General features: G+C 50.7%; 4 protein-coding genes, 1 long non-coding RNA gene and 1 other non-coding gene across 12 annotated transcripts in view; 3 read left to right on the top strand and 3 right to left on the bottom strand.

Moving 5' to 3' along the window:
* LOC139009931 (sphingolipid delta(4)-desaturase/C4-monooxygenase DES2) overlaps positions 1 to 539 on the top strand; it is a 16,548-nt gene extending 16,009 nt beyond the window's left edge. Inside the window, exon 3 of the mRNA XM_070414051.1 lies at positions 90 to 539. Within this exon, the coding sequence (XP_070270152.1) occupies positions 90 to 236 (147 nt within the window). The 3' untranslated portion in view covers positions 237 to 539. The remainder of the gene's footprint in view (positions 1 to 89) is intronic.
* Positions 540 to 1,823: 1,284 nt separating this feature from the next.
* On the bottom strand, positions 1,824 to 114,402 carry LOC139009902 (ena/VASP-like protein). 4 transcript variants are annotated; one of them, XM_070414034.1, is made up of 14 exons: positions 113,963 to 114,402; positions 44,692 to 44,860; positions 36,620 to 36,797; positions 18,260 to 18,323; positions 14,839 to 14,894; positions 13,930 to 14,159; positions 13,140 to 13,261; positions 10,323 to 10,383; positions 8,736 to 8,799; positions 7,442 to 7,508; positions 7,285 to 7,347; positions 4,064 to 4,130; positions 3,629 to 3,686; positions 1,824 to 2,293 (listed from the first exon to the last, which is right to left on the bottom strand). In XM_070414034.1, the coding sequence occupies exons 1-14, from the start codon at positions 113,965 to 113,967 to the stop codon at positions 2,256 to 2,258; spliced, it is 1,242 nt and encodes a 413-aa protein (XP_070270135.1). In that variant the 5' UTR covers positions 113,968 to 114,402; the 3' UTR covers positions 1,824 to 2,255. The 4 variants fall into 4 exon arrangements, with proteins under 4 accessions (XP_070270135.1, XP_070270123.1, XP_070270127.1 ...); XM_070414022.1 differs by lacking the exon at positions 113,963 to 114,402 and adding an exon at positions 86,509 to 86,635; XM_070414026.1 differs by lacking the exon at positions 113,963 to 114,402 and adding an exon at positions 57,534 to 57,683.
* Positions 2,304 to 13,000, top strand: LOC139009937 (uncharacterized). Of its 2 annotated transcripts, XR_011471458.1 has the most exons (4): positions 2,304 to 2,426; positions 2,976 to 3,055; positions 12,177 to 12,471; positions 12,586 to 13,000. It is a non-coding gene; the product is annotated as an uncharacterized lncRNA (long non-coding RNA). The 2 variants fall into 2 exon arrangements; XR_011471457.1 differs by having other exon boundaries at positions 12,177 to 13,000.
* A 12,640-nt stretch (positions 114,403 to 127,042) lies between the features above and the next one.
* Positions 127,043 to 269,855, bottom strand: LOC139009879 (echinoderm microtubule-associated protein-like 1). Of its 3 annotated transcripts, none has more exons than XM_070414005.1 (23): positions 269,751 to 269,855; positions 183,075 to 183,257; positions 174,312 to 174,447; positions 164,129 to 164,263; positions 156,474 to 156,502; positions 155,582 to 155,638; positions 152,975 to 153,104; positions 149,679 to 149,828; positions 148,365 to 148,434; positions 146,177 to 146,287; positions 145,296 to 145,391; positions 143,652 to 143,786; positions 142,821 to 142,920; positions 141,669 to 141,823; positions 140,248 to 140,373; positions 139,613 to 139,744; positions 136,738 to 136,805; positions 135,473 to 135,561; positions 131,104 to 131,201; positions 130,921 to 131,008; positions 129,535 to 129,630; positions 127,966 to 128,096; positions 127,043 to 127,419 (listed from the first exon to the last, which is right to left on the bottom strand). In XM_070414005.1, exons 1-23 carry the CDS (start codon positions 269,776 to 269,778, stop codon positions 127,294 to 127,296), a joined length of 2,469 nt encoding a protein of 822 aa, XP_070270106.1. In that variant the 5' UTR covers positions 269,779 to 269,855; the 3' UTR covers positions 127,043 to 127,293. The 3 variants fall into 3 exon arrangements, with proteins under 3 accessions (XP_070270106.1, XP_070270098.1, XP_070270113.1); XM_070413997.1 differs by lacking the exon at positions 269,751 to 269,855 and adding an exon at positions 226,146 to 226,213; XM_070414012.1 differs by lacking the exons at positions 155,582 to 155,638; positions 269,751 to 269,855 and adding an exon at positions 226,146 to 226,213.
* LOC139001460 (small nucleolar RNA SNORD67) lies at positions 132,554 to 132,662 on the top strand. Its single transcript, XR_011470027.1, has one exon. It is a non-coding gene; the product is annotated as a small nucleolar RNA SNORD67 (small nucleolar RNA).
* An 8,253-nt stretch (positions 269,856 to 278,108) lies between the features above and the next one.
* LOC139001749 (cholesterol 24-hydroxylase) overlaps positions 278,109 to 286,789 on the bottom strand; it is a 24,903-nt gene continuing 16,222 nt past the window's right edge. Inside the window, exons 10-15 of the mRNA XM_070403273.1 lie at positions 285,917 to 285,989; positions 282,903 to 282,987; positions 282,126 to 282,236; positions 279,795 to 279,883; positions 279,043 to 279,109; positions 278,109 to 278,876 (exon numbers count right to left, since the gene is read on the bottom strand). Of these exons, the coding sequence (XP_070259374.1) occupies positions 278,706 to 278,876; positions 279,043 to 279,109; positions 279,795 to 279,883; positions 282,126 to 282,236; positions 282,903 to 282,987; positions 285,917 to 285,989 (596 nt within the window). The 3' untranslated portion in view covers positions 278,109 to 278,705. The remainder of the gene's footprint in view (positions 278,877 to 279,042; positions 279,110 to 279,794; positions 279,884 to 282,125; positions 282,237 to 282,902; positions 282,988 to 285,916; positions 285,990 to 286,789) is intronic.

Raw genomic sequence — 286,789 nt, 5'->3', positions numbered from 1 at the left:
GTGTCTGTGTGTGTACATGCTCATGTGCACATGTGTGGCAGAGGCCTGTCTGTGCCAAGGCCTGGCCTCTGACCCCCGCCTCCCCGCAGGTGCGGAAGATCGCGCCCGAGTACTACGACCACCTGCCGCAGCACCACTCGTGGGTGAAGGTGCTCTGGGACTTTGTGTTCGAGGACTCCCTGGGGCCCTACGCCAGGGTGAAGCGGGTGTGCAAGCTGGCAGGGGACGGCCTGTGAGCTGGGCCGCTGGCGCCGGCCCGTCGCTGCGGAGCTGGTGGTCACGGCCCTCAGCCTGGTGCTCAGAACTCCGTGGCTGCCTTTGGTCCTGGACCCCTGAGCTGCTGCTTGTCCCCAGGTTCCGGTACTGCGCCGGGACAGCGGACACAGGCTCTGCACGTGGACTCGCTGCTGCCTCCGGCCAGGCCGCCCTTTCTGGGCCTCCCGGGGCGCCCTGCCCCTGCGCTCTGTGCACAGCCTCCATGGGGCTGACTTGTCTGGTGGGCCCCTGCCCTCAATTAAATATCAGCGTTTCTTTCCACATCCACGACGTGCTTTTGAGGGGTCTCGGCCCCAGCTTGGGCCTGGCTGCCTGGAGGCGGTCCCCACCTGCTCCTGCTCCTGCTCCCATGCGTGGGTGCTTAGCAGCATTTCCTGAGGGCCCTGCCTTTGTGGGGGGCAGCCTTTGGGGGTGTAGGCAGCAGAAGGCTCCGCATTTTTGCCAAGCCCATGTGTCCCGAAGCCCTCCCTCCTGTTCACCCTGCTGGGTGCTGCCAACATGGCCTCCCCTCGGTCCATGTCTGCTCCAGCCCCCACCCCCGCCCCCCACCCCCCAATCCAGCCTCGAGCCTGCACCCTCGTGGGAAGCCTTCGGAGGCTTGAGGGTTCAGGCTTCACACCGTGGGGTCTGTCCCCCCAACCAGCTGAGATGTGGGACTTGAGATTCTCACAGACCAGGGGCCACAGGTGGCTTGGCAGACAGGTGACTAGTCAGAGGGAGGCGGGTGGGTGTCCCGTGTCTCTGTGAGGGGGACATGGCTCTGCCTGACTTTGGTGAGGCCGATGGCACGGCTGACCTCGGGAGTCATCCTTCCTGTCCGCCCTGGGCCCCCCTCTCCCAGCCCCGAGACTGCAGGCCTCCTGGACCGGGAGGTGGGAGGGAGCAGGAGAGCAGCTGATGCGGGCAGCCTCTCAGAGACCGGAGCCTCAGGCCCACCTCCTGGCGGGCAGATCAATCCCCTTCCCTTCAGAGCTGAGGACACTCAGTGGGATGAATATGTCCAGAGTCTGATCAGGAAAATCGGTCCATCATCAGCCAGACTGGGGCCTGCCCCACCCCCCATCCTCCCGTGGCCCTCATGCGGCTGGGCACACTGCTGTGTCTGGTGGCCGCGGCACGGTCACTGGATTTCCAGGCCTGCTCACGGGCTAGGCTGAGTCAGACCCTCCCTGGCTGGTCTGAGAAGGGCTGGCAGGTGCCTCAGGGGCATCCCTGTGGGGGCTCAGCAGATGCCAAGCCAACCAAGCGCTGGAGGGAGGAGAGGTTTATCCTCCCGGCCCTGCTGGTCAGAACGCACGCGACTCCCTCTGATGTTCCAGGCCAGGCTGCCTCTCAAGGCCACGTCCCACTCCCCTGTGGGTGTGGCTCCGTGGCCACCCCAGGCCCCCAGGAAGTGCCTGAACTGCCTGCTCACCCTCCCGTCCATCCCAGCTGCCCCACAAGGCCCCCATCTTGTCCTGGTCACCACTGCCGGGAGACCTTCCCCCACAAGGGGTGCCCAGCCAGGAGTGACCAAGAGGAGGCGAGAGAGTGAGCGGAAGCCGGGGTGTGGACAGTAAGCGTTTATTACCACGTGGACACAGACACCGAGGGGCGTGGACAGACTTCACACCGTGACGCTGGGAGGAGCTGCTGGCACAGTGCGCCAGGCCCAGGTGCGAGGGGCACCCAGGAGGAACTCGGAACCACCTAATGAAGCGTGTGGTTTGGGGGTATCTTTTCTATAAACCAAAAGAAATGTACACTTAAATAGACAAATATAAAATACAAAAAAAGGCGAGTAGACCTGGTGTTCTGTGTCAGGTAGAATCTAAAAAAATCCAGGAATTGAACTTTTCCCTCATTTTAATATTTTCTCACAGGTTAAGACTTAAGTGAAACACATCCTAGCTTCAGTGCGTGCTCGGTGGCTGGAGGCCTGGCTGTGCTCCTCTGTCCCCGCCGTCCGTCAGGGGGCCGTGGCTCGGGCCCTGCACGCTCTACGAGGTGCTGATTCCGCTCAGCTCCTGCCTGATGGCTGAGGACAGGAGGAGAGGAGAGGGCAGCTCAGCTGTGGTGGGAACCAGCCCACCTCCTCCTCCGCAGGGCCTGCCCACCTCCGGTGAGGTCGCTCCAGCGCCTCTGGTCTCCTGAGACCCAGGCTCGCAAAGGTCAGAGGCCCTGGTGAGGTCTGGGGGGCTCCCCTGCACCCCTAGCTGGCAGTCTTGGTAGAGGCCCGCTGGGGTGGGGGCAGTGGCTGCAGGCAGCCTTGGAGCCGGGAGGGGCAGGCAGGCACCAGGAGCCCCAGGCAGGTCTGGGCAGGTGGGCACCTGTCCTGAGCTCTTCCCCCAGGAGGGCAGAGATTCTGCTTCCTCCTGTCCCCACCCCGAGGATTTCCCCCAAATCTGGGCCTTTCCCTGGACCGGGCCTGGAGCCAAGGCCACCAGAGAAAGTCCGATGAGAGCTGGGCCTTGTCAGATGAAAGGCTGCTTCCGGCCGCAGAGCCCGGACTCCTGGGGCCGCTCACAGCCGAGGCAGCTCCACCTGTGCCCGCAGCCCACTGCCCCACTGCCCGCTCCCTCCCACACAGGCTGCTTCCAGCCCAGGTAGCCCCTCCTGGGGGTCGCCCAGCTATGAAGCCGAGTTAATAGTTGGCCCGTCTCCGTCCTGGCTCCAGCTCCTTCTCGCTGTCTCTATTCATTAACTCCTTATCTGTCCAGCTCAGGCCTGCGGAGACCTGACAAACAGGAACCCAGTGTTCTCCGCTGGGACCAGGACAGGGTGTGGCTCGGTCACCCAGGTAGGCTCTCACGCTCACCTCCTCTCTCTCCAGAGTTCCGGCAGCCCTCTGCCACCCCGCTGTGACTTCGTCCCCCGCTGGTGGGGAGCGGGTGGGGCCTGAGGCGCCTCCCTGCTGTCCCGGGGCCGAGCCAGCCCCACCGAGGGCCCTGTCCTCCCCTCTGGCTCCAGATCTGAGCCGCTGTATCAAAGGCTCGGTGGGGGCCCGGGCGGGTGTGACTCACTGTGGCCAGGCCCTGCCCTCTGGAACCTGGCTCTTTGGGGGAGCGCCACCACCTGCTCCCTCAGCCCAGGCCACGCAGCTGGGAGCCGGGTCAGGGCCACAAAATGGCTCTGCTTCCTGGGAGGGGTGTATACTTAGCCAGTCCCTTCGCCATCTGAGCCTCAGTTTGCTTGGCTAGAGAATGGGGAGGGCCTGTGGGCTGTTAGGGGGAGAAGGAAACCTCCGAAGCACAAAGCCAAAGGCCTCCGGGTCCCTGGATGCCTCCCGGCCGGGCCGCCCTGGCTCTGCCGCTGTGCGGCTCTGGTGGCGGCGGCTCTGCCCTCCCTCAGGACCAGGGTGAGCCCGACTCACCATCGATGATCTCCTCCTTCACTTTGTGGAGCTCTCGGACCACCTCCTCCAGGATCTCCTGTGGGAGCAGAGCCTCAGAGACAGGGACGGGAAGGCGGCCTTGCGGGGGTGAGGTGTTGGATGGGGTGGGGGTGTCCTGGGCCTCCCTCCGGAGCCACAGCCCCTGCCTCACCCTCACACACACCCCGGAGCTGGGGGGAGGATGGTGTGCCCGGGGGATGGGACACCCTGGCCGGCCCTGCCTGGCCTCCAGCACCTCAGGCCCTTCTGGAGTGGCCGGACGGCAGGGGATGTTTATTTCTGCGATGGGGGGCAGGGGTGGGCCTGGGGCAAATGCTACGACCCCCTCCACTGCTGGCTCCCTGACTGAGGGCCCCACTGGGGTGGTCCCAGCCCCGGGCTCCTTCACAGCCTCTCAGCAAAGGACACACTCACCTGCTTCATCCGGTCCAAATCGAAGGCATCCAGGGCCACGTCGTTCACACTCCCGGCCGGCTTCATCCTGGGGAGAGGACGGTGGGTGCAGTGAGGCAGGTGGCGGGGCCTGGCAGGCACGCACCACACCGGGGACCGAGCCTGAGCAGGGACCTGGGCGCACCAGGGCCTCCTGCTTGGGGCGGGCCCTGCGGGATGAGACTGCCCCTTCCCGTGGCCCTTCAAACCCTCTTTGCTTGTATCTGTGGCCGCTCCTTAGCCACGCGAGGAGGTTTCTACCGCCGCCTCCAGACCTCGGGATGCTGTGACCATGTTTCCCAGCCAAGAGTCAGGGTTCAGGGTCCAACTGAGGAGCTGCTCCCTGAGCTGAGAGCTCTCGCAGGCGGCAATGCCCATGCGGCCTCCCTGGGAAAGAAAACACTGACAAGCTAGTCCTCGGCGCGCGCTCTATGTTCCTGGCAAACGGGAAACCAGCAATGGCGGCATTGAGGACAATGCGAATCACAAAACCTGAGCAGCAAACACCCGCGTAAAGGCCTGACTGCAGGCAACGCCCTTGGACATGGCTTTGCTCTTTGGAGGCCAAGGTTTCCGTTTCCTGGGCTGCGTCTTTGAGAAGTTTCTGAACTAAAGCTGATTCGAACTGTAATGTCTCTTCCACATGAATCTTTCCTGGAAAATCTTAGCAAAACACCCGATTTCTCTCCCCACATGGACAGAGAGGCGGGCGGGGCCTGCGTGTTCTGGGCAAGGACGTGGCTGAACCACTGCAGGGTCCGTGGACGTGACGGCTGGTGGACACACTGTGACCGTGATCGGACGGATGAGAGCGTGTGGTGAAATCGAGGTCCACTGTTATACATGGCCATGGAGAGGAGGCGTGAAAGCTACGGTGCTGTCGCAGCCTCACTGGGAAACAGCACGGAGGCTCCTCAGACAACGAGAAACAGCCAGCAACCCCACGTCTGGGTTTTATGTGAAGGAGATGCAACCGCTGGAGGAGGGAATCTTGACGAGGTACCTGCACCCCCGTGTTCGCTGCAGCATTAGCCACAGCAGTCAGGACACAGAAGCCGCCAAGTGTCCGTGGACAGACGGGTGGGTAAGAAGACGTAGAACATACACATGTGGGATTATTCAGCTGTGAGACAGAGGAAGCCACGATGTGTGGCAACATGGATGGACTAGAGGGCATGAGGCTGCTGGAATAAGCCAGGCAGAGAAAGACAGACACGGTATAATCTCACTTGTATATGGAATCTAAGAAAAAAAACCAGACTTATCGAAACAAAGAATATGTTGGTGGTTGTCAGGGGCTGGGGGGACGGGTGAGGGTGGTCCAGGGCACGCACTTCCGGTTAGCCAATGGATGCGCTCTGGGGATGGTGACTGGGTGGCAACATTGCATTGTGTGCTTGAAAGTAGCTAAGGAAGCAGATCCTGAGATTCTCACCACACACACCGGTAACTGGGCGAGGCTAACTGACCTCCCTGTAATCACTGCACAACGTACGCGCATGTCAGATACCACGCTGTACGCCTTGCACCTGCACAATGGGAGACGTCAATTGTAACTCAACACAGCTGGGAAAATCCCGCTGCCTGCCGTGCAAAACTTCGGTGGCCCAGGGCACAGAACTGAATTAAAACGAACGAATAAATTAAATGCTCCCCACCCCTCCCAGATGAACTCAAGAGAGAGGCCAAACGTGGTCCCAAATGAGTTTGTAAGTAACTGTGGGTACAGCCTGGAGACCCCCAGGGCCATCACACCCATCCTGGAGGTTCAAGTCCCTGTTGCAACGGAAACCTTCCGGGTCACCTGGGCCAACTGCCTCACCTCTGTGCCCCCGTTCTCTCCATACGAGGTATGTACACCCAGCAGCCCCAGATGGTGGCACTGTCACACCCCGTGAGCGCAGGGACGCCCCTGCCGGAGGGACGGACCGCGCTAGAGAAAGGATCTGTCTCAGGGCTGGAGAGTCCCCTTCTGAGGGGGCACGGGCAGCCCGCCCTTCCTCCAGCAGCAGGAAGTGACCACTGTGCCCCGGACACCCTGCCCCTCCATGCACCTCCCTTCACAGCCGAGCGAGCTTCCCCAACAGCTGACAGCCCAGCGCCTGTGTCAAGGGTGCGTACCTGGGCCTGCACAGAGTCCAATCACGAGACACCTTCCTACCCACTGCCCTTCCTCTTTCCTTCCCACTTTGTAGCCACAGGGCCTCAGCAGTTCCATGCCTCTGATGGGAAGGCGGTCCCCCCAATCTCAGAGCCACCCAGATGCCACTCTGAGGGAGGCCTGCCCAGCCCATTCGCTACAGCGCCTGTCCCCAGTGCTGTCTCCCATGTGACCCTCCGAGCTTCCCGAGCACCTGTCAGAACCCACAGCTGTCCAACCACAGGCCTTCCCAGCAGAGATGAGGTCCCTGCAGGCAGGATGAGCAGGACCCCGCCCAGACCTGGCAGACACTGGCCCTGGACAAGCCCTGGCTGTCCCTGAGTCCTCTCCCTGCTCACCGAGTGTGTTATCGACCCTCCGGCCAGGGCCAGGCCAGCGTGCCCTGCTCATCCCCCGTTTCGCTCTGCAAGACCAGCCTCAGATGCCACCTGCTCTGCCATACGAGGGGCTTCCCTCAATCTTGGTGGTCAATGGAGACATTTCTTACCCGGGTTCTGGAGCCTGCGGTTCAGGTCAACTTGGCCTCTGGTTACTATGAGGCTGCTAGTCTCTGACTTTTGGGGCTTCCTCAGTTTCAAATATCCTATCCTGTTACCATACCAGCTCTTGGTTTGGGAAACATGGTCAGCATCCGCCAGGGAACCTGGCTGTGCGTGCTGTACTCGGAGGAAGGCGAGGAGGCGGGGCGCCGGGCCAGGCCCCGCATGGCTGAGCTGTGGGGCGCCGCTGTGGCTAGTGAGCACTTCCTGTGTCCAGCTCCTGTCCACACAGCTGTCCACACGGCCGCCCGTGAGGCAGAGGCCGACAGACTCTTCACGGAGTGGGGGTGGGGTGTGCCCAACGACACAGCCCGGAGCTGGGACTCCCTTCAGCTCCGCTCACGCCCCTTCGGGCAGGTTGCCCTCCCGCCCGTCTCTCCCTCCCCGAGACGGAGGAGGAGCGGTCCCCAGCCAGAGCACCGTTAGACGACAGGACAGACACAGGGTCTGGTGTTAGTCACGGGCAGGGGACAACGGAGGCCCCAGAGAGGGCCGTTCGGTACCTAGAGTGAGGCTGCGACTGAAGGGGGCTCTTAGCTTCGGGGCTCTTGGCCACGGACGGGGTTCTAGGGCAGGGGAATGAAACAGACACGTGAATGGGCACTGTGGCGGCCTCGGCCCCACCGACGGCGCAGCTCGGGCCTCCTCGGGGCCGCTCACCTGGACAGCAACGAGGACACGGGCTTCTCCACGGAGTTGCTCCGCTCCCAGGGCTTCCGGCCGGCCTCTGTCAAGTCACATCAGGACGAGGAGCCTTAGGGTTGAGAGGACCCAGGCCCCCGCCCAACATCCCTGACAGGAGGGTCCCCGCTCCCCCCGTGCCCTTCAGGAAGCTCTGCTTTGGGGGAGCTGATGCCTGGCTTGTCCTCAGTCCCCCTTGGGCCCAGGCAGCTCTTGCAGGCTGTGGATGACCCTGCTGTCACCCGTGTCTCCCCGACTCAGGACCTGGCTGGCCTTGACGTGTGGTCTGGTTTCGGGCCTCACCATGAAAGCCCACCTTCCTTAAAGTGCGAACCAAGCGCCAGGGAGCTCTCAGCTACGCCCTCTGCTGTCGGAGTGGCGCCAGCAGGGGGGAGCGGGCAGAGAAAGCCACGCCAGGGGCTCGGCCAGCCTGAGGCCCACGTTTGCTTTTGGGGGCCAGGCCCCTGGGGCCCCACGAGCACCTGCTGTCCTCTGACTCGTTGGTGCTCCCCACAGGACAGCTGGCCCTTCCCTATCCTGGGCGTGAGGGCTGGTTAAATTATTAAATTATATTTCCCTTTTGTCAAGAGATCTGTCAAAATGAATTGAATTCACTGACTTTGTGGATGAGCAGAGAGGCAGAAGGGAAAATGCCCAGGCAGCAGAGAGGCCGACCGCAGGTCAAGGCAGGTCTCCTGAAAGCCACCCCGGGGACCTGCTGGCACAGGAGCTGGGACACATCCACGCTGCAGGCGTGTGGCCCTGAGCAAACCATGTAACTACACTGAGCTTCGACCTCCTACACTGGGCCAACACCAGCCCCGTGGCCTGGCGGGAGGTATTTACACACTCATTCACCGAGAGCCCACGCGGCATCCCACGGAGCAGTCCCGCCAGGGAGGCAGATGCGCTAACAGAGCGCCAGGCCACGAGGCGGGGCAGGTTGGAGCCCCTGCCCTGGACAGGCTGGCAGGCAGCGCTCCTCTCGTGTGAGGAAGACAGGGCTGGGTGGGTGGGCTCTGTGGCCTGGCAGCTCCGATGCCCACAGGCAGCCATCCCCTGGACGCTAGCACTCTTTGCTCTGGCCACCGAGGGAGCCTGGGGCTCACCAGAGTGGTGGCTTTGGGGGAGGTGGCAGGGAGGCCCCTAGCGCAGCCCCTCTGGCTGTCTCTGCTCATTCGTAAAGTGAGGCGGAGGGACTGGATCATGTTCCTGTGGGAGTGCCTCCTGCTCTGAGACCCTGGCCCGCGCAGGCGGGCAGGGCACCTCTTACCTGAGGAGTTGGGTGGCTGGCTGGCTGCTCGGGTACCCGGAGATGGAGAGGTGCTGGGCTCTTCCTAAAATGGGAGAAAAGCTTGGCCGTCAGTCTGCTTACGAAGGCTGTTGGGCTGTGACCAGGGCCATCTAGAAAACGCTAGGTTTTTTCTTAGGGAACATATGTTACTTTTATAATCGGCAAAATAATGAGTATTATTAACAAATGAGCCCTAACTGGTTTGGCTCAGTGGATAGAGCGTCGGTCTGCGGACTCAAGGGTCCCAGGTTCTATTCTGGTCAGGGGCATGTACCTTGGTTGCGGGCACATCCCCAGTAGGGGGTGTGCAGGAGGCAGCTGATCGATGTTTCTCTCTCATCGATGTTTCTAGCTATCCCTCTCCCTTCCTCTCTGTAAAAAATCAATAAAATATATTTAAAAAACCAAAAAACCCAAATGAAACCCCAAGTCCGGGTGGGAGGTGGTCTGGCCCATGGAACCAGGGAAGGAGAGGGCTGCAGGGAGACACAGGCTCCTGCCTAGTGGGGCAGACTCTACGGCTGCACCAACCTGATGCAGCCACCAAGGGCCCGACCCTCCGCACAACAGCGGCCTGAGCTCCTGGGTGTGCCCGCCACTCCCGGCCCACGAGCAGCTTCTGCCTTGCTGTCCACTGTGAGGGGAGTAGCCAGGTGGGACCCACCTAAGGGACCGCTGCTCTTTGGGCGGCTCCGCCTCTGATGGCTGATGTGAGGACCAGATGTCTGGGTGACCTAGAGGGTGCTGTGGCCACCCACAGCCCACTTCCCAGGGACCAGGCTGGGGGAGGCTGTGGGATGCTTCACTTGTCCTTCACCAGAGAGGTGGTTCTGAGAATCTATCCTAAGGTATCTCTGTCCCCATCAGCCCACAAGTTCATGAACACTGCTGCCAAAATGTGTTCTAAACGCTAGGTCTGTCCCTCACCCCTCTGTGGAAAGTCTCTGGAGTCACCTGGCGGGAGGTGGAGGCAGCGTGATAGGTGGGTGGGCAGAGCCGCCTCCCGGGCCCTCGGCCTATAGTGCTTTTGCCGACGCTGCTCCCTGCGCTGCGTTCTCTGCTCTGGTCTCGGCCTTGAGGCTCAGGGCAAACGGTGCTTCTCGTGGGTGCCCCAGGAGGGCTTTTGGGGCTCCTCCTTCAGCTCCCAGGGCCCCTGGTGCTCCTTTTCTCTCTACCCTCAGTATTTCCTGTGTCCCCTCCCTCGAGGGCAGAGGCCACATCCTGTCCATCTCTGGAGCCCCAGCACGTGCATGGCCTGGCCCACGGCAGAGCTTCTCTGCCAGTCGCACAGCTGGTGCGGCTGCCTAGCCGGCGTGCCACAGGGCTGTGGGTGGGACTGGTCGTTAGAGCCTAACTGGCTGGTGCCGTGCCGTGGGGATGACAGTGAGTGCTCCGCAGGCCCTCCTGTCGTCCTCCTCCTGTCCCCCTGCCCATCGCTCCTGCAGATCACCTGGGGACGTACCTATCATGTGCACCAAGTGCACCGCATGCCCCAAGGCCTGGCGTGGGGCCAGAGAGCCTTCCCGGGTATTCACGCAGGTGGGGGTGCGAGGGGCGCTTGCTCACCGTTTGGCTTTCGTCTTCCTTTTTATCAGCCGGCTTGTCTGTCTGGGAGGCTGCTTTTCTCCTAACACAGAGCAAGAAGCAGCAAGTCAGCTCTGGGAGGTTCCGCACCCACCCAGACGCCTCTGTGTGGACACACTTGGTCCTCAGAGGATGCCGTGGTGGGATCGGACCCATTCTGAAGCCCCTTCTGGTCTGTGGCGAAGTGTCCAGATCTTCTGTGCTGGTCCCATGACCCTGGACACGAAACTGGCCTGGCCACATGGGACGGGAGAGGAGCCCGTCTAGGCCACGGGAACATTTCGTCTGCGGGCCACTGCCTGGTGAGCAGACCCCCTTGCAGGAGGAAGGAGGGACCCTTTTTGTTCTACCCAGCATGGACCACCACTGAGAACGGACATGCTCAGGAAAGGAAAGACTCTGAATAGCCGAGCCGATGCCTCTAGACAACTCATGTATTTCCCACGAACTTCAAAATCTCACCTAAGTGGCTGCCAATATGTGAGATGGGAAAAGGCAGCTTTGAAATAACGCCCGACTTCCAAATCTACACACGTAGACCTTCGATATTCCCCAAGACCTGCTGTTGGGACCTTCAGCTCTATGAAGCCGCCAGTGCACACAACTCTTAGATCTGGGGGGTGAGCAACCCATCAAGAAGGAAGCTGATGCCTGGCCAGTGTGGCGGTCATGGTTCAATTCCTGGTTGGGGCACATGGCCGGGTTGCGGGCTTGATCCCCAGCAGGGGGCATGCAGGAAGCAGCTGAACAATAATTCTCTCTCATCATTGATGTTTCTCTCTCTCTCCCGCTCACTTCCTCTCTGAAATCAATAAAAAAAAATATTTTAAAATGAGAAAAAAGGAAGCCAGCCCCGCAAGTGGTGAGGGGCTGCAGGTTGGCCGTCACCAGTGGGGTGACGGAGCCCACACATTTGGCCCCTCAAGCCACACAGGGCTCCTTCTTCAGATGTCTCGTCTCAGGGAGCAGGTCCACCCACCTATCGCTCCTCAGACACCATCTTCCTCCCCACACAGCCAGGCAGGTCGCTTCTCCCCCTGCTTTATTTCGAATCTGTGTTTCCCTGTCTCACTTTGGACAACTGGTGCAAGCCACCATCATCGCTTCCTGGACGCCGGTGGTGTGCTCCCTGGCCCACCTGCTGTCACTCTGCTCCCACCCTAAGCAGGCCAGGCCACCCCAGCCCGGTGGCGCTGCATGGAGGGCGCAGAGGGAGGAGGCAGTCGGCCATTACCTGCATGAAGAAGTGGGCTCCGCCACATCCACCTCTTGGTGGACGTCAAAGAGCAACTCAAGTAATCCTGCCGAGTTGTGCAAATGTGTTTGTTCTCGGTAGAGCCCACCAGCATCTGGCGTCCCACCCGCTCTTGGCAATGAGCCTTTTCCGGTTCTCAGGAACTTCCTCTCCCTTTGGTCTAGGGGCCATCTAGGCCAAGCTGTCATTGTTAACGTGTTGGTTTTGGACTCGGGGGAAGAGTGAATGTTTTCTTTTTGAAAAACACCTTGTTTTTCCAGGAGGCCCCGTTCACCTCTCTGAGATAGAATCCAACGCACCTGCGAGGAGGCTGTGTTCTCCACTCCCAGGGCTCAGGGTGCGGCTCAGCCTTCCCAGGCACTGACCCCTCCACCCTCTGCTCTTGTTTTGCCTGGATTGCTGTTCTCTCCCACCTCAGCCCCAGAAGTGTTCTTGTCCTTCAAGGCCCAGCACGTGTGGAACCTCCTCTGAGAAGCCCTCCCGGCTCTCTCCCCCAGGGAGCTGTTCCCACCATGGTGCAGCCGCGGTCACCCTGCACCCGGTCACTGTCTGTCCCCTCTTGGTTTCCTCTATATGCTCAGGCTCCGCTGCAGGCTCAGGAGGCCTTGGGCAGGAAGTACTGGCTCTGCCCCAGCTGAGAAGCGACAGACCAGCTACCTGCACGCTGGGGCCTCTGCTCCCACCTCACCCTCACAGAGCAGAGCAGATTTAAGGAGGTGAAACAGGACATGAAGACCCCGGGCACACAGAGAGCTCGCACTCAGCTGACTTGGAGGGCAGAGGGAAGAGCCCGGAGGGTAACAGCAGGCAGGAGAGGTCCCGGCTGGAGCAAGGTCCCGGCCCTGGCTTTTCTTGGACCACAGAGGCATCCGACAGGTGAGCCATGACACTGGGACCTGTCAGGGCATTCCTGCCACCACGCCACATTAACGAGTAAAATCAAGTTTTGCAACCCTTCCGAGGAACTGTGTGATCTCTCCACCTGCTCAGGTTTCATCTGGGGAACAACTAAGAGCCGGTGACAGGCTAGTGGCCTTGGGCAAGCTGGAGCCACACCTGCGGGTGTGGGCAGAGACGTGGCTGGCAGGCCGCAGGGCCCAACAGGACACGGATGGAACTGTTCCTCCACCTCAGGGTGATGTCCTTCGGGCTCTGGCCACCTCACAGTCCCCTTTCCTGTGTCCTCCATCACGGCCCTCACGTGGGGCAGCCACACCGCCCAGTCCTGGCCCACACCTTGTTTGTGTTGGGATCCTAAGTGCAGGGAATACTCCTCATTTCCCTCTGAAACTATCGCCCAGTTTCTCCCTTCTCAGGATGGCTGTACTTGAAAGATGCTTCAATACTTGTTACACTGAAGTTCACGGACCCCTTTCGGCCTGACGCCTCAGACTGACGCCAGGAGAAGAGGAAACTTAAGGGCTGTCCGCCTGGCTGAGCCCAGGTGACAAGGCGTCCTGGGCTCAGGCAAGGGCTCCCCTTCGGTGCTGGGGCCGCTGAGGTGCGCAAATACCCCGAACGCCCTAAAACCCCTAAACCCCTACCTCTTGGCCAGCAGCTTGTTCATCTCTTCCATGAGGCCTCCTCCTCCGCCCCCACTGCTCGCCCGATTGGCGTCAGACTTGGAGGTCCCGCTGGGACTGGAGCCTCCGGACGCATCTTCGGGCTGCGGGGAAGGACCAGTGTTTAGTCTGCTGTCGTGGTGGACGTCACTCGAGGGGATCATGGGGATGTGTGTGAGTGTGGACGTGTGATTCCCATGATGCAGCGCAGAAGAGGCCCGAGGGGTCGAGTCCCATCCCCCCGACCCACAGGTGACAAACAGAGAGGGACCAGGCCTGGCCGGTCACAGTCGATGCTCTCCTGGCGCCCAGCATGACCCGAGGGGAGGAGACAATCCTTGGGATGGAAGCCGGCCTCCCATCAGAGGTGTCCGAGCCCCGGCCTCGGTCCAGGAGCTCTGCCTTCCAGCAGTGGGCGGAAGGAAGGGCTCAGGAAGTAAGGCTGGGCCTGAGGGGGCTGGTTTCCATGAGAAGCACTGATGGAGGGATGGACCCGGGGCCCAAGTCCTAACTGCGCCGGATGAGGGAACCACTTCCTGCCCTGCCGTGAAGGTCACCGTGAGGATCACAGCAGGTTACAAAGCTGCAAGCGGCTCCTGGTCTACCCAGTGCCGTCCTGTCCGGTTCTCACTGAAAACAGCCGGCAGAAGTGGTGTCCAGATTGGGGAGGGCGGGGCTTTGCTCGGGGTGTCAGGGACAGGGGAAGGCTCTGTCCATTCGGCAGTTAGAAACTGGCCCCCAGCCCATCCGGCCTGTGCTCAGGGACGCTTACCCGCTGGACCCTCCTCAGCTTGGCCCCCGCCAGGGCAGCAGCCAGGCCTGACACGGAGCTCTCGTCGTGGCTGGCGCCCTGGGCTCCTCCGGCTGGCAGTGGGGGTGGGGGAGGGGGAGTGGCCCCTGTGGGTGGCGGTGGGACAGGGGGTGGGGGCGGGGGTGGAGGCCCACTACACGAGAGGGGGGCGCTGACTGCAGATGAGGGGTGCCCCGGTGGGAGGGTGGGTCCTGAAACACAACAGAGGGGCTCAGTTAGTCCCTAGCCCTCACTGTGCTTCCTGGGAGGGAGGAGGGACAGGTCAGCCTGCAGCTCTGAGGGAGCAGGGACAGCTCAGGCTGCCTCTTCCATCCCCTTGGGGTGAGCTTGGCCCTGCTCCGGTCACTCCCTATGCCAGTCCCCTGGCTGGACCCACAGTGTCTAATACCCCTTGAGCTCAGCTACCTTTGTCCTGCTCTAATGGTGGGTCTCCAGGGGGAGGAAGGTCTTTGGTGGCTCAGACTGTACCCTTTTCTCCTGTGTCCCTTCTCTGTGTCTTGCACCACCCTAGGCACCAGCAGACGCTGGTCCCTGAGATGCGACTGTGAGTGACCCTTGGCCTTTGGGGACTGTGGCAGGTAACTGTGGGTCACAGGGCTGACTGGGCCGTATCTCAGGGAGCAATGCTGAGTGCTGGTCAGTCCCCTGTCCCTATCTCCCCTCAACATCCAGCACCAGAGGCTGATGGGAGGAGCCACCAAGCTGAGCTAACCGCCCACTCTCTCCTGTTCTCTGGGTCCCCCACTGTCATCGAAGGTGACTGGCACACTGAGACCTATGTAGCTCTTCACAGAGGCCCGATGCGCACGGCACCACCTCGGTGGGGAGCTGCTACTGAGCAGTATGGGGAGCAGGCCTGCAGGCTCTCACCTGTGGCTGAGGTTCTTCTCTCTAGAGACTCCTGGCGCTGCTGCTCCATCACTTGTCTGAAAAGCAAAAGAACCAGGGGGTCCACGGAGCACAGGCTGCAAAGCTGGGTTTTGCTGGCTCTTTCTGAAGACCCACTGTGCGCCCTGGGCTGGGGGAGAGGGGCTCACAGTGAGCTTCCCTCATCCCCTCCCTGGCTCTGATGGCCACTGGGCTTGCCTCCCCCACTTAACAGAGGTGGGGCACGTGACTGGTCCATGATCTCCAAACAGGTGGGTGTCGGCAGCCTCCTGAGTCTCAGGCACCCCTAAACAGGGAGCCCCCCACGAAGGCTCGGGCGCCATGTGGACGAGTGACCACACTTTCCTCTAGGCTGGATGGGCCCCCTGGCTTCTGTGCCTGTCCCCACAGCACCTGGCTAAGACCCGGAACAATTCCCAGGCGCTGGGGGTTGTCAGAAGCGGACACTCCGCGGGCACGTGCTCATTCTTTTCAGCACAGATGTAGCCGCAGGCCTGGCCTCCACGGCAGGGCCATGTGGTGCAGGCCGTGCAGGCTGTGAGCCTCGTGGGGAACCCACACCGAGCTCCTGACGGCAGAGCACTTCGGGCACTCTCACAGGCCGGTCAAGTGAGGACACTGACCCACAAACACGTCCGCAGAATCTGGGACGGTGGCGCTGGAGCAGGAGGGGGCTCAGGAATCATGTGGACCAGGGACGGCAGCAGCCTCACTGGTGTGTGCCCACCCTAAATGCCTGCTGTGCAGCAGGGGGCAGGCGCTTTGATGCCCACCTGTCTCAGGGGAGGCTGAACTGGAGGCCAGCAGTGTGTCTGCATGGCAGGGGGGCTGTGGGCCGTGAGTCTGTGCCCTGTGCACGGCGAGCTGGCCTTTCTCTGGTGCTTGGCACCGGGTCCCACACTCAGTAAGTACAGCTGCTCACATCTTAGAGGAAGGTCACAGTTTACTGCAAAGACCATTCAGAGGGAGGGAGCTTTCTGGTTCCCATTCTGGGGTTCCTGGCTTTGTGGGCCTCCGATTCTTCTCTATAAAATAAGCATACTATCACCTGTCCTAGGGAGTTCTTTTAAGAGTTGTACCTAAAAAATAACAGAAAAGACCCTTTGGCATTAAAGATGTCTGAACAACTCCCAGCAGCAGCTCCATTAGCCTCTCCTTCTAAACTGCCGAGACATCACCCCACACTCCACCCTGCCCAGCAGAATTCATACTTAGAAGCCCTCAGTAAAATGAGGTGTTTGGAAGTATTTACAAATCGGGTTGTGCTTATCACAGCTCATGGTGCAGGCTCCGTCAGCCACCTCTCCCTGTGTGTGAAGTGGCAGGCACCAGCAGGGCCCCTGCTCTGTAGTTTGCCTCCTGCAGTTCACAGACAGACTTCCAGGGGCGCTCTGGCCTGCGGACAGTTGACTGCTGGCAACACTGACTGCCTGCAGCCAGGGGCCTTGGACTTGGGTGGTGGGTTAAGACAATGCAGCGTGGTGATGTTCCACCAGTTCTGAGAGCCAAGGGAGGGTCTGTTTAGGCCCACATGCCCCAGTGCATTCTCTCGCAGTCTGGTAGGGCTCACTCCTGACCTCTGGGACCTGGCGGGCGGCTGAGCTGGGCTGGACCAGGTACTTGGTTCTGCCTCTAACTCCTGCCTCCTTTGGGCAAGCCCCCCCAGTGCCCTGAGGGCAGTGGGGGGTTCAATGGGGCAGAGCCCTTGTGAACAGTTGCTGTTTTCCTGAGAGGCCAGAAGACAGGCCTGAGGAGTCAGTCAATATGGGAGTTCGTGCAAAGGAGTCTGTCCAGGGAGCGTTCCCTCCCCCACTCATTGCTTGACCTGAGCAGAGTGAGGACTAAACTAACACTGTCATCCTCACAGCACAAAGGACCTGGAGGGTATTGTGCTCAGTGAATACTCAAATACCATGATTTCACTTATATGCGGAATCTAACAAAAACATACACGAACAAACAAATTAAAACAGACTTACAGACACCGAGGACTGATGATGATGCCAGAGGGGAGCGGGCTGGGGACTGTGTGACAAAGGTGAAGGGACCGAGAAGTGCAGCTCGGTAGTTAAGAACAGTCACGGGAATGTAGAGCACAGCACAGGGAGCATAGGCAGTCACACTGTAGTAACTGTATGCTGCCAGGTGGGTTCTGGGAATACGGAGGGGACCACTTTGTAAATTACATGATTGCCTAACCACTATGCGGTACATGAAACTAATACAAAATACTGATGTAAACTTTAACTTAAAAATAAAATAAAAATAGACACAAAAAAAGAATGAAAACAAAAATAAAAACAAAAATAAAAAAATCCCTGTCATATTCAAATGGGAAACTAAGGCCTGGGAACTGCCGAGGGTCCTAAGTACACGTCAGAGCAGTGCGCTCAGAGATCCTTCTCTCCCGGGGGAGGAAGAGGCTGGAGAGAACACCCTGAGGGAGCCTCAGGCCAGGCGAGGCTGGGACGTCCCTCCCACCCCAGCCTGGGGCCCGACTGGCATCTAGCCACAGCCCTTGGGGTTCTGGCCTTTCCCAGGAGCTGGGGAGCATGGTGGGGACCAGGCCTACCTCCTGGCGCAGCTCCCACAAGTGGGATGCAAAGCCTCACAGAGAGGCAGAGCCCCGCAGGGCATGGCCGCCCAGGTTCAAGCCCTGGCCCTGCCTTTCCTGGCAACGTGACCTGGGAGGCCACGCCCTCCTTGGCCACCAGGACCTCTGCTGTAACGTCAGGACAACAGCACTGCCCTTCCTCCCAGTTCGCACACTGTAGGAGCAGCTCAGAGCGGGTGGGGTGCCATCCTAGGGCCCGTGCCCCCCAGGAGCTGCCTCCTCCACAGGCTGGCCGCACAAGGACATCGCTGCGGCCCTGGCCCTGGCTCACACAGCGCTCTCATGGCCTCCGCCACTTTAACCTTCCCGGGAGCTGAGTGGGCAGGGGGCTGAGGTCCTCCAGAGAGGCTGTGGCCTGCCCAAGGCCTCCTGGGTAGGGCCAGGTTTCAAGAGGCCTTCACACAGAGTGAGGGGAGACGGCACAGGACGGTGCCAAGGCCAGGGCCTCAGTCAGACAGACCCGGGCAGCCTTGGCCACGTGACCCAATCCCTTCCCATCATGCCGACTACCTCCTCATACACCTGGAAGGCGTGTTAGCTAAGAGCACAGCCCACAGGGCACTGCCTGGTTCAAGAGGGCTGCGACGGGAGGCCTGGGGCTCTCTGTGAAACCACGGCGCTCACCCCCCTGGCAAAGCAACAATGGCCTGGCTCCCTCCTCCTCTGTGCTCAGGCCTGCTCCCTGTCCTGGCGGGCGGCTCTCGGAGTCCTGGCCCTAGCTGCGGCGTGTCCTGCGCTGGCTGAACGGTGCCCTGGCCACTTGGCTGAGCCCTGCTGTGGGGGTGTTACCTTCTCTGGATGTCCATCTCATCAGGAGAGGGGCCATTCTGCACCTGCCGCTGGGTGGACGGGCCTGTGGGGCAGAGAAGCACAGAGTACGGTGGTTAGTGGAGAAGAAAGGCCCCGGCAAACACACCTGGACCTGTCTTTGTCCTCCTGGTCGGTCCCATGAGGCGTCCTTGACCTTTCGACAGGGGTTCTGACACCTGTGTAATAGCCGGCCCTATCTCAGCCTCTCAGTCACCTCTCACCCTTCCTGTGGCTCTTCCGTCAGAGCCAATAAGTGGGATGGCGTTTTCACATGGTGCAGATCACCCCTTCTGGCTACCGACGCCTCTCTAACCACATTTGCCGTTTCTACTTCCTCACTTGCCACTGTCCCCCGAAGCCACTGTAACTAAAATCGCCAGTGCACTTACTTGGCGTCATCAAACCCCGAAGACCCATTTCTTCCGACTTTTGAGCAAAGGAACAGCCCTAGAGCAGGTAAGTGTCAGAGCCAGGGTTAGCCCTGGGCTGCCTGCACCTCTGGGTCTGCAGCTGTGGGGGAGGAGTGGCCGGTGGAGGCAGAGCTGTCACTGTGGAGCCTCCCAGGCCATACCCTTGCCCTGGACCCTGAAGGCAGGGCCTGGAGCAGGGGGAGGCCTGCCCATGACCCATGTCCATATGAGGCTGATGCTGTCACATTTATAAGAAAAGCCAGGCTTCTGCCCCGACCCAAGAAAGAGCTGATTGTTCCTTCCCCTTGCCAGCTCAGGTGTCATGGGAAGTGTGGAGTCTCAGCGAGGGGGCGGGGCTCGAGCGGGTCTCTCTCTTGCTGACTAGGTGGGGCAGGGGCTTGTCTCCTCCCCAGGAGGAGGTGACAGCATCAGCCTGCGACAAAACCCACCCGGTGCAGAAGGCCTCTGGAGGGGCTTCAGGCAGAGGAGGGGTGAGCGGGCTGTGCCCTGGATCAAGGCCCTGTGGGGTAGGGTACCAGGATCTCAGAGGTGAAACGGACCCTCTGATTGCGGGCAGCCTCCTGCCCAGCACAGGAACCTGTGTGCCTCCTGGGCAGGTACTCGGGTGCACCCCACTGCCTCCCAGGTGAGCAAGGGCTTTCTTACTCTGAGGTGCCAAACCCACCCACCCTCAAAGGCCCTATTTCCTCCACCATGTGGCGCAACATGGTCTGAATGCTTCCTCTGCTTGACAGACCTTTCCAGACCCTCCATTAGCCTCCATATCTGACAGTTTCAGACTTTGCTGTCTGGGGCCCGGCATCTATCTGCTTCTGGCATGGTTTCCCGGAGCCATGCTTTGTGGCTTGCCCGCCCTGCGATGGTGGGTGGGGCCAAGCTGGGTGGGAGGAGGAGAGGCCACCCAGCACTCGAGGAAAACTCCGTGGTGGACCTGCCAGGCCTGCTCGGGGGCAGCAGGGGAGAGGCCTGCGGATTTTTTTAGAGGTGACTAACGATGTCTGGCGTGGTGGCCTGGCTGTAGTAGGAAATGTGTTATTTTCTTTCCCTATCTCTAAATACTTTTTTCCCCTTTATTTAACACATAATTATGTGCTCTAAAACATTTATTTTCCTGACTATAAATGACATGTAATATATGTTCAGTCTAACAGACATTAGAAAATTTGAAAAGTTTAACAAAGAAAAGAAACATTCTCAATTAAGAAGATCCGGAGGGACAAGCTTTTCCCTCGCCCAGCGGGCCAGGCTCAGGTCCCGGGAGCCTCCCTGGTCATCAGGAACATGAGAGCACCAATGACAGCGGCAGCAGCTCTCCTCAACGCCCTGATTCTAACTCCCAGCCCTACCCGACAGCGCCGCTTGTACCAGGCAAGGAAACAGCCCAGAAAGGGGGAGTGACTCGCTCAGGGCCTCACAGACGGCAGGCGGTGAAGCCAGACTCAAACTACGTGCCAAACACACTTTCTTTCTTAAACTCAACCACACTGCGGGGTCGGATGGAGACCGGCTTGAGGAGGAAGAACACAGGAGAAGGGGCGGCTGGCCCGCTGACAAAGAGCAGGACCACAGGGTCGTAGCCTCAGGGGTGCACAGCCTCTGCCTGGTGTCCACGCAGCAGACAGGGGTCCCCCAGCTCTGACCCACCCACATCCTGGCCGAGGTAGGAGGGAGGGCGTCCTAGCCCTGGTCTCTGCTGCTGAGCCCACGGCCTGAATCTGGAGGCTGAGGCCCTGTCCCAGAGACCCTGTCTAGCGCCTGAAGCCCACCATACCCTGGCCAGGCCCCGCCCTAGGACCGAGATCTCACACCTGGGCAATACTAGCTGTTTGAAGGTCTCTGCGTCTGCTGCACTGGTCTGGTCACAGGAAGTGTTGGCCACCCTTTGTCAGGACCCCAGATGGCAGCCAGCTGTCCACACAGTGGTCTGTGCTGATCCTGTGCTTGGGTCCCTCATCGGCCTGTAGAGCTCGGCTCCTCCCAGGCCCCCGCCAGCCTGTCGTCCAGAGGTGGGGGATCTAACAGGGGCTCTCGCTGTCCCCAGGGGCTCTGGCCCCTGTACTTGAGACATGCTTTAAAATTAGACAGCTGGCATCTTAGCACAGAGGGAAGAGACAACACTGGGTTGCATAAGGCCTTCCATGAATTCTGTTCAAACTAAGAAATGTTAGTCTGCTTTGAGCTCTGAGTGTCCAGAACATTGGTACAGTCCCTCCCTGTGGAAGGGTCTGCCCAGTGGCCCACGGTACCTGCAGCAGACGGCCTCCTGGCTGATTCCCCCCACTGGCCTGGCTGCCCCCTGGCAGAGGCAGGGTGGAGGGACTGGGAGAAGGATTGCTCCCCCAGAACTGTCTGGGATCCCTTGGGAAACTGCTGGTACAGACATATGTAAGTGCTTCCCCAATGAGAAAATCTCAGGGTGGGGCACTGGGTGACTGGTGGCCACTTCCCTGTCCCGGTGTTGAGTCACCTGCATGATTCCCTGGTGGAGCATCGGAAGCCAGGGAGGAGGCCACAGGCTCTCCTGTGTCACGGAGTCACCTCTAGTCACGTCCCACCTCCAGGATCCAGGCGAGGGAGCGGGTGGGACCCAGCTCCAGCTCCTCCCACATCTCGTCAGTTACCGAGTTCCATAGCTGCTGTGTCTGAGACCCCGACAGAGTCCATCGCCATGTGGCTGCCTCAGCATCTGCCTCCTGTGATGCCTCGATCTACCTCAGGAGCCTTCTCCACCTTCCCTCCTCCTGTCTGCTCTCCACACTGACAGTGCAGACTACGCTCTGGAAACATAAGCCTGACCTTTACGGGGTTCAGTCCGAGCTCCATCGAACAAGATTCCAGCCCACACTGCAGCCACTTCTCCTGGGCCCGCCTCCGCACAGACCTGCCTCTCTCCTAAGCCCACCAAATGCCCGCTCCCAGCTGGACCCCCCACCCCGGAGGGACACAGAGTGAGTGGTGGTGGCTCTGAGAGGTGAGGGGGCTGGCCCAGTGCCATGGGGCTCATGATGCTGGCCTTGGTGTCATGAGCTTGCTGAATCTGGGAGCTGACTGAAGTCGGGGGAAACAACACTGGGGGAGTGGGTCGCTGGGCCAGACTCCAGCCATGAGCCCACCTGGGCCGGGGCTGACCCCGAGCCACAGATGGGGACCCAGGCGAGAGTCAGCCTGGCTGACCGGAGGCACTGACGTGGGCCAGACTGAAGGAGGCAGTGGGGCCAGGAGGTCTGAAGTCACCTCTGTGTTGGTCAGTGGTGTGTCCCTACCTGGATCGCCCTGAGGCCTGGGGAGGCAGCCCTCAGTTTCTCACCTGTGAGCAGGTGGTAATGAGCTCAGGCAGCCTCCCTAAAGGCTTCCATCCCTATCTCTGCCATGATCTGACACAGGATCCCACCGAGAGGGATGATCATGCCCAGGACAGCTGCCCTTGTCTAACGGAGAGGGGCGGGGAGAGCAGAGCAGGCTGGGCTCCAGGAGAACGCTGCAGAGCTGGGGCAGGCAGGAGGCAGGTGGGCCCAGGTCACGCTCGCCGTGCAGGGACTCTGCCAGCGCTGGGCCCTCGTCCCAGGACACAGCCTGTACACCTCCACAGAGCCTGCCTTTTACGCTCCAGGGATAGGACTGTTCTGTTCTCCAGGTTCCCAGCACCCAACTGCGTTCTTGGCCTCTGGTCAATGCTCAGTAAATATTTGTTGACAATAAATGACTGGGCCCTGGGCGAATGGTCTGCGCATCTCCAGCCAACTGTGGAGACGAGGGCAGGTGACATTTGTACAGCTTTTCTCACCGCTGGAAACTGGTTGGGCTGGGACTGTGCCCCATAAGCCTCGAGAGCAGGTGAGACACTGCAGGCCACTGGTGGAGACACTTGGAACATACATACAGTGGGAAGGGAAAGGGAAGAGAGAACTCAAGTTTATTGGGCAGTTTACAGAGAGCCCTCATGGAATCCTCACACTCATCTCCATTTTCTCCACGAGAAGCTGGAAAGCTGGTAACATAAGTCACCAGTGAAACCAGCTCCAGCCCCAGAACAGAGGCTCTGAAGCCAATGCCCTCCACTGCTGCGTGTGACCCCAGGGCACTGAAGCACATGCTGGACTTCCCTCCAGAGGAAGGAAGGGTGGGCAGAGAGGTGGGGAGAAGCAAGGGTCCTTCAGAGGGTCAGGAAGGGCTGAGCACATGAACCATGTGGGAGAGAGGGAGGGGAGGGGTGGGGTGGGGCGGGCAGGAGCCACAGCCTCTCAGCACCTGCTGGCCTCTGGAAGTGAGGCTGTGGGTCTGCCTGATGCTGCCTCCCGCCTGTCCTTGCCCTGGTGCTCCGTCCCTGGAGCGCGTGGGTGAGGTGTGTGCAAATGAGTGCCTGTCCCAGGCTCTCGGGCTGCCCTGGTCTGGCCTCTGTGTAGAGGGCTGAAGGTGTGATGGGACTTGATCACAGAGGGGAGGGCGGTTCTAGCCGCCAGTGGCTTCCTCCCAGTGCGCTGAGACCCACCTTGCTAGCACTGCCCCCAGCGGTCCCTGCAGGACCCGACAGATGGTCAGTCTTTCCAGGGTTGGTGGCTTGACGGCCGCTGGACAGTGAGAACAGTGCTTGTGCCCCTCCAGACCGCTGCTGCCCCTCACTCCCGTTCCCAGTCCCTCCCCATTCCTGGCTGGCCTCTTCCAGACTGTTCCAGTTTGTACAGACCCCCGCAGAGGGAACTTGGAGCCAGGAGACCCCCGTTTTTGCTGGAGTTCTGCCACAAGTAATTATGGGGAGCCCCTCTCTGGGCCTCAGTTTCCTATAAAATGAGAAGGGTGGAACCAAGGCCATTGGGTTCCAAATCTCTGCAGTGTGAAGGGACAAGGAAGAAAATGTACCAGAATGGTAACAGTGGCTATCTCTGGACTGCGGGATTACTTCCCTCTTTTCAACTTCCACATCAGGCAAATGAAGGATGCCCTACCTTATACTAAAGACAAATGGCAGAGTCCCCACAGAGGGAAGAGCCTTCTGGGACCCCAGCCCCGTGAGACTGGCGGGCGCAGGGCACAGCCTGCAGTGGGCCACTGCTGACACCTCCTCCTGAGAAAGGCCATCCTCCTGCCTACCCATTAACATTTATGAGGCTCGGGGACACCGGCCCCCCGCTCCTCTGGGACAGAGGGACGGCCAGGTTTCGAGTTAGCCTCCATAGGAAAGGCATCCCCTGGGCCTCCGGAAGGGATGGAACCTGAGCTCCCAGGAGCTCCCGAGACAAAGGATCCAGCACCTGCTCCGTGAGGCTCGATGGGATTTCTGGCCAGCACACGACAGCCACCTGGTCGGGGCTGGGCAGAGGCCCAAGCCCCGTGGCTCCCCTCCCCCCCTCTGCCATCTCTCTGGCTGGCTCCTCTCGTTTATCAAGAAGGCCCCTCCATTTTGGACTGACTTACAGCCACACTTGGACATGGGGGAGGCAGCCTTCCCAGGCCAATTCCCTAGCACGTCTTCCTCTCTCGTTTCCAGGTTCCTGCTGCCAAGCGAGCAGTGACCATGCGGGAATGGAGCCTGTGATCTGGGCCTACAAATCAGAGCCACCCTGCCAAGGCCACACAGGAACTGGTGGCAGAGCTGGGACCAGTGCCCAGGACGAATGTCACCCAGTCCAGGGCTGTGTCTACTCTAGCATGCAGTGCCCAGGAGCACCCCCCTGCCCCCAGCTTAGCAGCAGACACACTCCGACTGCCTCCCTTGTTGAACACCAGGTTCGTGGCTTGTTTACGTTCCCCGGGGTGTTTAGTGTCCTCTCTGCCCGGTCCTCACTACTGAGTTCCTGAGTGCAGGCTGCAGTGGGCTGGAGTGGGAAGCAGCCTGGTTAGCTCAGACCAGCAGTCATCTGATGCATCACCCACTGCAAACCCACGGGAGGTCTGCACCCTGCCCCCCGGGCCACCAGTGTCCGTGCAACCCCAGGGTGACCAATGGCTGCATGACCTGTGGGCCTGGGAGGTCAGCATGTGCAGAGGCAGAGACTCAATCCAGAGGGACTAAAGCCCAAGGCCACAGTCAGGAGCGCCTACCTGGTGGCTAGAGGAAAGTCCTTTCCCTGGGACAAGGGCGGCAGGAGGCCGCTGTGCCACCCCGGGGCCAGCAAGCAGCACTCCCTCCCCGAACCTCTCCTTGTACAGAGGATCCTGAGGGAGGAACACATCCTAAACGCTGGGGGAGCAGCAGGAACCCAGGTCTCCCAGCTTCTAGGCTGGGACACGGCCACCAGCCTGTATGGCTCCCCTCAGGCTCTATCAGGCCAGTGAGTTTCCTAGTGAAACTGTTTCTTCCTTTCCCAATAAGCTCAGTTCAGGACACACAACAAGCCTTTAAAAGAATCTCAAACGGAACGAAGTGCAATAAAAACTGGCCACCCCCTGACTGTGTGACAAAGCTCCTGCGCATCATTTTTTTGATTAATCTGCTCAACTATCCAGGGCAGGGCCCATTAGACCTATTTATAGATGGGGAAACTGAGGCTCGGACAGGGCGACTGACTCGCCCAAGGCCACTTGCGCCTCAAGTGACTGGAGCTGCTGGGACAAGAGCCCTCATGGCCCGAGGCCCCGTCCGCACGCTGCTGTTTCCGCCCGCCCCTCCTGCAAGGCCTGCGTGTAAACAGCTTCCAAGCCCCTCTACCGGTCAGTGGCAGGTACTTGGCCCCGAGGTCCAGAGTGCATGACCCTCCCCCCACTCCCACCCCAACCCCCAACAGCTGGGGCGGAAGGAGGGGCCCTGGGGAGCAGGAAGGAGGGAGGCGCCCGTCACCTACAGTTCACTCTGCAAAGCACGGTGCAGTCGCAGTGGCAGAAGCAGAAGCAGTGGAAGGTCCACTCCCTGCTGACCATTACGGGCAGGCCCCTGGGCGCAGTCCGGGAGGCGCGCTCCTCGCATCCTGGCCACTTACCTCTCCTTCCTCAGCTGCCTGGCTCCTGCAGTGGGAAACCGATCCTCGGGCGCCCGTCAGATGGGCTTCACGCTTCAATCTTTAATGCGGCTTCCCATCTAACCTATCAGAACCCTCCTGTCTACCCGATTCCAGGGAGCCCTGGGGACCCGGGGGAGGGTCTGCCAGAGGAAACCTCCTGCCACGGCTCTCCTCTGGTCCCCTGTGGGCGATGGGATGAGACAGGTGGGCGTGGAGCCAAAGGGAACAGGTGACCGGCCAAAGGAAGAACCCCGGGCACTGTTCAGCTGGGCTACCCCTTCCACCTTGGGCCATCCAGGCGTCCCTTCGGGCTGTTCCTTGGCCTACCTTTCCTCACCATCGTACCCGCTGCTATCCTAACCTGCTCCAGAGAGCCCTGTTTGTTTTTTTTACCAGCACGACCAGCTCCAAGGCCCGCAGGAAATGGATCCCTCAACCTGCCAGGAAGCTCATCTGCACTTCCCCAACTGGCAAACCCACAGGACCCACAGGAGTAACTCGGGTCCAGGCTGGGCTTCTGTCCCCCTGGAGCACTCCTGGGTCCTCTCCCAGCCCCCTGCTCTGTCCTAAGGATTGCACTCACTGCCCACACGGAGCTGCAGTTCACCCCCCTGAACCGTGAGCTCCTCGACAGGGAAGCTCAGGGCCTGGCACAAAGTGCGCAGAGAATGTCTGTGGGACATGCCCAAACTCGGCATCACCTCCAGGTCTCCCTGTCCGACACCACGTCAGCACCTCACAAAAGCCATGGCTGCTTCCCAGTCCACTGTGGTTTCTCCTGCTCTCCGCCCTCTACTTGTCCCCAGAAGACAGAGACAGCAGGAAGTGCTGTTTCTTCCACAGACTGTCTTTCAGGTCACCTTCTCTGCCCTGCCTAGATCCCAGACACATGCTCTCCTACTGGGGGTCTTCCGACAGCCCTCACCTGGTCTCTCTGCCACAGGCTCGTACCTTTGAGCCCCTGCTTTCACATGAAACAGAAAGCTTAGCTCCTCCATGCTGTTCCCCAGCCAGGAAACCAGTGGTTCCCGCTGGTTCCCCTGGGAAATCCTGCTTTGGGACCTGAGGCCTCCTACACTCTGAGTTGCCTGGCCCAGCCCCCACTGCCTCCTTCAGCCCTGTGTCCCCACTAGCGACCTGCTGGGGCCAGGCACCATCTCCCTTAGTCTTTCCTCGTGGATACTGATTGTGCCCCCTTCACCTCCCTGGTCTAAAATGCAACTGTGCAAAACACGAATGAGTCTGTAAGGCACAACGCTGGACTTTAAAGGAATTTGGGGAGCCCCACCCCCTGCCTAGAAAGGTCATCTGATGGCTGGCATCTCCTCTCCCAACTCATGGTTCACACGGGCCCTGCCTATCCAAATCCTTCCCCAGACAATTAGCATATCGATTCTAGTGGGCTCTACACCTTGAGCAGAGTCACTTTCCCTCCCTGGGTCTTAATCCACGCCCCTCCCCGCCCCTGGGCTGTGCTGGAGAGGAAGCATCAGATGCTGGCAGCAGCAGCGCCCACCGCCTACTGACTGCTCACCAGGCTCCAGGCACTGATCTGAGAACGTGGACTGAAGCCATTTAGAGCTAAATGGAGCCTTGGCTCTGTCAGTTACTCTCTGACCTTGGGCAGGTTACTGAACCTAACTCTGTTTCATGTCTGAAAATTAACCAAAGCACCACTTGTCTTGGTGTGTGGATCAATGGCACGCTGATCAGCCTAGAGTGGATACAGTGCAACTCGACAATCCCTGTCTCTTTCCCTGCTCAGCAGTTCTGAGTGGTTAGCATTTCATGGTAAATGCTGTCTATAAGTTCTCATAACACATCGCACGAAGGGGCCAGGAGTGGCTATCGTTACCCCACTGGGCCACGGATGCCCAGAGAGAGGAAAAGCTTGCCTGCATCAAATTAGTGAGTGACAGCCGGAACCAGGCCAGGGCCTGCAGCCTCAACCCCATGCGGTCCCAATAGCTCCCTGTCTCTGTGGAGCCACCTCTACCACGGGTTCTGTTGTGAAAACTCCCAAAGGAGAGGCCTCAGTGCGGTGCCCAGTGGTCAGACATCCAACTTGAGACCCGCCTGCCAGCAACGGGCCACTTGGCCTCCAGGAGCGGCACAGGGACATGTCAGGAGGAAGGCGCTGGAGAAACTGAAAGTGAAGCTGTAACCAGACCTGGGACGGGGGCTCAGCAGATCCCTGTGTTAATTCTCCATCACTGCCCACCAGAGAAGCTGTGCTGGACGGGGTCACAGACTCTCCTGCCCTCCCAGGTGGGCAGTGCCCACCCAGCAGGGCTAAGACCCTGGCGGAGCTGGATGCCCAGGAGGAGAGTAACGACATTTCAACATCAGTGTGTGCAAAAGGGGTCAGGAGGGACAAGTGCCACTGAAACTGGGCACTGGCTCGGTGTGAGCCCAACTCTGCCGGGTCCGACGTGCCGAGCCAGTTTCTCCATCTCTAAGATGAGGGTCTTGGCTGATATGGCCCCAGGGCCCTTTCTCATACCATGAGCCTATGAGTTTGTTAATGAAATGTATTTGTTTCTTCAACAAGTACTTATTCCCAATTTTTACTCTAATGGAGGGAAGGTATTTCCAGAACAGATCTCCAAGAACATGCTGGTAATGATGCTGGCCACACCTGCTCTGCTAGAGGCCCGTGCACTCCCTGACTCTACTCCTGAACTGGAATGGCCCTTCCAACTCAGGGGTGGGCACCCCAACAGCTTGGTGTGCTCTGGGGGTATGTGGAGAAACAGGGAGAATGCTGACCACCCTTCTACGCTTAATGGTCAATAGTTCAAAACAGGGAAATATTCATAGAGTAGAAATAAAATCTGCATGAGTTTTTACAACACAAGACTTTCAAGGGCTCAGGAGACGGGGTGTCACTTTAGGCCACACACACACCAGACAGAAGAAAGGCAGGCTGACCGGGAATCAAACCAGCAACCTTTCATGCTGGTTCAACCACCTGAGCCATATTCACCAGGGCAAGACCTGCTCCTTTTCTTAAGGAGCATGGGAGTTAGCCCTGGGGGTGTCAGCACTTTGTCCCACACCCGTCACGACTCGCCATGCAGAGGGGTGAGAGCCTAGGAAAGTGTCTCGGACTGGGTGCTCCAGCAGCAGCCTGATTTCTTATGGTGCTGACAGCTTAGAAACCATGTTCCCATCTACTTTATCATCCCAGCGTCACAGCTTTGTAGGTGGCTGTTAGGTTCATTTTAAAGCTGAGGAAACTAAGGCTCGGGTGGTGAAATGGCTTGCTCAAGGCGTCAGAGCTACTGTGTGTCATGGCCTGGAGCATGGGACTGGCACCCTGTCATCTGCCCCCTGAGTCTGTGTCATTTTGTCAGTCACCGGTGTTGCCCATAGCTGCTCACTGTGCCCAACCCAAGGCTCATTAAGCAGGCCTGGCGAGACAGCATTTCGTGGGAACCATTTGCTATCTCACCACCTGACTGGGCGTGGTGCCCAGGCTGACCTATGGAAAACTAAATGCCCCAAAGACTTCTTCCGTTAGTGCCAGGGAGAGATCCCGGGGCTGCTGGAAGGAGGTACTTCTCCAGGGGCGAGGGAAGCGCACACACCCCAGCATCTTTAAAGGAAGACAATGGCGGCAGCAGGGTGTTCAGAAGGTAGGAGTCCCCAGGAGGGACACAAAGTCCCACCAATGTGCAGAGGGAGACCCCAAGGGTCAGGCAGAGCTTCTTCTGGGACCCCCAAACCACCGAGATCTGCTTGTTCCACCAGAATCCTCCTTACCATCTGGTCCTCCCCACCTACCCTCAACCCTGCAGGCTCAGGCCAAGCCCTGCTTTCCTCACCCCACGTCCCAAAGCACAGGCTGCGGCATCACCCCAGGAACTGGTATGGTTAACTTTTCAAATATTAAAGAAAAAGAGTAGCCCTAACTGGTTTGGCTCCGTGGATAGAGCGTCAGCCTGCGGACTCAAGGGTCCCAGGTTCGATTCTGGTCAAGGGCATGTACCTTGGTTGCAGGCACATCCCCAGTAGGGAGTGTGCAGGAGGCAGCTGATTGATGTTTCTAATTCTCTATCCCTCTCCCTTCCTCTCTGTAAAAAATCAATAAAATATATTAAAAAAAAAAAAGGAGTAACTTCAAGTAGCTACAGTCATTTACAGCTGACAAAGAACTTTCATAAGCATCAACTCCTGCCACCCTCACAACAACCCTGTGAGGTAGGTATGACTAACAGATTGCACAGATGGAGAAATTGAGTTTCTGGAAGAAGTGACTTGTCCAAGGGCACACCCTGCACAAGCTTTACTTGAACCGAGGTCTGAGTTCATGTCTGATGTACGCACACCTCGGGGCCACAGCAACTGCAGGTCCGTGGACACTGGGCTGCTGCTGGCTGGGCAGGTGCGCTCCGTCGTCAGGGGTGGTGCGAGTTGGGCCAAGGTGACGGGTGCGATTTCTGTGTGAGACAATTCTATGTGCCATGTCCCTCAATCACAGATAGCACCCCTCACCTTGCGCCCAGGTTCAGGCTTGAGTGCTGCTGCTTCAGGAATGTCGCCTTGGTCTTCAGAGGATGGTGTGATGGCAGGAAGCGCCAGGCTTGCGAACACACAAAACGGACGCGGGAGCAAATGGCGAGCCCCCCCCTCACCACACATCTAGGATGCGACAGCCCTTCTTCAGGGCGCCTGCCTATGAGGGCTCACAGTCTAGGAAGCAAACCACGAGTCCAACCCAGTGGGACACAGTGTGCAGAGTGAGGGCAGGTGGGCAGCAGTGGGCAGGAAGCCCAGAGCGGAGAGCATGACCCCGTCAGGCGTGGCTCAGCACAAAGCTGGGGGACGGGGGGCGGAGAACTGCAGTGAGCAGAGCCCGGCTGCGGAGGGCCTGGTGGGAGTGACCTTGCTCTTTAGAGAGGTCACACTGGAAGTGCCAGCAGGGAGGACAGATTGAAGAGGGGAGAGAGGTTGCCAGTCAGTGTTCAGAGGGGAGGCGTGTGAGTGTGGGGCTGAGGTGTGCTGTCCTGTGGATGTGGCAAGAGCTCCCAGGCTCGACAGAGCATGTTCCGAGGACCCGAGACCTGACTGGGTTCAATGCTGGAAGAAGAGGACACGCCAAGTGGTGCTGTCATGATGGAGCACAGGTGAAGCCCCATGGGGTGTGGGGAGCGGGTCCTGTCACGTGACTGCAAAGGCTTCACCGAGGAGCAGGTTTTGAGAGCAGGGGTGGGGCCTGGAGGTGTGGGGGGAGGTGAGAGGGACAGTGGTAGGGGGCATCCTGCTAAGTGCCCTGTGCCCTGTGAGACCTGGCCAGGAGCGGAGCAAGGGCCTGCCTGACCCACAGTGCATCTGAGCAGAGGTTGTGCCAGCCCCAGCCCGCCTGGCACTCAGGAGCGGCCAGCAGAGGGCAGTCAGGAGCGGAGGTCGGGGAGGGGTAGCTCCTGGGGCTTCTAGGCGCCCTCGCTGGCCTCCTTCCTGTGTCTGAGGGGAGTAAGACAGCCAGGCTGTCTTCATCTTTAGGAGAAAAAAGTTCATAAAACGTTTATGAGAAGCAGAATTCAGCCCGACTCTGACCCTCTGAGGGGAACAGGGTGAGGAAGTGGCTGCCTGGCCAGGAGTCCTGCCTGGCCTCCCCTCGCTCGCACTGACCTGGACGGGGGTTAGCACAGGGACCCAGGAAAAGGTGGGAAACACTTACCACCCAGTCTCAGGACAGTCACCTCTTGAAATACAGCAGCGATGTTATCACAAGCAAACCAACAAGGGACGGCTGTACTGGTAAGTCCCGAGGCTGATGAAAACAAGTGCTTCCCTGTGTGTTTAACCCACCCACGTGCATGTCCACTAAGCCACCAGGTGTCCTCCTTTTTCTTTTTCTCTGGGCCCAGAGCCCCGTCGGTAAAACAGAGCGGAACTGCTCCAGCTGCGTCAGGGTGAGGACCCTCAGAACTCACTCACATGAAATTCACTGCATTCAACCCCAAGCTGGAAACGAAGGTGCCGCTGACTATTCTGCTTCTGCTCCAGTCCTGCCCGCCCCCCAACACCTGCCTCAGCACCCGGAGGCCCAGCTCAGGCCTCTGAAGGAAACCCACATGGCGCCCTGAGCCTGCACACCACAGGCCTGAACTCCTAATTGCCAGGCCCAGGCCGCCCTGGTCAGCGCATTTTCAGAGCTCCCGCCATCAACCTGCGCTTTGCGTACACATGACCACGCTGGAGATAAACATCACCACGTCGTTTTACAGACGGGAAACTGAGGCTCGGACAGAGTCCTGCGCAAGGTCAGACAGCCTATCTGCAACAGCCGGGTGGCTCCCGGCTTCGACCCTGTGAATGAATGAACTCCATGCTCAGAAGTCCAGGTGCTGGGCCCAGCACCCCTCCCCCTCAGCCCTGGGTACCACGGGCCCACTGGACGGGTCCCTGGGCCCAGGCCCCGCTGGTCTGAGCGGACAGCCTACTATATGCCGTGGGGGGCTCTCGGGCTTTTTCTCCCCTCTCCCTGATACGCTCAGGCTGTCACAACATGAAACGTGGCCAGCTCCCCTTGTCACTCCCGCCACCTCCTGGGAGTATCTGTGACTGTGATGATTAGGGGTTGTTGGACCTTCTGACCTGCGAAGAAGAGTTTCTTTCTTTTTTTTTTTTTTTTTTTTTTTTTTTTTACAGAGAGGAAGGGAGAGGGATAGAGAGTTAGAAACATCAATGAGAGAGAAGCATCGATCAGCTGCCTCCTGCACATCCCCGACTGGGGACATGCCCGCAACCAAGGTACATGCCCTTGACCGGAATCGAACCTGGGACCCTTCAGTCCGCAGGCCGACGCTCTATCCACTGAGCCAAACCGGTTAGGGCAAAGGAAGAGTTTCTTGGGGTAATCTTAGTGGGAGCTGAGACAGAAACCCTGTTTTGGTCTGGGGTCGCCCCCCTCTGTCCTGAGCTGACAGTAAGACAGGGGAGGCCGTGGGAGCGTGAGGTGAAAGATATCCTGGCTCCTGAGGTGAGAACTCGTGGAAGCTTAGCTGCAAGGGCAGGTGGCTCCACCCACGGGGAGGGTCTGCCTGGGTTTCACTAGTGAGAACTCACGCCTCCTGAATTCTGGCTTTCTGTCCTCAGCTCTCCTCCTACAGCAGTGGTTCTCAACCTTGGCTGCACATTAGAATCACCTGGGAATCTTTTTAAAATTCTGATTTCTGGGCCTCGTCCTCCGGAAATTCTGTTTCTTTGTTATGGGGTGAGGCCACAACATTAGTAACAAAGAAACAGAATTTCTGGAGGACGAGGCCCAGAAATCAGGATTTTAAAAAGATTCCCAGGTGATGCTAATTGTGCAGCCAAGGTTGAGAACCGCTGACCTACAGCCTCACAGCAGCCCAGGTCCAGGGAAAATTCTTTCTTAGGAAGCAGTGGACGTGTCAAACCTGAGCCTCCTGGGTGGGAGGGAGAAACCTGAGGTGCAGGCCCTGGCTCTGCCCAACTTACTGCCCTTCAATGGGCCTTCGTTTCCTGACACCCGAGGCTCCTTCCCCGGCCCCCACCCCTCAGCCCCACCTGGGCCTCAACTATCGTCTCCCCTCCCCCTTCTCCCCCCCAGCAGGAGCTTTGAGGATGAAGATTTTTTTAGAAATTCTCTCCCAGCGGGTGGCTGGATCCCATCAGCTTGGCCCTGTTCTCCTGGACAGTGGAGCCGGTCTATAACCAGGCGAGAAGTTTTCGGATAACGAAAGCAGTGTCCCAGACGACTACTGGACCTGGGAACAAAGGACCGGATCTGGGAAAAAGCGCGGGCAGGGTGGGGCAGCCGACGGAAACAGCTGGACAGGACAGCGATGAGGTGCCCACACAGGTATTGTGTCAGGTAATCCTCCAACCCTCAGTGCCCGACCCTATCTGCTTTACACAGGAAGGGACTTCTCAGAGTCACACTGCTTGTGAGTGGAAGAGCAGAATTTGCCCCGAGTGTGGAGTGGAGCAGAGCACCCAGAGGCACGATGCTCTTGCCCCTCCCCCACACCTGGCCCCACGCATCTCCCCCATCTGGCTGTTCCCGTTACAGCCTTTACAACAAACCAGTGACCTAGTGAGTAAAAGGTCTTCCTGAGCTCTGTGAAATGCTCTAGTATATAAACTGAACCCCCCGGTGGGGGTGGGGGCGAGTGGGAACCTCCGATTTACAGCATGGTGGTCAGAAGCATAGGTGACTGACAGCCTGGGTCCCTGCTGGCATCTGAAGTAGGCGGGTGGGGGCGGGGCAGCCTGAGAGACTGAGCCCTTCACCTTGGGGAACCCACTCTCTGGTATCAGAAGGGAGGCACAGAGGGCAGAGGGGACACCGGAGGCAGGAGGCGTCCTCAGCACCATGACACCCAGGCTCCGAGGTGCGTGCTTCCGCCTCACCATGTTGCTTCTTTGGATGTGGATGGGAAGGAACGGTGTCCTCATCCCAGCCCCTCATGCCAGGCACTGTATGCCAAGTGCTCTATAAACATTGCAAGTTTAATCTTCACAACCCCCTGAGGAAGTAGGTTAATTATCCCTGGCCACAGGTGGCAGGGCAGAGGCTGAATATAAGCTCTCGCTGCCCCCAAACAAATGCTTTCTTCACTACTACACACTGCCCCCCACTGGGAGGGAAGGGCCAGTGAGCGGGCAGCCAGGCATCCCTGGCAGCTGGTAGGGGAGAGGCTGCCTGTGCTGAACTGCCAAGAGCTGGAAGGCTGGATCAGTGTGGCACAGCCTCACCACGGAGTCCCATCCCGCAGAGACAGGAACCGACCACGGAGACAGCGTGGAGGGGAAGAAACTGCGTGGAGTGCATGCACGATGAAGTTCAAAAGCCGGCAAAACTGCTGTTGTTAAAGATTCCTGGCGCCACGTGTGAAACCTCAGCTGCCCATCTCAGACCTGTGCCAGCACTGCACAGGCTGTGCCTCAGGTGAAGGACCCGCACAGCTCTCAGTGGGCGCGGGGCCCCCTCCACTGCCGCTCACCGCATGCAGAAGCAGACCTGCCACAGCCAACGGACCCAGACGGGCACCCGCTACTCAGGATGCAAGTGTGAGACCAGGCCACTCACACTGTGACCCCCGCCCCGCAAGAAAGACACCCCTCACCCCGGCAGAGGAGGTCTGGGTTCTGAATCTGAGCTCCTGCCTGACACCAGTAAGTTATTCCTCATAAGAGGTCACAGGTTTCTTATGTGAAAACGGTAACAGGTGGATTAACTGATTTCCTTGTGATTCTAGGGTGAACTTAATAAAGTAACTAGATTTTTATTTAATGTAAGCAGCTGCTTTGAAAGAGTTCGTTGTCTGACTCAACTGAAACCTTTTTCTTGTGTTTTGACCCTCAAGGTGTCCAGATGTACAGTCAAAAAAGAGCTGAACTCACATCCCGGGGCAGGTGAGGCAGTTCAGGTCAGAACCTTAAACTCAGCTCCTTTTACCACGAGGCCCAAGGCTCTTGGGTGGCAGCGTTTAACGAGCACTTGTTCATTTGGCGCCTACAAGGTCTCAGGCCCTGCTCTGATCACTCCACACGTCATGGGTGAGCAGCTGTCCCACCACACACCCCAAGTTCGCAGCAGAAAATCCACACACTGGAGCCACTTCAAGGCAGGAAAGCCTCCGCAAGTACCTCTCTGTGTACGACTTATGGGAAGCATACTCAAAACATGTCCTTTATTTACAAAACAAAACAAAACCAAACCAAACAAAAACCACACAATAAACTGCCCCAGGGCTTAAACTGGGTCGCACAGCTGCAGAGTATCAGGACAATAAATGTCTGCTCGCTCTAAGTACCACAACTCCCCGCTTCCCACTCCAATTCTGGCAGCAGCAACAGCAGTGACAGAAGTAATACCCACAATACTAACACGGGGGTCGATATGTGTCAGGCAGTCTGCTAAACGTTTTACATTCTAGTCAGTGAAATGTAAAAATAACCCCGTAGCACTCCCACTTTACAGATAAGGAAGCGAAGCACAGAAGAATGAAGTCATTGTCCCGGGGCCCCTCAGCAGAACCAGCGCTCATGCCCAGCCGTGGGTCCCAGGCTTCAGCAACGTAAGGTCTCTAGCCAAGTGCAGGACCATGCCTGTGGCCACTGAGTCACCCACACCCGGGAAGCCTCCATCCTCACTCGAAGCTAACGCTGCACATTTCCAATACAAGCTGCATTTATTTTTTGCTCGTTGCTTTAACTGCCTGCTTAGGAACTTTTGCTAGCAACGCCCTCCCACCCACCGTCTGCAGAAGTACCAAGTGCACCCAAGTCTTCCAGGTTGTGGGGCCTTTCGCTGTGAGCCCCCCACCTTCTGGTTTCCTTTCCAGCCCCTTCCCCACCTGCACCCCAGGCCTCGGGAATGCTGCAGGGTCTTCCCAGCACACGCTGCGCTCTCATGGTCAGGTGCCCTGTGTGTACTGCTCCCTCTGCCCCAGGCCCGCCCCACCTCTGTCTTGTGACCTCCTCATCCTTCAAATGCCTTCACCTGTCGAAGCCTCCCTGGCAATCCAGATGGGCAGTTACTTGTTTCCCTTCCTGTGCTCACACCAGAACAGCGTAATTGGCAGCTTATGATTCCTCTATTCGCTTCTTATATATTCTGCCTACCAGGTTCTTACACTTGGTCGATGTTGAGTAAAAGTTTGTTAGGCATAAGTCATCGAATTAAAGAATAACTGGCTGCTCGCTCCCTCCCACCTCTGCTGAGTTTGGATCTGGAACCTGGAATCAGGTGACCACCGTGACAGGCCTGGACATAGACTCTAGGAACACATCAGCGCAGATCTGTACCTCACCAACGGTGAGAGATGTCAACACCATTCACCTCCCTTTAAACCTACAGTCAGGCAGTTCCTGTGAGCCACGTAACACCAGCTCAGCACAGGCGGGAAGGAGGGCGCCCGAGAGCCAGAGCTGTGGGTGCCTCGGGGAACAGGAGAGAAACTCAGCGCAGCCCAGCTGGGCAGAGCGCGGCTTACCTCCTTCCTGGGAATTCATGATGTTAAGGGCGAACAGCATGGCGTTGGAGAACGTGGTCGCCTCCTCCTTACTGGCGAAGTTCAAGCCATAGACCTGGCGGGCGTCTCGCCACTGGTGGAAGGTTGGTGTCGCCTGATTGTACTTCAGCCCTTTCACGATTGAATAATTGATCACAACCTGGAGGAAAAAGAGCGACAAATACATGTAAATAAATAAAAGGTAAGTGAGCTGGAGGGAGCGGCTATGGGGCAAGGATAGTGTGTCCCCAGGGGCTACCAGAGGACAGGAAGGTTGGAGGGGGTCATAAGAAGGGGAAAGCATGCCCAGGCAGCTTTCCCACAGGATCCCTGGTCATGTCCGTTAACTGTAATGCTGTGCAGTCACAGCCTCCAGAGGAGAGCCCTGAGCTGGGAGTCAGGTTCCTTGGGTCCTCCCAGCTGTGTCGCCCAAAGTGGTCACTGCACCTCTCTGGGGCTCAGTTTCTCCAATTATAAAAGGGGGATGATAATCCTGGCTGTACTGCCCTAATGGATTACTGCAGAGGTCCCATTGTGATGCACAGCTTATTTAGACTTATAGACACGGGGATCTGAAGGGCAAGAGTCTTTTCAAATTCCTACTCATGCCTTCCAGGGCCCTCTGCATAAAGTCTAGTACTTGGACTGCATTAATAAATGGGTACCGTAGTTAAAAGGATCACTTGGAAAGTTAAAATGTGCCAACCAATGTAGAGCATTATTAATATCTTTATTATTAATCAAGAAATATCAACTGACTGCCAGCTCAATGCCAGGCCCACCAGGAAAAGCTACAGAGAAGAGCAGCTAGAACCAGACATTCAGGTGCTCACAAGCAGGCAGGGGATTCCACACCAGGCCCGCCTGACCTCTAACCTTTCTCCTTCAGACACGTAACAAATTATTTAGCTTGAGGGGCTCACGAAGGGGTGGGAGGCCTGGAGCCATTATTCTGCATCCCTGATCCCTCTGCTTAGGTGACTGAGTTTCTGACCATTATCACCATGAGTTACTTTCACCTGTTCTTGAACTATATAGACGTGGATTCTTATGGTATATACCAGGGGTGGGCAAACTTTTTGACTCGAGGGCCACAATGGGTTCTTAAACTGGACCGGAGGGCCGGAACAAAAGCATGGATGAGTGTTTGTGTGAACTAATATAAATTCAAAGTAAACATCATTACATAAAAGGGTACGGTCTTTTTTTTTTTTTTTTTTTTTTTTTTTTAGTTTTATTCATTTCAAACGGGCCGGATCCGGCCCGCGGGCCGTAGTTTGCCCACGGCTGGTATATACTCTTGTTTCTTTCACTCAACATAATGTCTATGAGATTCATCCATGTTATTACATTTACAAGTATTTAATTCTTATTTATTGCTACATAATATTTCACCTTATCTTTTAGAAAGAGGAAGAGAAACATCAATTAGTAACATTTCAACTGTTTAAAAAAAATCCTCACACAAGGATGTTTTTCATTGATGCTAGAGAGAGAGGAAGGGGGGGAGAGAGAGAGAGAGAGAGAGAAAGAGAGAAACATTGATGTGGGAGAGCAACATCAATAGGTTGCCTCACATACACACCCCAATGGTGGTAGAATCCACAACCTGGATATATTTCCTGACTGGGAATCAATCATGTGACCCTTTGGTGCTCAGGAGCTCTAACCACTGAGCACAGCAGCCAGGGCATATTTCATCTTTTGATATACCATAAATAACTAATCCATTGTCCTGTTCATAGACATTTGTGCAGTTTCTAGCTGTTGGTTATTAATAAAACTATGAGTATTTTCAGACATATCTTTTAGTGGATGCAGGTGTGTACTGAGTTGATGCCGTATGTCTAACTATTTTTCCGAAGGCTCTATCAATTTATGCTTTCCAAAAACTCTTCTCACATCAGCATCATGGCAGAGTGAGAAGAACCCTTTGTATCTCCCCTTAAATTTCCATGTCAGATATCTATAATCCAACAAAGATTCCTCTGCTCAGCACAAAAACATGCCTGAGAGATCCACACAGCAGTACAGCTGAGGGTGGACGTACTGGAACCTGCAAGGGATGCGTGACAGAAGGAAGGGCAGGGACAGTGTCTGCAGGTGTAGTTCAGCAGCTGCCAAGGCCCCAGCTAACACAGTAGCAGTGGAGGAGTCAGGGGGTGGCCCCCACACTATGGCCCAGAGGAAGGTAAGCAGGGCAGAAGCAGGGTTGGTGCCCATGAAGCCAGCTTCCTCTCCATCTTCTCCCCCCACTGCTGGGGAACACAGTAGCAGCAGCAGTGGTTATGGAGATGCCTCTAACAGCACAGTGGTGCCTGGGGCTACAAGGCCACTAGTACAGGAGTCAGTGCTGCTGCTCCAGAACCTGGCTCCCCCATACCTGCCACAGTGGTGGTGCCCTGAGACTGAGGCAACCTGGACGCAGTGGGGACACCCACCACCCCGGTCACCCAGGAGTCAATTTCCACAACACTAACACCCCCTGTGGCAACCCAGGAGGTGCAAGTAGTGCTGGTAAGAGAAAACAAAACTTGCTCTACAGCACCATCTACTGGGAAACAAAAGGAAGATCTCTAATGATCAATTTGCTGAATTAAGATCAAATGGTATCTGAACAAGAAGAGTCTGTCCCAAGTGTACAGAAAATGACAAGTCTCCAGAAACCAACCTCAAAGTCATGGAAGACTGAGATGTAAGTGACAGAGAATTCAAGACGCAGTAATGAAGAAACTCAACGAGATACAAGAAAACTCAGAAAGGCAGTTCAATGAACTCAGGAATGAAATTAATGAAAGGAGTACTTTACCAAAGAGATTGAAACTATATTAAAAAAAACCCAAACAGAAATTCTGAAACTGAAGAACTCAATAAATGAGATGAAGACCGCATTAGGGAGCACTGGAAATAGAGCAGGCGAGATGAAAGAGAGAATTCATGAGCACGAAGACAGAAATCTGGAAATGATTCAGGTGGAATAAGAGAGAAAACTAAGAGTTAAAGAAGTGAAAGAACTCTATAAGAATGATCTGACTTCATTAGAAAAATGGGTACCCCAGAAGGACAGAACAGAGAGCCTATTCAAAGAAATAATTGATGAGAACTTCCCAAACCTACGTAAGGAATTGGGTATTTGAGTATGAGATACTAATAGCTAATTATCTCAACACAAAAACTCCTTCTCTAAGACACATTATAAATTGTCAAAAGTTAATGGTAAAGAAAGAATTCTCAAGGCAGCCAGGGAAAAAATGACAGCACCTACAAAGGAAACCCCATTGGATTATTATCAGATTTCTCAGCAGAAATCCTGTAGGCCAGAAGAGAGTGGAGTGATATATTATAAACTAGAGGCCCGGTGCACGAATTCATGCACGGGTTGGGTCTGGCCTGCCCTCCCCAATCGGCCCAATTGAGCTGGGACGGCCAGGGGAAGGGGCCTCGGGTGGTTGGCCGACTGGCCCTGCCCCCTAGTTAAACTTCCAGTTGAGGGGACAATTTGCATATTAGCCTTTTATTATATAGGATACTGAAAGAGAGAAACCACCAACCAAGAGTACTATATCCAGTAGAGTTATTCTTTAGGTGTGAAGAAGAAATAAAGGCTTTCCCATATCAACAAAAGCTGAGGGAATTTACCACAAGATCTTCATTACAAGATATATTGAAAGATGGTCTTCTACCTGAAGCAAAAACACAAATGTATACAAAACTTTGAGTAAGGTGACAGACAGAATCACGATATAAAGGTTAAAGGGAAAGTAAGCATTAAAAATAACAATAGTTAGTACAATATGGTGATAATTCTTGTATCATTATCCCCATGGAGTTATTGAGAGACTGAAATAATAGACATGAAAAGTGCTCTATAAGATATACTAGTAAGGAGATTAAACATGTAAGATATCCCTATTTGGTAAAATACCAGGAATCTGTACCCCTTAAAATGTCCGACCTTGTACTCCACATTGACTGGGAGACAGATCTGTGAAAATTAGTCTTTACTCTTGAGGTCCATAAAATCACTGTGAACCAGGTTTCCTGCCACTCTCACAATGCCTCGGCTTATTAAGAACCTCTTTTATGTTCCTACTAGAGGCCCGGTGCATGAATTTGTGCACCAGTGGGGTCCCTCGGCCTGGCCTGCAACATCCCTCGAGCGGTCCTGGATTGCGAGAGGGTGCAGGCCAGCCTGAGGGACCCCACTGGTGCACGATCGGGGCTGGGGAGGAACTTGGGAGGTTGGCCAGCCAGGGAGGGACCGCGGGAGGGCTCCAGGGCGTGTCCAGCCCATCTCGCTCAGTCCCGATGGGCCGGACTCCAGCAGCAAGCTAACCTACTGGTCAGGGCGTCTGCCCCTGGTGGTTAGTGCATATCATAGTGACTGGTCGACTATCTGCCCCCTGGTGGTCAGTGCATGTCATAGTGACTGGTTGACTGTCTGCCCCCTGGTGGTCAGTGCACATCATAGCAAGCGGTTGAGCGGCCTTAGCATATCATTAGCATATTGCACTTTGATTGGTTGTATGGCCGACCGGTTGACCGGACACTTAGCATATTAGGCTTTTATTATATAGGACTACAGGCCCAATGCATGAAATTTGTGCAAGGGGCTTGGCCCCTGCTTCCGCGGAGGCTGTCTCTGCCTCAGCCACCGCCCACCTCAGCAGCCAGGGGCCTCTGCCTCGGCCCCGCTGCTGTGGCTTTGTCCAGAAGGATGTCTGGTCTAATTAGCATATTACGCTTTTATTATTATAGATTGCATGTTTATGAACATGCAATTCCAAGCACAGGGCTGTGCTGGTAACTTCTCTGCCAGACTCTAGGTCTCCAGGTTAGAGTCACCACAGCCTCTCTGCATGCACCCAGGAGTCACTGAGGGCTGCTGCCAGAGTCTCCTGCACGGGAAGTCCTCCTCCCAAAAGAGCCCCGCCATGTGGTTTCCTCTGCAGGAGGCAGCGAGGTGTGGAGCCTCCTGAGAACAAGGTGCACATTAGTTTCCGGGAATCCTGTTCTCCAGGCCCGTGCCCCCTCCAGCACACCTTCCATCTACCCAGAGTACCCTGAAGGCAACCAAGAGGCATGAAGGGAGTGGAAAACTGGTCATAATGAAAGCAATCCCTTAGGGACACCCACTATGATTCGGAAACTGCACTGGGTAATGGGCCTTATGTCAAAGGCGAGTACCAGAGTGGTATGTCCATGTCATCCCCCACCCATGGGTATGTTATGAAAATGGGTAAGATGTTTTGGCTGCCACCATAATGGGGACTCAGGATGCTATATATCCTTCAATGTACGGTGCGGTGTACCTCTAATAGGCAGAGCTAGAACTGATGACCTGGAAGAACAGGGAAGCAGCTTCCAGGAGGTTTTGAGAGAAACCTTCCTATCAGTAAGCTTGTCAACAAGGGAAAGGGATGCCTCTGAAGGTACCGAGTTCCAGGTTAGAGAGACTACCTTTAGGCAGGAGTCCTGAAGTGGGGATGTCCCTTTTAGCCACAAGATTCTGAAACTTAACAGGGTTATTTTGGCCAAAGCAGAAACACAGTCAACTGGCAGCCACTAAAAATAGTCTTAAGTTTCTGTTCTCTCTTTTCTTTTCTTTTTTTAAAAATCCTCACCCAATAATATTTTTCCCATTGATTTTTAGAGAGAGAGATAAGAAGGAGTGGGGGCCGAACCGGTTTGGCTCAGTGGATAGAGCGTCGGCCTGCGGACTCACGGGTCCCGGGTTCGATTCCGGTCAAGGGCGTGTGCCTTGGTTGCGGGCACATCCCCACTGGGGGGCGTGCAGGAGGCAGCTGATCGATGTTTCTCTCTCATCGATGTTTCTGGCTCTCTGTCCCTCTCCCCTCCTCTCTGTACAAAATCAATAAAATATATTTAAAAAAAAAAAAAAGGAGTGGGGGCAGGAGGGGGATAGAGAGGGAGGGAGAGAGAAAATGAGAGGGAGAGAATGAGAGAGACTGGTTGTTTCCCACACGTGCCCGGACCGGGCTGGGGACTGAACCTGCAACCCAGGTCTGTGCCCTTGACCAGGAATCAAACCTGTGACCTTTCCGTGTGTAGGCTGACACTCTAACCACTAAGGCACACCAGCCAGAGCTGTCCTCTCTTTTCTAATTGCTAACGTGCTGATTCTTGCAGATAGCAGCTAACCTGCTGCTCAACTTAGCCAAGGCCTGACCAACAGAGGATGCCAGAGATGCTATTTAGGTCGAGTTTTTCACAAATGCTGAAACCACAGGTCTGTTGATTTCACTGCTAAATGTGTCCCTGTCAATCTCTAAGCGAGGGGTGAGCACTGAAACACTAACCAGAGTCCCTGTGGTTAAGCCACACAAGCCCTTTCTCCACGTCTCTATTCTGGTCCCTGTCACATTAGCCAGTGGTCGGCAAATCGCGGCTCGGCAAACCGCAGCTCGCGAGCCACATGCGGCTCTTTGGCCCCTTCAGTGTGGCTCTTCCACAAAATACCGGCTCTTCCACAAAATACTGACTTCTGCGCATGGGCCACGAAGTTTCAATCGCACTGTACGTGCGCGCTCGCACGTGGTATTTTGTGGAAGAGCCACACTGAAGGGGCCAAAGAGCCGCATGTGGCTCGTGAGCTGCGGTTTGCTGACCACGGCATTAGACTGATCCGTCTTAGTTATGTGTGCACAACTGTTCCTGACATAGGTGGACTTACCCTCTATTTGTGGAGGTACTTACCAGGTTCACTCACAAACTACCTTATCTGATTTGTCCAGGATGTACTATTAGGAAGAGAAATGCTCCCAGATTCTTCAAATCAACTTGCTGTTCCTTCCAAAGTAAGACTTAGGGCAAGCATGTCGAACTCGTGGCCTGTGGGCCGCATGTGGCCCACAACGAATATTTTTGCGGCCCAGCCAATATAATGGTATGTAAGAAACGTTTTAATAAAAATTTCATAACTTAATTTTTACAATATCCTGTTATACATAATTATTAATAACGAACTATAATGTTCACTAATGACAGATTACTATAATCATGTTGCATTCATTTCCCTTATGCGCAGGCGCACCATTTCTCTCCACTAATACTAGCAGCGAATATTTTAGCAGCTGACTGCCACGTCATTAGCCTTGTACTGACTTGTTTGGTGTGCGCAACAGGAAATATTTCGCTTTCAGAGAACAAGAAAAATAGGTTTATTTGCATTATGCTTATTAACTTGTGCAGTTATTCAGTGCCTGGTAAGTTATGTTCAAAAAATATTAATTTTTATTAAAACGTTCTATTATGTTATGTTAACGATTACTCATTTATTTCAGCCCTTTGTATTCAGCATGTCTCTACTGAAATAAACCTACGTTTCTATGGAAATTGAAGCTTTTTTTTTTTTGCGGCCCACATAAGCTTACACCTTATTTATTTGGCCTGTGTTAGCCTTTGAGTTTGACATGTTGACTTAGGGCCATTGTCGGCAAACTGCAGCTCGCGAGCCACATGCAGCTCTTTGACCCCTTGAGTGTGGCTCTTCCACAAAATACCATGTGCGGGCGCACGTACAGTGCGATTGAAACTTCGTGGCCCATGCGCAGAAGTCGGTTTTCGGCCTGGGCGAGTCTATTTTGAAGAAGTACTGTTGATATTTGGCTCTGTTGACTAATGAGTTTGCTGACCACTGACTTAGGGGGTTGATGAACAAAAAAATTTTTATTGTCATATTACTCATGGATATGTAGGCATAGAATAAAACTAATATATTTGTACAATATATTTTTCAAAGCTGTTTCACATCTATTATTCTAATGTTACATTAACACACAGAATTATGCGGGATGTGGGTTACTGTCTCTATGAGACAGATGTGAAAAATGGTGTTCAGAAAATATAGTTTGCTCAAGATCTCATAGGAGAATGTGGGGTCAGAATCTGAACCCAGATCTTCTGACTCCAAACCTGACCTTGTTTTTTGGACCTCTTTCACTATACCGTGTGTACGTGCGTGTTTATGCGTGCACGTGTGGGTGCGCATGCGCGGCACAGGCTGGGGTGCCACCGGGGGCTCCGGCACTCACCTGCTGATCCTGCAGCTTCACTCCGACGACTCTGAAGGTGCTGCTGGCAGTGTTGTGGTAGATGTTGATCCGGCTGAAACCCTGCTGGCCGGGTTTGATGGGTACCCATTTCTTACTGGTGTCATCGTAGACCATCACGGAAGCCCGGGCTTGGCAGATACTCTGTTCACTGCAGAGCAAGAGAAAACTTAAATGTCAGGGGCAGCCACGAGGGATGGAAGCTGGCTTTGCCCTTTTCTGAGCCAGAGGCCACCTGCTATTGCCGCAGAGAAACCTCCTAACTGCCAGAGCTCCCCGCAGTCTGTGGGAGGGCTGCTCCGGGAGGTGGACAGTCATTCTCCAGAGACCCCGGGGCTGCAGAGGAGTGTGCTGTGCCAACACTCTCAATAGCGCGGAAAAGACGCACAGCTTTCCTTTTAGGGGAAAAGGCGCTTGAATGTGGAAGGAATGACAGTTGGCCAACTGTCTCCAGTCCTCCAGGCACTGTGTAAAATAAGGCAATGCTGGGCTTCACAGCCTGTGAAGTAGCCACAATCACCCCACTTTGTAGATGAAACAATAGAGGCTTAGAGACTTGGGAAAACTGATACCAATTCACACAGGAGTTCAGTGATTACATTTGGGATTTCCCATCAGTTCTGTCCGACTGTGGAGCACACGACAAAGACCATCTTCTTTACAACAGCCAACGAAACGCTCTGTTTGTGATACTGTGACAGGGCACCATCACACAAGCTCCATAGACAACAGAACACGAGGCGACCTTCTCCGAACAGAGCGAGAGCAATCCAAATAAACACCTGGCTGCACCTGCTTTGCTGTACACATTTAGTAATAAGCGACGTCATCTGTTCAGAATACGACAGGAAACCAGGGAAGAAGCAAAAGAAACCCCTGGGAGAGGAAACAGCCGTCGCTGAAACCAGGCACTCCTGCCACGAACGCCAAGGAAGGCCGCTGCCTTTGCACAGCGGCCTCCTCATCCTGAGCAGCTACTTTCTCGGTCTTCAGCGCATCAGAACCCCAGGTTAGAAAGGTAAGGTCCGGTTTTAAAGGTAGGCGCACCGACAACAGTGAGGCGTGGCCGCTATCAGAGAGGGAGGCCATATGAACACAATTGCGTTAGAATTAGAAACAGAAGTTAAAGCCCAACAATTTGAGCCCAAATAATTTATTTTTAATTTTTAAAAATATATCTTTATTGATTTCAGAGAGGAAGGGAGAGGGAAAGAGAGATAGAAACATCAATGATGAGAGAGAATCATTGATTGGCTGCCTCCTGTACATCCCCTACTGGGGATTAAGCCCAAAACCTAGGCATGTGCCCTTGACCAGAACTGAACCTGGGACCCTTCAGTCCACAGGCTGACGCTCTATCCACTGAGCCAAACCTGCTAGGGCGAGCCCAAATAATTTAGTAGAAGCAAAAGTGTGCGCACTAATGGACGGTCATCAAAATGAGTCCAAGCTGTTGGGAAAAGTGACATTATGGTCACCTTACCATATTTCTTGGAGGGAAATAAAATACTTGAAAAAGGTCCCACTCCCAGCCCCAGTGGTTACTGAATGACGAATCAGTGGCTTTTAGGAGATCGGCCCTGGGTGACTTGGAAACCCCCACCTGGCCAACGTAGTGGGTGCCTAAGTGTCCCTGAGGGCTGAGCTTCCTCAGGACCTGCTCAGCTCCCTGCTGACGTGGATGGCGGAGGATCAGTGTACAGATCATCATCATCATCATCATCATCATCATCACAGTGGCTCAGTGGACAGTGCAGACAAGCCTTCCCACATGTCCCCTCACTTCCTTTCCCATGAGTCCCTTGCACATTTCACAGGTCCAGCCAGCGGCATCACGTGCCAGTGCTAGGTGTTGAACCCCCTGGGAAAGCCTATGCTGGGCCTCAAACTTGCTGTCGACCCCCCAGCTCTGTTCTGCGGTTTCGAGGTCCAGGGTACATTGATGTCAGCTGTCCACACCTCACGCTGGGAGTTCTGTCCGGGAACAGAAGTGAGTCGCAAGGGCCTTTTTGTGCAATTGTGCCGCATCTTTCCCCCATAGTTCACCATTCATTTAACAAACATTTAAGGGGAAGTGGGTGATGAGCAAAATAGGCATGGTCTTCCCAGAAGAGAGCCATGTGATACCCTCAGGGAGAGAGAAACCAGCGCTGTGCTCTGCCTTCTGGCGCCTGAAACCTCACTCGATTGTATTTTTCTATTGATTTTTAAAGAGAATGGAAGGGAGGGGGAGAGACAGAAAGAGAAACATTGATGTGAGAGAGACACATCAATTGGTTGATTGTTGCCTTCAGTATGCACTCCGACTAGGGCAGGGATTAAGCCTGCAACCAAGGTATGTGCCCCTGATTGGAACAGAACCCATGACCCCTTCAGTCCGAGGGATGATGCTCTATCCACCGAGCCAAACCAGCTAGAGCCCACGTGTCTTTTAAAAAAGAGAATATGCTTAGGCAGAGGTGCCCTCCCCCTGGCTAGCCCTTTGGGTCTTATCTTCATGAAGTCTGGTAGAAATTACACTGTACACAGAAACAGACAGACCTTGGATTAAATCAGTTTCCTTCCAATATAAACTGACCAGAATCAAGTTACGGGCTAAGCTGTGTCACTGCCGAGCTCAGCCGCCCTGGACTGCCTCAGGGGCTGGGAGATCCGGAGGTGCAGGCTGGTGTCAGTGAACAAAACTGAGCCTGAGGGATGTGGGCTGCAACCCCCGCTCCACCGCTTGCTGGCACGTGACCACAGAGGCCCTGCGGTGCTGTAGAGCTGAGTGTGACAGCCACTGTCCTCACAGGGCAGGTGCCGGGTGGCAGGGCAGCGCTCTCCAGAGCCCCTGGGTGGCGGCCATGGGAGTGCCTTTCAGAGCTCCAGGAGAGCCTGTGACGGAGCAGAGGTGACCAGTGGTCCCAGCGGCCACCTGTCTGGATGCCACCATGTCGCACAGAGGCCATGTTTCTCCAGGCTGCTCCGTCAGTGCCCGACACAGGCCTCCTCGATGGGGAAACCCTGCTGGGCCTCCTCAGCAGCCTGTGCGCTGTGGTCTGAGAGGCTCCTACTCAGTCCGTCCTTCCTGCTCTCTCGCCGGCACAGATGTCGGACCTGTACCCTGGCCTGAAGCCCCCTGCCTGCTCCTGCTCCCTCCATTCTGCATTGATGTCCCCAGGGCCTTGGCCGCTGCTTCTTGGAAGATCCAAAGCGACATACCTGCTATAGTGTAGGTTCCCCGAGGGCAGGGGCAGACCCGCCTCATTCTCTGCTGTGCCCCTGGAACCTGGCACAGACCAGGTGCCTCATAAATGCTTAGGGTAGACTCTCAGGGATGAACAGAATCTCAGGGCTGAGAGCAGGAGCCTCTTAGACCACAGAGAGTGGACGTCCCGATCCACTCTCATGTCCAAAATGACATGCCTTCTAAGTGGCCCTAAGTGGACGCCGAGCCGGTGAATGAAAACTGCCAGCGCGGGAAACCTGCCCCCCAAAGCAGCCCACCCTGCTGAGGAGTGGTCTCGGCTGGGAGGCATCCCGGCTCTTCTGGGTCAGTCCACGCCCTGCCCTCCAGAGTCACAAAGGTGGACAGCGCATGACAGCCCAGTAGACAACTGAAGGGACACCTTGGTTCTTCCATCCATTATTCCCAGGACATGGCCCCCTTGCCACCTGTCACTCTCCTCTAGTGAGTCCTGACTTGTCACATTTTCTCTGAGTGTCTGGGCCCTACGATTGGATACGACCATGGCATCTTAGTCTGACAAACACAGATGCCAGTGAGTCAAAAACATGTAGTGACGCAGAGCCGAGTGTAACAGCCACTGTCCTCAGAGCTCACGGCCACTCAGGAAAGCGGACAGATGATTACACCTTCCAGGGCCTGGAGGGTGGGGAGCTGGGGAGCCTCACTGCAGATGGAGAGCTTTCAGCCCAGCGAATCAGGAAGGGGATGGGGGGTGGTGGGGAGAGCAGAGGCAGGGAGGCAGGGCCAGGGGTGCTTGGACGGAGATATAAAGAAAGTACCCACTGCTGTGCTTGCCCCTAGTAGGTGCTCAAACACCAATAGTGATTTTTCTTATTGTAATTATTACCATGGGTTCCTTTTCCTGCTGCTGTTTAACACTAGGTTCAAACTGAACTTGTGGTTAACCAAAAACCCTGCTGTGGCCCCGCCTCCATGTGAACAGTGTTTGTCTACCTGCTTATTTTATTCCCACTGACAAAACCTAAGTGCCAGGAAAGACCCACTCACTTATTCTGCTTCAGGGTTGTCTTGCTTACCATCCGTTTGGGGTTTTGTTTTAATAAAATCCTCACTGTACCCAAAGGCTTCAGAAACTCCATCTGTCTACATCACGTATCATTTGAGGAAAGTACCTTTGACAGACAAGTATTTACATCATGTATCATTGAGGAAAGTACCTTTGACAGACAAGTATTTTCTTTTTTAAGTATATTATTTTTGAATGACTGCACTGTTGTTGTTTTTTTAACACAAACACACAAATATCCTTTATTAAGTTTAGAAAGTCTGCCCCTACGTCCTCTCCATGGGCCCCATACACTTTGTGCCTGTGTAGATGCGGCCTCAGCGCTCCCCATCCTGTCTGGCTCTGAGGAACCATGTGGGGATGGAGAAAAGCTACAGCCGATACCTACAGGGCTACTTTTATGTGATCAAACAACCAGCTGAGAAAGTGGGAATAATTAGTGAAAATGCAGTTGGGTTTGAGCTACCAGATGGATGCACCCCCTTCTCCCCTCCCATCCCCCCGGGGCCTAACAGCTGCTCCGAGCAGTGTCACTCGCTCAGTCTAACCCTTGGGAAAGCGCAGGTTCCTGCCCCACCACCCCACTCGCCTACTGACCAGGAATGAGTTTCTGAATTTGTCCCAGGTCGGCAGCCGCCAGCCCAGCCACACTCTGCCTGTGTACAGGCACCTGGACTCCCTCCCCACCCTGCGAATACCCGTCAGGGCTTTTCCAGGTATTCCCTACGAAAACCCGAAGAACGGGGTAAGTTCACAAGCTGGGCAGAAGGGTGTAAAGCCAAAAAGGCGACAGAAAGGAACAGGCTGGACACAAGAGGCTTGCAGGTGGAGAGCATACGCCCAGGGTTGAGTTGGAAGAAGTCCAGCACCTAGGCCTGTGCTCGCGTCTGCCTCTCAGCACGGAACTCACCAGTCTGTCCTGTTTCTCAGGGTCTGCCCCACTGGACTGTGAGCTCCCTGAAGGCGGGGCTCGCTTTTCCTTTGTCAACCCAGCCCTGTATGTTGTAGACACAAGTGCTCGCTGAAGAAATGACTGTGAAGAAGAGCGTTCATGATGGTGTGCCCACAGGCACGTGCCTGCAAACCCTACTCCACTTATTCTCAGAGAGCAGCTGCCAAACAAGAGCGCCTGCTATAGACGAGCATCAGGTTCTCTGTCTCACCACGGCCTGGGATCAGTCAGGAAATGCAACTCTGAGGGTGGGCCTACTGTGCAGGGCGGGGCGGCTGCTGCCTCTGACAGTGCGTCTCACTGGCCAGTTCTGGGGAACGCAGAAACGCGGGCGCCGGCCTCCACTCCTCCGGAGGCTCAGCTGAGGAGCCACATTCTTTGCAGCCTGGATCTCTTACTGGAGAGGCAGGCTCACAGCCTCCCTGTCTCTCCCCAGCGCTGGCAGTGGCCCTGCTCGGCCTGATGCCCTGACTTGGTGGCTCCCTTCAGAGGGAACAACCCATCTCTCTGTCCATCATGTCTCCCCAGCAGACTGGGAACCCGGTTCGCTTAGGATGGAGGGACTTCCTGGGAGGTAGGACATTCAGCGTAAACCCAGGATAGTCCCAGCAAACCAGGGTGCGTGTCACCCTGCTGGGAACTCGTGCTCTCTCACCCCAATAACGATCACAGGGTTGAGCACCTAATGAATCGATGGGAGCTGGCTGCTGCGAACTGGCACCTACTCTAAACCCAGCTCTCCCTTTACCTCCCGTTGGCTGCCCACTTGCTTCCTCTCTAGGTGTCTACTGGCACCTGGCCTCTGTCCCTAATATACTCATGGCCCCTAACAGATCCTACTTGATGGCCCCTTTGCTCTAACTCATGCTGTTCCCTCTGCCTGGGTGCTTTTCCAGCCTAGGCTGCCAGTAATTGCTACGTATCCTAACGTCACCTCATTTAGAAAGGCCTCCTGAAGATACAGGGCAAGGGCCACTTCCCCTCGACTGGCTCCCCTGCAGGGCGATCAGGGCTCAGGCCACAGTTCCCTTCCCCATTTATATCTGGATTTCTAAAACAGGGCAGATTCTTTGCTGGTTCCAGGAACCTCGTCCTTGCTCTCCTGTGATGCTACCCACACCCTGCCTGGTGCAGATCAGGGAGGGAAGGGCAGTCTGTCCACACAGCCCAACTGGCAGCCCGGTGGTAAGGCCTGGTCTGACAGCAAAAGCATCCTCTGGACATCTGGGCCAATTACAATGACTTCCTGGTGTTCCTCAAGCAGTTAAAGAAGATGCTTCTTCTGCCTCATATGCGTTCTCCTTCCTACATCCACAGGTTTGCATCTCAGTGTTGCTCAAAGCCCAGGTCGTGTCTCTGCCTTCAGAGAACACCTGTTCATTCATTCCCACTCACTGGTCACTACCAAGAGGAAGGCCTTCGGCTGGGCCCTGGGAAGGGCGTGGCGTGTCTCTGCCCTTAAGGAGACCCCATCTAGCAGGAAAACCAGGCAGTTACAAACTGGCACAGGACAGTGCTATTGTGTTTTTCTATGAGGGTGCCCAGTACCCAGCTGGCGCTGTCTGTGCCAAGGCCCCGGAAGCCTCTGGTTGCTCTCCAGCTTTCACGGGGGCCAGTTAGAGCTCATCTTCTTCCCGAGACCAAGAGCCTCCTGAGGGCAGCCAGGTCTGACCACCAGGTCCCCCTCCACACCCTCTCGGGGTGGCACGGTAGGTACTCATTAACAAATACGGGCTCAGTAGCTGCCAAGGGAATAAGCGAGTGAGGGAGCAGTGGGAGGCCAGAGGGAAGTGGCTATAAATAAATGTTCCCAAAGCCAAGCAGAAGCAGAGCCAGTTTGTGAAATCCTGACTTGTTTACTTTCAATATACAAGCCAGGAAAGTGAACTTGAAAAGCAGGCTGAGAATCAGAGCAGCCACACCAAGAACGCAGGCTCTGGTTACCTGTCCGGGGCTGCAGGACAGGGCGCGCTTGCCCTCACCTCCCAGGACCACGGCTGGGAACAGCACCTGCCAGTTCAGTGGCCCCTGCAGGTCAAAGCCTGTGATTTCATGTGATGCTCAAAACAATGATTAGGAGGGAGTGATCACCTTTACCCACTTTACACTAAGTGACTGATCCAGAGTCCCCCAAGGCAGGGAGACACCCCTGGCCGGGACCCCACCTTCCTCCTCCTTTCTCTGGAGGTCTCTCCTTCAGGCTTCTCAGGTCTCGCTCCCTCAGTGGGTCCGTGGACAAGCTGATGCTCTAACCACTGAGCCACACCAACCAGGGCTAAATGCTTGCTTTGAGTTTGCCTAGTTTTGCCAGGTATTGTATTTCTCAGCCTTCAAAGATTCCTTGGGGGTGGGAGGGACCACAACTCACCTTCGATCTGGCCACCCCCATTTTTCCTATCTCTTTTCCTGCATTCATTTACAAAATAAACCAAGACAACACCCCATTTAACACCCCATTTACTGAGTACTGACCATGTACCAAATATATTCCAAGGCCCAGTACTCAGACAAAACTCAACCTACCTTCTCTTGAATAAAAGATGTGGTCTCTGTTAATGGGGGGAGCAACAGTGTACAGGTATGTGTCAAGTGCTGTGGGTACAAGGAAGGGCATGCTTCATCCTGCCAGGAGGGAGTGGACCATTTCAGGCAGAGCGAACAACGGCAGCAAAGCTCGGAGAGGAGAGCGCAGCATCCTCAGCCATCAATCACCTGGGCCCCGTAGCTGCTCCAGGCTCATCAGGGGGAATGAGAAGACCTACACCAGGGGTGTCATCACCAGGTCCCGTCAGTGACTGAGAAACAGGCTGGAAAGCACAGCCTCATCAGAGCTGAATATCTGCGAGTACTTTTTTTGGATGGAGGAAACAGGCCTGGAGAGGGAAGTTTCTCAATGTCCTGCGGCTAATATGTGGAGGGGCCGGGACTAGGTTATAGGGCTTCCTGCTTCACTTAGTAAAGCATGTTTACTACACGTGACATCACCTTTTATATGTCATTTTCCCCCAGAACCATTTGAAAGTAAGTTGCAGATATACTGCAGTCTTAAGGGGTTCAGCCTACATCCTTTAAAATAATGACATTCTAATATGTAGCTTAAATACCATTATTGTACCTAAGAAAATTAATAATTTACCCAATTGTGCCTAAAATGTTTTAATCTTTAGCAATCCAGTATCCACTTCACGTGTTACATTGGGGTTGTCTATTTACCCTCTTTTTATTTTTTATTTTATTTTTAAAAAAAAATATTTTATTGATTCTTCACAGAGAGGAAGGGAGAGGGACAGAGAGTCAGAAACATCGATGAGAGAGAAACATCGACCAGCTGCCTCCTGCACACCCCCCAACCGGGGATGTGCCCGCAACCAAGGTACACGCCCCTGACCGGAATCGAACCTGGGACCCTTGAGTCCGCAGGCTGACGCCCTATCCACTGAGCCAAACCTGCCAGGGCTACCCTCTTTTTAAAGCTGGAAAGTTAGGCCATTTTTTTGTTTGTCATCGATACTAATTTCTGTGTGTGAAGAGTTTAGGCCAATTATCTTGTAGGCTGTCCCCATTCTGGGTTGTTTCCCCTGATTAAATTCAGAGCAAGAATGGGACACAGGTGACAGTGGGGACCTATTGTGTCATATCCCACCAGGCAGCCCCTAAAGCCAGTTGCCTTCTCTCTGAGAGGCAAGGTGGGTGCAGAGGGTGATCGCCAGGTCTCTGCAACAGAAAGGTACATTTCCTCTGGGCAACGGGTGAGTCACCCGCAGGGTGACTGTTTTTCCTTAATGGGGACAAGCTTGAGACAGATTTAATGTGTTCTAATGTTCGTTCTGAAATAGTTCACACCTGTGAGAAGGTTCCCCTGATGCCACCACCCAGACTAGGACATGTGCTGCCTCCTAGGCGGTGTGTTCAGGGGGAGCCCCTGCGTCCCCTCCCAGTCCTAGCCCCCTCCATGTCTCCATCGTGCTTTTTGTAGTACAGTCATCACTGAACATTCCCAGTGGCTCTCAAAACTTTTTGTCTCAGGACCGCTTTACACAGATGAATATTACCGAGTTTGTCAAAAAGCTTCTGTTTTTGTCAGTTATGTCTGTCCATATGTACCATATTTGAAATGAAAACTGAGAACTTTTAAAACACAAGCACACATTGCGTTACTTGTCACAGTGATAATGTCAACACATGTCATGTGGCCTCTGGAAAATTCCACTGTTCACTCATGACATAAGAGTGAAAAAGGCAAATAATGTCTCAATATGGTTATAAATACAGTTTTGAGTCATAGACCACTAAAAAGTAGGCCTCCTGACCACATTTTGAAAACAGTGAATTGGATTTGCATATATTAATATGCAGAAATTTGAATGGTGATGTTCAAGCCCCGTTTTTATGAGCATGAGAATTGAAGAAAGGCTCTTGGTAAATAAAGAATAAATTTAGTGTTAAACCCGGACATCTTTTCTTCCATTCAGATTGGGTGGGACGATCAGACTGTGAGTCATGTTACTCAAGATGTTCTTCACCTTTTCTCCACTATAGCTCTGTCCCAGATGCTCAGACAGCTGGTCTCGCCTCTCTGGGAAAACATCTACCAACTGTTGGGAGAGTCTGAACCTGTCTCACACCCACACCTTCTTTCAAGGCTCCCAACACAGCCCTTCCCTTGGGGAGGCATCTGACAGGCCATGTGGACATTAGGGCTACTATTACTTGTACACATTCCAATATATCCCCAGAGTCTGTGACTCTGACCACTTGTGGAAGTGGAATGAGTTTCAACACAGCCTTGGGACAGCTGTGAAGAGCTGGCTGGGCTGAGGACTGGGGCAGTATGCTCATCTCCGAGGGTGAATTAACAGCCCAGCTAACATCCCTGCCCATCAGCATGGCGACTCGGCTCAGTTCAATGAACACCTGTGTGAGGGCACTGTATTACCTAGGCACAGCGATGGTCAGAAATGAGTAACCCTGCCTCCTGCCCAGAAGAGTCTAGGCAGGGAGGGCAGATGGTGAATGAAGGTATGATGGGCAGAGAAACGCACGGGAGCTACAGGACAGAGAAGGCCTCTCTGTCTCATGGCATCCACCATGTGAGATCAGAAACTACAAAGGGTAACAGAGACCAGGAGGCCTCGACTCTAACCCCTACTCTGCAATTTCGGGCCAGTTCCTTCGAGAGGCTATAGCAAAGTCTAGCTTCTGAAAATACAAGGGACCTAGCTTCACGTTTCAGCTCTGCCAGTGATACCAGTGGGACCTGGGATGAGTAACCTCACTTTGCTGACCCTGGTTTTCTTGTCTATAAATGGGAATGACAGCAGAGCACCCGGAGGATGAGGATTACATACAGTGTATGCAACATAATTACGTTAGAGGACTCTAGCATGATGCTTGGCACGTAACCCAAACGGGGAGGGCTGTTGTTATTTTCTCTTTTATGGGTTCAATTTCCGAAGAGAAGCCACTGGACGAGACCAGTTCCCAACCACCTGGCGCCCAGGACACCTGAGGAACACGAACATTCTCATGAGATCACTCGGGTCCATTATGCTAATGCTGCTCACGGAGAGCACACAGCATTCTCTGGAACAGAAGACAGAGTAGCTCCAAGAAGCTCCCAAATGATCTGGCTGCACATCCAGGGGAAGAGTAATGGGACCCCATGGCCTCCGAGACCCCGGGCCTCAATATCCCGATCTGTGTACCTCTCAGCTGGAGCAGCCGGGTACTATCACACTTCAAATTCATCACCAGGAGCAATGCAACTTTCCCCCTCTCAAAGAAATATTGAGGAATACTTAAAAAAGATGAAAGAGAGTTAATTTGGCTGAGGTGGAGGGTAAGGCCCTGAAGCACCTCTAACCTAGATGATCTAGTGCAGACAGACCGTCTCCGGTCTCCTAGGTCCTTTCAAGATGGAAACCTCTCGGATTTCTACAATTTACTAGTAAAAAGACCTTTAAAAACATCGCATGGCTTCCTCCCCACTTACTTCTGAGACCATTCCCTGCAGTCAGCAGCTGACATTTAAAAAAAAAAATCTTTTTTAATTGATTTCAGAGAGGAAGGGAGAGAGAGATAGAAACATCAATGATCAGAGAGAATCATTGATCGGCTGCTTCCTGCACGCTCCCTTACTGGGGATTGAGCCCGCAACCCAGGTACATGCCCTTGACTGGAATCGAACCTGGGACCCTTCAGTCCGCAGGCCGGCGCTCTATCCACTGAGCCAAACCAGCTAGGGCCAGCAGCTGACATTTATAACTGAAAGAGACTTGGTTCCTCCGGACTCGGGAAGTAAGCATGCCCCTGAAGTGGGAAGTTTTCTGTTCTCCACAGCTGCACCCATGAATTCTTTAACACTCAAGGTAAATTACTAAAATGATAGAAAAGTGGCTGGAAAGGAACAGGCGTAAAGCCAACCATGAAAACCCAGCATGTGTGCCCGGTCCTGTTAGATCCTGGGCTCTGGCCCCCGGAGCATCATCAGGCAAGTTCTACTCACTGTGATGTCAGTTTTAGCAACTCACACAGCTTGCTTCCACAGAGAGCCTGGGAGTCCTGGAAAACTCCAGTCCTTCCTCAAGACCCACATGACTGTGAGCAAGTGCCCAGGCCGGGCTGCCTCACCCACAAAGCCAGTGATAGCACCTTCCTCATCTGCCCAACAGGGTGAAACCAACCAAATAAGAAAATTGGGCCCTGACCGGTAGGTCAACTGGTTAGAGCATCATCCTACTATGCCAAGGTTGCGGATTCGATTCCCAGTCAGGGCACATTACAAGAATCAACCAGTGAATGCATAAATAAGTGGAACAAGTAGATGTTTCTTTCTTTCTTTTTTTCTAAAATAAAAGTTGGTAAAACTGCACTTTGGACGCCGTGAAGTGCTTTCTAAGCAGGGATTAGAACTCTATGCTAAGACCCAAAGCCGTAATGAGTTAATCAAATAAACGCCCCAAGTCCCAGGAGGCAAAGCTGTCTTATCACCCACCATCTTTCTTGGAGTTAGCTGTAGGGCAGAGGAGTCCTGTCAGATGTAACGTCACCTTCAGAAAGCCCTCGCCCGGTTAACCACGCAGAGGTTGACCTGCTGTGGCCCACATTCGTGCCAAATAGCAACAGTCCTGGTGCTGACAGCCCAGGGAGTCCAAGTCTCAGGCTGAGGTCAGGACTCTGTCTTTACAGTTCATGAAGTTTCCATTGTGAAAGGAACCTCAGTTCTTCCCTCTTTGCTCCGCATTCAGAAAAAACAACCTGAATGTTTCCAGGCCATTCTGGAGAGACGAGCCAGGACCATCCATAGCACCTGAGCCAAACCACAAGCCCCTTAGACAGATCAGACCCCCTCTACACAGAGAAGCCATTAAAGGCCACAGGCATCCAGAGACACAGGCCGTGCAATGGACAGACCAGCAGAGGGAAAGTGCACGGCTGTCAGTATCTTGCTGTGTGACCCTGGGTAAGTTCTATGCCCTCTGCTCTGTTCCTGGATCTCCCCACTGTACAACAGGGGGCCTGGGATGATTTCTATGGCCCCTTCAGCTCTGTACCATTATGATTTAGGTTTTCTCTTGACATCCCTCTGTCCCCTTTTTGGTCCCAGTACTCACACCATGGCCATGGCTGGAAGGCTTTAGCACAGGGAACCTGAAGAGGTGAGTCCTGTACTCCTACCAGGTTACGTTGATCACAGGACCACAGACCCTCGGGAGGCAGCAACTTGATTTTCAGTCTCTACTTAAAACCAAACAGGAAAAGGAAGCTGAACCAGAGACAAAGGGGAAACAAACCCCAGTTGGAAACTGAAAGCTAGGTAGAAAATGGAGAAACAAGAGGCTCCCAGGCAGAGCCCCACCAGCGTGGGTGGCCGAGAGCCACTGTGGGGCCTGAACCACCACCCACAGTTGCAACCTCAGGTCTCCAAATGCTTCCTGCAGAGGCAGGGGCCGGGGTGGGGGTGGGACCGGGCTGTGGTGCTGCCTCCACTGCTAACCCTCCAGCCCTATCTCAGAGCCCCCTGACAGGGCCAGGCTTGGGCTCTCCCATCTGTTATAGGTGGCGGCTCAGTGCGCATGCTCCCTACAGGCCTTTATGAAAAGCTCCAAGACCTCAGAAGCATCCTCACTCATCTTCCAGAGAAGAAGACTACATGATGATGTTGTAATAGCTTACTTAATAGTTTACTCTGGTAACCATTAAAAAAAATATATATATGTATATAAATTGTTTTATTGCTTAAAGCATTACAAAGAGTATTATATATGTCTCCTTTTTTTTTCTCCCCTTGACCTTCCCCTAGCCTCCCATACTCCCCAGTGTCTTGAGTCCATTGGTTATGCTTATATGCATGCATACAAGTCCTTCGGTTGATCTATTACCCACCCCCACCTACCCTCCCCGGCCTTCCCGCTGTAGTTTGATAGTCTGTTCGATGTTGCTCTGCCTCTGTATCTATTTTTGTTCATCAGTTTATAATGGTCTTAATTATCCCTAAATGAGTGAGATCATGTGGTATTTTTCTTTCATTGACTGGCTTATTTCACTTAGCATAATGCTATTTTATTGATTTCAGAGAGGAAGGAAAAGGGAGAGAGAGAAATATCAATGAGAGAGAATCATGGATTGGCTGCCTCCTGCACACCACACACTGGGGATTGAGCCCACAACCCGGGCATGTGTCCTTGACCGGGTATTTAACTGTGACCTCCTGGTTCATAGGTTGATGCTCAACCACTGAGCCACACCAGCCGGGCTCTGGTAATCATTTTGCACTTCTTTTGGGGAGCTGCTTCTCTCTAATGGTGGTATTTCAGTCAGTGACTTAGGGCCTGAAAGGCACATGCTTGGGGATTATGGAAACCTGGTGTCACTTGTTCTGTAAGTAACCTGGGCTTCAGTTTCCTCAAGTGTGAAAGGGGGCTGCACAGGGTCCTCATGAAGATGGTAAGATCCATTCATTCCCAATCTTCCATTCAAAATTTCCTAAGAACCCAGAGTTACACATTGTGCTAGAAACTAGACAAAACACGGAAAAGAACACAACACTTGTCCTAAAACAGCTCCCACAGTTTAGCAAGGAAGAGACTGACATGTTAGCAAATAGATGTAATAAAATGTTGTTATTGATAGAGTAAAAGCCAGCTGTACAGAGTACAGTACAAAAGAAAGATCAGCTCTAACCGGGGAGCTGAAAGCACTTTGAACGTTGACGGTGTATCCTGCAAGGCTTTTAGCACTGCACAAGGTGCAAACCACAAATTTTGACGTGCTATGGCTTTTGTTTTCTTTTAGTTCAAAATATTTTCTATTTTTCCTTGTGATTTCCTCTTTTATCCATACATCATTTTAGATTTTGTTTAATTCCTAACTATTTGGTGTTTTCCTACATCTGTTACTATTATTTCTTTTTAAAAGAAAGCTTGATTTATTTATTTTTATTTAAGAAAGAAAGGGAGAGGGAGAGAGAAACATCAATGATGAGAGAGAATCATTGATTGGCTGCCTCCTGCACACCCCACACTGGGGATGGAGCCTGCAAGCCGAGTATATGTCCTGACTGGGAATTGAACTGTGACCTCCTGGTTCATAGGCCGATGTTCAACCATTGAGCAACACCGGCTGGGCTGTTAAGTTATTTATTTTTAATTTAATTCTACTATGGTCAAACAACATACTTAGTATGATTTCTTCTTTTGTTTTTCCTGGTATGATTTCAGGCCTTTAACATTTATGGAGACTTGCTTTAAGGCCTGGCATCTGGTCTACCTTGGTGAATGTACTATGTGCACAAGGAAAGAATATGCATTCTGAAATTAGGGGCAGCGTTCTAGAAACGTCAATTAGGTCCAGCAAGGCCATTCAGAGCTTCTACGTCCTTACTGGTTTGTTGTTGATTTGTTTGTTTTGGTCTAATTGCTCTATTAACCGCTGAGAGAAAGGTTTAAGAAGACCTCCAACCGTGATTGTGGATTAGTCTATTTTTCTTTAATTCTGCCCATTTCTATTTCAGGCATTTTGAAGCTCTTGTTAGGTACACATACTTTTATGACTCATATCTTCCTGATGTGTTGACCCTTTTCTCAGTATGAAATGTCCTTCTTTATCACTGGCAGCACTCATTGTCTTTAAGTTGATTTTATCTGATATTAATGTAGCCATTTGAGGTTTTTAATGCTATCTGCTGGTTATACCTTTTTCCATCCTGTTGCTGCTGTAACACATTACCACAGGCTTATAGCTGGTAACAACACAAATTGATTATCTTCGTTTTGTAAGATAATAGTAGGTGAGAAGTCTGACACAGATCTCAGGTGTTACAAGCACTGTTTCCTTCTGGTCAGGGCACATATTCTAGAGAATCATTTCCGTGCCCTTTCCAGCTTCCAGAAGCCAAATGACCCCCCGGCTCAGGGCCCCTTCCTACATCTTCTCAGCTAGAGTGCAGGATCACTATGACTTCTCTTCCATCCCAACATCTATTTCAGACCATGGCCAGAAAAAGGTTCTCCACTCTTGTCTCTTTTTATGGTCATATTTTAATTTCTTTTTGATTTTATTTCCCCCCCCTATCTTTATTGAGGTATAATTGTAAAAAAAACCCCACCCTGTATATTTAAAGTATATGACTTGATGTTTTGATATATGTATACATTGTGAAATAATCACCACAATCAAGCTAATTAACATATCAATCCATATCAATCATCTCATAGCGTTATCTTCTTTTCTGGTATTCGCCCTGACCAGGAATTAAACCTGTAACCCTTTTGGTGGATGGGACGACACCCAATGAGCCCACACTGGTCAGGGCTAGATACTCCACTTTTAAGGACTCATGTGATTAGACTGGGCCCAATGGATAACCCAGAATGACTGCCCCATCTCAAAGATCATAACTTTAATCACATCTGCAAAGTCCCTTTTGCATGTAAGGTAACATATTCAGAGGTTCTGGAGATTACGGTGGGGTGATAGCATTGCTCTGCCTACTACACATCTTTTTATCCTCAACCTGCCTAATTCTTTGTATTTAAAGAGTGTTTCTTGTAGACAGAATATGATTTTCATCCAGTCTGATAATCTCTATCTTTTAATTGGAGTATTTAATCTATTTAACTTATTGGTATGGTTGGCTATTGGTATGACATTTTGCTATTTGTCTCATCTGTTTTTAGTTTCTTTCTTCCTCCTTTCTTACATTCTTTTAAGTAAACTAAATACCTTTTAGAATTCAATTTTAGTTTTACTATTGTCTTTTTAGCTATACGTTTTTATATTTTAGAGGTCTTTCAAGGTATTACAACATGCATTCTTAACTTTGAATACTTAGAATTAATAGTGTACTATTTCATGTAAAATATAAAAACTTTACAACTGTGTAAATCCACTCCTATCCTTTATGGTATAGTAGTCATATGTATTACATATTCACAATACAATGTCATATATTTTTGTTTTAAATGATCACATGTACATATATATAAATATATATTTAATTATAAAACATTCTTTTATATTTACCCATATATTTATCCTTTCTGGTACTCTTCATCTTTTCTAAACATCTGAGTTTCCTAGTATAATTTATCTTCTGCCTGAGGAACTTCAGCATTTCTTATACATCAGGAATGCTGGCAATTCTCTTAGCATTTTTTTTTTAATCTGAAAAAATATATTTATTTTACCTACATTATTGAAGGTACTTTTTTCTGAATAGAGAATTCTGAGAATTGTTTTTTCTTTTAGCACTTAAAAAAAATGTTGTTCTACTGTCTTCTGGCATCCATGATTTCTGATGAAAAGTCGGCCATCGCTCATATTGTCATCCTCTGTATATAATGTATCATTTCCTTTGGTAACTTTTAATATTTTCTCTTTTTCTTTGGTTTCCAGAGTATGACTCTGATGAGCTTAGTGTGGTGTTCTTTATATTTACCCTGCTAGGGGTTTGCTGAGGTTCTTGGATATGTCAGTTAAGGCTTTTCACCAAATTTAGGAAATTTTTGGTAATTATTTCTCCAAGAATTATTCTTCTGCCCTCTGGGACTACAATTACACATATATAGATCTTTTGGTATTACCCACAAGTCATCAAGGTGGTGTTATTTTTTTTTAATATTATTTCCCTGGTTTTCAGATTTCATGATTTCTATTGCTCAGTGTCCAAGTCCACAAACCCTTTCTAATACAGTCTCTGAGCCAAGTTTAATCTCATCCAGTGAATTTTAAAGTTTCATTTCTAATACTAGAATTTCCATTTGGTAAATTTTTTTATAATTTCCATTTCTCTGTTGAGATTCTCCATCTATTTACTCATTATATTCACCTTTTCCTTTAAGTCTTTGAACATATTTATAATAGCAACTTTGAAGGACTTGCCTGCTAATTCCAAGTTCAAAGTTACCTCAGGGTCTACTGATTGTTTTTGTGTGTTTTTTTTCAATTAAATACAGGCAACATCTTCTCTTTAATGTTCATTAACTTATGATTGTATGCTAGACATTGTTATTATACATTGCAGAGAGCCTGGGTTGTATTGTTTTCCTTTAAAGGCATTGAGTTTGTCCTGGCAGGCAGGTAAATTATTGGCAGGTCCTTTAGATACTGTGAAGCTTGGATGAATTATTTTTTAAGTTCTATTTCTATTTTTTTTAAAAAAATATATTTTATTGATTTTTTACAGAGAGGAAGGGAGAGGGTTAGAGAGTTAGAAACATCGGTGAGAGAGAAACATTCATCAGCTGCCTCCTGCACACCCCCCACTGGGGATGAGCCTGCAACCAAGGCACATGCCCTTGACCGGAATCGAACCTGGGACCTTTCAGTCCGCAGGCCAACGCTCTATCCACTGAGCCAAACCGGTTCCGGCCTATTTCTATTTTAAACTTAGCTCTAGGGTGTGACCCTTACTCGAGGACACAGTCCTTACTGCTAAGGTGTGGCTGTTCGGGGGTGCCTGAGGTGCTCAGTAAGGTCTCTTCATTCAGGTTGACTGGGATCTCCAACATCTCCTAGCAATGCATGACCTTTAGCATCATCACTCATTTGTTAGCCCTACAGTGTGCAATCTGTGCCAAGCCTCATGGATAGTCTCATTCTATACACATATAGCTGGCCCTCAGCCAACAACCCAAAGTGAATACCTACACAGACTTTGCTATCCTTGCCCTTACCATGAAGCCGCCTCTTCTCTATTTCCTTGCCCTGCCCTGCAATGTCCAGCTACTTCAGTAGCCTGGAGTTCCAATGTCTGCCCCCTGAGCTTATTAAGATTAGCATTGGTTTGAGCCCCACCATTCTGTGCCAAGACCAGAAGAGACTCCAGCAGAAAGCCAGAGCTACTGTGGGGCTTATCACATGTGTTTCTTTACTCAAGGATCAGAATCCTGTGCTGCCTGCTCAGTGCCTGAAACACCAAGAATTTAGTATTTTTTGTGAGTTTCAGTATCTTTCGTATAGTAAGGTGTTCAGTATATTTTGTTCAGTTTCATAGTTGTTTGTCAAGAGAACAAGTCCATCATCAGTAGTCTCATGGCCAGAAGCAGAAGTAGATTTACGATTCTTAAAGTACCAAAAGGTATTCTTTTTCATTTTGTGAGGAGTTCCTGAGGATGTTAACCTGGGTGTAAACACCTTCACTGTGAGAATGTGCCTTTCACTTTCATCCCTCATTTCCTGTCCTCCACACATGCTACTACTGCCTTTTCTTGGTTTCAGAAGTAGGTAACAGGTAAGAGTAAACTTTTGGGGGGCATTCTTTTAACTCAACAACCCAGCTTTCATAAGGCACTTGAGTAGAATTATGAGAAAGAGCAAGAAATGTGGAAAGATTTCTGGCCAGGGTGTTATGAGATATGGAGTCTAGCCCATGCTTTATTACTGACATGCTTTATAATGTCCCTGGGCATTCACTCCCCACTTTCCACCCTGGATTCTTCCTCTGTTCAGTGCAAGGGCTGGTTATGTTAATAACTATGGATTGCAGGTACAGCACCAATCCCTAAATCAGTTGGGTCAGGGCAATAGAAAATGTTGGAAAAATAGGATGGGAGCTATTGGCAAAGAGCAATTTAGCGAGAAAGTTAAGAAATGTCCTGTTTTGTGTTACTATAAATTGAGCTCAGCACCTCCTATACTGTTTAGGATATAGTAAGTATGAGGTACATGTTGATTGCATGAATGGATATATGAATCAATGAATAAATGAAAAGGAAGTTCATGTTCTTGTCTTGAAGCCTGAGCACTTGGACTTAGCTGCTGCATTCTGCAGCTAAGGTTGTTGAAGAAAATCGTCCCACCATCCTGACTCAAATCTCACACAGGAAATTAAATGCTAAGGCATCTGGCTCTGGATCTTGAATAAAGTAAATATTCAATAAATGACAACTATATTGACTTGAATTGAAAGAGGCGTTTTCCATGTGTCTAGAGTCCAATGGCAAAGCAGAAAGGTAGGAACCAGGTCAGGGAGCTATACTAAAAGACACTCTACTTAGTAGAGTTACTTATCTTAGTTTCTTTTTCTGTAAAAAGATACTCCTCTCTCCCTTGGTAGGATGTTTGAGCATAAAAGGGTTTATCACTAAGAAAAATAAAAAAATTGTGCTTATATAATACTGGTTTTTCATGAGAATTTTCATGACAAGGTCCTTGTGTCTTAGGAGTGCAACAAAAGGGAATGGAGAAATGGCTACACAGAATTAGTTACCATCACTGACACATTATGAAAACCTATTAACAAAAAGCTGCATGACAATTGTAATCCAATTTGGGTTTGCCCTTCAAGACCCAATACATATATCACCTCTTCACTGAAGTGTTTATTAAACCCCAAAGATAGATAAAATTATTCCTACTGCTGTGATACTTCTGTTACAACATTATCAATTTAGTTGTCACAGATCACTGACCTTTAGCGAGGGGCTATCATGTTTTAGTCGTTTCAGAACCATTCATGCCCGCCACAATTCTTGCTACATAGTGGGTTTCCTTTTGGGGTGACAAAAATGTCCTAAAATTCATTGTGATGATGGTGGCAAACTGAATATACTAAAACCCACTGACCTGTATACTTTATTTGTTTTGATTTTATTTAATTATTTATTTTATCTATACACTTTAAGTGGGTGAACTTTATATCTCAATAAAGCCATGGTTTTAAAATGCCCCGAATGCAGACCGAAATAGAACGCTTTAAAATGGGTTATGAATTAACAATAGGCCTTTGAGATTGTTGAAGAAAATCGTCACACCATCCTGGCTCACATCAGAAACTAGTAGAAAGGACCTCATGGAGGATGACAACTGTCAAGTCATTTCAGTTCTAGAATGTGAAGAGAAGGAACGAAGCAGGGCACTCTGGCAGAATGCAGCAGCTAAGTCCAAGTGCTCAGGCTTCAAGACAAGAACATGAACCTGACCTGAGAACTAGTTGTTTCTCAAGCTATATGTTGGGTACTTTAATGTTTCCAAACCTTTTGCCCCCTTTCAATGATTTCCAATGGTTTTAGTGAGCATCTGAAGAAATAGGACACATTGGCTACTTTTGGTTAACTACAAATTAAATAAAACCAAAGGAACATAATGAGAAACCATTTTTTCATCATTCAAATTATAGGAGCTTTTTGTTTGTTTCTCAGAACTTTTGGTTTGGTCTGGTTTGATTGGATTTTATTTCTATGAATGGAACACCTGGATGAATCTGCGTAACCACTACCACAATCAGAAGCTAAAGTTCATTACCCCCACAACCCCCTCTAACTGTCCCTCAGAGGTCACACCCTCCCCCGCCACTCACTTCCAGCAACCCCTGACCTGTTCTCGTTTTCTACTATAGAATATCATACTAATGAGATTATATGGGATGTAAACTTAAAAAAAGTTTTTACTGATTTTTAGAGAGGAAGAAGGGAGAGGGAGAGAAACACTGATGAGAGAGAAACATTGATAGGTTGCCTCCTTCATGGTCCTTACTGGGGATCAAGCCCGAAACCCAGGCACTTGCCTTGATCAGGAATCGAACCAATGACCTCCTGGTTCAGGGATTGACACGTAACCAATGGGCTGTACCAGCTAGGCTCTCCTTATAATTTTAATCTGCATTTCTCTAATGAGTAATGGTGCTGTGTATCTTTGCATGTTTTCATGTGCGATCTGTATATAGTCACTTTGGTGAAGTGTCTATTCAAGTCTTTTGCCCATTTTAAAAAAATTGGGCTGTTTTCTTACTGTTAAGTTTTGAGAGTTCTTTATACATTCTCAAGACAAGTCCTTTGTAATTTGCAAATATTTTCCTGAAGTTTGTCTCTCGTCTTTTCATTCTCCTAATAGTGTCTTTCACAGGATAACAGTTTCAATTTTGATCAAGTCAAAATTATTTTAATTTGATGAAGTCCAATTTGTCATTATTTTTCCCCCCTTTTTATAAGGAATGGAGCTTTTGCTGTCACATTTGCAAACCCGTTGCCTAGCCCTAGGTTGTGAAGATTGTCCCAAATTTTCTTCCAGAAGTTTTGTATTTTACATTTAGATTTAGAATCAATTTTGAGGTAACTTTTGTATAATGTATGGGGATTAGGTCAAAGTTCATTTGGGGGCCTATTTTGCATATTGTTCCAATTCCATCTGTGGAAAAGACAATGCTGAGTTCACTGAATTGCCTTTGCACCTTTGTCAAACACCAAGTGACATATCTGTCTGGACCTACTTCTGGACTTTTGACCCAAGTGTCCAACATCTCTATAAGTCATCTTGAAAAATCACGAGGCCAGCTTGTTGGTGTCATATACATGTCTCATCATCAGAACTCAGAACCTGAATCAGGAACAGTGATTGGGTACCTGATTCATTTATTTTGTGATTCAGATGGTAGAGTATGTAATCCATTCTCTCTCCAGCCTGGACCACACATAGAATACTGAGATCAGTGTTTGATATTCCAATACAAGAAGTACTGGCAACCTGGAAGCATTCTGAGAGGGTGACTAAGATGCTGAGGCAAAAGGAATTAAAACCCATGAGGACTGACCGAGAAACCGGGGTTGTCCAGCCTGGGAGATGAAAGGAAGATGTGAATACTATTTCTGAGCCTGTGGAACGGAGCTTGCTGGAAAGAAAGAATCCTTCTGTATGTGATCTCCTGGGAGCTGGTTAGGTCCAGTGCTAGGTGCTGGGAGTCCATGGTGGGCACTGCATGCTTCTTGCTTTCAGAGAAGAAGCCATAGGAACGACGATCTTGCTGTGATAGAAGCCACCCAGCCGACTGCAGGTGTAACACACATCTGTGTTAGTAGAGGGTTGGATCCAATGTTTGCGTTGACTCTGATTTTGGATGGTTGCCAAAGATGGCCCACAACCCTGACTATTTTGTACAAATGACCTGTTTCTGTCTGTGGGTTTAATGGCTTCATGAAGAGCCCGAGGTCATGTGAAGGAAAGGTATCTGCCCAAGGTCTCAAAATAGTGGTTGCAAAACTGAATTTGGAAACCAGCCTCCTGAAGCTTGGTCCAGGCCTCGGCTTTATTCTCTGTGTTTGCCAAGGGACAAATAACCCAATAGCTCCTTCAGTATACACTGTCTCCTGGGTCTCCAATTTTGCAGGCTCACCCTCGCAGAGGCCTTTAAAGACAAGGGCAGCCTCTTATTAGAAATGTTAACACTTTTTTTTCCTCAATGACAAGATGGGGAAAAAAATCATATCAAATCAGAACAGTCTCTTCTGCTCTGAGCTGTTTTGGGGTGACCTACTGCTCTAATTAGGCTGGAAGTAAACCTGGGTTTCGTGAGGTTCGGAATATCGCTGGAGGAAAAACTGTCAGGGCTGGTTAAGTTCATCAGTGCCCCGCTGGCCTCAGCATTCCAGGGATTCATCGATTCATTCCATAATTCATTCCACTGGTGAACCACAGACACAGACATGCAGGGACAGCGAACACCATGGCTGAGCTAGTCTGACTAATGTACCCAGGGCAGCGCAGAGCAGAAAAACAGTCACACTTCATTAATTGCTGGCCCTTCACCCCACACCTCAACCCCCCAAGCTCCTCGGATGATGGGGTGAGAGTGCTAGAGAAGGAAATCAGGACTGAGGTTCACAGCCCCCCCTCTTCCTTTCTAATGTGTGTTCACCTACAAAGGGCAGACACAACACCAGTCCTTTCTTGCTGACAGAGTTCTGGTGATGAGCAAAGGAGACGGCGGGTGGAAAAGTGCTTGGCAAAGTGAAAAACACTGCACCTACGTGAGGGTTTATTCATCTAACAAGCATGTGCTGGGCCCCCGATAGAAAACATGCACTGTGCTAGACACCGCAGAGCCTGCACCTAGAGACAGCCCGGTACGGCTGAGGGTGGGAAGGCGTAGGTGCCGGCGCTGCCTGTCCTGATAGCGACAGAACCACAGAATCACCTTAAAAAGGGCCCTTTCTATTTAAAATTCTCTTTTCCTGAAGCCAATAATACTGTCTTCAGTACGGCCAGTGAAAACTGTTATTAGGAAGGCAGCTAGTGTGGCTTAGTTCCTTAGTCTATGTCAGTGGTTGGCAAACTGTGGCTCGCGAGCCACATGCGGCTCTTTGGCCCCTTGAGTGTGGCTCTTCCACAAAATACCGACTTCTGCGCATGGGCCACGAAGTTTCAATGGCACTGTACGTGTGTGTGCCCGCACGTGGTATTTTGTGGAAGAGCCACACTCAAGGGGCCAAAGAGCCGCATGTGGCTTGAGAGCCGCAGTTTGCCGACCACTGGTCTAGGTGGACAGGAAATATAATTACTTTGTTAATGAGTTAATTTTTCACAAAAAATCCCAAACTAAATCCTTAAAAAATCTTTGTCCAAGTTTCCTGACTGATGTTTCAAGCAAATTTGCTGCCAAGCTTGGCAGGAATCGCACACAGATGTGTGCTGAGTGGCACGTGCTAGACGGACATGGCACTGAGCTGGGAGTCAGGAGACAAATGCCATCTGCTCTCGGCTCCCAGGCGATCAACTTCCCTTTCAGGCCTTAGTGTCCTCATCTATGCAGTGAGAGACTCGGTTAGCAGGCCACCCAGCACGCCCAGCCCCTCATCTGGGTCTCGCTTTCCCCATTTCTACTCTGCTTATGAAGATTGAATTTAAAATGACCGGGAAAGACTGCTGAAAAGCAGAACTCCCACTTGTCAGAGAAGCCTGTCAGGGGGGTGTGGAGCTCAGCACGTGCCATTATTGATCTATTTATTTTTTGTTAATCCTCACCCAGGGTATATTTTCCCCACTGCTTTTTATTTTATTTATTTATTTAGAGAGGAAGCGAGAGGGAGAGAGAGATGGAAACACAGATGAGAGAGAAACATCGATCAGCTGCCTCCTGCACATCCCCTACTGGAGATCAAACCCACAACCCTGGCACCCAGACCAGGAATCGAACCTGCGACCTCTTGGTGCACTGAGCCACTCCAGCTGGGCTTCCATTGTTTTTTATTTTTTTAAATTTTCAAAAATATATTTTATTGATTTTTTACAGAGAGGAAGGGAGAGGGATAGAGAGTTAGAAACATGGATCAGCTGCCTCCTGCACACCCCCACCGGGGATGTGCCCGCAACCAAGGTACATGCCCTTGACTGGAATCGAACCTGGGACCCTTGAGTCTGCAGGCCAACGCTCTATCCACTGAGCCAAACTGGTTAGGGCTCCATTGCTTTTAGAGAGAGTAGGAGGGAGGTGGGAAGTGTGTGTGGGGGAAACATCGATGTGAGAGAGATACATCGATTGGTTGTCTCCTGCACACACCAGGACCAGAGTCCGGGAGCGAACCTGCAACCCAGGTAACACGCCCTTGCCTGGGAACTGAACCTGAGACACCTTGGTGCGTAGGCTGATGTTCTATCCACTGAGAAACACTGGCCAGGGTGCATGTGGCCTTATTAATAACACGAAGGACCACTGGGACTGGTGCCAGCTTCCTCATGCCTGGGGATTTCTAGCAGTGGTTCTAAGGAACTGCGGCTCACTTGAGTGTGCAGGAAAGGTCTACAGAAAAACTGCACTGAAAGTAATGACTATGAAGGATCAGCATTTGCAAGAGTTCCTTTTCCCATTGCAAAGCCCAATCTCTCCCTCCAGAGGCAACTGCTGGTACTAGTTTCAAGTATATTCTTTCCCTGCTATCCTTCACACATTCAGGCAGGTTTGTGAGGCTCCCGGCCCCTTTCCTTCCCCATAAATGGGCGCACATCAGCCCCTCCTGTTCTATACCTGAGGTGCACAGGTGGGCTTCCACACAACCCCTGACTGCCTGCAGTGTTGTGGTTTAAAGCATGTTGCACTTCCAGGGGACTGTGTTAATAACTTCATTAATATTTCAAAGGTGCTCTTGATCTCCAAAAAGTGACTGTCCCTCCACAAAAAGCACATGAACTGCCTGAGCCCAGGGCTCGCTACCGAAGCCCTGTCACAGCATGTTCCCTTGTTGGGGGTCACTGAGCCCACGGCTGAAGGGGCTGAAGAAGGCGCATCTCCACTGGTCAGCACCAGAGGAGCTAGGAGCAGTGCACAGTGCGACATCAATGCAAATCGATGAATATTGCACACATCTGGAAATTCTAGAGAAGTGAAGTCAGTGTAAAAGCCAGGTTTCAAAGACCTAATACAAGAAAGTCATTGGTAGCTCATTCATCATTTTCCCATTGATTACATGTAGACATTATAATATTCTGGATATAGTGGTTTAAATACATTATTAAAATTACTTTTACCTGTTCTTTTTACTTTTCTTAACAGGGCTGTTAAATATTTAAATTCCCCACGTGGCTTGCACTGGTGGTTATGGTAGTGCTGCTCTGGGGAATGCGGCACCACTACTCACTCTCCTCTGTTCTCCATCAATGATGACAGATTGAGCCCCACCTTAGAAATGTTCTCTTCTTGCCGAAGCCGGTTTGGCTCAGTGGATAGAGCGTCGGCCTGCGGACTGAAGGGTCCCGGGTTCGATTCCGGTCAAGGGCATGTACCTGGGTTGCGGGCACATCCCCAGTGGGAGATGTGCAGGAGGCAGCTGGTCGATGTTTCTCTCTCATCGATGTTTCTAACTCTCTATCTTTCTCCCTTCCTCTCTGTAAAAAATCAATAAAATATATTAAAAAAAAAAAAAAAGAAAAAGAAATGTTCTCTTCTTACTCACAGATACAGAGAATTGTTGGGGGTTCCCAGAGCAGAGGGAAAACGAGAAGGGGGCGAAATGAGTAAAGGGATCAAGAGGCACAAACTTCCAATTGTAAAATAAGTCATGGGGATGTAGTGCACAGAATGGGAATACAGCCAATGAGACTGCACTGACTCTGTACTAGTTGTACACATGAAACTAATGTAACATTACATGCCAATTCCACGTCAATAAAAAAAGGAAACGTCCTACTCTTTGCAAATCTAAAGCAAAGATTTCAGAGGATTTTCTAAGTCAGGTGTTATTACTGGCACACAAATAAAAAATCAGCTCACCAGAAATACCTGGGAAAACGCATCAAGACAGACACATTTGTTTATAGTTGTCTAATTCCATGGTGAAATCCATTTGGCAACACCCAGTTAAAATGTCACCTCCAGGATATACGCCTAATAACAATCTCTTTTTAAAGACATTTAATGAGCACCTACAGTGTACTGGGTTCTTCACATTTATTACCATAATTTCCATTTTATACGAGGGAACTGAAGTTTGCAGAGTGGCTCAGGCCACCCAACTAGTAAGTGGCAGCCACCTGGAACCCCGGTCTTTGTACACAGCACACTCTGCCCATCTATCCCTCTGCCTTTTAAAATGTTTACACCATACAAAGAACTTTCAGATATATTGTATCAGTTAATTATTCAGACTATTCTTTGGCTATAAGAGGGGGCATATGCCTGGTGTGAAGGACTGGCCCTGCATCTCACAGCTCAGCAGTGTATAACCTTACACCCAGGAGTTCTGAAACACAGGTTGACATCTTCAGAAGTATCCTCTCTACTCAACCCACACTACTTCCTCCTTTAATACTGATGGTTTTCCTGGGCTCGGAGTTCAAGGGAGCAATGGGAGGGGGACATTTATTAACAACTAGAGGCCTGGTGCACAAAATTCGTGCATGGGGAGGAGGGTCCCTCAGCCCAGCCTGCACCCTCTCCAATCCCTAACCGGCAGTCGGACACCCCCCTCTCAATCTGGGACTGCTGGCTCCCAACTGCTCACCTGCCTGCCTGCCTGATCGCCCCTAACCGTCTCTGCCTTGGACCCCGCCACCGTGTCTTTCTCTGGAAGGATGTCTGGTCTAATTAGTATATTACCCTTATTTTAGTATAGATAAGCATACAAATTCAAAGACAAGTGCCACTATTTCTAAACACATGTGACTGCACATTATATATTCATATATTATTATTATTATTTTAAATTTCTTTATTGGTTAAGGTATTACAAATGTGTCCTCATCCCCCTACATTCATATATTATTAACGAAGTAATAGCACCATAAATTTAAGGTGTGTTATTTTATGGACCAAACAAATTAAACACACAGGTAGAGGTAGTGAAGGTAATGAAAACTTAAACAGAGAAGCATCGTGGAGAAACCTGTCCGCTTGGTCTCTAATGGCCCAGGGAAGGTGTGTGCTAGAATGTAAATTCTCTGGTCGGGAGGGGAAACGGAAAAGCAAAGGGCAGGAAGATCACATAAAGGTGAATTCCTCGGGAGGGAACTGCATTCGCTGTGTAGGAGTAAGGCGAGTTTTCTGAGGAGCAGGTGAGCAGCCACACACTACCCACTCTCTGCCTTGGTGCTTAAAGTCAAAACCTGGGGACCAGTGAGAAAGAGACATCATCCACCCACAGAGGAGGCGGAGGGGCCTGTTGCAGGTCAGAGAGGAGGCCGGGCCAGCCCGGAGGGAGAGGTGCACCAACCCCATGGCCTATGAGGAACAGGGGTAAGGAGGAGTTCAAAAAGGAAAAATACAATGATTTTCAAAGTGCACAAAAGCAGGGAGGGGAGAAAGCAGAGCAACAAAAGGAGCTTGTAAGAATGTGTGGAAGGGAGCATCATGCCAGCAACACAACTGCCATGCACTGAGCCACTTGCCGAGTCGTCTCGGGGCCAGCAGCCAGCACGCAGAGGGGCCGGGACCAGTGGGAGCAAGTGATGCCGCCGCCTGGACACCAAGCCAGGGAGGACTGAGTGGGTTCAGATGCTGACCAAGTCAGGGCAGGAAACCATTCACCACCCCCTTGGTCTGGGGGATGGACTGCAGATGTCGTGTAGTTAGAACTTTCCTGCATGTTCATTCAATACCGGTAAATCCAATTCTTTATCCACACTGTTCGCCCTAGTCATTCATTTTACTTAAAGTTCCACTTTAAGAAGGATTTTTAATATTAAGAAAGGACCGAACTTCATCCTAACCAATAATGGGAGAGTAGGAAAGCTGAGATTACAGGGTAGTTCCAGGAGGGGTCGTCTCCCTCCCATCCTTCCCCTTCAGGTCTCCTGCGGCTCGTTACCTGCAGTTAGGCCTCCTGGGGAAACTGGAGGAGACGGCCCCTGAGCTTGAGGAATTCTGCTTTTGGGAGAGGCACCATATATTCAAGAGAACCCAAAGGAAGTCATAAAGGTAGTCAATAACCCAAACCTTGCCGCTGAATTTCTAGTCTGTCAGTAAACAAAGCCATATCCTCTTGACAGCATCACATACACACACAATCCCAGGCCACACAGGGTCCTAGGTTGTATCTGAGACCGTCTCAGGTGGCTTCCTACCCGAGTGTTTAAGGATCTTGGTGAAGTTCTGTCATTGTTCTCTTTGAACTTTTTATTATAAGCAGTTATTCATTTTTCAATGACTAAAACCAGCTTATTGAAAAACAAACAAACAAACAAAAACTCTTAAGGGTGCAAAGGAACAAGTGCAATGAAAATGGGGCCTGGCCTGCTCTCCATGTTAAGACAGTCACTGATTGTGCCTAAGGCCCTGGCCATCCCGATGCTTGGGCATTCAACACAAGGGAGGAGGTGGTGGCCCACCACGCCTGCCTGTCTGGGTCCATGGCTCCTGCCCGGAAGGGCAGGGTGGGGTATTCACAGCCCACCGGAGCTAAAGTCTGTCCAGAGAACAGCGTGATGAGAGCAGTTGGTCTCAAACCTGCCATATTTGCTTTGCCTGTGCTTAACAATTCTCTCCACTTGCCACAACTCCTTTAGATTTTAATTTCTTTTCTTCTCTTAATTTTATGGGGCATGGCCAATGTGGTGCTTCATTAAACCACAGTGCTTCCGCTCTCTCGGCGGGGAGCCAGGACCCTCGGGCCACCTTCAGTTCCCCCACCCGCTGGCCCCCACGCAGCACTGATTTCTGTGCCAGCTTCCAGCCTCCCGCCTCACAGGGCCAGGAAACAGGAGCACCAGAACAGGAATCAGGCTCCTTGAGCTCTAGACTGGGTCCTGGGGACCATGACCACGTTCTGACCCTTTCTAGGTTTGTTTCCTCATCTGTAAGGGAGTATATTTCTAACTTGCTGAGTGTGGTGTTAATTAAATAGCATATTGTAACTGGAGCTCTCGGCACTTAATAGCTGAATTAGACGGAAGCTATCCGGCTGGATCCCTAAGGTCTAGTGCTGAATGAATGAGAGCGAAGAGAGGGTGTTCAGTAAACATTACTTCCCTTTCCCGTTGGAAATGCCTCAAGAGACCCTGACACGTCAGCTGCAGGAAAGTGAAAAGTAAATGCTGTGTCCAAAGAAGTGCCTCCTAGAGCTCGGAACCAGAGGCTACCAAACAGCTGTTTCAGCTCTGACACAGCCTTTCTGCTTCTTTAAAACATATTTTTATTTTTTTAAAAAAATACATATTTTATTGATTTCAGAGAGGAAGGGGGAGACAAAGAGATTGAAACATCAATGATGAGAGAGAATCATTGATCAGCTGCCTCCTTGCAGGCTTCCTACTGGGGGTTGAGCCTGCAATCTGGGGATGTGCCCTAACTGGGAATAGAACCGTGACCACCTGGTTCATAGGTAGATGCTCAACCACTGAGCCACACCAGCTGGGCCTGCCTTTTCTTCAAAAAGCACACGGCATGCCCTCTATAGAGTGTCCCACAGATAAGGTCTCGAGTACCCTCCCCACCCTCTTCTCTCTTTTAAATGTGCCTGCATTCGTCAGCCCGGGCTGCCATAACAAAATACCAGTCCGGGCGGCTTAGCAACAGAAATGTACTTTCTCTCAGTTCTGGAGGATGGAAGGCCAGGGTCAAGGCGTCAGTAGGCGTGGTTTCTCCTGCGGCCTCTCACCTTGGCTCAGAGGGCCACCTTTTTGCTGTGTCCTCACATGGGCTTTTCTCTGGTGTCTTCCTCTTCTTATAAGGACACTGGCTCTACTGCTCAGGGCCCCACCCTCCTCACCTCATTTAATCTTCATTATCTCTTAAGCCTTATCTCCAAATGTGGTGGTCACATTGGCGGTTAGGGCTTCCATCTATGAATGTGGGGGACACAACTCAGTCCAAACCAGGGTCCCAGGCCACAGTGCTCTGTTAAACACCCAGATGAAACACAACACTGCAATGTGGTCTGACGATTCTGATGATGACGAGTGTGCTCACCTCCAGAGGAGGAAAAAATGGTACAAGTGTTAGTCTGCTTTTTCTTTATCCTGCGCAGTTTTGTATTATTTGGAATTCTTTAGGTTGTAAGTGACAGATTCTGATGGGGAAAAAAGTGGAATCTGTTATTTCATATAGTGCAAAAACAACCACCCTCATGGAGATGCCTGGCTTAAGCAGGGCCGAATGCCATAAGCCCCGGCTCAGTGATGCCATGAGAAGTCGGTTCTTTGGCCATCACTGAACTCTACCCCATCACCCGGCTTTGGTACCAGAAGGCTACCACCAATGACTTGAGGCTTTCATCATCCCACACAGCTCTTGGTCCCAGAAAAAGCAGCATCTTTCCTCACAGATCTAGCCCAAGACTCTTCCCTTAAACCAAGCATGTCAAACTTGTGCCAGCGGGCTGAGAGTTTGACATGGTTGCCTTAAACCAATCACCACAGCCAAGGGATTGAGTCACGTGTCACCCCCAAAGAGGGGGTGTGGGGATGGGCCAGGTCAGATCACTGTGGCATGGACTACTGATTCCCCTCTTCTTAACCCTCCTCTCTAAACTGGATGCTGGGCAAACAGTATCTTTCTAGGAATAACAATGCTAGTAGAGGAAAGAGAAAGGCATGCTAAAAAATTACCCGCCTCTCTCTTTTTAAAAAGTACTTGATCTTTGCACAGTGTTTTACTTATCAGAACGATCTCCAACTCATTCTCTGCCCAGGTGCTAACAAAAGACTGATCCAAGAATGTCCTTGCACATCTCAGCTCTTTCCATCAGTGAGAACTGCACAGGTGTGTGAAATCACAGCAGTTTCTCCTCTTGGCAGTCCTGAGAAAGAGTCCGATTTATCATGGACACATCAAGAGTAATTATATCAAGTCAGCCTGTGTAGCTCAGTGGTTTAGCATTGACCTATGAACCAGGAGGTCACGGTTCAATTTCCGGTCAGGGGACATGCTGGCTTGAGGGCTCGATCCCCAGTAGGGGGTGTGCAGGAGCCAACTGATCAATGATTCTCTCTCATCATTGATGTTTCTATCTTTCTCTCCCTCTCTGAAATCAATAAAAAAATATTTTTTAAAAGTTCACTGCCAATTGTATCTTAATAAAACTGAATGAAAAATATTTTCAGTTGCAACAGACCAATTACAGAACCCAGAGACCACTCATTCATCCAACAACCATTAACTGCCCTTCAGACAGCTGGAAGGTGCTGTGCTAGGTACTGGGACAAACATGAACAACTCAAAAAAAATTTTTCAGGGGGGAAGAGAGAGGGGAAAATGGAAGGGGACATAGAGGGGATAAATGGTGATGGGAAAAATAAAAAACAACTTTCAGTTGTACTGCTTACAAAGCATTTTTGCATATATAATCACATTTTTCCTCACAGTGAACCAATCCTATATAATAAAAGGCTAATATGCAAATTGTCCCCTTGACCGGAGTTTGACTGGGAGTTCAACCAGGGGGCAGGGCCAGCCCTCCAACTATCCTCGGCCCCTCCCTCTGAATGGCCCCTTCCCCGAAGGGTCCCCCTCACCCAGATTGGGGGCAGGGCCGAGCGGACCCCACCAGTGCAGGAATTCATGCACCAGGCCTATAGTTTTACATATTAGGCAAGTGAAACCCAAAAAGAATAAACAATTTGCATGAAATTACACAGCCAATAAGTGCAGGAGTCTGAACTTACCCTCCAATGAGATTTCGCATCTTACACTCTTATCTTCTTCCTTTATGTATTTTGCCTAAAGATTCTCTTCTTCCCCATTTCTAATTCCCACACTCAGATTACCCTTCAACTACAGCCGTATTTTCCTGAGTGTAACTAAAAATTAAGAGTTAAGCAATAAAAGTTCCTTCATCAAACAGATGTGGGAAGTTCAGGGGCAAAATTCCTACCCTCCACCCTCTACTCCCTCGAGATTTCTCATGCTCCCACACTGACCTTGCCCAGAGGAGTGGGGTGCACAGTGTTTGTCAAACAGCTGTCTACAGGCCCTTCTGCTTCCCATGCAGCCTCCTGCGTGACTAAGAGCCGTCCAAAGCACAGGCACCAGAATCGGGTGGAATTGGGTTCAAATGCCGGCTCTGTGTGATGCTGGAGAGGTTAAGCCAGTGCACACCTTGCTTTTTTAAAAAAACTGTGGAACAGATATGACAGTAACAGCAGCGATCTCCTAGGAATCTTATGAGAACAACAAAATCAGGGTCAGAGGCAGCTATGGAGTACCAAAGGCAAGCATGGACTTTTCAGTTAGAAGACAGATCCAATTCCCACTCTCCCAATGAAGCAAACCGTGTCACTTGGAGAGTGAGCTATTCCCGGAATCTTCTCAGGCACATGCCTGTCAGGTGAACAGTACTGAGCCTACAGGACTGGTATGGAAATTGGGGAAGATAACAGGTCCTGGAACATGTGCCTACACTTGCAATGTGTCTTGTTTGTATCTGAATCTAGAAGAACCAGAAAGTTTACATTTTAATACGCAAGGACTTGTTAAACTTCCTATTTGGTGCTAGCTCAAACCCTTTTGTAAATCCCCACAGCTCTGAAATCTACCATGTGGCCCTTTAGTCCTTGCTGCTGACCTGCTGCCTGGACCAGTTCTGCCCATGCAAACTACTCAGCAGACTCATTTTCCCTCAAAATCCCAGTCATGCCTCATGTGCTGAAATGAACAGACACCCAAGAGGCAGCGACTGCCTTGTTTCCTGCCATTTCCCCTCCTAAGGCCTATAACAATAGCATGTGGCAGGAGTTTTAAAAAAAGCCCATAAAAATGAATAAATAAGAAGTGCCGAGAAGTCACGATGCATCCGGCTCTGTTCAAGTGTGACAGGTGGAATGACAAGGTATCAAACCTTCTTTCTGCCTTCAAGTAACCCTCAATCAAGTCAGGGAAATACGACAGGAAAATTAAGTCCTAGAGTATTTTCTATATGTCCGTGTTGTATGGAAGTTCAGAAAAAAAAAAAGACATTCATGTGGGCTGGAGTGGAAAAAGGTTTCCTGAAGGAAGTGTGCACAGCGCTGGGTTCTGAAGGATGTCATGGGGAGAAAACATAGGGTTGGAGCCAGGGAAACCACAGGGTGTGCGTAGATCCCAGACTAAATCAATGTGGAGCAGAGGGAAGGCTCCTGTGACCGAGGTCCCAGAGAGCGTGCAGTCAGGCCAGGGAGGGCTTCGCTGGCAAGGGACAGGGCTTTATCCTGTCACCTGGTAAGGGACTGGGAGACGGCCCTCTCTTTGCCATCCTTCTCTGAAACAAGCTGTGTTTAAGTTCTCACCCAGGGCAGAATGAGCTGATTCGCACTTCATTCACCCCAGAGATCTGGTTATCAGGAGGGTCCCTACCAACACCAGAACAACGATTCTGTCAACTATAGCACGTGTGTCCACCTCCCTCCACCCTGGGAGCTCTACTTCCCTCAGTCTTCAACAAGGCGGAGAGTAACGAAGGTGGAGTCTTCACTCTCCGGCTCTGGAAGTGCTCCAGTTCATCTGATGGGAGAGCATCCTCCCGGGAAAAGGATTCCATAGGATCCCCAAGTTGAAGCTCTTCAGTGGCTTCCCCTGAAGACCAACGGAACCACCAGGAATTACCCATCATTTATTTCTGCAACAGCTGCTTCTGGTTGGAAGGGTGCTCACTACCGAGCTCTCGATTGTAATTCACTTTGTCCCCCTTCCCCCAGTGAACAGACCTCACACATCAAACTGTCAATGCAGTCCACACAGTTCAACAGACATGTGTATCTTGTGCCAGGCTCTGGAAATAAAGAGCTGTGAGGCCAAGCATGCACTGCTATGCCGGCCCTGGGGAAATGTCAACACTTGGTGGTGGGCTCTGGCTGTGTCATCGTAATTAGACGGAAAGCACTAGAGTCTAAGTTTGTCAACTGCAAGGAATTTAATTAATCTCTCAGGCCAGCGAATCTGCGTGTCAACCAAGCCCAGATTCAAGCTCTCAGCTGATTAGTCACATCACAGTTGGTTCATTGTGTCATAAAATTTCAACAAGCAGGACTGTCATCCAAGGACTGCATTCTGGCGTTCTGTGTCTGAGCACCCAGGAAGACGGGAGTCCAGGGCGCCCCACCTGAGTGTCAGGCCTCTCTTCTGGCTCCTGAGCAATTTCTAATCAGGATTAGATTAGAACAGCATTTCATTAGTCTAATTAAATGCTTTGCTGCTTGAGGGAAATTAAAGGAATTAATTTATTATCTACTAAGTGCCAGGCACCTTGCTAGATGCTTTAGCAAGTAATCTCATTTAATCAATGCAGCAACTCTGGGAGGTAGGTAATATCCCCATTTTACAGAGAGGCAAACTGAAGCACAAAGAGCTTAACCAAGCTGCTCAGGTAACAAGGCCAGTGGAAAACCAAAGGTGCCAGCGCTGCAGAGCACTGAGCAGATGTCCCCGACCACATGGTCCCTGAAGGTGAAGTGCTTACCTCTGCAAGGCAGTGAACTTCAGGGCAGAGAAAGTTACCAGTCATAAAGAAAAGGCAATCAGACATGGGTAACCCTGAGGAGAAGGAGGGAAGTTGCTCCTCCTTGGGCTTTGTCAGCCCATTCCCCTGACTCAGCCCCTGCACTGCTCCCAAAAGCCCTTCCCTTTATTTTCGTCCACCCAAATCCTACGCTTCCCCAAGACTCAGATCTTCCTGAAAGTCCCCGTACCCCTCAATATGCAGAACCACAGCAGGTCACCTGTACCGCTAATGGGATCTACCCCACCTCACCTGCCTGCCTGTGCCTTGGCTGCCCCACACCATGTTTTGGTGTTGGTTGAGGACAGCAAATTCCTGAAGGCGGGGTGAAGGATCACACATATTTGTACCTTTTACTATGGCTTATAGTTAGTAGACGTCCATGAAGTGTTTTTTGAATGAATGTTCTGCTATCGGCATAAAGGCCCTCCCCACCTCTAATAAGACATGGACAAAATTTCCAGAACCTACACAGCGGGTGAAACCTTTGCAACTATCCTAAGTAGAGACAAGCAGCGTGTGGAGCCAGGCTGGTATCCTGTTCTGGACTCATTACTTGCCGAGTCCAGTTAAAGTCCCCTCCCCTCTTCTCTCTCTCTCTCTCTTCCTTTCTTTTTCTTCCTTAAATTTCTTGGGGGTGCCATTGGTCAACATGAACATAGAGGTGTCAAGTGTGGGTTTCTATGTTACAAGGTCTGTATATTGCACCATGTGTCCACCACCCAAAGTCAAAGCTTCTCCCTTCACCATCTATTAGGATCTTCTCCCTTCACCATCTATTAGGATCTTCTCCCCCAACCTCTCCCCTCTGGCCAGCCATCACACTGCTGTTTGTGTCCATGAGTTTCAGTTTTATATCCCACATATGAGTGAAGTCACATGGTTCTTCACTTTTTCTGACTTCTTTCACTTAGCATAATGTTCTCAAGGTCCATCCATGTTGTTGCAAATGGTGCTATTTCATCCTTTCTCATGGCTGAATCCATTGCGTAGATGGACCACATCTTCTTTATCCAGTCCTTTCTCGTAGGACACTGTGGTTGTTCGCATGTCTTGGCCTTAGTTTTCTTTTGACTCATTGTTTTTAACATGAGATGACTACTGTGCTATGCAAAAAGCGTGAGGAATGGGAATGAGACTGAACTGGTTAAATATTAACGGATAAAGCTTCCACTAATTCCAAACTATAAGTACAAGCATTATAGCAAAACTTTATAATTTATACACTTCTGTCTTACATACTATCCTCAAAGTAGCCTTTTCCCGTAAGTGCAGAAACTGCGGTCTAGAGAAATCAAGTGGCTCACCACGGTCACAGCTTGTAAGTTTACATTGTATGAAGTGTATCCAAATCTTTGGACCCCGATTCCTAGCACTGCCTCTCTTTGAGTAAAACTCAGCAATAACTGTAACACATTTAATAATGCAGAATAGACTGGTATTTTTAAATATATCCACTTTGCCATCCCAAGAGCTAAATTATTTGTTTCCCAAAATAACATTTTGCTTGTGGCTTGTCAGACAAACAGGCGGAACTGCCAAGTCCATGAGATGTGTCTGTCCCCCCCCCCCCCCCCGCCCCCCCCCACTTGCTTTGTTTTTCTCCTTCAGCTCTCCACCCACTGCCTACTTCCTCCAACCAGGTGCTCCTGGGATGGGTCTGGGTAAAAGTATACAGTTGGGGGTTTCTGTGTCCCTGAGCCTCCGTTTTCATTTATAAGATGCGATGTGATTAAGGTTACCAGGGGAAAAGCACCTAGCAGTATATGGCGCCTAGGAGATACTCAATAATCAAGTTGGGTACCTTCCCCATCCTGCCCAGCCCAGCCCAGCTTCCATCTCCCGTTGACCTGAGATGTATTTCCACACCACAGTGGAATGTCACTGGACCGAAACACCTGTTTCTTCAAGGATTGCAGGACCCTGGGGAACGAAAGTGAGGACTCTCCCTGCTTTTGAACTTCAGGGGTTCCCTGAAACCACTTATTTTAACTGGTTTCAATATTCCAGTGGGAGGGCAAGAAAAGGTACATCTTTTCCCAAAACCACATATCAATTTGCATGAATGAAGATAAAGCTAGTTGGAGTTTGAACCTCAATCGGTCAGAACATTTAAAAATTAAAACAATGAAAACAGACTCAAAGTCGTAACTTCCCATTTTCACGTGACTGACTCATCCCACCTGCGGATTTGAGATCTGGAGTTGGTATACCACATTCCCCAGGAAGCAAGTAGGAATAAGTATCAGGAACTTTGAGAAACAGTGGTTTCTGATTTTGGTTCCACTCTCACTTGAGGGATTATGGAGCCAAAATCACATTGAAAACTCTCCGTTCTGGAGATGGGAAGAACATTAGGTCATGGCTCTGGGTCTCACGGTGGGGAGTAACAGGTAAATGTTTACTTAGACCAGTGGTCGGCAAACTGCGGCCCGAGAGCCACATGCGGCTCTTTGGCCCCTTGAGTGTGGCTGTTCCATAAAACACCACGTGCGGGTGCGCATGTACAGTGCGATTTGTGGCCCATGCGAAGGAGTCAGTATTTTGTGGAAGAGCCACACTCAAGGGGCCAAAGAGCCGCATGTGGCTCACGAGCCGCAGTTTGCTGACCACTGACTTAGACTATTCATTCAGTACACTTCTCGTCTAAGAAATTTCTTTAAAAAGGCAAAACCACAAGAAAAGTGTGTCTAACAACAGCCAGCTAGGATAGCTTGCCTGGTGTGAGAACGATGCGGACTGCAGTCAATGGGAGGCCAGAGCCCCTGATCGCTGGAAAATGCTGGCCGGACCTCTCATGCTCTCGGGGTTCTCCAGCTCTCCAGGTTTGGGCACCAGGCCCCAGCGAACCATTATAACCAGCAGCAGGTTGTAGAGTGAGGTCACTGCAGAGTCCTCAGGTGACGCGGCCAGAGCTCTCTGGTGCTCCAGCAACTGGGATGTGCTGAGGACATGTCACATCTTTCTCCGGAGGTCAGTGGTCAGCCTTCAACATTCTTTTCTAAGTGAGCACACCAGCCGGCACCATGAGGCCTGCACGGAGCTCACCGGAGAGCTCGCTTGCTTTTCCTTTTTTGGTAAATCCTTGTGAGACAGTCAACTGCTTATTAAGGCCTTACTGTGTGTCAAGCAGTTTTAGGCATGCAGGACCCAGAACGCATGGATTCACATTGCCCTGGCTGGTTTGGCTCCATGGTTGGAGCGTCGGCCCATGCACCAAGGGTCCCGGGTTAGATTCCAGTCAAGGACATGTACCTTGGTTGCAGGCTTGATCCCCAGCCCTGGTGGGGGTGCATGTGGGAGGCAACCAGTCGATGTGTCTCTCTCACATAGATGTTTCTCTCTCTCTCTGTCTCTCCCCTTCCCTTCTACTCTCTCTAAAAACAACAACAAAAAACCTATGAATCACAAAAGTTCTCAAGAACTCCTAGTCCAATAGGGAGTCAGAATGTACACGTGTCCATGTCAAAATCTGACCTCCTTTTAACAATGAGTGTGGGCCTGTGCCCTCGAGTTGGGGTGTACGGAGGCCTGTAAATGTGTGTGGATAAGAGGACGGAGTCACTCCCGGCACCCTTTCCTCCCTTATGTTCATGTAGAAAGAGTGCTGTAATTTATCAAGCAAGTTTATGTTCTCATTTAATGCTGACAGACAGCATTAGAGATTTGCTTGTGGAGACCTGCTATCCCCATTTTCCAGTTGAGAAAATGGAAACAAAGAAAGGTCCAAAGACAGTACATGGCAGAACCAGGCTTATAGTCAAGACGACAATCCTAAGATCCTCACGTCAGTGTGCTCTCCACCGCTCTGAGGCCTCCCAGGAGGAGGGCTGTGACCCATGCGGCCCGTTTAATCTCCTACGAGCGTACGGCTCGGGTCCACCTGCCTGTGTGCTGCTCTGGCTCCTGGTTTCTTTCCTACCTCCACCTCCACCTCCACCTCCACCTCCACTCTGCCTTTGCCTCACACTTCCCATCTCAAAGACAATCTGCCTGCTTTTCCCAAGCCAATGGTTCTCTGGTTCCCAGACCTGCAGCATAGGAATCACCTGGGAACTTGTTAGACATGCAGGTTTTAAACCCCAACCTAGATCTACTTACTAGATCCGAACCTCTGGGAGGGGGCCCAGCAATGAGTTTTCAGAGCCCTCCAGGTGATTCTTCTGCCTCTTACAGCTTGAGAACCACCTTGGCCTCAGTTAAAAAAGCTAACCAGCGGTTCTTAACCTGTGGGTCGCGACCCTTCTGGCGGTCGAACGACCCTTTCACAGGGGTCGCCTAAGACCATCCTGCATATCAGATATTTACATTACGATTCATAACAGTAGCAACATTACAGTTATGAAGTGGCAACGAAAATTTTGTGGTTGGGTCACAACATGAGGAAATGTATTTAGAGGGCCAGAAGGTTGAGAACCACTGAGCTAAGCTCCTCTGTAGTTCCTGTGCTGCCCCACTGTGATCACCTGGCTCCACACATGCGGACCTGGTGACTAAAGAAGACAGCCACTTGTCCAGTACTGTGCAGCAGTCACAAAATGCAATCACACCCAGCAAAGTGCTCAGGGCTAGCTCAGGCAGGAGATTGAAGCAGGGGTAAGAGATGAGTTCTTTTCTGGCTTACTTTCCATAGAGGGCCCCACTTTCTCGGGTCAGCAGTGTGGTGGCCTTTCACTCTAACCCTTTTCTACCTCTTCAGACCCAGCTCTTGGGCTAGGAGCCCACCACAACGGGAATGGCTTTTTGATACACATCCCTCTTCAGGAAATGTAGGGAAGGGCTCCAAGATCTGTTCAGTAGCTAAGGCTTACTCCACAGAATAAATGCTAACAATAAAATATGAACCTTACAATCTTACCACTTTCTATAATTCACAGAACTCTTCCGAAACTCTCACAAGGATCAGAGAAGCTAATTTTGAAACTGGGATTAGAACCCAGGACTCCTGTTTCATTCTTTTTTTTTTTTTTTAAGTGTTTTTATTGATTTATTTAAGAGAAAGAGAATAACATCAATGTGAAGAGAAACATCTATCTGCTACCTCCTGCATGCACCTTGATCCAGGATCGAACCTGCAACCTGGACATGTGCCCTGACCGGGAATCAAACTGGTGACCCTTCGGTGCACGGGACAACACTCAACCGAGTCTCACCGGCCAGGGCTCCTTTTCCATTTTTAAAGGACAGATCTACTGTAACCTGTCCAGCATTAAATAAATTCTTGTTAGCTGTTAGTGGAGCTATTAGAAAACAATAAGCCTGGTCCCTGTGTAAGGGCAAAGACCCCATGTCACCAGAGCATGTTGCCACATGGAAGGAATATCCCTTTCACAAGCCCGACCCATCCGGAATAATGCAGGGGCACACTCTTAAACAAAGGATAACTTCCTGGATCCAAAGCCCCACGCTTACAGGAAGGGCGGGGGGCCTGTGTGCACAGCTGATGATTCTCTCAGCTACTCCCTTGATTTTGACTAAAAGGTTTCTAGTTTCCTCTTGCAAATAATGAAAAGTGGTTATTCCATTATCATTTTAATGTCTGTTGCAGCAACATTTGGAGGGAACAAAAAGGGCCTATAAGAAATAGAACTGAGGTTCCCACACAATCTTTGCCCATAACATGGCATTTATGCTCAATTCTAAGATACACAGAAATCCCATGTGAGAAACGAGAAGCTGTCCGAGGTCAGAAGCAGACACATATATGCTCTCCTCCATATGTTCCACAGACATGGAAACATGCACATAAATGACTGGTGGCCCTCCCATTCCACCTCCTTTATTTTAATTTCTTAGAAACTATCTCTATTGGAACATCCCTTCCCACATTCACCCCCAGACACAGATTCCCAGAGAAGAGATGGAGGAAAGAGAGGGAGTAAGATTCACAAAAGACTACAATTTGCAGCATCAATAATTACAGCAGCTGAAAAGCTTACAAAAGCAAAGAAGGCTCCGGTTAACAGAGCACTTCCCAGAAAACCGCCCAGCCATGAGATTGCTATCGACGATGAGGAAAATCAGAGCCAAAATCAAATCTCAACTAAGCAGACACACTTGCAGAATTTCACCTTCACTGCTACGATTAGCATTTTTTTAAGAGAGCAGTCGACTCCATGAGTTTGACAAAGGAAGAAAAACAAAAGCTATCAACAGACTCATTCTGGATAAACAGTTGCTATTCTGTATTCTTAACTCTACACCTGCAACAGCAGCTCAAATGAGGCACAAGGTGGGGCCCTCGGCAAATTCACACACCAGCAAACAATTACCCACGCTGCATCCGTGCATGCAGCAAACACCCTGACTAGCACCACTGTGCACCTCCGACCCCCATGCCTGGAGAGACCCCACCGAATGCAGAGAAGAGCCCTTTTTGTGTGTGAGAACCAGCCAGAACCTAAGCTGTCATTACACAGCAAAAACCTAGCGAGAACAAAAACCCAGCGGCAGGCAGATGTACGAAACCAGAACATACCTGAATTCTTCAAATGCGAACATGACCTAGACAGAGACAATTTCCTTAGATTGTCTGGTAGCCTTTTTGGTTCGGAGGACAACCATTTAGTCAGTCAGATGGTGCAAAGTCCAGAAAAAAGAGGCGGGGTTTCCACACACCCCAATATTCCGAAGTAAAAGGCTTTCTGCAGACAGGAGCCTGCAGCCTCCAGCTCCGCCAGCTGCTGACAAGCGGCAGCTAACAGGGGAGGCAGCGAGAAAACCATGTGATCATTACAGCAAGTCTGATTAATGCAGTGTGTGCTCAGGCTCCAGGCTGGGAGCTGGATTAGTCCAGAGAAAAAAGTGGAACCCGGGGTCCTGGGTAAACCACAGATCACATCCCACCTCCAGACCAGGATTTCGCTGAGTGATAAAAGCTTAACGGGATGAGAATACAACCTGTGCCACTGTGACCTGCCTGATTACCTCATCTTCCTGTGCCTGCTGCTGCTGAAATGACCAGGTGTGACCAGTGTGGTCAGTAAAGAGAGTGGACAGTGATACCTGCCTCCATTTCACTGACAATTCTGCAGAATCCCATATTATGCCTGTCCACTACCAAACACTACTTTATCACAGATGCATAAACTGCTGGGGAATCAGAAAGCCACGCTGTATGCCCACCACTGTCTCATGAACCATATGACCTTGCAGTCGATTGTGATGGTGATCTCATTTCTTTGATTATTCATTTATTGAAGCTCTTACCAATTCCTTGAAGTACAAAAATTACTGTAATAATTTCAGAAGTTAAAAACAGTGAAAAAGGAAACGAGATGTCAGCCAAAAAAAGAGCAATGTTTTCCAGTTTGTAAAGCCCAAGTTGGTAAAATCTGGCAAATGAGCTGAGGCTGTATTCTAAAACCTGGCGTTAAGAAGAACCTTCAGCATTGGGGCTGCAAACCTTTATAAAACAAGGGGGACAGATCGCCAATGAAATCCTGTGAGTCGCTCTTGACTTTTTTTCTCTCCCTCACACCACAAAGATAATCAGTCACTAATTTAAATTCTACCTCACGAAAGTTCCCTTTGCCCACTCCCTGCCTACCGCCTGAGCCCCCACCTTTGGCATCTCTCACCTGGTCTGCTGCATTATAACTGGCCTTTCTCTCTCTGTCCCTTCTCGCAGATTCTGCCAGGGCAGTGTTTCTAACTCTGATTCTCATGCCCCCTATTTGAACCCTGCATCAGTCCCTCAGTGCCCATAGTGTTACGGAAAACCCCTCAGCCAAGCATACAGAACCTTATTTCTCCAACTCCTTTTTCCCATTAAAACTCTTAATAATCCCCAAATCCAGCCTCACATTCCTAGTTCCCCAAATATGCCAGGACCTCCTTTCTTCAGCCCAGGGGCCAACTGCCTAAATTATTCCTTGCTCCCTCCGTGACTTGCACCCTTCCACGCGGCCCACACTGTTCCCTCGGCTGTCCGTTCCCAGGAGCTGAGTGAGAGGAGTTACTTAGTAACTGTTTGCTGAATGACCCTCCTTTTGCCCCAGCTTTCCACCAGGGAGAAAGGGACCCCGTTCTCACATTAGGTGGCCTGGGATGAACACACCCCTCTCCTTATGTTATCCCTATCTGAAGAGAAGTGAGAGCCCAGAACTTGCCTCAAAGAAACGAAGTAATAACAGCCAACTGAGGCAGACGGATTAGTAAGAAATTTGGTGGAATCCTGCGGTCCCTCAAACCATGTAGCAATCAGCAACTAAGCTGACCCAGAATGCCTTTCACGATATTCCTGACTAGTCTCCGCCCGAGACCCTCTACTTGGCAGAATCATGATATAACAGGAAACACAGGAGAGTCAGAGTCATGCAATAACCCGTTGGAAGTCCCAGGGCTGCCACTTAGAGCCTGTGACCACAGGCAGCTGCTCTAATCCCGCCTTCTCCCCACAGTGATCATGGAAAGTGTGCTTCTGCGCCCAGTCTACTGTCCACCTGGGAAGCCTTGGGCACAGTCTCACCTGTGTAAGCCTCAGTGTGCGGGGTGCTGTACAGACAAAACTCGGGCACATGGAACCACCACTGATGGTAGCTAATATCACATACCCTTCAAAACCCCATCCAGTCCTGTCCCTGACCAAAACCAGCCTACGATGACCTCTAAAACTCCTGAATTCCTAGGTACTCAATATTCCTATATAATAAAAGGCTAATATGCAAATAGACCAAACGGCAGATGAACCACAACAACCGAACAACTGGTCGCTATGACGTGCACTGACCACCCGGGGGGTGTGTGCGGAACATGGTGGGCGTTGGCCGAGGCAGGATGGTGGATCAGGTGAGCAGGGGTGCCAGACCAAGGCAGGGCGCCAGTTGCTGTCATTGGGGCGAGCCTCTGGTGGTTACTTAAAATTCTTTGCTCCCGCATGCTGTGGTCCTACTGGGCACAGTCCTGCCCAGTGCTCTGACCTGCTCCAGTGCTGGAGCTGCCGCTCACACCCACTGCCGATGCCTGGTGCTGGTCCTGATCACTCAGCACCATCAGTGGGTGTGAGCAGCGGCTGCCAGCCCTGATCGCCCCTGAGGGCTTCTCCACCTCCCCTGCTCCTGAGGGGTGATCAGGGCAGCAGCCCCCGCTCGCACCCGCTGATGGCACCGGCCCCGCTCGCACCTGCTGCTGGCGCGGGCCCCAATCACTCTGCACCGTCTGTGGGTACAAGCGGGGCCAGTGCTGTCAGCACGTGGGAGAGGCAGCGACGGGAGTGGGGCTGCTGGCAGATAGGGGGCCAGGGCCGCGGTGGGAGGGGCTGGGCTGGGGCACGTAGATGGGCCGGGACTCGCCCCTGTGCCTACTGCAGCCTCGTGGACCATTTTCTTTCAAGGTGCACGAATTCATGCACAGGACCCCTAGTGTATACACACACACACACACACACACACACACGTATATAGATAAATATACATATTTAATCTCACATGTCATCTTGTGCTGAGGAGTAGCTTCTGTCCATTCCAGGTCTCAGGCTTCTAACCAGGTGAGTTCCTGGGGAGAGGGGCTGAGGGGACTGGCAGGAGGAAACCTAAAGAGTTTAGTCCCTCATAACCTCCATCAGAAACACTTTAAGTAAAAACTGCATGCTTGCTATGCAGAAAAATAAATTATAATTTTGGGTCACCATCCCCAAATTCTTCTATTTTGTAATTATGGGGGCTCCACTACCAGTGACCTTCATTTTTAGTCCTTTTTAAGCCTTCCCCCAGGTACAGCACACTCCTGGTAATAGTAGATCTCTGGTCAAAATATGTTTTTATTGATTTCAGAGAGAGGAAGGGAGAAGGGGAGAGAGATAGAAACATCAATGATGAGAGAGAATCATTGATCGGCTGCCTCCTGCACGCTCCCTACTGGGGATCGAGCCTGCAACCCAGGCATGTGCCTTCACTGGGAATCGAACCGTGACCTCCTTCCTGGCTCATGGGTTGATGCTCAATCACTGAGCCATACAAGCTGGGCTGGTCAAGATCTCTTTTTATTTCACTCAGTGCGTTTTTTAAAAATATATTTTACTGATTTTTTACAGAGAGGAAGGGAGAGGGATAGAGAGTTAGAAACATCGATGAGAGAGAAACATCGATCAGCTGCCTCCTGCATACCTCCCACTGGGGATGTGCTGGCAACCAAGGCACATGCCCTTAACCGGGATCGAACCTGGGACCCTTCAGTCCGCAGGCCGACGCTCTATCCACTGAGGCATACCGGTCAGGGCCACTCAGTGCGTTTTCATTCCAATTGAATTAACCTTTCCAAAAATTAAAAACAAACAAAAAATGCTTCTTGAATTGATAAGAAATGTGAGTCCTACACTGTGAACTAATTCTTTCCCTCAGATTACATAATTCAACTGAGCTTCTACAGTGACATTTAACTTTAAAATAATAGTTTTAAATAAGCTACTAACTGAAAGCTAACCCCCAAAAGCATTCTACTGTAAAGCAAATCCAACTGCAATACATCTTTCAATCTACCACTTCTCAAAAGCAGGAGTCTACTACTAATTATTTCTGCATTCCTGTCCATGTCTCTCTATCTCCCCAAATAAGTGCTCTCTAAATAGCTGCCTAGGTCACTGCATTCACTCAACAAGTGATGGAAGGGCTACCATATCAGATACTATTCTAGGTGCACTGAAAACCCTGAGCTTCTCAGTGCATCCGGTCTAAGGAAGGAACTCAGAGACTAAAGGGTGAGAAAAGGATAATAAAATAGGGCAACGTGCCAGAGAGTGACTGGGGCTATGAAGAGGTGATGGGAAAGGCCCCTCAGGTAGTGTATCTAAGCTGAGATGTGGATCAACAGGGGACAGTTATGCAAACATCAGGGAAAGATCACTGCAGGCAGAGGAGACAGCTGGTACAAAGGCCCAAGGTGGGAGGGCACCAGCCTGGCATCCCTCCCTCTCCTACGGTGCCGTGGTTGGCCTAGAGCAGCCAACAAGAGTAGAGGGAGATACGACAGAGCTAAGCAGGGCTTTATCAGCCAGGAAAGCCCTGGAGAATCTGAGAGGGCAGTAACATGACCTGATTTTCTCTGTTGGAAGGAAAATGAAGCGCGAGACCAGTCAGAAGCCGCTGCAGCAGTTATAGGAAGCGACGGGGTCTGGACTCGGTGGCACCAGGAGACAAGTAAGAAGCTGATGGGTTTCAGGTAGGTAGGGTTTAGAGATGGTCTTCCTCACAACTCAGTTGTTTCATGTGGTTCTTAGATTACTAGCAAAGCAGAACAAAGGTTAAAATATTTAAACAGAAACGCTATGGCCACCACCAGGACCAGAAGCCAAAGAAGTGTAAGGACCTTTCTCATCTTTCTCATTCTATCCCAGGGTCCAGCACCAAATCACTCAATAAGTACCTGCTGAATTAATGAATCAGCAGTTTGTTGATTGAGAGAGAAGATGTCATAAAGAGATGAAACTGGATTAGGTCAGCAGTCCTCTTTCTGGTGCAAGCATCCAATAAAAGGGCAGATCATCCTTCTGAACAGACGCATGCAGCTGCTCCAATGTCACTCAGATACACAGAAACTGGCCAAGAAAATCTTACCAGGAATAGAGGAAGAATCAAGAAGATAAAAGCACGTAAAGCAAATTCCCATATTCAATCAAGAAAGATTTCCTGGGCACCAGCTTAGAGTCTGCACCACTCTATCCCTGAGAGGGGAGGGAGGCCCAAGGAGACTCAGGCCCACTTCAGGTCGGGAACAGACCACACACTCCAAACACTGAAACAAGAGTCCAGATGGTGCATCGGCAGGCACTGTGTCTGAACTCAGTATTCGCGTTGTGGTCCCACTTCGACTCACTGTTCTTATCAAGACCCCCTTGAGTCCTGGTTCCGCCATGAGGTGTCCATGAGCGTGGAGGATAAAAGCAGGGCAGTCTCAGCGCCACTCCTCACCAGCCGAATGTCCTTTGGCAACTGACTTTACCTGCCAGAGTCTAGAGCAGCGGTTCTCAACCTGTGGGTCGCGACCCCTTTGGGGGTCGAACGACCCTTTCACAGGGGTCGCCTAAGACCAGCGGAAAACACATATATAATTACATATTGTTTTTGTGATTAATTGCTATGCTTTAATTATGTTCAATTTGTAACAATGAAATTGGGGGTCACCACAACATGAGGAACTGTATTAAAGGGTCAAAGCACTAGGAAGGTTGAGAACCACTGGTCTAGAGTCTCAGCTTTTTCACCTAAAAATGTAGATAATCATTCCTGCCCTGCTCCCTCACAAAGAAATTGTTAGGGCCAAATACAATAGCAGGTGTGTCAACGTTCTGTAAATTACAGGTGCTTTATTTAGAAATAATTGTACTATCATGAACAACAAAGGAAATTATCCTTTCCTACTTGGTGGCTCTGAGATCTTGATAATGCAGGAATTTTAAGTATTCACTGGGCCATATAGTTAGATGACCCATAAATGCAACTTACTATCCAAGTGACCAAGAGGGAATTTAGATAAAAACCTATAATTGTGGGTATTCAGGGCTAAGATGACCTTAAAGGCAAATTACTCAAACCCTACTCAGCCTAGCACCCTAAGATGCTTATTCCTCAATATGTACTCATCCTTTTAAAGTGTAATTTTAAAAAAGCTAAAAACATAACTCCCACACAAACAGACAGTATGAATGTGTCAAGGATTGATGTAACTCATTGGTGAGGGAACCAGCAGGACGCAAGGCTGGTGCAAAGATCACATGCATATATGCATGACCAATGGACGCAGACAATAGAGTGGTGAAGGCCTGGGAGGGGCGGGTATTGAGTGGGGTATTGAGTGGAAGGGGTCAACGGAGAAAACAACAACAAACAAACAAAGAGGACATGTGTAATACTTTCAACAATAAAGATACATTTTAAAAAACAAACAAAAACAAAGGTAATACGGAAACACACATAGTCAGTGGACAAAAAGAAAGCTGTGATAATCTTTAAAGTTAGATACAAAACTGGTTAATATACCACAGAGCAATTAAACCAAAACTTCTGAGGTTATCTTTTCTACTAAACAGAAATCAATTTTAGATCGCCACTGGACAAAAAAAAATCATTCGTAACTTGCCAATTTTCTACAAGTTAAGATTTAACTTTAGAAAAATAAGTCTCCAAGAATATCCTTTCAGCGGTTCTCAACCTTCCTAATGCCACGACCCTTTAATACAGTTCCTCATGCTGTGGTGACCCCCAACCATAAAATTATTTTCGTTGCTACTTCATAACTGTAATTTTGCTACTGTTATGAATCGTAAAATATCTGATATGCAGGATGTATTTTCATTGTTCGCGACCCACAGGTTGAGAACCGCTGCCTTAGATGACTTGCTGAACAATGCTCCGGAAGGATACTGAAAGGCACACAATAATCTTTTTGCCTTTTCTCCAAGTTTTAGATACTTTTCCTAAAATACCTTTTAACTTTCTGATCCATCCCAGTGAACTGCATGATAAGAAGTTCTTTCCTATCTGGTCCATTTTTGCTCCTGCCTTATTTACATCCTCTTAATTTCTGAAAATCCTTCAAATGAAGTCGATTCCAAGTTATTGCTTAGTCTTCCTGAAATTTGGGGGGCCCTATTTTCCAGAACTTCATCTTCAACATTTCTCTGAATTCTAATTATCACATGCACGGGTCTCTTAAAGAGGAGAAAGGAACGTGTGGGTCTCTTAAGGAGGAGAAAGGGAATGTCTGATTCATAGAAGCTGATTCAGAGTCCCCTCCGCCAGACGCTGGCTATTCTGAGGCAGTTACCACAATTAACTTTAATTTCCTAACTTCACAATTCCACCCCATCACCCCTTCTTTCCAATATAACCCTGCTTGAAAGTCACAGATCAAACCCACAACAGAGTCACATATAAACTCAACCTACACTACCAGGTGCAATAATATCAAAGAGGAAATCTAGTGAATCAGAGAATGTCTTGTTCAAAGTCTGCATTTCCCACAGAGACTGGGAATTGGAATGAACAGATGCACAAATCAAGTGATCTAAAGAACTGAAAGATGACTCGATTCGAGGGCTCTGGCATGCCACGTGTCTTTCAAGAAGCTAAGTGAGGAAGGGAATTTCTGGGGACTAGTCCCATGGGAGCCTTCAGAAATGGAGCCTGTCTTAGTCCATATGGGCTGTGGCACAACAAAATACTACAGACCGGGGGCTTATACACAAAGTTATTTCTCACAGTCCGGAGGCTGAAAGTCTGAGACCAGGTGAGGGCCTTTCCAGGTGGAAGACTTCTCACTGTGTCCTAACTTCCTGGAAAGGCCTGGGAGCGTGGCCTGGCCTCTTTGATAAGGGCACTAATCCCATTCAGGGGGGGTCCACCCTCATAACCTAATCACCTAAAGGCCCTCACTTCCTAACACCATCACATAGGGAGTTAGGATTCCAAAACACCCAATTTGAGGGGGAGTGGAGCACAGCATTCAGGCCATAGTAGAGACCAAGTGAATGAACACTGGGAAGTCCTAGCACCTACTGGCAAGGCAGGAATGAAGGTGTTTTGTTTTGAAGGTAGGGAAGTAAAGGAGAGGAATAAATGTGTATTTCTAAAATCAAACCACACAGGTCAAAAGGCACCTCTGCTGCCCTCAAAGGGAACAGTTGTCCCTATTTGAACCTAAGGCAGGGAGTCTGGGTTCCAATCCCGACCACGCAACCTGTTCCCAGCCTGCAACCGCACTGCAACCACGCTAAAAAGGAAAACCTTCACACAACACATCTGCTGACTGGAGAAGGACTTAGAGGGGAGCCAGAGACGATGCTAAAGCAATGGCATGAATATGTGGCTATGAGAGTTGTAATTTGAGAAGTCCTGCTTTATGTAAATGTATTTTGTTCCCTCAAAAAGCTAGTTTTTCTTTCTCACATTTTATTTCTGAAAATCAGGCTTTTTCTATTTCTGACTTCCTACTAAAATATACAAGGGTGGTGTTTTTTCTCATCCAAAATAGCACTTCGCCTTAGTTTCTGGAAGAGTTCCCATTTGCATGAGTCTTGCAGTGTGTTTATATTCTTTCTTACAAAAAGCTCCGGCCCCAGCAGATAACTCTGGGTGTGTTTGTGTGTGTGCGTGTGTATGTGCGCATGCGTGCGTGGGCACACATGCTCATTTTCACTAGAAGCATTGATCTGAAATACCTCGTTCACCATTACTGGAAATGGCAGGTCTCTCTGAGTGGTTTTTTAAGACCTCTAATCACATCATGGCACTCTAGAAAATGCTACTATCTATTTGCCACACTAGGGAATTGGATAAAGTTGCTTACAATGGGAGTGACTGGCCTTGGGGTTGGGGCTCTGCCTCACCGGTGGTCGAGGGACCCAGATGCCAGCCCACCTTCCCTGGTGGTGGAGGCGCACAGCTTGAGAGGATGCACTAACCCTCCACTCGAGGGGACAGGCACCAAGAGCGTGACACTGACAACGCTCCGCTCTCCTCTGCCCTCCCAGCAGCAGGTATGGGGCAGGGTTTCTGCACCTCCCACTATCGACACTGGGGCCAGGTAAGTGTTTCCTGTGCAGGGCTGTCCTGTACAGAGCAGGGTGGTTAGCAATATCCTTGGCCTCAACCCAATAGCACTCTCTCACCCCCAGCTACAACAGCTAAAAATGTCTCTAGTGCAGAATGTCCAGAGGCAGGGTGCAGAATGCTCCCTCCCCGCCTTGTTGAGAATCACAGATGTCCTTAGAGCAGCCAGTGGTCCTCAAACCAGACCGAGCAACACAGGCCCCTGGAGACCCTGTCCAAGCACAGAGTGCTGGGCTCCATTTCCCCCACGTCTCCTACTCAGTCTGGGGAGGGGCTGAGAATTCTCATCTTTGATAAGAAATCTCTCAGGTGATGCTGAGGCTGCTCATGCATCCTCTATTGCACTGTCTATTTTGAGGTAACTTCTGTATACGGTGTGAAGTTAGTCCTTCAACTTCATTCTTGAGAGCCACTGGCGTGAAGGAAAAGCATCACCTTAGAATCAGGAGACTCCGCCCTGTTCCATCTCTGACAGTAGTTGTGTGACCCTAGACAGGTGCTATGTTTTTCTCCTTTGATCAAAATGAGATTGGGCTGACATTTTTCTTAGGTCGCTGCTGCATTAGTGCGCTCTATGCAACCTTTAGAAGCCCCTGTCCTGCTGTAACACGGTGGGTCCTGAAGTTCCGTTCAATCAGTGCCCGCCTGCTTTTGCTCTCTCTCCTCTCTTCCCTTTGTTCAGCAGTTTCTGTGGGACCCAAGGAAGGTAGTATCGTAGGAGAGCTGAATGGTTTCATAATGATATTTAGAAAATAACCAAGTGCTCATTTCTCTCATGTTATCAAGTGTACATCTTTTAAAAAGTACTCTAGTTCCAAATTTAACCAGCTACCTACCAGGTCCCAGCTCAGCAGCAGCCATCCATGAGAGGTCTTATACCTGTTCATGAACCCAATTTATTTTTTTTCTTTTATCATTTGTTTTGGTGTCATTTCTAGGAATCGGGTGCTTAAACCTAGGCCATGAAGATTCACTCTTATATTTCCTCTGTAAGAGATTTAAAGCTTTAGCGGCTCATATTTAAGTTCACTGTCTATTTTGAGGTAACTTCTGTATACAGTGTGAAGTAGTGCTTCAACTTCATTCTTTGGTAGGTGGATATTCAGTTGTCTCAACATTTGTTGGAAGGCTATTTTCCCCATTGGAAAATGACGTCCTTGTGAAAAGCCAGTTGCCTAAAAATTCAGCAGGTAGTGAGTCGTTTTAGACTTGCTGCAATTGAGCTATATGTGTAGGAAACCATGGCTTCTACATGGAGCCCAGGAATCAGCAGAGTGAGCTCAGCAAATGCTCGGGGAATGACTATGCACCTGTGTGTTCACAGTGGTGCTGCCTCGTCACCCATAGACTTGGCACTCTGAAGCATGCCACTCTGGTTTCTCTTTCTAGTGATGCTCTTCTGTTGGGGACTGTTTCTTTCCCTGGTCCACTCTGTTGCTTACAGTTCTTTTTTGCATAGTGACACAAATCCAGGAGAGCATTTTCCTTCTTGCCAGAAAGGAAGTGTTTATAAACAGTGCCCTAAAGCTGCTCAGTTAGACATCTCAGCTGGTCCAAGAAAGCTATGTCAGTGGACACATCTGATTTTGATCTGTCCACAGGCACACAGGCTCCAAGGTGTGGTGTGTTGCTATTTTCTGTAAAGGGTTTCATTTGTTTGCCAGGCCCGGCGTCTTTCTGTGTGTAAGCCAAAGTTAGAGAATTTAAATGTTTTTATTGCTAATGGGCTTCGGTGGGTCAGAGCTGAGTGAAAGGAAAGTCCTTAAAAGGGCCACTAATTAGAGCTATACCATGAGTAACTGCAGAACAGAGGACATTTAAGTTAGGCGAGGCAAGCCTTTCCGAAGACCACGGTCTTTAAGGAACTGAAAAGCCAACTGGAAGAAAGAATAAGCTAAGTCAAAGAAGTGCAGCAGGGAAGACCCAGAGCAGAAGATAACATCTCCTGGCCTCATCCGCCGCAAACACAAATCAATCTAAGTAAAAATAAATAAATAAAACGGTGTTGCTCAGACCTCTTTTCTGGCACTTTTATCTCAATGCTCTGTGTGCCCCTTCTGGGCTTTATACTCCTTAAGGCCCAACTCTCACTCGTGTCTGTAGTTCTATCGCTAGCCCCACTGTCTTGCATATGCTAGGCACTCAATATACATCTTGCAAGTAAACATTTAAGCAAATATAATACATGAAAACATACATAAATAATCCTTCCTATATAATAATAAAAGGGTAATATGCAAATCAACCAAATGGCGGAACGACTGGTCACTATGACGCGCACTGACCACCAAGGGGAAGACGCTCAACGCAGGAGCTGCCCCCCGGTGGTCAGTGCGCTCCCACAGTGGGAGCGCTGCTCAGCCAGAAGCCCAAAAGCCAGGCAAGTGCAGTGGTGGTGGCGGGAGCCTCTCCCATCTCCGCTGCAGTGCTAAGGATGTCCGACTAACGGCTTAGGCCCGCTCCCTGCAGGGAAGGGCTCCCGGACTGCGAGAGGGCGCAGGCCAGGCTAAAGGATTCACCCCCCCCACCGAGTGCACGAATTTCATGCATCGGGCCTCTAGTGTATTTTATAACACAGAAGTTTACACTTTAAAAAAATTCATGTTTACTGTAGTAAATTTAAGTTTTTAAAGTTTTTAAAGTATTCATTTACTGAAATTATGCTAACATTAACTATTTCACACTACCTTTGTTGTGTAAAATAATATCCACATGTGTTGACATTGCCTAAATCAGTGGTTCTCAACCTTCCTAATGCCGCAACCCTTTAATACAGTTCCTCACGTTGTGGTGACCCCCAACCATAAAATTATTTTCGTTGCTACTTCATAACTGTAATTTTGCTACTGTTATCAATCATAATGTAAATATCTGATATGCAGGATGTATTTAGGCGACCCCTGTGAAAGGGTCGTTCAACCGCCAAAGGGGTCGCAATCCACAGGTTGAGAACCGCTGGCCTAAACCAATCACAATGTACACTTCTCTCAAAAACAAAAGCAAAATAAGGTCAAAGGGGGCTCTTCCTACTCAAAGATCTAAAAGCCTACGATCATCGCTCCAATTTATCTCCTGTCCCAACCTCTAAACTACCCACCAGGGGACTAAGCAAAATGTTTACAGCCATGCAAACACACCGAGCACCTGTGGCAGACACGCCTGGTCACACATGTCCACCACACACTATAAACACTCTTGTCTGAAGGCTAGTCAGCCTCTCAGCTGGGATGGCCATGGTGAACAAGAAAAGGTTCCACACAATTGATTTCCTTAAGCATACTGCTTTCAGTTCTTTTAAAATCCAAGTCTGATCATTTCCTGTTGTCTGTTTTCTCCTGGTTTTTGTTAAATCTCATCTTCTCAGAGATCGGATCGTTTCTGAGTGCCGCTCTCGGTATCTGAAAACTCTACAGACAACTTGCGGCTCCTCCAGAGAGGATTTTCTTTTGCTCTAACGGGCAGGTAGGTCAAGGGTAAACACAACCCCAGGGCACCTTAATGTAATCAGAGACCCGATGATTCAAAGCAGTGCTCCAGTTCTGGAGAGGGCCCTCCGACTTCTGGTTCACCCTTGTCCCTACACAGAGCCCTCAGGACAAACCTGGGGTGTTTACTAGGGCTCCTCCTCCTGGCAGGTTCTGAACACCAAGTTGTTATTTTTCCTCCTCACCCAAGGACATGTTTTATATTTTTATTATTTTTAGAGAGAGAAACATTGACGTGCGAGACAAACATCGATCCATTGCCTCCTGTATGTGCCCCAACTGGGGATCGAACCCACAATCTGGGTATGTCTCCTGACTGGGAATGGAATCTGCAACCTTTTGGTGGATGGGACGATGCTCCAACCAATGGAGCTACACTGGCCAGGGCCTAAACACCAAATTTTATCCCCCCAGTCCCATGAATCTGCCTAAAGCTCTAATCATCTTCTCAGCTGACAAGCTTCATGGGAAGAAATGGTGCCAAGTGCCAGGGTCACTTGTCCATCCTCTCCCATTGAAATAAAGCATTAATCAAAAAGTAATGTCATCAGGTATTCTCATCTACAATCTAACATGCTTTACTGCTGGAAATGGGGATGCGGGACTCCATTCAAAAAACGCGAGAGCTGGAACCCCCAGCTCACACAGCAGGTGCACAGCAATGTCTGCTTCCTGTGCCTCCCCATCAGTGTCAGCCTCGTCCGATGATCTTACCACCTTCTAAAGCTCGTGCCCAAGTTTCTGCTGGACTGGGTAGGAGCTGGGGTCAAGGCCACAAAAATGGACAACCCATGAGTCAAGAGAGCAAATGCTCTTGCCTTCTTCTGCCCATAACTGAAGAGGAAACATGATGGAGGAGAGTGAAAAAAGACCAGTCCGAGATGAGGAACCTGACCGTCATGTCCCTGTGACCCCACTGTCTGTGCACCTGAGGCAAGCGACCTCTGGAGTCTGTTTTCTCATCTGAGCAGTGAGGGACTCGTACATCATTCAACAAACATTTACCGAGCACTTCCTATATCCCAGGTACAAAGCTAGGTGTTGAAACCACAGAGCTGAGTAAACTAGCCCTGCTCCTGACCTCAGGACTAGGTCAGCAGTCCTCAGCTCTGACTGTACATTTAATAGCCTAGAGACATTGAAAAGACAAGGCACCTCACTCCAGATTAATGGAATCTCTGAGGTAGGGCCCTGGCACTGGGGGGAGGGAGGGCAGGGAAGAGGGCTTTTCAAATGTTTCTGATGCCCAGTGAGGGTTAAAAACCACTGGACTTAGAGAATTTCTAAGTTTCTGAATCTAACTTTCTATGACTTTACCAATGGGTACTTTTTTACAGGTCAAAAACCTCCAAAAAAAATCCTGTGGTTTCATTATTAATTTGGGGGAAGGGTGGCTAAGGGTAGGCAGTACCTTGCCGTGCCAACAATCCTATGCTGAAAGGTCAAACAGCCCGTGAGTCACCTCTAGTCTCAAGCATGCCTCCTGGGATTCAAATTCAAAAGCCACAGGCATCAAGTCATAAAAGAGATCCCCCACCCCCACCCCCAAAGGGGCCACAGATGCCTGCATCTTGCCCTTCTGGGTTTGTTCCTCTGGGTTAAAGTACTACTTACCAAACTTGGGTCATTCACAATTTTTGTCATGTCTGTTTACCACAAATGCTATTACTTAACCTTTTTCTTTAAAATCAACTCACTAGAACAATAAGAGTATTAGCCCTGCTGAATATTAAAACTTAGTACAGAGCCTCTTTAATTAAAAGTGAGATGTTGGCACATGAATAAACACAGACCAATGAAACACAATAGAAAATCCAGAAATAGGTCAAATTAATTAAATCTGATAAAAGATAGCATCTCAAAACACTGGGAGAAAATGGGATTTAATTGATTGACTGTGAAGGTCTAATTGGCTTTATGAATGGGGAAGCATCTCATCTAGCAACTAGAAGGGCGCTCCCAGAAAATGGAATTTTATTATTATTATTATACTCACCTGAGGATATATTTTTATTAATTTTAGAGAGAGAGGGAGGGAAGGAGAGAAAAAGAGAGAGAGAGAGAATGATTGGTTGCCTCCCATACTCAACCCAACCGGGATCGAGCCTGCAACCTAGGTATGTGCCCTGGTTGGAAGCGAATCCGCAACCTTCGGTGTATGGGATGATGCTCCAACCAGCTGATCCAACCAGCTGATCCACCCAGCCAGGGTGAAAATGGAATTTTTAAAAAATTGATTACAGAGATGAAAAGAGAGGGAGAGAGAGAGAGAAACATCAATGCTGCAAGAGAATCATTGATCAGCTGCCTCCTGCACACCCCCCACTGGGGATATGGCCGCAACCAAGGTACATGCCCTTGACTGGAATCGAACCTGGGACCCTTTAGTCCCTAGGCCGACGCTCTATCCACTGAGCCAAGCCGGTCAGGGCCGAAAATGAAATTTTTAATAAGTGGTATTGGGATAACTGAAAAATTAGATAGAAAGGATAAAGTTGGGTCTAGCCCTCAAGCCATATATTTTATCCCACAAGGATCAGGAAAACAAACAAACACCCCACTATGTAAGCAAGTACCAGAAAAAACACAAGTGAATTCAACCTAGAAGCGTAGAAAACTTTCCAGCAAGAAGCAGTGAGTAATGGTCAATGGGTTCATGCTGCCTGTCACTACTTGAGCCAGTTAAGCAGAGACAGGGTTGAATCCTATATGAGCGTTTATGCCAATCCTGCAGGCAGTATGGGAGCAGCAGGTCACCCACAAACATCTGCTCTGCCTCTCCCCATAAGCCAGCTGCTTATATTGGGTAGAAGAACAAAGATTACGTGGGGAAGTAGGCTAAAGGTTATGCCAAATGGGCAGTTAACAGATAATGCAGGCTGGAGATTTGCAAAGGTCTGTGGGTATGCAAAGGCAGGAGGTGGGGGGGTCTTCAAAGGGCTGGCAGCTTTGGTTTTTCCAACAAGGTTGAGTTAATCTTTCCATGAAATGGGCCGAGTTTCCAGTGAGCTCCCAGGTCCCAGGTGCAACTCCCAGCCAGGTTAGAATGTGCTTTCTTTAATCAGAACAAAACAATTACGGTTAACAGAGCATGATTGATATTTCTTACAATTATAGCTGGACCCCAATATCCTATTTCTGCCCCTATCAAAGAGACTGGAAAAAGAAATCTACTTACTTTCTCTTTAGTAATAATATCCACAAAATCACATGCATCAAGAACCCCTTCTGCATCATTTGGGCGCCACCTCTGCAGAACCAGTTTGCCCAGGCTCTGACCTGCTGCCCAGGGGATGCCATGCGAGCCCTCTCAGAACCCACGTGGGAACTCCTGTAGTGAGGACAATCCTTTGTCACATGAGACGGCATGAGAGATGCTTCTCCCTTTCTCCCCGAACATCAGTCCTCACCCATAATGGACACCTGTACCAGCTCTTCCTCCTCCACTTCACGCCCCTCTCCCCATTCCTGCTCCCAGAGGTCACACGCCTTCTAAAACTGCTCTCCCAGGAGCCTTTGTCTTGGGTACGGCTTTCTGGAGAATCCAGTTAAAATTAGTGGAGTTAACACACTAATGTTTCTAATACACAGAAAAATAAAGACTTTGCTATTAAAATTTAGAAAGCATTCCTCAGGAGATTAGCATGCTTCCCTACTCCCCGAGAGTGGGCTGTGAGTAGAGACTTTCCTGGGAAGAGGACAATAGGAAAGGGGGGATAAATGAATGACTTTATATAGTGATGACACCTCAACAGTCGTAAGTCCTGCGGTAGTAGCTCCCTCTCTATATGTGATGTATGGGACTTCATCACTGTGTCTTCCTCCCTAAAACGTATCACCCCAGTCTAATCATGAGAAAGGCACAAGAGAAATTCTAATGAGGGGCTCCCCACAATATGCCTACCCAGCACCAAACTCAAGGAAAGTCTGGAAAAGGACCACAGCCAAGAGGAGCCTAAGGAGGTATAACAACTCCTGTCATGTGCTGTCCTAGATGGGACCCTGGGACAGAAAAAGGAAATGAGGAAACTTGAGTGAAGGATGGACTTTGATTAATAATAATGTATCAATATTAGTTCACTAAGTATAAAAAATGTTCCTATGTAAGATGTTCACAGGGGAAACTGTATATTTGGGACAGAGTTTGGAAACTCTCTGTAGTATCTGCTCAATTTTTCTGTAAATCTAAAATTGGTCTAAAATATAAAGTCTATTAATAAAAAGAGAACAAAAGCTTTTAAAAAGCTTCCTCCACCTCTGGCAATGGGGCCTGGGATCTGCATTTTGGGAGGACATACACACAGTGATTCTTATGCACAGTGAAGTCTGAGAAACACCTGGGATACTGAGAGTTTTATTACATTATGTCCTTATAAAGAAATAACGGAAAACACCCTCCAAATCATGCCTCATGGCAGCGGTATGGAAACACAGACAAAAGCCCAGTCCCCCCAGCAGTGCATTAATCCATTAAGCAGGTAATGAAACAGCTTTCATCTTGGATGCCAGCTTCAACTGCTTGGGGTGGCTGCCCGGAATGTTGCACCTGGAAGGACCTATGCCAAGCGGAAAGAATGGCATGATTTACAGTCCATTTTATGGTGCCAGTGTCAATATTTACTAAGCATCTAGCAAGTGCCAGGCACAGTGCTAAGCTCTAGGGATCCAACAGAGATCGATACGGCCTAATCCTTTATGAAATACAGGAGAGAAAGTGTAATTACAAATACAGCTACAGAAGAAATGTGAGATGCCATAGCGACAAATAACAGGGAAGGGCCCTCAGGCAGCCTAGGGGCCACGCACTGCCTCCCTGAGGAGGTGGCATTTAAACAGATTTGAAGGCTAAGAAGTTAGCAAGGTGAGAGGAAAAGGAGGTGGACTTTGGTCAACGCATGAGTTAGTTCATTAGATCTTTTCTTACTTAAGGATTCCCGGAGAGAGAACAAAGAGAAGATCAGAGCAGTAGACACAGTTCCTCAAAGAGGCCAGAGTGGAGGGCAGACCCAAGAGAAGGCTTAAGGGTGCAGGGAGCCTTGAAGGAAGGGACTTAGGGCAAATATATCACAAGGGGGAGAGGATGGAGGTGTGTAAGAGGCTTCCAACTCCAAGCTCACATAAGCTCTTGTAAGGTAAGCTGTCCAGTGTCTCCAAAGATACGGGAAAAGGTGTCTCTGGAGCTTTACAAAGCCACGTCTGTTTTACTCTAGAACGAGAAACACACACATTGGCACACATTTCCCCCTTTCCCATTGCTTCCATGAATTTCATAGCTAAGTGCACTCAATTACATTAACTTTCTTTTTTTAAAAAAAAAATATTTTTCATTGATTTCGGAGAGGAAGGAAGAGGGAGGGAGAGAGAAACATCAATGATGAGAATCAATGATCGCTGCCTCCTGAACACCCCACACTGGGGATTGATCCTGCCACGCAGGCACGTGCCCTGACTGGGAATAGATAGAGTCATGACCTCCTGGTTCATAGGTCAAAGTTCAACCACTGACCCACACCGGGTGGACACAGTAACAATTTCTTAATCTAAGTACTCTGGTACAATGATCTCTACCCCAAAGTAGCATGCCTCCAGTTTTGTCTTTATTTCAATAGCTCTATTTTGTGTCTCTTAGAGAGAATGTCCCCAAATCTTTTTTAGAAGTTGAAGCATCAATAGCAGCTGTGGTTTTTAAACCAAATACTAATGATCACATATGATCAGTAAGTCACACAGTGATTTGACAAAAGGGCAGAATATTTGAAATCAGAATCGTGCCAGGTTTTCCTTCCTCACAGACACAACAGACTGGGGTGGGGAGGTATATCACTAACCTCTACGGAGCACTATAAGCCAAGAACCTTCGAGGTGTCCTCATTTGACCCTCACAAAACCCTGTGAAGGTGGGGCAGCTCTTCAAAGAGCTCTAAAGACACGTGCTCTGAGTATCTTTAGAGACAATGGACAGCCCACCTAAGGCTTGGATTTAGGAGCCTCTCACATACCTTCGGACTTATGTTTGAGAAGGTTAAGAAATCTGCTCCATTCAGCCAGCCTTAAGGAGTGGCTCTGGGGCAGAACCCAGGTCTGTCTGACTCTAAAACCCAGCCTGTTTAGAATACAGGGGGCAAAATGTGACCTAAATCAGTTATAACAAACACAAACTTCATTCACAGCTACATTATCTCCAAAGCAAGGAGTAGATGATGTCTTTCACATGGCCTTAAAGATAAAGACAGTGCATCTTCAAACACAGCAGCTAGAGAATTCAGGAACAGGGCTCCCTCCACTGGCAAGCACAGGGAGCCACGCCATTTCCTTCTTTTGAATCCTTTCCTAGTCCTTCCTTTGCTTTTTTTTTTTGGGGGGGGGGGGGGGGAGGGAGGGGAAGGGGACCTCTAAGTTAAGACCAGGATTAAACTTCCTTTCATTAACTTTATCTCTTTCTTTCTATCTTCTTTGTTTAAATTTAACATTCTTATAATATGTATCAGTAACTTTAAAAATGTTTATAGCCTTTGGCATCAGTAATAATACCATTTTGCTAATTAACCTTAAGAAGATAATCAGAGAAGCATGCCGAGATGTATGTACACAGACATTTACCATCAAGGTATTTTCTCTTTTTTTTTTCAAATATATTTTATTGATTTTTTACAGAGAGGAGGGGAGAGGGATAGAGAGTTAGAAACATCAATGAGAGAGAAACATCAATCAGCTGCCTCTTGCACGCCCCCTACTGGGGATGTGCCCGCAACCAAGGTACATGCCCTTGACCGGAATCGAACCTGGGACCCTTGAGTCCTCAGGCAGATGCTCTATGTATTTTTAATGATGGATTGCTCAAAACAAGCTAACTATCCTAAAACTGGGGTACTGGTAAATAAATTATGGTATATCATGTGATAAACTATTATTAACTATTTAAAATGTTTTCAAAGAATATTTATGACAAGGAAATGCATACGTTAAATGTAAAATTTCCAATACAAATGCTTAGTACAATATTAAGTTTGTAAAAATGTTACACTTAATGAAAAAATTAAAGAAACTAAATCACATGTTTTACGGGATTATCCCTAACCAGCAGGATCAATACTGATTTTAAAAAAGTGGTGACTTATGCCCTAATCGGTTTGGCTCAGTGGATAGAGCATTGGCCATGCACTTGACCAGGGTCAATTCCTTCTTTATACCTTTCTATGTTTTTTAATTCTCTACATTCAACATATATTTCATTTAAATCAGAAAAAAATTATTTTTTTAAAAGTAAGAGAAAATTGCCCCCAGAATTATTTCTATGGGGATCTCCTGCTTTTGGGCTAGGAAAGAGAAAACGGTGCCCTTGATGAGGGACCAGAGCCCTTCCCGAGCCAACCCTGAGTGCTGGAAGTGCTCCTCGATAAGTTGCCAGGGCGTTATTATTGCACATCTGCTGCTCACCCGATAACCTGGAGTCATCAAGCGTACAGTCCACCGCAAGGTTGAAACCTGGGTAGTATACATGTTCCCTTTAAAGGGAAGCAATCTTTATGTGAAACAATGCTGACATAATTTATTTTCATGTAGTTTATTTATGTACAATTATAAACTAGGTCTAAATTTTTGGTTTACATAACTAGACACAAACAACCAAACCAGTAAGATTCAAAATGACATTACTTTAAAACAGTGGTTCTCAACCTTCCTAATGCCGCGACCCTTTCATACAGTTCCTCATGTTGTGGTGACCCCCAACCATAAAATTATTTTCGTTGCTACTTCATAACTGTAATTTTGCTACTGTTATGAATCGTCATGTAAATATCTGATATGCAGGATGTATTTTCATTGTTACAAATTGAACATAATTAAAGCATAGTGATTAATCACAAAAACAATATGTAATTATATACGTGTTTTCTGATGGTCTTAGGCGACCCCTGTGAAAGGGTCGTTCGACCCGCAAAGGGGTCGCGACCCACAGGTTGAGAACTGCTGCTTTAAAATGAAAGGATGAAGTAGCTCAAATTAAAAATCATCACCCACAAGGTAAATACAGTAATGGCAGTGGCCTAAAAACAGGTAGACAGAACAGAAGAGAGCCTAGAAAGATGCACACACACAAGTCCCATAGCCCCTAGAGCTGGCCTTCCTGACGTGACTTCTAAAGACATCTGGAGGGATGCTCCCCCCTCCCTCATTCTGTAGCACTAAGTTCAGAAATGTACTTGGACCAGCTGTTAGCGCAGGCTGCTGGTGTTCCACAAGGGCTGTGTTTGTGCCTGTGTGTCTTATACTGTACCTTGCAATCACATTGCACTCTGTAGTTACTCCAAGATTGATGAAGTGCCGTTGGCCCAGATGACCTCCAATATGCTAGTCTGGCCATGACTTACATCTACAAGGCTGGCTTTGATGGGGGCAGGTAAGCTTTCTGAGGATTGGAGGTGATCACTCAGATGTTACCAGCTGCGACTATGCACCCCTGAAGAGGATTTTGGGATCCAGGTGTTTGTACAGCCATTCAACTTAGAAAACATGGCTGCCAGGTATCTACTGATATAATCAAGTATCTGATCAGCAATTTTGAAGAAAAATGTAATTTTAACTTTTATCTCATTCCAATTATAAGAATAACTTTAAAAAAAATTCTTACATATAAAACAGAAAAACAACTTAATATGTAACCCATCTTCTAGAAGAATTCCGTCCTAAACATAGGAAATGATGGGGGGTGGGGGGGTATCACAGAGAAAATTATTCAATGACATAAAACTCTCAAACTTCTTTATATCAAATCTTTAAAAGATAAAGGGAGATAGTGGGAATGTTCACAGAAGAGACTGTTATCAACAAATGACTAAAGTATATAAACAGAAATATATTCATATACTGTGTATCTGGGGTTTCTTGATGTTGTTTTGGTAGAAAAGGGATGCAGAAAGGGATTCAGTAAATGTCAGTGAATCTTTTAGGGATGGGGGATATTTGGGGGAGAGAGAGGTCTGGTTCCTTCCACCTCCTTACCCATATAATCTAGTACCATGGAACAATAAGCCCTCAAAAATGATTTATGAAGGAAGATATGAAAATACATTAAGGTCTGTTACAAAAAGAATTCAGGCAGTAGACTAGAAAATAATGAAAACTTCAGACACAGCTTCTTCTTTTTTTTTAAATCTTCACCTGCTAGAATTCTTTTAGGTAAGAGTGGAAGGGAGGGAGGGGGAGAGAGAGAATGATCGATGTGAGAGAGACTTATTGGTTGGTTGCCTCCTGCAGATGCCTCAACCCGGGAGGGAATGAACCTGCAACCCAGGTACCTGCCCTTGACTGGGAATTGAACCTGAGACCCTACGGCGCGTGGACCGATACTCTAACCACTTAGTTCACCGATCAGGGCAGACATAGCCTTTTTTATCTGAGTAACTGATTTAACAGGACTTTTTTGCTAAAACGTGGACCAGTGCCACAAGTGTTCAGCTTATTGGTTAGAATGCATCTGCAGCCAAGGCCTTTCTGAGACACTCCTTCGAATGGAGAGTTTGGAGACTACATTCTAGACCTTTATCATTGGGTCACTTCTAGGTAACCGAGGTTACCTAGGTAAAATGATGTGTTATTTTCATTTTAAAAATTCAGGATTGGACAAAAAGGAAAGTGCTTTTCATGGATAAGACAAATTGCTTATACGCATCCAAATCAAATGAGCTGACAACAGACGTGACGAACAGACATAATGAATAGACTCCCTTGATTTTGGGTCCATTTGAAAGAGCCAAGTATTTGAGGTCCATGTAAATATACTTATATAGATGTTTAACTATAAATAGTCTGCAACAGAAAATCATGTTAAACTGTCACCAGCATTTAAAAAATGTGTAAAAAACCAATGACTTAAAGAAAAAAGAACTGGCTGACTCATTTTGGAAAAAAAATTTAAGAACTTTCATTTCTATGTCCATGTCTTTTTTTAAAAAAAAAAATCTGATCCAGCCCAGCAGGCGTGGCTCAGTGGTTGAGCACTGACCTATGAACCAGGAGGTCACGGTTTGATTCCTGGTCAGGGCACCTGCCCAGGTTCCCCGCTTGATCTCTAGTGTGGGGCGTGCAGGAGGCAGCCAATCAATAATTTTCTCTCATCATTGATGTTTCTTTCTTTCTCTCCCTTCCTCTCTGAAATCAATAAAAATGTATTTTTTTAAAAAAATCTGATCCAAGCCCTAGCTGGTTTGGCTCAGCGGATAGAGCGTCGGCCTTCGGACTCAAGGATCCCAGGTTCGATTCCGGTCAAGGGCATGTACCTTGGTTGCGGGCACATCCCCAGTGGGGAGTGTGCAGGAGGCAGCTGATGGATGTTTCTCTCTCATCGATGTTTCTAACTCTCTATCCCTCTCCCTTTCTCTCTGTAAAAAATCATTAAAATATATTAAAAAAAAAATCTGATCCAAAAGAATGGGACCTAAGAATGCTATTCCACTATTGTTGATAAAAAAATTAAATGTTCTAGTCAAGGGGACCAGATAAATGGTAATTTTTATCAAATAAATAATAAAGGAAATCAAGACAGGAGAAAGATAGATCTATGGAAACAAGAGAGGAAAGCACCCACTTCTAAAATCCTTTGCTTCACAGTAATAATCTGAATTAAATTACCATATTTTCAATTAATTAGATATTAAGAGGAACTAAAATGTATTCTTAAAATTATTTTGATTCCAGATCTTTTCACTGACAGAGACAACCTAATATAGTTCCAACAGAACAAAAAGAAAAAAGTAATATTATTCTCTGCAGCTTCTGAAGCCCAGCAACTTAAATCCCCTCCAGAATTGAATAAAGACTCAAACTGCCCCTGAAAATGCAAACATCAGGACTTCTTATTTCCAGTAACCATGGACTAAGTAAACCTGAACAGAGAACTAGAAAAGCGGGGAAAAATAGAAAAAATATCTGCTTGGAGGCTTCAGGGAGGAAGGCATGTCAGAGACTCCGGGAGGTGAACACAGTTTTGGGGGCTACTTTTCCTGGCGGGGGGTGGAGGGAGGGTGAATGCTAAAGGCTGGGTGTTGGGTTGGGGGTGAAGGTGCTGGGAAGAATTGGACACTAGGAGGCTGGACAGAATGGTCTGGCTCTCACAAGGACTGCAGCTCCGCTTAAAAACATCTCAGTCCCTGTGACTGCATTGAAGTGACTCCAGATCTTAAGTGCCCCACTTGCCCGACAAAAGCAAATGTGAGTTATCACTAAAAGAGAAAAACATCATCTTCGGCCTCTAAATATTTCCACAAACAATTTTGCAAATATGATGTCCAGCACACAATTATAAAACAAAACAAGGCACATAAGACAAGACAATAAGAATGAAAACCAACAGAAGCAGACACTGGAAACGACTCACACATACTACCATAATCAAACTTTAATTATACATTCTGTAGTCAAGGAGATAAAAGACAAGATTGAGTGTTTTGGCAGATAACTGTAAACTATAAAATGAATAACAAGTAGAAATTAAAGAATAAAAAATATGTACCTGAAATTAAAAACTCAATTGATAGGTTTAATAGCAGATTATTCATAGTGGATGAGGAAGAGGTAAGTGGGATTATCAGAATGAAGGACAGAAAGACAGACAGAAAACATAGAAGAAAGGTTAAGAGACACAGAAGATACAGTGAAATGTTCTAACATGTATAATTGTAGTCCCAGAAGGAAACTCGAGAGAGAATTGGGCAGAAACAATATTTGAAGTCCTAATGGCTGATGACTTCACAAAATAATGAAAGACATGAAGCCACAGATTCAAGAAGCCCTAAAAACCTTAATTATATATTTTTAAAAATTGTTGAAAACCAAACACAAAGAAAACACTTAAAAAACAGCCTGATTAAAACAGACAATTGATTTCTCAACAGAAACAATCCAAGTCAGAGATAATATATTTAAAGTGCTAAAAGGAAACTGACAAATCAGGAATTCTGTAACTACTAAAAAACCATTCAAAAACGGAGAAAAATGTTCTCAAATTAGACTGTGGTGATGGTTGCATAATTTTTTGAAAATACCAAAAACCACTGAACTGTACACTTTTTTTAAAAAAAATTTTAATATCCCAAATGGGAATCAAACCAGTGACCCTTTACTGCATGGGATGACGCCCAACCAACTGAGACTCAGGGACCAGGGCACTAAAAAGCACTGAACTGTACACTTTAAATGGGTAAATTTCATAGTATGTCAGTTAGACTCTGATAAAGCTGTTTTTGTTTTAACTGAAGGCTAAATAATGACATTTGGCAATAAGCACTATAAGAATCTGTCACCAGCAGACCTGCACTAAAGAAATCCTAAGGGTATTGTTCCAGCAGAAAGAAAATGACCCCAAATGGAAGATGACAAATGTGCAAGGCAGAGCTATGGGTAAAAGATGACCCTTTTGATAAACACTGCTCTGAAAGGGTTCACTGGAGAACACAAGGCTTGAGCCTTACAAAACCTAACCAATGTCAAGGGGAAAGCTCGTTCTGTTAGCCTAAGCCAGTGGTTCTCAACCTTCCTAATGCCGAGACCCTTTAATACAGTTCCTCATGTTGTGGTGACCCCCAACCATAAAATTATTTTCGTTGCTACTTTATAACCGTAATTTTGCTACTGTTATGAATCATAATGTAAATATCTGATATGCAGTATGTATTTTCATTGTTACAAATTGAACATAATTAAAGCACAGTGATTAATCACAAAAACAATATGTAATTATATATGTGTTTTCCGATGGTCTTAGGCGACCCCTGTGAAAGGGTCGTTCGACCCCCAAAGGGGTCGAGAACCACAGGTTGAGAACCGCTGGCCTAAGCCTTGCACAACATGCTCCCCTTGAATGGTTATTTTACAGGAATTCCTGAAGACCATCACTCCTGCACAGCCCCCCGAGAAAGGACGTCTGGTGCCTGCAGAAGGACAAAAGACAAGGCCATAAAACTAGGATGGGAGGTGGACGGGGGGAGTCCTGATACCTGGGTCAAGCGGAAGCCCAGTCTGCAGCTCTCCCGAGCGCATAAAAAGCCTGCTCCCTCCCCAATTCACCGCTGGCTCTTTCTCAAGTCAGACCACCTGCACCCAGGTGCCTCGAATAAACATTATTTTGATTACACTAAACCTTGAGTCGTTCTGTGTGACCCCAGCCCAACCCCGAACCTTTCATGCTCAATAAGTGGTGCTGATAAGAAATAAAATTTAAACCCCTTTTCACAAGTTACACAAAAATCAATTCCAAGTGGACTGTAGATCTTAATTTGAAAGACAAACCAGTAAGATTTCTAGATGTTATAGAAAACTATCTTTTTTTAAAAAACACATTTTTATTGATTTCAGAGAGAGAAAGGGAGAGGGAGAGAGACAGAAACATCAATGATGAGAGAGAATCACTGAAAGGCTTAGGGGGATCAAGCCTGCAATCCAGGCATGTGCTCTGATGGGGAATCAAACCCTGACCTCCTGATTCATGGGTCCATACTCAACAACTGAGTCTCACTGGCAGGGCAGGAAGCTATCTTCTTGATCTACAAACAGAACTCTTACAAATTAGGAACAAAAAGACACATAAACCCCAAAAGAAAACTGGGCAAGACATTTGAACAGGCACTTCATAGGACAGGATACCAAATAAACATGAAAGATATCCAACCTTATTAGTCAGCAAGAAACTGCAATTTAAAACCACTCACCAGGATGGCTAAAATTTAAGGCTGACAATACCAAGTGTAAACAAGGATGTGGAGCACAAGAACTCTCACACACTTGCTGGGAGGAGTGTAAATTTGTAAAAACACTTTAACAACTTGGAACAGTATTAACTACTGAAGTTAAAGATAATGCATACCTTGTGAGCTAGAAATTCCACTGCTAGGTATACACCCAAGAGAAACGAATGCAGGAGACACATAAGAGTAGTCATAGGAGCATTAACAGCCAAAAGTTAGCTCGTGGTGCATTAATACAATGCAATACTATCTATAATAATAAAAGCGTAATATGCTAATTAGACCGGATAGCCAAACGACCTTCCAGATGCCATGGCTGCGAGGGCTGAGCCCCTTGCACGAATTTCGCGCATCGGGCTTCTAGTAGAGCAATAAAAATGAACTACAACAGAATAAATGCATTTCAACAACATCTTGAGTGAGAGAGCCAGACACAAAAGAATACAGGTTGTATTACTTCATTTAAATAAAGTTCACAGAATAGGCTAAGTGAAACTACAGGCACTCTAGTTTTTATGGCGCATGTGTTCAGAAGGTAAAATTACACACACACACACACAAAAGCAAGGGAGTGATTATCTCCCACACGTCGGGCTGGGCTGCCTCTGGAGCGGGACTTCCGGGCTGCTGGCAATGAATTAGTTCCTGACCTGATGACCAGCAGGGCTGCTGGCAATGAATTAGTTCCTGACCTGATGACCAGCAGACCCCCGGCTGGGCGAGACCCACAATTTAGGTCTTGCACTTTATGGGCGTTCGGAAGGGAAGGGAAAGGGGACGAGGCGGGGGAGAGGAAGAAAGCAGCCCTTCACAAGTAAGCCGAAGGCGGCTCTGAGAGCCGGCAGCGGGCGGCGTGGCCCAGGGGTCGCCAGCCCGAGAGACGGAGGCCAGAGGGGCTTCGGGCCGGTCTCCTGGGGGCTGCGAGGCGCCCATCCGGGCTTCGGCCACCATGTGGCACCGCGCGGCCGGCGCGCGGCCACACCTGCCTGGGGCGTCGACACCCCGCAAGGCCGGCGCGCTCGCTCCCTCCAGCACGCCCCCACCTCGACACCCCCGGCTTCCCCCACCGTTCTCGACGCCCCCACGACTCCCCCGAAGCCAGCCCCGCGCCCCGCGCTGCCCGCCGTGTCCCCTCCCGCCGAGGCGTCCGCGAGGCTCACCTCATTGTCGCTGCCGGGGCGGGCGCGCGGGGCCGGGCGCGCGGCGCGGGGCGCGGGGCGCGGGGCGTTAGCGGGGGAGCCGGCCCCGGGCGCGGCGGCTCCGCGTCTCGCTGGGCTGCGGGGGGCAGCGGGGGTTCATCTTCTCGAGGCGGGTGTCCGGGCCGCTAGCTGCGGGGATGGGCTGCGGCCGCGGCGCCTGACAGCTGGGCCCCGGACCCTGCCATCTTGGCGGGCGCGTGCCCGGGCCGGCGAGTGCGCGCGCCGCCGGAGAAGGTGGAAGGAGGGGAGGGGGCGGTGGCCCCCAGACCCGCGGACGGAGAGGCGGGAAGGCGAATTCAGCCCCAGGGCCGAGACGGAGGGTGCGCCCCTCCGCCCGCTGAGGGGGTGCGCGCGCGTGCGACCCTCCGCCCGCGGCCGCTGAGGGGAGAGCGCGCGCGGCGGTCCAAGCCCGACACAAAAGGCGCGGGGCCCCACCGCCCGCGCCTCCGGGAGACGGGAGCGGGGAGCTGCGAGGGGCGGGGCCTTGAGGGGCGGGGTCGTGATGGGTGGGGCGGAGCCGTGAGAGGCGGGGCGGAGCCGTGAGAGGCGGGGTCGTGATAGGTGGGGCAGAGCTGTGAGGGGCGGGGTCATGATAAGTGGGGCGGGGCTGTGAGAGGCGGGGTCGTGATAGGTGGAGCAGAGCCGTGAGAGGCGGGGTCGTGATAGGTGAGGCGGAGCCATGAGAGGCGGGGTCGTGACGGATGGGGCGGGGCTGTGAGAGGCGGAGTCCTGTGAAGAGGCGCGGGGACTTGGGAGACCGGGTCGTGAGAGGTGGGGCGGAGCTGTGAGAAGGGGATACGGGAGGGGCGGGACTTAGGGTAAAGGATGAGCGATGAGGGGCGGGGCCTAGGGGCGGATACAGGAGATGTGGGGTCGTGGGTGGGGCGGAGCCATGGTGGGGCGGGGCCTAAAGGAAGTGGGCCGTTGGGCCCGCACGTGGAGCGCTGCGCCCCTCCCCGCGCTGGGCGCTCCTGCACAGATAGAAGCCGGTGAGTGCGCCAGCGTCGGTGCGCGGTGGCTGGAGAGTTCCCGCCACCTCCGGCGCTGCCTTGCGCCCCGAGGGGCGTCGAGGTCACCGACTCCTGACGCCTCTCTTTCTAAATAAAGAGCCACGGCTGGGACTGGGAGTCGCAGCTTTGGGGAAATACCAGCACCGGAAGGATTTCCCGCGGCCCAACAAGAGCCCCACCTAACGCCCCAAATCTGTGAAAAATCACATCCAAGTAGGTCAGACCGGTTTTCTCTGGTTGTTAAATCCCCATCCTTCTTAAAGGTGAGCGCTTCTTGCAGCTGGCTGGAAACCGGAACCCGCAGGGTCTCACTTCCCCTATCCAGGTGGACACCTTCCCCTCTGTCACCGCACCATGGACATCACGTCTACCTTTCAATAAGAAGCTGTCTGGCGTGTGGCAGGGCCTGGCTTACCGCAGGTGGGCCCAGATGGAGAAGAGGCTGTGAGTGCTGTGGTTTTGCCCACGATAAGGAAGCGGTGGGGCCACTTCTCCCGCCAAGGTTTCTCTGACTCAGCATCCTAGCGCCCACCCATTGGTTGTCTGCGGTGGCACATCATTCCCGGGTGTTGCAGGTTGGTGTCTACATGTTTATCCCCCTCCCTCACCATCTACCTGTCAGAGTTCCTTAGTGACACGCTGTCGCATCTCCACTTTCCTTCTCCTGCTGGTTTGAACCTGAATCTTTAAACTCAAAAGGGCACCTTGGTTCCCTAGTCTTGGCAGCAGCCCCAGAGGGCATCAGCCCCTCCTAATCGGATTTGTCCCTCTCTCCCAAGGGTCAAGATTGGTCCTTCTTGGCCAATCAGAAGAGAGTTGTTAAGCCCTAAAAATTACTAAGATGGACAAGCCCAGGTCACTTGGTGTCATGTCGGTGTGCCCTGCAGAGGCAGGGTTACCCCTGGTCAGTGCATCTCGAAGTTCTCCGAGAAGATTCCCTGGGATATTGGCCTGTGTATTCCCAGCTTGGTTTGTGGAAGCACGTGGCCCACACTGACCTTCCGGTCAGGCACTTTCCCTGCTGACCTGGAGTCTGACAGGTTGTTACTATCCGGTAACTGGACGAAGGTTTGCTGGGAAATATCGATGGTAGAGTTGCTATAGAACACTAGCACCAAAGGCGAGGGGTACGTACCCACCCCCTCCAAACCCTTTCCTGCTACCTACCAATCCCCTGGAACAATAAAGACATCCACATTCCTTTTTTTTTTGGTTAATCCTCACTCGATATTTTCCCCATTGATTTTTAGAGATAGTGGAAGGGAGTAAGAGGGAGAGAGAAAAACATCTATGTGAGAGAGAGAGACACACATCAATTGGTTGCTTCCCGCACACGTCCCAACCAGGGTCAGGGGTTAAACCTGCAACCCAGGTACCTGTCCTTGACTGGGAATCGACCCGGGACCCTTTGGTGTGCGAGCCAACGCTCTAACCACTGAGCACACCAGCCAGGGCAAGACATTCGCGTTCCTTTTAGGGGGATCCGAGCATGTTGATGCTAGAAGGGACCTGCAGATGCTGCCGGTGAAGGGTGAGGGCACAGCACACTGAGAGAGGGAAAGGGACTGGTCCAGCATCTCTCAGTGCGTTCATGAAAGTAGCTGTGTTGGGCTCCCGGAGAGGTCGTTTTTTGCATCTGATGTATGTTCCTCAGGGCATCATGAGCAGCAGGAAGGGTCAGGGAGGACAGGGGGCCACTTGTGCCCTAAGCTGAGCCCCGATTCCCCATGAATGGATGTTGGTCTTTGTCTAACCCGCTGAAGGAGGGGAGAGCGCGCAGACCCAGCTGCAGAGCTCTCTGAACCTCCGTTCTCATTCGAGAGAGGGGACACCTGATTCTGTCTTGCGGGCCCTGCTGAGAATCAGCACAAAGCAAGCTCCCTAAGAGCAGCCTGTCCGCCCTTCTCCAGCACCTCACTCACGTCCCCACCCCCTTTCCCTTAACGGTGCATCCTTAGAAACAGGTCTTTTTAGCGTGTTTCCATTTACTGAATAAAGGCGTTCTTCCTTAAAAGCACATGAATTCATGTGTTCCATTCTTCTGATAAAAAGAAAATGAACATTTTGGGGGAATATTTGGCCCCTAAATGATTCGTTTGTGGAGGTCACCAGTTTTTGGATTTGAAAAATAGCTCACAGAAGTCAGTGACTTTGACACAACAGTTGTTTTCTGGAAATACAACACAATTTGTATTCACTCATTCATTCATTCATTCATTCAGTGTTTATTGAGCACCTACACATTTTTGCCTCCTCTCCCACCCAGGCAGGCCACTGCCTTAGTCTACATGGCAAATCACCTTCAGACCCCGCCCACGTGATCTTGCTCCTGGAGCCCTGAGCATGCACCATTCCCCACGTGGCTTTGGGGCTTTGGGCTCAGCCCATTTTCCCTGCCACAACGGTCTTAGTGGCTGGCTCCGCCCCCAGCCTGGGAACTTCATGAGGGCAGCAAGCATGTTCTATTCCTCTTTGCCCCCCTGCGAAGAAGAGCCGAAGACACCCTGCGGAAGCACCGTCCTCATCGAGGAGGTGCCTGCGGGGGTCGGACCAGCCAGTGTGCACAGGCATCACCTGTGGAAGCGGGAGTTCCTGCCTGTATCCTGGTTCCATCTGGCAGGAAATAGAAACAGCTTCCAGCCCATTTTGCCTTCCTCACGCTTGAGGAGTCACAGCTGGCGCTGCTCATTTCACTCCGTGTCAGGGGCTCTTTGGCTCAGAATACAACTCTCCTTAAGGTTATGGTTCACCCACTTTGAAGACTCAGGAGGGGGTGCTCTTGAGAAAGGAGCCTGCTGGTGTCACACTAGGGGGAGCGACCCCAGTTTCCTGGTGGGGTAACTCAAAGACCTGGGCCAATCAAGGGGAAGCTTGGCCAGATGTGGAGGGGACCTTGGGCACTCGCCCAGCAGATGACAACTTCTCAGTGCCATTGTTGGCAATAGGAGGAGGCCTGAGTCCCAGGCTGGAGCAGGCCTGCCTTTCTGGAGGGGTCTGGAGCCACGTCCTGCCGTCCCAGACTGCATGAGTGTTCCCACTTCATTAAGTAAGAAAACGAAGCCAAGTACATGCCTCAGGTCAGCCTCCCGGGGAACCCAAAGGAGAGGGAGCTGCTGACTGCGGGAGCCTATGCCATTTCCCAGGAGCCCAGGACTCTGGGAAGGGATGCACCCCCACCCCAACCTCAGAAAGCCCCCCCCCTCTCTAGTATCCCAGCCTCAGTCATCAGGTCCCAGCATGGCGTGTGTGTGTGTGTGTGTGTGTGTGTGTGTATGTGTATGGGGGCGGGGGGAGGAGCAGTGGGGAAGGAGGGAGGGGGGAGGGGTGTCAGCCCTGGGGAAGAACTTCCTGGTCACTTCTCCCTCTTGGCTGTCTCACACTGGCCTCGGCCTTGGAGACCCTGGCAGCCAGGCCTTTGTGGGGGCCGATGGAACTCACTCCCACGTGGGGCTGGAAGGGCTGTTTTAAAAACAGTACGTGTTTTTAAAATGTAAGCTTTAATTAGGGGCCGTGAGAAACAGAAAACTCACTGATCTAAACTCGGTTGGCACACTTTCTGCAAAGGGCCAGGGAGTACATGTCTCTGGCTTTTTGCAGGCCCTTCAGTTTCTTTTATAACTATTCCACTGGGCCTTACAGTTTGAAGGTTGCCATAGGCCACATGGAAATGAATGGACATGACTGTTCTACAATAAATGTTGTTTATAAAAATAAGAGGCAGGCTGGATTGGGCCTGCAGGCCATTGTTTTGATCCGGGACCTAGAAGTTCAAATGAAAAAAAAATTCCCTCACAAAGCAGAGTAAAATAGGAGGAAATGGAAATGATCATTTTGACAAAATGAGACACCTAAGTGATAGATTTAAGGGGCCCAACTTCTCAATAATAGCAGTTCCAAAAGGGGTGAAGGAGCAGAAGCCATAATTGAGGACAAAATAGAGTTTTTAAGATAAAAGAACTCACCAGAAGATTGGGTGTTTTCCCCTAAGGGCAGGAACAAGACAGGTTACCTATCTCATCACTGCTTCTCCATGTTGTACTGGAGGCTCGTCAGGGCCATTAGGCAAGAAGACAGCACGAATGGAAAGCAAGTAAAACTCTTATTTGCAGAAGACATGACTTTGTCTATAGACAATCCTAAGAAATCCAGTAAAAAACTATTTAAATAAACAAGTTCAGTAAGGTTGCAGGATTCACAATTAATGTACAAAAATTAATTGCATTTCTAATCACTTGCTTTGAACCTCCGAAAATAAAATTAAAACAATTTTATTTACAGTAACTTCAAAAAAGAATAAGATACTTAGGTATAAATTTAACAAGAGAAGTGTAAGACTTATACACTGAAAATGACAAAATGTCATTGAAAGAAATTAGAAACCTAAATAAATGGAGAGACATCCTTTCATGAATTGAAGGGTTTAATATGGTTAAAATAAAGAGAGTTCCCAAGTTGATCTACAGATTCCACACAATCCCTGTCAAAATCCTAGCTGCCTGTTTTATCTTTTTGCAAAAATTAGCAAGCTGGCCCTAAAATTCATTTGGAAATGCAAAGGACCTAGATCAGCCAAACAATCTTGAGAAAGAAAAACAAAATTGGAGGAGTCATATTTCTCGATTTCCAAATTTATTGAAAAAAAATGATAGTAATCAAGACAGTGTGATTGATGGAATGGAACTGGGAGTCCAGAAATAAGGCCTTACATTTATGGTTAATTGAGGTGTAACAAGGGTGCCAAGCTAATTCAGTGGAGGAAAGAATAGTTTTCAACAAATGGTGCTGGGATAACTAGATAACCACATATAAAAAAAAAATGATGCTGGATCCCTCTTTACATCATATACAAACATTACCCCCAAGTGGATCATAGCCCCAAACGTAACAGCTAAAACTATAAAACCCTGACAAGAAAACATACGGGTGCGGCAAAAGTAGTTTTACAGTTATTTGTATAGAAAATGATACAATAATCCTATATAATAAAAAGCTAATAAGCAAATTGACCAAATGGTTGAACGACCCGTTGCTATGATGTGCACTGACCACCAGGGGGCAGATGCTCAATGCAAGAGCTGCCCCCTGGTGGTCAGTGTGCTCCCACCGGCGAGTGCAGCTGTGGATGTCTCCTGGACATCCCCCGAGGGCTCCTGGACTGTGAGAGGGCACAGGCAGGGCTGAGGGACCCCCTGAGTGCACGAATTTTGTGCACCAAGCCTCTAGTTAATAAATAATAATAAACTTTGGGTTTTGTGGACTCATAGATGTCATCCTACTTTGGCCCACCCTGCATGTGGAAATCTTCATAACTTTGAGGTGGCAAAGGCTTCCCAGATATGACACCAAAAGCCAAAGCAACTAAAGAAATAACAGATAAATTGGACTTCATCAATGTAAACCACATTTGCTGGAAATAATACCATTAAAGCGAAAAGACAAACCACAGAACGGGGGAAAATATTTGCAAATTATATACCTGAAAAGGGAATCCAGAGTATATAATGAACTCTTACAACTCAATAATACAAATACAAGTAAACCAGCTCAGAAGTGGACAAAGGACCTGAATAGCTACTTCTTCAGAGAAGATACGCCACTGACCCACAAGCACATAACAAGATGCTCAGCATCATTGGCTACCAGGGCAGTGCAAACCAAAACTACAGTGAGACGCTGCTTGACGCCCACGAGGTTGGCTGTGAATGTAATTCTACCTGAATTTCCCTTTGCCATGTCACCTACATATAATTATGAGGATATCACGGCAGTTTTATCTCAATACATTTGAGGAGCCATGTGAAATGGATAATTTTTAAAAAACACAAATAGGTAGAAATGCTGGTAATAGAAATTGCAGTGAACCTTAAAACCAATGATTTTCAACATTTCTCACCTCATCGCACACCTAAACCAATTACTAAAATTCTGTGGCACACCAAAAAGTATATTTTTTTGCCGATCTGACAAAAAAATAAGTATAATTTTTTGATTCATTCAAACTGGACAGCGATTGTTGTACTGGCTGTTGTCATTCTTTATTTGACAATCTTAGGGGAAAGAGGTTTATTGTATGTTTAAAACATTCTTGCGGTACACCAGTGTGCCTGTCGTGGCACACCGGGTGGAAATCGCTGCCTAAAACCAGATTGATAGCTGGGACCCCTGGATGGTGAGCTTTGGGAAGCCAGTCAGCTCCGGGACCAACTTGGAGAAATGTTATGCACCACCAAGCAGGCTCTCGGCAAAGACCGCAGGTAAACAAGGCCAGGAGCCCAGCAGGTGGCCCTGCTCTGCCACCACTCAGTGAGTGGCCCTTGCTGGGCTTCTACATGGTAGACTTTGGTGTCACTGGGGCAGCCGGAGGTGGCCGGGGAGTGTCGTGGGTGGGAGAGAGAAACGAACATAGGATGAGAGTATTCGTGGTTACCTCCACCCCCACTCTTCAGCCAGAGCAGCAGCATTCTCGCTCATATCACCGAGTGGATCCTGTGCGATTTTATCTGAAGAAAGCTTTTGCTGCTAAAACAAAGTTTGAAAGTCAGATACCCACGCCCCAGGCCCCAAGCTGCTTTCCCCTCTCATCTTTTGATAACATTCACCTGCCACAGTTCTTCGGTTCTGCCTTGATGACTTCCTGGTCTGTTAGAATTTTGAAGACGTTAATAATGTGTGAGTTTTTCTCCTTTTACAAAACCACTGCTTAATTTGGAACATAATTTAAACTTGCTTTTCCCCAATGACCTAGAACTAGGCTAGTGCGCAGGGCTGACGGGCTGGGGAGGCGGGTAGTTTCTGCAGGGCGCCCCACTCTCCTCTGAGAGTGATGAGCTTTACAGCCGCGAGGTAAAAATAGCTTCGAGCCGCTTCCGGCAGGAAGATACTTACAAAGGGAAAAAAGGATTCATTTGCTAAAAAAGGAAAAAGGCTCCCAAATTGCTACCATAATTTTGGAATTTATTTTTGCAAAATGTATCAGGGGGCAGAAAGATAATCTTGCGCTCAATTCAGCCCGTCCACTTGCCCTGAGGAAGTAAACCTAACTTTAAAAAAGGCCCGCTGGCTAGCTGTATCCTCCTAAGAGGGCCACAGCTCCTGCGGGGTGGCACCACGCAGACCCCCTTTCTGGGTTCTGTCAACTGCCCCCCCCAAACTCCTTTAGTGGGGGAGTAGCCCCACAGCATTGCAATATCCCTTGTCCTTCATCCTTAAATTCTGCCCACACCTTTGTAAACACCTGTAGACCGTTATTAAGCCCTCCTCAGACTACCCTGGTTAAATGTGCTATCTGGTTCCTACCAGGACCCTGACAGATACTGGTAAAATGTATGCATGACCCCTAAGTGCATTTACTCATTTAATCATAACAATGACCCGGCAGAGGTAAGTCACGTTGCTTTAGAGATGAAATAAATGAGCTATACAGTTGCCCTAGATCAGTGGTTCTCAACCTTCCTAATGCTGTGACCTTTTAATACAGTTCCTCATGTTGTGGTGACCCCCAATTTCATTGTTACAAATTGAACGTAATTAAAGCATAGTGATTAATCACAAAAACAATATGTAATTATATATGCGTTTTCCAATGGTCTTAGGCGACCCCTGTGGAAGGGTCATTCGACCCCCAAAGGGGTCGCGACCCACAGGTTGAGAACCGCTGCCCTAGATGGTTGGGCAGTGGGTTGGTCAGCAGACAGAAGGATTGCAGCTTTGATCCCTGGCCCCAATTGGGGTGCTGGGTGTGTGCGGGAGACAACCAATCGATGTGTCTCTCTCACACTGATGTTTCTCTCTCTCTCCCTACCTTCTCCTGCCCTTCCATTCTGTCTGAAAAAAAAGCCCACTGGACAAAGCTGTTCTTGGCAGTGCTGTGGGCAAAAGTGAAACAGTGAAGCAGGAAAAAATACTCAGGGTTGAGGGCAGAGGTTTAGGAATCTCATTCATTCATTCATTCATTCTCGTCCACTCAACACCTACTGGTCACCTGTCCACACCTGGTCCTGTGCAAAGTGCGGGAGGCAGAGCATTCATGCCTCAGGGAGCTGAAGGGTATGAGGGCTACACAAGGCTTACAATTCAATGTGATCAAGGAAGCACAATGAGCAGGGATACAAAAGAGGGACCAGAACTCAAGGTTAGGTACTCAAGGAAGGCTTCCTGGAGGAAGCGACTTCTCAGCTGGGCTATGCATGTTGTGGCGGCTGGCAAGGAAATACGGAAGGAAGCGTGTTAGGACAGAGCGTGTGGAAAGACTGCGTGGTAGCAGAGAGCAGACTTAGTGTCAGGACAGACAGCTTGGCAGCGGGAACAGAGCCGGTGTTGCAGGGACACAGCCCATCAAACAGGCCCTGTGCGCCACGTGAAGGAGTGCTCCCTGAGAGCCACTGCAGGCTTTAACCACGAGAGGGACATATTTCGAAAGCTCGCTCACTGCCAGCGAGGCCCGTGCAGCCAGGCCAGCTGTGATGGCGGCCGGCCAGGGCGGAGGCAGCACAGATGGGGGGGTTGGGGGGGCGGAGAGCCTACATAGATGCAGGTGACAGTGAGTGTTGGGGAGGCAGAATGGTGCTGTGGTTAGTGAGAACTCAGGACCCGACTCCATAGGTTCCCATCCAACTTCCTTGTTGTGTGGCCCCTCGAAGTTCAGGGTCACAGTCAGAAGCCATCTCACGGGCTTGCTGGGAGGATGGAGGAGTCCCCATGTGTCAGGCACAGAGAGAGGGCGAGACGGATGCCCGCGGTGCTGGTCTGGGCACTCGGGAGGACGGAGTGCAGATGTGCGGGAAGAGGTGGGCGCAGTGGTTTGGGGCATGAGTCTGAGGCACTCGGGGGACAGCAGGGGTGAAACTAAGGAAGCCGAGTCAAATACAGGGATTTGGGCCTTAGAGAGGCCTGCAGAGCACAGAGGGCTAAGCGACAGACAGGGAGGGTCTTCTTAATGGGAAAGAGTTGAGCTGCCTAAACGCTGGTGGGAAGAGCCTGGGGAGAGCACGCCGAGGACAAATGCCCCCAGTGGGCGTGGCCTTTATGATTTTTCTTGCCATTATCATCACCGTGAAAGGCCTGGACAAGGAGCCATGATATTAATCACAGCCGCCTGTTTTGCCGCTAACAGGAATCATTTATAACGAGGTTATAATGACATGGAAAAATTGCTTATAAAGTGATAAGAAAAAAGCGATATAAAGCATTGTATATGCAATATGTCAACTACGGAAACACACCTAAAATGTATGTGTGGAGAACTATGCAGGGAGAGATGCCTGGAAGAAGTGGTGCTATTTCTGGGTGGTAGGGGTCGAGCAGGCTTCCCTCTGAATCTGCCAGAATGGGTGTATGTTGGCTTTTTCATTAAAAAGTCAAGTAAACTTTATTTTATAAAAGGAAACCAACTAGGGTGGCTAGGGGCTGCCCCTGCCAAGATCACCAGGACAAATCCTTGCTCTCTGAGGGCTTGAGTTTCTACATCTACAGAAAGAAGGGGCTAAAGAAAAGGTTCCCCAACGTGTGTTTCTGGAGACTCTGCCTTCAGAGAGGTCCCAGAGAGGAAAGGCTGTGTAGTCAGGCTTTGGGAACTCTGTGAGCTCACAAATTCTGAGAAGATCCATCCCCCCGCCTCCCCGCAAAAAAAAAAAAAAAAAAAAAAAGCCCTGCTCAAACCTGTTTAACTATCAAACACAAGGTTTATTAACACCCTGTAGAATGGTGTTCCAAGGAACACACTTTGGGAAACACTTCCCCAAGTTCCCCTGCAGCTCCACCATTCTACAAGGTGTTCAGATAAACATCCTTTTGTGAGGTTGGCAGAGCAACTGGGGGACCGGGGGGAAGGTGAGACTGTGGTAGCTGCTTGGCTGCCCTCCTGGACCCCACATCCCCCCCACCAATGGCTGTGCTGAGCACCTGTGTCCTCCCAGCCTCTGCTCCCAGCTGATCCTCCGTTCAGGTGTTGCCTCGGCCTGGGAAGGAGACACGGAGGAGGGAATGTGCCAGAACAGGGACAATCCTCTCCTTTTCCATCGCTGCAAACTGCATATCTGAAAATGCTTTCCTATCACCTGATGCCACGACCCCCAATGACTGATGTGAGGATGGGGCAACCTGGGGTGCCCCCAGCCGGAGCTCTGGGATGCTGCCTGGCTCCTGCCCCAGTGGCCAGGGCCATTGCTTGTTATGCTAATGAGGGAGGGAGTGAATAATGAGTACCCACAAGGCTAATCCTGGTCTGTTTAAAGAATTTCATTTAAATGCAGGCAAGTAGGAAGACAGCAATAATGGTTTACAATACCCCTTTTCTATTATTGAGCTTAAAAAATGGTGGAAGTATACAGAAATAAAAATAGATTTTTATAAGTAAACTAGAGGCCCGGTGCACAGATTCCTGCACTCGTGGGGTCCTCAGCCTGGCTTGTGGGGATTGGGCTAAAACTGTCTCTCCAACATCCCCCGAGGGGTCCCAGATTGCGAGAGGGTGCAGGCCAGGCTGAGGGACCCCACTGGTGCACAGATTCATACACTGGGCCTCTGACATTCCCCAATGGGTCTGGGGTGCAGGTGAAGCAGATTCGGGGCTGACAGTGCCCCAGCAGCAACCTAACCCACGGCCGATTCTGCGAGGAATCGGGCTCCCTCCTTTACCAGTTGGAGCGTCTGCCCCCTGGTGGTCATTGCATATCATAGCTACTGGTCAAATGGTTGGACAGTTCCTTAGGCTTTTATATATATAGATAATGGTTCCCGTTTCCTTCCCTGATATGGTTATTCCCTCAATTACTCATTTGAAAATGATTATTTTGTGAATCTGATGAATGTTTATATACCATATGCAAATTATAGCCTCCAGGTGAGTAAAATATCTATATATGAAACAGAATATAGTGTGAATCATAGCTAATTTTAAATATTTTAATTTATATACTTTCATGATTATAGGTCAATAAGAAATCCACTTTTCAGATTTTATTTCATTACAGAATATATTTGATAAGGATACATACAAACAGATTCACCTTTAACACATGTTCACTGGCGCCCTGTCCGCAGCAGCCGGGAGCTGTCTGTCATCACAACGCTTCGCAGTGTCGTGACCAATCGGCTGGCAGGACAGCCAGGGCTGAGTCCAGACAGCTCAACATTTACTTGCCTAGAACAAGTAAAAACCTTAATATTTGTTTTTAAAGTCTGCTTATTACTCTTCTATTTTAAAATCTGAGATACATTCCTCAATGTAAACAATACATTTCAGTCTACCTCACAATCGAAATGGATAAGGCCTTCTTGACAAATGGACGCCGCCTACGTTTTACTCATCAGAACGCAATCTCATGTCATCGCCAAGCGAGCCGGCCAGGCACAGAAGACAGGAAAGAAGCTGCCTTGCGTACCTGGCGGAGCCTCCCAGACTCCCTGCTGCAGGTTTGTGGTATCTTTCTGACTTGGTCTACTTGGTCTTAAAATACAAATATACAATGTCCATAAGCATAAAATAGTAAAGCCTAGCCTTACGTATTTATTTTGAATCCCTAAAATCCTATACAAGTACAATACCATATCATGCCAATTAATATACAGAGGAAGGTGGCCAAATGTCTCCACTCATGGGGCAGGTGGACGGGGACCACAGGGGGCGCCATTCACGAGGGTGTCAGGGCTGACTGCACTGGGCTCGGCGGGCAGTCTAGCTGCAACTCTGAAATGCCTGTATCCCCGGCTGAACTGTTAATCAACCCCCTTCCCACCCGCCTCCCAGAGGGAGAACTGAATGGAACCGTAGACAATGGAACCAAAGAAAGTCATAGCTGCATTTCCTGACTCAGCTGTGCAGTCGGTTCTTCCCTCTACTCAATCCGCGTGTCCCTTTAGGACCAATTAAGCAACAGTGATCGTGATTCAGTACCTCATTCTCATAAATCCCGGCCTCGCAGGCTCCATGGTGAGCGAGTCAAGCCTACGTACAGTATCTGAAGGCATTCTGTGACCGTTTCGAAGAGTTCATAGAAAAGGTAGGAAGGATATACCAGTTAACCTGTTGATGTCGCCGGGCTGTAAACCTTGGCTTTTTTTTTTTTTTTTTTTACATTACATGTGTTTTATATATTGTACAACAGAGAAACCTGAACTGCTGATCCGACGTGGCGCTCACTGATCCACTACGCTAAGGTAACCGGTACAGGGAGTGGTTTTCCTGAGGTTTGTGAGAACTTTTCAAACAAAACAGAAATCACAGTGACCGAGTAACCGAGTCTGTGCCTTGGGGCCTGTGCTGCTCCCGGGTCCCCGCCGGCACTAAATGACCCGCCACTGCATGATGCTGGTGTCTTTGCCGCCCGTGGAGATGAGGTGGCTGTCATCACAGAGGAAGTCAACGTTGGTGACATGACTGCTGTGCCCACTGTACACGTGGCTGGGGGCCTGGGAAGAAGACAGGAGGGAGCTCAACGCAAGGTGCACGATCTGGAGCCGACGGTGTGGGAATTCTGCGCGCGTTCCCGCATTCCTCCATCTCCCCTCACTGGGCTGTGTTCCTTTGCGCCGTGGGCGGGACCCAGACACAACCACTGGGGGACAGACAGGGGCAAGGGACTGTCCTGGGTGGACACATTCAACCCCAGAGATGCCAGCGGTGGAGGGTGAGGCGTGTCCTTCTGAAGGAGGGTCAGGGAAGGGGGAAGGGCCAGGAGGGGCGAGCTGGGCAGAAGTGCTGGCTCAGCACAGCAGGGCTGCAGCAGAGGGGCTGTGGTGGAGGGGAGAGGAGTGGGACCCCCCATGAAGCCACAGAGGTAGCAGAGCCAGGTCTAAGGGCTTCCTGGAGGGCAGCGGGAGCCCCTGAAGTGCTCAAGGGCAGCGGTGACAGGGCCAGGTCTGCACCTGTGATGGGTGGCATGCACTCATGGGCCTTTCTATGTAAATGCCAAGCGCATCCCACGAGGGGTGAGGTTTGTGAAGACCGGTCCTTACCCTGAACTGCGAACAAGGGTAAGAGAAGAGGTGCACTTTGCCGAAGTCATCGCCCGTCGACAGGACTTTCTTCTCGTGGGCCCGACAGACGGCATTGATGTCGGTCCCGTCCGAGCCTTCGGGCCACACTCCTAAAACGAAGACCACAGACAGCATGGGAAATACCAGAAACACTGGCCACTGCGTGGGGACTGCTTTAAACTCTCACCAGAGTAAAATCGCTCACGTCCCGGGCTTAGACCAGAGCCAAGAGAGCGCTCTGTCTGGTTCCGGCCTCTCCCTGTTCCCGTGAGCGGCTCACTCCAGGCCTCTCAGGAACCCCTTTAAGGCTCAGCCCTGCTCTATGGCAGGGCAGGAGCAACAACAGGCTTGCTGGGCTCCTACCTTTTGGGGGCCCCTTTTTTTTGGGGAGGGGGCTTCCTGACAAGACAGCACAAAGTGCGCCAGAAACCCTGCTTCTGGACACAGCGCCTTTCTTTTGTCCCCAAGTGTTTGATGGGAAGCTGACCAGTCCTCACGCAGGCAGTTTCCTAACTGTTCTTTTTTCCAGGCAACTCTTTAAATATTTTTTTAAATACTTTTTTAATTGATTTTTTACAGAGAGGAAGGGAGAGGGATAGAGAGTTAGAAACACCGATGAGAGAGAAACCGATCAGCTGACTCCTGCACACCCCCTGTTGGGGATGTGCCCACACATGAGGTACATGCCCTTGACCGGAATTGAACCTGGGACCTTTCAGTCCGCAGGCCGACGCTCTATCCACTGAGCCAAACTGGTTAGGGCCAGGGAACTCTTTATATGTGAAAGTTTCTCCCAAGAACTTTTTAACCCTGAGTCTGAGTGTGTCTTTCAGCAGTTCCTGGGGTCAGCTCTTCGTGGCTGCTGCTTGCTGACACCGGGCAGGTGTCGTGTCTGCCTGCCGTGGGCCGGGGGAGGCAGCAGCTCTGGCTCTGGCGGGCTGGAAGCCTGGTCTGGGTGGTGTCTCCTGACCATTGCTCCAGGAAACCCCTTTGGTCCCAGTCACTTCGGCTCTGAGAGAGCTGTGTGTGCATCAGTTTCTCAGCTGGAAGTTCCGCAGTAAACCCGGGGATCCTTGCTTTTAATACCAGAAAATGGTAAAATGCCAGCTCTAAGGAGATTTGTGAAATTCTCACCAAATGACTGACCTATAGTCTTGCAAAAAGAGGTTATAAATACTGTATTGTGGCAATTTAATTTAGATCATTTAGGAATATATTCCTAATCTGAACTTATAAGTGAAAATTCGAGTTTAAGGACCAAGAAGGTAGAGTAATAACTAACAAAGGACGAGTGAATTGACTGAGTGCCGTCTGCTCATCTACCCAGGAACTCGGGCACAACCTTCACACACAGGGAAAGGGTGGACACCATGTCCTGGCTCCTCTCGCCCGGCCCTCCCGGAGCTGCAGGGACTGGGTCCTGCGGGCTCACAGAGCGGCTCAGCGTGCTGACGAAACTGGCGACTCCGAGCCTTCCTGACGGTTAGGGGAGTATTCTGAAAGTGGACACACTTACATCTGAGCCGCGTGAAAGCTGCGGAAACTTACCAAAGACGTGGAATCCCAAAGTGCAGGTGTATGTAGCCCACTCGATGTCTCTTGTAGTTTCCACACTGACGACTTGCTTGCATGCGGAGGGAACCCCTGGCAAAAGCAAACGCAGGTGTGGTGACACCTGAGCAAAAGCCTCCTTTCCTTCTGGGGTGTGGCAGGGCCCTCAGGAAAGGGACCGGATCCACCTCCCAGCCCAGGAGAATCGCACTCCTGGCCGGCACTGAGCCCAGCCCGGGGCCTGCGAGGGGCCCACCTCTTCCTCGCTGGCTTCCCACCTCCCTCCCTGGATCTGTTTCCCCGAGTCTGGCTTCTCCTCTCTTTGACCATCCTCTGGCTCCTAGGCCTCCACCTGCTCCTGTGCCCCCTGGAGCCCTGAACACAACTTGAGCTCCCTATCTCTCCCCCTCCCCACATACAAATGTGCGCGCGCGCGCACACACACACACACACACCAATCCTTTTAACCCCAAGCTTATGAAAACCAGTCGACCAAGTACCTATGGCCTCCCAGGTGACTGGTTTGTTCCCCAAATGAGCTCTTACTAGTGAAGTGTGAGACTGTGTCTGAGAAGAGTAGACCCAGGGCCTGTCCCTGAAAACCTTTCCCCGTTTCTGCCCTGCACAAGGCAGGACCTTGGAGAGGGCGGAGGGCTGCCCCTGGCTGCCTGCCCTGCTGGAGGGGGCACTGTCCTGGCCCAGGTATCTTCTCCTTCCCTCCACCTCCAGCTGCCCTGCCTGTCCGGGCTCTTCAACAACTGGGTGATCACCCCCCTTCCCCTCCCCCCGCTGGCCTTGACGCCTATGGCCTCGTGTCTGGGCCCCGATTTCCTTGTCTACAAAAGGGGATGAGCCTGAAAGTGCTGCGGCTCATGGAGGAGATGGAGGTCAGAGCAGCACACTTTTTAGTGCCCCCTTGTGTTTAGCCAGAGCTGGGCATGCGGCAGGTGCTTGGCAAGTGTTCGCAGAAGCAGAGCACGGCATGCACCATGTGCTCAGTAAGTGCCAGCCATTATGACCCTCACCACTCCCAGGTCCTGCCTGGGCACAGACACTGGCCAGAGGGGTTGGGAGAGGAGGAGGGGTCCCAGGGGGCTGCTGTCACCCAGGTGGGAGAGCCTTCATGGTCTGCCTCTGCCACAGCTGCCCCCTCCGGCTTCTCTCTGCAGAGCCTGGCCTTCTCCTTCCCGGGGCCCTTATCTTCTCGAGAGGACTGTGGTCGGCCCGGTCTCAGGCGTCTCAGTATTGGGAAGGACTTGCGAGGGGCCCAGCCCACCTTCTGTTTCACAGAGGACAGAGCCGAGGCCCGAGGTGTAGGGGAAGCGGGTTTGGCAGGAGGCCAGCATTGATCTCAGAGGAAACGTAACCCTGGGTGCTACTCACAGTAAAGGATTTCGTAGTCTCCAGAATTTGACACGAGGAACTGTGAGTTTACAGACCAGTCTAGGTGAGTAATGAAGCTGGAATGACCCTGCGAGAAACACAGCCTATGAGGTTCCCTTGTCTGATGAGCTCCTGACCAACAGTAATGACCCCCGACACGGGCATGAGAAATCGCGGGCTTACCGAGCATTTGCCAACTCGCGTGTACTTCCGCCCATTGTCACTGACTCCGTAGATATAGATACAGTTGTCATGGGAGCCTATTGCTAAGAAATTCCCGTCTACAAAGATATGGCAGATTATAATTCAATTATTAAAAATAAACACTTGATCAATTATAAGGGGTAATGCTAGGTGCCATCACAGATTTAGAAAACAGCCAGATTAATGAGTTATTTCAAAAAGAAAATGTGCACTTGAATGACTCCTCTCCCACTTCTAGAACTACCTTTTGGAAATCGCACCTGGCCAGTTCCTCTCCTTATAACACCCTTTTCCGGCTCAGAAGCGGAGGGGGAGGGACTGAGGCTCAGTTTATAAGTGGGGCCACAAGGCCCTCCAGGATGTAACCACTCACTGCTCACTGAGCTGCAGGTTCTCTTAGGCCTCTAAACACATCATCCCCCTGAGGCAGACCCAGCCAGGAAGGCCCTTCCCGCCTCATCTCTGTGCACACTGCCCCCCTCTGCCTGATTATTGAAAAGATAAGCAAAGTTGACAAATCTGTAACTAGGTTGACCAAGAAAAAAAGGAGAGAAAAAAGTTACCAGATTCAAGAATGAAAGAAGAGACTTCACTACCAACTTCAGAAAAATGAAAAAGGATTAAAAACCAATGTTATGAACAACTTTATGCCAATAAATTAGACAACTTAGATGTAATGGAAAAATCACCAAAACTGACTTAAGAAAAAACAAAACATTTGAATAGATTTATAAGAAGCTGAGAAATTGAATTAGAAATTAAAAACCTTCCTACAAAGAAAAGCCCTGATAGCTCACTGAATTCACATGAATTCTATCAAATATTTAATAAAGAAATAACATCAAACCTTTATAAACTCTTTCAGAAAATGAACAAAGAAGAAACATTTTCCAAGTTTCCCTATAGGCCAATAGCAGTCTCATAACGAAGCCAGACAAAACCATCACCAGATAACTTCAGACCAATATCCTTCATAAACATGGATGTAAAAATCCTTAACAGAAGATTAAACAGAATCCAGCAAAATATAAAAAGGATTAGATACCATGACCACGTGAGATTTATCCCAGGAATGCAAAGATGGCTTAACATCTGAAATTAATGTAATGCACCATATTAATAAAATGACAAAAACTACATGATCATCTTGATAGATACAGAAAAATCATTTGGTAAATTCTAACACCCATTCATAATAAAAACCAACCAGATTGGGAATGGAAGGGAACTTCCTCATGATATTTAACAATAAATGACTGTTTCACCCTAAGACTGGGAGCAAGGCTAGGACCCATTTTACCATTTCTGTTCATCATCACATTGGAGGTTCTAGCAAATGCAATAAGGAAAACAATAAAGGCACCCAGATTAAAAAAGATGAGTAAAACTGTCGTTGTTTGCAGATGACATGCTCCTGTATGAAGAAAATCCCGAGAGTGATGAGTTGCACACTGGTGGAGCCAAGTATCAGGTGATACAGGCACTACTCAGTACCACCCTGGTGACAAAATCAAGTGCACAGGAAAAAAAAAATCCCAAGAATTTTACACACAAAGAAACCTACTAAAACTAATAAGAGCTTAGAAAGGTCACAGATATAAGATCCATGTGCAAAAAAAATTTATTTCTCTGTACTAGCAAACTACATTTTGAAAACAAAAGAAAAAACAACTTCATTCACAATGGCATAAAAAGCAACTTGGGAACAAATTTGACAACAGAAGTATAAGACTTGTGCACTGAGAACTGTAAAACATTGCTGATAAAAATTGAAGATCTAAATAAATGGAGAGACATTCTAAGTTCGAGGATTATAAGACTCAATCTTGTAAAGATAGCAATTCTCCCCATATTGATCTATAACAGCGGTTCTCAACCTGTGGGTCGTGACCCCTTTGGCGGTCGAACGACCCTTTCACAGGAGTCGCCTAAGACCATCCTGCATAGCAGATATTTACATTATGACTCATAACAGTAGCAACATTACAGTTATGAAGTAGCAACGAAAATAATTTTATGGTTGGGTCACAACATGAGGAGCTGTATTTAAAGGGCCAGAAGGTTGAGAACCACTGATCTATAAGTTCAACATATTACAATCCCGGTAGATTTTAAAATTAGAACTTGACAAGTTGATTCTAAAATTTACATAGACATGATAAGGACCTAAAATAAGTAAAACAATTTTGAAAAAGAACAGAATTGGAATAATTACACTATTCAATTTTAAAAATTACTGCAAAAGTACAATAATCAAAATTGTGTGGTATTGGTATATGGATAGATATATAAATGAATGAATAGAACTGAGAATCTTGAAATTAACCTTTATATTTATTGCTAATGGATTTTCTGTTGTTGTTGTTAATCCTCACCTGAGGATATTTTCCATTGTTTTTTAGAGAGAGTGGAAGGGAGGGAGAGAGACACAGAGAGAGAAACATCGATGTGAGAGAGACACATCAATTAGGTGCCTCCCACATGGGATCGAGCCAGCAACCCGAATATGTGCCCTTGACCAGAATTGAACCCAGGACTCTTCAGTCTGCGGGCTGACACTCTATCCACTGAGCCAAATCGGCTAGGGCATGTTAATGGACTTTTGACAAAAGTGTCAAGATAATCCAATAGGGATAGAATTGTATTTTCCACAAATGGTGCTGGGACAACTGAATATCTTCATGCAGAATAAATAAACTTAGACTTACCTCTCACCATACACAAGCATTAACTCAAAAATGGATCATAGACCTACATATAATGGCTAAAACAATAACCTTTCTAAAAGTAAGCATAGGAGAAAATCTTTGTGACTTTTGACTATGACACCATAAGCAAGATCCATAAAAGAATAAAATGGATAAACTGGACTTCATCAAAATTAAAGCATCTGCTTTTTTAGACCCCATTAAGAAAATGAAAAGACAAGCCATACACTGAGAGAAAACATTTGCAAATCATATAGCTGATAAAGAACTCACAGAATATAGAAAGAGTTCTTACAACTCAGTAGTAAGATAAGCAACCCAATTAAAAATGGGCAAAATATTTGGGTAGAGAGTTCATCAAAGAAGATACAGAAATGACTGGTAGATACATGAAGAGATGCTTAACCTCTCCGACAGTCTTTATGGAAATGTAACTTAAAACCACCTGAGAAACCACTACACCTCTATGACGAGGGCTCTACTGAAAAAGACAGACTATGGCAGGTGTTGGTGAGGATGTGGAGAAACTAGACCCCTGACACAGCGTTGGTGGGACTGTAAAGTGGGGCAGCCACTTTGGGAAGCATTTTCATCAGATGTTAAACATAAATTCACCCTATGATCCACCAATTCCACTCCTAGGAATTCACCTGAGATAAATGAAAACAATTGTCTACAAAAAGTACATATCATAACTGTTCATAGCAGCGTTACTCCTAATAACCAAAACACAGAAACAATCCTAGTGTCTGTTAACTGATAAATGGATAAAGAAAATGTGGTATATCCACAAAATAGAATACCATCCAGTAATTAAAAAGGGACATATAGGGGGGATAAATGGTGATGGAAGGAGACTTGACTTGGAGTGGTGAACACACACTACAATATATAGCTGATGTATTATAGGATTGTACACCTGAAACCCATAATTTTATTAACCAATGCCACCCCCAAAATTCAATTAAAAAAAGAATAAAGTACGGATACATACACAGTAACATAAATTAATCTCAAAAACATTATTCTAAAAACAAGAAGCCGATGTAACAGGCTACATGTTGTCTGATTCCACTGATATGAAATGTCCAGAACAGGCCATTCGCAGATCAGCACAGCGCATTAGATCAGCCAGAACTGGGGGTGGAGGCGGAGATTAATTGCTAACAGGCAGGAAGGGGACTTTTTGGGGGTGCTGAGAAGGTTCAAAAATTGGACTGTGGTGATGGTTGCACAACTCTACTAATTCACTAAGAATCAATTGAGTTATACGTTTATAATGGGTAAATTGTCATATGTAAATTATACTTCAATAAAGCTGCTAAAAAAGAGTCCTCACTTTTCTGAGACACAGCGATACTAACGGAAGAAAGGATAAGATGTCTGTGAACTGCTTCAAAATGACATGGGGGCAGTGGGGCTCTAATAAAGCACATGAACGAGACTGGCTGAGAGTCCGTAGTGCTGCAGCAGTGACGGATACACGGGGGCTCATGCTCTTCTGTCCAGTTTTGTTTGTTTAAAAATTTCCATAATAAAGAGTTAGACAACAACACAAGCATAGTGACCATTCTGGGGAGGCGTGTGAAACTTCCTGTAAAGACATCTGCACAGAACCTCCCGGGGCGGCGCGCGCTCACCTGGCGAGTACCGCATGACGGACAGCTGCTCGTTCCCATCCGTGTGCACGGTGACCAAGTCTTTTGTTTCTGTGTCAAACACAAACCACCTGTTGCCAGCAGGAGAAAAGTACAATATGTGGTTTAGTGGGAAGTGAAGCAAGACTATTACAATAACAGTCAGACTATTAGAAACTTTAACCTAAGGGCTTAATACGTCCTCTGTATTACTTAGCAAGAACACCACTCCCAGCTTCCATGTACAGAAAAGGTCCTACTTGCGAGCACACCCTACCATGGAGCACACCCTGCCACCAGGAATGATTGGTTACCGAGGCTATGACGGCTTCCTTAGGTCTGAGTTTTGTCACTTCCATGTAAAAGGAGGGGCAGCTCTGGGCAGAGAAGTGGGACCAACACCTAACTCGGGGCTGTGGCCACAGGAAGTGGCAAAGGGACCCCCTGCATGGCCCCACCGCAGGGTGAAGCAGAACAGGTGCCAGAGGTGGGGCTGGGACACCCTCAGGGGTGGTGATGTGCCCAACTGCGTGGAGTGTCTGACCTCTGGGAATGCTGGTGTGTAACCAGCCGGTGAAAGAAACGATGGAGGGAACGGAAGAGCGAGCAGAGGGCTGGTGTCTGAGGTTAACCCCTCTGGGCTGTTCCCTCAGCTGTCAGGGCCCAGAACCACCGTGCAGACCCAGGGCTAAGTCAGTGCAGGCTGTAACAGATGCAGAAATGGTTCGAATCCCTAATGAGAACACGGCGCTCGGCAAATGTCCAACAGCGGATGACCCACTCTCCAAGTGGAGAGACGGGAGCTCCAGCACCGATCTGCTGCCTGGCCTTCGCAGGCACATGGTCAGTAAGTGTGAGCTGAGTCTAAATCTGAGGCTCGGGATCGGGGCGGTTTCTAAAATTCTGAAAGGGCAGCAAGAAAAAGCATTTTAAATTCTCAGTGCTGTGAAATGCTTCCTGGCCCGATTCCAAATTGAGGTTCCTCCCACCACGGGCAGCAGAGGGCTCGAGGAGCAACTCATCCTGTGAAACTGGATACAAGGGTGTGTGTGTGCGTGCGTGCGTGTGTACATGTGCACGTGTGTGCATGTGCCTGTGTGTGCTCCTCCAGGAGGGGGCCACAGCTTCCCCCCGCTTTCCCCAGGGCCAAAACGTGAAGGACCCTGTCTTCATTTCCCTTTGGGGTTCTGGCCTCACTTGGTAAGTCACCAGAGGCTGGGGAAACACACTCCCTGAACCGTGAGCACAGCGCGCTGCTGTGGACTTACCTCCCGGTCAGTGTTCCAACTGCAACCACAGACCCTGAAGGATGAAAACCAGAAGACTGAGCTGGATCCTAAAATATTTTAAAGGAAGTGTAAATTGATGGCCAGACAGCACGGTAGCATAAAAACACAGCACAGCCCTAGTCCCTCAGGGCCGTGTGGCCCCGTTTTAAATCTCTTTCTCCAGGGAGGAAACGGGGACTTTCCCTTTCTGTCTCACACCCTTTCACAGCTACAGTAGTCAGGTGGCAGGCAGGAAGTGTGCGCCCGTCCTCTAAGTCCTGGGAGCCGGCACAGGTGACCCCAGGCCGAGGGGTGAGCGCCATCTGTTGGGACGCATGCCCACTGCACCTGTGCCGTTAGGTGGACTCTGGTTGAGTGTGGGGCAGCCTGGAGCCCTGGAAGGATCAGAGATGAGCAAGGCCCGTTCCCATTTGGGTCTGGGGGTACACACACGTGTTCAATGCTAACTGATACAAGATGGAACGTGGTGGATGACAAGCTGTGGGGTCCCAGGAGCCGGGAGTCAGAGGAGTTAGACAGGGAGGCTGGGCGGAGGCTGGGTGGAGGCAGACGGCCTGACTCCACCTTCTGCCACAGGAAGACCCATCGGTGGTGAATGTGGAAGTAGACACACCAGTATTTTGGGGGATCAAGGGGACAGTAACGTGATAAAAAAGGTGGAAGCAATGTAGTTTGGGGCCCAGCTGAGAAACGGCAGTGGGTTTACAATGCCGAGTTCACGGGGTGGGGGACGGGGAAGCGTGCGGTGACACTGGGAATGGGGCTGCGTTGCTATGCTAAGGACTGTGGTCACTAGGAAATAGCACAGTGAGTGGTCTTTTTCTTCCAGGAGAAAGAGTGCAGGATGGAATCTGTGACAGACAGAGGGTCACCTGGCAGGGTGTTTAGGACACACTGAAGTGAGAAGAGGTTAATCCCGGGAAGACAAGGAAAGAGCAGCAAGGGAAACGGAATTAGGAGAAGGAGAAACTTCTGGATAAACTAAGAAGATGCGACCAGAAGCTCTTCCGGTATTGATTCTGTTATTGCGACGCTTTTTCCAAAGTGGGAGCTATAGTGAAGCTCAGGCCGCCACGGTCACACAGACAGAGGTCACGGCCACTTGACGCTCCAGCATATCATTCGTGAGATGAAGGCACTGAGGTTCAGGGAGGTCTTGTCCAGGTCACATGGCCAGAGGAGAAAGGCGGCAGGACTTAACTCTGGATGTTTCTGGCGTCCGGGTCAGTCCCCACCCTTATGCAGGCGGAGGGAGCTTACAGCCTGGTGCAGGAGCGGGCGTGTGCCCGGGTTGCTTCAGCAGGGCTCTGTGCTGGCAGAGACCTCAGGGACCGCCGCCCTCCCGCACCGCCACTGTCCCTGCTGTGCCGGTAGTTGCTGTCAGGTCGGCACAAACCCCTCATGTATTTTTCTTTTTTTTTTTTTTTAAATATAGTTTATTGATTTTTTACAGAGAGGAAGGGAGAGAGATAGAGAGTTAGAAACATCGATGACAGAGAAACATCGATCAGCTGCCTCCTGCACATCTCCTACTGGGGATGTGCCCGCAACCCAGGTACATGCCTTTGACCGGAATCGAACCTGGGACCTTTCCGTCCGCAGGCCGACGCTCTATCCACTGAGCCAAACCGGTTTCGGTGCCTCATGTATTTTTCATACATGAAGCCCCTCCGTGGGGACAGGTACAAGGCACGACCTCCTGTAGCCATGCCCTGCCACCTCGGGCCACCCCTCAGGCTCTGGCATCCCATGATCTGCTCTCCCAGCGACCTGACCTTCTCTGAAAGCAAAAAGCAGGCGGCTGAGACTCAGATCCGGCGTGCTGGGGCATGCTGGCAACTGTGCGGGCTGCAGGGCGTGTGGGTCACAGAGGAGCCCCCTAACACGGGGCCCTGCAGGATGTGCTCCTGGCCCACAGCAGTGGGAGCAGTGGAAGACCCTGGGTTTGGGAATCGGGCTGAGCTGGGTGAACACTGACTGTCACCAATTCAATGACCTTGGCAAGCGATGTGACGCCTCTAAGCCTCAGTGTCCGAATCAACAAGAGCAGGGTACAAAGACTTCAACTGGCAGGGCTGCACCAGGTTCGTTAATGCACCCATGGTGCTCGGTATGCAAACAGCGCTCAATACGTGCAGTCATGGCTGCCTTACGCGTAGGAGGACGGTTCAGCGCTGTGCTATGTGAACTGAGGCCTTTCATAAAAATCACAGAGATGCGGACTTTAAAACGAAAGCTTTGCCGTTATCATTGCGTTGTAGAGAGAAACTGTACGCTTTTAGAACAGTTTATAATTCTCATTCCAAAGGTACATTGTGAACAGAATGCAGGCTCAAACAAGGGCTTCTCAGCTCTAAGCCAGTGGACGGGCGCAGTCAGGAAACCCAACCACCGACTCAGAGGGACTGACTTGCTGTCAAAAAGTTCAGCAGTGCCTGGCTGGTGCAGCTCAGTGGTTGAACGTCAACCTATAAACCAGGAGGTCACGGTTAGATTCCTGGTCAGGGCACATGCCTGGGTTGCAGGCTCCATCCCCAGTGTGGGGCATGCAGGAAGCAGCTAATCAATGATTCTCTCTCATCACTGATGTTTCTCTCTTTCTCTCCTTCTCCCTTCCTCCCTGAAATCAATAAAAATATATTAAAAAAAGAAAAATGTTTGACAGCAACCTTCACAATTACACAGGTGAGACCACTCAGGAACGCTTAAAGCAACACAATTCAAATCGAAGGAGATAAATTAAGTGACATTTGCATCGGGACAATTTAACATCTATCAATTTCATGCAAATAAATAAATGAACATGTTCCAGATGAATTTCTACAAGGAAAATGGATGTAACGTGCACACCTACCTCTATTATCCTGTCCCAGACGGGCCGGTGACCGACGGCGTCCCAGAGAGTGGCATGTCTGTCGTGCCCACAGGTCAGGAACTGGGGCTTTGAGGCGTGGATGGCCAGTCCCCAGAGCTCGTCAGTGTGACCCTAAAGAGCCAAGGCAAATGCACGCTCTCTGAAACACTACAACCAGCACTCGGGAGCTTTCCTTTTCATTCTTTTTTAAAATATATTTTTATTGATTTCAGAGAGGAAGGAAGAGGGAGAGACAGAAACATCAGTTGATGAAAGAGAATTATCGATTCTCTTGCACTCCCCACACTTGTGATCGAACCCACAACCCGGGCATGTCCCCTGACTGGGAATTGAACCGTGACCTTCTGGTTCATAGGTTGACTCTCAACCACTGAGCCACGCCGCTGGGCCCGGGAGCTTTCAAGGATTACAAACTAGGCTTGCTGCATGGTTTACAGTTAATCTCATCAGAGTGTCTTCCTCCCCCACCTCAGTCAGGACAGCCAGTGGGAACTCCTGCAGCGCAGACAGGCTGTGCTCATATAAAACACAGCAGTAGCCCCCTCTGTATGGTGCTTTATCAGCTTCTAACATTCTGTAACAGGGATGTGTGGGGTGGGCCTGCTGGGACGCACCTGAGTGATGGCCGAGAAGTCCCCTGACAGCGTGCCCTGCAGGACAAAGTTCCTGGTGGTGCCTATCAAGATCACGTCGCCTTTCCCCTCGGCCACCGTCCGTATCGGACCAAACTGTTCTGGAATCTGCATTGAAAAGAGAAGATGGAAGGCGACATTAAAAATACTTGCTTATATACCATGACGACAGCTCCTGTCACAGTCACACACACACACACACACACACACACACACACACACAGAGCTATACACGGAGAGACAGGGAAAGGTCCACAATCAAATGGCTGAGTGAATGATCAAAATCCCAAATCTTACTTTTAAACTCTGAACATTTTATATTCCTTAAAAAACCCAGCAAGAGTAAAACTGTTAAAAAAATAAAGAGTAAAGCATTTTTTGCCTGGCTGATGTAGCTCAGTGGTTGAGTGTCAACCTATGAACCCAGGAGGTCACAGTTTGATTCCTGGCCAGGGCACATGCTGGGTTCTGGGCTCCATCCCCAGTAGAAGGCATACAGGGATGTGTGTCTCTCTCACATTGATGTTTCTTTCTATCTCTCTCCTCTCTCTCTCTCTCTCTCTCTCTCCCCCCTTCTATCCCCTTCTATTCTCTCTAGAAAAACAACAACACACAACTCCGTGAAAGGGAAAGTGATTTCCAAGTTCAGATGAAAGCCTTCCTTTGTTAAGAGCAATAATCAGAAAGCCAAGTTCTTCTACAGCCAAAGCACGGTGCGGTGCTCTCTGATGGAACTCGGGCTACAGGGTGTAACGAGTGTGAGAACCTGCTTTCTAGGTAGGAAATGCGCTCAGCGTGCCCACTCTCCGGTGGGGAGAAAGACCATCGACTGTCAGACTGATGCGCTATCCGTCTGCTCATAATTTCCTGGGGCCTGGGGGCGAGTATGGAGGGAATATTGGATTTCTCGCCTCTGGCTCCTGCCATCTGCAGGCTGTTAACCAGGTAAAAGGAAGTGAAAGAGATAGCCAAGGACTCAGAGCTCACGAGAGAACATGCTGGCACTCAGCCAGGTGCAAAGTAGATACTCAATAAACATGAGCTCAAAGCAATAATGTCTCCAAAGCAACACCCTGGAGATTACAGTGAATGAAAGGAGAGAGATTTTAATGGTAAGTAAGAACGTAGACAATATTCCCTTGGAAAAGTGAGCTTGGTTCTATTATAAAAATATTCTATATGTGAAATATGTTACCACCTCAGATTTTATACATCGAATTCCATGTTAATAGTTGTACTTACACTGCCTCCAGGATTTTAATAAAATACTACACTACTTAATAAAATTTTATCTAAACAACTTTCAAAACTGTAGGCTAAAGATTTCAAACCAACAAGGAAACTGGTTAGGACAACAGTTGAAGGTTCAAAACGGATGTCAATAGTACTGCTTGCTGTCTTACCTCAGTTTTATGAAGTTTCTGATAGTTTCCATTCCAAGAAATGAGCTTCCGGTCCTTCCCGCCTCCCGACACCAGGGTGCCGTCCCTTAACATACAAAGTGCAAAAATACCACCCTCGTGGGCCCCTTGAATGGCATAGCTTATTCGATTCGTACCTAGACACACCAAGAAAACCATCCTTAGTCCCTTGCGAAGAGGCTCACCTCTGCCCGTCGCTTCCACTCTTGTTTTAAAGTTGACATTGTCGGTTAGAACATCACTGACGTGTAAATCTAGCTATAAAGGGTCTGATCTGCAGACGTGCACAGAGCACCAGGCAGGCACGGGCAGGATTACTGTACAGTTAAGGAAACTTGCTGATGGGAAGGCAGTATGACGAGAACCCAGGGACCCGAGCTCAGAACGGGGACTCGAGTCTGGGGACCTGTGTCTCTGGCCAAGCGACTTACCTGCCCTACCTCAGTTTCCCCTCTGCTTTTCCCACTGGCCTGTTCTAAGGGGGAAGAAAACACTGTAGCAAGCACCCGGCACCCAGAGGAGCGGGGACTCCACAGAAGTCACCCCATTGGCTGGAAATAACATTGATGGGTCTCTCCCACCTTCACCACAGCCCAAACTCTAAGGTCCTGCGCCCGGGATGGTGCACTTTTCCTTATTTCCTGGCACACGGTGAGCGTGCATGGACGCTCACCATGGACGTTCTCTGAGTGACGGCTTCTCCGTACCACGCTGTTTGCACACTGGCACGGGGACTCGGGTCTGACTCATCTGTATGCCCCGGCGTCTAGCACGCTGCCTCTCGCATACTGGTGATCGATAACGTCTGCCAAATGCTACGTGAACCAGACACTTATTAAATATTCCATAGCTAAGCAAACAGTCATGGATGCCTTCATCCTTACAATATGCTACTAGATCTCCTAATAAAGCTATTATTCCATCATAACATCTGGGCTTAACGAGTCTTTTAGGATGACGGAGGGTCACGGACCCTTCCCTCCCTTTTCCTCTGCTCCTGTGCATGTATGTACCTGCATACCGTGGGGTTTCACAGTCAGCCTGTGGACTCACTGAGAGACAATCTTACAGAAGTCGCCTTTGACTTCTCAGAACACCGCCAAAGCGTCAGCTCTGGGAGCAACCAGGCGTTACCTTTTCCCCAGACCAGGATGTTGCCACTCGAGTCTCCGGTAATGGTGTCGCCGTTTTCAGAAAAAGTCACACAGAGGACAAACTTTGGCTTCTCTTGCTTCTGCAAATGTTGTAAATACATAAATACAGTCAGACAAGGCAGCCTTTCGTCTGTATTAACACTCTCTAGACTCACGATAATCCCAGCTGGATGGAGCCCCACACCGATGCTTTTCATGTTCATCTACCGTTACGTCACTTAGGCTGTGAGATGACCTGCTCTAAAGAAATTCCTGGGGTGTATAACGTTGCAGACAGTTCGAGCGGAGGAAGGTGTTGGAGGGGGTTTAGGGGTGGGTGGTGTTGTCATGACTACAGTCCGTGGGGTGGGGTCCGGGCCCCAGAATAAAGATACTCTAACTCCATCTCCGGGTGTAGCAGCATCGTCCCCACAGAGAAGTGCTGTTCCCCGGGCTCTCACAAGGCCCCACGTGGCCAGACTAAAAGGCAGAGTGTCACCACCCTTGGCAGAGGTGGGCTCCCCAGATGACCCCTAAGTGCCTTCTCGGCTGCTCTTGGCCATCATGCCGCTCCGGGCATCCTTTCCCTGTGCGCCCCGTGTCGGCCCACCTTCCCCCTCGGCATCACCACTGTCATCCCCCTGACACAGGGGCTCCCCAATCCTGTTAGGGATCCGGATCTGGGAATAGTCTTTGTCACGACACCCCCACTTGCACCCCCGCACTGGCCACTGAAAAAAATGCTGAGACCGGATGCCTGACAGCTCCCTGGTCATAAGCAAAGCTGGTCACCACTCAGTGAAAACAAACTACCAATGTAATTGAACTTCACCTCGAACAATCCTTGCTTCTTAATGAGGCAGTTTCCTTCTAGCGTCCAAAAGTAGAGGTGTGATTTTCCGCAGGTGACGATGATGTTGGTGTCCGTGGGGTGGAAGTCCACGGCAAACACAGCTTCATTAGAGCACTGAGCGAGACAGGACACTCACATGTCTCAGATCTCGCAAGACCCCACAAATAAACCACGCCCTCAACCTAAGCCCCAGCCTCTCCATTTTCCCCATTGAATTTATCGTCTATAAACACCAAGCCTGTGGCCTTGACCTCTCCTGTCTCTCTCCCCCACTGGCCTGTGGCCTGAGGGCAGGGCAGGGGCCCTCTCTCCGTGAGGACCCATCACAGGAGTGGGCGCAGAGCAGGCCCGGCAGCGGGCGTTCGCTGAAGGAGGGGCAGGGGCAGGAGGGGACTTAGCAGAAAGCATCTGCCCTCCTCACCCAGGCATGGATCCCAGCCCTGCCCAACAGCAGAATCAGCTGGGGTGCGTCTCGTGCAGGTGCCAGGCCTTGCCCCCATCTAGTGACGGGACCTTGAGGAGGGCCCAGGAGTCTGCCTGTTATACAGCTCCACTGCTCCTGGACATTCGGCACCACTCGCCCTGGGAGTCCCTCCTGCTCTAATTCCTGGGACTGGGCCGGTGGGATGCAGGAATGCAGCTCTTTGGGTTACCCTTCACCCCGTTATCTCGTTCCTATGCACCCTGGCCAGAGGAACGAGACCCTGCCTGCTCCTGCCGCTTGATAATCAGTTACACCTTCTCACACCTGGATAACAACTTGCCTCTGGTTACTGCCCACCTAGCAACGTAGTAGGAATGTCAGCACTTGACCAGATACTAGAGGCATGAACACAGGTGCCAGGAAGTGGGAGATGAGTATACAGGGTCTGCACCCAGACTCGCAAGTAAGGTGCCCAATGCTACCCCTCATGTCAGGTGAGATGACTCAATGCTAATCTTAATGTGAGGGAAGCAAGGTTACCTAAGGTTCATGGATGCTGGGATGAGAAATAAGAAGTTGATTCTATAAAGTAGACTGAACCATGACTTAACGGGGAAACATAAGAAAGGGTTGGGGAAGTTCACTGCTGTTTTGTGCGGAACGGATCAAAGCTGGGAGAGAGAAACCCTAAGGGCACTAGCACGATGATCCCATGGGAGCCTGGGACCCGGCGTGGCCCCTCCTTCCCCAGTGCTGAGCTCTGGGCCCTGGGCTGGCGGTCAGACCTCCTCCCCCCACCCCTCCCGGCCCCTCCCTGCCTGGGACTCAGTGTCACTGCACCTCCAGTGCCTGCTCGCTCGACATTTGGGTACACAGGGGACACTTGGCATTTGTGGAATCAAAGCGAGGAAAAGTGAACAAATGAATTTAAAGGGCCGTGGCTGTACAATGAGGTCGGCAAACCCTGGTAGACATTGTGAAGAGAGGAAGCAACCTGCCAGGCTTGTGCATGGCATCCTGGGAGGGGAGGGGTAGGGTGGGGCAGGCCACAGGGATGCTGGGGCAGGTGTCCCCCGAGGCTGCCGTGGGATGGGGACCCGCAGCCCTCTGAGAAGTAGGGAAGTGGCCAGCGGCCCGTGGCCCGAGAAGGCTCCACATGGAGAAGGACAGCGTGGCCAGCGCCAGGCTGGGAGAGAGACCTTGACGTCCGCCAGCCGCTCCTCCCGCTGCCAGTCCCACACCGACAGCACGTGGTCGTTGGAATCGTCCACAGCACACAGGTTGCTCCCTCCATTCTGAAAAAGAGAAGTATTCCCGGGAAGACTACATTTGAGGACAAACAGGTCGAGCGTGATTAAAAATGAACGGTAATTTTACTTTTAACATGGAGTCTGCCGCATGTCGGCTAAAGAATATTTGCCGATTGCCTTTCAGACCTGCTGACTTGGGTGGACAGATAAGGAGAGCCGGTGAAGGAGGGCTGATGAAGGGACAGCAGCAGGAGAGGGGCTTCGGGGGGCTCCCCCCAGCAGGTCCACTAAAAACAGCCTCCTCAGGGCTGCCGAGCCCTCCCCCGGCACAGCACAGACCTGGTGCTAATGGGGTTACTGAAAGGCTGTGCCAGGAGGGAGAGCACTGGGGTGGAGCGTGTGCTGCTTGGAGGTGGACACAGGCATGCGCCTTGGACATAAGTCTCTGAACTGGATGAAGACGTGGTTGACAGCGAGAGTCTGGGGGAGACCCTGGCGCCATCCAGCTCTGTGACAGTGGACCAGCCTGTGAGGACAGCAGGGGCATGCTGGGGTCCCCTAGGGAGGGGCAGGTGACATTCAAGGCCAGAGCAGGCCAACGGCCTGCAGAACCGGAGGACAGCTGCAGCAGGCCCTCCCCTCTGTTCGCCCCACGGATGGAAGGCTGACTGGAGGAGGGTGGCCTCTGAAGGTGGGGATGGGGAAGCGGGCAGGTTTCGGAGTCATATCTGCACACACACCCAGGAACCACCCATAACTCTCTCCCTCTTTGGCTGCGAGCTGACCCCTCCCTGTGGACAGAGTGCGCCACCAGCAGGGCTCAGACTTACAGATTTAGAGAACGCGATGCAGGTGACCGCTCGGTCAAAAAACCCGGCCCCAATGACGTGCAGGGTGTTCAGTGTCACAGAGTCCCAGATGCGCACGTGTGGGGGCAATTGCTGTTGAGGAAAAACGCAAAGTCACCAATTGTGAGAGTTCCGCAAATATACCTTTACCTTGAAGCTACAAGATGACTTCAATTTTGTCAAGACAAAAGGTCTTTTCCTGCCTTTGATAATTCTTTTAACATAAATGACAAATTCCCAATGTCTTCAGGAAGTCCTGGCCTCTGTACCATTTAACCATTTAACCTCAGGGGAGGTCTGCCAAGTTTTAAATGTTGAATAGCCAATGCTTTAATCACACAGGAACTGATATTCTAATGTATACACCTGGACGAAACTGAATTTTAAAATTAAAAAATGACAAGGAGAATGGAATCTCATACAAGGATTAGTCTTACAAAGTTCATATTGTTATTAAGGTAGGTGTGTGTGTGTGTGTGTGTGTGTGTGTAAATTCATCAAGACAGTTACCACCAAATCATTTTAAGGGCTCTGTGGACCCCATAAGAGCAAAACAGGCCATTAATTATGCACAAATAAAATTTAGAATTGCTATGATTCAGTTCAATACCCTCTCAATTGTGTTTCACGGGGATTTATACTAATTTTTTTCTTCCTCAACAGAGAAAAGCAGCCCAGAACTATCAGCAGATTTGTCAAGGAAAGGCCCAGCAGTGCACAGCAGTGCACCTCGAGGACAGTGGGGTCAGGTGAGTTAGGTTCTAGGGTAGACTGGTCTCTAAGCAGCTGGGCGGCTGCAGACAGTCACGTGACCACTCTGGACTTCTCCGCTTGTAACTTGTAATGGGAGGCTCAGATAGCCATCACATCTTCTCTGGCTGCAAAGTTCTGATTTCAATGCCAGAAACAGAAATACACGTTCAATTCACCAGAGGGAGGAACAAATGGCTTACTACTAATTTCAAAGAACTTCTAAGGTCATTTAACATTTAACAAAAACAGGTGACTCTGTTCCACGCATGTGTATTTACATGATAGTGGTCTGATTTATTGTTCGTTACTTCAAGTGTAGAATTTTAATGGAAAATAGAAAACAGTTAATATTTAAGAGTTGATGTTATTGAAATATTTTCCAAAAAATGGTAACACTTGGGTTTGCTGGAAGGCAATGTTTTTTAAAATTTAAATTTAAATTTACATTTTTATTTTTTTATTGCTTAAAGCATTACAAAGGGTATTACATATGTGTCCTTTTTTTTCCCCGCCCTTGACAATACCCCAGCTTCCCCTACCCCCTAGAAGGCAATGTTGATAAAAATGGAAATATTTCATGTGATGAGTATCAGATCATCTATTGCTCCATAATAAGCTATCCTTAGGCAGGTATCAAAAAAGCTACAAGGAGCCCTAGCTGTCTGCTCAGTGGTAGGAGCATTGGCCTGAGGACTGAAGGGTCTCGGGTTCAATTCCAGTCAAGGGCATATACCTCAGTTGTAGGCTCAATCCCGGGCCCTGGTCAGGGCTCATGCAGGAGGCAACCAATCGATGTTTCTCTCTATCTCTCCCTCTCTAAAAAACAATTATCAATGGAAAAATATCGAGTGACGATTAACAACAATCACAACAACAAATAAAAGCTATAAGGAGTTTTGAATTAGACGTGACAATGACCACAGCCTGCAGTAAATGAGGAAGGGGCAGCCAGTTCTGAATTTTTCTCTGTTGAATTCTACTAGTTCCCCCTCCGATTACAGAACTTGTGTGAAAGCCCAGCGGTCTCTGTGGATCTCACACAGATGCAAACTCTAGGGCTAAGGTCCTGATTACAGGGATCAAGAGAATGTATCTGAAGTCACCGGAGAGGCAAAATGCCCACTTCAAATCATGTCATTATGATTTTAACTTTACGCATTAAATGTGTACTTGGTATTTTAATGTTTATCCTGTATGTGAATATCTTAAGAATTAGTGAATTCGTAGGCAAGAATGATGTTATTTAAAAATTGGCTGAAATTAAGGTGAATTTAAAGGGTTTTTAGGATTACTGTAAAATTTTTAATTTGCAATTAAAAGTTCTAATGAGAGATTAAGAAGTGTTCAGGTGCTTTATATCTAAGCAGGCTTAGCAAAATGTTATGTTATACAAAGAGGAAGAGATAACGTAACTCACTTTCCCATCCTTGGAAGTGCCCGCGACTTGTCCTGTTGCTATTGTAATCTTATCCGGATGAACTGCTAGGCTATAAAAAAGATACTTATAAAATTCTTACTCTTTAAAGGTAAGCTTTATTTTTTCCTTGATCAAATATAATCTAGCTGACAATCTATATATATAAAAGGCTAATATGCTAAGTGTCTGTCCAACCGGTAGCTATGACATGCACTGACCACCAGGGGGCAGACACTCCACGAGGAATCAGATTCCCTCTTCTCTGGTTTCGGGGTGTGTCACCTGAGAACTGCCACTGCCAAGTCACTGCAGCTCTCGCACTCCGGGACCCCTCGGGGGATGTCGGAGAGCCAGTTTCGGCCCAATCTCTGCAGGCCAGGCTGAGGGACCCCACCTGCTGGAGGGACCCTGCTCACTTTGCAGACGCCCTTTGAGACACGGCACCACCCCAGGTGCGGCTGGCAGGGAGGGACCACGGGAGGTTGGCTCCAGAATGTGTCTAGCCGGTCTTGCCCAGTCCATCCCTGCCAGCCACTTTCTAATTAATTTCCTTTCAATGTGCATGAATCCGTGCACCAGGTCACTAGTTTAAATATAAAAATATAGAATGCCCAATTTCTTACAGACTCAAAGTAAATCATCTGAGCACTCCAATGACTTTAGACAATTAGTGCCTATTTCATTTCATCTTGATTCCTTCATCTCTAGAGAATTTCCAACTCAAGGAAAAAGCATTTTTTTTTTTTTTGTTGCTGGAAAATATCATTTCAATCTCAGAACTGCTTAATTAGTCAGCAAGCTTTCTTAAAAAAGCCATGCTGAGTATATCAAATAGCAAAGACACCACTGTTTTCAAAAGGACTTTCATAACAGACTAGGGACCTAGGGCAAATAGAAAAGCATAAATCCATCACTTCATCCATCCATCTTTCCAAATACATCCATCTTTCCCCACCGAAGGCTGTGAACAAATTATGGGAATAGCAGAGTCAGCCCAAAACACGAGGCAAAACATTTTACTTTTTATTAAAAAATAAAGACCCAAATTAGAAGCCGTTAGCATGAGATGTGTTAAGAAGGCCTTCTAATCAGGGGTCTATTAGAGCTACTGGTTCAGGTAAGGTGGTTGGTTAAGATTATGGGTTATAAAAACAGAAAACTCCAAAGGTGTCTTAGAGGCCAGGGAGCTAGTGGGCAGCACAGAACACGAAATGCTTTTCTCAGGTCCCTTCTGTTTAGTGATGCCCCGATTGGAGCCCTTCCTGCTAACAGTGCTACACAGGAGCAGCCTGCCTCAGGGCTTGGGGGACTCACCACTTCACGTCGTCATTGTGGCCGGCGTAATGCCTCTGGAGCTGCTCCTCCACGTTGTACAGCACGACCACGGACGCGATGAAGTACACCGTCTCGCCCGTCGGGAGCAGGTACAGGTTGTTCCGACAGTCCCGGCCCCTGTACCCGTAGCTTCGTGTATGTCAAGAGAAAACTTGTTTTCTCCTGAAGAGCTGACAAACATCAGCTTTATCTAACAGGCAAACAATTCTACACGACTATTACCATCAATTACACAAAATGTTACCTAGGGGGCCTAAATAGGAAGGCAATGAAGTTGGAAATGGCCATTGATTTAATGTGAACACTTATTTTTAACAATATGAAGATTTGGTTTTATTTTAAGAGTGTGTGTGTGTGTGTGTGTGTGTGTATTTTTAATTGATTTCAGAATGGAAGGGAGAGGGAAAGAGAGATAGAAGCATCAATGATGAGAAAGAATCATTGATCAGCTGCCTCCTGCACGCTGCACACTGGGGATCGAGCCCACAACCCAGACATGTGCCCTGACCAGGAATCAAACCGTGACTTCCTGGTTCATAGGTCAACGCTCAACCACCTGCCACACCGGCTGGGAGAAAGTAAATATTATATTTTGAAAGCTGAATTGTTTAAGCTTGATCAAAAGTGGTAACTTATTACTTTATTTACGAAAGGTAACTAGATCATTCGTGACGTCACCGGCAGACGAACTCTTTCTGACTCAGCCTGTTAATCCTGGTTCTGGGGAGCGACAGCCGGGGCACATTTTTATGTTGAGCTGTTGAAGTTTTACGTGGATGCCTGTCTTCTTTGCACCTCGTCTCCCTTTAAATTTGGCCAAGCTGGTGTTCTGAACGGCTGACAACTGTGACATCCTGCCTCCAGAACTAAAGTCACCTGAAGCTGTAGTCACTCATTTCACAGGAATGCTAGAATACTTGGCGCCACATTTTGCCCCTCGTTCCCTCCTGCTGCCTTCCTGCTGCCTTCCTTGTGTAGCGTTTATCTCCAGTTATCACACTTGCTCAGATCTGCTGAACCGTCACCGGGGCCGGGGCCCACGGGGTGTTCACTTTCCCTCTGCTCTTTAGAGGCGAGGCCTGACGCTGGGAACCAGAACCAGAAGGAGCCACAGGCCCAGCAGAGCCTGCAATCATCCACGTCTCCATGTCACTATCGTCTTGGGACACAAACCTTCAATGGGGACCTGAAATGGCCTTACTCTGTGGGTTAACGAGAAAGCAGGCCTGGTTCTAGACCTAGAGCAGGGGTGGGCAAACTTTTTGACTCGAGGGCCACAATGGGTTCTTAAACTGGACCGGAGGGCCGGAACAAAAGCATGGATGGAGTGTTTGTGTGAACTAATATAAATTCAAAGTAAACATCATTACATAAAAGGGTACAGTCTTTTTTTTTTTTTTAGTTTTATTCATTTCAAACGGGCCGGATCCGGCCCTCGGGCCATAGTTTGCCCACAGCTGATCTAGAGTCATGGTTGGGAAATTAACTGAATCCTATTATAGTTCGTGTCTTTGGTAGCTTGTATGGAAAACAAAATACATCTCAAAATGTTAAGTGAGGCTATCAATCCCACTCCAAGAAAAAACTTTGAGCTTTGATAATTCCTATGTTTTATTTTTTAAAAAGTTAAGATGCTGATAATGGACTTTAACATGCTACGGTTATTAAGTCAATTATGGGTTTGTTTCTTATTGTAATCTTGGAGCTCAATCTTTATAAAAGTACTTGTAAAAGGTGCAAACCACACTCTCTCACACACACACACAAATAAAAAGTAAAACATTTAGGTCCTTCCTCCAACCACTCCCTGCTGCTTAGGCTAATTACCACTGAGATTTTGGCATGAATACTTCCAAACCTTGAAAACTATTTTGCGAGCAAAACATGTGAACTTGGATGTGAAAAAGTAACCTGGCAAAAAACCCCACTACTTATTGGGAGCAAATTCCACTGTTTTATATTTTCTACAATATAGACAGGGAGTAGGCTGGCAAATGCGATTTTTCCAATAATGCTTTCCAGATCTGATTTAGCCAGTTTAACAATGACTGACTTAAAGAACTCCAACTCCATGAGCCAAAATAGATTGAAAAATAGGGGCAGGGAAATGCTAATGACATCTGAATCTGAAAAATAAAAAATATATTTTGGAGGGAGAAATTTAGGTACAGATGCTAATTCTAAAAACATTCTAAAGAACCTGATTCCATAACTTCAAATACAGTAGCAATTCTCGTAAGTCAAAGTGCAACAGCTTCTGTTTAAACCTACTTCGTATAACCTGTGTTTAGGGCTTTGCATTAAACTGGAAATCAATCCATATCTGTTTGAGGGGGAGGAAGGGTTTTTGCTTTGTCTTAAAATCTGCGTGGATTGGAAGGTGGCCTCTGCAGGCTTCCTCTAAAGCACAATAAAGTAAAATAAAATAAAATAAAAATAAAATAAAGTAAAATAAAATGTTAACATTTAATCCAGCCCTTCCCCAGGCTCTCAGCGTCTCCCCTGGGGAAGCTCCTTCACTTTCCAAATCTCACCCCACGAAGGCTGGGCAGCAGCTTAATGCCAAGGACGGTAGTCATATGGTTGACTGGCATTTCCGTGGCCTAGATTTGGGGGTAGGGGAGAGGATTTTTATAGTTTTTAGGTGGTATCATAGCTATGCCACGTGGGGGTTCCGTGCAGGACGTGGGTTCTCGCTGACAGAAGCCCCTCAGCGAGGCCGTGTTAACCTGCAGTCCGGCTCGGCGGCGGCCGAGTCCCTGCTGGGCTGGAGGGGGTATGTGTCCTTCCTTCCGCGCTCCCATGTTCATTAGAACCCTAACCTTTACCCACTGAGATGATTTCTGTTAAATTTGCTTTTCTAGGAGTTTTTAACTAACTTTATTCTGTCAGAAAAATTGAAATACAGGCCAGAAACTAGCGATGCATTTTCCCACAACTGTCCAAAAGAATCATTCAGCCATATAACATTTTAATATTCTCTCTTCAGGAAGACGATGTATATGTATTTGAGTGAGGACCATAAATATTAACCTCAGGAATGACAAGTTGGTGCCCTTCATCATCGCTAGCTCTGATGGAACGACTTTTCTAGTCTACGGTGTGCTGACTTATGGCCGATCCTGTTAAATTAATTTTAAATAAGAGAAGTTTTTTGGTGTTTGTTAAAGAAGCTTAAGAGAAATTAAGTTTTAAAGAGTTTCTACAGTTGAGCATCAAGCCCAAAGCATGATCAGCGATGGCTCGTGCGAGCCCTGCACGAGGGACGAGGATACACCCACTCCAGCTTGAGCCTCTTGGTTGGAAGGTCCACTTTGGCTTCCAAGTTGTAGGACTCCACCTGGTCCCTGGGCATGTACATGGTGACCGGGCGGCCACGGAGGAACATCTTCACGTAGCCCTCTTCTGCAAGGAGAACAGATGCGGTGAGACAGCTCGGCGCCAGGGCACCTGCGAGCCAGGTCCCTTCCTAGCCTCTCAGTGCAAAGGGAAATCGCTGCCCTTTCCTGTCGCTTCTAACGAATGTCTAATGTCACCTTGTCCTCTTTGACCTTCTGCTCACTAAGTACATGAAGTATATAAGAAGCTGTAAAAAGCAGGCAAGAACTGGATTCCATTATTTTTTCATGAGAGATTTCATCATCAGGAAGGAAGAAAATGGTACTCCTCCCATATTATAACTAACACGAGAAACCCACTGAAACTTTCTCAGCTCCATGTATATATAATTTCCACATCGAAAGTCATAAGATATCCTCCAATGTTTAAATTGGCTGGTTACATGGCGATGTAAAAATGTGTCTCTACGTGTCTTTTACGTGGGACAACGCTGTCCCGTGTAAAGAACCTCAAAGCAGAAGTACATGCTAGGATGCATGCAAAAAGGGAAATGCTCAACGAAAAGCTAGAAATGGAAAACAAACGAGCAAAAGGCCCACCAGAGAGGGAAACTGGGAAATAAAACTTTCTGGCGCAAACACTTTCATAATAAAATAACTTTTGATGTTTTCATAAATTGTGGGGACAAAAGTAAAACCCAGGGATATATCGACATGGCATCGCCTGGACTTTGGGAAGGAAATAACTTGGGGTTTTCCGGTAGCGTTTTCAGGTCATGGTTAGACCAAAGGAGGTTCTGGTGGGTGCTCCTGAAGAATGCGGTTCCCCGTCAGCGCTCGCTGCGCTCGGATGCGTCACTGCGGATCAAAGGACCAGCTGAGAGGCACTTAAATCGGGCAGCTGGGAATAGGGAGATCTGTGGTAACCCACAGAAACCATCCTCAGGAGGAGGTGGAGAGCAAACAGGAAATCATTCCAGCACCGCCAGGTGCCACGGTCACACGTTAGTTTTGTCAGTCTTAGCCCCAAGGGTGTCAAACCACGCTGCATGCAATGCTGCCCAGCGGCCCGAGGCCAGCTCCGCTGTTGCCGTGTGCGTGCCCCAGGCCTGATGCATGCATGTGACACACTCTTCACTCCACACGTGCAGGGGGCTCTGAGGTCAGAGCAGCACGCGTTCATCCTGCACAGGGAGCCACCGCCGGGCTGTGGATCCCGCTGGAATGCTTCACTGGGTTCCATCCTCCCAATGCACTGGGACCAGCCCACCTGAGACTCGGCACTGCAGGCTCTCCTATCGGTCCCCTAGGCCTGTGGTCGGCAAACTGCGGCTCGCGAGCCACATGCGGCTCTTTGACCGCTTGAGTGTGGCTCTTACTAAGCCTTAGGATTACCCTAATTAAGTTAATAACAATGTACCTACCTATGTAGTTTAAGTTTAAAAATTTTGGCTCTCAAAAGAAATTTCAATCGTTGTACTGTTGATATTTGGCTCTGTTGACTAATGAGTTTGCCGACCATTGCCCTAGGCCATCTCACATTCTGTGGCCGAACCCATGAAGGCCCAACCTGGGCTTCACGGAGTCTCTACCCCAAATCCTCAACTTGTCTCTGACGTGCTGGATGCAAAGGTCTAACTGCTCGGCCACAACCACCCATGTGGGTTCTCCTCTCTGGCCAGCTGCGTTCCCGGGCCACCCCACACATCTGTCCTGCTCTGGACCCTTAACAGGCTCTTCTCCTGGCCTCAAACCTCTTCCCATCCTTAACCCCTCACCCAGATCTGAGCTTACGCGTGGCTCCCACTGGAGAGCCTAAAGCACCCAGCAGACTGACAGCCGTGAAGAGCGGGGCCGGCATGACAGAGCTTCACGTTAACTCGGAATGAGTCCACCCACTCTCCTTGTGAGAGAGGAATCAGACTGCAGGTCAGGGGTCGAGAGAACACAGCGCCGCTTCTGCAGCACACGCAGAGCCCCGTGGCTGGGTTTAATCAGTGTCTGAATGTGAGCAAGTATATCTACTTGCGTATACTGTAGTAGGTGCTGCTGACGAAGGCCTTACGACTGAGGTTCACTTCCTGCACCAATCTCAACTGCTGTCTCTGTCCTACGAAAACACTGGCCTTGGCCTGGTTTTGTCCTGGGAACGCAGATGGCCTACATCTAAAGGCCCGAGCAGCAAGGGGAAGCAACGTTTCTCAGGCGTGTTAGGTGACAGCACACAGCCAGCACACCAGAGGCGGGGGCAGGCCAGCAGGGGTGCAGGGCCATCGCACACAGTGGGCGCCGGGCCTTGTCCTATAGCTCTCTTAAGGCTTAGACAGATTTTTGGGGAAAGTTCCTGTAATCAGCCCATAATCAACCAAGACCCGAATGACAGCTACTTAGTAAAATGCTCAGGGGCTCAACTTCCAGCCAAGTGTGTGCGTCGCAGAAACCCTCTCACACGGGGAGAGGGTTGGCTGACGTATGAACAGCGTTTCTGGAGCCTGGGCCACAGCTTCGCTCAGAGAGCTATGAGGGTGCAGACAGGCGGCCTACCTTGGCAGTGCGTCACCCGGCGCTTCCCTTGCGATTTCGGAGACAGAGACAGAAGGGCTAGATAAAGAGACGCGGAGAACTGCAGGGGGCTGCCTGCCTGGGCGAGCGCTCGCTGGCTCTCGGTGGGAAAGGCTACCCTCCCCCGCCCCCGGCAGAAAATCCCGGACACATTTCAGGGGTTCCGACAGGGAAGCCTAGCTCTGCAGGCCTGCGGTCATGGCACCGTCAGTGAGCGATGTCATGCTCCCTGAAAACGCAATAAATACGACAGCACTTGCTGACACACCAGAACTCTGACTTCTACGCTTCAATTCCAAATTGGAAAACACTGGGAAGACGAAACTTAAATGAGTGGATTTACCCAGTTACTCACGTGTCCATTTCTCTGCATTTTAAATGCACGTTTAAATAAGGTTAATACCCTATAGATAGCGTGTACCTTATGATGAAATGTGTTTTAAAAAGCTCTATGGAAAGGTCCAAACGAACTATTGGTTTGCAGGTTAGGAAACCACGGGCAGGACAGGAAGAAAAGCTCCTGCAGACAAGTTACAACTCGGTGCATGAGAGACGCTCCTTGTCAGGGAAAGGCAAACACTGATGCCAGGAACCCCCTGAGCGGGAAGAGGCGGCAGGTCTGAGGACCCGAGTGCCCTGCGCTGCCCGCTGGCATCTTCCTCCTCCTGGTGGACGTATCGGAAACCAGCTCTTAAAGGGGCCAATAAAGGTTCGGTCTGTATGATCTGAGCGGTGGGCCCCCGGGACCGGCCGACATCAGCCTCACCACGCAGACACCCAAGTTCTGGTGTCGACAGCGGCCCAGGCCCAGCTGCTTCTGAGCTGTGCCCGGGCTCCGAGGGGAATGAGGGCACCGGCAAAGGTGCGGACTTACCCGCGCTGAAGACGGGCTCCTTGGGTTTGCTGTGGAGAAAAGAAAACCAGATTTTAGAGGGAGGCTGACCCCATGCATGCGAGACCCCACAGTGGTCAGCTGGCTTGTCACACGAGTGCTGCGTGAGGGGCACATGTTAACGAGGAAAACAGAACCATGTAACTAAAAAGGAGCAAGCGTGAGCAAAACCTTCCAAAACCGAGGCAGGAGGCTGCGATCCCGCCTCCTCCCCAAGCTGTGCTCCTTGCGAGCGGGTGAGGTTGGAGAGGAAGCCTCTGGTTCACCGAGGCGGGCACGGCCCAGCCTAAGGGTGTAGAAGGTATGTTTTCCTCCCCGTGCCCTTCGGAACGGTCACTTAAAGAACTTATTTAAAACGAGCGGGTTCCTGGGAGAGGGGCTTGGTGAGGAGTTTCAGAGCCGGACTCCGCAGGGAGGCCACGGGGAGGGAGACAGGAGGGAAGAATAGTGAGGCTTGGGGGGCATGTCATCGGAGATGTGGGGACCCCACTGTGGACTTGGCCAGGCTGAGGCCGCCCCATGACTGCACCCGGGAAAGCAATCCCCCGAAGCCTTCAAGGTCGGGCCACAGAGGGACGGAGGTCACCCCTGGGCAAGCTCCCGACAGGACGAGCCCCCACGGGGAGTCCGGGGGCCGGGGAGACAGCCCCCCTGTGGGGCAGCCCCGCCAGTGCGGAAAGGGAGCTCAGGCGGGGCAAGAAGTGCACCGTTCAGACCAGAGCCCGTACGTGACCCAGGTCAGCGAGGCTCCGACATCCAAGCAGCTTCCCCGGCCAGCAGCCTCCTGATCGCGTCCCACTCTGGGGTACAGAACGAGACACTGTAAAGGAAACCCCGCCTAAGGGAGCCTAGAGGGGTGTGAGCCTGCGGGGGGAATATGAACTCACTGATTTCGTGTGTGTGCATATTTAAGAAAATGTCCCTGAGCAGATATCACCCTAATATGACTTCTCTCCTTAATTTTAAACTTGAAACACCAGCCGCAGAATTGCCCTTGCCCCGCGATGTGATACGTAATGGCTTGGAATGCTGTTGGAGCAGAGGTACTGGCTTTTGAAAATGACTGGCAAGGCTGGACCAAGGAGGAGACCTCTGCAGTCTAACATCTTATTTCCCTGCGACTTATTGCCTGTAAAAACTTCCTCATTGCGCATTCCATGACTCCTTCTCCAAAGAGTTAGCTCAATGAAATAAAATTCCTGCCGGGAGTCAAAATACTGTCCTATGCAAGCGAAGATTCTTTATAGAAATAGCCCCAAGCGGCTAGAAATAGGATCATTTAGGAACCCGTCTATTAAAAAGGTTTAGAAGTCACTGAAGACCTTATTGGGGACAAAAACTGCTGCTTCGTAGGCTTTTCCCACCACGACTCCCAGCGCGCCATGGGGGTGGAGCACGGATGGTGAGGTCAGCTGACCTGCGCTCCAGTCGGGCAAGTCGCTTCCCTCCACAGGCCAGGCCTGAGTTTCCTTCGTCTACAAAACGGATGAGACCACCGAGGGGCTTTGTCAGAATCAACTAAGTCAGGTACAAAGTGCCCGGTGCATGGTGACCAGTTACTATCACTTCCCTCTGCCTCCTGACTTCACTGACACGAGTATATGTATTTCTGGGCTCTTTACCTAACAGCCTCAAAACTAAAACAATGTAAGAATATTAGCATTTATTACTTTAACATTTATTAAAGGATAAATAACCCCCGGGGCCCAAAAAATGAAACAATCTGATCAGTTAAAAAAAAAAAAAAAAGCCACATTTTAATCACCTAATTTCTAGTGCAAAATGTTTCAGAATCTAAAATGCCGTGTTAAAAGCATCTGCCCATAGGTGGCGCTGTTTACACACTTCTTAAATGGTTTTAAATTAAACAGATACTATCCTTTCATTCATTCAACGGATATTTATTGAGCAGCTACTGTGAGCCAGGCACTGTGCAAAGTGGTAGAGATGCAAGAATAGTAAGTGCCGCAGCTTCTGCCTCCCAGAGCCCCGGAGGGCGAGGGTGTGGGTGTGGGGAGTGGGGAAGGAGTTCCAGTTCCGGACAGAGTGAATGGGCTGCTCCAAAGCCACCTGACGGCACCTGACTCGGCCCCGAGGGCCAGGGCAGCTTCCCAGCGAAAGGGGCACCCTGCCAGGACTGGGAGGACAAGCTGGAGCTCCTCCGCACATACCCGACACCCTCTCCCGGCGAATTCCCAGACACATATACAGGGTGTCCCCCAAAATGCATGCACACACTTTAACAGCTGGTCTGTTAAATGAAGATGAGATGTATTTTACCAAACACTGCCTTATAATTACTCAAAGTGTGTGTATACATATTTGGGGGGCACCCTGTACATATATGTCACTCAGGAGAAAGTGCTAGAAAGTTTAATTCATTAAGCTATGCATTTGTGTGTGTGTTTTTTTGGTATCTGTGTTTTATAATAAAGATTTTTCTAAATACGCTATCTTCTTACTTAGGTTTGCATTTCTTTAATTAAGACTTGAGTTTGACCATCTTTCCATTAGTTGGTATTTGTATGTCTCAGAGAGAACCTGTCCAAACCCTTCACCCATTTTTCTACTGAGTTGTTGTCCTTTTTCTCACTGTTTGTTTTTTTTGTGTGTGTGTGTGTTGAGTCCTTTGGGAAGGAGGGAAACTAGCCCTTTTCACTTGCACGTGTCACTAATGTCTGTTGAGAGAATGAATATTTGTGTGCAAACCCTTTCATTTACCACCAAGCCTTGCACCGTGTTCTGCGCATAGTAGGTGCTCAGTAAGTTAGGCGGTGCTGTGGAACTGAATGAGTAAGGTGACAGAAATGTCCAGAACTTCTGATTCCTCCCTTTCCCAGTGGGGGTGGAGGGGTGAGGGCCGAAACAGGAGTTGGAAGATTCCAAAATGTCCCAACGAGGAGAGGGGCCTCAAGACTGGGAGGTGGAGCTAGCAAAGGTGTGCACACAGCAGCACCCACACTTTGGGAGAGAAAAGGAGTAACTGCAGCTACCATTTACCGAGGGCCAACGGTAGCAAGCTCCACGCTAAGGATTCCACATACAGGACTTATTTAATCCTCACGGCAGGCCCGGGAGGTAAGTGCTGATTTTACTGGCTCTGAGGAAAAAAGCCCAGAGGCATTGAATATTCTGTCCACAGTCACACAGGAAGTGGCGGGGCTGGGCGTAACACTGGCTTACGGCTGTATCGCCTGTCAGTTTAACCTGTTTTGTTATATCGATTGGCGTGAAAAGATACACTCAACAAATGTTTATTGAGTCCCTACTATGTGCCAGGCAGTGTTCTAGACGGTGGGGCTGGTCAAACTGGATTAGAAAAACCTTGTTGGTAACTGAGCGTGAAACTAAAGTGCATTTGCCTAGAAAAATGATGATCCGTGTCTAAAATAAAGTTGGAAGAGTATATTTACTGACACAAAGACCTGGTCATAGAGCAAATGAAAAAGAGGGCTGCCAAACATATGCTGAAGAGTATAATTTTTGTCAAAATTATACGCTACACCCCAGAAACAAAACCAGATAGAAATATAATAAAATGTTAAGCTATGAGTTCTCTGAGTGGGTGAGATTATAGGTAATTTCCATTTCCTCTTTTTTTTTAAACATCTGGGTTTCCTAAAACACATGTTACTTATGAAATAAATAAGTTTCCTCAAAAACAAACAAACAAAAAACCACACACACACACACACACACATGAAAACCACACACCAAAAAATAAAATAACCAAAAACAAACAAAAAACCTTGCTGGGGAAAAGTGAGAGCTGGTGTTGAGAGGCGTGGATCTCAGGGCACAGGGAGGACGAGGAGTCAGGAGGTGGCTGGAGGCCCTGGGGGAGGATTAGGAGCGAGGCTGCACCATCAGCGATGCTAAGACACAAATCTCAGGGCCTCCATGTGACACTCAGGATGGAGCTCAGAGTGTCCAGCCTGGTGGTCTGGACCTTACAGGCCGGATAACACGGCCGGTACAGGTGCACAGGTTGTGCAAGGCAAAAGGGCATAGAGAGGACCACTTCCACACATAGATATCTTTATGATTATTTAATTATTTTAATTGATTTTTAGAGAGAGAGAAAGGGAAAGAGAGAAACATCTATGTGAGAGCAAAACATCGATCAGCTGCCTCCGACACGCCCCTCCTGGGGATCGAGTCTGAAACCCTGGGCATGTGCCCTGACCGGGGATTGAACGGGCAGCCTTGCCGTGCAAGGACAGCACCCGACCACTGAGCCACACCAGCCAGGGCAACATCTCCGTTATTTTGAAGTTTTTTTCATATATGTTGACTCCGAAGAAGGACAGCTTATATGTTTGTTACAACAAGGTTTCTAGCAGATGGCTGAAACATTTCTTAAAATCAAACCATTAGAATAGCATTTTGATGGAAACAAAGTATTTTTTTTTAGTTGCTATGTCTCATTCCCAGCAGAATTACAAAGGGGGAACCAGTTTTTTAATTGAAACAATTTATCAGTCTAACATCTAACATAAATGATGCATTCTAAATAGTAACTTTTTCTGTCTGAAATAAAAGACTTTTTAAAATTAAAAACAATCCTATTGGATTGGTATACTGGCTACATTAGATAGTCCAGGTTGTTCATCAGGATGTTGTCGATTCCCTATTTAAATTTAATAAGCACTTCACTGTGACATGAATCACTATATAATTGTTAGCATTTATTGTCATCAATAATATATAAAGAAAATATTACATTGCCATATATTGCTGTTGTTTTTCTGGAAGTTTTGTCAGTGCAAAGATTAAGTGCTATTAAACTTTTGTGGCTTGTTACTGCCAAGTATTATAAAAACGTTAAGCATTCTAAGATAAAAGTCTACAATGTCACACGGAAGACTGTCAAATCCAGTGACCATCTCCAAAGAAAATGAGAAACAGAAGCAAGAAGACTGACACTATCATAAATCATAGAGTGTCTATGAAAGCAAGATGGAACGATTTGAAAATGAATCACATCTTAGAAAATGTGAATGGTAAGATCTCAAGAACACTATTATTTTAGGTTCAACAGTAAGATTTGCACAATTTATATCGACCGGCTTTTCACTCGCTGTAATCATTGTTATTGAGAACTATATATGCTTGATGTGCAAAAAAGCCTCCTTTTTCTGCAGTAAGAGGAGCCTTTTTCTAATTTTCGCAGAAGAGTCACACGTGCTAACGACAGCTTGCTTATGGCGTGTGGTGACTCTGAGCTTTACAGCAACTAACGGGTGACTGACACCAGTTAAAGCAGCGCCGGTGAATGACTTGTCCTACAGATCAGGGCAGATCCAGATTCTCCTTCTGAGAGCATCACCTCCCACCTGCATTCTGATGAGTGGTCCTGAATCACCAGACCTGCAGACCAGCTCATCGCCCCCCCCCCCCTTTTTTTATAAAGATATACAGTCTTCCAGATGCCCCAGTGCTGAGGACCAGGCTAAAGCCAGTCTGAGTGTTGAGCCTTTAGTATATGTGACCTATTTTCTTTTGCGTCATTTTCTGTTGTCAAAGCCTGGCTTAAAGGACTGGCACCCTCAGCCCAATGTCAAGGTATCTTGGTTTCTTTTTTAAAAAAATTTCACCCATGTCCCCCTTCCCGCCGCTGACAACCATCAGCTTGTTCTCTCTATGTGTCTGTTTCTGTTTTGTTTCGCTTGTTCATTTGTGTTTTGTGTGTGTGTGTGTGTGTGTGTGTTTTTGCTTGTTTTTTTGATGCTGCATATAAGTAAAATCATACAATATTTGTCTTTCTCGGTCTGATGTAGTTCCCTGAACACAGACCAGCTCATTCTAATGTGACATTAACGGCCGTGGGAACCTCGAGGATTTACCACACTTGCTCCCCACCTAACCACTTTTAGATTTCGTGGCCTCCTACCCACCACTCACTAGTATTTGTCCGTGGTTCTGGAATGCTGTCTTACTTTTAAAAAGGATGTCCTGTTTGGTTACTGTCCGCAGCCAGGCGTAACGGAAAGGGCACAGGCTCTGGAGTAAGAAAAGGGTCTGGGTTTGTACATCAGTTCTGCCACGGAACGCCTCCGGGCCTCGGTGCTTCCCTCTGTGAAGTAGGTACTTTATATCTAATGCCCTTGAGTCTTAGAAATTTATAAGAAACGGTAGGAAAACACCCAGCCCGGCGCATGGCCCTCAGAGCATGGCGTCATCCTGGCAGTTGCTGCAGGGAGACCTGAGTGGAGGAGGTTCTAATAGGACAGGGAATTATTTTTAAACGGACACATTCGGTTGCTTACATTATTTTGAGAACATGACTAGTAAATTTACTCAGACCCTCATTTCCAAAACAAAATGTCCTACTGTGGCATTTATTTTTTGGAAAAAAAAAATCCCTTTTAAAATCCCTTTTATGGAAATATTTACCCAGCATATTCACCAAAGCCATAGGATTTAAAAGATAAAACCGATATAGAGTTTGCACAATGCAGACTCCTTTTGGAAATTCTTAATAAAATGCAGATGTGCATAGAAGGGGCCAAGTTTTCAACAGCTGCCAAAATCTAGACCTCTCAGGTCGACTTGCAAGCTCACCCTGAGCTCAGAGGCGCCCACAGGCCACTGCGTGCCTGCTGGACTCGCCCTCTGTTGCCATTGTAACCACTTGGCCTTATTTCCAGGGTATTATCACCCAATTAACATAATCTTCTGATAAGAAACACTAATAGTCTTCATTAGAAGACAGAACCCATGTCAATGGTTTAATCGGCCATGAACTTGACCTGCTGAGGATGTGAGAAGTGCTCGCTTCTCTTCGGCAAAAGATATCTTTCAGAGATGAAATGGAAAAGGGTTTAAGCTTCCTTTACGGGACTGAATGGGGATGGGTTTACAAACTTGGAATTTTTACAGACTGTGGGCTGGAGCTGATTGCTTGATGACTAAGCTTTTTCCTTACATGAGCACTTGCAAAAACAAAAAGCGTTATTTGCCTCTGAAGCTGAAATTCCTTCCTAAGTCTCGCTCAACAGAGAGAATAAAAATAAAGCACAATGTTTAAAAAGGCAGACCAAAGTACATTACGTCGCTATACACAGAGAAAGGGACCTCATCTACACGATACATTCTTCAACATGAAAAGCCATTAAAATGCCAAAAATGAGCTCTCACTCACAAAATGTTTCTATTAGTTTATAGATATTTGTCAAAATCCACTATACACTAACCTCAAAGAAAAATTCAAATTAGGAGTAACTGTATTTCCTGAAACCAGCAAATAAAAAAAAGGTTCCTGCTTCTGGCATTAGTTCAGATGGTTTCTGACAAATCATAAAAGTACAACGTTTCACCCACCCGACCTGAGAAAATGCTGCTGACAGACTCAGCAATGCGCTCACACTAGCTTTCAGGGTGTGCGGGAGACACACAGCGTTGCCTGCGGAAATTCGGACCAGCCCCCCAATTCCATGAGCTGGTGGAAACAGGCCCTCGGGCCCGGCTGGGCGTCCCCGGAGTAACTCCCACCCGGACAGGAACTGCCGCAGCCTGAGCGGCGCCACCCTGACCTCGGGCCTCGGCGCCCTGGAGGGCCCTGGCTCGGGTGTGTGGTCGGGGTCTCTGCTCATCTTTGGGGAAGAGAGGGACCCAGCGGGCTCGGGGCCCCGTACCTTTCGCTGTTCTTTTTGCCGCTCGAAGAGCTGCTGGTGGACCCCGTGCGGTTCCGGTTGCCTTTGGAGTCCCCGTAGCTTTCCCTTCGGCCGCCGGGGGACACGCGTTCCGAAGAGCTGGTCCTCTTGATGGTGCTGAGGTGAGATGCAGAGGACGGTGAGAGCCTTACCGGGGGGCCTTCCTTGTGGCCGAGCATAAATATACGCCCAGAACACCCCACTTCCCCGTGGATGCCTGGAGGACGGGTCCCGTCTCAAGTCCTGACTATGGAGATCAAAAACCACTTTTCCGAATGTGACTTGGACCCTGCCTCTGCTCACTGTTTTATAACCTTGGCAACCAGTAGTGTTCAAAGGCACAGAGGACACTGGAAGGAAGAAGCCCACAGCACGGGTGAGAGAACCCCAGGGCGTACGGGAGGCCACCTGTCCCTGGGCAGCTTCAGATTAGCCCTGGGTGCTCAACTCGGCTGGCTGTGCCCCTCGGACACTGGGCACTGGGCAATGTCGGAGACATTTTTGGTTATCAGGCCAGGGTTGGGGCGGGGGGCTGCTGCCCACATCTATTAGACAGAGGCCTGGGATGCCGCTCAGCACCTGACTGTGCCCAGGACAGCCCCCGACAAAGGCGGTGCCAGCCCCCAACGTCAATGGTGCGGACACTGAAGAAATCTGGTAGGAAGGCACACGTGGGACCAACACGAACAGGATGCCACGGGCCGTGACGGAACAGCCCAGCTGTGTCACGCCTGTGCTTAGAGGTGATGCCATGGAAGCACTGACTTCCCTCTGGAACACTGAGGACTAGGGTGGAGGCGGGATGGTTAGATGTTAGTAGAATTTTTGACAAGAAAAGGGAAACTGAGCTAGATGGTTAGACAGATGGGGCCAAACAACTGGAGCAATTTACAGGCAGCTAGTAAACCGCAAGATCTTATCTTCCCCGCCAAGGGCACGAGAGCAAATGGTTACACTTCTCTTTTCTAACCGGATAAGTAAAGAGCTTAAACCACCAGGTCAGGGAGGTAGATACCAGAGACCTGACTAGTGCCCTCTGTGCCAGCCAAACCCAGGGACGGGTAAGTCAGGGGGATAAATAACAACAAACCCAATTAGGACCAAGCAAACCCACATAGAGGGAGAGCGGACCAGAAAACAGCCCGGTCCCTCTTTGCGCCGTACACTTGGGCATGTCAGCATCTTAAAGAACACACCTGGGAAGCAGAGGAACATTCTACCGAGACCCTCCGTGGACCTCCCCTCGGATGCCCACCTTCGGAAAGTAGGTAAGAGCCCTCCAAGTAACTGACTCCATGCAGGCTCTCTCTGGAGCATGCCCATGCCTCCCCCGCCCCCTTTCTCTTTCCTAAACTCTCAGGGCCCCACAAGATTTGCACCCGGGGGAGCAGCGGGCAGTGGCAGCTCGTCCCAAAGCTAATCCCCTGAACTTGTCCCCAAGGCCCCCTTTTTCTCTGACTCTCAGTGAGCCGGCAGCAGCCCATGTGGCTCACTTCTCTCCCACCACGTTTCTAGAGCCCGGGCAGCCTGCCTCGTCTCTTTCCTGTTGCTGTGTCTCTCCTAGGCCCTTCCTGTTTCACTGTTGCTCCCAGATTTAATAAACGTCCTCTCAAAATCACCTGGACTCGTGTGAATCTTTCCTGTCCAAAGTCAAGAAGCCACATGCTACCGGCCAAGGCAGACCACGTGGGGCAGGTCCCTTTCCGGGGACAGAGTGGTTGGGAACTGGGGGGAATGTCTGGGGAAGACGCCTGAAGACTGCCTTTCTGGGAGAGATAAAGGGCTTTAATGAACTGAAATGACACAGTGGGGAAGAGCCGTAACCCACAGGCACGCCCCAGACTCAGGAAACTCCCAGGTGGGGGCAACCCAGGGCCGGGCAGGGGCGCACGCTGACTGCTCTGCTCTTGGGTCATGTGACTGTATCACAGGTGCCTGCGGAGTTTTGAAATCACCACCGGCCATACATGTCTTGAGATCTGATCTCACTTATCATGCTTGTATACTTTTTGGCACTGGAGCTTGATAAATATTCATTAGGAAAGGGTGAAACAGTGACTAACACAGGGCGCCTCGTGCTTTGACCCTGTCACAGGAAGAGACTCGAGCCCTTCAGTGAGCACCTGCTCTGGAAGCACGAGGGGCGGAGAGGCTGGTGGGCAGGCCCAGGGCTGGGGCTGCGGGAAGACGCAGACTTGGGGGGAGTCAGGTCTGGTGCCTGTGGAGGAGCCTGTGGGGGTGGGCGTCCTCATGCCAGCCTGTGACCACGCGGCGCTCAGGGCAGCACGGAACCACAGCCGTGGAGGAAACCACGCGTGAGGAAGGAGCTGAGAAGAATCCAGGTCAGTAAGCTGTCAGCTGTGGGCCGAGAAACTGCCCAGGAGCCTGAGGTGCAGAGAAACCCCGAGGGACAGGAAGGCAGGAGCCAGGAGAGCGAGGCCCAGGCAGAGAAAATGCGGCAGGACTGGTTCGGGGCTGGGCGCTGCAGGAGGGAGGAGAGGTGACAGAGAAGTCTGCGCGGCGCAGGCTGCACAGCTCCAGGGGAGGGCGGGAGACGGCCAGGCCGTCCCCTGGGCTGAGCCCCCATAATTACAACACCAGTGCTGCAAGCCCAGCCTGCGCAGGTGGGCTCCCGGCTCCGCTCTGTCCATCCTCCCTCCGGGCACCGTGCAGTCCTCCTCCCTTCGTGACTTCCATCCTTCCTCTTAGCATGTTTTTAAAAACCGCACGGTGTGCCGGTTTGAGAAACCACTCCCTCTCTGCGTGAGCAAACAGAACTAAAATGAGCTCCCTGCACGCCCCGCTGGTGGCGGAGGAGGCTCTGAAGGCGCAGCCCAGCACCTCCCAGCGATCAGCAGGGCGGGCGGCCCCAGCCAACGGGAATTTTTAGAATGTGCAATTTGGGGACAAGGAAATTACAGATCTTAGGAGAGCGTGACATTTCTGAAATGTGGGGATTGACATCTTAAAATGATAGAAACCTTTGTGCTTAAAGTTCAAGATCTTTCACTGAGGAAAAGCACAGGCTGACGTGACGTCAGGGGTCATTCTGTGCCAATCATCCCGTAGGAGGCTCCTAGGCACCAGGAGGCAGCCTCCGCGGGGTCCTTGTGGGAGTTCACGGCAAGTTCACAGCAATTTAACGAGGGGGAGGGGGGATGGAGACGGGAGAGGACTTCACTTGGGGTGGTGTGCACACGGTATAATATACAGACGATCATTATAGAATCATGCACCTGAAACCTATGTAACTGTGTTAACCAAAGTCCCTCAATAAATTCAATAAAAACTAAGGAAGAGGCCTGTAGCACGGTGGGCAGTCGGTCGGCTTGGCGGCAGAGTGCCCTGCTTGCTGGCTGTCGCTGTTGTACGGACTGAGTCTCTTGGGGGCGGGGACCAGGCTGGCTGCCTGCAAGCCCCGGGGGGCAGTGCTGATGAGTCAGGGACCTTGGCCTTGGAAACGGTCCTGAAACTCTAGGCTCAGCTTCCTCACCCAAAACAGTAAAATAAAAAATTCAAACTCTCAATGGGATGAAATGCCCTGAAAAAAGCCTGGAGAACAGACGCTCGTTGGGCAAACCTGAGCTTCCCACCCCTGCCCTTGGTCCCTTTCACAGATGGACTGTCTTGATTTGCAAAGTGGAGAAAGGGGCCCCTAAGGTCCCTCCCAGCTCAAACGGTCTGTGAAGGGCCTTTGAACATAGAAGGTGCTCGGGAAAATAAATAAATAAAGGCTTGGATAAACATGCCTTAAAGAGCCGAAACCCAATTTTCTGGTCATTAACACAACCTGGTGGCTGGAAGCGTTAACAGGGAATAGTAATGATGGAAACCAGCGCGACAGCAACAGGTGACGTATATTAAAGACCCTGCCTTTTACCTGTCACCTAATTCAAACCTCACAAAGCCCCTGCAGAAGCATCATCACCCATTTCACAGGCGAGGGAACAGACTCGGGCACAGAGCCACTCGCTGCAGGTCCTTCACCCCCAGCTCTCTCCCCTGAGCCCCCTCGTGACGCCCTGCAGTCCATGAGAGCCTTCGCTCAGGAGCTCTGAGACCTGCTGAGGTACAGATCTGAGACCTGATGAACGGGAGGCACTAAGATCTCTAAGCTACTGTCTAACAGGGAGCTGAGCCCGGCCAGTGTGCCTCAGTGGTTGAGTGTTGGCAGAGGAACCAGGAGGTCAAGGTTCAATTCCCAGTCAGGGCACACGCCTGGGTTACCGGCTCAATCCCCAGTAGGGGTGTGAAGGAGGCAGCCAATCAATGATTCTCTCTCATCATCGATGTTTCTCTCTCTCTCTGAAATCTATCAATCTATCTATCTATCTATCTATCTATCATCTATCTATCTATCCATCCACATTTAAAAAAAGGAGCTGAGGTTACTGGGGAGGCAGCCAGGGTTACCAAGTACAGCTAGGTGGCCCTCCCCTGGGTGGCACCTACTCAGTTTGCCTGCACTGAGGAGACTCACAGGCCCGTTCCATCTGCGTATAAGGGCGCAGAAACAAAGCGGAAGAAACGCCAGTGCCATCATCAGGGCTGGGGAAATAGCTCGGTGAGCTTCCCTAAGTTACAGAACTCACACCACACGCTGGGATGGGAAAACGCGCGGTTTGCATATACAGACGTGGGTATAATCCATCGCAACTCTTTCTGCATACTGGTCCTTCACACATTTGCATTAAAATGTAAAGCTTTTATTTTTTTAACCTACCATTGTTGTATGCATAGAAGAAACAAGACATTTCCTTTTGAGAGCCAGAGCTCTTATGCATGCAAGGATTTACTAGGGCCCAGAGTGAAGGACAGAAAATAAGGTGGAAGACAAGACATTGGCAGAAACCGGGGCGGCAGAGGGAGTAATACTGTGTCCGCAGTAGGAGGCACCTCCATAGTAACCAGCGGGGTGTTCCCTCTGGACAGCAAGTGGGAAGAGTGGCCTTTATTCTGAGGGTCGCAGGAGTGCTGGCTGGTGACACAGGCGTCTTTTTAGAGGCTTTCTGGGGCAGAGGTACACAGATGCCACCCTTTCTTCTTGTTCCTTCTGGTCTCTGCTACCTTTTCAAATAAAACACCTAAGTTCTGAAAAGATCACAGCTCTCCAGACTTCACACTTACATATGCATTCGATGGTTTTTGCCAACCTACTGAAATTTCTGCCAGGGAAATCAGTGACCAGAAAAAAAGTGGCAATCTTTTCTTTATGATCAGATAACTCTAAGCATAATAAACTATCATTATGTCTTTCTTTTGTATGTGACTTGAAACTGAGAACTGGTTTTACAAACTTTTGCCAAATGACCCCACGTTTTTTACTGTGGAAAAACCAGAAACCTGTCAGGTAGCTATTATGCAAGACCAGAGGTTCTCTGACAGTGTCACGGCAGCCGCGGCACTAACTCTGGATTAAAACGATTATCCACTCAGCAAACCCTTACTAGGCACCGACCTTATCCTGGGCGCCACACAGAGCACTGGGGAGTCAACGTGGGGCCACAACATGGCTTTTGTCCTATAAAGTCTGAGCGATGCCCTAGCCGGTTTGGCTCAGTGGATAGAGCATTGGCCTGTGGACTGGAAGACCCTGGGTTTGATTCCAGTCAAGGGCACACACCTCAGTTGCAGGCTCGATCCCTGACACTGGTTGGGCTGCATGCGGGAGGCAACCAATCGATGATGTCTCACATCCATGCTTCTCTCTCTGTCTCTCCCTCTCCCTTCCACTCTCTCTAAAAAAATCAATGCAAAAATACCCTCTGGTGAGGATTAACGACAACAAGAAGGCTGGTGTTCTTGGAGAATCGACAGATCACAAGAAGCGTGTGGGGTTTTTCTGCCACATGTAGCCAGCGACCTGCGCCCAGAGAGGAGAGGGGGTCACGCCTGCTAACGGGTAGGAGCCGAGTGGTCTTCCTCTGCTCACAGGAGAATATTTCCATCTCTATTCCGCGGCCGAGAACAGACTCAGAGCATGAATTTCACGCCTACATTTCGATGCACCTCAATGATAAACATTTTAGAAATAAACATTTAAAAACAAACAAACAGCGGATTTTGTTTGTCTATTCTTTAAGTCGTGCACGGTCCGTATCTGGCTGTGGTGCATCTAAAGAAGGTGCGTTTCTAACAAGTGCGACTCCCTTTCCTGAGGACCGCCAGCTGTCTCTGGAAGCAAGCGCGTTGGCCATCCTGCCTTCCACCCCGAGCAAAGTGATTGTAAAATCATGCTCTCCTTCTGCACCTGCTTTGTTCTCTCCATCTCCCCTCTCACAGCGCCGCCCGTTGTAAAGCCCCACGTAGGAGTGGGAAGAACGAGTGATGGTCTGTGCTGAACTCGTGGAAGTGTTAGTCTATTGTCAGCTTCAGCACTCCCACCGAGCAAGGTATGACCTACAACATCTTCCCGGATTTTCTGCCTTTTTTCCTTTGACTAATGGAAACAAAGCTTTTCCCAAGGAGGCCAAATCCAGCCCCCATCCAAGTCTTAATTGACCACACAAAGCACAACCACTGGGCCCTGGACAATTTCCAGGGGATTTTGTTCTTCAGCACTGGGCTGAGCCCCCAGGAAAGAAAACAAACAGACCCATCCACACACCACAGATGCTCCAACCCGGCCAATTTGGAGCTCTGGTGACAGGAACGTTTCTACACGGTTGTAAACATATTTGAAGTGCTTGGAAGTTGTTATAAATCCTAATATTTACAATGTCTGTCTTTGTTTTTTCTTCTTCTTTGTTTTCAAAATTCTCTCCTAATGAGAGACTATAGGAACTTTACAAACATGGAGTAACCATCAGATGCTACTGTCTGGGTTTCCAACTTCCAAATGATGGGAACGCACATCCACAGAAGCCCATAAAAGCCAGAGAAAAAACATAAGTGAATCCCTACACTCTACACAGAAACCAAGAGTCTTGGACACTCCATCTTAGAAAACTAGGTATTTCTAATTGGCAGCTAGATAATAACTTATACTTTCATTTTTTTTATTTTTTAAGCTCTGAAAAGAATGTCTTTTAAGTTCCAAGTATATAAAAGAGGCATAAATTATAAAATTATATTTTCTTCAAGAAAAAAGGAAATCTCGTTTTCTTCCCCATTAACTATTTGCTTCTTTAAAAAGTCAATCTAAAAATTAAACAACTCACTCTTAAACAACCAATGGGTCAAAGAAGACATTAGTATAGAATTTAGAAAATATCTGCAGACAAATAGAAATAAAAACAAAACATACTAAAACTTATGGGATGCGTAAAAGCAGTATTAAGAGGGAAATCTATAGCCATAAACACATACACTAAAAAGAAAAAGGATCTCAAATCAACAACCTAATTTTAAACCACAAGTAACTAGGAACAGAAAAACACAAAAGTTAGCAAAAGTAAGGAGATAAAGAGTACAGCAGAGATAAATAAAATAGAGAAGAAATACAAAAAAAAAAATCAGTGAAATCAATAATTTTTTTAAAAAGTTCAACAAACTTGACAAATCCTCAGCTTGACTAAGGAAGAGAAGACACAACTAAAATGAGAAATAAAAGTTGTCACAGAAAAAAGATTATAAGAGACTACTATGAACAAATATATGCCAACAAACTGATTAACCTAGAGGAAATGGATAAATTCTTCAATACATGCAACCTACTAAGACTGAATCAGAAGCAAATAAAAATTCTGAACACATCTATGATTGGACGGCCATTGAAGCAGTAATCAAAACTCTCCCAACAAACAAAAGCCCAGGGCCAGATGGCCTCACTAGAGAATTCTACCAAATATTTAAAGAGGAATTAATACCAATCCTCTTCAAACTCTTCTAAAGAACTGAGGGGGGGAGGGGGGACACACACTTCCAATTTCATCCTATGAGGGCAGCATTATTCTGATACCAAAACCAGACAAAGACACAACAAGAAAAACTACACAGACCGATATTCCTGATGAACATTGATGCAAAAATCCTCAACAAAATAAGACCAAACTGAATTGAACAGTACATTAAAATACTTATATATACCATGACCAAGTGGGATTCACATTTGGAAAGCAGGGATTGGCATATGAAAAGCAATCCATGTAATACACAACATTAACAGAATGAAGGACAAATAACAAATGTTTGTCTTGATGCAGAAAAAGTACTTGACAAAATTCAACATCCTTTCATATTAAAAACACTCAACAAGCTAGAATAGAAGGAAAATACCGTAACATAGTAAAAGCAATCTATGAGCAGCCCACAGCTCATGTCATATTCAGTGGTGAAAGACTAAAAGCTTTTCTTCTGAGAACAGGACAAAGCAAGGATACCCACTGTCCCCACTGCTACTCAACATAGCACTGGAGGTCCTCCCAGTGCAATTAGACAAGAAAAACAAATAAAAGGCATCTAAATTAGAAAGGAAGACATAAAGTTACCTGTTTGCAGAGAACATAATCTTACATGTAAAGAACACTAAAGATTCCACACACAAACAATTTAAAACTAATAAACAATTTCAGCAAAGTTACAGATAGAAAAATCAACACACAAAAATCAGTTGCATGTCTATACACTAACAACAGCTAATCCAAAAAGGAAACTAAGAAAACAATCCTATTTGTTATAGCATCAAAAAGAATAAAATACTTAAGAAAAATTTAACCAAGGAGGTGAAAGACTTGTCCAAAAAAACTACATGGGAGGAGATAGAAGAGGGTAAAGGGGGGATAAACGGTGATGGAAGGAGACTTGGAGTGGTGGACACACAACTCAATACACAGATGATGAATTATAGAATTATACACCTGAAACCTATATAATTTTATTAACCAATATCACCCTTATAAATTCAATTAAAAATAAAGAAAATGACAAAACATTGCTAAAAAAATGAAAAATGATAAATGGAAGCACATCCCATATTCATGGATTGGAACTCTTACTACTGTTAAGATGTCTATCCTACCCAAAGTAATCTATAGAGTCAGTATAATCCCTATCAAAATCTCAATGGCATTTTTTTGGTAAAAACAGAAAAAAATTGTAAAATTCATAAGAAATCTCAGGGGACCCCAACTAGCCAAAATAAACTTGAAAAGGAACAAAATTAGAGGCCTCACACTTCCTGATTTCAAAACATACTGCAAAATAACAGTAATCAAACTGCTGTGGTGTCTTTATTGGCATAAAGACAGATAATACAGACCAATGGAATCGAACAGAGAGCTCAGAAATAAACCGTTGCACATACGGCCAAATGACTTTTGGCAAAGATGCCAGGACTACACAACGGGGAAAGGACAGTCTTTTCAACAAATGGTACATGGAAAATTGAATATCTACATGCAAAAGAATAAAGGTGGACTGTAACATGAAGGCTGTGGTAACCTGAATTTTGCCATGTGCCAAGTGTAGGCCTGGGAACAGCATTTTCTTTTGTACCTGGGTTATACCCCCATTTTTTTTTTCAAAAGAGAATTGTAAGTAAAAAATACAAGATGGTACAGTGTAGTTTTAGCTAATAGGTTTTTCAAAGGTACTATGATTAAATTTTACAGGGACGTGAAATACGGCATAGGGAATAAATCAGTAACATTGTAATAATGATGTACGGAATCAGCTGGGTATTGGACTTACCAGGGGAACATTTTGTAAATGGTATAAATGCCTAACTGCTATGCTGTACACCTGAAACTAATATAAAATAATATAGAAATGTCAATGTAATTGAAAAAGTAAATAAATAAATAGCAAAAAATGTAATTAAATTTTAAAAAGTGGAATAATAAATCTATATGATTTCTATTATGGCAACACACCAAATATTATACTTTTATAAGCTTTAATCAGAGGAGAAATCGTAAAGTGTCATATTAGAACAGAAATACACTTTTTTAAAGATAGCCTCTTTTTAAAAATATTTTTTTATTGATTTCAGAGTGGAAGGGAGAGGGAGAGAGAGATAGAAACATCAATGATGAGAAAGAATCACTGATTAGCTGCCTCCTGCATGCCCCCTACTGGGGATCGAGCCCGCCCTTGACTGGAATCGAACCTTTAGTCTGCAGGCCCACGCTCTATACACTGAGCCAAACTAGCTAGGGCAGGAATACATATTTAAACATCTGAGATGGATTTCTTTTAGACTTCCTTTAAGTCACTTTGTGCCTACCTTTTGGTTATTGCCGGCATAGCAGTTTCTTTCCTGGTCCCGGAGGGGGACGGCAGAGAGCCACTAGGTTTCTTTGGTAACACGGTGCCGTTGTTGACGGTGGTTCTTAAAGGCAAGGTCTGCACCAGGGGTCTTGCTGTAAGACAAGCAGAAAAGGAAATCAGAACGTGCCCCTTGTCAAGGTACCTCTTTAAGATCCGTAGAAAGGCTTCGATGTTTACCAATGCGAGCAAAAATGAACAAAGGTGCAAAGGCAACTCACTCAATGGGGATTTTTACCAAGTGGTGCTGGAACACAGAACCTAGACACCACCCTCACACCTCATTCAGAAACTCACTCACAATGGACCGCAGATCTAAGTGTCAAATGCAAAGCGATAAAACTTCTAGATGAAAACATGGGAGAAATGGGACCTGGGTTTGGAGATGACTTTTTTTTTTTTTTTTAGATACAACACCAAAAGGCCAATCCATAAAGAAAAAATTAATAGCTTGGACTTCATTAACATTATAAAAATTTTCGCTCTGTAAAAGACATTGTGAAGAGGATAAAAAGAGAAGTCACAGCCTGGGAGAAAATATTTGCAAATCACATAGCTGATAAAGGATTTGGACACAGAATATTAAAAACACACACACACACACACACACACACACACAAAAACCTCTAAAAACTCAACAGTAAGCAAACAAACAGCCCATTAAAAAAAAAGGGCAAAAGATCCGAACAGACCCCTCACCAAAGAAGATACACAGATGGCAAATAAGCATATGAAAAGATGCTCAGGATCTTTTGTCACCAGGGAAATGCAAATTAAAACAGTAATGAGCTATCTCTATACACCTATTAGGATGGCTATCCTCCAGAAAGCAGACAAAACACCAACGCTGGGCAGGACCCAGCCACGGAATTCATGCCGTGCTGGTGGGATGCGAAAGTGTAGTCACTCTGGAAGACAGTTTGGCAGCTGCTATACATAGTCTGACCATCCAATCCAGCAATTGAGTGACAGGAGGTATTTTCCCAATGATTGGAAAACTTACGTCTATATAAACCTGCATTTAATATTTATAGCAGCTTTATCCATAACTGTCAACAACCGGAAGCAACCAAGATACCCTTCCACTGGTGAGTGGACAAACTCTGGTACGTCCATACAACGGAATATGACTCGGCCGAAAGGGCAATGAACCAATCCATACGACAACAGGCATGAGCCCTATTTCTATGTTGCTCAGTGAAAGGAGCCAGTCTGAAGGCGACATACTGTAGCCTCCCAGGACAGTCTATAAAAGGCAAAACCATAGGGACCAAGGCCGGGTCAGAGGTGGCCAGAGTTTAGCGGTGACGGCGGTGGTGGCAGTGAGGGGAGGGGTTGACCAGGCGCAGCATCGGAGACTTTTTAGGGTGGTCAAACTCTTCTGAACACTACTGTGGTGGTGGAATGTGACAATATGCATTTGTCAAAGCCTAGAGTGAACTTGAATGTATGCAAATAAAGTCAATTAGGAGATGGGGGGACCTCAGGATGGGATGCAGATTGTGACAAAAGAATCTAACTTACTACAAAGATATGCTCTAGCCTCATGGATGGGAGTGGAGAGGAAAGGTGCTGACAAGTAATCCTGGAAGCGAGGGGAGGAGGTAAGATTACAGAAGGAACTGCAAGGAGCCCTGTATTCTACTTAGTAAAGTTGCTTCCCATGGGGGCACAATCCTGAAACCACTATACATAAATACTAGATTGAACAGCTGAGCGAATGCATGGAGGATGGGTGGAGCCAGGCTTCTCGCTGTCGGAGAGGGTGGTAAAGACCAGGAGGGGGCAGGCTGGAAGGAACAGGTGGTGATGGAGCCGAGGAGGAGACATCGGATGAAGCCACGTCTAGCTGGACAGAGCTACAGATACAAAATCGTAGACACGTGTGTGTACACAGGCTAGTGCAAACACATGGCTTTTCCAGCTCTGTCTGCTGAGAGCCTAAAGCAGGGACACCCAGTGCCCAAACCTTGGTTTCTAATATCATTCTACAGTGAAAGGAACAGGGCCCCCTGGGGAAATACCTGCATCTAGGGCAGTGATGGCGAACCTTTTGAGCTCGGCGTGTCAGCATTTTGAAAAACCCTAACTTAACTCTGGTGCCGTGTCACATATAGAAATTTTTTGATATTTGCAATCATAGTAAAACAAAGATTTATATTTTTGATATTTATTTTATATATTTAAATGCCATTTAACAAAGAAAAATCAACCAAAAAAATGAGTTCGCGTGTCACCTCTGACACGCGTGTCATAGGTTCGCCATCACTGGTCTAGGGCCAGGGCAGGAACATACCACATGAGCCTGGAGCATCTTATAGTGCCAGAGAGTAAGGAAGTTCTCACAAAACAACAAAACCCCAAAACTCTGTATTGATGACGGGACGGTGAGTCAAAGGGAGGCGGGAGCCAACGGAAAGCCCCCGACGGCCAAAGCTGGAACAATTTGAGCAACAAAATAAATTAAGCTGCATTGGATTGTAGCCCCAAGTTTAAAATAAATGCCACGAGTCCACACTGATGCACATAAGTGACTGAGTGAATGACAGAAGGAGGAGAAGAGATAAACGCCCCACGTGGTCATCCCGTGTCTTGGCCTGGCTATCGGACGGGAGGCTCCCGGAAGTGGCAGCTGTGACGACACCCCACCCAGAGGTATTCGACATGTATTTGTGGCCCCGGCTGCATAACAAAATCCCTGCTTCAGAGGAAAGGCATTATGTTGCCACTTCTGAGTCACTCCCTCGTTTTGTGCCTTCGGGCCCAGTGGGCCTAGCACACCCGACGGGCAGTGTGACCGCAGGCAAGACCCCCGGGCCCATTTTCCTAACCCATCAAGTAGAGGCTTCAGTCTGCAAGCGCTCCAAGGGCGTCCCCTCCCGCTCTGAGGCCTATGATCCTGACTCATGTGAGAACGGGCTCTGAAAAGCAACACCTTGGTGGGTTCTCTTTGACTTGCCAACCCACAGGAAGTGAAAGGAGAAGAGTCCGAGGCGGAAGTGGACAGGCCCAGGGGGTGGGGAGAGGTGAGGAGAACGGGGAGCTGGAGACCCAGGCACAGGTGTGGCACTGGGGCCAGCAGTGACTTGGCATACATGCAACAGAAGGTCCCCACATACTACCTGGAGTGAAACTCCTGCACACCACCCACAGGGTGCTGACGGGACTCTCTGGCTGTGAGGTATTCCGAATGTCAGGTCTAAAACGTGCACACGGAAGCCTGAAAGGAGCATGTTTCTCATCTTTCTAAGTGGTCGACTGGAGGAACCAGACTTCAAAAAGTACTATCCATGAGAATATATTTTCAAAACTACAGTTGATGCAAGTATGGAAATTCGAGTGTAGCTGGTCAAATCTACCAATGCCTATTGTGACATTGATACTAAGTTATAATCTAAGATCAAGACTGACATGAACAACTCAATGTGCAACATTTGATAAGTAAAACTTCCCACTAGGCCTAAAAATAAATTCAATTATGCAAAGCATGACTATGTGTGTGATTACATGTGAAATCCACAGTTTAGCTTTAGCATATCTGGCAAGTGTGGACCTAGAATTCCCAATTACCTTTTTAAAAATTTAAAATATGTCTATATTTGGAATTGGAGAAGGCTACCTGCTTTTGCTAAATTGTAAGCCAAAGTAGATAACTGATTAAGTGCTGGGGACGATTCCTGTCACCAATACCCAGGGAAACTGCAGATGCTTCTAATTCTACCTTTGATCCAGTAACCCTACTTCCAGGAATCTACCCTAACGATGTGCTGGAATAATACAACATGGCATATGTACAATTATTTTTAAATTATTTGTAAAACAAAGGACCGCCAATAGGGACTGGCATCAACCATGGCTCATCCCCACAGTGGAGTACTATGCAGCGATGTAAAAGGAAAGAGGTATTTTTCTTTCTACTTTTATATACATGTGAACATTTTCATAAAACAAAGTTCAAAAACAATCTTTCTTGGTCTCTGAAAAAGTGACTATACCTACTAACCCTTTTCTATAAATCACTAAAGCATTCCTACCTAAACTGGGGAGGGAGTGAGAAAACAGAAGGAACTGTGGTGTGCTCTGCGCAATAGAAAGCAGAAGTTACTTTCCCTAATAATGGATGGGTAAGGCAAGAGAAAAGGAGAAAGCACAGTCGACGGGAGAGAGGGGAAAAACTGCGCTGTAATTGTGGTTAACCAGGATAAAGAACTAAGTTCATGATTCTTTAATTTAACTCACTGCAAATTTGCTAGTTGTCTCTATCTAATAAGATTTGTGAAGGGACCATAACATAGTCTTTCACACAATTATGTGCTGAATAAGATCTACTGTACTTGGGATACTTTGCCAATCAAATCAGACCTTGAGAAAAGAGCCCTCGTTCCCAGTCATATAGTTATGCATTTCTTAAAGATTTGACTTGATTTGCATAATGCGAATCTGAATAACATTGCTAAGAGGTGAGCACAGCAAAGCGGCATGGGTGGCAGAAAGAGCCCCCTCATGCGTCCAGTGGCCTTGGGGTCCAGACCCAGATCCCCCCTCACTAGCTGTGTAGCCTGGGGCAGATTATTCCGTCCTGGAGGCTGCTGCCTCCTCCGTGAAATGGGCATGTTAATACCTCCCTCAAAGGATTGTGGGAGGTGAAATGAACTGGTAGACCCAATATCTACTGCAAAGCCCAGCCCCTAGTGGCTGAGTGGTAGCTACGGTGACATTTTAAACATCAGGAGAAGTGTCCGCAGCGGAGGCTACACAGTTAAAGATCACCAGCACCGCCAGCAGGGGTGTTTGGTTATATTTATTAAGTCTCTGATCATCAATGAGCCTATTGATAAAAAAGTCTGCAAACGTACATGAAAGTTTTACAAAAGGCAAGCTGTCCAATCGCAGCCAAATTAAAATGAGCAACAGGAGCTACTGGCTGGTTAATGTCAACAAAGCCCACGACCCAGATGCTGGGGCAACAACCATATTGCAACCCACATTTTACATGTGGAACCCCATGACGCTCTCCTGGCGCTGACAGGGAAGTTAGCCGAGCACGTGTACAATGGATCCGTTATTCATTTAACAAATTCGTGAAGCACGTGAACCAACTCCAGCCCCGGAAGTCAGCGGAGAGCCTGCTGCTTGCCTCAGAGCAGCGAAGGTCAGATTCGGTGAGAACGGAGTCACTTTTAAACATAAATGTCTTTTGCTTATGAAGGACTATACACCAAAGAACATTCAGAAGCCAACTAAAGTAGAAATGTAAAACATCATACTCCTACCACTGAGGGGAAAACCCGATAAATAACTGTTGGTATGGTTCTTTTAAATGTTTGCATAGATTTGGTCTATGTAGTTGGAATTACACAGTCTATACAGTTTGATATCCTGCTTTTGACTCCTAATATAATACATAATACATGAGCATTTTGCTGTTGTTTCCAATCAGATATTTTTAAAGATACACAGCGTCCAATCAGGAGGTGCCACAGTTTTCTGGCCATGCCCTGCGCTTGCTTCCCCCTATTGTTTCCCATCCAATTCCCCTTGTGCATATGCCACAATGAACCCCTTTATTCACCAAGCGTTTTCTGTATTTACACTCACAATAGCAGCAGATAAAGGGGTCAGTTCATGTCATTCTACCAGCAGTGAGTGCAGCCCCACTGCAACCACAACGCTGAGAAAACATGAATACTAGCGAGAGTTTTAGAACACATGCCCCGGTTGATTCTCTCTTCTCCGCTCTATGGTAAGCCAAGTTCAGCAAATCTTCCGTCTGCACGTGGATCCAATGTGGACAAAGCTAACTTTGCAGGCAGACATTCTCTACAGTAAAGACACAGGCGAGGCAACCAGTTCTTAATATTAAAAAAATACATAAAAGGAAAAAGAGATAGCACGGCGTGGGGGGCTTGGCTGAGTTTGGCTATGAGCCAGTATCACTGGGCTAAGAAGAGTTGGGGAATGAGTGCCGGAGGCCATTCTAAGGCAGGAGAATATTGTAAAAAGGACGAGTAGCCCGAGACACACTCCCTCCACTTAAACTAGGTCCACAGGCACTTGTGGGGGTGGCCGCAGTCTTCCGTCTCAGGAAGCCTCACACTTGATCTGAGTGAATATTTAAAAGTTAGAATGCCACGTGTCCAGGCTGGTTCAGGCCTGTATTAGGATGGCCAGCCAGAGTGAAGTGATAATAATGTGGCCTTTTAGAAACCAAAGGAGGTTTGTCTAAAACCCATCTTCTCTAAAAGATGCCCCAACCAAACCAGGGCTGCGGAGTACCAGCTTTCCAGGCAGGGGGTGCGCGTGTGGGCCAACGTGGCCCTCGGAAGCAACAGCACCCAGAGCTGGTGAAGGACACCTCCTCCCAGCTCCAGTGTCCTGTGTGGAGGGAGCAGCAGGTGAGCCGGGAGAACCACTCCTCCCTCAGGGCTCCACCCGGCACCGGCCTCTGGGTCTTTCTCCGTTTCTGGACGTGACCTTCTGGCTGTTCTGCTTTGATTTCCTTTCACTTATAAAAAGGATGTTATAAGAAACACCAGCTCTAACCATGAAAAAAGTGATTTCTCCTACGAGTTTTATAAAAATCAAACTTCACTCTTTTTTTAAAATCCTCACAGGAGGATATTTCTTCCATTGATTTTTAGAGAGAGTGGACAGGAGGGAAGGAGGAAGGGAGGGAGGAAGGGAGAGAGGGGGGATATAACCTACAACTCAGGTATGTGCCCTTGACTGGGAATCAAACCTGAGATCCCTTGGGCACAGGCTGGCACTCCAACTACTGAACCCCACCACCAGCCAGGGCGAACTTTACTGTGAATCAAGAAAAGGTAACTCCTGGACAGCCATCTCTTATTATCTCCCCTGCCCCGCCTGCCCCCACCCCCGCCCCCCGCTAATTTTCTAAAAATAAAGACATTGCACAAGTCTGGAGTTTTACATGAAGCAACTACTTCGAATGTACCCTTTAAGATACAGTAGTCATCACAATTATTTTTGGAAAGCTGAGTAGGTCAAGAATACCTAAAATAACCTGGTTTCTATTTAAAACGCCCGATTGCTTTGCCATTTAGTAGGAGAGAAAGATTACTTGAAAGAATTATTCAAAATGCAGACGTTGCTAACGTGTGTATCTCATAGGAGCTGGCGGTGACGACCCCAAAGCACAAAGAAATAGACTTCCTTCCACAGGAATGTGAACACAGCCGAGTCCTGGAGGAACAGCTCGCACCCGCGGGAGACAGGCCCCTCCTGACTCCAGGAAAGCATGGGAACTGTCAATCACCTGTCAAATCCAAATGAAATAAGAAAGTCCATTTTAAAGGGACATTACAGCCCGGCTGGTGTGGCTCCGTGGTTGGGCATCTGTATCTATGAACCAGGAGGTCAGGGTTTGATTCCTGGTCAGGGCACATGCCCGGGTTGCCGGACTCGATCCCCAGTGTAGGGTGCGCAGGTGGAGTCGATCAATGATTCTAATCATTGATGTTTCTATCTCTCTCTTCCTTCCTCTCTGAAGTCAATAAAAAAAATAAAAATAAAAGAAAGGGACATTACAGGCCACAATCTCAAATGTTCTAACCCAGTGGTTCTCAACCTTCTGGCCCTTTAAATAGAGTTCCTCATGTTGTGACCCAACCATAAAATTATCTTCGTTGCTGCTTCATAACTGTAATGTTGCTACTGTTATGAATCGCAATGTAAATATCTGATATGCAGGATGGTCTTAGGTGACCCCTGTGAAAGGTTCGTTCGACCGCCAAAGGGGTCGCGACCCACAGGTTGAGAACCGCTGTAAATCTAACCGAAGGAATTCCACAGACAAGAGGAATTTAATTCCGCTTCGGAGGGTGGCCACGAGGAAAAGTCATTCTGGCAGAAGGTGAGCCACGTGTATGGGCTGGAAGCAGACAGCAGGGCACTAACCAGCCGGACAGAAGCTGTCAGGAGGCAGTTCATTCCCAACATTCCAAAAAGAAGGTCCCTACCAAGTGACTTAAACAAAAACACTGCCGTTGTTATGTGTTGTTCCCAGTGCCCCGGGAAATGAGTGTCCATTTCCCAGAAGCCCACGGGGCACAGGAGCCTGGGGGAGGCTGCGCTCACGGAGAGCAGAGAAGGGGATTCAAGGGAAACGGGGTCGCCCAGGAGGAGCTCACTAGCTAGTGTGTGTGTGTGCGCGCGTGCGCGCGTGTGTGCGCGTGTGTGTGTGTGTGTGCGCCTGTGTGTGGGTGTGTGCGTGCGTGTGTGTGCGCGTGTGTGTGTGTGTGGGGGGGGGGGGGTGGCGAGGATAAACCTCAGGGCTCTGAGCGCCTCAGGGAGGGCCCGGCTCCGAGCCTGGCATGCGGCCCAGCCTCAGGTGTAAGGTGAGCACTGAGAAGGGGAGGGGAGTTAGCCAACGCCTCCCAAGGGCACCCACGGGAGGGCGGGGTTTCTTGCAACTGAACTCTGTTCCAGAGAATCTGGATGAACAACTATTCTCATTCCTCGGCCCCCCGAGCATTTACTGGTCACCGACAACTGTCCCCTCTGGGCCGCACGTCACCGACATCAAGGAGAACACTGCCCTGCCCCGCGGGGTGACTGTCCACGCTGTGGCTGGGGCTGGGGCTGCGGCTGCACTCTTTCTGCGTGTGGGTCCCTGTTAGTATCAGAGCAGTGCAGCGGCCCGGGGAGGGGCCGACCAAGAGACCGACCCTCTTGCACTCCTGGCGACACGAACACCCACCTTTGGTAGGTCCTTTCCTGCTGAGCACGGCCTGTTGCTCCTCCGTGATGTTCAGCCGCCGCACCACGTCGGCCAGAGCTGACTTCAGCAGCTGGATGTCGTCCTCTTGCATCTGGACCCGCTGCTCCAGGGAGGCGATGCGGTCCGTCACCTCCATGCTACTTGCCGCGGAGGCGCTGTCATCTGAACCCAAGGAAAGGAGCAAGTGAGTCTCACGTGCACCCCAGGGAAGCAGCCCGGCACACACGCCAGCCCAGCCCAGCCGTCGCTGCAACAGAGTAATTAAACCCAAAGGCGGCGGCCTCCCTGCAGAATCACCTGGAGCCTTCAAACAAAAGGCTGCACTTCCTTCGACTAGTCTCCCTCCACCTTGGGAGTGCTCCTCACTGTTTATTTATTTATTATTTTTAATGCTCACCTGAGGATATGTTTTCATTGATTTTTGGAGAGATAGGAGAAACATCGATGTGAGGGAGAAACATGGGTTATCTCCCATATGTGCCCCAACCAGGAATCGAACCTGCAACCTTTTGGTGTACGGGATGATGCTCCCACCACCTGAGCAACCCAGCCAGGGCAGGGCTTCTCATGTTTTAGACTGTGTTGTAATTGCTACTGTATTTTCTAGATGCAGGCCGCCTTATCTCTTCCATGATAGCAGAGGACCTCGGAGGTAGCGGGGTATGGGAACCTGTCCATTTCAACTTCCCACACATGGCCCAGTCCACGCACGGCCTCCCAGCTTTGGCTCCAACAATGCACAGGTAGGTCAGATAGTCACGAGGCCACACCACCCATCGGGCAAGACCTTTAGGGACTGGCTACGCTGACCAAGCAGTATGAGGGGTCCATCTGTGCGGTGTGCGTACCCGTAGGACCATGGTAACCACATTTTCTTGTACGGAACCGCTGGTCCCCATTCCTCCTCAAGGGGCACCAAGCCCTGCGTGATCTTCCCGCCTCCCTGACCCCGTGTATGTCGTCTCCCCTTGGGCACCACGCTGCGGCCGCGCTGACCCCCCTCCCGCCTGCAGCTTCCGTATCTGCTGCTGCCTTTGCCTGAAACATTTCTCAACCAGCTTTTCCCATAATCAAAGTCCTCGATCTTTGTGTCTCCACTCAAGTGGGAGCCCTTCAGAGAACCTTTTTAACAGCCTTACTAATGCTGCCACTTGGCAATACTTCAACCTTATTTCTTGCTTCAGAGCTTCACTGCAAACTCTGACTGCTCCTGTGCCTACTCACTGCCTCCGTCTCCGAGCTAAAATGTGCACATCAGAGTCGCTCTGCTTCCAGGTACAACAGATCCTGCTGGACAGCACCCCCTGCAGAAAGCAAGTATGAAGCCTGGAAACACACACAACAGCTTCCTGAAGGTTCTAGAAGCGGGCCCCGCAGCACAGACACTCTGATGGGGGTTTACATGCGCTTGGCAGAGGCAGATGGACAATGACGCAAGTAAATTCCCTCGTCTGTGGTGTTCAGCCAGAGCCAGGTGCACGTATGCATGGAGCCACTATAACGTGAGTGTTCACTTCTCTAAAGTCAGTGCCTAGATTTCGAGGTCACATGGTAATAAGTATACGTTTAACTTTATAAGAAACTGCAAAACCATTTTCCAGGGAGGCCATACCATTATGTGTGCCCACCAGCCATGTAGCAGAGCTTCCTTTGCCCTATATTCTGCCTGTGGTTTTGTCAGTATTTTATATTCTAACCATTCCCACAGGTGTGTAGTGAAATCTCACCGTGGGTTTCATTTGCATCTTCCTAATGGCTATTGACATTGAACATATTTTCCGAGGCCTGTTTGTTCTCCGTCTCAGACTTGGTGCTCGTGAGAACATAGTCAAATGCCTCTTCCTTCTTAAAGTGATGTCATGGGTCCAGGTAGCACCTACATCACCTCTGGTCCCACAGGCAGAAAGAGGACCTTGAGGCTCTGCCCTTACTCTGGATCTTCAGGTGGCTCCTGTGGCTATGACTTTTAAGTTGAATTACCGTCTTACGGTAAAAAGTGGCACAAAAAGATCTCCCAGTAACCTGGCTGTTTCATTGTATTCAAAGGGCGAGGGAAGCGCACTCTGTTCTCCGTTCCCAGGACTGTCTCGTTACCTAGAGATGAACACAGCTGTTGGCCCTGCAGGTCTGGTGCGGCTGCCTGAGTGAGTCCCGGAAGTCTGAGGGGCTATCAATTTAAAAAGGTTCACTTAGAATCTGCCCTTCACCTTGAGATGTTCCTACTTCCTTCTCTCGAATCACTTAAAACAAGAACAGCAGCCCTTTATTCCCACTGTGCCTGACGCTTCGCCTCTCGGTGTCTCTCCAGGCCACATAGCATCCTCCCATCGCCCGGTGACACTGGAGAAGCGTCCACCTCATCTCGACTCACGCAGCAGAAAGCGACAGGCTGGGGACCAGTGGAAGGCTCGGCTCTTCCCACTGTATCGCGTGGTCCACCCAATGACGGGCATTCATTCCAGTGGGACTTGCATGGTACTAAGTAAAATATGCATCATTTTACCTTTTCCAAAATATTAGACAGATGTATTTGGGGGGGAGGGGATCTTATTACAGGGTTTAGTATTTTAGAACCAGTCAGGTGAGCCGGGAGGAATGACAACCTTTCACTCAGCAACCTGCAGGTAGACTTCTCATGACAGCTGGCTTTCCATGGTGGCACTGTTTTCGGAAAAGCTGTGTTATACTGTCACACCTGGACCATCCTGAAACAGAGAGGCCGTGTGGGTAGGCCCTACCTCCTCTGCTGCATCAGGGTCTGGACTGGCCCCTCGGATGTGCAGCTCTGAGCCCCTGCCCTGGCTGGGGGGCTGCCGCTGCCTCTCTCCTAAGACTCCTTGTTCTCCCCTGATCGTGTGGGTCAGTCAGGAACCCCGAGCCTTGTTCGTCCCTGGCCTGGACCTGCCACGTGAGCGTCAGCCCTGAGATTCATCACAGAAAATCAAAAGAACAGACCCTACCCAGTGGTCCACCTGTCTCGACAGCTACCGTTCGCGCCTGACTGTCAAGGGATCCTACAACAGCCCTCGGCTGGAGCGGATGCGGCCTCTGCCTGCTGATGACAGGAACTTCAGCAGAGCCTCTCAAATCTGGGGCGGGAAGGGGAATGGTATGAAGATCTTTTCTGAGTCTTTGGTTGTGAAACTGGAGACCAGGAGAAACACATACATCACCTTGAGAAGCAACACCCGACTATGCTGAATTCAGATGACATGATGTGGTTTAAAGATAACCCATTTTTTTAAAAAATATATTTTATTGACTTTTTACAGAGAGGAAGGGAGAGGGATAGAGAGTTAGAAACATCGATGAGAGAGAAACATCCATCAGCTGCCTCCTGCACACCCCCTACTGGGAATGTGGCCGCAACCCAGGTACAAGCCCCTGACCGGAACCGAACCTGGGACCCTTCAGTCCGCAGGCCGACGCTCTATCCACTGAGCCAAACCGGTCAGGGCAAAGATAACACTTTTTTTAAAAATTTTTTTATTGATTTCAGAGAGGAAGGGAAAGGAAGAGATAGATAGAAACACCAATGATATGAGAGAGAATCATTGATCGGCTGCCTCCTGCATGCCCCCTACTGGGGATCGAGCCTGCAACCCGGGCATGTGCCCTTGACTGGAATCAAACCTGAGACCCTTCAGTCCACAGGCTGATGCTCTATCCACAGAGCCAAACCAGCTAGGGCAAGATAACACATTTTTTGTTCAATTCAGTAACATATGATTGACCATCCTTCTGGGCCAGACCTCGTGCCGGCAATGCAGTGACCATGCAACCTTCTAAACTGTAGGGCGCTCAGTCTGCCAGGGGAGAGACTGGCCCACAGATAACCAGCCCAGAAACAGAGGACCCAGTGAGAGCGACCGATCACCAGCTCGGCAAGAAGGCCGGCTCCACGAGGACCAAAGAAACCCAGACCAGAACACAGGTGCGGGAGGAAGAGCAGGATTTCAGGTGAACTTCTGAGTTTCAATGAATGAAGCAAGAATAAGAACAATCACAGAAAGAACAGCCTGGACATTCTCGAGTTGAGTATGTAGGAAACAATGACCTTATTTTGAAATATACTCTCTTTTCATTTTTGCCTGACAAAGACCTCCCAAGGAAGCCTGGGAGCCTTCAAAGTCTTTAGAGTGTCCTTTTAATACCACACACATACATGTACACACACACAAATGCACACACACCACACACACGAGCACATGCACACACACATGCACTCACATATGCACACACGTACACACACACCTCTACCTCTGCAGAAGTTATCTTGCTTCTTGTTTCTGTGAGAAACTACAAGACCCAGGTACTTCAAAGCTGTTCAACCCTTTTCCCCGCGGTCTTAAAGCAAACACGGGATCCTGCCTGCAGCTGAGCAGAAAAGCGGCCCCCAGTGACGTGTGACACAATATGCTTTACAACGTGACCTCTGTGCTGGGCCCAGCGGCACAGGGAGCACAGGCAGGAAGGGCGCATCCAGCGTCTGGGACAGCTGGGATGACAGAGGAAAAAGACTACAGCCTTTCAGCAGCACTCCTAGCAAGTCCGGCAGGTTGCCAAGTCCTAACCATAGAAGGAAAGATGAAAATTATGGAGGTGGGGGAGGGGCGAGCAGACAAAATAATGCGCATGCGCGTAGGACTTGGAAAAGATCTGGCGCTGTGGTCCCAATTCTATTTTACAGGGAGAACAACTATTGCAACATTCGCCCGTTACATCTCTAGATAAGATGTCATTCATTGGCTCCTAAACTGACTTAACAGAAAGTCATCTAAAAAGGTAGCTTTAAGAAGAGGTTATTTGCTACATCGTTTCAAAACCTCTCAGCAGAAAGAACATGCGCCTTGGCTGGTGCGGCTCAGCTGGCCGGAGCATCATCCTGTGCACCGAAGAGTCTTGGATTCCACTCCCAGTCAGGGCACACACCTGGGTTCCCCAGAGGCAATGGATTGATGTTTTGTTCTCACATTGATGTTTCTCTCTCTCTATCGCTTCCTCTCTTTCTCTCTCTCTCAAATCAGTAAAAATATATCCTCAGGTATGCATTTTGAAAAAATAATAAAATAAAAGCTATTATTATATTAGATTTTTCTATTAATATTTCCATTAGTACAAAATGTTTCTGTTTGAAGTACTATACAGTTACATTATCATAGGACTGACCGTCTTCTAGACCAGTGGTTGCCAACGGGTAGTCCATGGACACTGGTGGTCCATGAGGTCGGAAAGGTTGGCGACTGCTGTTCTAGACTGAATAGTTCGGATTAGTTTCAGACAATATCCCCTCACATGAAAGTTTGTCCTTTGATAGTTGAGATGAAAACTCTTGCCCGGCTGTTGTGGCTCAGTGGTTGAGCATCAACCCATGAACCAGGAGGTCAAGGTTCAATTCTAGGTCAGGGCACATGCCCAGGTTATGGGCTTGATCCTCAGTAGGGGGTTTGCAGGAGGCAGCTGATCAATGATTCTCTCTTATCATTGATGTTTCTATCTCTCTCTCCTTCTCCTTTCCTCTCTTTGAAACGTGAAATCAATAAAAAACATATTTAAAAAAAATCTGTACATGTGTCCTCAGCTAGTGACCACATATTAAAAATAAAAATCAGAAAAGAATAGTTCAAATGTTAAAAATCCACCAATGGGGCTAACGCCAGGTAACTGGTTCTCCAGGACAAAACTTCCTAATACCCATTGATGCCGGTGGGCCGTCTTCGGGATAATCCAGTAGGTACGTGGCTCGTGGCAGACAGGAACCCTGAGGACACCTGGCTTCTCGTGTTCAGCTCACCTGTTAGGTTCCTATCAAAAAAGTGGGGCTGCCACAGGCTAAGGTTAGACCCTAAAGCAGTGATGGTGAACCTTTTGAGCTCGGCGTGTAAGCATTTTGAAAAACCCTAACTTAACTCTGGTGCCGTGTCACATATAGAAATTTTTTGATCTTTGCAACCATAGTAAAACAAAGATTTATATTTTCGATATTTATTTTATATATTTAAATGCCATTTAACAAAGAAAAATCAACCAAAAAAATGAGTTCGCGTGTCACCTCTGACACGCGTGTCATAGGTTCGCCATCACTGCCCTAAAAGAAGGTCCGAGTCCTAACCTCCCACCATCCACATCCCTTTTTAGTGGTGGTTGTTATGGTAAAACTTTTTCTCAGCTTTTCTTGTTGACACTGTGTAACTACTTCTTAAAAAGTGCCATCAACTTCTGCTTCTAGCCAAGATGCAATGACAGCTGCCCCTACGTGAAACAGCTACAATGAAAACTACATGACACAGACAGGCAGGGACAGCGATCGCTCCCAGGTGGTGAGCAGGAGAGGAGACCCCGAGGCAGCTCCCAGGAAGTGATGTGGGGAGGGGACCCCCTCAGTTGGGGAGACCGAGCTGGAAGCCCAGAAACCCACCAGGACTAGAGTTCACGGGACAGAGGACTGAAGAGGAGGGAGGGGCTGCAAAGAGGGGAAACTTCGGGAATGAGCCTTCAGCTGAGAACTGACCAGTAGGGATGCGGGAGGACATTCCCCAGGGCGGGGAAGAACTATCTGAAGAAAACAGACAGCAGGGCTCACCCAGCGCTGGGCAGAGTTCCTGCCACCACCAGCCTGAGTGGAGACCACAGAACCCACAGGCTGTGGAGAGAACTCGGAACATTTCACCCGAGGCGGAATGCTGGTCCCCTGACAAAGCTGCTTCCAAGTAACACAACCACAGCCCAGAACTGAGCTCAGGAGTGTTTATAGGAATACTAGGGGCCCACGCACGAAAATTCGTGCAAGAGCAGGCCTTCCTTCCTCCGGCTGCCAGCACAGGCTTCCCTTTGGCACCCGGGACCTGGGCTTCTGTCCTCCAGCCCCCGGCAGGCACCCGGGACTAGGGTGCCTGCCGGGGGCTGCTTCCCTCCACCCCGGCTTTGTCCAGAAGGACATCTGGAATGACGCCTGGAAGGACATCTGGTCTAATTAGCATATTACCCTTTCATTATTATAGATAAAAAGATCTGGCCCCCAACAAGGTAAAATTCACAATGCCTGGTACCCAATAACAATGGCCAGGCAGGAAAATATGACCCATAGTCAGGAACAGAATCAAGCAAGCAAGACTAACCCAGAAATGACACGATAATAAAATGATTAGACAAGGAAAAGTAGACAGTTATTTTAACTGTATTATGTATGTTAAAGAAGCCTGGGAAAGGCTGAGTATGTAAGGTAGAGGTATGAAAGTGTGTGTGTATTTATTTTACATATATACCATGTTTCATATTATGTATTTATATTACATATTCTGAATTTTATGTGACATTTATTTACATATATTTATGTTATATGTGTATATTACATAATTTTTAAAATCAAGCTTCTAGAAAGCGACAATGCACTGGATGAGATTAACTGAAAAGATTAGTGAACATAAAGAAACAGCAATAGAAACTATTCAAAATGAAATACTGAGAGAAAACAGATATGAGAGAGAGAAAGAGAGAGAGAGAGAGAGAGAGAGAGAGAGAGAGAGAGAGAGAGAATGAATGGATGAATGAATGAATGAATATGAATAAGAATAGAGCACCAGGGAGTTCGTAAGACAACCTCAAGAGTCCTAATATCTATATAACTCAAGTCCCAAAGGGGAGGAGAGAGAGGAGAATTTAAAAAATCATTAGAAAAATAATGGCTGAAATTTTCCAAATTTGAAGGAAGTGATAAACCCACAGATCAAGAAGTTCAGTGAATCCCAAGCACAAGAAACATGAAGAAAATTTCACCAAGGCAGAGCGGAATCAAGCTGCTTCGGACCAGCGGTAAAGAGATAACCTGGTGAACTAGGGGCACAGAACCCCCTCACTTACTTCACGATGAGAAACGTGCTTCCCCCTGAGAACGGGAGCGAGGCGAGGAGGCCGCCTCCCATCGCCCCTGTTCGACCTCTACTGGAAGTCCCGCTGGTGCAAGACAGGAAAAAGTAAAATACACAAACTGGGAAAGAAGAAATAAAACTGCAGATGACACAGTTATCTATGTAGAAAACTCCAAAGAACAGATGAGAAAAACTCCTAGAATAAGTGATTATAACAAGGTTGTATGATACAAGGTTAAATATAAAAGTCAACTGCTTTCCTATGTGCCAGCAATGAACAATTTGAAATTAAAAACACACCACCATTTGCAATAACACACAAAAAAAGAAAGATACATAGGTAGAAATCCAACAACATATGTATAGGATGTGCATGCAGCTAACTATAAAATTATGATAAAAGAGATAAACAAAATGAGTTAAGGATCAGCCCTGGGCAGGTAGCTCAGTTGGTTAGAGCGTTGTCCTAATACGCCAAGGCTGTGGGTTTGATCCCCAGTCAGGGCACAAGCAAGAAGCAACCAATGAATGCACGAATAACTGGAACAACAAATCCTTGTTTCTCTCTCTCTTTCTCTCTTTCTCCCTCCCTTTCTCTCTCTCAAAATCAATTTTTAAAAAATGTGTACAAGATCTATATGCAGAAAACTATACAATCATGATGAAAGAATTAAAAAAGATCTGAAGGAATGGAGAGATATTTCACGTTCATGGATTAGGAGTCCAACTATTGTTATGTTAATTCTTCCCAACTTGATCTGTAGAGTCAACACAATCCCAATCACACCCCAGCAAGCTATTTGGTGAATACTGACCAACAGATTCCAGAGTTTCCATGGGAAGGCCAAGGCCCAGAATAGCCAACACAATGCTGAGTGAGGGCGACAACTCTGAGAAATGACACTCCCCACACATCGAGGCAGCTAATCTCCGACAAAAGAGCAGAGGCAACTCGAGGGAGGAAGGACAGTATTTTCAACAAGTGGCACTGGGACAATCAGACACCCACAGACACAGACCTTACAACGTTCACAAAATGAACTCAGATGGCATAGCATGGAAGATCAGGAAGCGTTTTGAACTGAATGAGCGTGAGAACACAGCATATCAAAATTTGCGGGATGCGGCTGAAACAGTTCTTAGAATTTTAAAGCACTAAACACCCAGAATAGAAAAGAAGAAAGGAGAAGGAAGAGGAGGAGGTGGAGGAAAACTACCTGAGCTCCTACCTTAAGAAACGTAAAGTAAGCCAAAGAGAGGAGGTGCTACACAGCAGAGCAGAAACCAATGACACGGACAGAGCATGGGGGCAATGAAGCCAAAAGCTAGTTCTTGACAAAGCAAGTAAAATGGACAAACCCGCATCCAAATTAATCAGGAAAGTAAAAGAGAAAGGACACAAAATACCAGCATCCAGAATAAGAAGTGACAGCACTACTGACCTACAGATCCTAAAAGGACAGGGAGTACTAAGAAACGCTCTATGTCGATAACACACTAATTCTTGGAAAAACAAGATCTACTCAAGTTCATGCAAGAATAGATAACCTAAATCGCTTTATTGAAATTTTTGAATTTGGGGTTAATTTTCCCCCCACAAAAAAATCCCCTAGACCCAGATAACTTCACTGGTGGATTCTACCAAACATTTCAGGAAGAAATGACACCACTCTACACAGACTTCTTCCAGATAAGTGGAGAGGAGGGAATATTTCTCAGCTCATCTATGAAAGTCAGCCTTATTCTAATGCCAAAATCAGACAACTATATTACAAAAACAATGTTGGTTAGCACCTGGACCTGTTACACTGTGTGGGAGAGTAGGTGGAACACTACGTGGGAGTGCACGCGGTACACTGCGTGGGCGTTATGTGTTATACTGCGTGGGAGTGCACGCGGTAGACTGCGTGGGAGTGCACGCGGTACTCTGCGTGGGAGTGCACGGGGTACTCTGCGTGGGAGTGCACGCGGTACTCTGCGTGGGAGTGCACGGGGTACTCTGCGTGGGAGTGCACGGGGGTACTCTGCGTGGGAGTGCACGCGGTACTCTGCGTGGGAGTGCACGCGGTACTCTGCGTGGGAGTGCACGGGGTACTCTGCGTGGGAGTGCACGCGGTACTCTGCGTGGGAGTGCACGGGGTACTCTGCGTGGGAGTGCACGGGGTACTCTGCGTGGGAGTGCACGCGGTACACTGTGTGGGCGTTATGTGTTATACTGTGTGGGGATGTATGTGGGAGTGTACATGGTGCAACCACTTTGGGAAACAGTTTGCACAGTTCGCCTACAGTTCGGTCCAATCATTCTACTCCTATGCATTTACCCAAGAGAAACGAAACCACAATTTCATGCACAGACCTGGACACAAGTGGTCAAAGTGACTTGACTTGTAATGGCCCCAAACTGGAAACAGCCCAAATGTGGCCCCAACAAATAAATGCATAAACAAACCGGGGTATGTCCACACCATGGAGAGCCTGCTGAGTAATAAACACATTTCACATGGGTACACGCAACGACATGGGTGAGTCTTAAAATAATTACACTGAGTGGAATAAGCCAGTGAACAGAGTCCGTGCTGTGTGACTCCATTTACAGGAAACGGCACAGGCGCAGACCAAGCTGTGGGTGGTGAAGGGGCACAGAGAACCCTCAGAGGAGGACGACCACGTCACTGTTGTGATAGTGGCTGTGGTTTCAGGGGTACATGCGTATGTCAAACGTACCCACTTGCTTACTTAGTAAGTCCCGATTGTTATATGTCAACAATACTCCAGAGAGCTTTTTAAAAAGGGAGAGGAAAGTAGAACAAAACCCACACAAAAAACACCAAATATACATGTGTAAATTATTTCAGAAAACCTACGTAAGTGTCACAAGATATCAAAAACTCTTCTTCATTAAATGAGACAGGATACAAAAAAAATGAAAATACTCAGCTTATAGCATTTTTTTCTTAATAGACCTTAAAAATATTTTAAATCAAGGCCAGTGCTACATATTAGTAAAACTTTGTTTCCACCCCCACCCTGCCCCCCATCCCCAGTTTTACTCTCTTAGACTAGCTTTGAAAATCCCACTGGGAATTTCCAATTCCAAATTCCACGGAAGATACAACACCCCTCCCCCTCCCACCGTCCCCCGACTCCTGTCACAGCTGCTGATGGTGCCCATCCCGGGGGCTGCAGCTTCCCCACCCGCTCTCTTCCCCTTAGAGGTCGGAGAGTGAGGCTGAGGTTAACCACCAACGCAGCCACTCAGCTGGATATTCTACCCAAGAGGACCTGTGCCTCTCTGCCTGCTTCCAACCCCATGCAAAATGCGTGGGGAAGTCCCACTCAGACTACGGTTCCATACCATCACGTCTAAGGAGCGTTCAACACCCTTTGAGAGGATACCTGGGCAGCGAAGTGGAGCATTTCCCACGTGACATTCTGCCGGTTGGTTCTTCGAGTACCATTTGAAGTTTAATTTGAAATGTGAATACAGTATGGGGGGGGAGGGGGAGTGAGAGAAAGTAAAACAGTGGGGGAGGAGGGGGCACAGGAGACAATTAAAATATCCTTGCCAATCTGGAACCCTCAAAGAAGCAGCGTCCCAGAAAGCCAGGCGTTAGGAGGGTCCAGCCTTTTAAAGAGCCCACTTTTTAAAGTCCGAACCATTTAGTTCAATGATGAAAAGATCATCCAGTTTCAGAAATGGGCAAAGGACCTGAACAGACATTTCTCCAAAGCAGACACACAAATGGCCAACGGGAACACGAGGACATGTTTAACATGGTTAGACATCAGGGACCTGTAAATCAAAGTCATGAGACGCCCCCTCACACATACCAGGATGGCTATAACCAACAAGATGGAAAATAGCAAGCTTTGGCGAGGATGCGGAGAAACGGGACCGTACATCGCTGGGAGGGATGGAGATCGGTGCAGCCCTGTGAACACAGTGTGGTGGTTCCTCGGGGAGTTAAACATAGAATTACCATTCCACCCCCAGGTGTGCACCCAAAAGGATGGAAAACAGGGACTCGAACAGACTTACACACTTGTGTGTTATCACAATGGACAAAAGAGGGACACACCCAAGTGTCTACAGCATATTCACACACCACAAACGCACGCCGGCCTACTGGGTCCCGGCGCTCTCCGAGGGTGGGTGAGCTGCCAGGGCTGCCATAACAAAGCCACACAGGCGGGTGGCATAAACAACAGACATTTTTCCCCCCCATAGTTCTGGAGGCTGGGAGTCCAGGACCAAGGGGTGGGCAGGGCTGGCTTCTCCTCAGGCCCTTCTCTCTCCTCGCCGCCTTCTCTGTCCTCACCTGGTCTGTGTCCTACTCCTCCTTCTTTTAAGGACACCAGTCCTACGTAACCAGGGCCCATCCTAGCGACCTCTTTTTAACTTCCTTATCTCTTTAAAGATCCATCTCCAAAGACAGTCACTTTCTGAGTTACAGGGTTAGGGCTTCAACATATTGGGAGGGGGGGGGGGCGGTGGTTATGCAATTCGGCCCCTAACACACGGTGTTCACAGCACCCAGGCCTTCCTCTCCGAGGGATCTGCACACACTGCTTCCCCCTGGCTCCCGCGGCCGCCAGGGTATCTGCAGTCCCCAGAGGCTCCCTGTGGAGCAGGATGTCACTGTTGCATTTATTTTGCACCTACTATGTGCACAATGCCTGGTTTTGAATGAATAAGAATGGGTGGATTTACTGACACTGTCCACGGGCTGAACCCAGTATCTGGAGCCGCCCTGACTGGTCTCCCCCAGTGTTCACGGCCACAGTGCGGGTCTGTCCTCGCCACACCAAGTCCTTTGCTTGTGGAACATTCCTGGTCACAACAGAGTCCTAATGCCCTCTGCTCCCGACTAGTTTCTTCCCTTTGTCATCAATGTGGACTTCAGCCTTTTCCCTCTAGAATGGAATCGAGTTTGTAACACCCACAGAGTCCTCAAACAGCCTAAGAGTCTTTTTTTTGCTCTATTTTTTTTTTTTTTTTTTTTTAAGAAGCAGGATGATACTAAAATCGGACAGGACCCTGTGTGTAAGGTGGTGGAGACACCGGATTCAGGGAACAAGGGAAAGTCTCCATTCGTGGTGGGACCCGAGCCACAGCGCTCATTCCCCGAGACCAATGGGGACTTCGGGCCACTGCAGCTGCGGCTTAAAGTGACGATGCTGATGCTCCAGGAGATGCTCCCAGCAGTGCTCGGAGCTGAGTGGCACTGCAGGCTCTGGGAGGGAGAGATCAGGTGGAATTCCTGCCCTCCTCCCGCGTGCTGGGTGCTTCCTGGTTCATAGGTCAACCACTGAGCCACGCCTGCCAGGCAGGACGCGGTGCTCAACCTGGCAATACCCTGGGCCACCAATCTGAGTCACTCAGTCACTAGCTCATGTACTTCAGGCTCCAGCGAGGACCTGCTCATCGACTTTGCTCACCTGTTCACTGTCCCTCTCCCAGTAGGACAGGGTGGGGAACCCGTCCTCTGCCCAGGGCCATTGGGTTGTGTAACAACATTCACGGGCCAGACAACATTATCCACTCAAAAACCAGCCTGTGCCCAGCCAGCGTGGCTCAGTGGTTGAGCGTCAACCTATGAACCAGATCACAGTTCATAGACATGTGCCCGCGGAGTATCAGGGCCCATGCCCAGGTTGCAGGCTCGATCCCCAGTGTGGGATGTGCAGGAGGCAGATGATCAATGATTCTCTCTCATCATTAATGTTTCTATCTCCCTTTCCCTGCCTTTTTGAAATCAATAAAAAAATATTTTAAAAAAGAAAATAAAAACAGAGAAAAGTTAGCCTGCTTTATTTGGTCAAACATGTAATTAGCTCCCACCTAATGCCTTGGCAGAGCCAGACCAAATGATTCCTCGACCCTTGCACAGCCCCTGGGCGGACACCCCTACCCCGGCACTGGGATAGAAGGACCTGTGCCCAGAGCCTAGAGGAGGCAAGGCTCCCCGGAGGCGCTCAGGAAGCACCCCTGGAGGAGGAAGCACTAACACTTCCCCAGCGCCTGTGTTTTCGCAGTCTGTCCACATACATTGTTTCACTTGCTTCAGGAACTGCTCATCACTTAATCCAATTTCATAGACGGTGGAAATGCAGGCTCAGAGAGGGTCCAGACTCGAGGCCTCATACAGGTCTCATGAGGCCGCCTGGACCCGCTCCACCCCACACCACACAGGAAGGACTGGCTCTGACTCCCGACTGGGCCAGGCTCCAGCGGGGCCAAGCTCTCCTGCTGGCAGCAGGGGCTCCAAGTGGCAATGTTATAACAAGAAATGGAGCCGGTGTAAAAGATGCTGGTTACACTTCCTAAGCCAGCCCCCTCCCAGCCCCTGGAACGGAGGGGCATGGCAGGATGGCGAGGCTCGAACTAGAAAGGCAGAGGGGGGTCTTGGTCGCCTTCCCGAGGCGGCGGCTTGAGAGGGCCCGGCACGCAGGCACGCGGGACCAGCCTGTCCAGGCGCTGACACTCCGTGTGCATCCAGAAAGCACAGATGGACTGGACTGGCGACAGCCAGCATGTCTGCTAGGGCAACGCAGGCCAAGAGGGAGTGTGAGAATACGAAAGGGCTAGAGAGAGGTGTCAGCTGCCTGAAGCGGGGCCCAGAGGAATGGAAATAGGAGACACAATGGAAGGAAGGAGAAGAGAGCAGGGCTGGCCGGGCCGTCCACCCCGCGAGCCTCCTGCACCGCTAACCGAGTGAGCACATTCCAGCTCCAGGCCTTCATGAGGGACCCACGGGGCGACAGAAGGAAAAGAGATGGTGTTTTTAAACGAAAGAGACAGGCTGGTCTCAATCACTCACGTTCTACGAGGGAGGCAGAGAAAGAAAATGGAGGGGGGTGTATTCTACGAATGAGTGTGAAGCACAGGAATCAAACAGGAGGTAGAAGGGGCGAGGGGACGACAGACCTCTACCCCCCACCCCCCAGCTGGGGGCTCCACTTCCTCACAGCCCTGATGGGAACAAGAATGACATGAGCCCTGTGATCAAATGACATCCGTGAGAGCACTGGAAAGTGAACGCACCTTATCAATACACGGGTGATTACCAGTGTCAACTCCAGCAGCTGAACGTCGTTACATGATTATTCATCGGCTGCCAGGGTCCCCACGCTCGTGTGCACACAGGCTCCAGCCACTGACATTCAGAAACACCACTGAGAGGCAGGCAGCGCTGTGGTCCAGAAAGGCGTGGGGGGCGGGAGGGGGCGAGGCTAGCATGCTAACAGTGGGAACGGCACTGAAGATGATGCAGTCCGCCCTCTGGTCAGATGCCAGAGCTCCGTTCACCATCACTTGCAAGCACCTCACAGGCTGCGAAGCGCCTTTGTACACAGAAGCGCAGCCGGGACCTGGTTGTGCGCCAGGCTGGCTGTCTTCTCCCGCTGCCCCGTGCTCCACGGCGACGACGTGGCACCACTGGAGGCTGCGCTCCTGACTCCCTGCCCTCCGCCGGGTGGCGGATATGCTGGCTACCTAACCACAGACACACTGCCTGGCCATGGCTGTGGTCAGCCACAGACGTAATCAGAGAACCGACAGACACACTAGCAAGCAGGAGTGCCACGGCAGATGCGGATCTGCATGCTGCTCGAGTGGCTCCTGTTCCATCCGTCTCTTCTGTCACCTGGTGCAGACGGCCCGGAGTTGGCAGAGACCAGTGTCTCCTTCTTCTCACCCAGGAGGCAGCCAGGGCGATAAACAGAGAGCCGGTGAGAAGACCCGGGCGAGGGTCCTGTTACCACGAAAAAGTCCTTTAACCCTGGACGCAATGTCCTCACCTGTACCACAGGGACAATGCCCTGACCTCACAGGGTCACTGCTGAGACCGCAACCATACACAGCTCTAACCGCAGCAGGAAAAGCGCACAGTCAGCGAGAATCCCTCTGCAAGGACCATGTTCATTGTCGCCCGGCCTCTGCTCCCATCAGCACCCGGCACCGGGCAGGGTGCCTCCTGAGGCAGCGAGTCCATGGTTAGGAAGTGTGCTGGTGTTTTAAAAATAGGTTTTTATTGATTGATTTTATTATTTTTAGAGAGAGAGGAAGGGAGAGGGAGAGGGAGAGATAGAACATCGATGAGATCTGAGACGAGAGAGAAACATCATCGATCTGCTGCCTCCTGCACGCCCCGCACTGGGGATGGAGCCCTCAACCAGGCATGTGCCCTGACGGGGAATTGAACCTCAATCTCCTGGTTCAGAGGTCGATCGATGTTCAACCACTGAGCCATACCAGCCGGGCAGCAAGCAGTTCTTAAAGTCTGGTCCCAAGACCCCTGAATATCCCTGAGCCCCTTCAGGAAGTCCATGAGGGCAAAACGATTTTCATAATAATACCGGGACGCTTGCCTCTGTCCCTGCGCTGACCTGGAGCGTAGCCCAGTTGGGGGGCGGGGGGCGGGGGGCGGGAGGTGGCAGCAAGCCCCTATGCTCTTTGCTGTCCCCGACAGTAAGAAATGCCCAGCTCGAAAAGAATGTCTTTGACGAAGCTGCAAAACATGTTAATTTTATTAAAACTCAACCCTCACGAACATGCGCCTTTATATTCTGTGGGAAGGACAGAAGCGCTCACGAAGCGCCTTGGCCGGAGCAAGAGCACCAGCCTCGGGGGGCAGAGCCTGGGCCCTGAGCTGCTGGGCGGGGAACCGCTTCCACTGTGCAGAGCAGCCCCGACGCGAGGCCTGGAATCACTTCCCCAACAGCCAATGGAGTGAGCCTGTCGCTTCAAGAAAACAATGGGCAGAACTTGCTGCCAATGAGAGGATGTGAACTTTCCAGAAAACCAGGGCCCTGGGAGACGCAGCACCGCGGGAGCCGGACAGCTTTCCTCCAGGCCTTTCGGACGCCCCGCGGTGCATCAGCCCCTGTGACTCTGATACACGTAATGAAACGTGTCAATATCAGTGAGACCTGCCCAGGGAGTCCCTGTTTTTCCAGTGACGCTGCAAAATCACACACGGGTCAGAGCGTTCAAAGGCAAGAGGACTCCAAGGTTTGAGACCCCCTGACCTCCCGTGTCCACCTGAGGGACTCCGAGCAGAGAGACGGGCTCACCGACCTCCACCAGAAAACACCTCCCTCTCCAGGGACGGCGTGGGCCCGCAGCGGAAACAGAGCTGGGACTCCCACCCACCCTGTCCCACCTGAACCCACTTTCTTCGTTTCGAACGAAGCACACAACCTTTCAAGGTGGACCGAACCGAGAGGCCGTGAGACACCTGCGGACCAGGCATCCCCAGAACGACCCTCCAGCTGCCACCTGGGGGCGCCAATGCCAGCGGGCGAGCCGAGCGAAGTGCCCAGCCCCGCGATCGCGATCGCAGTGTCCTGTCTGCAGCCCGAGGAGCACTGTTTGCCCACAGTGTGCGGGAGGCGAACAAACCGCGAGGGGGGCTCCCCTCCCCAGTCACAGACGGGCACAGGCGCTCCCGGCTTCGCTGCAGGGTCTGGTCTCGGAAACCCCCTCCCCCCGAGGACGGGTGTGACAAGTAAAGAGGAAGCGTGAGGACAGGTAAAAGGAGGTGAACCTCCCTCCTGCTCTGCGGTGTCAGCGGTCAGCAGGTCGGAGCACCTGCCTTGCAGGGAGCCCCACCTTCCTCCTGGCGGGTCGCCTTGCAGGAGCCACCTTTGGCCTCTAAGCAAACACAGGGCTCGGCTTTAGGCGTCTCCGCCACGGAAGCCACACCAGAGTCACCACGTGCTTCCCCTCTCAGATCATAAAGAAGACAGAGAGGAAATATCACAAAACCCCAAGACCCACTCAGAACGGTCCTCGGTGATTGCTAACGAGCCTCCAATCGAAGCTGCCCTTCCAGGCGCGGGAGCTTCAGAGCTGCGACCTGGCATCTAAAGTGAGTATCTCCTCACCCCGTCTCAACAAAGACAACCCCCCCCCCCAAGAAAATTCTCTACAAAGAATCCATGTTAACCTGACACAGTCCGTACCCTATCAGAAGGCGGACAGTTTGTTGTTAAGACAAAGCCTCCTCCGTTCAGCAGGGAGGGAATGCAAGCTCGGATACCACGTGGCTCCGAGCTGTGGTTGCATAGGATGGCTCTGGAATAAAGAAACTGGAGCTGGAGGACTGGTTCTGCCACGCCCTGGCTGTGTGGCCTGGGGCAGGTTACTCGGCTTCTCTGAGCCTCAGCTGTTCCAGGTGGAAACCCAGTCCCCAGCCTGCCTGCCACGGAATCGCTGGGAAGAGGAAGGAGCGCACAGACCCAGCACAGGGTCCGGCGCAGGCCCTCCCTGGGGGTCTGACTTTGCAGGAACAATGGCCACCGAGACACGCCTGCGTGGCGGCCTGGGAAAGTGGAAGGTCATCTCTGGGCTCTGCGCTAACTGGTCCACTGGGGGTGGGATCCCCAAGGGAGGGAGGGGACGGGAGGGGGCCCGGCTGACCAGCACAGCCTCTGTGTAACTCACGTCTTCACTCGCTCCACTATGTAATCCGCTCTGCCTCACAGCTCTGTGACCTGTTCATTCAAAGCATGCTTTATAATAAACTGGACTCCTTCATCTTCTCTTTGGATTCGTTTTTTAAGAAGGTGAGCTCAGCCTGAGTTCCTTTAGGTCAGTGATGGCGAACCTATGACACGCGTGTCAGAGGTGACACGTGAACTCATTTTTTTGGTTGATTTTTCTTTGTTAAATGGCATTTAAATATATAAAATAAATATCAAAAGTCTTTGTTTTACTATGATTGCAAATATCAAAAAATTTCTATATGTGACACGGCACCAGAGTTAAGTTAGGGTTTTTCAAAATGCTGACATGCCGAGCTCAAAAGGTTCGCCATCACTGCTTTAGGTCCTTCAATCTCCAGGTTTCCCTGAAAATGACAGCAGCGCCCAGCCCCCTTCCCTTCAGTGTTTGGGGGAAGAACAGGGTCATCTCTCAGCATCTTGGGAACAGGACACTGTGGGAGCTACAGATGTGTCAGGTACCTGGGCCTTCAGGTCATGTAGGTCGTGGTGTGCAGTTTGCAGTGCCAGGAAGCTGAGGAGGGTCCCCAGGCAGCACCTGGTCCCTGGGCGGCTGACTCGGCACCGGCCACCGCAAGGTAGGCGTGGAAGGGCTCTGGGGTCAGAGTGTCCACAGCATTAACACGAGTGTCCCACTGATCTGCATTTTAATTAATGTTGGTTGCTAACTAGTCATTCATTTGGGTTGGTATAATTACAGTCACGCACGGCTTAACGACGAGGCTACATTCTGAGGACCGTTTCGTTAGAGGACGCCGCCGCTGTGCGAACATCAGAGCACGGCACACACACCGAGGTGGTCCGGCCTACGACTCGCCTGTGATGCCGCCCACGCACCCAGGCGACACCTACGCAGCAGCCACTGTACAAAGGAACACACAGTTAGATCCCGCACGAGAGAACAGACGTGAGCGGGAGCCGGATGCAGCGGGGAACGATGCGATCGCAGCGAACGCCAGGCGTGCGAGGCTGCTGGGGGCGCCGCACACCCTTTTACAGAAACCTTCTCTTTATAACTGGAAGGAGTGCGCTCGAAATAGCCATAAACACTTAACCCGGTAATGCGGCCGCTCGTGCTCATCACCGAGTGCTGTGTTCTGTACACGACGGGCCGGGCCACACTCTCATCTGCCGGGCAGCCGTAGGTGTGCTCACAACCGCATCACCTCGAGGCCGCAGGGATGTCCCAGCTCCGTGACTCTTCTGAGACCACCTTGCATATCCGGTCTGTGGCTCATGACTGTGCACGCAAAGTTTACAGTCTCCTTATGTCTCTACATTTTTTTAGTTATTTTTGTCAGTTCTGATAATCTACCAGATTACCTGTTCCACAACCAAAAGACCACATAAATGTCTATGCTAAGGCATTTACATTTTTTCCTTAAAGATTAAAAAAAAAAGAGAAAGCTAAGTGACTATTTTATCCTCCCCCGCTCCCCCCCTCCCCGCCCCCCCCCCCCCCCCCCCCCCCCCGCCAAACACACCCCTTAACTCAAAAGCCAGCATTTCTCTTGCACAATTTTGTCATGTGTTGCTCGGTCACTGAGAAACCAAATCGACAGGCTGGTATTTCACAGCACACAGAACAGGTTTGGCCATAACCCTCCTGCGGCATAACAGCTCAATCTCCTTCCTCAAGAAAGGTAGCTCGGGAGATTCCTGGGCCGAGCAAGCTACTCCACTGCCAAGGGCGGCATCTGTTTATTCAGCCCTGAGGAGGAAGATGTGGAGCTGTGGACCGGATTCCCTCCTGCACACCCCCACTGAGGATTGAGCCTGCAACCCGGGCATGTGCCCTGACCGGGAATCAAACCCTGACCTCCTGGTTCATGGGTCGAAGCTCAACCCCTGAGCCACACTGGCCGGGCTGGACCAGATTCCTGGCAGAGTAAAACAGAGGTCCTTTCTTTGGTTTATAGCCCCTCTGCCCACTCTCCAGTGGATCAGAAAAGATAATTATTACACTTAGAAACACTTTATCCCTTCACCTGCTTTTAAAACCATGTAATAATGTTTAGCTACAGAAAAGCAAATTGTAACAAAGCCGTTGATAACAGAGATGTTGGCCATTGGGAACTCCAACAAACTCTTCAGGAGCCTCTACTCCAAGGTTTACATTATTTCCTTGACCCTTGGAACCTGGGGCCACCCTGCAGGGAAGCCTGCGTTCCCCTCCCCCATCCACGTCAGAGGGCCGTAGATCTTGACACTGAGCCTCTTTGGTATGGAGCCGGACACCCTGTGGAGGGGCCGATGCAGCCTGGGGTGCACAGTGCCACGAGGAGGGTCACCCCGAGGCTCCTAGCAGGGGACGAATCGTGAGGAACACCTGAGTGCCGTGCGGCTCCTCCAAAAGCCACGAGGTTCTTAAACCAACGCCGGCCTCGCACGGGCCGTCCCTCATTGCAGCACATCAAACAGCAGCCACCGCTGGACGTTGCCTGAAATCGGCCTTTCCAGGTTGAGGTGAAACATTCATTTGCTTGACTTTTTCCGTCTACACCCAGTTGTTTGGGTGTCAGACACATGTGACTCAAGGGTTAGGGGGCCATGCCTGCTGAGGCACAGTCAGCAAGACCAGGCCACCACTGGCACACCACCCACATCTCGGGGTGCGACTCCCAGCAGCTCACTGCTCAGCACGGGAGGCTGCACAGCTCTCCACTCCGTGTGAAGACAACAGAGGCCTTGCTCCGGAGGATGTCAGGGGGGACAGTGTGGAAAGAAGTACATGAGATGAACCCCAAAAAGACATGGGGGAGACCAGGGGGGCCCCAGACAGACTTATCTGGGTGTGGGAGGGGAGAAGGGAGAGCCGGGAGCACTTCACCGCGTGGCCAGGCAGATTCTGGGGTTCGCCAGGCAGACCCTGACTGTTTCGCTAGCAAGTACTCGAGAGCCCACTCCATGGCAGGGACACCGAGGCCCAGTGGTGTCAGCGTTCTGTCCGGGACTCTGAGAAGAGCCACCACTTCACTTGGACTGGGTTTTGAAGAGCTGCATCCCAGAGGTAGAGACTTGGTCCTAATCACCAAATAACTGGGGGGGGGGGGGGGGGGGGGGGGGCGGGGGGGGCGGGAGGGCGGGCTCGGAGGCAGCAGGAGAGGAAAAGCACAGGCCTGGGACCTGCAGGTGGAGAGGGGCATCCTGGGAGCACCGGCCCTCACTGCTCCGCCCTGAAAAGGCCAACCCAGAACCACGGAGCTGCTGTGAGGACGGAGAAACTACAACCACATGGTGAGCTGCAGAGAGTGAGCAGATGTGAAGTCTCACCGCTCCCAATGCCAAGGACCAAGCTGATGCCAGTGAACAGTAGACACTCAAATCCTACGGCAGGGAGGAAGGGAGGGAGGAGGAAGGGAGGGAGGAAGGGAGGGAGGAAGGGAGGAATGGAGAAAGAGAGGAAGGAACAAAGAAGAAAGGAAAGAGGGGAGGGACGGAGGGAGGGAGGGAGGGACGGAGGGAGGGAGGGAGGGGAGAACTTAGCGAAGACAGTGGACTCTCCCCGGACTTTGCTTTCTCGGGACAAAACCTGGCCCATCTGGCGGCCTGTGCTGGCGGCCAGGGCTGGCTCTAGAGGTGCAGGGACAGGTGGCTGGTCTGGCCTCAGGTTCCCCAGGCCGCCATTCACCTGCAAGCCGGGCTTCCCACTGAATGTCAGTCAGGCATAGGACCCAGATGGAGTCTCGTCAGGAACCACCCCGGCCCAGGGCCCGCTTGGCTATTGGGTTCCTCTCGCCCAGAGCCCTCCCCCACCCCTCGGACGCTTCTGATTCCGGTTCTGACCGCAGAATGGAAGTGCGGGGCATAGATCATATGTTACCCAAACCCCAGAGGGCCTGGGGCAGCACCTGTGGTCACACTCAGACACACTCCACAGAAAAGCAGAGGAAAGTCCACGTGAAAGAAATAAGTGTAATCCACTAGAAGCCACATGTACCCATTCAGATGAGTTTCCCACCACCATGGCGAGATGGCTTCAGATCCAGCCAAGTCTAACCAATGAGCTACCAAAACACACTTGGTCGTCAGGGCCTTCTGGATTCTGAGATCCCAGATAAAGGGCTGTGGGCTGACTTGGAAGCTCGCTCTCCCGCGGGGCTGCCGAGTAAAGGCCACGCTGGGCGTGGGCATCTGGGTTCCGGCCCCACTGCCCCAGGATGGAAACGGGCACGAGGAGGGAGGGCCCACTGCAGGCCAGCAGCTCCCCACCTCCAATGCTCAGCAGTTGTGATTCAAAAACAAGAACTTTTTTTTTTTTTTTTTTTAAAGAAGGCACTTTACCCAGGATGTGCCCCTGAGGAAGCAGGTAAATGTCTGGTAAATATATTTAAGCAGATAAGGAAATTTACAGTTTTAAGAAAATGCTATGGAATCTTGTAAATACTCTTATCATGGCTTATATTTTATGCATCCAGATTCTTGGATGTTGGGTTTTCTTAAAGCAGGGTGCATCTATAAAAAAATTGCAGAACAAATGATGCAATTATCTATATCATATTTTTCTTTTTAAATACAGCAGAGTGCTCTTGTAAAGGTAGATTAGCAGATCAACACAGACACTAACGTGAAGTCAACAAATGAAAGGCAGGGCACAGTTCAAAGGGCCCGGGTTTTGCCAGGAGACCTGTCACTTAGTTAACTGTGTGGCCCTGGTAAAGCTAGTTAACGTCCATCCGTCTACCTGTGATAAAACAGGACTTCACCAACCTTGGAGTTCAGTTGTGGGAGGTAAGGAAGAAACAGATCTGAAGGTGCTTTTAAAGCTATGGAACACGACAGTGGAGATTAGTTTAACTGGCTTATGTACTAGGTAAATGAAAGTAAAATAGAGAGTCTCAATATTACTCTGGAGAGTTCCAGTGAAGAGGGTGGAGTGGGGGAGCACTGTGCTTGGCACGCCCAGGACCACATCAAATCACAAGCAAACTACGGGACAACCAACCTGGAGAGCCACCTGGAGACGGCTGAACAGAGCCCATCACTAAGGATGTAAAGAAGAAGCCGTGTAGAGAATGGTAGGAGAGGCAGAGGCATGAAAAGGGCTGGCCCCACACCCACGTGTGGCAGCTGAGAACCAGGAGGAATAGCTCAGCTGCAGAGGCACCCCTGAAAAACGAGGGGGCCAGGCTCCATACCGAGCTCCCCAGCCAGGAACACCAGCACCGGGAAGAGAGAAGCCCACAAAACACCTGGCTGTGAAAGTCGGCAGGGATTCCGTGTCCAGGTGAGACGAGAGGGCAGGCTGATGGAGGCCCAGGTGTCCTCCTAAAGGGTGGCTCACAAACTCCCGCTTGCAAGCACTCACCCTGGGCTCTGGCGGAAGGACTGCAGCTTCGGGGGGCTCAGCTGTCCCTGTGTTGAGCCCTCCTCCCACAGCCACATCTGGATCTGCATCAGCCTGGGCTCCACCCTGATGGCTCTTTGAGACCTTCCCCACCCACCTTTCGGACCACCTGAGGCTCCTTCACTGGCAGCCAGCCTGGGCCCACACTGCAGTCTTCCTTAAAAAAAACTCTTGAGGAGTGAGTTCCAGTCAAGATTGGGGGGTGCCAGAGACATACAGGGAGTACCTGATCTGTGTGACTTCAGTGTGAGGGCTGGAGAGACAGCCACCATCGCCTCCATGTTGAGCCCTCCCCCCACACGGCCAAATCTGATGCTCTCTGGGACCCCCCACCCCATGACCAAGGTCCACAGGCCCCAGGCGGGTGGTGGCTGGCCACAGTGTACCCTGAGACTTTTGCTGAGTGGCCTCAGGCTCAGCACTGGAGCCAAATCTGAATCTGCATGAACCCTGGCTGCTCCCTGAGGCTCTGCCTCACCCACCTGCATACCACCTGAGGCTCTGTCAGCAGCAGGGCAGGCCGTGGCAGGGCTCAGTGCCGGTGCCTTCTGCTGGCCTGCCCCAGGCAGGTACTGGTAGAGCTGGTCTCGGTTCACAGGGTGGCCTCTCCCACGCACATCCAGGTCCAGCAGGCAGCTATCAACTGCAGATCACTTTGTGGTTCCTAACAGGTAGCCCCAGGCTGTCACAGACAGTGACTGACATTGGCCTTTACTAGAGACCCTCCCACGAGGCCCCAGAATCAACACGCCCAGTGGCCGGCTTCAGACCACAGTAGAGCACCACCTGATTAGCTCCTCGAGCAGCCACCCAAAGGGTGGTCTCGGCCAGCACTGGTTCCCCCTGGTGGGATTCCCCCTCTGTGGTTAGCCCCTGCACAGCAGCTCATATGCTGTGGCTGTGGCCAATTCTCACAGCCAGTCAGCCTGTAGGTCAGTCCCACCCACTGACATGCCAACAGCATTTAAGACTCAACTACAACAAGAGAGCACACAAGGGACACTCCTAGTGCACCTGGCTCAGGTGATCAGGGAGGCTGTGCCCCTGGGCCCCTCGGACACCTACTACTTAAGGCTACCCTGTCAAGACTAGGAGCTGCAGCAGACCTACCTAATATACAGATACAAATACAGAGAGGCAGCCAAAACAGGGAGACAAAGAAACATGTCCCAAGTGAAAGAATAGGAAAAACCTCTAGAAAAAGAACTAAATGAAACAGAGGCAAGACATATACCAGATAAGAGTTCACAACACTGGTTTGAAGACTGTGCAAGGGTCCCTGGCCAGGTAGCTCAGTTGGTTAGAGAATCATCACGATATGTCAAGGTTGTGGCTTCGATCCTGGTCAGGGCACATACACGAAGCAACCAATGAGTGCATAAGTAAGTGGAACAACAACCTGATGTTTGTCTCCCTCCCTCTCTCTTAAATCAATACATTAAAAAAAGGTATGCTCAAGGAACTGAGAACTTCAATAGAGATATAGTGAGCAAAAAAGGGACACAGAGCCCAGCTGGCACGGCTCAGTGGTTGAGTGTCAACCTATGAGCCAGGAGGTTGTGGTTCGATTCCCGGTAAGGGCATGTCTGGGTTGTGGGCTCAATCAATTCCCAGTGTGGGGCATGCAGAAGGCCACCAATCAATGATTCTTTCTCATCATGGATGTTTCTATCTCTCCTTCTCCCTTCCTCTCTTAAATCAATAAAAATATATTTTTTAAAAGGCCATAGAAACCATAAAAAGGAACCAGTCAGAAATGAAGAATACACTAGAAGGAATCAACAGCAAATTAGATGAAGCAGAGGATCCAATCACAAATTCGGATGACAAGACAACTGAAAACACCCAATCGGAAGAGCAAAAAGAAAAAAAATGATGACAGTCTAAGGGACCTCTGCAAAACCATCAAGTGTAACAATTTAGAATGGGTTAGCCATGAGATCAAGGAAGAAGTCAAAAGATACCTAGAGACAAATAAAGATAAAAACACAAAATCCCAAAATCGTTCTAAGTCCCCAAATCTACAGGACACAGTGAAAGTAGTCCTTAAAGGAAAATTTATAGCAATGCAGGCCTACCTAAAGAAACAAAACAATCTTAACACTACGGTGTCGGGTGAATTTCCCGCCAAAATATAAGATGGCGCGGGCAATTATTTAGGTTTCCCGCGCAAAATCAGAGTTAGTTTAAAATGCCTATATCTTTTGAAGTATGGGTTCGAAGTATGGGTATGAAACGGTTCGCATACGCAGGTAGGTATCTTTGTGAACGGCAAACAAACAAATATTTGGTAATACGCAGTTACAATCGGCCCGAGTTTACACGTTTCCCGCACTCCACCGCAAATCTATATGAACCGAGTTAAGACGGCTCCCGCGGAGTACGCGCAATTCACGCGAGCCGACTTAACTCGTTTCCCGCAATCCAAGTGTCAAGTAAACAATCTAACATTACACCTACACAAACTAGGAAAAGAACAACAAAGCCCAACGTGAGAAGAAGGAAGAAAATAATAAAGATCAGAGCAAAAGTAAATGAAATGGAATCTAAAAAAACAATACAAAAGATCAATGAAACCAAGAGCTGGTTCTTTGAAAAGATAAACAAAAATGATAAACCTGAAATACCCAAGAAAATCAGAAATGACAACTGACACCACAGAAGTACAATTATAAGAAAATATGATGAACAATTATATGCCAATAAAATGAACAATCTGGGAGAAATGGACAAATGCCTAGAAACATAGATTTTTCCAAGACTGAATCAGTAAGAAATAAATAATCTAAGCAGACAGATTACTACGAGCGAAATTAAATCAGGAATCAAAAAAGTCCTGATAAACAAAAGTCCTGGACTGTATGGCTTCACAGGTGAATTTTACCAAACATTTAAAGAAGAATTAACACCTGTCCTTCTCAAACTATTCCAAAAAGTTCCAAAGGAGGGAAGTCTCCCAAGCTCATTTTACGAGGCCACCATTAACCTGATTCCAAAACCAGATAAAGACACTAAAAGAAATAAAGTTATAGGCCAATATCCCTGATGAACATAGATGCAAAAATCCTCAACAAGATACTAGCGAACTGAATTCAGCGATACATTAACAAAGACCCTAAAACAAATAAAACAGAAACAGACTCATAGATACAGAGAACAAACTGATGGCTACCAGACGGGAGGGCATTTGGGGGTCTGGGTGAAAAAGGCGAAGGAATTAAAAAGTACACGTTGGCAGTTACAAAACAGTTGCTGCGATCTAAAGCACAGCACAGGAAATAGAGTCGATAATATTGTAGTAACTGTGGTGTCAGGTGGGAACTGGAAATATCAGGGGAACACTTTGTAAAGTATATGATTGTCTAACCCAGTGGTTCTCAACCTTGGCTGCACATTAGAATCACATGGGAATCTTTTTAAAATCCTGATTTCTGGGCCTCATCCTCCGGAAATTCTGTTTCTTTGTTACTAATGTTGTGGCCCCACCCCACAACAAAGAAACAGAATTTCTGGAGGATGAGGCCCAGAAATCAGGATTTTAAAAAGATTCCAGGTGATTCTAATGTGCAGCCAAGGTTGAGAACCAGTGGTCTAACCACTACGGTGTACACCTGAAACTAATGCAAAATAATATTGAATTCATTGTTGTTGTTTAAAAAAAAACAACCTATAATAGCAAAAAAAAAAAAAATTACCCTTGAAAAAGTCCTTGGTCCCCGTGGACAGCATGCGTGGTCTTGAGTAACTAGCACCTCTCAGTAAGTCCCTCCAGTGTTGGAGGAGATTACAGCGGTCGGCCTGTGTGTGGAGGCCCCCTCAACCAAAGAAATAGGTAAATAAACAAACCAAACTGGTATAAAAAATACATGGCTTTTCACCACACACGTACGCATGCAAATATGTGCACTCCATTCTATGGTCACAGAGGGCTTTGCTACCTACGACTGAGTGATTTCACTATGTAAACACGGAAATGTGTTCTGGGTGATCCAGAAGAGCCCCCAGCATCCGGAGGTCCTCCCCTGCCTTCCATGAGCGTTTGAAGTGAGCACGGCCCTTTGAGTGGTTTTAGTGTTTGACTTGCCATTCAACAAGCATTTACCAGGCACATACTACATGCAAGGCGCCGTGCGGAGCAATGGAAGGGAGCAACACATAAAGACAACATAGGGCCCCTACCCGTAGGAACTGACTAGCTGGCAGTGGAGGCAAAGGTTGCACAGCTAACCACATGCAGGCGTGTGTGTCCTGCTGTGGAAAGGCAGAGGAAACCCAGGGACCCTGGTAGATCGGGAAGGGGTCTGCAGGCTGGGCCCCAGGGTGAAACAGGAGGGGGGAGGATCTGCGGGGCATGGCCGCAGAGCCATGGGCATTCCCGGCTTCCTGGAGGGACAATGCGCTCAGCAGGCAGAGGGATGTGCTGAGACCCCGACCCAACGTTCATGGGTCCTCACTTGGCCACGGAACTGGGATAGAGCAATGTGGTTGCACCCATGAAAAGGTGAAGGCAACATGTATTACAAGTAGGAATGTCTGCATTGTAGACTGTACCGCTGGCCTCTTGTGTTAGCTCTCCAGAACTCTCTCCCCTCCTCTGCCGCGTCCCCCGTGCTGGAGGTCCACCCAGCACCACCCGCGTGGGGCTGCAACATGCTCGCTTGCTCTCAGCTTTCCTCTGGGTGTGCCCAACAGGGCACAGAGCTGGAAGAGAGCGGGGCCGGGGCATTTATTCCCCCAGCTTCTCTGTAACTCGCAAAATCAAAATTCAAACCCAGACCTGTCACCAAAGCCCCCGCCCTGAACATCGGGAGAGAGTGCGTTGGTGAAAGATTCCAGCGGGTCTTGAAAGACAAGTGTGCGATTTTTTCTGCTGATTTTCGGGAGCTGGTTCCTTTGGGACACGTGTAGCCTGTGCCTGCTTGTCTTTTTAAACAAAAAGTCCCGCCTAGTCGATGTTCCAGCCAGACATTCCCGGGAGGGGACGGTGCCCATGTGCAAGGGCAATCTTCAAAAACAAAACCAAAACAGAAAGTCAGAGACATTCCAAGCCTCCGGCCCACATCTCGCCTACGTCACGGGCCCCACATCTGCTGTTGCCTTTCTTAGCGTCTCAGCGAGGGAGCGCGCGCTGTTGGTGATGGGCAGGCACATGTCATGGAATTTCTTCAGCAAACACAGGCACCCCCCTCGTCATTTTCCCAAACTGCTCTGCATGCTTCCCACCTCCCCCGTTTCTAAGACAGCCCGGTCACTTGTCCCCATTCTCCGCGTGTCAGAGGAGCCCTTTGTGGCTGTTCGCTGGGCGTAAAGGGCATCGCGGGGTCTGAGCCCCGCTCCGGGACTGGCCTTGTGCTGACGCCAGCTCAGTAGTGGGGGGGGGGGGTGCGGGGGGCGGGGGACATGCTTTGTATTACAAGGATTCCAGAGATAAGATGCTTAGACTTTACAGGGCGGAGCAGAGCGCCAGCAGGACATGTGGGTGTGACCTGGGGACGCCTCGAACATGAAGGTGATTAACCCACTCTGCGCCTGGCCTGAACCCTTACTTAGACACTGTTCACTCTGGATTCTGGAACGTCACGAAACTATAGTCTGAGAAAGGGGTTTCTGCAAGGGACATAAACCAGGCACAGAGGGACAAAAACCCTCTGATTCCACTCTCACGAGGGGCTGGGAGCAGTCAGATTCATAGGGACCGACACAGAGTGGGGGTTGCCAGGCTGGGGGAGGAGTTAGTGTTTCATGGGAAGAGTTTCAGTTTTGCAAGATGAAGTTCTAGAGATGGATGGTGGTGATGGTTGCACAACACGAATGTACGTCTGCTACTGAGCTGTAGGCTTGAAAATGGTGAAGATGGTCCCTGGCTGGTGATGCTCAATGGTTAGAGCGTCAACCCGCGCACAGGAGGGTCACCGGTACAATTCCCGGTCAAGGGCATGTATCTGGGTTGCAGGTTCAATCCCTGGCCTGGGTCACGCATGTGGGAGGCAAGCAATTGATGTGTCTCTTTCACATTGATGTTTCTCTCTCTCTCTTCCCCCATCCTTCCACTCTCTCTAAAAATCAATGGGTAAACATCCTCAGGTGAGGATTAAAAAAGAAACAAAATGGTGAAGATCATAAATTTCATGTTAGGTATGTTTTGTAATAATTAAAAATAATAATGTTCTGGGAAAGGAGGAGACCAATTACTAGAATAAGGCCGCTGGAGAAAAACCGAGAGAACCAGAACTGCTAACGGAGAGAAGTTTCATTAAAGCTCAGCTACAGCAGCAGCCGGGCTGCCCACAGAGGATGCGAACGCCTGCCCCAGAGGCCATTTCCAGACCAAAGTGACCACTTAGCGTTTCCACTCGGAACTGGCTCAGCTCTGGTTCAGCACACACGGCGGGTCCTCTGGGCGCTGCTGGTCCAGAGGGAAACCGAGGTCTGCGGGGCAGTGAGAGGCGTGGCCTGGGGCCTGGGCACCCCGTGCAGCCACGCTGTGCACCCACGCCGTGCACCCATGGCGCCTAAGTGAAATCCCAGCCAGAGAGACATGCAGGAGGCAGCCTATTGATATGTCTCTCTCATCGATGTTTCTATCTCTCTAACCTTCTCCCTTCCTCACTCTCTAAAAATCAGTAAAAGCATATTTTTTAAAAAATTATAGCAACTCGATAAAATTTTGAAGGAAGGCAAAGAAATGACGCACCGGGCCAGATTTCAGTCTGTGAGGGCAGTGGAGCGCGGGCAACGCAGGTCATGGCTGAGTAAAGGCCCAGTTCGGCGAGGCCTGGCTAACAGGTCATTATCTCCATTATAGAGCCCACAGGGTACCAGGGAGCGGTTTCCACGGTTCACCCCGGGAGGTAGCATCACAGATGATAGAGGGAGAAGCCCACTCAAGGGCTCTCCGCTGGAGCACGGTTTCCTCAGAATGGTTACATCCCTGTTACACAAAATGACCTCTGGGGGCTGATTTCACAGTCAGACCATTTTTAGTGCTAAACCTGCCGGTTTTGCCAACAACTACTTTATTGTGTCAACTACTTTGCTGAGAGTAATTGTTTTGGGCTTAAATCACCCAAGGCTTTCTGCAAATGTTTCCACTTCTTGATTCCAGTGAGCCCGTGTCCGGCTGGGGGCGCCCTATCACGTGTGTGCAGATGAGTTCTGACTCCATCAGGCCTGGCTCCTCCCTGTCCCTGTGCATATGTTTCTGAGTTTCACCCGCCGTGTTCCTCGCCTGGAGTGCCTTCCCTTCTCAGTGCCCACGTCTACTAGTTCTCTGATGAGGGACCATGTCCCATATAACGTGTGTATGTGGACACACATGTGACACGTGTACATGCATGTGCACACGTGTAGGCATACACACGTGATACTTAGCATGTGACTATATACACATTGTTTCCAGCACACAGAAAAGTGGCGGGAGTGCTTTCTCTCTTTAAGCAGTCAGTGCACACCTGTTACAGGAGCATTCTGCCTGCTGTGTGTGTGTGAGGAGCCGCCATAAGGAAACGATTGTCCCTGATTTCATTCCTCTGACATCCATGGGAGCCCCTCACGGTCAGGTACTGCCCAGGCCCCAGCACGAAGGCGTCCTGCCGGGAAGGCGCGGAGTCTTACGGGAGACCTGTAAATAGCCCCATGACGGCCTCTGGGCAATCGTGACGACAGAGTTTTACACTAAATAACCCGCGGACACCGAGGAAGCACCGCTCACTGCCCGGGGAGCGGGGACGGTGGCAGGGCACGGAGCTGGGACGTGCTGAGACGGGCAGCCGCCGTTGAAGGGCCCGCGTGTCCACGTGGGAGGAAGGGACGCTGGAGACTTTCACGGAGGCTGTCAGGCTCAGCTCTGTCTCCCAGGAGGAGCACGCTAAGTGCCCGGCTTGCCTTCGTGGGCTCATGCGGGCCAGGACCAGTCACCATCTACCTACCGACGGCGCTCCCATTTCATCTCCAGTCCAGACGTCGCCCGGGCTCCAGGCCCTGCCTCCCATAGCCCGCTGGGCCCGCAGCTCGATGTCCCACAGGCCCCCGATGCCCCATCCATCCTTCCAGCTCCCTCTGTCTGGGCACACAGCACCCGCTCAGGAGAATGAGCCAGACGCCTGGCCGGGCAGATCCTCCCTGCCCCAGCTCCTAATGACACAGTCCAGGCGAGGGGAGCCCTGGCATCCCCGGCAGTGGAAATACTGTGGCCTCTCCCCTGCACTCCCGCAGCAGATGCCCGCCTCCACCCCCCCTGATCTCCCAGCCCAACCTCCTTAGAAAATCCCCGGAAATCTGACCACGCCACTCCCTGGCCTCAAAATTCTCCGCCACATTCTCTCTGCTCCTCGGAATAAGATCAACCTCCTTAACATGGCTGAGGAGCCCAGAGACCCCACCCCACCCCACCCCAGCCTCATGTCAGGCCACTCTGCTCCTTTTTCTTTTAGGAGATGTTTCAGTTTCCAAAAGGTCCTTTCTCCCTCGGGGCCTCCGATACACTCCCCCTGGGGACTGCAATGGCCTCCCACCCTCTCCCAGCCCCTTTCTGCTCAGCCCAGAAGGAGGAGCGCCCATGGGCCTTCCTTCGGAAGCACCAGCACCCAGCCCAGCCCAACGCCGGGCAGCACCACCACTGCTCCACACGCTTCCTCTAGGACCACCCGCCACTGGGGTCTTTAATACCCAACGGCGAGCAAAGGGTGAAGGCCTAGGTCCCAACAGCAATGCGGGCCTCCTGTGCGCTGCTGGAACCGCAGGTCACTGTCTATGAGCACAGCGGCTCCCACGGCTGGGTTCATAAAAGGGAGAGGCCTGGAGGGGCCGAGGCTGGAGGCAGAAAGTCTAGGTTGGGGTTGCGGTTTTTATTTTTATTTATTTATTTATTTAGTTAGTTAGTTAGTTAATCCTCACTTGAGGATATTTCTCCAGTGATTTTTAGGGAAAGTGAAAGAGAGGGAGAGACAGAGGGAAACATCAATGTGAGAGAAACACATCGATTGGTTGCCTCCTGCACAACCTGGACCAGGGCCACGGCTGGGGAAGAGCCTGCAACCGAGGTACGTGCCCCTGACTGGAATCGAACCGGGGACCCCTTGGTCTGGAGGCCGACGCTCTATCTACTCAGCCAAACTGGCTAGGGCAGGGGCTGCTGTTTTTAAAAACAAACAAAATCCTAGATGAGAGCTGACGAGGGTCCGAGCTAAAGCAGGAGCAATGGAGAGAGCTCGGACGTAAGCCCACGCCTAGAAGGTCAGTTAATATTTGACAAAGGAGGCAAGAACCTGCAGTGGGGTAACGACAGTACAGTCAGTGAATGGTGTTGGGAAAATTGCACAGATACATGCAAAAGAATGAAACTAAACCACCTTCCTACACCACATATAAGAAAGAACTCTTTTCATTAAAGACTTGAAACCATAAAACTCTTAGAAGAAAACATAGGCAGTAAAGTCTCTGATATTTCTGTTAGAAATATTTTTTCTGACGTACGCCCTCGGGCAAAGGAAACAAAAGAAAAAATAAACAAATGGGATTACAAAACTAAAACGTGTTTGCACAGCAAAGGAAACCATCAACAAAACTAAAAGACAGCCTACTAAATGGAAGAAGATATTTGCCAAGGACACATCCAATTAGGGGTTAATATCCAAAGTTTATAAAGAACGCAGACAACTCAATACCAAAAAATAAAAAATAAATTACAAAATGGATAGAGGACCTGAATAGACACTTCTCCAAAGAGGACACACAGATGGCCAGTAGACATATGAAAAGATGCTCAACATTACTAATCATCCGAGAGATGCAAATTAAAGTCACAATGAGATCCCACCTCACACTTGTCAGAAAAGCTATCATCAATAAATCAACAAACAAGTGTTGGCGAGGATGTGGAGAAAAGGGAACCCTCGTGCACTGTTGGTGGGAATGCAGAGTGGTGCAGCCACTGTGGAGAATGATGTGAAGGTTCCTCAAAACATTTAAAATGGTCCTGGCCAGTTGTTCAGTTGGTTGGAATGTTGTCTTGTGCACCAGAAGGTTTCAGATTTGATTCCTGATCAGGGTACATACCTAGGTTATGGTTCAATCCCTGTCCAGAGGTAACCGATATCTATATCACTCTCTCTCTCTCTTTCCCTCCCTCCCTCCCTCCCTTCCTCTCTTTAAACATATCCTTGGGTGAGGATTACAAAAAAAAATTAACAATGGAACTGTGCTATGGCGCAGAGATTACACTTCTGGGTATATAACTGAAGAAAGCCTAAACCCTAATTCAAAAGAATATATGCCACCCCATGTTCATTATAGTGTTATTTGCCATAGCCAAGATATGGAAGCACTCAAGTGTCTAACAACAGACGAGTGGATACAGATGATGTGGTACACATACACAAGGAAATATTACTCAGCCATAAAAAAGAATGAAATCCTACCATTTGCATCAGACCTAGAGGGAATTGTGCTCAATGAAACAAGCCAGTCGGAGAAAGACAAAATACCATATAACTTCACTTATATGTGGGATCTAAAGAACAAAATAAGTGAACAAACAAAATAGAAAATACTCATAGATGCAGACAACAGACTGAGGGCTGCCGGAGGGGAGGGGTGTTGGGGGGCTGGTGAAAGAGGTGAAGGGATTATAAAGTACAAACTGGCAGCTACAGAACAGTCTCGGGGGTGTAAAGTACAGCATGGGGAGTACAGTCAGTGGTACTGTAATACCTACGAACAGTGCCAGGTGGGTGGTAGAAACATCAGAGGAAACACTTGGTGAAGTATACATTGTCTAACCACTGTGCTGTATGCCTGAAACTAATACAAACTAATATTGAAAGTAAATATCCTATCTAATAAAAGGGGAATATGCTAATTGACCCTCATGCCAATAAGGAGGGATATGCTAATTGACTGCCCCACCCTCAAAGATGGCAGCACCCACAGCCACAAGATGGCTGGCAGGGAGGGCAGTTGTGGGCAATCAGGCCAGCAGGGGAAGGCAGTTGGGGATGACCAGGCCAGCAGAGGAGGGCAGTTGGGGATGACCAGGCCAGCAGGGGAGGGCAGTTCGGGGAGACCAGGTCAGCAGAGGAGGGCAGTTGGGGGCGATCGGGCCAGCAGGGGAGGGCAGTTGGGGGCAATTGGGCCGGCAGGGGAGCAGTTAGGCATTGATCAGGCTGGCAGGGGAGTGGTTAGGGGGTGATCAGGCTGGCAGGCAGGTGAGTGGTTAGGAGTCAGCAGTCCCAGATTGTGAGAGGGATGTCCGACTGCCGGTTTAGGCCTGATCCTAAACCGGCAGTCGGACATTCCTCGAGGGGTTCCAGATTGGAGAGGGTGCAGGCTGGGCTGAAGGACACCCCTCTAGTGTGTGTGTGTGTGTGTGTGTATATATATATATATATATATATATATATATATATAATAAACTTACAAGTCAGCAAATAAAACATTAAGCCTCTCTACTGGAATGGTCAAAGGACATGAATGAATAATTCAGGAAAGAAGGAGTAGAGATCGCTGAGAAGCATAAAATGTTCAAATTCTCAAGTAATGAAGAAATACACATTAAAACAACAATAACATACATGTAAGACACCTCAAGTCTACCCACTTGATTATAAATACTTAAAATAGACATAACGTTCAACGTGTGTGGAGGGAGAGTATGACAGGCAGCTCGAACGCAGTGTAGCAATGCACCTGTGATCATTGACTCAATGATCCCACTGCTAGGAGTCTAAGCTAATAAAATTACTAGAAATATAGCGAAATACAGATGTACAAATAAGTGGCTCAGGAAATGTTTTACGTTAAAATTAAGTAAATAAATAAAGCAGGAGCGATGGATGTCAGAGATATGGAAGCAGAATCTACCCACACGATTGAGATGGGCCGTGTGTGAGGAAGCAGGGTCTGGGATGATTACTGGGAAGCCCATGTTTTGCACATTTTTAAAAAATCCTCACCAAAGGATATGTTTTTATTGATTTTTATAGAGAGAGGCAGGGAGAGAGGGAGAGAAACATTGATGTAAAGAGAAACATCAATCAGTTGCCCTCCCCATTACACACCCGACCAGGGATTGAACCCATAACCGGGGTATGTGCCCTGACTGGGAATCAAACCTCTGACCATTCGGTGTCTGGGACAATGGTCCAACCAGCTGAGCCGCACCGGCCAGGGCTGGACATTCTTAACTGCCCTACACTGCAAGGATTCACTGGAAATAGGTTCCATCTGCCAACCGGGCTTAAAGGCCTTAAAACTGACCTGCCCGTTCCTATCCTCAGTCCCCTTAACTGTGAGCGGGCCCCTGTCCTTGCAAGGTGGTGTGTGGGGATCATCTGCAGGCCAGGACGGTGATGCACAGGACGACGGTGCCCAGAACGAAGGACACCCAGTCCTGGACCACATCGCAGGAAGTGCGCGATCTGGCCGCCATCCGCCCCGCAGAGGCCAGCATGGCCGGTTCTCCCTCCTCCTGCAGGTGCCCGTGCCTCCCGTCAGACTCCCCACTGGCCAGGCTCTGGGCTCAGAGTGCTTGCCCTCCGGCAGCATCCAAGCCTCTGAGTCAGATCCGTGCCTACACAGTGTGGGGAGTTTATAAAAGACAGAGAGTTTACAGCTTTTCCAGAAAGCTGGCCAAATAGCCATGCTACTGCATTTTTATTTATTTTTTTTTTTTTTTGGACACAACTAAGTACTCTGCAGAAATGTGGTTTTCCAAACCCACACTATTTTCCAGTAAAGATACAGCTGACAAGGAAACAAAAGTGCGAAGGATGTCCACCTAACTCTTAGTTACAAAGTAAGTACTTGGAGGAAAGATAAACTCTTCTAAAGAACTCTTCCTTTAAAACCAACCACAGAGGGTGTGCCTGGCCCCTCCGGGCACCTCGGACGCCCAGTGCTGCCCCACCCAGTGCTGCCCGGCCGCACAGCAGATGTGCCGTTTCAGCATAATACTGAATCCACGTCAGAATCCAGTGAGAAAAACATGAAGCTCTGGGAGGATTTTGTTGATAATAAGATTACAGCATACTTCTTTTTACTATCAATGTTGCTGACGTCATTTAAAACATCTTGCTAATACTAGACAGCCTCTCTCTATTAACGAGCAAGGATTTTAAAGAGGAATAATAATATTTCTCCTGAAAAAGATTTTTAAAAAAATATATTTTATTGATTTTTTACAGAGAGGAAGGGAGAGGGATAGAGAGTTAGAAACATGGATGAGAGAGAAACATCGACCAGCTGCCTCCTGCACACCCCCTACTGGGGATGTGCCCGCAGCCAAGGTACATGCCCTTGACCGGAATCGAACCCGAGACCTTTCAGTCTGCAGGCCAACGCTCTATGCACTGAGCCAAACCAGTTAGGGCGAAAAAGATTTTTACACGTAGAACAAAATACCCTTGATTTTAAGTGCTTGGAGAAAGAAACTTCTTACTGGTAAAAGCAATACTTTAATGTATACTTTTCAACGCTTTCCATGGGTAAGGTTTTCATGCTACCAGGTTTATAGCACACACTGTAACAGTAGAAACATAGAGGTTATTTCTCTTTTCTGATCCACCCTCCACTTCACTAAAACGTTTATTTTGTTAAGTGACTATAGGGAAAGGCCTACACTATCTCAGATATTAACAATAACCAACGAATGGTTACTTTTTAAACACAGTTTCTTCAATTTTCCACCAAAATGCTTGGGTTTGTTTATAATGTCATAAATGCTTGTGGTTTGGCTATAAAATAAATTCCTTGCGGGTGGAGCACCAGGTGCACCAGTTAAAAGCTGCACGCGACGCAGCGCGGTCCTGCACTCTCGCAGGAGAGCCTGGCCTGAGTTTGCCCCCTCTCGAAGCCCAGGGGGCCTCCGTCAGCACGGGCGGCTGCAGGAGGGGTGTGGAGACGACTTCCTTCCACGCGTTCCCGGACCCTGCTTTAAACCCAACTGTCCGCCAACCTGAAAATCCTGTCACCGAGTTAAGAGGAAGTCATCTCTATGACAGATGCCAAACGCTGTTTAAGATCTTAAATAAATCATTTCTAATTCCCCAAACAGAAATGCTTGGAAATGAACACTATTTTCCATTTCAAAACTAGGAAATAAGTCAATGGCCAATAGCGCAAAAGATGATGAAAGTGATTTCAAAATGTGTCTGAGAGCAGCAGGAAGCGGGCCTTGTCCTCCCGCGGCTATTAGGGTAGCACCTGCAGGAGAAGCCCGGTATCAGGGAACTTCTAGATGCACGATGGACAGGCGGTGGAAGGAACATAATAAAGTCCCTCATGACCCTTCCAAGGCAAAAGGAAAAAGAGGTGATTTGTCAGATTCATACCCTTTAAGGCAATGACCAACTTCCAAGTTACTGTAATGCTGAAATGTGTTCCAGGAGGGCTGGGGTGATTTACAGCATTACAATACAGATTGCAGTTGTGTTATTTATAATCTGATGGGGTTCTGTTCAAAAAGAAAAGTAAGGAAAGGATTTAGCCATGGTACATGTAAACAAACAAGAATTTTAGATGAAAATCCGTAAGAGGTTAACAATGTGAGGTGACCGACAAAAGAGCACATGTGATCTTGGGCTGCATTATTAGAAATATAAACTATAGAATAAGGGAGGTGAAGTATCCTGTTCTCCTCTGCTCTGTTTCAAAATCCTACCTGGGATACCACATTTGGTTGTGTCTAGTTTTAAAAGGCATATAGACAGAAGAAAAGTATAGCTATGGCAAACCAGGGTGATTAAGGGTCTAAAACTGTGTCTTGTGGGGAATTTTTAAAAAATATATATTTTATTGATTTTTTACAGAGAGGAAGGGAGAGAGATAGAGAGTTAGAAACATCGATCAGCTGCCTCCTGCACACCTCCCACTGGGGATGTGCCCGCAACCAAGGTACATGCCCTTGACTGGAATCGAACCCGGTCCACAGGCCGACGCTCTATCCACTGAGCCAAACCAATCAGGGCAGGAATTTTTTTAAAATATAATTTTATTGATTTCAGAGAGGAAGGGAGAGGGAACGAGAGATAGAAACATCAATGATGAGAGAGAATCATTGATTGGCTACCTCTTGCACGTTCCCCACTGGGGATCAAGCCCGCAACCCGGGCATGTGCCCTGACCAGGAATTAAACCGTGACATCCTGGTCCACAGGCAGACACTCAACCACTGAGCCACGCCGGCCAGGCAGTCTTTGGTTTTCTTAAGCATCCCAGAGGTACAGGGCACGTGCAAAAGGCAACCTATCGATGTGTTTCTCTCACATCGATGTTTCTCTCTGTCTTTCCCTCTCTCTTCCACTCTCTCTAAAATCAGTGGAAAAATATCCTTGGGTGAGGATTTAAAAAAAAAGAAAAGAAAAATGAAAGTAAACCAGGAGCTGAGATGATCTGTTAGGTCCCTTCAACTGCTGAGAGTCTTATAACCTATGGCAACTAAGCAAGGGTGTGTTTGACACCTCGGTGAGCTGTGCCAGGGGCAAGTGGTGAAAGTGAAACAGAACGGCAACATTTTGTTCTTCCCACCTGCTCCTTGGTCACCCAGGACCTTACTTCCCTATTCTTTTTACTAGCAGGTGTGATACAAAGAGCTGATATTTAGATTTCACAAACTCCAGGCTGATTTCTCAAAAGTGTTCAACCCTGAGTTACAATATAACCCAGAAATTCCACTCCTAGGTATCAACCCAAAAGAAATGAAAATATCCGTCCACACAAAAACTTGTACACGAATGGTCTTAGCAGAATTATTCATGATAGTCATCGACTGGCGAAGGATGAACAAAATGTGGCCGACCCATCCAATGGGATGTTATTTGGCCATAAGAAGGAATGAAGTACTCACTTCAAGAGGCTACAGCTTGGATGAACCTAAAAACAAAATGCTCTGTCAAAGAAGCCAGACACAAAAGGCTGATGATTGTGAGGCTCCATTTACATTAAACACCCAGGATCTAAATTAGAGACAGAAAGTAGATTTGTGGTCATCAGAGTCTAAGGTGATGGGGGAATGGGAGTAACTGCTCCTAGGTACTGGGGTTTCTATCCAGAGTGATAAAAAATGTTCTAGAATTAGAAATGTTGATGCTTGCACAATGCTGTGAATATACTGAAAGCCACTTCATTGTATACTTTGAAGGGGTGAAATTTTATGGTATGTGAATATCTCAACAACTAGAGGCCTGGTGCACGAAATTCATGCATGGGTAGGGTCCCTAGGCCTGGCTGGCGATCAGGGTCGATTGTGGCCTGCCGGCTGCCGGCCGGGGATTTCCTTCATCCCGCGCCGCCCCCTGGTGGTCAGCACTTGTCATAGCGAGCAATCGAGCTCCGGGTCTCCCAGTTGAACTCCCGAGGGGACACTTTGCACATTAGCCTTTTATATATATAGATGCTGTTATCAAAACAAACAAAGTCACACTGGTATCCAAGCCTTAGCAGTTGTGTGGCCTTATAAACTTACCTAACTCCCTGAGCCTCAGTTTCCTCATATGTAAAAAAGGATAATGAGACTCCCTCCCTCAAAGGGAGGCCTTGAAGAAAATGTGGAGGAAAGGATGGTATTTCCCAAGTCGTAAATTGGCTGACAAATGATAGCTTTTCCCACTTTCCAACTGCTGTTGGTTTTCTTAGAGCAATAAAGGAAGTTTGTGATTTCTAGCTCGCTTTACAAAATTCTAAATGCTGAAGAAAACACTGCACAGATTTCCTGCTTCTGTGAGAAAGCTGGTATCTAAACGCTGAGAATGGCTAGCCTTTCAGGAGACTAGACACTGCCAGACTTTAAAGGTAGCATCAATTACAAAGGAAGTAGGAGAAATAGCAAGAAAAAGAGCACAAGGTGAAGACAGAAATGTCATTCATTAGAACAAAATCTCCTCCTGCCCCGCCTCATTTAGATACGATCTTCTCTCTTGAGTATGCTCAGTGTGACCGTCGTCCAAGTGATAAGTATGGGTTGTATTGTCTGAAGCTAATAACTAACTATGACTTTTTAGTTCCTGTCACTATCAAACGCATGGAGCTGTACTCAACATATGAAAATTCATGAGTTCATACAGTATGCTGTGTAGTCTTGCCATTGTAATGTAAATCTCTAACTGAAAAAGAAAAAAAATGTTTCAATGCAGCTAATAAAAAATCCAAATGTTTCCTTTAGTTCTTGGTGAAATGGTGTTTCTGTGACCCAATGTTTTAATTGAATCACCATAGTAATTAACTGAATTGTATTTATTTACATTTTCACTTAATGGGAGCCTCTTAAATTGAATAATCTCAGATCAAAACATCTGTTGCTTAAGACATCATCAGTGAGCGTTCATTTCTGCCCCACAGGCGACTCTTGCTTTAAGCTGTATTCAGAAGGTAACCCAAAAATAATAACAGAGCGAAGAACTTTTTGAGAAAAGTAATTCAACAGTCACGATTCACTCCACTGTGTTTTGAAGTGATCTTATTGTTTGCCTCTGGTTAAAGTGATTTTTCTTTAAACTGCTACATACAATAGGTAAGAATTGGTTTTTACTTTCTTTTAGACAGCATTACCAGGAAAATATCTTGCCAATATCTCTAAACCAGCAAATAACAAGAGAGGGCAGAAAATAAAAAAAAAACCTCATGAATATAAGTTCAGGTCAACCCTATGACTGAACTGCTAATTTAGGAACAATATGACCAGGCCTCCCTATCAGCTGCTCCAATAAAAACATCGAGGCTCATTCCATAACCTAAATCAAACTGTCAACATATATGACCACATAGTAATTTTTAAAAAGCCTCCATGCCTGGACTGCCGAATCTCAGAGGGAAGGCGAGGGAGGGTGGGCCGGTTGGGAAATGATTTTTTAAAAAAACACACCAAAACCTCTATGCCTGGAAATCATTTAACATAATTTTTCAGCCACATGCCTTGCACAACTAACACAGAGGGAATTCTACCATAAACACGTAGGAGGGGGTACTACCGTTTACATCAAAAATAGTAATTCAAATATGATTGATTTTAAGTCAATTAAGAAAAGTATTCAAAATTTATTGGAGAATAAAACCGTTCCCGTGACTAAACTATGGGGGATTCCAGTGGCCAGCTGAGGAGCAAATACCCTCCCTCTGCCTTCCCACCTTCTGAGGACCGAGCCACACAGGGGCTCTGAACGCTCCGGGAAACTGCTGTTCCACTGGAAGAGAGTCCACACGTCCATTCCCCTGCAGAGGGGGAGGGCAGCACTAAGTTAGGGAAGGCCCCAGGGGATTCATCTGAAAATTATAAGCTGCCAAAACCTCTTCCATGAAAAGGCAGTAAGTTCCACCAGAGATGAAAATGCCATTACAGAGGATGAATCGGCACACTCACTAATATTTATTGCTACACTATTGCAAACAGGTGTTAAATGCCTAGAAAATTTCCCCTAAATCACAGTTGCAAAATAAATAGCTTGAGTCGTCAAAGCCTCTAGAATTCCAAATGATTCCAACTGCATTCCAGACAAATTCTTAAAAAAAAAAAATACACATTTTTTATTTCCTTTACAAACTTTTGGGGGCTCTCTGATAAAGCAATAAATCCAAGATATGTATAAAAAAATCATGTCGTTAATGTTTGTGCATGAACTACCACACATCGTGTTCTGATAAAACAGGTAGTGTGCTGTGGAGATCTTTCTGAACCCTGCTAGGGAGAGTAAAAATTTTAAAGATGCCATATTGGTCGCTATTAATGTTTACTTCCTGTTAAAAAAAAAAAGAATTAAAAAATATTTTTTAAATCCAGCACAGTGTGAGCAAAATAAGTGGAAATACTTTGAAGGCAGGTCCGCGTTGACTGCCCATTTAGATGGCATTCAACTGGGGTGATTGCATCAAAGTGGAACTGGATGGATTCTGAGGGTCCATCCGCAACAAATGCGCGTGCATCCCCGCAGCAGGGTTTTGTGATTAAGTGATCTGTTCGCCGAGTTCTTCCCCCCAGACCTTTCCAACCAGATGTGAACGTGGAAGCAGAACGCAACCGCCCCCGGAGCCCCCGGGCGGCCGGGCCTCCCCACGCGCTGCGGCGGATGCGCTCGTGCGGGAGGCGCCCCGACCAGCCGGTCCCGCGCGCACTGGCCGGAGCCGGGCGGCGGCGGCGGCGGGCAGGGGCGCGGGGGGCGCGGGGGGCGCGGGGAGCGCGGGGAGCTCGGCCCGGGCCCGCGGCCCAGCACAATGCGTCCCGGCGGCGGGAACCGCGCGCCCCTCCGCCGCAACTTTGCGCGGCCTCCCCGGCCGCCCGGCCTCGCCCCTCGGCCCGGCCCCGCCGCGGCCCCCGCCCCCGCCCCCGCCCCCGCCGCCGCTCACCGTTGCAGAACTGGAGCAGCGAGGACGTGTCGTACAGGCTGCTGTAGCTCGAGAAGCCGTCCTCCATGCTGAGGCCGCCGGGCAGCGCCCGCTCCCCCCGGCCCGGCCGCGCCGCCGCCGCCGCTCACCCCACACGGAGCCGCCCGAGCCGCGGCCAGCGCTGGCGCTGGGGCGGCCCTGCTGTGGCGGCCGCTGCCGGTTACCACGGCAACCCCGGGCCCGCCGCCGCCGCGCCAGGCAGCGCGGGTTCTGCCCGCCAGGGGGCGCCCGCGGCGGGGACGTGGCCGGGCGGGGCCGGGCGGGCGGGGCCGGGGGCGGAGTCGGGGTCGGGGTCGAGCCCATCCAGTGCACAGAGAGGAGGGAGGGCGCGGGCCCGGCGGGCGGGGATGCTGCGGGGGCTCCGCGGCCAGGCCCGCCTCCTCCGCGAGGCCGAAGCTCGGGGGACGCGGGGACAAAGGCGAGCGGGGAGGGCGGCGGCGGCGACGCGGGAGGGGCGGGGGACCCTCCCGCGGACCCTACACTCCCTTCGGGCCAGGGCAGCCCCTCCTGCGGACGCCAAAGCCCGCGCTCCCTGGTGGCGCTGTCCTCTGGCCCTCGGCAGCTGCAGGACCAAACATGGACAACTTGCGAGCCCCATTCAGCTGCCTTTCCACCCCAGAGCAGCTCCGCTTTTGGCCGCGTCCTGCGAGGCGGGCCCCGCGGTCCCCACGGTCTTCCTTGCAGCAGGGCCCGCCTCCAGGGAGAATGAGCGCCTGGCTCCTGATCCGCAGGAACCTTCGCTCACCAGTGGCCAAAGATGCGGCGTCCCACTTAAAAAAGCAGAAAGGCTGGGCCGTGACAGGAGTTAAAACATCTGCTTTGTTCGCTCCGCTTCTACCAGCCCCCGGGGCGCAGACTTGCTACATTACACACTAGCTAACTTGTTACGGGACCAAGGAAATCAGGAGTTATTCTATCTCAGAAGGAGACCCCCCTCCCCCCGCCACACACACACACTGGTTTGTAACTTTTCCAGTCCACCCATGCACAGGCGAGGCGGACCATGTGAATTTCACCAACCATAGCCTGAAGTCAAGGCGCTGGCCACCAGGAATCCCAGAGTCCGCGGATTGGACCATCTTCTGGCTGCACAGAAAAATCGGAGTGGCTTCGAGTTGTAGGTTGAACACAGGTGAAATGAAGATGGAGTAAAAAGTCCCTCTTAGGCAAATCTGTGCTCCTCCCTGTGGTTCCGAGGTGGAGGGAGGCCTGTGTTCCACAGCAGGAGGCAGGGTGAGGCCTGGGGTTCTGTGGCTGTGTGTGGCATATTGGGCTCCCGGTTGGCCACGCCTGGCATTGGATGCCAAAGGCAGAGGGAATGGTGGGCGTCCTTGCTCCTGTCCTTGTCAGAGAGACCAAGCCCAGAAGGCAAGAGGGATTGTGAAGGAGAAAGGTGCATGCAGGAGGCTGAAGGCTACAGGTGCCATCGGTTTGACTGTGGCCTGGTGTTTGAAGGACAGTGGTAGTGAAAGGGGAAGGAAGGGAGCAGGGCCTGTTGATGGCCAAGGGCTGATCGGACGTGACTGGACAGCTTGTCTGGCAGACAGTGGGAAATCAGAGTGGACAGAGAGACGGGGTCAGGTGGGAGACCCGGCAGCGGATGGAGGGAGGGAGGCAGGCGATCTGCACGCAGGCACGTGGCTGAGCAGAGCACTGATGAGTCTGAGTGTGAGCTGTGGCTACTGGCGGGGCAAGATCAGCTCCTCGGTGAAAGAATTGAGATTTGAGAGCTGCTGGCAAAGCGGTGGTGAGTGAACTGCCTGAGGGGGAGAACTGAAGGCCGGCAGGAGCTGGGCAGAGCCTTGGGAAGGGAGGAGGGAAGCAGATTCCAAAGGCACAGTCAGAGGGGCACGAAAATCAGCCGAGGGTGTAACCCATTAAGCTAAGAGCACAGAAGCTGCAAAGAGGCGGGCCTTGTCACAGAACAGGCCAGGAGGGCGAGGCGGGGGAAAGGCCCTTCTGTCTGGTGACCGAGGGCTTGCCGATGACCTGGAGCATCTTAGTGGGCCCTGGGGACAGGAGCAGGGCCGCTGGGCAGTGAAAGGGGAGTACATGCCTGTGCATATTGGAGAACTTCTGGCAGGAAAGGAAATGGGCCAAGCACAGAGGGCAGGGGTGCCAGAGGGTTACCTAGGTGTCCCCCCTAACTCCCAAGTACTGAAGGACCCCCTGCATCTCGAAGGCAAGAGACACGTGTGATGGAGAAGGGGCCTTTGAAAGGTGAAACTTAACACAGAGACTCATTTGAACTTTGCCCTTTCCTGTTTTCTCACTCCCCCGCCCTCCCCTTCTGGTCCCATCTTTACACGCTCTCTACTCCACTTTATGATTTTGTGTGTCAGGAAACGTTGAATAATTGATATAAAAAGCTGAAATATATGGCATCTTGAACTTGGAAAGGAAATGAGAACCATGAATAAATGATTAGGAGATGGTTCTCTTTAAGAATGTTGGGATTGTTGATTTATAATGTTAAAGGTAGATATTTGGTGACCCGCCAACTAAAAGAGGTGAGGGAATAAAGAAAATTCAGAAATGGGACAGGAGAAAGATTCAGCTGGGCATTTCCTTAGAACAGTGGTCGGCAAACCGCGGCTCGCGAGCCACATGCGGCTCTTTGGCCCCTTGAGTGTGGCTCTTCCACAAAATACCACGTGCGGGCGCGCACGTACAGTGCAAAGTTGACTTAAAACTTTAAATAAAGTTTATTAAGTTAATTTTAGGGAACATTGTGGAGTGAAAGAAGATGTAGTGTCAAGGATTGAGAAAGGTATGTTGAGATGGTTTGGACATATAGAGAGGATGAATGAAAGGAGATAGACGAAACAAGTATACAAGACCAGTGTGGATGGGAGAGTTGGAAGGGGTCGACCTCAGCGAACGTACCTCAATCAGATTGAGGACGTTTTTAGCAAAGGCCAGCTTAGGAGCACCCTAATTAAGTTAATAACAATGTACCTACCTATATAGTTTAAGTTTAAAAAATTTGGCTCTCAAAAGAAATTTCAATCGTTGTACTGTTGATATTTGGCTCTGTTGACTAATGAGTTTGCCAACCACTGCCTTAGAAGATTTTACTTCCACTAGAGCAAAATGACAAATAACAATTAAGAACTCAGTCCACTTGCTTTGAGATGATAAAGATCATTATCACACTCTTAACCTAGAGTATTGGACAACTATGTTTTCCCCACAGTAGTAAAAGTGTACTCTAAACACACGCACACACAACAGCAAAATTTAGTATAATTATAAGGATATGCATGTTAAATCAATTAGGTATAATCTACCCAGCATTTTTTTAAAAAAAGATCTATGGAGAAAGTTCAAGAAAAATCTCTGAAAACTTAATAATGTGAGGGTTTGTGCCCAAACATTTTTTAAATATATTTTTTATTTATTTCAGAGAGGAAGGGAGAGATAGAGACATCAATGATTGGAGAGAATCATTGGTCAGCTGCCTCCTACACGCCCCACACTGGGGATCAAGCCCACAACCCAGGCATGTGCCCTGACCAGGAATAGAACCATGACCTCCTAGCTCATAGGTTGACGCTCAACCACTGAGCCACACTGGCCAGGCTTATCCAAACTTTTTAACAGACCATTAGTCTACATCATTTTGAGATAATTTATGGCCTGAGTCCAAAGAACGTTGTCATTGTAATAAGGAATGTCAGCTCTCTGGGGCAATATAACCGTCGTGTTCCACACACTACATGCACGCCTGTGCAACCTGCGAGAAAGAGAGAGGACAATGGGAGTCTGTCGCCTTTGTTCACCGAGAAGTAATACAAGTGCCCAGAAACATGATCGATCATCTATTGTTTAACTCAACATTCTTCCAAACATAGTTGCCCAGTGATCTTGGGGCTGGGATACACTCCCGGCAGGTGGCTGTGAAGTCGATTTAAATAGTCGCGTCAGCACTTCAAACAATGAATAGAAAATTCCACTCTGGGTCCCTCCCCAAAGGAATTGAAAGCAGGGCCTCAAAGATATACTGTACCCCCCTGTTCATAGCAGCACTAGTCACAACAGCCAAAATGTGGGACCCCCCGAGTGTCCACAGATGGAGAAATGGGTAAGCAAGAGGCGCTCCATCTGCACGACAGGGTACTGGTCCGTCTTACGAAGGAAGGAAATGGGCATGTTCTACAGCGTGGCTGGGCCTGAGGACACTGTGCCGAGTGGAATAAGCCGTCACAGAGTGACAGATGCTGTGCAATTCCACTTCTGTGAGATCCCAAGAGCAGTCACATCCATAGAGACAGAGAGTAGAAAGGTGGCGCCAGAGGCTGGGGGAGGGCGGGCTCATGGGGACAAGTTTCCTTTTGGGATTTCGAAAAAGTTCCGGAGATGATGGCAGTGATGGTGGTACAGCAAAGTTAAATGTACTTGATGCCACTGAACCACTTAAAAATGGTTCAAGCCCAGCCGGTGTGGCTCAGTGGTTGAATTTCAATCTGTGAACCAGAAGGTCACAGTTCAATTCCTGGTCAGGGCACATGCCTGGGTTGCAGGCTCGATCCCCAGTGTGGGGTGATCAGGAGGCAGCCGATCCATGATTCTCTCTCATTATTGATGTTTCTATCACTCTTTCCCTCTCCCTTCCTCTCTGAAATCAATAAAATGACATAAAAGAGTTAAATGTTATGCTATCTATAGTTTACCACACACACACACACACACACACACACACAGAAGAAATGTAATAGGAAATGTCAGAGTGCATGGAGCAGAGTAAGAGCAAGGATTTTGCTCGAAGTATTGTCTTCACTTGAAATGTCCTCGCGCTGAGCTGTGATGTCAGGTGTATTTCTCCCTATAGGTCCCAGAGTCTGGGGAAACATTCAGGCGTATGATAGTCATACAAGGACAGGGATCATTACAAATTGCAGTGAGTGCAATGAAGCCAAAGAGAGGGGTTCAGGTGATTGGGGAGCGTCTGGATTGGGCTGAGCAGGGACAGGAGGAACGCGTAGCAGAGGACAAAGAGCAGCGCCGGCTTATCTGAGGGACCCAGGAGAAGACGGGCAAGGGAGGGAGCGGCCTGTTCACGAGGGAGCTCCGAGTGTACTCTAAGAGCAAAGGGAACTTGCCCTTCAGTTAATATTAGGGGTTACATTGTGTCCTCCCCGCGCTGTCCCCCCACCACACACACAAATCCACATGTGGAAGCACTAGCCCCTCGTACTTTAAAATGATTTGGAAATGGGGTTTTCACACAGGTGAGCTAGTTAAGATGAGGTCCCTCTGGTGGGCACTAGTCCAATATGGCTGGTGTAACACAAGAGGAATTTGGGGCACAGATACCACAGGGAAGACCTGTGAAGACCCCGGGAGGGGACGGCCACCCAAGGAGCGAGGCCTGGGCTAGATCTTCCCCTCAGAAGGAAGAATCCCACCCTGATGTGGGATGTCCCACCTCCAGCCCCGTGGACAAGGCGTTTCTGAGTTGAAGGCTCCCAGTTCGAGGTCCGTGTGCCAGCAGCCCTCGCAAACTAATACAGCTAGTCTGGCTCTGCCACAGAGTCCGGACACCGCTCGTTACCGATGGTAAAAGATAGCGTCTGCTTTCCCGAGATAGGATTGTTACTCTATAAAATGGGAGGTAATCACAGTCTCTTAGCGTCAGTAGAGAACGTGAAATTCCGTGGTCCCCAGCCCTCCAGCCCACCCGGCTGTGCTTTGCTGCAGCATCCCTGACGCCTGGGCACGCAGGCCAGCGCCAAGGTGAAGAGCTTGCACCGTTAAAAAGATAGTTGGGTATTTTTATCCCAAACCGTCCTTCCCAAAGCACCCTTCCTGGGTCCTCCTTTTGTCCGGTCGATTTCATCTCCCTCCGTCCTGGTGCGGGCTTTGGTCTATTCTGAAAGGTTACCTACGGTAACAGCCCGTGTCCTGGTTTCCACAGCCCTGAGCGCTTAACTCGCCCAAAGAGGCCTGAATGAGGTCATTTCACCCTCTGTCGCCTGCCCCATGAAGTGCAAGCAAGCATCTTGGCTCAGACTTCACGTCTGTGTTCCTGCCCCAAATGCTGTCTTTGGCATCAGACACGCGCCTGCCACACCACGCTTTCAGCACCTGCTCCTCACGATGCTCAGGCCGGCCAGGTACTTGAATGCCCGGGACCTCCGCCCGAGCACCCACCTTCCCCGCCCGCCAGTGTAGAAGCTGCCCATCATCTGCATGAACTTGGCGGCCTCTGCGGTATTGAGCGATGCTGTCTGCTGCACCCCCACATCCGCTGGCACTTCGCTGTATCCCTATGTCAGCCTCATGTCAACCCACCTCGCCTGGTAGGAACTGGTGTGTGTGTGTGTGTGTGTGTGTGTGTGTGTGTGTCTTCCGGGAAATTAGATGCCTCTAACGCCCATCATGCTTGACACAATGTTGAAGTAGTTGGCACTAAGTAAACAATGAGAGAGTGAATGAATGAATGAATGAATGCACAAACCCTCTAGACAAACTCAGTTGCCCATCACACACGACAGGAAGTTCTCCATTTCCTCCCTATCCGTCATGTGACAGTTTCTAGACCCCGCCCCCCTTCATCGGCATAGATGCCCACCCCACTCCATGGGCCTCTTTTCTACTGAATCCTGGTACCCAGAACTGAAAACAATAACCTTGGAGGACTGACCCGGGCGGCATTTCCCTTTAATAACTTGGATATTATGTTTCTTTTGATGCAATTGACGTTTGTATTGATATCTTTTGAGCCGCCAGCATATATACTGTCGGCTCCTTTGAAACATCCCATCAATTATAAACTGATCAGTCTTTGCAAATGAACTGCGGTTGGGTCTTCTCCATCCTGTGCTGAGCTAATTGATTTTTTTTTTTTTTTTTTTACATCTAAAGACAGGATTATCTTTATCCCTGTTAAATGTCATTTTGTTGGTTCCGGTCCATCCTGTTAGCCAATCAAAATCTTTTAAAGTCTTAAATCTGGCATCTAACACATCAGCCTTTGACAGCAGCCAATGTGCCACAGCAAACCCTGTAATGTCTCCTTCATGTTGTAACTGACAAGCAGGAGGGGGGAGCCCTGTGCACAACCTCAGGACCCCACCCCCACTGCAACTCCATCGATCTGTCAATACTCTGAATACGTTTGTCCAACTAACTACGAAATCGGCCCAATTGTGCGTTCACCCAGCTTGTCTTTCTCTCTCCCATCCACGGGGGTTTGGGAAGGAGTTTCACCAGCGCTTTGTAAACGCCGTGAAAAGAGAGAACCGCGCTGTTTTGGCTCCTGGTAACCAGCTTTCCTTCCAAGTCATACGTACACACATTTGTGCTCTGAACCCATATTAACATCAAACTCATCATCTATATTCTCCAGAACCCAACTTTGTCTGCTTTTTGGAAAAGTATGACATTTTCCCTTCCCAGTTTTCTGAGACTCCCATCTGGCAAAATCTCAGATGGTTTGCCGAGGCCTCGAGAACGGGTTCGCAGTAACTCAGCAGCCCCCCAGCCCTCTCTCACTGTCATGGGCTCTTGACAATTTCTCATAAAGGCCGTTACTTCAAGCCTTTCCAGTTTTAAATTTATTCTCCTTATTGGAGAAAAAGAAACCAGCAAAGTCCTAAATATGCAGACAGGCGCTCAGAGTCCTTCGCGAGCCCCGTTCCTCAGCCCCCCACCCCATCAATCCACGCTGCTGCTCATCCCCCAAACCCCCCACAGCTGCCTGCCCCTGGGGCTTCGCTTGTGTGATTTCCCCCAGAAATGCCCTTCGACTCAGTCTGTGCGCTCAGCTCAGACACTGCCCCACTGCCCTGCCAGTGTGGCTGCCCCCTCGGATGCTAATGGCCAGCAGCACCTGTCACCTGTGCTGACCACCCTGCCTGTGAAGCACTGTAGACACTGGGCTGTGGACACCATGGAGGCAGAGCTGTGCTCTTTACCGCGTGTTCATTCATCCTGCGTGGTGGCCAGCGTGGAGGCTTCCCAGGGTCTCCCTGGCCTCGCCCCTGGCCGGGAGCCTCAGCCTCAGGGGTGGAGGCAGGCCCTCAGCTCACCTCGAAAAGGGGAGGCATTCCCAGCCTGAGGCACCCGGCCCCTGCCCACCTGGCACCACCTGCCCTGGGCGGGCCGGGTGCGTGAGAGGCGCTGGACGGTAAGCACTGTGATGAGCAGGTCTTATGGGGCTTTCCCGCCGCTTTATCCCATCACTAAGCTGTCCTTGCTGTAGGGCTGTGGACTTCAGAGCCTCCCCAGGCAAGCTGTTCATAGTCCAGACGGCTATGAAAGTGCCTTAATCGCTAAGAAACCAGTGGCTTTGCCCCTCGTAGGTTATTCACTCAAACGCCTTCTTAATGATTTGCATCCATCAAAAGAACTGGCATATCTGGAAGTGTCTAAAGGGAAACGTTAAAAGCGACATCCAGTTGGTTTTCTCTTGTAAAAATGGGCGTTTTAATTGTCTCTGAGTCACGCAGGTGCTCCCAAGGACTGCAAACAAAAGGCCCACCCCAGGCTCTCCCCCGGACAATGTCACTTTCAGGAATTTTCTGTTCATCTGCTCCGTCGTGTTGCGGTGAGGTTTCCTGGCCATTCTTGGCTTACCGCCCAGCGACCACAGAGTAAATACGCTAATATTAGGTCCACTACTCACCCCTGTGCTGGGGCAGCTGGGTGGATGCCGGCGTCCGAGCCCTCACCAGCCAACCCCCTCTGACTCCGAAGTATTCTGGTTTGGATGACAAACCCTGTGGTCATCCTAGCCAATACGGAAAGACCTAGAACACGGAAACAATCATTGAGGTTCTTACAGGTGTATTTAAAATGCCATCCTGCGCTGCCTCACAGCATCCGCGTTGTAAGAAATAGAGAGAAGTCGCTGGACATCTGGGTAGTTATCAGGAAAGTCAAGTAAAAGCCCTGCTTCTGAGGTTTGCCCGTGGTGGTGGTGGTGGGAAGGCCCAGGCAGACCTCAGAAGCAGTCCAGATACACAACACTCATCTGTAATTAACCAAGTATCCGGGAACCCTTGCTCAAACTTGGGCCCGTGGAGTCCAGACTCCAGTTCTCCCACTGTTTAAGGCAAAGATTTAGGGTCTTCTGATCAGAGGTCAGTGGTGAGGTGCTGCCCCCCCACCCCCAGTCATGGCTCCTTCATGGTGTTCTTCCTCACAGACTAGGGCTGACCATTGCTTCACTTGTTCACACACACCAAGTGCCCACTGCATGCTGGGAAGAGGGGGCACAGAGGGAATAAAGCACCAGCCTGCCCTTGAGGGTCTCGGGTCCAGGAGGGGAGAAAACATGTACAAACACACCGAATCCCACAGGAGGGCCCCGGCACACCAGAGCGCGCTGGGGGAGCGTGCGGTCACCATCCAAGCCTCTGCTCCAGTCCAGTCTCTCTCCCCCCGTTTCTGCCATGTGAGGACGCAGCGAGAAGGTGGCTGTCTGCAAGCTGGGAAGAGAGCCCTCACCAGGAGCCACCAGGCTGCCATCCTGACCTCGGCCCTCCAGCCTTGGGAACTGTGAGAAATAAAGTTCTGGTGGTCCTGCCCCCAGTCTGTGACATTCTGTGTTGGCTCCTGAGGTCACTAATAGAGAAGCAGGTCGACCCCTCCCCCGTTTCCTTTCTCTCCCTGCGGAAGATTGGAGATTTAATCTCTGAAACAGGTGAACTAAGGGGTTCTCTGCACAAAGCGATACCAGGGGACCATCCTGAGCTGAGGACAATGGGCAGCCTATTCAGGCAAAGATTGAGGGGCTTCTGATAAGAGGTCAGTGAATGGCGACGCCTCCCCCACCCGCAGCTCCTGGAATCCTGGCTGCCAGTGTCTGCTCTGCAGACGAGACTGTGAGGACCCTTTTTTAGGGGATATGACAGACTCTTGGGAAAACGCCTGGAGGTGTGGAAGGTCAGGAATCACCAGGAAGTCCTCATGGTGACAAGTCTCATGTGTGTACTCAGAGCTTCTAGGCAGCTATTGAATGCTCCTCTCTACAACTTGAAGGAAGAGCCAAGAATCTCTAAACATTTGGGGAAGTATAAAAGGAGGAAAGGGAGGAGGACTGTGAGTTAACAGAGGACAGAAGGAACTAAAACTACCATTGACATCCTCAAAGGTCAAAGCCATTCTAGCCACGAAACAAGGACAAGATGCTAAAATTAGACGATAAAAAGGAGTTTTTGGAAATGAAAACTATGACAGTAGAAATAAAATCTCCGCGGAAGACTCTAACATAGAGTTAAGGAAATCCCCCAGAACAACAGAACAAAAGGAGAAAGCAATACAGAATACAGGAGAAAAAACTCAGTCATCATATTGGGAAGTTCAATATCTGAATAACAGCAGTTCCAAAAGCAAGAAGGAAGTGAACAGAGGGAGGCGAGCCAACCAATAAATCATCCAAGAAAAGTTCCCAGGACAAAGGGACATGAATTTCTAGACTGAAAGGGCCTACTAAGTGCTTAGCACGACGTGGAAAGAAAGAAACATTTCTATCCCCGTTATGTTTTAGAACACTGGAGACAAGGAAAACATTAAAAAAGCTTCCAAAGAGAAAGGACAGGGCTAAGACAAGGATTAAGGCTTGGAATGGCACTGGGTTTCTGAACAGCAATGAGAGGAGCTAGGAGACCATAAGAAATGCAAAAAGTGGCCGAAACCGGTTTGGCTCAGTGGATGGAGCGTCGGCCTGCGGACTGAGGGGTCCCGGGTTCGATTCCGGGCAGGGGCATGTACCTGGGTTGCGGGCGCGTCCCCAGTGGGGGATGTGCGGGAGGCAGCTGGTCGATGTTTCTCTCTCATTGCTGTTTCTGGCTCTCTGTCTCTCTCCCTTCCTCTCTGTAAAAAATCAATAAAATATATTTTAAAAAAAATTAAAAAAAAAAAAAGAAATGCAAAAAGTGAAGTTTTTGAGGGAAAATGATTTTCAACCAATAACATCACAGGCCCAGACAAACCAACAATTTGGGTGTGTGAGCAGACAGAAGATATTTTTTAGTCATGGAAGGTCTCAAAAACATAGCTCTTTCTCAGGAAGCTACTGCAGGATGCGTTCCACCAAAACGAGGGAGTGGCCAGAAAGAAAAAGACATGGGATCCAGGAAATGAGGAATCAAACCCTGGAAAGAGATGAAAAGAATCCCCAGGAAAATGGACCCAGAGACCCTAAGACACGGACTGTGCAATGACCAGTAACAACTGTGAGCAGAGGCAGCCAGATGGCAGTCCGAGGGCAGAGGCTCAGAGAAGAGCCACCTAGACCAGTGGTCGGCAAACTGCGGCTTGTGAGCCACATGCGGCTCTTTGGCCCCTTGAGCGTGGCTCTTCCACAAAATACCACGTGCGGGCGCACACGTACAGTGCGACTGAAACTTCGTGGCCCATGCGCAGAAGTCGGTATTTTGTGGAAGAGCCACACTCAAGGGGCCAAAGAGCCACATGTGGCTTGAGAGCCGCAGTTTGCCAACCACTGACCTAGAAGATGAACCTAGAAACGACTGAGAGGAGATTTTCACATTAGCCAGAGTATTTGCGGACGACTTAGTCACACACACACACACCCACACACACATACTCCAGAGGATAGTTACTTGCTCCAGAAAACAACAAATTGTGAAAGAAAGGAAATTCAATCATATACTACATGGTTTAACCATGACCAGTGTTTCATAGTCATAACCATGTAAACATAAGCATCAAATAAAACATGGCGACCTAACGATATTGGAAAGTCGGGAGAAGTGCGTGCACGTGTGGGCGTGTAGCGAGTGAGGTGAAAGCCCTCATCTTCCCTGGGGGACGTCAGCAGAAAACAAACTCCTGAACCTGGGAAATCAGGGAGTATCCGCACACGCATGTTATTTCTAGAAAGGTAAAGGGGCGCCAAAAGAAATGGGTAACATATTTGGAAGCGGCAGTTGCTTCTGGGAAGCGGGAATGTGGGGCTGGCACGGGAAATGAGGGAGGGGAACTAATTTTTTTGGTACTAAGCCTTGTAGAGCTACTTGAGTAAAAAAAAATTTTTAACAAGTTTAAAATTATGTGTGCATTTTAATCTAACTTCTTGATTATTTGCTCTTCAGTTGGTTCATTCGTTCATTCATTCATGCATGTGTGCATTATTCTATGAACATTTGCTATGAACCCTCTTCTGAAGGTTAGGCCCTGTGCCAGGTGAAGACAAAGCCTCAGTTACTGCCCCTTACTGCCCTTTCCTTAAAAAAACAAAAACAAAAAAAACTTCACCGGCCAGCGTGGCTCAGTGGTTGAGTATCAGCCTATGAAGCAGGAGGTCGTGATTTGATTCCTGGTCAGGGCACATGCCTGGGTTGCAGGCTTGATCCCCAGTGTGGGGCGTGCAGGAGGCGGATTCTCTCATCATTGATGTTTCTCTCTCTCTCCCTTTCCCTTCCTCTCTTAAATAACTTTTATATATATATATATATATATATATATATATATATATATATATATATATCTTCAAGGGGTTAAAGCTTTATGTGTCTTTTCACTTGTTTTGCCTGGGAGTTGGATTTCCCCAAGAACTCTAAGTTCTGCATTTGCAAGTCAATTTGAAGTCTTAGGACAACGAGGGGCTGAAGCTTGTGATTTAAAGGGCTCTTCTGATCAATCTTTCAGGGGGAAAAGGCCCCCATAGCATATCGATGTGAACACTCGCACCGGCCACTTGGGTGAGAAATAAATGTGGCAGCAGGAAAGGTAGTCTGACCACTCCTTTACGGGCGACACCTGGCCATGTAGGAAGAGGGGAATTCATTTATGGCCAATATTAGTAATGACAACAGGTTAGAATTCATGAGGTGCTTAATCACATTATTATGCACATTCTTCATGACGCCTGTAATGATTAAAAACTAACCCTATCCAATCAACGGGATAGTAAAATGCCAGCGACGCGTCACTGGGGTTCTGCAGGCGTGGGTTCCACAGGATTGTAATTATTATGTCTGTTACAGACGCACAGCTTCATCCACAGGGGCACCCAGGAGAACCTCTTCTCTGTATTTCACGTGCGGCAGCTGTGACACCCGCTAGGATTTTATTTTTGCCTGTGAGACACTTTACGGCACAGCGGAGAACAGCTGGGAAATATCCTTTTTAAAAAATATATATATTTATTGATTTCAGAGAGGTAGGGAGAAGGAGAGAGAGATAGAAACATCAATGATGAGAAAGAATCACTGATCGGCTGCCTCCTGCATGCCCCACACTGGGGATCAAGCCCACAACCCGGGCATGTGCCCCGACGGGGAATTGAACCATGACCTCCTGGTTCATAGGTCGATGCTCAACCACTGAGCCACACCAGCCGTACAGGAAAATATTCTTAAAAGACAACCATCGTTTGGAGGAACCACGTGTTTTAGTTGGAAGAGGCTACACGTTAACTGCGCCATGAAAACTTGCTGTGAAAATGCTCTTTCTCCCAACGTTGCCTGGTGTGCCGCGACTATTTATACTGTCCTGGGTGAATCTATAAAATGTTTTATTCCGAGTCCTCGCTGCTGTCCCCGTACTGTGGGCATAGAGCAGGCTCCTCGGTCATCCCCGTGGATTAGGCATGCCTTTCAACTTGGAACAAACATGTTATTAAGTAAAGTACACCCCACCCACCTGGCTCCTCTCTAAGGCCACTTACTCACACGCCCCCTCCTCTGGGGACCCTCCTGGCTCTCCCTGCCTGATGGCCCGCCCCTCCTCTGTCCAGGTGAACCCGGGTCCTTCGAGGCCCTGCCTTGTCCACCCAGTGGGCTCTGCGCTCCCTGACGACAGAGACTGAACCCCTCAGAATCTCTGTGATTAGGAGACAGGTTTGACTTGGAGACAAGTTCTTGTAACTTTTCAAGAAGGCTGTGACGCTCTGCCTGTGACTCGGGCCCTGTGCCAGCAAGCCGCATCCCTAATTATAAACCAGCATCAAAATGTAAAGCGTGTGTCAGTGCGAAGAGAGGAACAACTGCTTTCTTTTTTTCTCTTTTTATTGATTTTATTTTGCAACCAGAAAAGCTCCTTCTGATCACTGGGCTAGTTTCCATTTTAAGCTAATTAGTAAATGGCATTTTTGGCTCTTTAACTAACTAGGTTAAATTTAGCTCATCTTTTCCCTGCAAGTCAAGCTGTCAGTGGGATTTGCAAGTAAAATTTTCACTCTCAACTTTCTTTCCCATTCAGGGGATGTTGGCAACGCACCCCCTCTTCCAGCCCTTTCTCCCTGCAGCCTCTCCCCACCTGGGCTGCCCGTGGACACACAAGCAGCTGTTAAAAATGTGCAACAACCTCAGGGCCAGGGCTGGAGCAGGGGCCTGGAGGCCCCCTGATGTGTGAGGCAGGAACCTTTTTCCTGCTGAACATGGGGAGGTCTAGGGGAGGGGGCTCCTAGAGGAGGAGGAAAGGGTGCCGTGGAGGGAGGACTGGGGGTCAGGTAACATTGTAGAAATACTGAGCACCACAAACAGTATTTGAACACATGTGAATCTTTCGACAATCGCCATGGCCAAGCCCTGGGTGTACCAGCTGACTCTGGCCCTGCCAGGCCCCGAAGATGCCAAGAGCATCATGGTGAGCGGCGTGGACCTGCGTTAGTGGGTAGCATACCAGCCCACCCCGCACACTGCCTCTACTGACCAGAGTCATTCTGAGAGCCAGCTGAAATCCCCCTCCCCGTCCTAGAACCCCATCCTCTCACCTCCAGGCCCCCTGTTCTTTGCTTGGGACTTGGCTTCACCCTCCCATCTGCCTCCCCTTGAGCCCTACAAAGGGCTCTCCCTGCTCACACATATCCCCTCCCCTCCCCGCCCCCGACCCAGTGCAGGTCAGAGCCCCCATGGCCCAGCACCCAGCCTGCAGCCGCCTGCCTTACGGTGTGAGGGGGAGATGCTCATCCAGCATTTGGCAGAAGGAAGATGCCAGGCCAGGTCCTCGCTGCGCGAGCAGCCAGGCCGCCCCTCCTCCAAGGAGAGATGGGGAGCAGAGACCAGCCTTGTGCCCAGAGTGCCTGCGTCTGACTTCGCTCCTGGCCATTAAGCAAGAAGGGCTGGTGACTGCCGGGCGGAAAGGGGCCTGCACGATGCAAGCACCACTGGGTCTCGGGCTCCAGCGCCCTGGGGAGCTGGGCGGGCTGTGAGGGGGGAGCAGCACCCGCCTCGCCGGCTGGATCCCTTCCCATCCACCTCTGCTCTCTGCCCCGAGACCCTGCGGGTCTGGTGGTGGCACGTAGGGCAGAGGAGGCCTCCTCAGGGGACCGACTGCTGTTAGTGAGATGAGCTCAGTGGCTGGGAGTCCAGGAGCAGAGAGGGGTCGGGGAACACGTGTCCAGGCCTCTGCAGTCGGGGCCACCTGAGATTTCGGTGAATTACCCGTGGAAAAACTGGAAAGCATTCCTTCTCTCCCAGATGTGTGCCCTTGGGCAGATGTCCGCCCCTCTCTGGGCCCGACCCCAAGGGAGGTGCATTCTGGGACCTCCCAGCGTCTCTCTAGCCCTGAGGTTCCCCAACACCTGTGGGGCGTGGGGGGGGGGGGGGATGGTGAGAAATAAGGGAACTGCGTTTGTCGTGGCACAAAATGAATTTAATTTTAGGACTTTGCCGAATTCTGAGATTGTCCATCTGACATTTTCATAGCATTTCTTTTATGAAATGGTGGCCAGAGTAGAGAGCCATCATTTTTAAAATTCCTTAATTAGCACTGTAAGGAGTTGGCAGCCTTATGTGGCTCCCTGGGGGCTCCGGGACATGTACCGTGTGTGAATGATGGTGAGCAGTGAGGCCGGGCCCCTGAAGGACTCTCACTTGGCCTTTGGTCACTGTAGGCCCTGGAGGGGGGCGTGGGGGAGGGGACACAGATGTGCACCCCATCTGTGGGGACAGCACTGTGACCACCCTGCTCCCAGTATGTTCAGGACCCAGAGCCTTGGGTGGGGGAGGGGAAGCGCTTGCATTTATCTTCTCAATGAGCTTGTAGACAGAGCACCTGCTCCTGGTCAACCAGCCATTAGGGAGCCAAGGGTCAAACTGTGGGCCGTGCCCCACTCCTGGGTCATGAAATCAATTTAGCAAGAGACCGAGACGAGCATCTTAAAAATGAAATGTTGTGGAGCAGAGCAGAAAACATCTGGGTTTATCATATGTCCCTATGCAGTAGGGTGAGTATTCATTCATGAACCTGTTGCTTCCAATATACGTGTATTTGTTTTTGTTTCAAATATATATATTCAATTCGTGTATAATGTATATAGTCCTCTCTGTACGGAGAAGTAAATTCTTCACAAGTCAACCCTGCAGCAGGCAACATCTACAAACTGCAGACAAAATAACAGAAACAACACCCTGAGGGCCCTAGAGAATAAACAAAAGCAGGTGGGGTTTGGAGCAACATAAAAACCTGGAAGAATCAATCCCATTTGGGTGGCTTTGCCCTGAGCGCAGCCACATTATGCTGGGGGCGCAAGGTGGTCCCTGCCAGTAGGAGGCCTCTGGTCCCTCTGGACGAGGAGAAGGGGCCTTGGGCCACCAGGGTAGCTGGAGAGTGGGGAGGACCCTCGTAAAGGAGACAGCCAGTGAAGGAGGACCCCCCATTTTGTGCCCCACAAGTGTCACAGAGTTTGAAGTTTGCGTCTAACAAGTGAGTTGCCCACTGAAACAAACCATCAACACGCTTCAAAACGATATCGCAGAATCCGTTTGCACAACAGAACGTTCACAATGTCCAGGATACAATTCAAAATCCCTCTCCACAGGAAGGGCCAGGAAAATGCAACCCATTCTCAAGAAAAAGCCAATCAACAGATACCTCCCCTAAGATGGCCCAGATATTGAAAATATTACATAAGAACCTTAGCCCGGCTGGAGTGGCTCAGTGGTGAGAGTCAGCCCATGAACCAGGATATCATGGTTCCATTTCCAGTCAGGGCACATGCATATCTCTCTTTGTCTGTCCCTTCCTCTCTCTGAAAAATCAATAAAAACATTTTTTAAAACGAACTTTACAGCAGCTATTATAACATTTAAAAAACTTTAAAGCAACTTTACTCAATGAGGTAAAGAAAAATATGTCATACAAAGAATAGGACATCTCGATCGATAAATGTAAAATATAAAAACGAACTAATCAGCAGCATTATTCATAATAACTAAAAAGTAGAAGCCATCCAAACGTCCAGCAACTGATGAGTGAGTAAACGAAATATTGTGTATTCATGTAACAGAATATTATTCCGTCATAAAAAAGAATAAAGTACTGACACGTGCTACAACATAAATGAACCTGGAAAACATTATGTTAAGTGAAAGAAGCCAGTGGCAAAACACCCCATCTTATATAATAAAAGGTTAATATGCAAATCGACCGAACAGCAACACGACCGGTCACTATGACATGCACTGACCACCAGGGGGCAGACGCTCAATGCAGGAGCTGCACCCTGGTGGTCAGTGCGCTCCCACAGGGGGAGTGCCACTCAGCCAGAAGCCAGGCTCAAGGCTGGCGAGCGCAGTGGCGGTGGTGGGAGCCTCTCCCGCCTCCATGGCAGTCAGACATCCCCTGAGGGCTCCCAGACTGCGAGAGGGTGCAGGCTGGGCTGAGGGACCCCCCCCCCCCCCAACCCCCTGAGTGCACGAATTTCGTGCACCAGGCCACTAGTATTGTATGATTCCATTAACAGAAATGTCCAGAATAGGAAACCCTATAAAGACAAAAGGTAGATTAGTAGTTGCCAGGAACTGGGAAGAAGGGGAAATGAGGAATTATTGCTAATGGGTATTGGATTTCTTTTGGGAGTAATGAAATGTTTTAGAATTATATAGTGGTGATTATTGCACAACTTTGTGAACATAGTAAAAACCACTGAGTCACACACTTTAAATGACAAATAAAACATTTAGAACTGGAAACCACATTATCTAAAATAAAAAAAATTCCCAGAATGAGAATGGAAATGACCAGGGGGGATGGAAGAGGTGGGAATCAGTAAACTTGAAGAGAGGTGAATAAAAATTTTCTATTTTGAAAAAGAGAGAGAGAGAGAAGGTGAAATAGCATTAACAGAGCCTTGGGGACATGTAAAACAAGCCCAGAAGCCTAAAAGTGCCAGAAGAGAAAAAAAGAGAAAATGGGGCAAGGAAAAGTATTTAAAGGAATACTAGCTGAAAACTCTCCACATTTGGAAAAAAACATAAATTATAGTTCCAAGAAGCTCAGCAAAATCTGAGTAAGATAAATGGAGAAAAATATGCCTTAGGCACATCATAGTCAAACTGCTGAAAACCAAAGATAAAGACAAAAATCTTTAAAACAGACAGAAAAATCGTACATCACATACAGGGGATCAATGATTTGAATGACTGTGGACAGCTCATCAGAAACCACGGAGATCAGGATATAGTGTAACAACATCTTTAAAGTATTGAAAGAAGAAATGTTGTCAATTCAGAATTCTATAGCCAACAAAATTACCTTTCAAGAATGAAGATGAGCCTACTGGTATGGCAAGGTGGTTGAGTGTCATGAACCAGGAAGTCAGGGTTTGATTCCTGGTCAGGGCACATGCATGGATTGCGAGCTGGATCCCTAGTAGGGGGCGTGCGGGAGGCAGCTGGTCAATCATTCTCTCTCATCACTGATGTTTCTTTCTCTCTCCCCTTCTCCCGTCCTCTCTATGAAATCAATAAAAACATTCTTTAAAAAACAGCTTTTAAGGAATGAAGATGAATTAAAGACATTTTCAAATAAAGGAATTCCTCACCCCAGACATGTACTATAAGAAATGCTAAAGGAAGTTCTTCGGTCTGAAGGGAAATGATGCTGGAGAGAAACTCGGGTCTTCATGAACAAATGAAAGCCATAAAAAATAGTAAGTATTTGCGGAAATATAAAAGACCATTTTTTAAAATCTTATTTAAAAAATTACCTGTGACTGTTTGAAGCAATAACTATCACACTGTTTTATGGGTAAAGGGTGGTGGAAATTAGGATAAATGGTCCTACATGGTGGCAAAGTTCCTACATTTTATCTAAAGTAGTGTAATACTAATTTTAAGAAAACAGTGAAAATTAAGATGTATAATCCCTAGAGCAGTGATGGCGAACCTTTTGAGCTCAGTGTGTCAGCATTTTAAAAAACCCTAACTTAACTCTGGTGCCGTGTCACATATAGAAATTTTTTGATATTTGCAACCATAGTAAAACAAAGACTTATATTTTTTATATTTATTTTATATATTTAAATGCTATTTAACAAAGAAAAATCAACCAAAATAAATGAGTTCGCATGTCACCTCTGACACGCATGACATAGGTTCGCCATCACTGCCCTAGAGCAACCACTGAAAAGGCAATATAAAGAGGTATGGCTAAAGTCAATTGGTAAATTAACAGAATCCCCAATAAAGGGCAGGAAAGGTTAATAGAGAAATTGGAAACAGAGGTGACACACAAGAAATAAATAATAAAATGATAGACCCATATTCAGTGAAGCCATAATTACATTAAATGTTAATGGGCAAAATAAACACTCTAGTTAGAAGGCAGAGATTACTGGAATAGAAAAAAACAAGTAAGATACCACTGTATGCTGCCCTCAAAGACCCACTTTAATTATAAAGATATATGTGGATTGAAAGCAAACAGATAATAAAAAATGATGTAACATGCAAACAGTAAGTATGACAAGGTTGGAGTGAATATATTAGTATCAGATAAAACAGACTTCAGAACAAAGAATAGCTACTAGAACTAAGGAGGGATACTTCATAATGATTAAAAGATCAATGCATCAGGAAGAGATAACATAGTAAATGTATATGTGCCAAATAACAGAGCCTCAAAATATAGAGCAAAAATGGACAGCTTTAAAGGGGAGAAACAGACAATTCCGCAATCACAGGCTTCTCTCAGCAATTTATAGAACAGTTAAACAAACAAACAAAAAATCAGTAATGACAGAGAGTACCTTGACCTACTTGATATTTATACATATGGGTTTTAATGTAAAACCTTTATTTTTATTGTGGCTCATTTCTTAAAAAGGTTTGAAAACTACTCTTCTAGGGCAAACACAGAGGACTGAATCAAAAACCCCATAAAATTCAACATCTAGTGGGTGAGGCAGGTCATTATAATACTAATGGGAGTTGCTATAAAAAAGAGAAGGAATTAATGTTTATTGAGCATCTATTATGTGCAAAGACCCTGTGTTCAACCCATTACACCGTTAAATAGTTCTTGTTACTTGGACAGGTGGTATCATCACCCCTGCTTTTCAGATGGGGAAACTGAGGCCCGCGGAGGTAAACTAACTGGGCTAGTGTCAACTGGAATTTGAACTAGCGCTGACTCCTACAAAACGACCATGTAATCCTTTACTTGGGAGGAAAACGGGGAAGAATGGTATAATACCACTTAGGTACTGGAGGCCCGATGCACGAAATTCATGCAAAAGCAGGTTTTCCTTCCCCTGGCTGCTGGCACCGACTTCCCTGGGGCACCTGGGACCCGGGCTTCCCTCGCAGCCCTGGCTTCATCCGGAAGGTTGTCCAGAAGGACGTCCGGTCTAATTAGCATATTATGCTTTTATATTATAGATTATTGGGACTGGGTGGGTGAGGAGAAAAGAGCAATGGCATGAGCGAATGTGAGGAGGAGGGAAAGTTTGTGTGTGACATTTATGGATGTCATGTGGCAGGAACTTGGAGGACACAGCAGGGACTGATGGGAAATGCAAGGGGCTGACAGGGGCTAGATCACGTCCAATTGAGCCTCCCTTTCTATTCCCAGGCAAAAGGAGAGAGGGAGGCAGCAATGGAATAAAGAGGACTTGGGGGTCTTGCTCATCTCCCCTCTTCTTGGCTGGCTGATCTGGGAGATACAGCCTCAGAGTAATTTTCCCTGCATTTGAACTGAGTGTCCCCAGTGTAATCTCCTGAGAAAACCTGACAGTTAAAGGCAGGTACATCCAGAGGGCATCATGACACCTGTCCACATGCTGAAACACATACGGCCCGTCCTTGGTCCAGACGGGTGTACTGGAGGAGGGGATGGGCAAGTGTGGAGGCATGCACACAATTAGCATCCCACTCACTAGATGTGAGACCCCAGGAGTGACATCACACTGACCACAGTAACCAAGGGAGCTGAGCTCAATGCATGGCCGGGGATAGAGGGACACCCCCAGAAGGGAGAGAGGCACTGTCTGTCTGCCCACTGCCGGGAGGCCGCGGTGACAGGCCTGGGGCCGGCGCTGAGCCCTGAAGATGAGCTCTGTGGAACTCGGGTGCACGCCCCACCTTCAAAGGGGCCGCCTCCGCAGGTGTTCCCAGGCCTGCACCTGCTGCTGCCTCTGCCGCGGCCCCGGGCCAGAGCCACGCCCTGGAGGACGGTACTTTCCTCGGCATATCGGGAAGAAGTTCTTCCCACAAGAGGACCTGCTTGTGGGCCAAGTGTCCCCACAGGTGCCTAGGGTGCCACCTGCAGAGCAGGCCTTGCTGTCTGCCCGCTGACACCCCGCAGCGCCCCAAGTGCCCAGCGTGTTGCAAACCCCTGCCTAGCTGCCCTGACAGAGCGACGCTTCATGCTGCTCCCCCTCTGCTTCCCGGGCAAGTCCCGGGCAAATGCGAGTCTCCAGAGGCCGGCTGAGGGGGGAGGAGCAGCAGGCTTCCCTCGATGTGGAGGGGCCTGCAGTACTTGGCTGTCTTAATTCCATGTCCCAAACCACGGACCAATGCCAGTTGGGGTCATCCTGGAGCCCCAAACTGCTGACAAAAAAGACACAAGCAGCAGTGGGGGGTCTTTCAAAGGCATTTCTGAGTCCCCCCTTGAACCAGCTGCCTGGTGTGCGTGCACACAATTGGAGGGCGGGTGCCTGCCAGTCGGTGCTGTGGTATGTGGTCATTCCTGGCCCGGGGCCTGTCTGACTTCCCTCCGCCTCCTCCCTTGTCTGCACTCCAGCCACGGGGAATTACTGAGTTCCTTGAATGGCGTCGAGCCCCGTCAACGCCGTGGCCCTTCACCCTCCAGCTCGGACATCACCCTGGGACTCAGGTGGCCGTGGCCACTCCCTGGACCTCTCCCTCCTCCGCATCACCTCTGCCCTCAGAGGATTTCACTTAAAGTGGGCAATGTGATGGCCGCGCGTCCTCAGCTCTGAGACCCGCCTCTGCTCCCAAAGTCTCTGAGAGAAGGTTTAAAGGGCATCTTACTTGGATGCCCTTGAAAGTCCGGGTGCTTCTCTCTGTCCCTCACCCCCAGGAAACCCAAGGCAGGTCCCAGAATCAGGTGACTGAGGCCCCTCCCTGGGTTATCTAAGTGACCCCGCAGCCTGGTGCAGGCTGGGCCCGGCTAATATTGGCTGGATTCCCATGTGAATTCAAGAGCCCCTGAGGCCTGTTCCGAATGAACTAATGAGCGGGGCAGTAAGGAGGGTTTGGGATAAATACAAGGTAGATTTCTTGCCCTCCAGGTCCCGGGTGTGTGTGTGTGTGTGTGTGTGTGTGAATGAGGGGCTGGGGGCGGCCATGAGGAAAGCAGCCACCATAATGTGAGGCAGAGCACCTGCCACAGCACCTTGCCCCGGACCACGGGCTGTGCCATTGTTTTCTGGGTGTGATTTTTTCTGAAAGGGGATACGGTTTTACTATTTGTCAACATCTTGCAGTTCCTCAATCAGGTCCACAGAGAATCCCAATTCCCATTGTCCCTCTCATCTTACAGAGAAAGGAACGGAGGCTAAGGGAAGTAGAGTCTTGCCCATGGTCAGCAGGTAGAGAGCGCCAGAACCAGCTAGAAAGCGCCGGAGCGAGGACCCGCTGCCCGCCGTCTCGGTCCCTGGTCCCCGCTCGCTCGGAGAGGAAATGCTGCCTAGTGGAGCCCAGCTCTTCCCTGTAAAATATGAACACACAGCCCACCCTCCAGCAGAAGTCCAACCTCCGTTCTGTGAAATAAGAATAAACCCTGCCCTGACTGGTTTGGCTCAGTGGATAGAGCGTCGGTCTGCGGACTGAGGGGTCCCGGGTTCGATTCCGGCCAAGGGCATGTGCCTTGGTTGCAGGCACGTCCCCAGTGGGAGGTGTGCAGGAGGCGGCTGATCGATGTTTCTAACTCTCTATCCCTCTCCCTTCCTCTCTGTAAAAAATTAATAAAATATATTTTAAAAAAATAAAAGAATAAACCCTGAAGTTTCTCACTACGCCTTCTTCTCATGCCGTCACCATGGCGATGGGAAAATATTATGCAGGGAAGGAATGATGGGAATATGAATCAGCAGAACCAGCAAAAGGGCCTTTGGAAAACTGTGACTCCCAGTGGACTTGCCGCGTTTTCCAAGTGCACAGTCCGCGATGATGGATGGCACTTTGCTTCCTACAGAAACCCGGCGGCCAGCCTTGTTCCATTAGCGACAGACCTGCTGTCTCTGTGCCAGCCCTGGTCCCTCCTTTTCTCAAGAAAAGCACTGGCCGTTTCTGAGCACGACTGCTGCTTGGCAACACGGGGTTGTGGATATCTGCTGGCTTCGAGCGATTTCAAACATTTTTCCTTGCCAAGTGGAACAAATTACTGGTGTTGACTCTGGTGGATGTGCAACATTGCCCAGTGGAATTTCAATGGTGAAGGGTTCAAACCAGTTTCTAAGCCGAGAGTGATGGCGCCACTCATCAAACACTGAGTGATGTTAGCCTGCGACGCCTGGCTTATCCTGTCATTGGTAAGTTTCCCTAAAACTGCTAGTTAATCTAGGTGTGATTAAAAAATAGTGATTGGGTTCCTCAGAAAAGAACAAATCACACCACAAAAACAGAATTACCGTGTGATCCAGCAATCCCACTTCTGGCTAAACACTCAAAACAATGGAAAGCAGGGGCTCAGACAGACCGTTGTACAGCCCATGTTCATAGCAACGTTATTGACGGTCGCCGAAACGTGGAAACAAATCGAGTGTCCATGGATAGCTGGATACATAAACAAAACATGGTCCCTCCACACAATGGAATATTACTCAGACTTCAAAAGGAAGGAAATTCTGACACATGCACAGCACGGATAAATCTTGAGGGCGTTATGCTATCGGAACTAAGCCAGTCACCAAAAGACAAATACTGTATGATTCCACTTATGTGAGGTCCCTAGAGCAGTCAAAGGCATAGAGACAGAAGGCAGGATGTCGGATGCCGGGGGCTGGGGAGAGGGGTGGGGCCTGAGTGTTGAATGGGGACAGGGTTTCTGGTTGACAAGATGAAAAGTGTTTTGCAGATGATGGTGGTGATGGTGGCACAGCAGGGTGAATGTACTTCATGCCACCGAACTGTACACTTACACATGGTTAACATGGGCCCGGCCGCGGTGGCTCAGTGGTTGAGCATTCACCTATGAACCAGGAGGTCATGGTTTGATTCCTGGTCAGGGCACATGCCCAGTTTGTGGGCTCAATCCCCAGTGTGGGGCATAAAGGAAGCAGCTGATCAATGATTCTCTCTCATCACTGATGTTTCTATCTCCCTCTCCCTCTCCCTTCCTCTCTGAAGTCAATAAAAAGTATATCTGAAAAAGAAATGGTAAATTTTCCATGTGTATTTTATCACAATAAAAACTTTATTCTTTTTTTTTTTTTACAATAAAAGTTTGAGAATTGGGCCAGGCAGTGGTTTAGGGGTCCCTGAACACAGACTTGGACTTACTCCTGGCCAAGCCAAAGGTCTATCAAGAAAGTTGAGTCCGGCCCTAACCGGTTTGGCTCAGTGGATAGAGCGTGAGCCTGCGGACTCAAGGGTCCCAGGTTCGATTCCGGTCAAGGGCATGTACCTTGGTTGCGGGCACATCCCCAGTAGGGGGTGTGCAGGAGGCAGCTGATGGATGTTTCTCTCTCATGGATGTTTCTAACTCTCTATCTCTCTCCCTTTCTCTCTGTAAAAAAAAAATCAATAAAATATAAAAAAAAAAAGAAAAAAAAGAAAGTTGAGTCCGTGGCTCACCACGCGGGCGTGGTTCTGTGGGCCTCGTGTGTCCCCTGCTTCTTCTGCTCTGTCCCTGGGCTGTGATGCAGGTGTGGCCTCTCTCCTTTCTTCCCCCATCAGCCTCCTCCTCCTCCTTTTCTCCAGCGGCACCTCTGCCGGAGACCCTGCAGGAAGCCTGCCGGACCCCTCCCTCCCCTCCCCCTGTCTGCAAGGCCACGCGCTCCACCAGGCTGTAGCAGGATGTGGTGCCTTGGGGCCCAAATCCATCAGTGACGGTGCTGGTCTGTGTGTCAGCCTCCGCCCGCCCCCACGGCTCTGCCACTGGCCCTGGCTATCCAGTGTTACCCATAAGCAGCACATGGGGCCAACGGGCCTCCATCTAGCAAACACTGAGCACCCCCCCAGGAAGGCCCTGTGCCAGCCGCAGGAAGGGCAGAGAGGTGGGCTGGCGCTAGCCTCACAGAGCCCACAGGAGCGAGGTGGTTTCCATGATGGACTCTGGAGCCCGAGGGCCTGAGTTCAGATCCTGACTCTGCCGTGAAAGCGGTGTGACTCTCAGCCTCTCTGAGCCGCGGTGTCCTCGTCTGTAAGGTGGGGGAATAATGGTGCCCTAAGAGCACGGTGAGGATTGAGTGAGTTGACCTTTGGAAAGCTCTTCAAACACAGAAAGTGTTTCACAGCCTTGGTGGACATTCGGGGCTGCCAACAAGGGCTTCTGGATCCTCCCCGGGAGTCCTCAGTTCTTCCGGTCCCCCGCCTGGCTGCAGCTCCCCCAGGGCCAGGCCTTGGTCATTTCTGTGGCCCTCGGGCAACAGAGAGCGAAATGCACACAGGAGGCACCCGCGTGAGGCGATCCCAGCTCAGCACTGGCTGAGGGCACGTGTCCAGGTTTGCTCAGCCTGGGATGGGGCCGGGGAGGCCGGAACGGGGACCGTCCAGCCCGGGAGGTGCGGACTTGATGAGACCATGATGGATGCTGGCGGCTGGCGGCCTGCATTTGGGGCTTGAGCCCTCATAGCGAGGCCGGGAAGAAAAGTGTGTCGTGTGCCATAGGAGGCTGGCTGCGTGGAGGAGGGGTCCATAGACGGCCTCCCCTGGTAATGTGACGTCAGAATTAAGTTAGCAGACGGTCGCAAGTAATTTTTCCCTTGAACAGTGATGTGATAATCCGGCACAGCAACGCCCAAGGTAAGGAATGGTCCATGCATGATGTCCAGCAGTCGGTAAGAGCTGTCACCATGGAGATGACACAGCAATGTGGGGACCGCATGTGACATGGTCAGGGAGAGAAATGGGAGAATTGGGCGATGCCCTCGTATGGGCGGCTTGATCGGGCGGCTCTGCTCAGAACCGTGGCGCTGGGTTCCCGTGGCGCCACCGCAGCGGATCCCATGGGCCTTTCCTCCGCCTGGAGCCTTTTCTGCAGAGGTGCTGCTTGTTACACACCTTTGGATGCTTTTTAAAGGAGTGGTTGAAGCCTGGCCCCTCGTTCCTGACCGCGAAGATTCACGGTGTCTGCGGTGGCTCCGCGGCCCTGCGGCAGGTGAGGCGGGGAAGGCTCAGCTGGGACTCCACCCAGAGCCACCGCGCTGGGGACAGTGACTGAGCTTAGGTGACATGCTCTACACCCTCAGGGCCCCCTCCCTGGCTGAGGCCTGGTCCGTAAGACATGCACGGATCCCGGTCCGGGCTGCGAGGGGGATGGGGGCAAGGAGGCTGGCATGCCCACGCATGGTGGCTGTCGATAGCAGGAACGGCGCCGGCAGTCACAGGACACACACAGAGAGAAGTGGTCCCCGCTGCACGCAAGGCGGGCTGAGGCGTGGCTACAGGGAGCACTGGGCCACCAGAGAACCTCAGAGTCAGTGAGACAGGAAGGTGGGCAGGTGTGGCAGCATCTGGGCAGGAGGAGGGAGGGCCCCTGGGGAGAGCCAAGCAGGCCCTGCAGGGACCCCCAACCCTGACTGGCATGCCTGCTGTGTGCCCTGCAGCACCTCTGGGAGGCCCAGGCTGGCTCCAGGGAACGCCGGGTGCCCCTTGCTGGCTCGACACCTGTGGTGGGTCGAACAGAACCCCTCCCTCCCCCTCCTTCTAGAACCTGGGCCCCACCCTGACTCCCTGCCCAGTGCTTGTTGGGTGGTGTCAGGGCCACCTGGACCCGAGTAGGCTCCAGTTCGGAGGAACGTGAGCCCTAAATCTAAACACGTCAATCCCACGACTGGGTGTCAGCTTTCCCGCTGTGGGGCCTGAACTAGCTGCCCGCAGGGCCGCAGCCGAGAGCAGGCCTGACCCCGACGCCCTGCAGGCGCACCCCCACTGCACCAGCCAGGGAGACCCAGATGCTCTGAGAACCAGAGTCCCGCGTGCGAATGAGCCTGACCTCGCTCTGCGGTCATTGTGACCGGAGGGAGGGCGGGCAGGGATGTGAGCTTTACGAGAAGCCCTTGTGCAGGAGCCTTCTGTCGCCGGACTGAGCCATTCCAGCCCTCCTAGCCTCCCCAGGAAGCCCGGTATCCAATGCATAATTTATGAGGATGAGCCTATGCATATTCATGAGCTCATTGCCTTCCAAGGTCAGTTGCTGTCTGTGAAAAATCCTCACATAATGAATTATTGCCTGAGGGGAGGTTCTGGGTTCAGCACAGGCCTCCAGGCCTCAAAATGACTCCAATCCCTACACCTTGCTTTGAAGAAAACGCTCCCGTCGGTGCCTGCCTTGGGTCAGATGTGGGGAGGCGCAGAGAATGAAGCCTCCACCTTCGGGAATCCCTTAGCCCCCAGGCTGCCCAGGGGAGGCCACACCAGCAGCATTCCAGGGAAACTGAGGCAGGTGTCTTTCCCCAAACAACCCTGCACACACAGTGGGTGGAACTCAGTAATCAACCCTCCTGTGCCTCGGATCACATAATAGCAAGAGCCAAAACGCCACTTGGCTGGTTTTTACTCTCTCTTGGCCTCGGTCTTGCCATCTGTTGACTGGGAAGGCTGATGCCTCCTTCCAGGGCCTCTAGGACTGGAGTGTGGCCCCTCCTTAGTGCCTTGCTGGGGCCCGGGTTTGCCCGGCAGTGCTTCCTCTTCCTCAGCGGCCAGAAAAGGGTGGGCATCGCACAGCCAGGGGGATCCTGGGCTCTGATGAAACACAGCAATAAGCACTGACTGTATACCAGGCACCGTGCCTGGCACTTACAAACAGTGGTGCATAGATAATGTGTGCACATCACACAGTTTGCAGTACAGGGGCCGGCACATAGTAGGTGCTCAATGAGTGTGAGAAGTCCTCTTCTCCGTCCTCAGTAGGACCGGTGCCCCCACGTATCGGAATTTGTCGGGTAGAGGTCTGTCCACGGAACTCCATACGGTGAGCTTCGTGGCGTTTGGACTATGAAATCAGGGCCGGTTCGTGTGGATTTGGGTGGGAGCGGGGGAGCTGAAAAGCTTTCCCAGACTAGTCAGAACCCAACCAAAATGTTACTCACGAAACCCAAGACACTGATTCATTTCATACCCCATCTGGTGCTTCTTGCTTACAAGCAATTCACACATGACTCAACTCTGTGCCTATTAAACATTCACCAGCCCACTTCCTCGTCCCGATAAACAGTCCTCCTGAAAGACAGGCCACCCACGGGAGTGGGCCCCTGAGCATGTGCGGTGCACGCTGTGGGCAAGGTCACCCCCGAGGGTCCCTGGATGTGTGACCCGAATGTCCTCTTTGTTCAGGGGTGACCCCTGCTGTCACACAGGGCCCGTGCCGGTTCAATGTTCTGCTGCTACCATCTCAAAATGTGCATAACATTCTCGAACGTTATGCACAGGGCCCTGCAGATCTTCTGACCGGTCTGTGTGCACGTGTGTATGTCTGTGTGTCTGAGTGGGTACCAGGCCCACACGACCCTGGGATCATGAGTGTGAGTGCACACAGATGGGGTGTGTGAGGACTGTGTGAGGACTGTGGGGGTGGGGATTGGAGAAAGTGGACGTGATTGGGCATTGAGTGAACGTGCTGGAGGGTGCCTGAGACAGGGGCGTGTGAACCACGTGGGAAGCCCCAGATTCCACGGCCTACGTGGGACTCAAGAATGTGTCATTGTGGGGGGCCTCTCCCCCAGGGGACCTGCATGCACATCAAGATCTGAGAACCACTGGCCTTGGGCTTTAGGCGCTGGAAATCGAGGCTGATGAGGGTCACGCACATCTCAGTTTCCCCGCCCCACCTGGCACAGGGTCACGCAGCTCAGAACCCCCACCCTGTGATCTGAGTTCAGGTTCTAAAGAAAGAGAAGTCGCCGGGAACGCCAAGGAGCTGCACCGAGGCTGCTGTCCAGGGGAAGCCCAGCCAGAGGCCTCCCGCTGCTGCAGGGACTCCCGGCCCAGCAGGACGAAGAGCCTTGGTGGCCAGCCCTCCGCCTCCTGCCTCCTGCCTCCATCAGCAGGGCAGGGCAGGGCTGCCACCCTGATACTTTTCTGATTTATCACTGTGGGTCCTACCCTGAGCCCTGCTCCCCGGCGCCCCACCCCGCCTGGGTTCCTGGCCTGAGTCCCCCCGCAGGGAGGGAGACCCACCCTCAGTCAGAGGTGACTCATATTGGTCAACACTCCCCACCCTCAAAGCCATTGGGGGTGCCACCTCCAAAAGCACAGGGGTTCCTCACTGCCCCCTCCTGGGGCCCACGTGCTGACCTCACCCAGACAACTCCACTCCTAGACCCTCTTTTTTTCTTTCTCTTTCTTTCTTTCTTTCTTTCTTTCTTTCTTTCTTTCTTTCTTTCTTTCTTTCTTTCTTCCTTTCTTTCTCTCTCTCTCTCTCTCTCTCTCTCTCTCTCTCTCTCTCTCTTTCTTTCAATATATTTTTATTGATTTCAGAGAGGAAGTGAGAGGGAGAGGGAGGGAGAGATAGAAACATCAATGATGAGAGAGAATCATTGATCAGCTGCCTCCTGCACCGCCCCCATCGGAGGTTGAGCCCACAACTCGGGCATGTGCCCTGACGGGGAGTCGAACAGTGACCTCCTGGTTCATAGGTCAACACTCAACCACGGAGCCATGCCGGCCGGCCCTACGCTCCTTTTCGCTGCAAGTCATCCCAGGGGCAAGACGCTGTCCCTCACTGAGCACATCATGGCTGGGGCGGTGGCCGTGGGAGGGTCACCTGGGCTCTCTGAGCCTCAGTTTCCTCATCTGTGAAACAAGCCTTTGCCTGTGTGGACCCTTGGCCTAGGGCCTGGCTCCTGCCCTGTACCCTCCTTCAGGCGGCACCTTCCCCCTCACTCCCCCGAAGGCCCCTCCTCGGCCAGCAGACGCACATCTCAGTTTCCCCGCCCCACCCAGCACAGGGTCAGGAACAGAGCTGCCAATCAGCATCATTGTCAATTAGAATTGGAGTCCTGAAAGCTTTGGGGGTGGCGGGGAGATCAGCACCTCCACCGGCCCCAGGAAAGAAAGTGGTCCAGGAGGGGAGGATGTTGGCCCCCAAACCATCAAGAGAGGTGGGTAGGGATGTCATCGGTGAGGAGATGAGGGCTCAGAGAGGTTAGGTGTCTTGCCCAAGGACACACAGCTCGTGAGACCTGAGGTGTGAGCCCAGGGCCTTAACAGTGAGGCAGATGCAGACACGTTGCCTTTCTGAGAGGCATCAGCCCAGCCGAGCGCCCCTGGGCCTCTGGGATCGGGAGCCATCAGAAGTTGCCTGTCCCCTGTGGCTTAGCCCCTGTGGTCCCTCCCCTCAGCTCCCGACACAGCCCGGTGGCCGGGAGCCCGTGCCAGCCCTTCTATTATTCACGCCTCCGCTCGGCTGCCAGCGGGCCTGGGCCCAGAGGCCCGGGCTCTGCCAGGAAAGATAAGGAACCGACACCTGACTGGCCGCTCGGAGTTCCATCTCGATTTCCCCAAAGCACACAAAGGCCTGTTGTTCCCGGCCCAGCCCGGGCGGAGCGGGACCTCCTTCTCAGGGAAGGGAGATAAACGACCAGCGGGATGGCAGCCGGTTAGATTTACAGCTTTTCCTGCGGCCACCTGTCCCCTCCTGTGGCTCTGCACGGGTTGGAGCGGCCGGCGCCTGCCGGGGGAGGGCGAGAGCGGCCCAGGGGGGCTCTGGGGGCGGGAGGCATCAGCTCTCACGTGCCACACTTCCTGGGGCCAGTACCCCAGTGCCACGTCCGAGGTGGGGAAACTGAGGCCCACTCCGCTGGTGAGTGGCTCGGTCGGTGCTGCCTGTCCCGTGTTGGGTGCCCAGCTGACCCATCTGTCCTCAAACCAGGACTTGGAAGACGTGGATTCGCATGTGCGACCCACATCTCTGCCTCCAGCTTTACAGCCCGTCCAGTGGAAATTGAAAGCAGAAAACAAAGACGCAAGGTCACCGAAGGGAGCCCAGGGTCTCTGTGGCCCCGCCTCACGTCCCTCCCTCTCCAGCACCCAGAGCCGGGCTGCAGGCAGGTCTGGGAGCCGAGTCGCACCCTCCAGCGGCCTGACAGAGGTCCCTGGGCGTCACAGGGTTCCCTTGGTCTCTGGTCTCCCAGTGTCATGGGTGCCGCCTCGGGGGGAAGCAGGGAGCGGGGGGAGAGGAGACCCCGCCAAGCTGGTGCTGACTCGGCCAGCCACAGGACTGGGCGACAGCAAGGGAGGGGCTTAGTGCTGGGACACATGGGCGTCTTCATGGTTGGCATTCCAGGCGCAGAAATGTCTTGTGCCTCCCCCCTCTCCCCCTGTGGTGAGGCCTTCAGAGACTGTCAACAGCAACCCCCCATTTCACACATCAGGAAACTGAGGCGCAGGGAGGGGACGGGATTCATCCATGAGCCCCCAGTGATGCAGGGCCGGGACAAGGAGGGTTCAGACAGAGCGGCGTGGGGGCGCTAATGGACAGCCCTCTGGTTTTGTGGCCTGGCAGGTCTGCCCTTGAACCCGCACTCCTCCCTGGACTAGCTGTGTGGTGGCTCACCTCCTCCTACCCCCAGCCTCAGTTTTCTTGTCCATGAAATGGGAGTGACGATGAGACCTCGCTGAGAAAACAGCGCGCAGCCGGGCCTTGCAGCCAGCGCTCAGCCTGCGTGCTCCGTCAGGCCGCCGGAGGAGCACGGCTGGTGACATCACAGGGACAACAAGACCAGATGCTGAGCACCTACTATGTGCCAGGTGCTGGGCACAGAGGTGACTCAGGCATGGACACCGCCCTCGAGACAGTCGCCATCTGGCGAGGGGACAAGGAGCAATGGAGAGACAGGGAGCAGACCCCGCCTTGGTGGGAAGGGCGAGGGTGGGAGAGAAGGAGATGTTCTGGGAATGATGAATTCTTCCAGGAAGAGGGACCACAGGGCAGAAGCAGGTGGGACTTGTGTTGTGCCCTGACCGGAATCTGCCTGGCTGCACTTGGGGTGCGGGTGTGGGGAGGCTGGTGCTGAGTGCTGGGCAGGGAGCCTGGGGCGGCCAGCGGGGTCAGACCACCCAGGGAGGCCCCTGTGTGCCAGGCCTACTGGCTCAGGTTTAACCCCAATGGGGGATTCTCCCTGAGGGTCCCACTCGCTGGGTGTCAGGGATGCCAGGCCCCTGGGCTGAGATGAGCGGGAGTAGCTGGAAAGGGCCGGGGTGTGTGTGTGTGTGTGTGTGTGTGTGTGTGTGTGTGTAGGGGGGCGCGGGGAATGGGTGCATTTCCTGGGAGTCAAGACAGTGACACCACAGGTCTTTGCAGGCTGAATCCCCGCCATGCGCCCTGTGCCCACTGTGCCTCCGTCCCTGCTTCCCCTCACGGCCATCCTGAGGGGCCTCGGGTATAGACGGGGACACCGAGGCCAGCCAGGTGCAGCCACTCGCCCACACGTGGAGGACCCCCTCGCACCAAAGCCCCGCTCCTTCCCGCACAACCTGCCTTCAGCTTCCTGCAGTGGTTCTGCCATTACCCACACAGGTCAGGATTCCTTTCCTTTTTCAGGCTTCACTATTAACAAACAAACAAAAACACAAGACACCCTGCTGGTTCTAAGATGTGTGCTTTTTTTAAATGTGTATTTTTAAAAGGCAGCAGCGGATTCTTCGAGGAGTCAGGCCACCCCGTCCATTGCCTCCCACTGACCCGTTTCCTCAGAACCATAAATTACTTTCTCTTTTTCCTTTTTCTTTTTATTGATTTCAGAGGAAGGGAAAGGGAGAGAGAGAAACATCAATAATGAGAGAAAGTCACTGATCGGCTGCCTCCTGCACGCCCCACCCTGGGGATCGAGCCCGAAATCCGGGCATGTGCCCTGGCCAGGAATCAAACCCTGACTTCCTGGTTCACAGGTCGACGCACAACCACTGAGCCACACTGGCCGGGGCATAAATTACTTTCTTAAGGGGCCAGGAAAACCAAGGGGAGAACGTGCACCTTTGCAGTTGGCAACCTGCCATTCACCAGCCAAAGAGGGTTTGGGTCTGGGCTCTGGAGCTCCCGGCACATCTGAACCAACAGGGCAGGCTGGATGGCATTTTAAACATCGCAGGGTCTGTTCACGGGGCCTCGGGGCAGCTCCATCGGGGACGCTGTGATTAATGACTCCAGCATGTGGGCAAGGAGGCCTTGGGTGTGGTGTCCCTTATCTTCTGACTCTGGGAATCACTGGAAATTAACATCCCCACTTGCTACCTTGCTGGTAAAACCCAGATGAGAGATCTCATTCCTCTGCTGCTCAAGACCCTCCCCTGGCCCATCTCACTCAGGTCAAAGGCATCTCACTCAAGGTCAAAGCCAGCTCACTCAGGGTCAGAGCCAATGTCCCTGCCGGGAATGCCACAAGGCCCTTCACAACCTTCTCTGAGTGCCTGTCCTGCTCTCCCCTTCGCTCTGCCCAACTTGACCTGCTGGTGTTCTCTGAAAAGACTTGGCACGCCCACCCCAGGGCCTTTGCACCTGCTGTTTCTTCTGCCAGGAACACCTTCCCTCAGCTGTTCCCAGGGCTCGTCCCTTAGGTCCTTCTCCAGTGTCACCTTCTCAGGGAGACCTTCCTGGCCTCTCTCCACAGCACACTCTCTCCCCTGATTCACTGCCCTCCATCCTTATCACCCTCATCACCATTGCACGTACTCTGATTATTTATCTTGTCTGTTGTCTGTCCGACCCCTCTCCACCTCTGAGTGTCAGTGAGTGGTGAACGACGGGTTGACTAAATGCTGCTGCCGCCTCTGCTGCTGGGACAGGGCTCCCAGCGCTTTCACACGGCGGGCTTCCCTGGAAGGGCTCAGTCCGTAAGAGGCAGGCCCACGTGCAGGGCTGTCCCCACCACGCACATGGTACAGCATCTCCCCGGGCCCTGGGTGGCTGTGCTGCCCTGGGATCTGGAAGACCCTTCCCTCCCTTGTCACCTCCCACTCATACCTCAGACCTGGCTTGGGGTCACCTCTTCCAGGAAGCCTTCCTTGACTATCCCTCATCACTCTCCCAGCACACACTCGCTGGGTACTCATTGTCCATCGGCTGCGACAGGCTGTCCTCTGTGCCCCAGGACCCAGCTGCGGCCTGACCAACAGCAGGTGCTTGGGACACAGTGGGTGGCTGAGTGATTGCTTGCATGGTTCCTTCACCTGGAAGGTCTTTACAGACCTGCTCTAGACGGGTTCCTCTCACTGCTGGGGAAACTGAGGCCTGGAAGATGGACGGCATGGGAACTAATTCGTGTCCGGCATCTCCTCTGAGCCAGGCACTCACGTCTGAGCAGAGTGGCTCCTCCCCTGGGCACCCCTGGCTTCTGTGGAACCCTCGGTGGCCGTTCCTTGGGGGGCAGAGGTCATAGCCCCGAACTGAGGCCACGACCGTGGCATGCTGGGATGCCCAGCTTAGACTGGGTCCTTCTGGAGACTTGGGGTCCAGGTCTCATCAATGAAAGGGGTTTCTAAACCCCAAAGCTTCTCTTTCCCTATCGAGAGAAAAGTCTGCAAGGCACGGAGACGGGGAAGCAGGAGTGGAGGAGCGGGTGGGGGGGCGGGGGGAGAGGGCAGGGGTCACAGGCAAGGAGGGCACCAGCTCTCTCGGGGCAAAGCCACCTGGAGGTGGGTTCCTGAGACCCTTGGCTGTTTTCCTTGGGTCCCCAGCTAGACCCTGGGGTGGGGGAGGGGGTGCTACCGCTTCTCTGAGGAATCCTGTGTTGGTGCCTATAGCGGGCTCACGGGTGGCTCCGGGATGTCAGGCCCTCATCCCTGGGCCCTTTGAATGTTTCCAGATGTGATTAGATGAAGGGTCTCATGACAGGGAGATCCTGCTGGGTTGTCGGGGGGCCCTAAACACCATCACATGTGCGCTCATAAGGGAAGCGGGCAGAGGTTTGCCAACGAAGCGGAGCGGGCGAAGCGGCCACAGAGGCTGCCTGGAGGGATGTGGCCAGGGGGCAGGAGCACCTGAGCAGGAGACGCTGGAAGGGGCAGGGGACGGACGCATTTCCCCCGAGGATCATGACCGTGCTGACACCTCCACTTTGGCCCTAATCCCAGACTCCGGGCCCCCAGAGCTGTGAGAGAATAATTCCTGTGGCTTCAGACCCCAAGTCTGCGGTTGTTACAGCAGCCCCCAGGGTCTAATACCAGGCCGTCCAGGCCAGCCTGTGCAGGGGCAGAGGGGGCCGGGAGGAGGTGAGAAGCTGGGGGGCCCTGGGGGACGGAGCCCCTTGGGACCAGGCTATGTGGAAGGTCCTGTTGTAGTATTTCAGTCCCCCTGGGCAGCCATCCTATTGGTAGCGTCAGAGGCCCATAGCGATTACATGACTTGCAAAGATCCTACCGCACCAGGTGGCAGAGCGCGAATGCCAAGGCCCAGCAGTCTGAGCCCCGGCCACGCCTCCTCCCTGCTTCTCACCTGCTGCCCGAGGGGCTGGGACGCAGTGGCAGGATGAGGGAAGAGCCTGGGACTCCTGGCTGGGGCAGTGGCCACCCCAGCCCGAGCCTGGGGTCACCTTCGGATAGGACCGGCCATTCCCGGATTAGAGACTCAGCAGAACACCCAGGGCCCTCGGGGTGGCCTCTCCCGTTTCTCCCTCTGGCTCCAGAGCAGAACGGAATTGGACCCCTGGGCGTCGGACGGGAGCTGGGTGGCAGTGGGCGCGTTTCCCAGCTGTGATGAGCTGATCCGCTCCCTGGACTCCCGCCTGACGCTGGCTCAGGTTACTCTACACAATCAGCCTGACCATCAGCACCTCCACGGGCCCCAGGCCCCGCCCAGCCCCATGGGAGGATGCTCCTGGCCTCTGTCCAGGGCTCGCCATGACACACGCAAGCTTGCAGGTCCAGGAAGCGCAGCGCCAGCCCCCTCGGGAGCGGCCAAGGGGAGGAGGCCAAGGAATTCCAGACAAGAAAAATGCAAGGGGCCTCTTGACCAGGAACCTGAATGATGGGCTGGGCTCGTCTTCACCGAGCCTGTGCCCCGGACACCCACCTCCGGGGCTGTGTGGACGCGGCCGGGTCGCCTGGCCTGCCCACCCGAGCAGAGCTTCAAAGCTGGGGAGGAGTCACCTGGGCTGGGCCAGTGTCTGGTGATGGCATCGCTTTCTAAACAGGCTTGGAACTTGCAGAGACACCGAGATTTCCAGCTTTCTCCACATCCCTCCCTCCCACCAGCCTTCAGGGGAAGGACTCCAAGCCCAGCCTGCAGCTTCAAGCAGCAAACGTTTGCTGGATGGCCACCCTGTGTCAGAACCCAGAGCATGTCTTTGCCCCCATTTTACAGATGAGGAAACTGAGGCCTCAGTCCCCAGAGCCGAGAAGTGATGGCGAATAAGTCCAAGATGCTCGACGCCATGAGTCATGAGGGTAAGCGCCTATAGAAACCACACAGAGATGCACAAGCACCGAGACACATGGATCCCAAAGAGAACAGCAAGGGTCGGCGGGGCCGGTGGGAGCCGGAGCCTTCATTCCCCGATGGCGGGAATGCACCGGGGCGGCCGCTGTGGAAAACGGTCCAGGGCCCTCAAAAGGCGAAACGTAGCGTCACCATATGACCCAGCGATTCCACTTCAGGTGCACACCCACGAGAGGTGAGAACATACCTCACACAGCACCTGGACACTAGTGCTAGGGGAAGGGAGCCCACATTTCTTAGCGCCTACTGTGTGCACTCTCGGTCACTGCTCTAGCCACCTCAGTCTATTAACCCCACGAACGAGGAAACGGAAGTGTGAGGTGAAGGCAAGTCCCCCAGCTCTTCCCTCGCACCACCGTGCCAGGCAGGACACCCGGCACGTAGTAGGTGCTTAGTAAGCACCTGTCAAACCAGCATGTGCACTGGGCTCAGGAGCTCACGCTTTCAGTGGGAAGAGCAGGAAGGGTGTTCTCTGCCGCCGAGCCAGTGTTTTGACATGTTTTTCCACCAGAAATAAATGAGGCGAGATTCCTAGAGGATGTGTTTAAACTTGGTAGAGTTCTCCAAACAGTTTGGCTTGGAGGTTGGCATGTAGGACCCAGAGCTGCAGGAGGGTCGGATCCCCCACGCAGAGCCCAACCGTCCCCAACCAAATCCCAGCTTTATTCCTGGCCACTCAGTCCACATCAGCGGCTCCGAGGGACAGCCTCTGGTCTCGGAAAACGTTCTTTTTAAACCAGGTTTCATCTCAGCCTATGAAACGATGTGTGCTATCCATCGCCACAGCCCTCTGTGGGGCTGTACATTTTCATTTAAATTAGTTTACTTATATGCTATGAAAAGTTAACTGGGAAGCCTGTTATTAAAGTGAGGCAGCAGCCTCTAGCTGGTGGGGTCATACAGGCAAGGAAACGGCGTCTGCATTAGCGGGATGAATCACAGACTTCTCATCGTCCTTATTTTCCAATATTTTTCTATAATCATTTCCTTCTCAACTCATATCCCATTTTTTAAAAAATACGTTTTTATTGATTTCAGAGAGGCAGGGAGAGGGAGATAAGAAACATCCATGATGAGAGAGACTCATTGATCGACTGCCTCCTGCACGCCTCACGCTGGGGATGGAGCCCGCAACCCGGGCCTGTGCCCTGACTGGGAATCGAACCATGACCTCCTGGTTCATAGGTCGACGCTCAACCACTGAGCCAGGCCAGCCGGACCATCACCCATTTTTTAATGTTGACTACATTTATTAAACAGACTCATGAACTAGCCATCCCAACTCCCTCTTTTGAGCCTTAGCAAGTAATAAATCAACGGAGCTTTAGGGCAATTAATAGGTATTGCTTTTCCTCTGGTGTCCTGACCAAATCTCTCAGAAATTTGTTTTTGTGCTTTTAAATGCGAATTCGAGTCTGCAAGAGAGCGATGTTTTGGAAAATCTGGCCCCTCGCTTTGTGATTTGCATGTTGGAGGCTTCATGAACTGCCTCTCAGAGGCTCCGGACCACAGAGCATGTGATATGCTCTGAGCATTTCTTAATTAAAATGTGTCACTTTAAAAAAGGAAGTCACCCGGCCGGTGTGGCTCAGTGATTGAGCGTCGACCTATGAACCAGGAGGTCACGTTTTGATTCCTGGTCCGGACATATGCCTGGGTTGGGGGCTCGATTCCAGTGGGGCACATGCAGGAGGCAGCCTATCAATGATTCTCTCTCATCATTGATGTTTCTATCTCTCTCTCCCTCTCCCTTCCTCTCTGAAGTCAATACAAATGTATAAAATAATAAAAATAAAAAAGGAAGTCAATGGCAAGCAAAGCCAGAAGGGGCAGATATGACTACTGGTCACTGATGGAGGGCTGTACTCCGCCCTCTGGCCGTGTGGTGTGGCCAGGTGACTGCTTGAGCCAATGAAATGCAGGTAGCAACAAGATCAGTCACTTCCTGGTGGGAACATTTAATGCCAGTGTGGCATCTCCGCCTGCCTCTTCTGCCTCAAGCCCGGGGATGCGTGGGACACACCGCGGCATCGGGCTGAGCCACTGGGCAGGGGAGCTGCCCTGGGAGTGCCCAGTCTGCATGGCAGTCCTCTGTTGCTTTAAGCACTGAGATTTGTTGACTACAACCTCCCCAGCCCATCCTGAGGGGTAGAGTCAATAAAACACAAAGGGGCTGTTTCGGTAGACACAGAAGTGTGGGATCAGCGGGTGGGTGACAGCGCATGTGTGACCTGTGTCAGGACCAGCTTTTATTCTGATGGCATCGTTTCAAGAAAAAACAATCAAACAGATAAGTGGTTGCAAACACTAACAGCTTTGTTCCATTTTAAAAACACAATAAATCAACACATAAAATCTATCTTATTATGTCAAGAAATGGATCAATTAGAATGGATCCAATATTTTAAAAGAGCAGAAATGGGTAACTTCCCGCCTGTTGATTTCCCAACAGCTTCAAGAGAGAGTGGAAAAAAGGGAGGGGGTGAGGGAGAGAGAAACATCTAAGTGAGAGAAACACATCGATTGGTTGCCTTCCAAACGCGCCCCACTCAGGGCTGGGGATCGAACCTGAAACCCAGGTGCATGCCCTTGACCAGGAATCGAACCTACAACCAACCCTTCTGTGCTCGGGCCGATGCTCTATCCACTGAACCACACCGGCCAGGGCCCACAGCTTCTAACCCAGTGGTTCTCAACCTTCCTAGGGCCGAGACCCTTTCATACAGTTCCTCATGTTGTGGTGACCCCCAATTTCATCATTACAAATTGAACATAATTAAAGCATAGTGATTAATCACAAGAACAATATGTAATCATATATGTGTTTTCCAATGGTCTTAGGTGACCCCTGTGAAAGGGTCGTTCAACCCCCAAAGGGGTCGCGACCCACAGGTTGAGAACCGCTGTTCTAACCTGCCTTTCTGGTCAGAGGTGTAAGAGCCTCAGGGTCCTTGGGACACTGGGAAAAGGACTCAGCCACAGGACTGAGCCACTCGCTGCTCGGAGGCACTCTGATTGCGAGAGGACAGCACATGGCAGGTTCTCTCTGCAGTCCCTCCGCCCCCAGCACTGAAGCCATCCCGGTACCTCCTTGGCGCCAGAGTCTACACTGGCTCCCGATCGCCCAAGACACGTAACTTGAACCCGATTTTCCCGCCTAGAAAGGGGGCAGCCCTCACCAGCATGAGGGGAGCAACCTGGAAAGATGCTGAGGCCCAGGGACCACGCCCGCCTCTCCTGGGAGAGACCCTCCCTCCCCACCTGCGGCCTAAATAACTGACGGGCTTTCCTTTCCTCTCCCAGGCCAGTCAGTGACTAGGAAAGCACCCTCCTTGCACCCAGGCCGAGGGAGATGCCGTGAGAGCCAAGCAGGGGGGCCTTTAGGGGTCTCCAGAGAGTTTTTCAGCACCACCACCCCCCCCGAGTCACTTGGAATCCCTCCAGGAGCTCGGAACACTCCCCACTCTACAAACGGGGTGACTGGTGCCCAGAGTGGGGGGCTGGCGGGAGGTGACAGGAGGAGAGAGAGGGTCACTCTGCTGGCTGAGCATGTGCTCGAGTTAGGGGTGTCCATTCTCACCTCACCCCCGAGGCAAGGCCAGTGCCCACCCAGGGGAGGCTCAGAGAGGTTCGGTGACTTGCCCAGAGCCACAGGCAGGGAGTGGCAGCACGGGGACTCGAACCCTGGGCTCCGGTGGACGGCTGAGGATGCAGCGGCTGCTCTCTGGTGCTGGGAACTGTAAAGTGGCTTTGCTGGAAACTTTCCCAAACACCAGGGGACTGACAGCCCAGAGGCTGGGTTCTCTTCCGGCGGAGCTCTGTGGACGGGAGAGCGGGCGGGTCCGGTCAGAGGCAGGAAAAGACCATCAACAGACCCAGGATGCTTGGAGCCGGCACTTCCGGCCCCCCATCCAGGCAGTGCCAACTCAGACACCGTCCCCGGGACCAGCGAGGGACCGACAGGGCCCCATCCTACAGATGAAACTGGGCCTCGGCGGGGGAGTGACCCGGCCATGCCCCACCTCACTGAGGGGCAGAGCCAGGCCGGGATCGGGGCAAGTGTAAGGGCAGCACCTTCCCTGGACGTGTGTGGGGCTGGCAGTTGGGGGTGCAGCTGAGTTTCTGCTATAAATACGATGCTGACTCGGTAACCTTAGCCGGCAGGCTCCCGGCCCAGGCCTGGGGCCACACATCCTGCAGCCGACAGCCTACACTGAGCTCTGCTCCGTGGGATGCTCCTGCCGCCCTAACAAGGCGCCACGCTTTTTGTGTTTCCCCCCACACACACACACACACATTTTGTTATAGGCTCCATGTTATTGGGAGACAATGTCGAGCTGCCATCTCTGAAATGAGGAGCCCGAGGGCCAAATACGCCTCTGAGACCACCTTCCCCAAGGGTGAGAGCAGCCCCCCCCCTCCCCCCCGCCGAGAAGGGGCACCGAATCTGAGTTCTGCACAAACAGGGTCTGTGGAGCTGGGTTCGAATCCCAGCCTTACCGTTCACCAGTGTGGTGATGTTGGGCGATGTGTTTGCCGCTCTGAGCTTCAGTTTCCCTGGCTATACTGTGGGGTTCACGCCACGCCCCCTCTGGGGGTGGAACGCTGTGTCCAAAACGGCCAGGACACGGGACACAGCAGACGATCCGTTCCCTGCATTCGCGCGGCGACCGCAGCTCACTCGCTGGTGGAACAAGGACACCTACCACTGCTCACAGAAAGCCTGGCATTATTTTAACAGCTTTACATGCTTTCAGTCACTTAATCCTCCCTGGAACGTGAGAAGCTAATGTCCCATTATTGTCCCCATTAACAGATGAGGAAACTGAGGCACAGTGCCCTTGAGTAATCTGCCCAAGGTCACTCAGGTAGCAGGTGGGGAGCTGAGAATTTTGCAGCTGTTGACACAGGCCCAGGGATTGGTTCCTGAAAATAGGCACAACTATGTCCCAGCAGCCTCCTCGGCCCTATGGCTTCTGCGGTCCCTATAGGAGACCGCCCCCCCCCCCCCCCCCCCACACACACACACACACAGCCCTGTACCCGGGCGCTGTCTTCACATCTACCAGCCAGGTCCTACCACAAGCCCCACACAGCGGAGACCAAAGGCCAGCAGACAGCATTTTACAGGCGGACGGGCCCCTGCTCAGCCAGGGTGGGCAGAGCCAGGATGGTGCCCGAAGGCCCCCAACCCAGGTGACCCTCTTCTAAAACGGTGAAGGGGCATGCAGGCTGCCTCCCCCAGCCTCCTGGACACACAGGCACCATCAGACACACACATGCTCAGGGCTCATTCCATAGCCTGGCGGCTAAATATTATCCTGGCCTTCCTGAAATACACATGTCCAGGGGTGGCTTTACAAGCTGCTAAAAGCAGGGCCGTGTCCCTGGTGGAGGGAAAGAGCTATTCCGGGTTCGTGTCAGGTGTGGACAGAGCCAGCCAGAAAGGGCCTGTCTGCCCCCCTCCACTCCCCCCCCCAATGCTGGCTCCTCGGCCTTCACAGCCACGGCGGACAATTCCTGGCAGTCAGCACCACTGGCGCCCGGCGACAGAGGGTGAGGTCAGGCTAGGTTTGTCGGGGTCCCCCCCAACACACACACACACACACACACACACACACACACTGTTCCAAATCTGACTCAGCCAGGCCCAGGCGCCGGGACTGTCCGTCAGACACCATTCAGGGCGGGGCCACACCACCAACACCCCCAACTCAGCCGGACCCCGGGGACAGCGCCAGTGATTCTCCCCAGCGGTTTGACAAATAAGGAATCCACGGCTGTGCAGCGGCGTAGGCAGGGTGGCCCGGCTGGAGGGGCCGGACCAGGACCCATAGGCCCCTGCACCCCTGGACTCCTGCCCAGACCCCCGCCTGATGCTTCACAGAGGCAGCATGGGGCGCTCCCTGCACACCAGGCACCGGCAGACGCTCCACAGGCTACCGTTCCCCCTCACACCTCCTGTGCTCAGTCCCGTTACCACTGTCCCTTCCCCTGGGGACACTGAGGCTCAGAGCAGTTCAGCCACCTGCCCAAGGTCACCAGGTTGCAAGCGAAAGATCTGAGGTTTGAATTCACTCCAGAGTCCTCCATGTGCCCCCTGGGATTTCACTGTCCCTGGCCCAGCCCCACCGCGGCGAGCTCAGGGACATGTCTACCTCACAGCTTTGCCTTCAACGGGAAGGAGCCAGGCGCAGCTGGCCAGGGACCCACCATCGCCCTCACCAGGGGCAGGACAGAGGGCACGGGGCAGACCCAGTGTCTGACCGCCTCTCCGCCTGCCTGCGTCCCCAGCCGTCTCCAGCCTGGAGGACCTGGGGGTCCATGCTGGCCGACCAGGGGCTCAGAACTCCCCCCGGGTCTCAGACCTTCGGGGAATTGGTGGAAACTGTGGGCTCCCCACTCAGATAAAAGTTCACACACTCATTTGCCCACAGTTCCTGCTCCATGGCACCCTGAGCCCACCCCGGGGTCCAGCCACAGCCCAGGACGCCCCCCCCCCCGCCCCCCCGGCACTGTGGGCCAGCTCTGGGCACCCTGGCTGACAGCGGCAGGGTTTGTAGCAAGCACAGCTTCCTGCTGCAGCCTCCCAGGGAAGCAGGGGTGCGGCGGGGGGCAGAACTTTGCTTTGAAAGTCAAGCTACCCCCTCCAGGAGCACAGGCCACCCCCTGGGCATCAGGCCAGGAGGCAGGGGATCCAGCCCCACAGCTGCCTGCAGCCTGGGGAGGGGGGCAGAGCTCCCTGCGACCAGTGGCCTTGACTCTGCAACCGGACCTGTGGTGGGTAAATATAGCGCTGCCACTCACCGGCGGAGGGGCCCTCGCCGTCCGACATGGTGCAGGAGAGGCTCAGGCAGCAGCCGCCGGCCTGCAGGGACGCTCGCTGGGAGCCCTCCCGGCTGTCACCCACCTGGTGGGGCTTGGGGCTGCCGGCCCTGCTCACGCCCAGTGTCCAGGCAGCGTCCCGCCCCCGCCAGCCAGGCCACCCCCCCATGCTGGGCTGGGCAGATAAGAGCGAGTTCCAGGGGCCCGTGCGATTGGTGGATAAATCTGGGCACTGCCCTCCCTGCCCGGGCCTCTCTCAGCGTCTCCGAATGGTGCCTGAGGAACCACGGCACCCTTGGGTGCCTGGTCAGCCCCCCAAACCTCAGCCCCAGCCCTGGGGACCCCAGAATGCCTGCACACTCCCTCCCTGGGATGGTTCCACGTGGTCAGCGAGGGGGCATTGATGGGCCTTGGAGAGAAAGAAGGAGGGATACCACCCACTGAGTGTGTGCCCACGCAGGGTTAAGTGGGTGTGGCTGGAGGAGGGAGCAGATCCTGGGGCCGAAGGGTCCCTGAGCCTCAGAAAAGTGGGGGGTGGAGTGGCACTCCCCAACATCCAGCAGCAATGCCGCCAGCACCAGAGCCCTGCTCAGAGCCCTGGGGAGAGATGCAGAGGGGGCCAGGCCACGGTGTTCCCCAAGGAACCCCCTTCTGGGACAGTGTGGGGGAAAGTGCAGTCACCCCGGCTGTCAGACAAACAACTCCGAAGTTCGATCCCTAGGAGGCGCTGCCAGGCCTCCCGGCCTTTGTCTGTGCTGTCCCCTTGTCAGGAATTCCCTGTCCCCTCCCCCATCTCCCTCTCTGGGAAGCCTTGTGTGACTGCCCCTGAAAGCGGGCCAGGGTCCCCCGTGCTCCTCTCACTCTTACCTCACTGTCCTCAGAGCTGGTCCTGGCTGTGTCCCCCTCTGGGCTGGCTCTTGGTGTTCTGTATGGTAGTGAGCTCACTGTCCCTGGAGGTATGCAAGCAGCGCTGGACAGCCACTAAGGGAGGACACAGTGGAGAGAGTTCAAGCATCAGGTGGGGTTAGGTTAAATGGCTTTGGGGTCCCCCAGGGCCTTCTGACATTTTGGCCCCGAAAGTCCCGCCTGCATCCTGGGACCTCGGTGCCAGGCTCTTGGTCAGCCTGGGTCCCTCCCAGCTGACGTTTCCAGAGGAAGGCTGTCTCTGGAGCCCTAGAACCCCACCTGCTCCCCCACCCCCACCCCGAAACCGCCCGCCTCCCCCTCAGGGCCAGGCCTGCTTCTGGGACCCCTCTTGGGGGTGGGAGAGGGGGAACCCCTGCTGCTCTGTCTTGGGTGGGTGTGAGGGGAAGAAGCGGAGAAGGGGGAGCACCTGGGGCCTCCTTGCCTGCAGCGTGGGGAGGAGCCTCACCTGCGTGTGGGCTTCAGGTTTAGAGGGTTAGCGAGAGAACGCTGCTGCCCTGCTCAGGCCTCTGTAGGGGGGCTAGGGAGGTGCACCCAGGGGCCCACAGCCCGGCCCTCGCTCCTTCCCTGAAGCTGTAGCGGGTTCAGGGAGGGCGGTCAGACCTGCCTTGCTGGTGGCCTGCGGGCAGGCTGTGTGCTCTGTGTCGGTTTCCACACCCGCAGAGCGTGTGTGACCAGCTCCTGCGCACCCGGCCGTGGGCCAGGCTCGGGCAGGAGGCGCTCACGTTGCTCCCACAGGGGCCTGTGGTCAGTCTTGGGGTGTCTCCTGCAGCCCCTGCCCTGGGCTCCGTAGTGGAGGGGCTGCGGGACCAGACCCAGAAGCATGTGGTGTCAATGGGCCTGGGTCGAACGCCTTCTCCACCAGCCGCCACGGTGACTGGGACGAGCCTGGCCCCGCCTCAGTTTCTCACCTGGAAACGGGGGTGACACCTTCGGACGCTGTGGTCAGGATGAGCACAGGGCCCAGGTGCCTTGGAGGCATTCCATCTCCCATCTCCCAGGTCTGTCTGTCTGTCTGTCCTGAGTCCCGCCCACACAGGCCCCATGTCCACCCGGCTGGAGCCAGCTTCCTGCGCGCAGGCCACACCCTCTTCCTGTCTCTGGCCCCAAGTCCCTTCCTGTTTTCTTTATTGTAGGAACGTGTGTAGGGAAAAACAACTCGCTTCCCGTGATCCTCGTCGCTGCAGCATCTCTGGGCCCACTGCCTGTGTGAGGCAGTGACAATGTGTATGAGTGTCCACATGTGTGCATGGGGCTGGGTACATGTGTGGGAAAGTGTGTGTGCATGTGAGAATGCATATGTGTGTGTACATGTGTGAGGGTGGGTCTGAGTTTGTGCAAGTGAGCACGTGTGTATGACAATGTGTATGAGTGTGCACCCATGTGCATGGGTGTAGGGGAGTGTGTGTGTGTGTGTGTGTGCTCATCCCGTGTGCATGAGTATATGTGTGTGCAAGAGAGCATGTATGCATGTGGGAGGTGATCCCATGTGAGCAGGAGCAGGAGCAGGTGTGTGCCTGTGGGAGCATGTGTGTACACGTGGTGGGTACACACGCACACGTGCCCTCTGGCCCCTGCCAGCTCATTCTGCAGCTTCGACTCTCCAGCCAGCCATTGGTGTCCCCGCTGTGGGCAGAGACCTGGCATCTCCACGCATCAGTGGGCATGGCCATGGCAGTCCCCCGAGGCTCACAGGCTGGTGGAGTCGGTGGGGAAAGGTAGGGCAGTGACCGGGGTGAGGGGTATCGTGCAGGCAGACACCTGGAGGGGAGCCCGGAGCCCAGGCAGGACCAGGGTCAGGTGCAGACAGAGAAGGGCCAGCGAGGGGCAGGGGCTCCCAGAATGGACAGCGGTGGGAGATGCGGTGAGAGCGGCAGGCTGCCCAGGGGGCCTCAGCAGTCGGCGGGAGTTGGGGTGCCGGAAGAGCAGAGTGCACATTTACTAAACACCAGGGGACCAGTCCCCCTGAGTCACAGTGGCGGGGGGAAGCTGCTGTCCCACTCCCACCGGCCCCCCACCCTGAGTTCCCACACTGCGCAGCCGGCAGCACCACTCCGCGGAGAGGGTCCAGGACGGACGGGAGGGTCAGGGGAGGCCTATCAAAGTGGGAAGGGCATCTGAGTGTGGTGGGGTCAGGGAGGAGGCCCTGCTTCCTGCTCACCCCACATTTATACACCCCCCAGCTGGGTCTCAGGGGTCCCACACCCTCACCCCAAGGAGCACCCAGTGCCGCTGACGGGCTCTCAGGACTCTCCTAGAGACTCATGCTGGGGACCCCTGCTCCCTGGGCCTTGGGGACCCCTGCAAATAGAGCAGGACAGCTTCAAATGGGGGCCTCACCGGACCTCGTGGCCAGGACTCAGAGAAGGACCGTGATATTGACATTGGATGGACCACGCCTCCTGGGGGTGTGGCCTTGGGCCGCCTGACCTCTCTGGACTGAGTGAGAGTGGAATTCCCGATGCACAGCAAGGGACGGGCACCCATGGGGCACCGATAAGCCTTGTCCTGCTTCCCGGGTCCATCCACTCCCTCACGTTAAAACTGACACCTCCTCACAGCTCGGGTCAGAGCAGATACCCAGGTACACGCAGTGCAGACACCCGACACGGACCCGGAGACCCCTACACAGCTTCATACCTGAGACAGACGCACAAGGATGGACAGAGACCACAGAAACACGGGATATAGAGGACATGAGTGGACACATACACGTGGGGCTCACACACACACGGGCTCACATGTGCAAGCTCACATACACGCATGCACAGAGGGCTCACACATGTGCACAAGCTCACAAACACACACACACACACACACACACACACACACACGGGCTCGCACACACACACGCTGCGGCACAGCTTCGGGAGCTGGTTTCCCAAACCCAGGCCCGTTCAGCCCAGACACCTAAGCTGGTGGCCACCTGGGTAGCTTTGGGGAACCCCCAGTCTCCAGGCTCCCAGCCAGCAGAGAGGCACAGAGGCCATCCAGCTGCACGGGGTGCTCTGGGTGTGAGGGCATGGGCAGCCCCTGGGTCCTTTGGGGCCAGGGTTCCGGGTTCCTGGTTCCACCCCACCTCTGGGTGGGGGCCAAAGAGCTGCTGTCCTCTGGCGAGTGAGAGGGTGGGGGTGACCCAGGGGACGTGGAGCTGGCGGCAGGCTCCTCCCCAGGCTGCTGGGCTCACAGCAGGGGGCAGCCTCCAGGGACAGTGAGGCCCCGCCTCTCCGGTCTTGTCCGTGGAAAGGGCCCGGGTCACAGTGAAGCGGCCCCAGGCAGGCCCCGCGCAGGCACTCCCTGACCTGGTTTCCTGGAGTGAGAGGACGTGCTGGAGACGCCGTGCTCCCTGAGGGAATTTAAGCTCCAGGCCAAGGAAGGGCCTGGGCTCCCGGGTCCCGCCCCTCCCTGATTCAGAGTCGTGGCCTGCCTGCCAGAAATACCCCCAGCGTCTGCCCCTCCCTGGGCTGGGTTATGCTGGGACGTCCAGGCAGAGATGGCGGAGGCTGTCTGGAGCCCAAGGGTGAGCTGTGGGCAGATACGTGGACTTGGGAGTCACCCACCCCAGGGCTGTGGAGACCCTCCGTGCGGTCTCACACACTTTGGATCCTGCTGGGGACACAGGATCCTCGCCCAGAGGAAGGTGGGCCCCCAAGCAGATGGGGGGAGACTCCACAGGAGCCGCTGGCCTGAGCCCCTCTCGCCCTGCCCCGGGGCCCCCCAGTGACCGTCCTGTCTCTCATAATCATCCAGGACCCCACACACACTGTTTACGGTGGGCCCCCTGGGCTGGGCCCACCTGACCCTGGACTAGTGTAAAGGCCACCACACCCCTTTGGTCAAGACAACCAGGGGGGGCCACACCCCATCCAGAACCTTCCCAGGTGGGCAACTAACTGTAATCTTCTGTCGACCCACACTGGCTGCTACTGAGGGCCGGCAGGGCCCCCAGGTGACTCTGGAGCCCGCTTCCTGTCCCGGTCCCCAGAGCAAAGAGGGGGAACCTCTCACCGACCAGGCTGGGCCCATCTTCTCACCGCAGCCCACATAGGTCAAGGCTCCCGCGGCCTTGCCCCCAGGCCGGCCTGGGCCACAAACCTCCTGGGTCTGAGGGCATGGGAGGTGGCTTCCACTCGTTGCAAAGAGCATTTTAAGCCCGGCCAGCGTGGCTCAGTGGTTGAGTGTCAACCTATGAACCAGGAGGTCACAGTTCAACTCCCGGTCATGGCACATGCACGGGTTGTGGGCTTGATCCCCAGTGTGGGGTGTGCAGGAGGCAGCCAATCAATGATTCTTCTCATCATTGATGTTTCCATCCCTCTCGCCTTCTCCCTTCCTCTCTCTGAAATGAATACTGTATATATAGAGAGAGAGGGGAGGGGGAGGGAGCATTTTAAGCGTTAAAGCTGCTCAGCTCTGTGGACCACGGGCACTCCGGCCTCCCAGGCAGCAGGCGGCAACCTGCAGCCTCCTGGACTCAGTGCACGTTTCTCCTCCATGGGCTCTTCTTGCCAAAGTGGCCCCTTCCCGACAGCCCCACCGCCAGACCCAGGCCCATTGCCAGGAGGGGTGAGAGCGAAGAGACGAGGGAATCACGGCACCCGCATCTGCGTGACAGTGGTCCTTCCACCTCCTCCAGCTGCCTCACCCTCCGGGCCTCGGTGGCCCTATCTGTGAAGTGGGGACAGCGATGACAACCTCCCCATCCTCACCCCAGCGGTCAGTGGATACCTCATACCACCTGCGCCTGGACCAGGTGGGGTTTGCACCCTCTCGCCATGACCCAGCCTCCAGGAGACTGAGCTTGCTTAGCCTCGGGCCCTCCCTGGGCCCTCCTGCGGGTGGGCAGTACCGCCCATTTGGCCTGCAATGGACGCACAAACCGAGCTCTGCGGCGCGGCGCCACCGTGTGGCTGTATTGGGAACTGCATGGCCTGGCCACCCTGGGAATCCTTCCTTGAAGGCGACAGGGATACAGCTGCCATTGATGCTGACAAGCTCTGCGCTAAGCACGACCCACACAGAACGCTCTTAATCCTCCCACCAACCCTAGGATGTGGGTCCTATTATTTGGCCTCCCTTACAGATGGGGAAACTGAGGCCCCAGCCCCATAACCAGAGACAGATGGGGTAGGATTGGACCCCAGGAGGCCCAGCTGCAGGGCCTTGGTCTTTATCCCAACCATCTTGCCTGGCCCCAGTTTGGCACCTGCCCTCTGCACATTGGGGTCTCCGGGGCGGGGGGGGGGGGGGGGGGGGGGGAGGGGAGGAGGCTGCTTAAAAGAGAAGTTTCCAGCCCCCACTGCACAGACTAATCCAGCTGGTCCAGGTGACTGTCTATGCAGCCAGGTCTGAGAACCACATTCTGCTCACAGAAAGCCCGTTTTTTGTAAGAGGGAGTGACTCAGGAGGGTCAGGATGAGTGCCCTGACCTACAGAAAATAACAGCAGACCTGGCGGGGGCGGGGAGGCGGGGAGGGCGGGTGTTGAACACACCTCACATCCAGCCCTGGGTTTCCAACACTCAGAGGCAAGCCGTGACCCGGCTTGTCGAGCTGGTGGGAGGCCACGGGACGCAAAGGGCCAAGGGTCTGAGTCCTCTATGGTCTGTCTGTGTGCCGTGGCCTTGACTTTCTCATCTGTGAAATGGGCCAGACTCTAAAGGATTTGAAGAAACAGCGATGCAAAGGTTCAGGCTTAGCAATAGACGGATATCTTCTGAGTCAGCGGATGGTAAAGGCAATTTGACCCCTGCAGACCTCTCCAGACACCTCCAGGTCGTGTGCCCGGAAGGCTGAGGCTGTGGCCTGTGGACGCTTTAGGTGGACAGTGCTGTCCTGTGGGGGCCAGGCCCAGCCATGAGAGGAGGCAGAGGCAGGGAGTGGGGTGGCTGGTGCTGGGGGCCTGGTGTGGGGTGCTGGGGCCTGTGTGTGGAGGGAGTGTGGTGGGGGGCATGGAGTTTGTGTGTGGGGCTGCTGGGGGACTGCTGGGGGAACAGTAGGGGCTGGTGAACGTTAGAGAGTGCCTGCAGCGGGCAGGGGTGGGGGTCAGGCTCCGGGCGCAGTGACGGGCTGAGGGCTGAGGAGGCAGCGTTCGGGCGGCCCTGAGAAGGGGCTGCTTCAAGCAAGGGCCGGGTTTGGCCATGCAGCTGGAGGCGGAGCCCAGGATACCAGTCTCAGAGCCACGGAAGGTTCTGGACTCACAGGCAGGGAACTGGAAACAGAGAGGGTGGGGAGAAGCTTGATAAGGGCCAGCCGAGTGCCTGCTGGCCCTCCAGAGGCCAGACCCCGTGCCCAGAGGCTCAGCTGAAACCACGCCAGCCCGGGTGGGGTCCCAGCTCCACCCAGTACAGGGCACCGTGCTGCACTGGGCAGGTCGCTGCCTCCCTGAGCCTGCGTCCGCATCTGCGACATGGGAGGTCCTCGGAGCTGCTGCTCAAGACTCAGCAAGGACGGCGGAGCCAGGGGCTGGCAAGGCCGCCCAGATCCACTCCCTGCCTCGTGTGGGGGCACCTCTGGGCCGGTGCCCAGGCAGGGGCGAGGGCATTTGGTTGTGTTTGCACAATGATATACTCCCAGTTGTTGGAGGGACGGGGCTGAAAGAGAGCCTTCTTCCTTGGCCGGTCAATTTAACTGCCCCTGGCCTCCCGGGGGCCCTGGGAGGCGGGCAGCTTCTTCACCCCCCACCATTGCGAGGGCGGCAGTCCCACCACCTGGGTCTGGCCCACGCCAGCCTCCTCTGACCAGGCTGGGAGGGGCAGCGTTGTGGCAGCAGGTGAAAAAGGTGTCAGGAAGGTGAGGTCAGGCACCCAGGTGCTTGGCTCCATCAATTCTCTGGGAGGACCGGGGGTCCAGCCTCTGAGCCAGTGGCCTGGTTGGGCGTAAACCAGACTGCACTGGCCCCGGCCCCCAGCCCCCACCCCCAGCCCTCTCACATCAAGCTCTCCAAACCCTGCCTATAATCCCAGCCTCATGCCACTCTCAGGGGCATGGCCTTGGATGTAACAAGGGTAGGTATCTGCTAACATGAGGTCTTCCCAGTAACCTGGACAGTTTTGTCCTGAGGGCACGGTGTCTGGGCCTCTCCAGGGGCAACTTCCAGAGCAGTGCCAGCCCTTAGAGCAGTGGTTTTCAACCTTCTGGCCCTTTAAATGCAGTTCCTCATGTTGTGACCCAAGCATAAAATTATTTTCATTGCTACTTCATAACTATAATGTTGCTACTGTTATGAATCATAATGTAAATATCTGATATGCAGGATGGTCTTAGGCGACCCCTGTGAAAGGGTCGTTCGACTGCCAAAGGGGTCACGACACACAGGTTGAGAACCGCTGCCTTAGAGAGACCGGCCTCAACATCACCCCCACTTTACAGATGAGCAAACTGAGGGCAGAGCACCCTGGCCTGGTCTGGCCGGTCATTCATGCAGTCAACACATATTTATTGAGCATCGACTCTGTGCCAGGCCCTCGGTGGGCATGGGGACCTCAGAGACGAATCACACACAGACCCCGCGCTTGAGGCGCTCACAGCCTGAAAGGGTGGTTGGTCACTTCAAAGGGCACTCACGAAACAGTGGTCAGTGTGGTGTTAGAGGTAGCACAGGTGACCAAGGAAGCACAGAGGAGGGGCCCCTGGCCCGGCCGGGGGTGGCAGGGAGGGCTTCCTGGAGGAGGTGACACCTGAGGAGGGTTTTAGGGAGTAAGCAAGAGTTAGGGTGTCTGGCAGAGGGAGTGGCCTGTGCAGAATGGGATTGGGCGGGGGGGGGGGGGGAACGATGGCACATTTGGGAGGCAGCTGGGAGTTAGGCAGGGGCTGGTCCAGGAAGGGCAGTGGATTAGCAGCAGACAGGGAGCTCTGAGGGGCGTGAAGCAGGAGGTGGTTGGGAGAAGGCCCTCTGGGAGCCGGGGTGGAGGCCCCCCGAGGAAGAGGACAGGGAGCAGGCTGGGTGGCAGTGGGTTGCAGAGGAGGGTGGGTGCGGCCCCTGCCCAAGGAGTCCGATTCTGCCCCAGGTGCCTCAGCAGGGCGGGGGCGGGGGCGCGGGCTGCCAGCCCCGGGGCTGCAGGGTGCAGAGCACGGGGTCCAGTGGCTTGAGTGTGGCCTGTTCCTGCACCCCGAACCGCTGCCCGGGCACCAGCCGGAACTCCAGCCTCTGCAGCAGCTTGGCCATCACCACCTTCACCTCCATCTGCGTATGCGGGGGTGGGGGAGAGTGGGAGTCAGTGAGCACAAAGGCCATGGACACTGGGGCCCAGCCCCCGGCCAGGGCAGCCCGGGCGGGGCAGGGCTCCGACTGCGTCCTGGCCCAGATCAAGACCCTACCCCTGCAGTCCCTCCGCAGCCCTGGCTCCTACCTGAGCAAACTGCTGCCCGATGCAGGAGCGGGGGCCCAGCGAGAAGGGGAAGTAGGTGAACCGCGGCCTGTGGGGAGAGAGGCGTCAGGAGACGGTGCCCGAGATGGGCGGACTGGGGTTGGCACACACTGAACACAGCAGCTGCCTTCGCTGCGCTCGCTCGGCATTTTCTCACGCATCCTCCTCTGAGCCTTCCGGAGGAGCCGTCATTATCCCCACTTCACAGATGGAGGAACTGAGGCTCAGAGGGGCAGAGCAGCCCGCCCGAGGCCCCATGTCACTTATCTTCGGGCCGGCCACACGTCCAGCTCTGGGCAGCCTGGGTCTGGACTCAGGGGGTCTGTCCCTGGAGCCTGGCCCCAGCATTGCTTCAGCCCTTTCGCCTATTCACTCCCCCAGAGGGAGCCAGCGGTGTTCCCATTTCTCAGATAGGAACATCAAGGCCAAGGGAGGTGCAGTCACTTGCCCCGGGGCTTCCCAGTGTCAGGACTGGTTATAATATGGGCTTTAGAACCAGCCTGAGCTGGGCTCAAATCCCAGCTCTGCCACTTAGGGGCTGTGCACCCTCGGGCTGAGCTCTCTGAGCTGTGATTTCCTCCCTGTAAGAGGGGGCACGGTGGGGGTGACAGCTCCCTCATGTGGATCTGGAAGGCTACATGGGCTCGGTGGGCACTGGCAGCTCAGACCAGAGGCCCCAGGACCGTCCTTGTCCCACCAGGCCCCCCTCATGGACGGCTCACAGGGAGACTCACTTGGGTGCTTTGGGGCCGAAGCGATCCGGGTTGAAGGTCAGCGGGTCCTCAAAGTACGTGTCCATCCGGCCCATGACGTAGGTGCTGAACTGCCAGGCAGAGGCTACGCTTGTCTCTGGCTCCAAGAATCAGAACCCTCGCACCTCCCCCACCTGCTGTGGCCACCCAGTGGGGTGGTTTGGAGCCGAGTAGTCTCGCAAGCCCCCACTCCTGCTCTACTCCACCCATCCATCCCTCCACACACACACCCATCTCCCCACCCACCCATCTGGGCCATTGTGGGACCGCACTGGCCCCTGGGAAGTCTCTAAGAGGAAGAAAGGGGGTGGCCAACGTGCCCCGACCACCACCTGGTGTGCTGTGTCGTCCCACGCCTGGCCCACCCGTGGAGCGTGACTCTGGCCCCTATTTTACAGATGAGGAAACTGAGGCTCAGAGAGGTCCATGATTTGCCTGAAGCCACCTGACCAGTAAATGGCCAAACTGAGACTCAAACTCAGGTCTGCTGCGAGGCCATCTCTCTCCCCGTCCTGAGAGCCATTCTGTTCAACACCAGGCTTGCCTGGGGTGGGAGCTGCAGGCCCCCAGCCTTCCACCTGCCCTCGCAGAGCCGCCTGATCACCCCGATGCTCCGAGCCCTGCCCCCAGGGGCCAGGCGTGCCCCCGCAACCGGCCCGGGTGCCAGCCCCTGCCTCTTGATCCTGCACAGTGTCTCCCTCAGCCGCTCCGCCCTGGCTCTGTCTCAAGGATGGAGACGGGCCTGGGACTGAGCTCTGAAAAGTGAGGGGGGGCGTCAGGCAGGGAGGGGTCTCAGGCAGCAAAGGGCGCTGACTCCGTGCCAGGGGTTTTGGCCGAACAAGTGCTGTATGTTATCCTGTCGACTCTTGTCAGTAAACTGTGGCCACCAACCCATCTAACAAGGTGGCACTGAGGCCCGGGAATCCGGGGTCTCCCCTGAGGTGACACAACTGGGCACGTCTGCCTACTAAGGCCCACAGGGCTGCGTCCCTGGATTGAGAGCCAGCCACGGGGCCCTGGCCTGCAAGATGAGAAGGCCTTCCAAAGAGATGGTCACTAAGGCAGGGTTGTTGGTGCACTAAGGCAGATGAACAGAAGAAACACACACACACACACACACACACACACACACACACACACACACATGCGCACGCACAGGGATGAAGCTTTGATATGTGCTGAGAAGATGTGGCCGAGCCCTGGGGAAGGGGTGCTCGGTGCATAGGGCTGGATTCCGGGGATTCTCCATAAAAAACAGATAAAAACAAAACTGGGTCCTATTATGGGCTGAGGTGTGTCCCCCTAAAATTCATATCCTGAAGTCCTGACCTCAGAAAGTGACTGTGTTTGGAGATAGGTCTTAGACGAGGTAACAAAGTTGCTCTGAGGTCATTAGGGTGGGCCCTAATCTAATGCGACTGGTGTCCTTATAGGAAGAGGAGACGAGGACACACACACACAGAAAGAGAGAGAGAGAGAGAGAGAGAGAGAGAGAGAGAAGAGGCCGTGTGAGGCCACCCGCAAGACAAGGAGACGGGCTTAGAGCCCTACCCCTACCGGCACCTTGCTCTCCGACTTCCAGCCTCCTGACCTGCGAGACAGTACATTTCTGCTGTGTGAGCCCCTGGTGGTGGCACTGTGTTATGGCAACCCCAGCTGACGAATAGGCCTCCCTACCTCACACCATACACAGGGTCAAGTCCACGTAGACAAGAACCTCACTTTCAAAAGAAAAATGTAAACTTAGAAGACAGCCCTGGCCGGTTTGGCTCAGTGGACAGAGCGTTGGCCTGCAGACTGAAGGGTCCCGGGTTCGATTCTGGTCAAGGGCATGTACCTTGGTTGCAGGCTCCTCCCTGGCCCGGGCCCTGGAGGCAACCAATCAATGCATTTCTCTCACATCGATATTTCTAGCTGTCTTTCCCTCTCTCTCCCACTCGCTCTAAAAAGTACTGAGAAAATGTCCTCGGGTGAGGCTAGTAAATAAATAAATGAACTTAGAAGGCGATGTCAGTGAGTGTGCTGAGCTCAGGATAGGGAAGGGTTTCTTTCTTACACAAGACGAATCACCTCTCTGTGCCTCAGGGCCCTCAGCTGGGAGTGGGGCACCCTGTCCAGTGGGGGCACCCCTGTAATCTAAACAGGACAGAGTGAAGGGGAGAGAAAGACCTCACGGGGTTACAGTGAGACCCGGATGAGAACACACAGGGAAGCCAATGAGGAGAACGGGGCCACGGACCCCCCGCCCCCACCTCAGAAGGGCGCCCACATCAGCCACCGCGGGGCAGGCAGGCAGGCAGGGCCCCCACGCACCAGGAGCGGGGTGTTGCCGGGGACTCTGACCCCGTCAATCAAGGTCTCCTCCTCCAGCAGGCGAAAGGTGCCCCACGCAGGCGGGTACAGCCTCAGCGACTCTTTGAGGACCTGCAGAGCCACACGCAGAGGAAGTGAGAGGAAGGGGAGACCCCAGGGGACACAGCCCAGCCCCATCTCTGCTCCCACTCCCGGCACTGACTGTGCCCCTGAGTCCAGGACTGGGTCCCGGACCCCTGCAGAGTGAACTTCACCTTTGTGTTCCACCCTCATTCGACCGAAGGAGAAACTGAGGCCCAGAAGGAGAAGGGGGTTTGGCAAAGCCATAGCAGCAGAGCTCGGACCGGGAGCCAGACCTCCCTCTGCACTGGGGTCCCTCCATCCTGAGTCCCCACAGCCCAGGCGAGGCCCCCTGCTCTGCTCTGTCTCCCAGGGGAGGGGCGCTGGGCCTGCTCCCAGTGGAAGCTCGGGCCTGTGGATCTCCGGCCGAGTCGGGGGGTGCAAACCCAGCTCCACTCAGGGCACGCTGTTTCTGACCTCGGCTGCATCCTGGCGTTACCTGCGAAGCCTGCCCACGCGGCTGCCCGGGGCCGCCCCCAGCGACCGTGGTGTCCTTGGTCCGGGGCAGCCTGGCGTGGGGCTGTTTTAGTCTCCCAGGGGCTCCCATGAGCAGCGAGGTCAGAGAACCCCATTCTAATGGGTTAGGGCGGCTGCAGGCCTAAACCCACGAGTCCCCCGCATCTGCCCTGAAGCGCCCGCCCGCCCCGCCCCCCACACCTGGGACAGGTACTGCAGCCTCCCCAGGTCCTCGTAGTCCAGGTGCCGCTTAGAGCCGATGACCTCGTCCACCTCGGCCTGCAGCCTGTGGGGTCAAAGACAAGTTCCTCTCCAAGGACAGAGTTTTAAGAAGGGGGAGGGGGGGTAGAAGGAAGCCTGCAGAGAGAGGTTGGGGTGCCCCACCGTGAACACTGCCCCCCCCCCCATTGTTTAAGACATCCCGGAACTGCCATGTCCAGACCAAGGAGCCCAAGCAATGGGAGCCGTGTCCAAGGCTCTTTACAACGTTCACCCTCTGTGTTCGCTGCTGGGAACCGGCTGCAGGAAATCAACGCACCCCGAGCGAGGGCTTCGCACACAGGCGCCCCACAGCCCAGGGAGACAGCGGAATGGGCGGTGCAGGGACCTGGCGAGGAAGCCTGCGGGCGCGCCTGTTAGGAGAACATGCGGCACTAGGAGTGGGTATGGGCCCCCCCATATCCACTGGGAGGGCTGTTGTCAACAACAGAGGAGAACAAGGTGGAGGATTGGAGAAGCCGGAACCCTGGTGGGTGGGAAGGTCAATGGTGGAAAATGGTAGGGCAGTTCCTCAAAAATGAGCATGGAATCAGCATCTGACCCCGCAATCCCACCTCCGGGTGTGCGCCCAGGGGAACTGAAAGTACAAATAAATCTCTGAGCACTCATGTTTGCAGCAGCATTATTCACCGCAGCCAAAAGGCGGAGGCAACCTCACGTCCACAGATGCCTCCACGAGAATGGCCCAGCCACACAGTGGAAGAGGACTCAGCCGTAAGAAGGAAGGACGTCCTGACACCTGCTCCCACGTGGACGCACCTCGAGGGCAGGATCTTGAGTGAAACAGCCGGTCACAAGGGACAAACAGTGCATGGCCCCCCCATCCATGCGGTACCTGGAGAACTCGGGTGCTAGGCAGAAGGTAGAATGGCGGCCACCAGAGCTTGGGAAGAGGAGGTGGGAGTTCTTGTGTGATGGGGGCAGAGTCTCCTTTTGGGAAGATGGGAAGGTTCTGGGGATGGTGGAGGGATGGGTACGTGGCAATGTGAATCCACTTAAGGCCCCTGAGCTGTACAGTTAAAACAGTTAAAATGGCCCTGACCAGTTTGGCTCAGTGGATAGAGCGTCGGCCTATGGACTGAACGGTCCCAGGTTCAATTCCGGTCAGGGGCATGGTTGCGGGCACATCCCCAGTGGGGGGCATGCAGGAGGCAGCTGATCAATGTTTCTCTCTCATCGATGTTTCTGACTCTCTATCCCTCTCCCTTCCTCTCTGTAAAAAATCAATAAAATATATTTTTTTAAAAACAGTCAAAACAGTCTATTTTATGTTATATATGTGTACTTTACCATGACATTTCTAAAAAGTGGATTTGAGAAGAGGTTACAACAACATGGGGTGATGTCGTGGCAAAATACATGATGAAATTCAGTAGTTAACCACGAACTGTCTCTGGAAGGGTGGGGCCACCATGGACAGATTTATTATTATTACTAGAGGCCCGGTGCATGAAAATTTGTGCACTGAGAGGGGGTCCCTCAGCCCAGCCTGCACCGTCTTGCAGTCCGGAAGCCCTCAGGTGATGTCCACCTGCCAGTTTAGGCCCACTCCCCAGGGGGATCAGGCCTAAGCTGGCAGTCAGACATCCCTCTAGCAGCCCAGGAGCCCTCAGGGGATGTCCAACTGATGGCTTAGGCCTGCTCCCTGCATCATAGTGACCAGTCATTCTGCTGTTAGGGTCAATTTGCATATTACACTTTTATTATATAAGATTATTATAATTACTAGAGGCCTGGTGCACAGATTTTTTATTATTATTATTATTATTATTATTATTACTAGAGGCCTGCAGGCCAGGCCGAGGGACCCCACCAGTGCACAAATCCATGCACTGGGCCTCTAGTATGCATATAAGATCTTTGGTTAATCTCTTCCCACCCTCCCCCCACCCTTCTTCCCTCTGGGATTCATCAGTCTGTTCCATGTTTCCATGCCTGTGGTTTCCGCTCCTGCATTGAGCATCTGCCCCCTGGTGGTCAGTGCACGTCATGGCTACCAGTCGGATGGTCAAATGGTCAGCTGGGTGGCTGTTCACTTAGGCTTTTATATATATAGATTATTAATGTTGTTGTTTTAACTTTTTTGCTCTTTTCCAAATTTTTTTTTATAAAGAGCATATCCTTTTAGAAACCTAATAAATTATTTCATGTTCTCAAGAAGCCATTCCCACTGCCCTTTTATGCCATGATAATACTAACCACAGGTCTCTCCTCACCGCCCAGCGCCCTCCCTGCCACGCTATGTGGGTGACGGCATGCTCACTGACATTGCCTGGCATTTTTAGGGCACTCTCACATTTGGCTCAGTCTTTGGGGGAACATGTTTGTACTTAAGGAAGTCAATGGCCCACTCAGATGCCATCTGCCCAGGCATCCCCCCTTTGTCTTGCCAGCTGAAGACAGGTGCCCCCTCGGCACTTTACTTAGAATTCTGCGCAGGCCTCACAGGCAGCCCCTGGCCAGGCACTAAGTGCCCGTGGGGAGGGAAAGAGCCATGGTCCCTGGAGTCTTGGGGCTTCCAGTTCCATGACTGAAAAAAGCTTGAAGCAAACAGTCCCAGGGGAAAATGGATTTATGAGCTGGGAGGTGGCTAGTGGCTACTTTAGGGGTCTGAGAAGTAGGTGAAGGAGAAGGGGAGGAGAAGGAGGAGGAGGCGGAGGAGGAGGAAGGGAGGAGGAGGAGGAGGCAGAGGAGGAGGAAGGGAGGAGGAGGAGGAGGAGAAAGAATTGCTGTTTTCTAGGAGAAAAGAAGGGAGAAGAGCTTCCAGAGGCAGGAACAGCATGTGCAAAGGCACTGGGGTGAAGAGAAGCAGGACACAATGCAGAGGGCTCAGCCAAGGGCGGTGGAAGCAGGTGGTCCTCGAGGAATAAGACATTGGACAAACCCCTTCACCAACATCAAGGAAAGCCCCCCACCCCCTGGCCCCCTCTCCGTACCTTGCCAAGATCTCGGGCTGGCGTGACAGCTCCATCACCGTGAATGCCAAGTGATTGGCGGACGTCTCGTGACCTGCAGGAAAGGAGGAGAGTGGCAGCTCCACACGGGATCATAGAGTGGCTGCTGTCCAGCTTCTGAGACCCCAAGCCCCTGGTGGCAGCTCAGGCCCTCACTTCTGCTCCCTAGGGTTGAGCTGGGTGTATGGATATAAACTTTATCAGGGGTCCTCAAACTTTTTAAACAGGGGGCCAGTTCACTGTTTGGAGGGCCGGACTATAGTTTTAAAAAAAACTATGAACCAATTCCTATGCACACTGCACATATCTTATTTTGAAGTAAAAAAACAAAACGGGAACAAATACAATGTTTGTATTTGCATGTGGCCCGCGGGCCGTAGTTTGAGGGCCCCTGATCTAAAGGGACACCTGCCCACTTCCACGTCACCTGATGCCAGCCAGTGTGGTCAGATAAATGGCACCCGGTGTTCACACTCTAAAACCTCTTTCTCCAACCATCCCTGGGCCTGGCCTGGCCTGAGGGGGTGTCCATCCCCATTTTGCAGAAGAGAAAGCTGAGGCTGAGACCAATGTGTCTCTCTGCGGTCACAGAGCGCATCTCGTTGATCGAATCACACCAACAAATACGCAACTTAAACTGTGAGACGTGTGGGCAGAGGAGCTCTGGGCACCATGGAGAGCTCCCCGGGGTGGGGGTTGGGGGCCTGATGTGCCTGGGCAATCCCGGAGGGCTTCCCCAGGGAAGAAGCACCTGGGGGTCCTGAGGAGTGAGGAGGAGTTTTCCAGGTGAAGATCGATGCTCAACAAATATTTGATGAGCAACGAATGAGGCTGCTCCCCCCATCCCCAATTCTG

The sequence above is a fragment of the Myotis yumanensis genome, unplaced genomic scaffold (assembly GCF_028538775.1).
Source record: "Myotis yumanensis isolate MYYU_CA2020_CCGP unplaced genomic scaffold, mMyoYum1.0.hap1 SCAF_1, whole genome shotgun sequence".
Classification (NCBI taxonomy): domain Eukaryota; kingdom Metazoa; phylum Chordata; class Mammalia; order Chiroptera; family Vespertilionidae; genus Myotis; species Myotis yumanensis.
Note: the sequence above shows the minus strand (reverse complement) of the source record. Positions and strands in the feature narration are given on the sequence as shown.

Excerpts from the sequence above, each read along its gene's own strand:
- LOC139009902 (XM_070414022.1), bottom strand. The coding sequence starts at position 86,531 with ATGTTCGCATTTGAAGAATTCAG. Across the intron at positions 44,861-86,508 it reads TTCGCATTTGAAGAATTCAG|TGAACAGAGTATCTGCCAAG; the intron begins GTATGTTCTGGT and ends CTTGCTCTGCAG. Across the intron at positions 3,687-4,063 it reads ATTTGGACCGGATGAAGCAG|GAGATCCTGGAGGAGGTGGT; the intron begins GTGAGTGTGTCC and ends CTGCTCCCACAG.
- LOC139009879 (XM_070413997.1), bottom strand. The coding sequence starts at position 226,212 with ATGGAGGACGGCTTCTCGAGCTACAGCAGCCTGTACGACACGTCCTCG. Across the intron at positions 153,105-155,581 it reads CCGGGTGACGCACTGCCAAG|AAGAGGGCTACGTGAAGATG; the intron begins GTAGGCCGCCTG and ends TTCTCCTTGCAG. Across the intron at positions 135,562-136,737 it reads GTTGGAACACTGACCGGGAG|GTGGTTTGTGTTTGACACAG; the intron begins GTAAGTCCACAG and ends TGCTGGCAACAG.